The sequence below is a fragment of the Ammospiza caudacuta genome, chromosome 6 (assembly GCF_027887145.1).
Source record: "Ammospiza caudacuta isolate bAmmCau1 chromosome 6, bAmmCau1.pri, whole genome shotgun sequence".
Lineage (NCBI taxonomy): Eukaryota > Metazoa > Chordata > Aves > Passeriformes > Passerellidae > Ammospiza > Ammospiza caudacuta.
This window is the reverse complement of record NC_080598.1, coordinates 41603794-41870434: the sequence shown is the minus strand read 5'-3', so window position 1 is coordinate 41870434 and position 266641 is coordinate 41603794. Positions and strand designations below refer to the sequence as shown.

Here is a 266641-nt window from a genome sequence, read left to right as displayed (position 1 = left end):
ATGCCAGCAATTAGTAAAATGTAATCCCATTGCACAATCATTTTAATGCTTTTAGCACTCAGAAAAGTAAACACCAAATTAATACTGCTCAAGCCATATCAGATCCTAGCTGGAAGCAAGCAATTATAGTTCAGCTCCTCAGGTGTAATTAAATGATTGGAATGATTTAGTTCCATAAATGCAAGTTAATTCATAAGCAAGCAACAAATATACTGGGAGTAATTACAAGAAACATTGACAGTCTAAGCAGGGCATGTGCCTTTCTGTACCTGATATAGGAAAATGCTGCCCTCTCCCGGAAATAATAGACAATGGCACAGGAAAAATTTATGACTGAACTCAAGAGGCTCATTTTACAGCCACTGTCTTCATAGGTGAAATAGGTTCTGTTAACTAATAGGAATTTTCTGGTTTAAACATAGAGAAAATAAAAGTGGTTGCTATCAGATTAAGGTCACCTATGGATCAAAGTAAAACGGAAAGATTTTTAGGGCTTCCTACGATGTGCCAATTAACTTCTTCACAATTAAAAAAAAAAAAGTTAGGATACAGAACAAGAAAATATTCCAGACACTAAGTATTTAAAGTGGTTGCTCTGAACACAAACGCTGCAATAGGTAGCTGACTTGTGCACAACACTTACTTGTCCTTCAAGATGTACCTTTACAGAAGGTACCTTGAACATCAGGTATTTTTAGAACCAAAACTTATTGCACCATCATTTTCAGTGAGTGTTAAAAAGTCAGCATTTCAAAAATGATCAGAAGTGCCATTAAGGTTTTCACACAAGGAATCATCAGAAAAATTGAATATAATTACTATAAATCCTTACTCCATTTGAAGACAATCTGCTAATAATCAATCTGTGTAATAATGAGAGGAAATAAAAAGCTGAAGATTAAAATAAAGTGCATTGGCAGACCGAGACAAAACTGAAAACACAAAATGGGACCATAACCCAAATGCTAGAGGTAATTTGAAATCTAACTTCCTTATTCACTATTCATTTACCCACCTTGTGCTAGTGTAAAACTACTAGGACACCATGAAAGAAAGTGAAAATAAAAAAGAAAATGTCCCTATCAGTTGAATATAAAATGCAACAGTCACATAAAATTGATAGTTAAGTAGAATAATGAAAGAACTCTCAGACCTGTCTACAGGAAAAAGAAATGCTTCCAAATGCTGCATATAGCAGCAAGGGCGAAAAATCACACACTGTGATCAGTATGTATCTGTTTTCCACACAGAGAAAGTGTAGGAAAGCTGATTCAGAAGCATTTGATCAATGTAAAAGCCTTAAAATTGTTCTTTACCAACAGCACTTTGGCATAAAAATATTTATTTTTCCAGATCTTGGTATATTTCAAAACAAACCCAAGCTGTACACAAATACATTTGGTGTTACTTTACCTACCATGGAAAAGAAAAAAACATTTTAAGAAGTCATATTATTAAAAGTTTAAAATGTACTGCACATTTGCTTTGCCCTTTGATGTCACAGTCCTATTTTTCTATTCAAATCTTGTACACTGTAAGTTAATTGCTTTTGGAAACTACTTATTATTCATGTAAAAATTAATGTGCCAATGTGTTTAAATCCTTTTAAATGACCATTCATGCATCTTTCTTCTTTAAGTACCAATGAAATCTGTCAAAGATATCAATGCAAGATGGTCTTAGACAAAGTTCTAATATAGATTTTTTGTGCTAACATAAGATTTTCATTTTAGTCAACTTTACTTAAATTCCATTAATTTTTTAAGCTGCTTTTAATAAATTCACAAGTAAAAAATTTTAGGCTCCATAGTCTGTCATTTGTGTTCCAGCTGACTTTATGAATATTAATAACAGTGTTATCCTGATTAAATAGGCTTCATATAAAATCCCTGTGAATCCTATAGCTCAGACATCTCATTTTTCCAACTCTTTATGAATTTGGATTCAGACATTAAACTGGAAAAAACCTTAAAAAACAGATTCAATGGTACATTGGTGTACCCTTAAGCAAAAAATTAGCTGTTCTAATGATTCAAATAATTAAAATTGATAGAACCACATATTGAGATTTCAGGCTTTCTGTACACATGCAACATATTTTAACTCTAATGAAAACATCAACACTTCACAGACAAGGGATTAAGAATCTATTATAAAATAATATTACCTGTCCTAATGCTTACCTTAAACAAACAGATGATATAATCTTAAATCTTCATACATGGAGTGCTGATTTGGAGAAGTATTTTCCAAAGAGAAAGAAATTAGTGGATGCTTAATTACATAAGCATACACATGAAATACATGAACATTCTAGTTTACCACAGGAGCCCAGTGAAAAACAGCATTAACTATTAAATGGTTCATACTTCAGGAAAACCAACCTTTTTCTTAATAATATCAAATTGAAACACACAGGAAATACTAATATTATGCTAGGAGACTCATGCAGTCCCAGTTTCAAACTGTTAACTTCTTTCCATGCTTATATGTTTGAATTATTTACATCTATGACAGACAAAAATGGAAAATTAAGCTTACTCCATTGCCTTCACTTTTTAATATAGTGCTAACTGGAATGACTGTTTCCTCATCCATTCAGGAAAATATTCTGTAAAAACACCATTTAAATGCTTTGCCTTTCAGTTCCTTGGAATATAAATGGGTTTTAGGAGAAAAAAAATCTAAACAAAATAACAGCTTATTCAAAAGGATGTCATACCAATCCTGGGTCTAATTATTCATCAGCACAAGCACTTCAGATGAATTAAATAAAAAAACAAGAGGTTTATAAAAGTAACATATATCTGCAAGATAGAAAGCATACAGTACTTTACTTGAGCAGTTCCAAATGGCTTTTATTACAGCTGCAGCAGAATTTCCTCTCTCTGAGGCAAAATCCCCAACCTCTTGAATGTCTGCAGAATAACAGACACTCTACAAAGGAGCACCCCAAGGTAACTCCAACCCCAAAAAGCACCACAGCAACACTAATGCCAATGCTTTCTCTCCCTGGGCAGGACTGAGAAGTTCATCTTCTAAGCTGGACTTCAGTAACTGAGTTCCCTCCTCAGGAACAGAAAGACTGCTGAGACCACTCTGTGTGGAGACCCAATGACTGCAAACCCCCATTCCTTGGTCTTGCCTTGAGAGAATTTGAAGTCAATCACTGAATCATGGCCTTAGCTGCTGTGACAGGGTGCAGACGTTTGCTGCTCTGGACCGAATTCACCCATTCTTCACAAAAAATCCTCCAATTCTGGAAGAGTTTTTCCACAGAGGGCTATCCCACCTGCCCCACCTCTGGTGGAACACAAGACCCCTCTACCCCTTGGAACGGCACTAGGCCTGTATTTGTCCCCATTGGAGGTGCAGTTAACAGTTGCCACTGACAGTGCAGGGATGATGTACCATATAGTTTATGAGGAGGGAAACAGAGAATGAATTTTAGCACTTTTCCCATAAGATTAATTAGATTGGCAGAATCTTCTAAGATATCCTGAAACGTTTTGCCTCGGGGCACACTAAACTAAAAAAACTTAGGAGGGTACTCTACATAAAAACCAGTTACCTTCTCAAAGCATTTCCCCAGGGAACAAACAGTCAGTTTTCTTAGCCCAGGTGGATGTCAAATCCTCATTAAATGACATACTCCTCTAAAAAGAGTCCCATTTCCACCCTATCTTAGGAAACTTTATGGCATATTACAAATCTAAGGCAACTCAAAGTAAGTTAGAACTAGTTTTGGACAGTTATAAAAACCCTAGTCAAAGGATAACAGAGATAGCCAATTCAAGTATTTTTTACAAATGGAGTAATACTCATCTGTTAGATACTTAAAAGCTGTGAAATGAAACACACTTTGATTATAGAGATACTTATTTTATTGTATTCTATTATTTTTATTTGCTTTTAAATACAAATAGTTCATGCAAAATATTATGTTTCTTTTAAAAAGAATATAAAATATAGACAAGTGGATTAACCTTAGAAATTGATGAATGCAGCATGAGTATTATTTCAAATTTATAAACTCTCACATCGCTAAAAAGAATTCAAGATTTTGGTTAATAAAAGTAACTTCATTGTCTGGAAACTTGATAAAAACATTTCCCCAGAGGGCAGAGTGAAGCAGTTGTCCCTGACTTTTCTTCCCTGCTGATTCTTGACCCAAAAGGAAATAAGACATATGCAGTTGGTTTCTACTAACCTACATAAATAAAAAAGATATGAAGAAACAGGATAATTTTCCTCTGTTGCTGCAGCAGTTTCTTCATATCATCACTACAAAAATTTCCATCTGGTGCTTTTAATGATGGCATACTGTAGGCCAAAGAGCACTTATTGTCTTTGTCATTCTTTTGACAAAAGCACAAGAGGAGACATAAAAATGCATAAAACCAACTGGTTTATAACAGGTGTCACCTATTCCTAAATTAAACTTAGTTGGATAAAGGACAGGTACTTTCCTCTTTAATTTTTCTCCCTAACTTACTTCAAGGGTCAATCCTCCCTCTGAGCATCAGGAAATGTTTATGTGCATATTAGCTCACCAACAGCCCCCTATATCTTCTGCCCTCTGATACATTCTCATTTTCACATTAACAATCTTCATTTGTATTTTATTTACTAAACAATCCTCAGCATGGTCTCTTCTTCCCCAGTTTGTAGCTGTACTGTGTCCTCTAATTATTTTCTTTTTCCTTAGTTTTGTCTTCTCTTTGACAATACATGCCTTTTCCTTTCCCCCTGCCCACTACCTCTTTGAAATGCAAAAACACCTGTAGAAAATCTTGTCAAAAGACTATCTCCCTTTATTTTCCAGCTTTTCTCATGTGACACTCTATTTTTGTTCTGATAATGGAACTATGACATACTTTGATCAGGTTTGAACAGCCAAATCATTTAGCCATCCTTCAGTTTTGTTGTAAACTCTTCACTGGCTGTAAAACTCAGTATTATGTATCATTATATATTATTATAGACAGCCAGATATCAATTTCTAAACATTTTACAACCAAACTGTAATTTCCATAGCCTTTACAGATAGGAAAAAATATGTGCACTTTAAACTAGCTGTTGTCTTATCTGGAGCCAAAATAATATTTTAGTAGAATCAGCACAACATAATGGTAAGGGCTAGCTGTGTATACACTCTGTTGACAGGATCGTAGTCAGCAGACAAAGGGAAGTCATTAACCACCCCCATTTGGCTCATCTGAAGTGCTGCATCCAGTTTGACCTGCTCATGGACATCCTGAACTAAGTCCAGCAGGTGATTCAAGATGATTAGGGGTCAGCAGGACATGAGTTATGAGGAGTTTGCAAGAGTTTGATTAGTTGGTTTTAAGGAGAAAAGGCTAAAGAGGGATTTTATTGGGTTTTAGCTGCCTTGTGAGCAAATAAAGAGAAGACACGGATCCCAAAGAGAGACATGCCCTAACACAGAAAACTTAGAGTTATGGATAAGAGAAATTTTTTCACAGACAGGAAGGTCACTGGAACTAGTTGCTTAGAAAGGTTACAGAATCTCTATAGCTGGATATGGGCAAAACTCATCTGGATATATCAACCCAATCTAACTTTGGAGATTGCCCCATTCTGAACTGGATGATATGCAATCCCTGCCTACCTATTTTGTTATTCTAAAGATTGCAACAAAACAAACCCACCAGAACTAGAATTCCTGTAACAGAAAAATTACTAGGTTGCTTTCTGCTTTACAGGGTAGGTCAGTAGAGACCCTGACCAACCAACAACGAAACACCAGTGAGACACAACCAAGGACCACCCATGTGGCAGACAGGCTAAATGCCAACAGGGAGGAAACAGTGCAACAGGAGCATGTGTAGAGCATTTTGAGCCCTACTAGTCTTGAGCACCCAATTTTCTTCAGTTTACTACATGACTGGATGATTTGCCATTAGCCTAAATGTCAAATATTGGTTTGTACATCATCCTTCAGTAAACCAAAAATGGACCACTGATAAAGATAGCTATTTTACCTGTCTTTCTGAATGCCCTGGCTGCAAGCCCACAAAATCCATCCTTCCACCAAACTTGTAAAAATGTCACTGTGGCTACACAGCTCCAAAGCTAACTATGGAAATTATTCAAGAAACATGAGTCTACAGTGCTTATGTTTGCAAAATTAATTGTACAGTATATTCAGTATACTGAAATTCCCAAATCCCCAAGTCATTTCTTTTGTCACAGAACAAAGTTGCTAGCCCAGATTTTACCATAAAAGCAAGAATAAAATCACAAAACATTATATGCACATGAAAATGTGAAGTAGCAACTCAGTGCCAAATTCAAAAACCACTAGTACAAGTTATTTCTGCATTAAGCAGAAATTATGTCTTTGCCAAAAACATTCCAATTCTTTGGCTGCCTTCACAGAAAGAAGACTGAATGGAGACTCAACGAAGAAAAGCAGCAGAGAAGCAGAGAAACTTGATTTATCCAGCCAACTCACATTTCTCAAGGTACCTTCAAATAGCACCATTTTTCCTGACAGTAAAAATAAAAAGCATAAAGGCAACAGTGTAGATATTGGAGCCTGACCAAGAACTACCATGAACACTGAACATGCAGAGGCCTGTCAGAAATGTGCCAACCTTTCAAGATTCAGTCCTGTACATGGGGACTGAGAGGGGCCTGTTGGTTTCCTGCAGGGAAATACAGACCACCAGTTATGTATCTGTCAGGCTGTTTTAAACAGCACAAAAACACAGATGTGCCTCCACGGCTGTCATAAAGCAGCACATCCAGTGCACTCTTTCTACCCAAATAATGCAACTGCTCCAATTCTATACTGTGTGCTGCAGCTGAGGAAAGGAATCACATCACCTGAAATGTCACAAGCTGAAAAACTCAGAGAAATAAAATAACATTGCCTCCACATTAGCCTTATTTGTTCTTTGCAAGCAAATTAACTATCCTTTTCTTAGATAACTACCTGAAAAGAAAGCTATCCTTCACTACAAGCATAATTGCTCCGTTAACCACGCTTGCTCAGCAGTAAAAGCATAGGAACATAGAGTGTTGCTCAGGTGTGAACACATACATTTTGACTCAATAACCACACAGTCTTGCCTGAACTTCAGATTTTTTTTTTTTTGTAAGATTTAGCAACTAGATCCAGTACATAGTGCATTCAATGACTATGAATAGCAACTTCACCCTTTGTAAGCAAGAAGTGGAAGTTACAGAAAAATGGCACACTTCAGGATGTGTCCAAAGAAGAGCAACAAAGGGGGAAGGGTCTAGAGCACATGTCTTATGAGGAACTGCTGAGGGAGCCGTGATGCTTAGCCTGGAGGAGGGGAGGCTGTGAGAAGACCTTACTGCTTTCTCCAACTACCTAAAAGGAGGCTGTAGTGAGGCAGGGCTCTGTCTCTTCTTCCAAGTAACAAGCAATAGGTCAAGAAGACATGGTCTCAGGTTACATGAGAGAAGGTGTAGATTGGGTATTAGGGAAAATTTCCTCACAGAAAGGTTTGGCAAGATTTGGAACAGGCTGCTCAGGGAAGTAGTGGAGTCACCACCCCTGGATGTATTTAGAAGATGTGTAGATGTGGTACTAGGGAATATGGTCTAGTGGTGGTCTTGGCAGTTCTGCATTAATGGTTGGACTTGACGATCTTAAATGTCTTTTCCAACCTAAATTATCCTACAATTTTACATTTGCTACACTCCAATAACAACATTTCTGAGCATTTTCAGCCCTTAGGCATTGACTGTGTGCTTTACAACATGCTTAACATGCATGATATATAGCATGCCTTATGTGCAGTTGCTTATTTAGGTATGACTACTATGTCAGTGATTTTGGAAGATTAATGCAGATGCCTCACTGAAATTTATTGCAATACCAAAGAAATCTGAAAACTAGCACACTTCAAAATAACAAGCTACACATTCAGAAATTATCTTGGACTACCGGAGAGGAACAAGATATTCTGAGGTGGGCCAAAACTCAATGAGAACCAGAGATCCTCAGTGAAATAAATCTGTTGAGAATGTCCAGAATTTAAATGTAAGCTAAAGACTGAAGAGGCTAAACCTGCAAACATTCATCACCATAGCAATTGCTCCACTGTTTCCTGATGTTGCACCAACAATGAAAGGTACAAGATTACAAGGAGTCACCATAGACGGCAAATCAGTGCCAGGCAGTTGAAAATCACAGAGAAACAAGCAAACAACAAAAAGAAAAAAATAAAAGGAAAAAAAGAGGCATTAGCTGAAGTTAGATCATCAGTCACAAACCAGATATTTCTGACAGTGGATCAATTTCCCTGTCAAACTTAAAGAAAGCAATACAAAACATAATCACATCTCACGATACCAATCAAACTGCTGCTTTTTTTTAAACATCATATTTATCCTATAACTCTTGTTTAGAAAAGACCCAAAACCTTCTCTCAGCTGATATGTACAAAAAATAAGTCAACTTCACCCAGTAGGCAAGAAATTCCTCCTGTGGAAAAAAAAATCTGTCTAAAATGTTAAAAGTTACAAACAATGGAAAACTTAGTTACAAAAGGCCTTCCAAAGCAAGGTGCAGAACAATTTTAAACACAAGCAGACATGTCAGAACATACATATGAAAACTTTGTCATTTCAGCCAATGAAATAGTCCAGTTTTTTTTTAATTTAGTATTTGAATATATGGATCATTCACATTCTTCAATCTTTTGATTATTTATAATGATATGCAACACACAGAATGAAGAAGCTGGACAAATATGTTTTTTAAAAAACTCATATTTGTTCACTGGATTTTGAAGAAAGTTCCTTTTAAACCCTTAGTAAGCATATTATTCAGCCAAAACCATGAAAGTAATTTACAGTGGAGAAGCCCTAAAGAATTCCTCTGAGAATACAAAGAGCTTCATATAAGTTGTGGGTCACACAACTGAGAGAAAAACTTCTTAGGGGTTCTGAGCGTTAACATCAGATTCTCTCTACACAGACAAATGGAGAAAAAATCCTAGAAAAATTTAGGACCTAGGAATATCTTGCAGTTTTCAGCAAAATTATTCTCTTTGGATTTTTTTTTTTTTTTGGTAAAAGAAAACAGATGGATGTTTTATTCTTTCTTACAAGTTTATCCTATATTCCAATACCTTGCATTAATTATTCTTTGATTCATCAAGATACATTCATGCTTTCGTTGCCAAAACACTAGAGCTGAGGCAGCGGCTGAATATTGGCCCCAGACCAGTTATTCCTGGGTGGAGCAGAGAAGTTCTAAATCCATTAACTAGATGAAGGAAGAAAAAGCCTTCCTTCATACTTCTGAAATCCAGGCTCATTTTGATGGCTACTTTCTCTTGCACATAATTGTGCTGAATATTTTGAGGCTTCTTTGTCAGATGTTGTAGTTATTATGTAGTTCACTGTTTGGCATCACTAAAAGACAAAAAGAAATCAAGACTTCATCGCTGTAGAAGTGTAGATAAAATACAAGATTTTTAAAAAGGGAACATCTGGGTAACAGTTCAAACACTCAGAATAATTCTGAAGATATTCCTGGACATTGTGAAGTTGCAAGACTTCCAGGCTACACAGTTTTATCTCCCCTTTCATGCTGAAGGAACACCTGACAAAGTTAGGAATGTGCACTACTGGGGCATCTATGCCTAATAATAACATTAAGAAAACTCCTAAATAACTTCCTCTTTCACAGTCCAACTGAGAGGAATGAAGAAAGTCTTCTGAAATATTTTCTGCAACTCATTATAAATGAAAGCAGCTTGCTTTAGTGTTGTGCTTTCGTAACTCCTCAGTGTCAAAGGCAAATCTTAACACGTCCAGAATTAAATGTAAAGAAAAAAGGGAAAAGCATAATTTTTCTGGTAGAAGTTATGACCCTTTGTCACTGCTTTCAGTGGTCTTACACTTCAATTTCTTTTAATTCCTTCTGGAATTCAAAGCCACAATATCTAATCAGTTATAGCTGTTCATATCTCTGCTTATCCAAAGAAGGTATTCCACTGTCCTCAGTTTTTCAGCTGGACTGTGCATCTGCTGAGCAGTCAGGTTTGGGAAAGGAGGTGTTGTGAAAAGGTTGCTGTTTTTGCAATAACTTGCTGTCTGCCTGAAAAGAGTTAAGTGAATTCAAGTTAATTTACTCATCACACTGAACTTTATGGAGGTGTACGATTATTTTTGGTTTTTTATCAAGGATACTATATATAAACTAAATCTAAGGAAAAGGTAGTTCAGTATTTATAAGGTTTTCCACAGTGCTTTCAGGACAGATTGAAAAAACACACCTATACTCAGACATCCATTAATAGTCACCTTCCTAAAATCCTGTTCCTAAAGACATTCGAGAAGTCCAGAGACCCCACGCTCTGGGGTCATGCTCTGATCACATTTTTCTTTAATCAGATGAGCTAAAGGGTTTTTTTCAAAACATTTTTGATAACATCTGATATTTTTATGAACTTCTTTATAACTGGACTTTAACATTAATCTGAATGCATTTCTAGAGCATGTGGAACAAAATTTTTCTTTTATTTACAGTATAATTCCTGCATTACTAAACAGTGACACTTTCACACATAATTATATTCTACAGGATTACAGTTTAAAAAAATCCATCACTGGCTTTATTACATGTGGGATTTTTAAGAGCTGAAGATGTACAGATAATTCATTATTTCCCCAACCTCCCTAATGATCTGAATGCCGGTATTATTGGAAAGAAAGTGTCATATGTTACACTAGAGGGATTCTCAATAAAGTACCTAGTTTGATTTTATTTTTGGTTGTTGCTAACTTTTAAGGTAAATTTGGATACAACTGGAGGGGAACCTCACTATGAAAGTAGCCTATGCTATTTATAGTAAGTTTTCTCTCTAGTGCAAGACAGTGAATGTTTGCCAAAAGAATTGTACATCCAGGAGGGTTTTTGAAATATGAAAGATACTTTTAAACTATGAAGAGAATTATAATTTTTGCCTAATATTTAGTAACCTTCAGATACTGTAATTCCACTTCAGATCCTGGAAAAACATTCCGGAGACAAATATTAGTCTACCACTGGATAGTGAAGAGGAGGAACAAAATTACATTTCAAGGGGAAACTGTTTTAATTAGAGTTACCTTGTACACCTGCACAGCAGTCACCTTCAGTACATTGTGCGAAGTGTTACACCCCACAACTCTGTTTATTCTCGCTGCTATCAAATTCTAAGTCCATAAAGCAAGAAGCTCAAGATTGCACCCAGGCATATTTAGATCACCCTCCATTTATGCTGCTGTAGTGCAAAAAACTAACTTAAACACCCTTAACTAGTTGACTGTACATGCCACAACAGTCTCTGGAAACACCCAGGGCACCCTAATCCATAACCTTTATGAGAAAGGAATCCTTCATGGATGCTTCGTTGTTTTATATTTCAGGATACATGAACCAACAGGTGGACAGGGTCCATTACTGCCCTTTCATAATTGCATTGAATCAGGAATTTTCTCACTATGACCCTGAAGGAAATCCAATTGTATCAAAAAAGGAAAGTGAATCTACTCTCACAAGTATTTGTACTTCTGTACAGCTATTTCTGTATCTGTACTTCTGCAGACTAATCAATTTTCAGCATTTGGAAAGACAGCCTGATTACATGGAAGAAGGCCTCAGTGATCTCATCACCAGCCCAGCAGATAAAAGCTGCCTGTGCAGAAGCTTACCAAGCACTATACCAGAACTCCATAGTTGTTAAACCACTCAGCATGCAAAACCATTTACCCTGAATCCTACCTGAGAAATCCAAGATCAGATTCTGACCCTGCAGCACTGGCCCTTCCTTGGCTGAAGCAGAACAAGCCACAAGGTTATAAAAAACTTACAATTCTGGAAGAAAACAAAAGACCATTTGTAATGCCAGCACTTGCCTGGAAGAGCTGCTCAGTGACACCAGTTCCTCATCCTACAGTTGTAGAGTCACTACTCATTGCCTCAACTCTCTGACGTAATCTAACTGTGTAACAGTGTGTAACAGACTGAGTAACAGTGCAAATTCCTGACCTCAGTGACACTGGTACTTTGACAGAAGCCCAAAAAGCTGGACTTTGTAAAAAGCAACAAGTGCACAACTCCTTGCTCTAAGTAAGTCAGTTGATGAAGTCATGTTTTCGAAGTTACCGCTTGTGAAAAATGCCCAGCTTGATTAAATACTTGTCAGGTCTAGTAACATTTTTTTGTGAAGTGGATGCGATGTTAAGGACTCTGTTTTTTATTGTCCTAGGACTCAAAAGCTCCAATACACTACACATGGAAAACTCATCACTGAACACTACAACTTATTTATTAAATGTGTGTGGTAAGGTGAATGGCAGCCATTTCAGTTCACATATTCCAAATTCTGACTTGAAATTCAGTTACTGAGAGGGCGTCCTCTTCCTCAGTTCAAGCTGATCCAGCTGAGGTACCCGACACAGAGTCACTTTTGTGAGAACCTAGAATCCATTTTATTGTCCTTTCCAGTCTGAAAAATAGTTAAATTTCCTTCTCTTGAAGACATACCAGAGATTTGATTCAGGAAAAAATAAGCCTTCCTGATAGGAAGTAATTTATTGCAGAAATGTACTCTTAAATCATGGGCTCCGCCATCTACGTGACATTTGGATCCATCAACTACATCTCCAGCATGTGCAAGGCCTTTGAACTGGGCCAATCTAATTTCACAGTGTTACAGTGACAACAGATCCAGCCTCACTCACAATCCTCAAGTAAGTTTTGCATTAATCTCTACTTAGCAAAGGTATGTGAATTTGGCTACAGATAATATATGGGAGGATGCTGAGAGCATTGATACCTATTCACTCCTTTGAACACTCAAAACTACTCTAAGATCTAACATTATAATGCAAGTAAAGAATGTGTAGTAGGAAAGATGGTGCCTATCAGTTTCATTTTATTCACTTTGCATTTTCTGCAGTAGCAATGTGTTTTGCAAGTGAAGGGGTTTCCTTTTACTGACCTTGGCATTCATCAGGACCATACTGTGATTTATATAGAGAATTCCAGGCCTTTATCTGATCTTATAAATAAATGTAAAATACATAAAACAATTATCCTAGTGTAAAATTGAATTTTATCTCTCTGTAATCAGCTTTTGTCTATGATACATATTTCTATGTTTGAATACAATTCAAAATTAATAATAGGTATAATTTATTTTCTGACTTTTCATTATCTTGACATTTTAACAATCTTTTTTTTATATACTCAGGCTTTAGTTTTATCTAGGCCTTCAACCCCACAGTTCCTTTCTAGACATGTACAATGTGTCTTTCAGAATATCCATTCAAGGAACAAGCCTGCTAAAAGAACACACTGGCCATTTAACAGACCAAGAAAAATTAAAAAGAGCAGGGCTTTATAACAAAGAAAAACACCAGATTAGAGGAGAAAATTTAGCACGGCATATAAATGACAGGAAAAAACATGTATTAAAAGAAATCACAAGTTACAGTGAAGAATTAGAAGTAAAAACTAGAGTTCTGAAATTGATGATTCTGGAAAATTATTAACAGACAGCTTAGATATAATTTTTAATAGCTAAAAGAGACAACCAAGGAAATCTTTCTATTAAAGGGCAGTCACAACTTTATATTGAATTCCATAGCATTAACAATTTAATATAGAGATTAGTCTTATCTGGACATGAGGCTTTCAGTACTTTACAAGTAATTTTTTGGCCTTAAATGTAATTTATACATATTCACCAATCTAATAGTTTACTTTCTTGTCTTAATTCAATTATTTAACTTCAACTAACCATCCTCAATGTTTTACTACCTCAGATATACACATGCTGACTTCAAGAAAGTATGTCTCAAGTCAAGCTCTCACCACCATGTAAGGTTTAAGTAGACTTCATAAGCAAGTGCTACAGTTTACACAGACAACTTCATTTAAATCAAAAAGCTCAGAATTAGAGATGAACAGACAGGAAATGAAAAAAAAAAAAAAAGACACAAACATACACAATACAGCCTGAGAGAATATCTTAGAAGGATTGCAATGAGTAAATACAAAGAATGTCATGGCTATATGGGCTGACAGCAGAAGTGTCCCTTTCCATGCAGGGCAAGAAGTCCACGGCCACTCTGCACAAAGCCAGAGTGGCCCCACCACAGCTGCCAGTGCTGCAGCACTGAGACTCCTTCACGTCTGCAGCAAAGGAAACTGCTCACTGGGCCTTTGTGATTACAGGAGGAATGTGATAACCACGGTGGTCTAGACTGCTACAAGTAAAAACAACCTGCCCCAAAATGAGTGGTCCTTGGTCTGAAGTGGCTGTGGTCAGGATGAGGCATGTTTAGAAGGCAGTCCCTCGAATACCTTGTGATAAACACATGTGGAGAAAATAACACGAAAGAACAGTGTAGTTAACTGAATAAAAGGTTAAAGAAAATAAACAGTATTTTTGCAGCTTAGCATTTATTTGTGAACTGCTGGTGCAACTCTATGCTTGACAGAAAAGCTATGAGGCTTTTGGTAGCTTGACAAGACAATCTACAAGCTTGAATGAAATGTTCAGCTTAAGGAATTAGAATAAATCTGATGACTGATGTGCTACTGAACGTGACAGACTGTCATCTGTTTTAAACAGATCTCTGTAGGATGCACTGAAAGCAAGATTTTCCCATTACCTTAAACATACTAAGACTTTTCCCAATGAATTCTGGCTAATCTATTAAGACAAAAGATCTCTTCAAACTCTTGGCATTTCAGTAAAAAAATGAAATAGCCATTTGGTTTACTTGCATAATTAATTCATGCTGACACTGTACTTCTGTGATTATTTTACAACCAGTCACAAATGTATACAATAAAAAAAATTATTCTAAGTTCCTGAATTAACTATAAAATTATAAAATATGCACAATAACAGATTAAAGCAGCTTATCTAAACACTATTTGTACACAGAATTTCACATGTAGAAATATCAAATTGTTTATCCGTTATCAAAGTGGATTTCATACAAAAATAGGTACAGCTTAATAGCTTTTGAAAATCAAGAAAAAAATATCAAAAAACCTACAGTCGAATGGTATTACAACATGTAGTTAGTGATATATTAAAAAAACCAAACAACCAGCTTTAGTTTTAGTTTGGCCTAAAATCCTAAAAAATTTTAAACCATTAATTTAATGATATAGAGAGACACACATATAAACAATGTAAAACCACATAAAAATCCTTGGAATGTAATTTATGCTATTTTAAAAACCTTATAAGCAAAAAAAAAACTTTGCCAAGATCTAGGCTGAAGAATATCCTTCCTCTACATAAATAGCCCCTGTAGGAATGACTAAGGTGTTTTACCATCTCCTTAGCCTAGAGATAATGACTCAAATCTGTCCTACAAACACAAAATATGGAAAAAAGGATTTCGTGCCATCCACCTGGAATCTGTACCTTAGATACAGGGAATGGGCAAAACTGCTCACTGGTGGATAAAGCACAGTAACGTCAGTTTGAATTGATGTTTTGAACAATGTATTTGCAAAGCTGAGCAGGGAACCCAGCACAACTCCTCAGCTCCAAAGGGGAATACAATCCCCTGCAAAGGGGAATAAGAATGAAACCACCCCCATTATCATTCAACCTTCAGAAAAGGCTGTGTCAGAAGTGTATATAATTTAAAATACATTAGCTAGCAGGTGAATTTCCCTCTTGGTTGATTAATTGGTTTTCAATTATAATTTCATATAACACATTTCTAAGAATGAATAGTCCATATTGTTTAGCTCATAAATGCAAGTTTTAGACTGATCTACCTTGCTAGTTCTCTGTACTGCTATACCAGAGCACCACAAATACTGGTAATTGGCCCAGCAGAAAAACTGTTTCTAGGCATGAGCCAGATTGCAATTATAATACCACATGTATTTTACTGACAGAATAAAGATTGTGAAAGATGCTTTGCTATTACAGCTTATGAGCTTGTAAATGAACAAATAAATAGCTAAACTCAGAATATTAAAGCTTTGCCCACTCCTGCTGCCAAGATACAAGTTTTGGTCATAAAAAAAGTTCAGGACCTCAGTCAAAACAGTTTTGCTTATAAGACTTCAGCTACATCTCCCTTTGTCCCCCATTTGCACACAGAAACCACTCAGACCTCAGAAGACCAAGAGATGTTTTCCAAACAGCTGTTTTACATCAGTACAGAAGATCACAAGCCTCTGCACAAGCTAATGTTTTGTTCTGTGTTTGGCAGGAGTCCTTTACATGTCTCAGTTACCATAATCTCCTTCCCCATATAATGTAACCTGTTAACAAAAACCACTGTGACAGGGATAAAATGTCATGCTAGAGGCAACTATCAGTAGGTCTTTGAGGTCTATGACTCTATACAGTCAGCAGAAAAATGTATTATGCTTATATCAGAATTACAAATTAATCTGTTTCAGTTACCACCTGTGATCCTTTGGATTGATAGAGAACCAGAGCCTAGAAGCTCTGAATCCTCCCAAAGCTTTTCACAATTGCTAGCTCTACATTTCTATCATCTTCTCTGGGTCAAAACATCAGTCCTCACTGCAGCCTTTGCTATTCAACATGTGCTGTACTTCCCTGCTGAATGCTTCAGGCAGTATACAAAGTCTCTCAAAGGACTCAGGTGCTGATACATAAGGAATGCTGAACGCACAGAGGTGGTCTCCGCTTTATTCAGAGCAACTGCCAAATTCAACTGATGCATCAAGCACAGAAAAACATTGGTTATCAGTCATCTTTTCATGATGCTCTCCACGCACTGGCAGGTGCAAGACTTGGTGTTTCTGTATTTTGCTTTTTAAAAACATTTAAAGGCCAAGTTTAATGAAGGCTTGTCTTATTCCCCTCACCTTTCAATGACCAGTATATCTACTCTGTTGATTTTATCACTCATTTTATGCATCATATGAGATTATTAAGCTCTTCTTTTGCTTCTAAGGGCAAACATTCATTGGAATGTAATTTTCTGAACATTTTGTCTTTTCAGTTCTACCCTGTATTTCACTGAAAGCTTTACTGTCAAACTTCTGAAAAAAACTCCCTCCTCTGCAAAGAAAATATCCTTTTAACAAGAACATGAGCTAAACTTTGTAATCATGCCCTTGAGAGGCAGAGGTAGATTATTTTCATAAACACTCAAGTAAACACTCAAGTAAAATACTTATATTCTGCTACAGCTTCCTGCTGTAGCTAACAGCTTCCTGCTGTACAACTTCTGCTACAGTGCTAATATCACTGCCTCTGGTACTAACTAAATCAAAAGTCAAAGAATACAAAAACACAATGGCTCAAAACAAAAGGGCATGATCATTCTTGAACAAAATAATGGTGGCTTAAGACATCACTAATGCCAAATACATATGTTGCAACTTCATTCATATGTGAGAAGTCACCGCTGCATAGAAGTAAAATTTCTTCTAAATTATTACTAGAATTTTAAAAATTGAGACTTGCTTATGCAAATTGTATCTATATAAATTTAGAAATTCCTCCCTTACAAATTTAAGCTGCATATCCATCTGTCTGTCATCAATGCTGCTACAAATTTGCTTTTCATAACACATTTTAGAAAAGAGTATTTTTACTATTGAAAAGATATGCTTCTACTTGTACTGACTCTGGTTTGGATGTCATTACCTTCCTTTGTAACAGCACACATGGTATTTTGGTGTTTTGGGGTTATGGCTAACACAGTGCTGATAATATACCAGTAATTTGAATGTTGCCCACACTACTTCCACAGCATCAAGGCTTTTGCTTCCCACCAACTCTGTGCCTCCAGAGAGTAGCTTGGGCACAGGCAAGAAGTTGTGAGGGGGCAGAGCTGACCCAAACCAGCCAAAAAGATATTCCACACCATATAATGTCACGCTTAGCAATGGAAACTGGGCAAAGCAAAGAAAGGGGGTATGCAGCTTTTCCTCTAAAGCAACAGCTCTCTGAGACTGGCTGGACCAGAGCGTGCTGCAGGTGAGAGGTGGCAAGTGACTCCATTTGCACAAATTTTTGTTGGTTTTAGTTTTGGTTGGTTGGTTTGTTCTTTCTTCTTTTTCCTTTGCTTATTAAACTGTCACTGTCTTGAAACATGAATTTTCTTTCACTCTCCTTATTTTCCTCCTCAGCCTGCTGGGGAGAGCAGCAAGTGAGCAGCTGTGCGGGTGTTTAGCTGTTGGCTGGGGTCAACCCCACACATGACTATTTATTTTTCCCATCAAAGCACAAAGATGTTTATAGCTGTGATTTGTGTCCGATTTGTTAAAAATGCACTGAATCAATAACAAATTGCAATACCGTCTAAAGCTTCCTCTCCAGACTGCAACAAATAATTGGGTTTGAATGACAGGAGTGCTGTAATACTTTGTTACCATGAACCTAGCATAGTGTGGATTGGAAGGGATCTTGAAGACCACCTATTCCAACCCCCTGCCATGGCCAGGGAAACCTACCACTAGATCAGGTTGCTCAAAGCCCCATCCAACTATGTGCCATGTGAAAGAAAATCTGTAACTTCATTTTTGCAAATCATAAGCAAAGGCAACTACTAAACATTCAAACAAATAAAGCAAACAAAATGATACAATTCCAGCAGAATTCTAACTGAACAATTTATTTCTGAAAAATCCTTTCACAATCTCACTTCTCTGTCCATTCCCTAACATCTGAATTCCAGTTTAACACACATAATGGACAGCAGGTAGAAACACATTTCCAAAGATTATTTCAGATTGCAACTTAGCCCAGTATTCATACAGTCATCAGACAAATCTTCAGGCTTTAAGAATGACTTACTTTTTCTTTTGAGATTTAAGGTACAGTACAGGAGTGTTACTGTGCAGAAATATTAGTCAGAGAAAAAACACCAGGGACCCACACCCTCCCCATTGTTTTGAAATGTAAACATTAAGACACTTGGAATTTCAAATAAAAAATGCAGGGCATATGTTATAGGAATGGCGTACCTGTAACAATCACAGAATACTACTAATCTCTCAGATATTTCAAGTGTAGACTTACTGGAACAAATCCAGTAAAAACCCCCACAAGAACAATTTATGTTATTATTATCCCTCAAAAATTTTCCTCCTCTCTCCCTTTAAAATTAAGAACTATATTTCAAACTTTCAAGTAAAATTAACATCTTGCTGTTTAAGAACTCTTCTAACACTACAGTAACTTGGCTATATACAAGACTGCATCAGGTAAATCGATTTCTAAATAAAGTTACAAAAAACTTGGACATTTTTTACAGTTCTACAAGTGGCTGACAGAAATATCAACAAACCCAGTTCACGGTATCATGTAGTTGAGCCACGTAACACAACTCTGGGCTGTGGGTGTGGACACACAGTGCAAAAGAGGTAATATGCAAGATTAGCTGCTGCTGATTTTGAATTTCTGAACTGCTCTATTTAACAATATTCTATACTCAAAAATATGTTTTTTAAAAATCAGCAGTTTGCATATCTGAATAACAAAATTACAAAACTAAGTCCCAAAACTTCTGTTTTAATCTGCTTTGTAAGTTTCTTAAGAGCTTCCCATAGGTCCTGTTTTTGATGGTTTCAACAAGGATTTGCCTAAGGACACGCAGTTGGCTCAGAAGTTAACAGAAAAACGTGGCAAGCCACATGTACTCTCATCCTTGCAGCACTCTGGAACAGATCAGGGCATTTCACCCGATCGCCTGCCCGTCATGAACGCCACAAGGCTGTCCCCAAGCATCTGAGCACACAGTCACTGCCTTGACTCACACAGCCAACGGTAGACATTTAATTTCAAACCCATATCCGTTTCAATGAATAAAACATATCACAGACACAGGCGCCAGAAGGCGCTCCCGCCTGGCTGCAGGTTCGCTCACCAGGCTGCTCAAAGCCGGCTGCTGGCACGGGGCTCCATCTACCGGCGTGCGACCCTGCACACCTACGGCAGGAGCTGGCGGGGGAAAATGAATCAAAATCTCAACAGCTACTTCACATCTCTGTTTGCTAATGAGATATTCAGAAGACATAATGTGAGACTATTCAGAAAACAATACTGTTTCAGAAGAAAACAATCAACAAACTACATTCACTCCCATGCTAGGCTGAAACTGTTGTACATGTGTGAAATCTTTTGTTATCCTTTAATATTTGCAAAATATGTCTCAAAAACTGTTATAAAGAAGCACCATTTTTCTACAAGATTCAGCATATGACTACACACTCCCAATCCAGATGTGAGGCTTTATTTTTTCTTCTTAATGCAAGCAAATAAGCAAACACAGGTAACTCTCAAAAACTACTCAAAACTGTATCACAATTTAAGGTATTAGATGTGGTCCTTTTCATTAAAAAAGGAAACTCCTCAAACATGCAAAAACAAAGTTTCAGAAGGCGACTGCTGTCCCTATTCAAGGATACTTCTGCACAGTGGGAGCTGAAGCTATATTATGCCTAACTTTAAAGATTAATTTGACTACTGCTGTCACACACAGCATTTCTGAAATTGAGCCATTTAAACCTTGCCTTAAAAACGCTACCGTGCCTTCAATTCATGTCTGGGAGTGAAAAAGAGCAGTCTCCTTCCCTCCCCAGGACCCTTTGTGCCCATCAGCCAAGGTGATTGAGCTCTGGCTGCAGAATAGCAGAAAGAAGGAGAGGCAGAGCTATGCCTTCTGTGCAGCACTTCAGCAGGTGCCTGAGCTTGCCAAGGGCCACGAACTGGCTGAGCAGCCAGCCAATTCTGGTCTCCAAGGCACGTCTAGCAAGATCAGCAGCTAATTTAGAACCTGGTGCAAGCAAAGAGACAATGCAGGAAATGGACAGTGAATTCCACCCCTCCACCCCACTTCTTTTCTTTAAAACATCCTGCCTCACACTCAACAACACGTTGAAGGCAGCTGAGCAGGGTAAGGGAATCCTTGAAATACCCACATCCCTTACACAGTACCCAAACACAGGAAAAGATGGGACTAATTTAGTCAGGAACACCTGAAAACAACCAACAGGTGGTCACAGCAAGAAGGCAGGAATGGAGCACAGAGCAGTATAACTGAGGCTCTATGTATTATCCTATAAGACAAAGAGAATTGGTGAACAAGGGCATGAGGGAATTCACACAGCTCCTCCTGTGGCTCAGCTTTTCCAACGCAGCTTGTTCCCCATAAATGACAATTGACGAGACTAATGGAAAAGAAAATCTCCTGCAATGAACTTTACATAGCACCACAAAATGAGAACAGAATGCTGTCTTTTTTCTTTGTTTTAAATTTTAACTTGAAGGGAAAGCAAATTTTAAAGTGAAAGTGGCTTTTCCACTTGCTAAATTTAAATTTTAATCAAAATGCACTTTAAAATAAAGCTGAGCAGAACTATGGGTTTGCTGATATCTCTTTAAGGAACAATGACATCAATACAGGCTACACTTGAGAAGGATATAGGTGTGGAACTACATCCTTTTTCATCATACAGTCAGGTGCAAAGGGAAAAGTTAAACTTCAAGATTCCTGTGGTTTAATAAAAATAAATACCATTACAGACAGATCCAGGAACACAGATGCATTAAATACTGTTTGTTTTTCTTCAGATATAGATCATGGAATGGAGATATTTAACTACTTCAAGACTAATTTTTATTTCATTTTAATCTAGTTACTGACAACAATCTCCTGGTATCATGACAACTAGCAGAAGCAAAAAAAAAAAAAAAAAAAAAAAAGAAAAAGGTGGAAAAAAGTGAGCAAGTGCCTATGAAAACAGGTCTAAATCATTATCTAAGTATTTAATTGGCCTGCTTTGATTACACTAAGCAACTGAATGTCTATCATAGTTGCTGTATCGCTCATCTAGTAATATTTGTAAAAAAGAAAATAAAAACAAAAACACATTTCTGTAGCTCTACAAGAAAAGCTACAAAAATTTCAATAAATCTTAAAACTGTGGTGGGTGTTTCACCCAATTTCCTCATTACAAAAAAGGTACCAAGGAGCAAACCGATCACACAGCGCTTATGTCAAATCTCAGACAAGGAAAACCACATCCTAATACTCTGCCATAAGAGCAAATGGAAAAACTGCCTGTGCACACATAAGAGGCACACTACAGAAATACATGATGAACAACACTGCTTTGTTTCTCAAGCTTCTATCTAAAAATTTACATAGCAAATTTAACACATTCCCACCCCCTAGTCACTTAATGCCTGAAATTCCTACAGAACCTGAAATTTTACTTACTTGAATGTGAATCACAAGAACACATTGAGAAGCAGCATCTTAAAGCAAGTCCAACTGCAGATCACAGAAATTTTAAGTTAAGAACACTATTTAAGGAAAGTAAGTTGTGACTTTCTAAAAGTAATACTAATAACTTTATTGAACTATTCTATGGATACTAATGATTTTATTATATCAATACCACTAATGATGGGATGGGATAATTCAGGCAACTACAACAAGCATAAATTACAACATCCGAGACAACAGTGCATTAGATATGTATCTTCACATTTTGCCATATAGTCTCTCCCAAACAGCACTAACTTTCAAAAAGAAGTATATAAATATATATCATACCATTACTCAGAGAAATAAATGCTTAAAAAAAAGAATACACTTATTTTTGCATAACTTTTTTCAATAGCTTCGAAGATACCACTGGAATGTCTTAGCTTCTGTAATTATGCTCAGTCAGTGTTCTCAGATCTCTTAACTGCACTCAGCTGCAAGCTGAGATACTATTTTTTTGGTAACTAGGTTGATCTTTTTGGTAGTCAATTCCTAAAATGAAGTTAAATGTGTAATAGTAGTAAGTGTGTAATGTAGTAGTAGTTAAATGTGTAATGTAGTTTGCATTATGTTTGCTATGTTTCAATGTATTTTGTTTGCTTATGTTTTCTTTCCTATCAAATACAACAGGCAAGCAAGAAGAATGGTTCCACTTTCTCACCTGTTGAAATATCAGAATTAACAAGGAAAGGGGGTCAAACATATATTTGGAAACAGTGTAATGAAAGAAAGCTAAAGCAGAGTTGATTAACCCCAAAGGAAACAAGTCAAGAACATCTTAAAAAATATGTAATACAAAGTTTTAAACATATTTAACTTTATGCACTAAAAAATTCCATACACCTCAACTGCCATGCCTCAGAAAGCCCTATGATATTTTCACCAAGCCAATCTAAGCTTAGGATCATTATTTTGTTAAATTGGTAACTAAGAACGTTTTCCAATTCTAGTCTCACCCAGGGCAATTTATACACATGCCCACCCATGAAGTAACTCTTCAGCACTAAATACTCCTTTTACAATTGGACATTTTTATTTATAAGCTAAAGTACCAGTGAACTTGTAAATTGGCTTAAATAAATTACTACTGTAAATCATAAATGTAGTCTGTTTGCTTCAAGTGCAGCAGTTTTTGATCCCATGTTAAATTCTCTCACACTGGAGCATCATACAGCATTTTCAGAACAGTTTTGATTCAGATACAACCTTGCTCTCATTCCACAAACCCTGATGGTAGCTGCAACTCTCTCCCTTCAAAGACCTAATCAAAGACCTAATCAAAATCCTTCTTAGTCCTAATACAACATTACTGCACCAGGTTAGATTTTTCTAATTTATTTCACACTTCATATTTAAATTAGTGCATAGCTAGTCAGAATATAACTATTTAAATGAACATATAACTTAAAGATCAAATTCTGTCTTCAACAGATTTACATAAAAGGACAGAAAGGATAACATTTGTCCACCAGCATGTTATGTGGATCTCCTTAACTCAATTTATTACGGATTTCATGGTGCAAAAATTACTGCCCTTCAGTAGCTGAACTCATTACCAATTATTTTTTCCAAACCCACGGTGTAATCCCGTGCTTTTGTGACCAATGGGAGTTTTGCCATTCACTTAAAGGGAAGTTGGATCAGCTCCTGGGTTTGCTCCTCTAGCAAGAGATACTGAACAAAATGATACCACAGCCACTCTCTTGACTTTTTTTCTGTTTCATAACAGACACTATGAACCAGTCTCATGTATTTTAGTCCATGCTAAAAATAAAACAAACATATTGACAATAATTTTAACTACCTGTGAAGTCAAGAGTAAGGATTATATGCCTTTTCTCAATGTGATTTTCCAGAATATATTTCAGCAACTATAATGGCAAGCAGCCTGTAAGTCACTCATGGACCCTACTAAGCCCTTCAACCCCTTCCCTACTCTAGAACCCACAGGAGCATTCCTGCAAGTCATCTGGTGCTCATGTAGCACACCCAAGCCACAACACAGGTACAAACAGCCTCCTGACACAATAAACTCCTTCTACATGCCTACTAGAGAAAAGCATAGGTAAACATAACAAAAAATAACAAACAAAAAAGGGAAGAAAATAAGCCACTCTGGTGGCCAAAATGAAGTTGATTTTAGGCCACAGGTACCACAGCTCTAAGTTTCAAAATAAAAAATGCTTTCAGAATAATTAACTAAACCACTGAGTTTTAATTTCTCTGAAAAGCAGGAAATAAATATTACAACGCCTTTGGAAAGACTCAGCCAAGTGTAACAGTGCACAGTAAATACAATAAGCTGTTTTCATGTTTAGATGTTCAATAAAATAGAGTAAACCCTTAAGCAACACATATTGCATTATGATAGGAATCCACTGGAATTCAATTTACACAATCTTGTCTGTTACTTAGTGCCTGTTTCATGTCAAAAAAGTTTCAAGAAATCTTATTTTAGAGAACTGTAACCTACATGTGAACATTTAAAAAATATTATTTGATTTATTAATGCTATGAAAACCAAAGATCAATCCCAGCAATATCTCGTGTTGCAGTGGGCTGACTCTGACTGGAATCCATGTGCCCACCAAAAGCTGCTCTATCACTCTCTCCTCAGCTGTACAGGGAAAAGAAAAATATAACAAAAAGCTCAGTCACCAGTTACCATCATGGGCAAAACAGATTTGAATCAGGGAAATTCTAAATTTTTAACACCCTCCTCCCACTTCTTGGGCTTAACTTTACTCCCAGTTTTCTCTACCTCCTCCCCATCGCGGAGCAGAGGGACAGAAACAGGGTTTCCAGTCAGTTCATCACACATTGTCTCTGCTGCTCCTTCCTCCATGGGGAGGATTCCTCACACTTTTCCTGTGCTTCAGCATGGGATCCCTCCCACAGGAGAAAGTTCTCCATAAACTTCAACATGCTTGCTTCCCACGGACTAATTATCCCCAAACTGCTCCAGCGTGAGTCCCTTCCACGTGGTTCAATCTTTCATTACCAAGCTCCTCCAGCGTGGGTCCCCCATGGTTATCCCCTACCAGCAAACCTGCTCTGTCATCGGCCTGCCAAGAGCTGGTACAGCACAGGTTTCCCATGGGGTCACAGCCTCCTCTGGGCACTGACACCCGCTCCAGTGGGGGATCTTCTCTGGACTGCGGAGGCACAGCTGCCTCACCATGGTGTGCACAACAGGCTGCAGGGGAACCTCTTCTCTGGTGGCTGGAGCACCTCCTCCCTCTCCTTCATCACCAATCTTGGTGTCTGCAGAGTTTCTTCTCTCATACTTTCTAACTCCCCTCTCCAGCTGCAAGTAAGAATTCCCAGTCCTCTCCCCTTTTTTAACTCCGTTATTCCAGAGGTGCTGCCACTGCTGCTGACAGGGTTGGCCTTAGCCAGCAGCGGATTCATCGCGAAGCTGGCTGGCATTGGCTCTGTCAGACATGAGGGAAGCTTCTAGCAGCTTCTCACAGAAGACCCTCTGTAGCTCCCCTGCTAAAGAACCTTGCCATATAAAGCAAATACACACATAAACTATTTTCAAAATTCTAATATATAATATTCTTTAGTATACCAAATGCCACCACTCTGCAGAAACTGTCAGTTTGCATTTTAACCAGTCCCTAAAGCACGAAGGTCCACATCAAGAATCATCATGGAAAACAGAAGCCTGCTGTCGTGAAGCAAGCAGGGAGCTTCCTCACAAAATCAGCAGGGACCATGCCAAGCATACTGTCACTTAAAAAACTGGCGGCTGGAAGCAACAGAGAATCATCTTAACAACTGAGCGTTCACACTGGTTCTTTCCATAGCTGCATCTGTTCCGCAAACTAAGGTTCCATACTCCGATTCTCTTACTCCTTCAAAACCACCTTCCTTTCAAAGGAAAAGGAAAAAGGCAGCAGTCATTCTAACAGGAATATCTGTCAGTTGCAGCATTAGCTTGTAGCTAAATCTGTCAATAGTCCTCAGCCCAGAAGAGTTTGTTTGTTTCAAAGGTAAGTTTCAAAACACCAACTGCCCACATAGGATAACAGATGTAAAGTGAGAAACCTCTGCATTGATTTGGGTGATCTGCACTGAAGTGAGCATCAAGTCAGATCGCCAATTCATAGCTTAAAACCATTGCACTGTGGCATTTCACTGCCATCAACACGCAGCATCTGTTCTGCCCTATGTCTGGCAGACTAAAAAGCAGGTAGCATAAAGATCCATCAGGGTATCTCTCAAGTTTGCAACTACTTTTACACAAATGTGTGATCTATAAGCAGGATGCTCTTCCCCTTCACTCTCAGCTCATGTGTATCTTCTTGTTTTAAATTCTAATGAATAATTTGTTGATTCTTTCCCCAGAGAACTATCAAACATGTATTTTTTCTTCTCCCCTAATGCCTTCTAGCAAGATCCAAAAACTCCCTTATTTTTTTTACTAACCTAGGCACTCTCTGAAACTAAAAGCCCCACAAACTGTAAAAAGCAACATGTGGTTTATGTTGCATCAGCACCATACTATTTCTGCCAGTAATACAATGAATATGTTGGATTTGTCTCACTTCAAGAGAAATACTAAGCCTGAAACAAAACCTTGTTTTGCTTCTTACTGGTCAGAGAATGAGTTTAACACCATTATAATGCATTCCTAATTTAGCAGCATCTAGAATGACTTCTAACAAGCAGGGAGATAGATTAACAGAATGTGAAGAAAAGTAGCATTTCCTTATCTCAAAGAGGCAAACTAATAACTAAAACAGAAATAAGGTAAATCCAGAAACAAAGCAAGCAAACAAGCAAAAAGGCAAGAAATATAATTAGTTATAATGTGAAAACTGGGGAAAGAGATTTTTTTAATTTAATTTGTTACCCACTACTATTGGGCAGTAGTTCCCATTACAAACGGGGACTGTAATGTATCATTCTGTAAGGAACTTGCAGTATCATTGCAAGAAAACCTGAAATACCTACAGAAACTAATAGCAGCAACTGTCCCTACCTTCTTAAATCCTACATGTAATTTCACGTCCCAGTCTCTCTCTTCACTTTTTCTACTGCAACAGAACTGCAGTAATTTCTTAGCTGGACAGGCAGGACAAGGTTATCACTTTCAAGATCCTGAAATCAGTGCTAATCCCTTTACCAGTGACAGGGTAGAAGAGCTCATAGCCATCAAACTGAGGGCACCTCACTGGTGTATATAGCTCTATCTCACACAGCTGAAGAACCTCATCATGAATGACAACATTCTGGGTAAACAGCAAAATAAACCAAAAGAGAACTATCACATAAGCAGCATGTTTAACTGGCATGACCGTTTTAACCCCTGTTAAACCTCATGGGATTTATAAGCTAGTGCCACTACATATTTAAATAAACAAATAATCTAAAACAAGTGGCTTCAAGCTAAACCAGAGTTGTACATTCCCAGAGCAGAACTGGTCAAGTACAGATGGTCAAGGACAGTACAAGAACAAGGCAAGCACATCACTGCCCTTCCTTAAATCCCACAGATCCTGGAACCTCCAAGATTTGCGGCTCTGAGATCTTCTGAGCTAGAAAGCACATTGCTGTGGTTAACCGATTTTTCTTCCACAGCTAAAGCACTGCAATTTAAGACTGTCTAACTGGAGTTAGAACTTGCTGGAATATTTAAAAGCCACTATGGCACTGCAGGACACTCTGAATTCCCAAACTCGGGCCGAACAAACTCTTACAGCAACCCAGCTCCAATCTCCTCAACCCCCTGAAGTTGTACCTAGAACAGTCCTTTGGGTACGTTTACTGAATGTTTTGCTCCCCGACTCTTCACACTAAGAAACCATAGCCTTCTTCCTCAGAAGAAATAGACCCTCACATCATCATCAAGAACTCCGATTAGCACGAATTACAACAGGAGCTGAGGTATACAGCTCATTGGGATTTCCTAAGCAACTTTAAGTCATAAATATTGAAAGAAAAAAAGCATAAACTTTATTTTGAGAAGTTCTTTTGGTGCGGTTTTTTTTTTTTTTTTTTGTTTTTTTTTTTTTTTTTTTTTTTTAATGCATTACTACAGCGGTGAGCATCTTCCACAGTTTGTTCTCATCTGACACTAAAGATCCAGCACCGACCCCCTGAATTTGTTCGGGGCAGGTTCCATCTCGGACTGTCCCGGCCCCCTTCTCAGCGCTGTCCCCGTCCCGGGATGCGGCAGCCCGTCCGTCCCGTCCCGTCCCTTCCCTTCCCGCAGAGCCGCAGCCTCTGGGACCCCAAACCGCGCATCCCGCACGGCAAACTTGCTGCCCCCCATCTCCGGCTGCGGAGCGGGCGCTAAGTCGGGCAAGCCGGGTCGCCCGGCGGCCATGGCGAGGTAACACTAACCCAGCCAAGGGGCTGCCACGGCACACGCAGCCGGTCAGTGGCGCAAGCGCCCGGCGACGCCTCGGTCCCGGGGGCGGAGGAGGCCGGGCAGGGCCGCTCGCCCGCGGGGAGGCGCTGGGTCAGAGCGGCCCGACCTAACGCCGCCTCGGCGGGACGCGCCGCCGCCGCCGAGCCCCGCCGCAGAGCATGGGCCGAGTTCCAACCCCAGCACCGCGGGGCGGCCCCGACCCGGCCCCGCCGCCCCGTTACCTGCGCGCTCCGGCCCCGCCGCCGCCTCCGCAACAAAGCCGCGGGCGGGCGGGGGGAGGGGCGCGCGCGCCCGCCGCCCTCGGGAGCGCGCGGCGGCGGGGCCGCGGCCCGGGGGCGGGGCGAGGCGGCGGGGCCGGGGCGCGGCGGTGGCGCCGCCCTGCGGGCGGGAGAGGCGGCGCGGCGGGACCCGGCGGGAGCGGCGGGTGGGAGCGGGACGATGCCCGGGGTCTCTCCGGCCCGTCCTGCCCCCGCACAGCCAGCTGCGGGCCCCTTCTCGGCTGTTAGCGCTGGCGGGCTGCCCAGGATGCACGGACCTTCCCACTAAGGGACGCAGTAACCACAAATGGAGTGACAGACCCTGCCAGGGATATCGAGGAAGAGATCGGAGTGGTGCTCATGGTTTCGGAAGAGGCCATACGGAAACAGGATTAAGCCTAGAAGTGCTCTAGGAAACCTGCACAGTGGGAAGGTTGCCCTTTGCGGAGGAGGAGAGAGGGGTGGATGGAAAATAAGGGAGATGTGCCAAAGAGACTTCCAGTTGTGGAATTGAATTAGGGGGCATAGATTTGGAGTTTGAATACTGTGAAACAACCTTAATAGTTTCCTAACAATAGCAGAGGTTGCTTTTTTTTTTAAGGAGCAGGTGTTATGCTACTGTGTGAACATCTATGTAATTTACATGCACTCTGACCGTTATTCTCTTTGATGCAGGGACACATGCAGAAAACAAATTTATCTGACCAGTTTCTGCACTCTGATGAACTCCAAACTCTCTTTGCTGACGAAATACTGTAGCAAAGTCCACCTTAATACTAGATTTGCTATTTGTACCCAAAAGAACATTGCACAGGGAGACCTATATCTCTGGAACAAAAAAGTGGTGATGCTTCAGCATCTGCTTTTTGATAATAGGGAACACTGGAGACTTGATCATCCAGGAGTATTTATTGAGCAGCATTATCAAGGAGCCAAACCAAGGGAACTAACACAAATGCTAATGAAACATTGAAGTTAAGATTTTAATTACTTAAAGGTCAGCACATTCAAGTTTTATTAATTTAAGGGAGTTATTCTGTATTCCCACAGCAAGCTGCACTCAGCTTCTATATAGATCAAAAATTCATGTTATTGTTTATTTGCTGATGCATTCAAGTGATAGAGCTGAATACTATTCCTGACTATTATTCCTTTTTGCAATTAGGGTCTTGGTCTTTTAACATTTTATTAAGACATCTCTGTATATTTCCTATGTTCCCATCCTTTTCAGTAGCAATAAACCCGTTGTTTTCCTCTAATCTTTGTTCTACGTTACAAAAAGCTACATTTCCTTTCAAGTCTGGAAGCTCTAGTCAATTAGCAACATTTGTGGCTAAACTATCACAAAACACGCGCAAGCACTCAGCAAACTAATGTATCTCTGATACTCTGAACTGTCTTGCCCATCAATGGTGCTTCCTCTAGGACGAGCCCATGCTGCCCCCACGTTGTACTCGGGCATCTTCTGGAAAAGCAGAAACTGGCCTTTTCGAAAGCAGTGCTGGGGGCTGTCCGCAATGGCGCTGACTGTGTCCCACCCCTTCCAGCCCGTGCCCTGTCACTCTTTTGTTTACTAAGATGGGCCCACAAGTCCGTGTAACCTGTAATAGTTACTCTCTAAGTGACAACATACCCGTGTCCTTTGAACATCAAAGAGATGGAACCAACCTTTAGACTAAAGGTTTTTAAAGCACAGTAGGCTTCAAAAGACAGCCTGTGAGCTCAGCGGCACCAGCGACCCTTCCCAGACGTTGAGGAGCAGAGGATGCGCGCTGATAGCTGGTTCCCAGCAGCGGTGGGGAGCAGGATGTGCACTGTATACACCAGCCCGAGGCGGCAGTGTACGACCCGAGCCCGAGCAGGCGATCGGCTGCCGTCCCCCGCCGACCCGCTGACAGTGCCACAGCCTCGCTCCCCGCCCCGGCCTGGGCGATCGCAGCGCCGGCCGTCCCGGCTCTGCCCTAATAGAGAGAGAGGCTGCCGCTTTCCGGCTAGAAGCGATCGCCCGTAGCTGCGCGCCCGTGCGGTGCCCGGGGCCGCCCTCTGCCCGGGGCCGGCTGCCAGAGGCCGCCGCGGGGCCGCGCGCCGGCGCCCCCGCCCCCGGCGTTCGCGGCTCCCCCTCCCGCCCGCAGATAACCGCGGCCCCTCAGGCTCTTCCCCACCCGCCCCGCGCGGACTCGGCCCCGGCTCCCAGCCGCTCTCCAGGCGCCAGCTCCCTCTCGTCGCCGCCGCAGCGCGGGCAAGGATGGCTCGGCAGCCCCGGGGCTTTCTGCAGGAGGCCTCTCACCAAGTCGTCGCCGGAGGCTCGGCGGGTGAGTGCGCGCGTTCCTCGTGGGCGGGAAGGGTCTGCCCGTCCCCCGCCGGCGCTCCGCCAACTTGAGGCGCAGGCGGCCGCGCCGCCTCCCCCTCTCCGCGCCGCTCGGGCGGCGGGGAACGAACCGGCTCAGCGGCGGCTCCTCCCCCGCCGGGCGGTGCCGGCGGGCTCCGGAGGCGACCCAAGCCCGGGGGTCCCGGAGCAAGTCCTGTAACGGTGCTCGGCCCGCCGGCGGGGCAGGGGGGTGAAGGGGCGCTCCCGGTTTCCGCGGTGTATCTGCGCCACACACGCCCTGCAGCCCCTCGGGCGATAAGAGCGGCGGGCGGGCCCCTTCAACGGCAGCAGCCCCGGTGTCCTGCGGCGCAGCCCGCCCGAAGGGCTGGAGCCGCCTCGGGGAAGTCCACGGCCGGGATCCGCCTCCAGCGCCGGGATACGGGACAGAAAACGTAGTTGCCCTGCTCAGACTCCTTCCCCGTGACACTCCTCGTCGCTGAGTTACAGAGAAACCAATGCAGGGCTACAGTGGAAATGCGGTTCTGTGTTGTTTTTGAAATACTTTTAGGAATGTCGACATTACTCATTAATTTGTAGTCTGTTTGTACTGCAAACTACAAATGTCAAAATCGTACACGTCTGTTTAGTAATGAAAGCGTTGCTGGTCAGTTTCTTCAGGTTTCTTGCCTAAATCCCAGTGAAACTGAAACATTTAAATCAGCCTGCAGTGTAGGGGATTTTAACACAATATCCTGCTCTTTCAGTCTGCATATGTAAATCCTGTTAATATTTCAATTATGTAGTGTGTTTTTAAGTGTTCCTTAGAGTCTCTTCTGAGGTCTAAATGTTATTTGTATATTTTACATGAAAGAGAAGAGCTACGTGGTGGTATTGCTGTGTCTTATGCTTCAGTGTAATGTGCACAAGAAAAATTCTCTTGTGATTGACAGCTGTGTAGCCATGACATTACATGTGAGCTTGTCTTCCATTCCCCTCTAATTCCCCTTGTACCTCTAAATCCACTTCTATGCATTCCTACCACCAACACACATTTGTGCAGTTTGATTTCATGCTAGTGGCTCTGTATGCCCTTTGTTTTCAGCCTTCTTCTTTGACAGCGAGAGATGTCATAGCAGAAGTGGAGAAGTCTGGTGTCCCAGTGTATTGTATGACTGCTGTCCCCGCCCTTCCAGTGTATTGTATGACTGTTTATGTAGCTTTTCTGCAGCCTTTGAAATTCTAAAGGTTTTTAGGATTCTGCTTGGTACCACCCCTATCTTCCTATAGCAGAGAATGGAAAGGTTTAATCTCTCCTAGACTGTTGAAAACCCTTCATACATGAAGGGATACTGAGGTGTTTTGCCACCAGATGTTTTGCAAGATGACAGATTTATCTTCTTTAGCAGTTGGCCTGTGCCTTAGTGATTCAGATTGATCCAATGCACTGTGTTACCATCCTCTGGCAGGAGCCTTTTTTTGTTACAGGTTCTCTTTGTAGAAGAGATTGCCTAACACCACGGAAAGAAAATTCCCATTTAGATAAATGAAAAATATTTGGTAATCTGGTAGACATGAGTATTAGTGTGAGAGAGTTTTCAAGGAGACTATTGATCTGCATGCAACACTTTAAAAAAAAAAGTACAGTGTGAGAGGCCTGTTGTGTCTAGTCCAGCAACATAATGTTAAGGATGCTTGCAACCTTTTGCTTAATCTCCTGTCAGGCAGGCAAGTTCCTTAGCTGCATCACTTGCCTTAAATTTGTACAGAAATTTCTATTAATTGGTTTTGAAATAAACCAGTAATGATTTATTATCTAAGTCTGAGCAACACTAAAATTGTACCAGGGGATTTTGAGATGTGTGCTTCAGATGGGAGCTATAAAGTATGTTAGAGGGAAATGGCTGAAACTTGAAAACTTGCTTGACAGATGCTTAAAACTCAGTGGTGTTTTTTTCCTGCTAATTTATAGAGAAAGTAAAAGGTGAAGGCTGGAGTTTGGAAGTCTTCATACTAAAGATTAAATTTCTTAGGCGAGTGTAGATACAACATGGAAAAGGTGCAAGCAAGGAGAAAAGGATTGTTTGTTTCCTGACCTTAGTTTCCCAATATTATTTTGACCATCCTATATTGCTTTTGACTGTCTCTGCAGGAGGACATAGGACTCTTGTAGGTGTTTTGTTCTGTTTCCTGGCCTCAAGTGAATGCCACAGACATCCTAGAGTGACTTTGCTGTCTGTACCGCAGCCTGGTATTTAGGAAAAAAACCAACCAAAAAGAAAACATACCAAAAACCCAAACAAAACAAAAAAACCCCAACAAAACAAAATCCCTCAAAAACCCCACCCCAAACCAGACATAAATTAGTCTTAGTTAAGCTGGTTTCTAGGAAAGATGAGTTGGACTCTGTCAAAGCAATGGTAGGAAAGTGCTGAGGTTGTTGGGAATGAGTGGCACAGCCCAGTAGGTGTAATGGAAGGGTCAGAAATATTGCCTGCATAAGTAAAATGAGAGGTTATTTAGTATCTGCATGTCTGATGCAAAAGGATCTGATAAGAAGTAATTCTGCTAGGTTGAGTGGAAAATTATTAGAGATAAACCGAAGCTGGCAGAACAGGAAGAAAGGGATTTTTTGATGCTTTGTGGGAGATGACAGGACTTGTTCATCGACTTATTAAGACAGGGGAAGAGAAAGAAAGAAATCAAGCATGACCGCTAGTCTACAGGACTGATAAAATGGAAGATACTGGCATGCTGGAAGAAGGAGAAAGGAAAGTGTTCAGTGTTTTAAGAGAAAATATATCAGCATACTGTTGGCTGTCAGAGGCATTGCTAAGTTAAACTTGAACAGCTCTCTGCTGTAACTGAACTGTAAAAGTCAGGCATGACAGATCTCATGCATACTTTGTCTGTGTCAAGGGGTGCGTCTGCTTTCATGTGGCTTTAATCTGACTTCATGTGAAATGGAAAGCTCTGCTTCCTGAGAGTGAATGAAATTTTAAATATGAACAAAGTCTTACAGAGTCTTGGCTTATGTTACTTCTGCCAGCATTGTTTACTCCCATCTTTCAGATTCCTCAATGAAGGTTAATAGCATAATTCAAAATACTTGGTTTTGTTTGATTGCCTGGGTGTATGACAATAGTGAGGAAAAGGACTTTGATTGAAACCTAATTGGGACACGTCATTAGTGAGTTCAGGCCATTCTAGTACAGGGAACTGCAGGCATGTTTCTTTTCTCCACTGGTTAATTAGTAAGCTAAAGCATGTGTGGAATTTATAGCAAAAAAATTAAACAGAAAATCAACTCTAAACTGTAAGGATCATTGTGAAAAGAGCAACTTGCGAGCTTCTGATTTCCTTAGATTTATAGCAATTCTTCAAAATGTTATTTGAGGAGCTCAGTCAGTACAGGGTTCAAGTCACAAGAAGAATTGTTTCTCTAAAATACAAAGATCAAAAAAATCCTTGTTTTGCCTGCCTGTATGGAAAAGGCAGAAATTAAAACAATAGCGTTGCATATAAAGTCAATGGATATTTCCTCATACAGAGGAACTGACTAGTGCAAAGTATGTTATGTGATACCCAGATTAATTTGTCAAGACATACTCGTAACAGGGTGTTGAGCCAGTTTGAATGATGAAGTGCAAATGTCATAAACAATTGCACAGATACCCATGGCACAGTGAAGGCTGGTGGCTGCATATGGTTAGCCTGAAGGTTTTAGGATGCTTCTCTTTGATATAGGCGTGTTCTTGTTTTTTTAATAACAAAACACCGCAGATGGAAACAATTAGCTAAAACTGCACGTGACATAAATAAAATGTAATTATATTTAGTTGTATGATAGCCTCTCTTTCTTCCATACATGTACAAATAACCTATAAACATTTTAAATTTTGAAGTTAAAAATTTAAATAATTTATTTCATATATTTAGCAAGTGATAACTAGATGACTTGTTTTTCAGATATGTAATGTTTAACCAATCTTTAAGTACTTTTCTGCTGAAAATTAGGTGTGTCTCTTTGCCTAATTCCATTTAATAAATGAACATGAACTGCAAAATTAATTACTGTAAAATTAATATGGAAAAGTCAGAACAAAATGAGCTTTAAAACAAAACTGTTACTTCATAGGGATAATTCAGGCTGATCTTTTCCCCCCCTATTCTTCATGTTTTCATGAAACAGCAGGGTTTCTGCCTCTCTGTACTTCTCGGCTTCAATTTTTTAATATTTTTTAAAATTCTTTTTTAAAGAGTTAGGTTTCCAGCTGCATTGAAACCTAATAGGATTTTGGAGTCTAATTTTCTTAAGCTCCTTTGAAAGTCCAAATCTTTTCTCTTGAGAGGTGTTTTATTTCAGGAGTAGGCAAAGTTGATTAACCTGGATAGCAGCAACTTCTTTGAACCAGATCTACAGGCAGGAAAGCCACTTGTCAAACAAAGACTGTCAAATGCAGATACAGTATTCAAACCAGTGTTTGGTCTTCCTGTTGCATGAGGCATTAGGCAGACAAAAACCATTACAAGGCACACTAGCTTGCATAATCAGTGAAACACCTTAGGTTACTTTGTCCCTATGAATGGGAGAGAGAGTGAGATAGATGTACAAGAAGCACTTGAAACTGCAGGAAAATTGTCTAATTATTGTCCTCCCCCTCGCTTGTTTGTATTTTTATCACAGTTTTCTGGGAGTTAAAGTTAGGAGGAGTATTCTGTGTTTTCTTGGGTGCTTTTTTCTTCCTTTTAAGCAATGGGCATTCACGTTGCTAAAATAATTGGTTAATGCTCAGAGGTAATTTCATCTAGCTAAGTACTTAGCTACACCTTGTAACTTTCTTGACTTGAAACCATAAAATTTTAATGTACTTGAACCTTCCTTTTTCCATTTCTCTGAAGTCACTTAAGGCTGAAATATTATCTGAGGCCACAGTTCATGCTTGGTGTCTTTCACTGCCTTGATTTGGTATTTCAGATGTTTACAAACTCTTTAAATTAAAAAGCTAAGGATGGGAAGCAGTCGAAAAGTAATAATTTCAAGGAAGTATTCTACAAGTTAAAGTGCTCCAAAGGAATGCACTAGAAGCAACCAATTAAGCCAATTTTCTCTGCTAGTCTGAGAAATTAATAGCGTGCCACCCTGGTGTTGGACTTGGAGATTTGGATGGGAGTTGCTTGGTTGGCAATATGGTGAAGAGAAATTTGGGTAAGAGAAGACCAAAATAAGGTTAAGTGCATGTAAGCTGAGATATCAGATATCCTGAACCTCCTCCAGTATCCTTGTAGAAACTGGGAGGACATAGGAACAGCTGGGAAGTTAGGACTTGGAAAGATTTCTATCTATTTCTGCTCAGACAACCATCCATGCACTCTGTGTTTTATGAAACCTGCTGAAAAGAAAACGTGAAGTACCTGTGCAAGGTCTATGTAGCCCCTACTGCTTTCATCATTATACAGTTCAAAGAGGGAGTATAGTAATCAGGACAGTTTGACTTCAGTGGGTCGCTGGAAATAAGGAAGTGCCATCAGGGAAGCTCCAGGGATGCGGATTTTGAAGCCAGTATCGTTGAATTGTTGTCTTTGGTCTCCAGTTCAAAACCATGCAATGCGACATTTTTCAATATGGTAGAATACAGCTGCGTGCTGCAGACCAGAGCAGTGACAGCAGCTGAGGGTATGCAGAATGCCATGGAGTGAACCAGCTGAAGTTACCTTGTAAACCATTCCCAGTGGAAAATTTTTAGTGTACTTTCCCCACATACTATAGCATTTCAAACTTTAATTCTGTAGCATTTTTCAGTCTCTGAGTCTCCCCTGTTCTACCAGCTGATAATTCTAAAAATATCTGAATCTGGAAGAGATTGGACTGTTTGCTTTGTATACTTCTAACTGAATTAAATGTTGTTGGGTTGCCACAGAAAACCTTGTTGAATTTTAGTGGAAACTAATGAAATCCTCATGAGCTTTCATACATTTTGCTAAATATACAAAGCTGGCAGCTAGCAAAACTCCTCTAAATTTTCAGACAGTTAAGTAATTTGAAGAAGCAATACTCTTGCAATGTAGCTTTATTTTAAAAGGAGCAAATGAAAATTGCAATGCAGAATCATGGAATTGTAGAGTGGTTTGGATTGAAAAGGACCTTGTAGATCATTTAGTTCCTGCCATAGAGAGAGATGCCACTCACTAGATTAGGTCTCTCAGGGCTCTATCCCACCTGGCCTTGAACAGTTCCAGGAGTGGGGCATCCACAACCTCTCTGAGCAACCTGCTCTAACACTTCAGTACCCTCTGAGTAAAGAATTTCTTCATAACATTTAATCAAAAGCTTCCCTCTTTCAGTTTAAAGCCATTGCCCCTTGTCACTATCTGTCCGTATAAAAAGTTCCTCTCCCTCCTTTTTATAAGTCACTCATAAATGGTACTGGCAGGCCACAGCAAGGTCTCCCTGGAGCTTTCTCTTCTTCATGCTCAACAACTCCAGCTCTCCCAGCCTGTCTTTGTAGGGGAGATATTTCACTCACTATTATCTTTGTGGCCTCCTCTTTGCCTGCCCTACAAGTCCATGTCATTCTTGTGCTGAAGACTCCAGATCTGGATGCAGCATTGCAGGTGAGGTCTCACAAGAGCAGAGGTGCAGAATCAGCTCCCCTGGCCTTCTCCCACTGCTCTTGATGCAGCCCAGGTTAAGGTTGGCCTTCTGGATTGTGAGTGCACATTGCTGATTCATGTCCAGCTTTTCATCCACAAGAATCGCCTAGTCCTTCTCTGCAAGGATGTTCTCAATGACTTCTTGTCTCAGCATCTAGTCATGTTGCTCCTTTCCTCACCCAGGTGCAGCACTTTGAACTTGGATTTCTTGAACTTCATATAAGGTATTTGTAGGCCCCCTTATCAAGTTTTTCCAGGATCCTGGATGGGTTCATGTCCCTGTCTTGTGTGAACTGCACCACTAAGCTTCATGTCATCTGCATATTTGGGATGTCTCAATGTCTGTCAGTGATGAAGACACTGAAGAGCACTGGTCCCAAGACAGAGCCCTGAGGGATGCCACACATCACTGGCCTCTACTTAGACTCAGTCGTTGACCTCAACTCTGTCCAGAGAGCGTTTAGAGTGAACTGATCTTGTTTGATTGAGTCATTGCAGTGTACTGGCAACTCATGAACAGCTATTTGGAGCTCTTAAATGTGTTTCAAGCTATATTTAGGGATTTTTTTGATGTAATAGCTTTTAGATGAGGGGTTAAGATATGAAGTAAATTTTGCATGTTTATGTAACAGTGACAGAAACAAACTAAGAAGTTTTGTAATTTCTAACATGTTATGACTCCTGTAGTATGTTTCTGTAGAAGCTGGGACTCTGAAAAGAAGAATTTTTTGGTTGATGGACTCAGATGCAGCTCATACCAAACTGCATGTTGAACCTGGGGATTACATTTCAGACTTGCTCTGGTACTCACTTGGTTTGAGAATCCTGCAGCAACCTCGTAATTCCAAGCGTGTCTTTGTTCCAAATAGGATACACTGGTAAAAGTGAGAAGTTGGCTTTATTTAGCCTGGTGTGTTAGCCAATGGGGATAAAACATTTTGTGCACAGAATCCTCTATGGGTGTAATAAGGCACTTATCCTATCCAGTGGTAAGCCTGAAGGTGTTAAGAAGGGTTATCAATTTCCTGTTGTTTTTAGAGTAACAAGTTTTTTCTAAAAAACCTCACCCCTTATCTCCCACCCTCCACAAAAACCCAAACCTGTCAAAACGACCAACTTCACACCCAGAAAAGAGTAATGAAGTTATTTGCACTCATTCGATCTACTGCCCACAAGATGGCAGTGCAATACTACAATGAGATGCTAATGTGGGTTTTTTTTTTTTTGTTTGTTTGTTTGTTTTTTGTTTGTTTGGGTTTTTTTCCCCTACCTGTGGCAGAGCGATAAAAATGTATGTTGAAGCTGTTGCTGATAAGAAGATAAGCATATGTAACTTTCAATTATAATATGCAAAATAAAAGCTTAAAGATGTCAAATAAATAATGATCAATAAATGCTGATTCCGTATGTGTACTGCACAGCCAGTGGCACTGAATGTCACTGTCACTAAATTAAGCACAAGAATTGTAAGTGGTGATGTGTCAAGTGGTGATATATTGGCTGGTAAAGGTCAATAGATGTTTGCAATGCTATGATACCGTATATAAATAAAAAAACTTAGGCTATATTCGTGTCCCAGTATAATCAATATGCAAATAGCTACTGATTTCCACAGTGAGAAATTTGAGTCTTGATTATTTTAATGTTAGCATAGATTTTATGCAATATTGCAGAAATGTCATCAAGCTCTCAATGCCAATCTATAAGCAAAGTAAAGACTGCTGTGTTACATACATACTGCTGTAAGCCTCTGTTAACTTCCTTCAAGTATTTGCAGGCATGAGACCTACAGCAAAGCATAAAAGCTTAAACATACACACTTCTTCAAAATAAGCTATAAAATTTCACTGTCAGATTTTAAAGTTAAATAATATTGTGGAACAGTGTGTTATACATATAACAGCATGTAGGTAGTCAAAATAATTAATACTGGAACATGCCTGTTGTAAAATTTGTAGGCAAAAAATGCTTTGTCTGCAAAGGCAATTCTGAAGCTGTTACAATTTCTCTGAGCCAAGATTATATTGGCATAAAGAACAATTTTTCATTACTGTTTATTTTGTCATCAGTTGTGCTTAGTGACTGATGTACATCTTCAAATTCATGTTAAATTGTTGTAACACAAAAGTTTATTAGGCAGTAAGAATATAATTCTAACATATAGCAACAAAGCATGACTTTTGGTAATAGTAGATGTGTTTTCTGTGGCAGTGTTCTAGAAGAGAAAATGAAAACTGATTCTGGTTATTTCTGTGCGTAAAATCTGGCAATTTTGCCTGTTAAGTGATGATATTACAAAGTTTCCTTTAACTGTAGCTTAGTTTCTGTGACATTACCTTGGATGTACTTACAAATATAAAAATTCTTTCTTTAAGCTTGCTGCTTTTCCATTTCAGGCTAGCAGGGTGGGAGACACTCAAAATCATACCCATGAGACTGGAGGAACTTGTCTGTTGCGAGACTGAAATTCTCTCTGAAAAATTATTATATTGACCTTTTCAGACTGCTTGAAGTATTATGATTAGGGTTGGTATGAATTAAAAGGGCTAAAGACAAGGGGGGGAAAAAACCCTTTTCAGATAGTGATGTGGCTTCTAGAACCTGGAAGTTTTGAAAATCAGTATTGCAATGAATGGATAATAGGGATGCCTCTAAGTATTTTAAAGTATCTCAGTCTTGATTATAAAGACCTTAAATGGGCTCTTCTTCAACTGGATTTGAAAACATACAATTAATTTTTTTCCCCTTGGAGGAGATTAATTGATATTTGCTGCCTGTGGAAAATAACACTGGTCCTGTCGTTTGGTAAAGTAAATTAATATTGGTTTTTATAATATGAAACTCTCACTCTCTGATGAATAATTATTATTTGTGCAAGAAAGTGTTAAATATCAGCCATCTTAAGATAGTATTTTCTCTACAGAAAATCTGTACTACAGGTCAGCTGTTTCAGGTGTGTTGAAAGTAGAGTAGTTACAGGATAAGTGTCTGCCAGCATGTCTTACCCTGAAGAATCACTGCAATTAGATACCATTGCACCAACATGTGAAAGAGGTAATTCATATTTCAGTTGTCTACACTGGTGGTTTTCCGATGAGAAAATAACTGTGAGAGTCTGAATGTTGTTGAGAAGTCCCACCCATACAGTGGGGAAGGAAACACAGGAGTAATTGGCCTCTAGGTCTGCTTTTCAATCACTGAGCTACACTGTTAACAGCTGCTTTTGTTTTCCCTCTGGATCATTTTCAATCCATCAATTTTTGTCAGTAAACACAGTTTATGGGTCATCTTTTAGTCTTTAGTCAATGAATCATTTCCCAAGTCGGTATGTTATATTAGTTTCCTGGACTTTTTATTGTTTTTATTATACTGAAGTATGCAGATGTGTGGCTGGTGACCCCAAGGAGCAACACTCCCAAAAGCAAATGAGAGTCTTAGTAGCCCTTTCAGTTTTGGAAAATTCTTTGTGCTATTTATTTCACTTCCTCTTAGAGCCAATTCTGAGTGGCTTTGGAGCAGGGTAAAGGTTTACTTATTTTTCTATTGCTAACACTTGCTTCTTAATATTTAGTTAGAGTGTTGATTTTCAAAATTAGTATATATTTTGAATGTGTAGTAAATATCGCTCAACTTTGTTTTCTCAGCTGGCTCCAGATAACATACTGAACTCGGTAAAACATGAAGGGCATGGTGAAAAAAAAATGGTTCTAACTCCCATAATCAGAGACACAGAAAAAAAAAATTAATTCTTCATTACGGATTCTGTGGTATTTGATGTCTCTTCCAGCTTGTGGAGCTATGTGTTTAATTTCTGAATTTCAAAGTTGGATTATCATTTCAGTTTAAAATCAAATCTTATCCTCAGTGTTTTGGCATTAAAGCTTAAAATTATGAACTGTAGATGTTTTGTAAAGATGGCACTCCTGATCTTTAGATGAATTTTTGGATCTGAGCCATGAAATTATGAATGCTTGAGATTTGTGATGATACACTGGGGGTTTTTTAGGTTGGTTACATGTAAGTTCTCTAGAGGCAGGTTTGCAATGCTGGTGGTGTACATGTGTGTGTAACATAACCCCATGCCAAGAAGTACAAAACAAAGTGTCAGGATGCTTGTAGGTTTTTAGAAGAATTTATTTTCCAAGACATTGCCTTACTATTGATGCTGACCAGTGGCAGCACAATCTTGTGTGTACGCCTTAATTTTGTCAGAATTGCATAATAGTGTGTAAAGCAAGAGTGCTTGCTTTGTTCATGGAGCACATTCAAAACATTGTGTCTGGTGCCCATTTTAGGTGCTTCTGCCATCAGATTCTTGATAGTCTCTTTTGGCTCTGGGTTACTATACTAGTTCATCCTGGGATCAGTTCATCATCAAAAAGAAGAGTTATGTAGAGGAATGGGCAATAATCTGAGTACAAGACTACTGGAAGAATATGAGAGCTTTGAGAGTCTTCACAGTTCTGCCCTTCATTCTTCTCTAAGTCTCTGGTTATTGCAGAGCCAAAGCAATAGGACTTTTAAGAAAGTACTGTGTTTGCAGACAAGTGCTTAATTCTCCTCTCCTAAATGGGATTAGGATTCTGAAGGGCATTGGGGCTGTTGCATTAAGCAAGGGAAACGTGGCTGCCACTTATTCATTATACCTCTTAGTAAAACTTTTACAAGGCAAAACTGTAATGCTAACTGGGTAATGAGACAGCACTTGCTTAAAACAATCTTTATTGTGTTTTTTTCACAAGCAGTGAAGAAAATAAGTATCAGCATGCTATATGCTTTGACTGGCATCTTGTTCCTTATTGTCAAATATGATGATGGCCAACCCAGATGACAAAAAAGAAAAAAAATCAATCTTTTCTGTTGATTTTTAGCAAACTTTTCTCCTTCCTATAAAATTTCACTTTTTAATATGATGAGATATGAAGCTTATTGATTAGGCATTTCCAAAAGGGAGGAAGAAAACATGTAGGATTTCTGCAGATATAAACCCATGAATGTTATTAGATACTAAACTAAATGGAAAGAAATGTCTTATTTAGAGTATGAAACTCTTCTAAGTTAATGTCCATAAAGTTTAAATTAGTTCAGACTTTTCTTATTAGAATAAATGTTTCCTTTTAAAAAGCATGATAATCATAATCAAGACTAAATTTGTTCTGTTATTTATTTTCAAAATGATTGTACATGTTTAGCTGACTTTTGATTTAAATCCCTAGGGATATATTGGAGACAGATGTTTAGATGACCTAATGTTTAAAGTAAAGTTATATTTGGACACTCGATTAAATTTTCCTTAAAATCTTTCCATATATGTTATATTGTGGAGCAGTGCAGAAAGTATTGAAAGATTTATGTTGAAAAGGTACTGCTTTATTTTTAAAGTAAGTTATTAGAGTTCAGTAGATTTTATTTCAGGCAACTGTCAAAAGCAGAAAATGTTTGATTATAAACCAGCCTGTTTACAAATGAAAATATTGTGTCTTGTTGCAGAGCTAAATGGGAAACAGATTTCTTTAAAAGTTCATCGATTTCAAAACCAAATTTACCATGCCATTTATAGCTGCCTCAAAACTTGGTAAAGATTATGGTAGACTTTAAAATGTAGCATCAGTTGGAGACTGCATTGTAGACCATAACACTTGCAAATCTTTTTACTCCTTTCTGGTTTTGAACAAGTAAAATAGTGTAAATAGTAAATAGTGTATGTAAAATAGCACCTAATAGTGTGGATGACAAAAATGACTATATATGTGATAGTAAACAACATTTTGAAAAGTCTCAATATTTCATCATCATAATTATCAATATTGACCTATTGAGAAGGTATTGATTTGCAGATGAAAAAATTAGTATCTTCAGTCTTTTAAAGTTTATATATACTGGCTTTTGTTGTGTTTAGTTAAATAGGCAAGTTACTGAGTTGCTGAACTTCTGCCATTTTAACTGTAACTGAAATATTGTACTAAGAGATGCATTCTTGTCACTGGCAGGATACTTTGTGGGCTAATGTAAGTGTTGCACAAAAATACTATTCTGATGCTTAGCACTCAGCCTGCAACATAACCTCTGGCAGATCTTGAGAACGTTTCTATGGGACAGCATTTTTTATTATTTTCTGTAATTTGTGATTTGGAAGGCTGATGTGGGCACCAGAGCTGAAAAGTACTTTATGCAGAATAGACCTTCTTAAGTTTAGGCATCACATGCAGCATTTTTCTGTTATCTCATCGAGGTCTGCTGCATTAGAACTGGAGTAGCCCTCTTCTGGGAAAAATTGAAATTGCAATATTTTAAGCCTCTTCTTTCATGTAGGAGTGGATATTGGGTCAACAGTGGTAAAAAAATCATGTTTTGTGACGGGAATGAAAGGAGATCTCATCCTGTTCCTGGAAAAGGAGCTTTCATTCTGTCTTTTTGCTAGTAGATGAATGTACATTAATCATGGGCAGTAACTGTTTTGTACAGCATGGATCTAATCAAAACCTAATGAATGAATGTGTAGTACCTATGTGATGCCATTTACTGTTAGCAGAAATTATTTTTCTTTTCTTCCTGAATTAAGATTTGGGATATAGATTATAACTCTGGAAAATAAATAGAAAAGTATCTTCTTAAGACTCTCAAGAAGCAAAGGGTGGTCCTAAAATTGGAAGAGATAGCCCTTAAACATCTTCTGAAAATGTCACTTGTCAGTTATTGGTGTGAAGACAAGGAGCGGTATAGAATTTAATTCTAGTAACTGTAGATAAAGCAGTTTTATGGTGATGTGGTTGGATTTGTCTACACACAGATATTTTAAGTTCAGAAATGCCCTTTAAAAGTATTAAAAGAATATTGATCAGTTGACACATAATGCTGTTAATTGGACTTTTCACTTGCTTAGTCTTGCAGAGTGAACACTTGTAACTGGGCTGAAGTAACTTGGGCAACAAGTTCTATGCTTGTGTAGTGTAATCTTACCCTTTGTTACATAATGGCTTTTCCCTTTTTCAATGTTTGTTTTTCAGTGAAAGGAAAAAATGATGGCTTTCTGTTTAAAGACTTATGATCATCTCATGTAATATATTATCACTTACACATACAAAATTTGACTTTTTTTTCCCTTGATTATGCATGAATCACCATATGTTACTTGAGTATTTTCCCTGAAGATGGTGTGCTAAGATTTGCAGGAGTGATTAGTCCTCTCTGGTGCCTCAAGACAGACACCTGAAAGGAGAGTAGATAGTTTTATTGGGGTGCTATGAAAGTTTTATGCAACTTGTAGAGAAACAGAGGAAAAAATCCTGGGAGCAAGGAGGACAAGATGGTTTTAACTTCCTTAATGTGCTCTTTTAATTATTATTTTTTATTTTTTCATTTCCTCTAGTCCTTTGTAGAAGTAGCAAGGACCCTGAAGACTAAATGCTGCTCTGTTACCCAGACTTAGTTGTTGGCATTCTGTGTGCTGAATAAGGAAAACATCCTTGAGAGAAAACCATTGCTGTCAAGTAGAGATTGTATCACAATCATTACCAGCTCAGTCCTAATCTAGGCTTTTTCTGTTCAGCCTAAATCTTGTTTACATCTACATCTTTGTTTCCTACATTTTGATTAATCTATAATTGCACCTAGAATCTTAATTGAAAAATCTGTGAAGAATTAAAAAACTTAGAGAGAGACAGTATTCTACAAATTCCTTTTCAACAATATGGCTAAAACCTTATCTACAGCAACTATAATTGGGGATAGCTTGCTTTGTCTTTGTTTTGACTACAAACTCTATTCTGGTTAGGAGATTAAATTCAGAGAGAGAAATCGCTGCATTACATTTTGTATGATGATTGAACTGTTTGTAAAAATTGAACGTACTTTATATGTTTGCTAATTGTTTTGTAAACATTTCAATATTCGAGTTTGTAGTATAAAATGTTTTGACTATCAGCAAGATTTGGGCTGCTTACATTCTGTATAAGCAAAACCTGGATGCCTCTTGCTCACTAAACAATTCAGAACAGACTCAGGTGATTTGAGTCCAGGGAAAGAATTTGGAGTTTCCTTGGCTTAGCCCAGGAAACCAAAAAACCGAGAGTTCTCTCTTCCACCTCTTTTTCATTTGGTGTTTTTGTGGTATTTTGCTATTTTTTTTTTGAGTTTTTGTTGGTGGTGGGGGGTTTTGTGTTTGGTTTTTGGTTTTGGTTTTTTTTTTCTCTGCTTGTTGGTTTTTGGTACTGTTATGTTTATTCCTTGCTCTCTTCCTAGGTCTTTGAATCTTGAAATAATTTTTTTTTGCAAAATGGTAAATTGGTACAGATCAAACATGAGAGAGTGTAACCATATATGAAGTGTCTCTGGTGGTCAGTTAAATCTTCTGAAAAGTGAAATAATGGTTTTAACTGCTTTGCTTTCTGGACTGTAATACATTAACTTTTCATGTGTACTTTCAGAGGAATTGTTATACCTCATTTCTAGGGGAACTGTAGGTACCTGAACCATGATATTGATCAGTGTCCCAATTCCACTGAAATCAATGGAAGTTTTTCACTCCCTGAATCTCTTCTGATCTGTCCTAGATCTGTATCAGATGTCCTGTGAAGTCCAGCATGTGAACATTCTCACTACTAATGCCAGGTGGCTACTCCCTGTATGTATGAAGGAATGGACTTGTTGCCAAATTGTTTTCCTGGCTGTAGGTTTGACCTCTCTGAAGTGTCCAGTTGAAGTCAGGCAGCAGCTTTCTAAGCATTGCAGTGCCTGAGCTGATGTCCAGCTGGCTACCAAAGATCCCATCTCACCCACGTTGTTGAATCTAACTCTATTAAAAATGCTATTTTTTAAAGTTACTTGTAAATCTGAGAAGATCTGTTATGTTATGTTTCTATGAAATCTTGCACAAGACTTCTACTGATATCCCCACCTGTGTTTGGACATTTGGATTAAATGTTGGAAAACTTGCTGTCATTTAAAAGAAATATCTCTGGAGGAAATGGCTTTTGTGATAGCTAATTAATTATATTATAGTTTACATTCTCTCTTTATGTCTGTGGGAGAAAAAAGTATTTCTGTAACAGGCTGTAGAGGCCATAGCTGAAAAATCTAGCAAACGGAATTTGTACTTCTAAAATGTGCAACCTGTTGTCAAGTACTCCTGGATCAGATGTAATGTGTTTGGTAATAACTGCTGTATGGTGCACAGAAGACCTCCATAAATCTGGAAAACTCATAATTCCTGAGTCTTGTATACAACAGTTTTGCATCCAACAAATTCAAACTTCTGCAGGAAAGGAGGAAAGCTGTTCTGATACACCACTGTATCAGAACTGTATCATCACTCCTTTCATGAATGCAGTGTTCTCCATGTATGTTTCCTGTCCTGTTCTAGAACTTCTATTCTCAAACTTAAACAAAATTCTTCTTAGTGTTTCTCTTCTTTGACCCAAGTTAGGTATGTAAAGTCACATTGACATCATTGTATTTTGGACCAGGCTTCCGTGGCCTTTTACTAAAGGATCTGGAGTGCCTATCTGGAAATAGTTTATTTCTAATTGATGTGCAAATGGTAGTCTCCACTGACATCAAGTTCATGGACTCCACCTCTCCTGATAGTATTGTACGAAGTGAGCTAAAATCTGAACATTCTTCTGTTCTATTTATAGGCTGTCCTTCAGCCTTCTGAGCCTATTTATACTTAACTAACAGTGTTGCTGTATTGTCTATCTAGTTCAGACTTTCACACTGTGATGTAAGGGAATTGTCAGTGGTTGCCTTAGAAGTTATTCTTTCAATAATACCTGTGACTTGTTCAACTTCTTTTGTTTTCTATTGAGATTTGCATCCCCATATGCAGGTCATCTCCAGTTGGCTTCCAGTTGGAGTCTGAAGTTTGTTTTCTGGGGCTGGATTGAGCAAAATTTTCCTTCCATTGTTCAGTGTCCAGCAAATGTTTGGTGTTTTTCACTCTTTTTTGAAGGACATAGGCTGGCAGTGGTTTGGCAGTCCTAACATCCTTCCAGGTCTGTTTGCTATTAATGGAAGTAAAGTTTATTTTGCTTCGCTTCTGTTCAGCAAATCTGGCTTTTTCTAGAGCTTTGATGGCCATGCTTTGTACATAGAACATCAGGTGATTGAGATATTTTTCTGAAACATGATTTGTGCCAAGCAGGATCTAAGTGGCAGGATGCACTGACCATACAATTGTGTGCTTTGTTTTCCTCCATGTTCCTGCCAGGACCTGGATGGTATCGAACCTGATGATGGGGAAAATATTTGTCATCAGTGATCTCCTCTAAATCATCTCCTTGTGTATGTAGTTAAAGTATTCCTTTTTTCACATCTACAAACTAGGTAAATAGTTGAAGGCCCTGAGCTTTTTCCATGCCTTTTGTAGCCAGTAAATATATTCACTCACTCTAATGCCTAAAATCCCAAGCTTTTTAGACTGTCTCTTGAAGAAAGTTCACTATTTACTAAGCATGAACTTTCTGTATGTTGAACTTGTTTTCTGGAAATTTCCTGTCCAAACCATTCCTTGGCTAGATTAGTCTTGTATGCTATCTGGTTGTATACCAACACTAAAACACCAAATAGGGTGCTTGTCTGTCTGATATTTTGTAGTTTGTCCATTTATTGTTTGCTTTTAAAATTAACTTGTGTTATTGTTGGGGATAAATTTCATGAGTCCTGGTTTTTCCTTAGCCAAAAGCTACCTACAAGGACGCTTTTCTCATCTTACTTGTTATCTCAGTTGCTTTCTCATCTCATAGTTGTCATCTCGGTAGCTTTTGTGTCACTATCTGGTGCCCAAATTCTGGATGCACTTAGGATGACAGTATATTCTTCTGTTGCAATGTTCCTCATTGACCTATGAAGAAGAGAGGTGGTGCTATTTATCTATGCCTGTTCATATTGTGTCAGCAAACTCTTAGAAATGATGCTGACCTTTTAGGAAACTGATCCAAGGAGCTTAAGTGGCAGAAACGGAACCGCTTTTGATAGGATGGTTTTCTGTCAGTTTATTTGCCTGAGCTGCAGGAGCTGGCAGGGATTCCCAGTCAGTGGCAGAAGAGAAGGTAATGGTTCTGATAGCAGCAGGCTCGTGTGATTGCTCACCTGTTTGATCAGGCTGCAGTGGGTGCCAGGAGCACTTCCACTTCTGAGCTTCACCCAAAGCTTAACACACATCAGCAATTTAGTTTGCTTGCTCTATTGTGGTACCTAATGAAGCTGTTTGTCACCTTCCATATTTTCCCTTGAAGGACCTGCTTCTCAGTAACCTGAAGCTTTAACAAATACCATTAAACGAAGATGCGTATTCAAATAATCCACAGCAGGAAAAAGGACTTTGCTCAGCTTTGTGTGAGGATTAAGAGGGAAGAAAGGCTTTACTCTTTTTTTTTCCTTTTTAGTGGTCTTTCTTTTTTTGTTGTTTGGTTTGGGTTTGTTTAGTTTGGGTTTTTTTGCTTTTTTTTTTTTGGTTTTTTGGGTTTTTTTTTTTTTTTTTTTTTTTTGTTTTTTTGTAAGAAACCTTAATAAACTCTTCTTTGTAATACTGGTTTGCCACTGAACATATACTAAACTGAGTTAAGGTCTGGAGCATGTATTTATGTATTTCAGGCTTCATATTGTACTTTGCTCCAAGTATAACCCACTTTAATATATATGAGGTGGAGAACCCCAGCAAATTGCATCTATGGCAGTTAAGTCAGTTGTCATCTGTTTCCCAGCATGTAAGTTCATCACTAGAAGAGCCAGCACATCCAGAACACTGACAGATAAAACAAGGCATAACACACTTTCAGATATGCCTTCTCTCTGATACCAGTCACTTGATGTCATAGGCGAGACTAGACAGGCTGGGGGCTTGCTTACTCTGCCTCCTTTTGGATTTGGGACTGTTGAGTTTGATGGTTTTCTGGTATACTACATTAGTTGAACAAAATTAATTTTTCTGCCTGACAATAGTTCCCTTAATTTGCTCACAAAAGTTTTAGCATCCTTTACATGTGTTCTTGTTCTCTATATTTTATAATCTTTTCACTAGATTGTATGTGTGATACTTGTACTTCAGCATTTAAGGTGGAGATGGCAGTGTTGTGCTTCTCTGCTGTCTTTTTTGGAGACAAAAGCAAATTTCTTACTGGGATGCTCAGGCTGTTATATTTTTGCTGGGATTATGTATTCAAACAGAAGCCTAACCATGCAGAGATGGGTGGGGGTGTGCAATGTATGGTCTTTTCAATAGGAAGAGAATTATGTGTTATTATAAAAAATACTGAAATTAAGAAGCTACTGGAAGTAGTTAAAGATGAGTCTCTAAATGTTGCAGGAAAGTATGGTATTAGTTGAAAAGTTCTGTTATATAACACTTGATTTAAAAAAAATTAAAATAAAAGTATCTTTTTTGCATAGAATATTGCCTAGATTAAAATGGAAGAAAATTGGCTTTTGAGTCATTCATAGTCTGGAGTTCACAGGCATTCACAGTAATTATGAAAATATTATAAACACTCATAGAAACTATTACTTTCAAATATTGTCACTAATGTTATGGGTGTCAGAGCACAAATTTTCTGGCTTCAAAAAGCCCCACTTCTGTGTTTGAAAGACCTACAGTGTAAATGTGTTCTTGATGGAGCCAGAACACTGCCTATGAAAACCTGGAACTTTAGCCTTGAGTTTGGAAAGCAGCCAGATGCTGGCCCTGGTGGTCGTGCACCTGTAAACACGGTGCCCACTCAATGCCATCGCCTTGCACAGCGTCTACTTGCACGCTGCAGGTTGAAGTCTGACTGCCACTGACTACTTGCACCTTTGGCTTTTTGGTTTTGTATTGTAATGTTAGCTATATAAGGAAATTCTTTTTAAATCTTTTACTAACAGAAACTTGCAGAGGACATACTTCTGTTATTGTGACATGCTTTTACTTTTAATCCTGTAGTTTTCCTCCTTAAGTTTTGCTTCCCTCTCCAGCAATACTTTTACACTTGGACAGTTTCCCTCTAAGCTTCTATTCTTAACTCTGAACAAGAATGTGCATCTGTTAATATGCATCCTAGTGGCTCACACAGTTATTAGCAGAATTCAGTAGCAACTGAGTAAATTTAAGCACCTATTAAATCCTGAGTAGATACAAATGTGTTACTGCCAGAAGTTAGATATTTTATCCTGTGAGTTGCATCTTTGATACTTAAGGTGTTTCAATGGCTGTCACAGAAATATGTGAAATGGGGTTGGAAGAGAGGCCAAGTATGATACATATGTGTTCTGTGTATACTATCTCATTTTTTTCTCTAATGGCTGAGATTGTATTTACAGCTGCAGAGCTATCTGACATTAGTTCCTTCAATGGGTATTTCAAAGGGGACATTAACATTCTGAATTCCTGATTCTCTTGTTGCCTGATAGTCCTGATTCTCTGTTGCCTGTTGAAATCCTATTTCACTAACTCATTTTTCCTTCCTCTGAAGCAGAGATTTCCTGAAAACAGGCTCCAGACCAGTACTACAATATAAATAGTATAGGATATAGTATGATGGTACTACTTGTGTGTGTTTGAAGTTGAAGAATCATTGGAAGGTTTTGGTTGGAAGGGTTAGGGTTAATCCCTTCCACTAGACTGGGTTGCTGAGACCCCCATTCAAACGGGTCTTGAATGTTTCCAGTGATGGGACAGCCACAACTTCTCTGGACAACCTGTTCCAGTGCCTCACCACTCTCACAGTAAGGGATTCCTTCCTAGTATCTGACATAAACATTTCCTCTTTCACTTTGACACTCGCTGTATCAATGGAAATTTTTAGAGTTATCAAGTTATTATTCTTTTTCTTCAGTGTTTTACCATTTAACCTTTAATGAATGATTAAACTGCTTCATGGGGTAATTACCACCATTTTGTTCCTAAGATGCAAATACTTTGTTACTAGGAAAGTATCTCTATTGTACCTTGTTTGAAAATTCTGATACATAGATTCATTTTTTTTTTTTTTGGGGTCTCTAAAGTAGTGATTGATATGCACTGACTATACCATTGGTTTTGTTTGTTTGAGTTTTTAAAGTATTAATCAACCTGTTAAAACATTTATGTATGCAATTAAAATTAATTTCCCATCAAAGGTAATAATTGGAACCATGCCTCATATAAAATAGATCAAAAGTCAATTGGGAAATCTCCAACTCTTTATCTTCTCTATAGCTATGTTTTGTTGCACATAAAATCATCAAGACTAAGAGCAACAGCAAGAATGCTGAGAGGTAGAAATAGTATCTTAGTGGGCATGAACTGTGTGTTTCATTGTGTGCTAATGTGCTAATGATGATGCTTATAAATGCCAACAATTTTGATGGTCATCAAAGGAGATTCATGTTAGGAACTTAGTTATGACAATCTTTTCTGAAGTTTCAATGTGTCTGTGATAGCCTGGTAAGACTGCAGGAAGTCAAAAGGGAGTATATGAAGATGTCTCTGTTTTTAGGAGTTCATATTTGGGATTTGGAATGAGTTAATCTCGTTTTTAAGGAGGGGTTGTCAGTGTCCGGAAATTTGAAGCACTGCATTTCGAACATGACTGCAAAAAATGCAGGTTATGTTAATCCCTAATTTAAGGCTTATTTAAGCTTAAATATGAAATATTTTCAACTATTTAAAATAATATTTGATAATTCATTATCCTCCCATACTAAGTGCCTTAGTAGTATCTTGTATAGAAGGGAAAAGAGGAAGATGTGAATAATGTGTCCTCCAAATGTACCCTGTCAATTTCTATTTACTGTTGATATGAGCTGACTATTTAGTGGCTACATTGATGTTATGGTGCGACTTGGCCACTATGTGTTGGTTTCTTTAATAGAAGGGTCCAAGTTTTTAATGTTGGAGGCAAAAAAAATTGCCATCCTGCAGCTGATGGGGTTTTTCTCATGATACTGTATCATTCTTTTTCCATAAGCAAAAGTATGTACAGACAACTCTTGTGAATTTCTGTAAGCAGAGATGCAATGTTTCCATGTAATAAAAGTACTAAATATTAGGAGATCAAGGGAAGGTGAGGATTAGTCAACAAAATGTGGATATGTGTAACCTTGATTGTTTAAAGTTCTTTTCTTTTAAAATACAGTGCCTGTTTAGATCACTAATACATTTTAATTGTTTCCATCTTTCAAAATATGTCTAGCAAGTTCAGTTTCTAGTTGTTGTTATACAAATAAACTGGTATTAGAGGCATTGCTTTCTTCGTTTCAAACATGCTTTCAAATTAGGGCTTAATGTGGTTTGAAGATTTTGCCAACATACTCTTCCAGATCCTTCTCTTATAAGAGGGTGGTTGATTACATCTATCTTTCTTCTTTGGTTTACAAATGCCAATATATTCCAAAGAATGCAAACCCTGGGACCATTTGTCATCACACTTTGATTGTAGTTCACTTCGTTATTGTATGTAGGAGGAAAAGCAAACAATTAGATGCCTGAACAGTGGAGGGGGGGAGTTGGAGTGTCAGGACATGCTAAACATTCTTATTGCATTGCATACTTTAACCTCCTATTGTTTTCTCTTTGCTTTTAACACTTACCTGCCTGGATGTGATAGTTTTAAATACATTAAAAAAAAAAAAAAAACAGAACTGTTTGGCTGAAATACTAAATATAAAACGTCTTGAATCAAATAGAGTCTAAGGGCTACAGACCCCTTTAGGATTTAAATCCTACCTAATCCTGTGTAGGTTGCATAAATGAAGCAGAGAATTTGGTGTAAATGCAATAGCATGCAGCATTTCTTAGCATGTTCTTTATAGATTTAGTCTCAAAGCTGCAGTTTTAGACCTTGAAAGTGTCGCAGGTGGTCTGGTGAGTAAAGCAACATTAAGACCAGGATAAATGCCCATTCCTCTGCTAATAGTGAAAAAAAGCTCAGACAAAACAGTAATCTCAAGCTGAGTCAAATATAGCATTTCAGTGGTACTTCCTTCTGTTCTCAGGTGCATATCCTGAAACAAGTGACTTGCTGTAGTCACTAAAATAGGCTGTAAAGCAACATAAAGTATTACATCTTTCCTTTTGATGGGCATTTTCAAAATTACACTTTGACTAAACTGTAAACCAAAAGAACTGTGAGTTGGATCTCTGCCCACTAAAAATAGCCAAGGTGACAATTCCAGAAGAAAATACGTTAAGTCATGGTGATGAGACGTACATACTCCACAGAAGAACAGAACTGAAGACCCAGCTCTTCTCAGACACTTTTAGTGTTTTTAGGCTAACAATTACTTCCATTTCAGAGTTAAGGCTTCAAGAGTGTTGTTTTCCACTTAATCTGCCTCAGGTCTTATTATTATTAGAACCTTAAGTAGTGAAGACAGCTTGCTGGAGGCTGTGCACTAGTCCATTTTTTCAACTTTTTTTTTCTGCCAGTGGTCTGTAATTTTGCATTCCAGTGACTTTGGGAACTGTTTTCTTAATTGGACCACGTGGAAATAAAGGGTATCAGGACTGTTGAGTGGCTTTTTTTGATCTTTAAGTCCCTGCTTATATGGCAGGATTTAAATGAGAAAGATGTCTGAGACAAAATAAGATACATTTACTAAGAGTCCTTCTACTGCTTCATCCATCAGTCCACCTAATCTGAAAACACAAATTTCAGCATCTTGCTTTTGCTGATTCTTAGTGCCAAAAGCACCTGAAGTTCCTAGGTAGCTATATGATTCTTAAATAATAGTATTGGATTAACCAATTTTTAAACCAGCATTCACCACCTAAACTGCTTCAGTTATCCCTGAAATGAACCGCCACATGCATGCAAAGATCTGTTAATAGCCGGTTTACAGGCTTAGAAGCAAAAACTGTGGATTGACTTAGAGTCTCCCTTTGGATACACAAAGCTGCAAGAGTCCACTGGTGCCAGTATAGGGTCTGAAATTTTAGGAACAATCATTGAATCATTTGACAGTTTGGTTTGATGCAGCACTTAGGTGAAGTTGGCAGGAAGATTCCCCTTTGCTTCCATATACACTAGATAGCCCTTTAGCACATGAGCTGAAATTTTTCTTGTCCAAAGAACATCTGTCAGCTGGGGTGGATTTATAAGTAAGCTCTGACTAAGCCCATCTTCCCTGCTCTCATTGAGCTGCAGTTTTCTTTTTAAAATGCAAAACCAAGTGATTTTTAGTCCAGAAGCTGGCCTGAGGCCTGCTTTGCCATGGATGGCTTTTCCAAAAATGGGGGGGAAAAGGACACTTTTTCAAGTTATTTAGGTCCAACTAGGGAGCTCAAGTGCCCTGAGAACTGAGATTCTCATAGCTGGGAAAGCATTTGCACAAGTTGTCATTTCTCTGTTCCTGTCCCCTGTTTTTGGCAGCTCTGCAATTCCTGACCAAAGAGCAGGAATGCTCTGGCAGCTCTTAGGATTCTCCTGATGCTTCTATTAGCTACAGTGCTTACACCTGTTGTCCTCAGAGGCTCAGGCGACCTGAAAGGCATCGATTTTCAGCTCTGGATTGCCTCATTAGGATTAAGAGGGAAAAAAATTGTTTTTTTTCTAATTTGAATTTTTATTCTGAATTATGCATTAGGGACTGTACTAAAGCAAATCTAAGAGATGATGGGAAAATATCTTGGATTATTTATTTTATGACCCCTTTGCAATTACCCTTCTCAGAAAAGATGTATATTAAAGAAGCACAACAAAATTGTGCACTAATGAATGAAACAAGTAGTCTCCCTTTACATATCTTGAGACTTATTGTCCAAGGCTGGGCTTTTTTTTTTTTTTTTTTTTGTCTCTTTGTCTTTTTTATATGTATCTTTGAAGCTTTGTTTTTAAATCAGTAGCAGTTGTCTTCTCAGCTTTCCTCCCTAGGTCAATTCGAAGTCTTGTTTTTGTCTACTTTTTGATTTTTAAAGCTGTTAGAATGCAATTACTTATACATGCTTTGGAGATACAATTCCTCCTGTTGTCGACTCTTCTTATGATTAGGAGTAGCTCAAATCAAAAAAATTGCATGTTTCTCACTTAAGAGTTTTTTCTTGAAGTCACATAACTGAGATCAAAATCCTACACAGAACAGGGGGAAACAGAAATAGATGGCTTCTGCTCTAGTGACTCAACCATTTGCTATTTTTTATTTTGCTCAAATTTTTAGAGTGAAATTGATAAATTATAGTACCTTTTAGTATCTGTTATGATAATCCTCATTGGGCCTGCTTTAGGCATTGTTTGGTACTGAATAATGGGTTATGGAGTAAAAGTAACACATATGTGTGGGAAGAAGAGCTGAAATTGAAACATGGTGCTTGAAGAATTACTTTTGATATCACTTTCAAGCAGTGGGATCAAAGCTGTGAAAGAAGGAAGTGGGGAAAAGCCTTTATCATCTGCGTTCTTTACGAGCTCATTAGAATAGAATAGAAGGAATTATCCTGTTTGACCAGAAAAATTATCTGTTGCATGATTTCTAGTTCAGTTTCTAGGTATCACACAAAGTGAATTCCCACTCTTAACCATGCAGGCATAGGTGTGCACCAACATAATGAAACCCCAGCTAAACAGCAGTAGTAAATTATTAAAAGTATATTTCTTTAAAATATTTGACTATTGAGAAGATGTAGCATACGAGTGTGAGAAGATCATTGGATTTTAACTCTATTTTTTCACTTCAGTGCCATTGTGAGTTAGGTGAGATAAGGTGAACTTTTCCACTGTGGCCATATAGATTTTGCAAAGGCAAAAACGACTGCTTTGTTTGGGTATGCCCCTGTGTTATCTGGCTCTGCCATGTCTTGGATCAACAGGTGAAAAAAAGCTTAGAAATCCATATATGACAGGAGTGTCAGATAAAATGTTAGGCGCATCCAGTCCTTTTGTGACTAGATGTTCTTTTCATGTCAAAATTTAACTTATGTATTTTAGGAATTGCAGGATAAGATATGTGTGATTTTGTACATCTGGGCACTATGTTTAATACAGAGGATGTTAAGCTTTTGTCCACATAGTGTGAAAATAAAATGCATGGTATGGTTCACAGGAATCAGACTCACTGGTAGCACACTTTCAGAGCATAGAAGATGTTCTGCTGCAGCACAGCTTGAGGTTCTGCTTTGAGAGACTATAGTTAACTTTGCTCTTATTGGTTGACCTGGCTTTTCTACCTTTGCAGCATCAGATCTTTGTAAATGGGCAGTGAAATCATAAGTAACTTGAAAGTTTAATCTGTTGTGGTGTGTTGTTTCTTCACTTTTTTGATATGTGTGTCCCCAAATTTTTATTTATTGGTAGAAAAATCAGACTACATAGTAGTCAGTCCTCATATCTAATTCTAGGTAGACAAATATTTTTCTCACATGAAGGTAAATAACCACTCCTATAAGCTTAAAATTCTTGTAATAAAATGTGTCAATTTTCTTTGAAATTAAAGAGGACAAAATAAATCTTAATGTGTGTGCATTTTTTAAAGAATAAAAAGTATGCAGTGCTGAATGGCTTTAAGCGGTCCACAGCTGTACTGAATAATCTAAAGACAGTATATATTGGGATAGTCAAATGCAAGGTAAATGTTAAGGATTCTTTTTTAAAGTTTTCTCAGGTTTAAAGAATTTCTGCTCTGGGCATAAGTGAGAGGAAAAGGATTGACCCTGCTTTCTTCACAGAAAAAGTCTACTGAAAAGTCTGCTGGATTACTTGCATTAAAATCATTATCTGGACTCATCCCAGAGCATTGCAGGTGATGTTCCAAGGAATGCATAATATGTTTTGTTTGTGTTAGCAAGGGACTGCAGGACCTGGATACTTTATTGATCAAGCTTAAATTTGAGAAATGTAAATGAGAATCAGTTGCTGTGGGATTTTAAGTATCTAATAATTTACTTCATTTATAGTGCTCTTTATAGTTATTTCATGCTCCACAATGTTTATTATAAAGCTAGCTTATATTTTTCCCATGAAGAAGACTCTCCACTGCTCAGAGAAAATATCTTTGAAAACATATGTTGTTACATAAGAGCCTGTTTGTGGGAACTTCAGGGAATTTGTGCTGACTTGCTTAATCATCCTCTGGAGAGCAACAAGCCCTACTTCCTGTCTGCTTCTATTACTTGTTGCTGTGCCTTAAAAAGAGACTGCAACCAGAAAGAAAACATTTCTGAACCAACAGAAAACACTTGCAAATGAAGGAAAAAAAATTAAATGACAGCTATGTGAGAGCAATTCAGTGTAAATAATAAACTAGCTCTTGAATGTTGCACATTTGATCTTTATAACATAATGGTAAAAATACAGTGTGCAGCTTTTTCTGGCCTTCAGCATACCACAATGAAGGTCTGATGCCAGCTTGGAAGTAATTTGACAGATGTGGATTAGTATTTATTTTGTTTGTCTCTAAGGTAGTCATGTTCACAGAATACAGCTTCTTAAAAATTAGGACAGATTTGTTGCTGTTGAGAGAACAGTTGAAACTGAGATGAAATATGTGTATTCATATGTGTTAGATGCTCTTTAGATGCATATATGAAAAATATCTTTTTTAATGGCTGAAGCTAGAGAAAAAATAGGCCAACTGAAATATGCAGTTCCACATTTATGAAAATCCTTTCTCATAACCAAGGGAAAACTTCTGGCTTTTGTAGGGTCATTCTCCTTGCTGTGTCTGTAATGTACCTCCAGTTCCAGTTCCTGCTCTGATACCCAGGAAGTGTTCAGTGCTGCTCTGTCCATTTGAATCTAATTTAATGATCCTCTTTCTAGAGCAGACTAATTAATGTTTTCTTGAAGTGGATTTTGCAAACGCCAGAAAGGTATAGGAACTGAGTACAATCCTAAAACACTGTACTTCAGTGTGGTAAGTTAGAGGTCAGTTTTCATTAATATACATTTTCTTTAGGTTGATATATTTGATGAGATTGAGGTGCTTCTTTTGTTGGTTAACTGAAGAATGAATAAGAATGAGTCACCTTAAGCCAGCCTTTTAATATCGTGGTCCTAATGAGGTTGCTGATGTGGTACTCCATCTTTCTTGACTTGTCAGAAATGTCCTGAATCCTTAATTCCCCCTGGTTTGTGTGAAGTCACCTTTCAGATTTTTCTCTGGCTTTTTTTGTCTAGTGTGAAGAAATGCAGATGATGGTTGAAAGAGGTTTTTAGTTTGTTTGCTGTAAAACCTCTCTTCATTCTCTTGTGATAAACATGAACTGCATCACCACTTCTCTGTCTCAATAAAGCCCATAGATGTGAGATCATTTCAGAGAAGATGGACAAGAACCATGGATTAGGTGCTCACTTTCAAGTCTCACCAATCTGTTTGCATAAAGCTTCTAGAATCAGACTGTCTGGTCAGCACTGTTTAAAAGCTTTTCGAGGTGGCTGTCATGTCATAATGCAAGATCCTTTTCTTCAGAAGCAAGAAGACATGCATGCTTGCACTGTGTTCACTCAGAAAGTGTTTTCTGTTGCTGGTAAGCAATGCATCACCATAGAGATGTTTGGGGACCTTCTGGCTCCAATCATGTTATATACTCCAGGCCTTGGAAGTTCTGTATCCAAGGGGAAATGTATGTGCAACCAGCAGTGAGGAAATTAGGAAGTTAGATGATCCTCCTTCCTCCTCTCACCTAAGGATGAAACAAAATTAAATTCAGACAACACCTTTCTGTGCAAATAGGCAACCATGCTGATACTGCTTGATTTCATTACCTTCCTCAGAAGAAAGAGGGGAGAAAAAAAAGGCAAGTTACAACATGTACTACAAGTGTTTCTTGCAAGACAAATTTAGAGCCAGAATGAAATAGCAAAGTAGCAAAATGAGATAAAATTAAAGGAGAAAGGATGGGAAATTCTTAATCTTTAGTCCGTGAAATTCTTATTATAAATTTTGCTGTTTAAAGGGAACCAAGGTAGTAAGAATTGTCTTACAGACTGAAAAGAAAAACAACTCAAGAAACAGTTTTTCAACACTGATTATTTGTGATATCTCTGAAATTTAAAAATTGTATTTGTCCTAAAAATAGTGGAGAATATTCCCCAGTTTTGAAGTTCTTACTGGAAAAGGCATATCCTTATAAATGCACAAAATCCCAAATGTCTGTGAGACAAGAAAGTCCCAGCCAGTTTTTACTTCTTCCTTTTACCAGATAATGAGTATATTAACAAACTGATGGAAAAGTCTTAGCTTTAGCACAAAAGCTTTTGGTCAGATATGGAGTTGGGACAAGTTTAGTTCCTTTTGCATTTTGGAGAAAGGAAAGGAAGTCTATTTCATTATCATTTTGACTTCCAAAGTAGCACATGTGTTACTGTGTTCAGGAAGTATTCAGCTCTGGAAATCTTCCTGTTTTCCTTTAGCTTAGAGCTGTCCCTTTGTTCGTGGCATCTGTGGAGGATTTTGAGTTAAAACCAGGAGTGACTGCAGCACTCCCCTCTATGGCCTTTCCAGAGCATCACCTTTGCAGCTTGATTTAAGCTATTGTCATAGCTGACAGTGGCATAGCTGCTGCCTTCTGCAAGCTCACAGGAACATACAAAACATGTAATTCTAAAAGAAACCCCAAATGAAATCTGAGATTCAAGTTCTACCTAAGCAATAGTTTTAAGTAGCTCCATTTCTAGGTGTAGGGTGCTAATTGGGTGGTATTGATATTATACTAAATGAACATGCATCATTGAAGTCTATTGTTGCATTGCTTTGTTTAAAATATGTAGTACTTTGCCAGCAGCAGCATGCTGATGGAAAACTGTCACAACAGCGATCAGTACAATCTGGGAGTTAAATTTGACTGAAACATATGTCTTCAATTTTAATAGCTCAACTTCCCAGATGCCCTAGAGGAGAATATTGCCTGAGAAGGAGCTTTTCATGTAAGAATAATTTGTGTTAAGTAGCTCAGTGATCTGTTTGTTAGGTTAGAGCTGACAGTTTGTTTATATTTCTAAAGGGGTATGATGAATGGGGGAGAAGTTGATGCTAATTAGCCTAAATTGTTCCTAAGAATGCAGAGCACTTTGCCAGTTTCATTGTTTCTGTTTCTTTGCACATTTTCAATAATTGAATAGAGCTCAAACCATTCATCATCATTTTAGGTAAGATGGAAATAAATGAATATAGCACAGGTTAGTCTGTGTGATGGAAGATGTCACTTTAGAGGTCAATTAGATAAGACATCAGACTAGGACTAATGTAGCATTTTCTAGCCTGTTTCTATGAATATAGCAATGTGACTCATTTTAGATAAAAGAATAATTCTCTCTGACATTATACTAGTATTAACTATTTCTTTCAATGTTTCTTTGTCTCATCAGCATGAAGTTCTTAACTCTCAGCTCTTACCTCTGACACTCCATATGACAAAACATGCTACTTTTCTGTTTACTCTATGTCAGATACCATAAATCTAAAAAACCTGCTTTTGTGATGCCAAAAATATTGGTCAGGTGTGATATGCAGAAGGTATTAGGAAAAGGGGATAAAATGAATCAGAGGCTATACAAATGTAATAGCAGAAAAGCTCTTATTATTGTTTTACTTCAGCATGCTGTACAACTCATTGTTTTTAGGTTTTGGTAACGTAATTCTGCTCAAATGCGAAACATCCTATTCATACACAAAACAATAATTTTATAAGAATGTGTATTTGTATCAAACATTTCCTTGATAAATTGAAGTTAGGTTTGGGGGATGGGGACTTGGAATGTTCTGTTTTCAGTCCTTATACAAGACCATTCTTTTTTAATTTATGCACATATAATACCACAGGAAGAGATGGTATAAATTTGTGGACTGTGGAGAATGAGTGAGCATTTTTGAATCAGGATCTTTAAAAGGGGTGAAATTTGAGTATGATTAAGTTAGGAAAAAGGCTCGCTTACGGCGGAAGTCAGAGACTCTGTATACATTATAGGCATGTCATGGCTTTTAAAAAGTTATGTTAGACTTCTATACAAATTGCAAAGGAATTTGTATAACCCCAAACAAAATTCTGTGTGGCTCTGAATTCTTGCAAAAGTACAAAATAAAGTAAAAAGGAGTGAAATAATAATAGTAGTTAGTATTCCGGTCAGGAGTGAGTGTTGCTGTAGGGCAGGCTGTATGGGTGTTTTGTTGGTCACTAATTTTCTTGGAAGGAAATGATCCCATGGCTTATGCTATCCGCGTTTGTGCATATTTGCCCTATAATTGGCATTTATTATGGGGACTTTTGGTTTGATGGATGACTGTCAGGGTATTGCCTGCTAGCTTTGATGCGGATTGCTTTTGCATGAGGTTTTTTTACATTAACTCATTAGAAACTCTGCTCTGCTTCAACATTCTCTTTATTTGCCTTCTGAAAACGTGATACTTTTCAGACTGTGTTTCAAGGGACTTAGTGTGGTTGTATTTGTGTACCAGTGTTTTAATTTGGACAGATGAAAAAGATACATAGCAGAAAACTACTAAATTTTCAACCAGTGAATCTTAAAACTTATAAATGTTTCAGCTTAATTACCTATCTTTGAAATGCTAAGCTGCTAGCAAAATCTCTTTGGTTTATAGCATTGACTTCTATGTTCCTGATTTTTTTTAAAGGGAAAAAGGCTGGCAAAATCCAGTCCCATAAAAGCAGCAGGTATAGTAATATTTTCACAGCAGGTCGATATTCAATGAATGTTCAATAAATCCAGGTTTGGTGTCTGAGACATATTAGTGGTTTCTTCAAGGCTGGATTGATTTGGTCTGTTCCTGTAATGTATCTGGGACATAGGACTGTTAATTAGATTAATTAGCTATAGCGTGATTTATAAGGCAGTTATAATAAAACTGTGGTTACCAATGTATTTAATCGCATTGCCATGTTTTGATTTGACATTTAGAAAAGCATACAAAAGAAGTGGAAGTTGTGCATTCTGACCCTGCCACTTTGAACGTTCCTTTAATAAAACATTTTCTCTACAAGTAGCTGTGCAAAGGAGAACTACATCTTGCTGCATGCACTAAGCAATGCTTCCCTGAGCATGAGGAAATAATTGGAATGTTCAGCAGGTTAAATTCTTCCTCTGAGTTCACATTGCAAGAAGAAAATTTGATGGAGAACTTCCTACTTTTTTACGTTTTCATTGTTTACTGCCTTGATGTTTCAATAAGGCATTACAGATCTTGTGCTTGCCACCCAAAAAGAAAAAGGCAATTTTTTTTTGCAAATTCCTGACTTATTTTCCTGTTTTCAGTTGATGCATGTGTGACACATTTCCTACAAGGCATAGTGAATGTAGACTAAAACTAATATTGAGTGAAATTCTATACAGTTTGGATCTGAAGGTTTGAAGCAGACAATTGACAGAGTAACTTTTCTGCAGTGCAAGATATTTGTGAAGGATCTGAAATTTATTTGCATTTATCCCAAAATGAAATTATGGTTCTATTTGTTCCCAGTCCTGTATATTACTTGTGCATGTTTTTAACTTACATGAATGGATTCTCTGGACCATCTGACTTGCTGAAGTCCAAGCATTTGTTTAGGGGTTTGCAAACTCACAGCTCTTTGGCTTGTACATTCAGTTGCTGTAATTAGCTGTAGCTGTCTGAAGTCTGGGACTTTTCTGTTAATTACAACTAATCTTGACCTTTTATGTCATGAGGAACTAATTTCTATTTCTGGCAGTAAGACTTCAACGAGTATAATAAAGAATCTATTAACCAAATATAATCCTATTCTTATGAATTTGTAAATTAAAAGGCCTATTAACCTCACTGAACTGGAAAAAAGTTCATTGGCAGTGTTTGAAAAGTTCAGCTCTCTTATTTATTTTTCATGGCTTGATGTAGCACCCATAAGATATCAATGCCAGACAAAAATGAAACTAAGTGACCAAATATTTTGTTTATTTAATTTAAAAAATTAATTCTGTCTTTTACCCATGTGTGGCAGGGGGTAGGGAATAGGGAGCAACAGATTTGGCTGAAGAACATTTATTCATGATTTAAGCTTTTGAGTTGAAGCTGAGAGAAGCCCCAAAGACAGACCTGAGTGTGAATTATTAATGTTTCTGTTACTGTGATACCAGTGTAGGAGAAACAAGGCTTATAGAAACATCAAGTGTGAGCATGGAAAGCAATCAGTTGCTTATTCTGAGTAAAATCTGAGTGAAAGAACAAGCTTATGCTTGTTCTGAGTAAAAACTGAGCTTTGATTTTTACCAACAAAGAATTTGAGTAACACAAAATCAGGGTTGTTGCTATCCAGAGAATTTTGTTTTCACTGAAAGGATGATCAGGTGCTTAATTCTTGAACTCAGCCAGCCACAAGTAGTTGGTGACAGTAGTGATCAGCCATCCCTTTTCTTACACACAATGAAAAAACAAATGATGGAGACTATGTAGTTTCTTCACATACATTTACATGGCTTATTTACTACAGAGGCTTGTCTAATAAGAAATGCAGAGGACTGAAAGTTGGACTTCGTCTTCTCTTGCTAGTTCAGGTGCTCTTCTGCTCTGTATCTTTTAGCATATGTACAGCCAGTTAGAATGGGACATTCGGTACAGGTGAGAGAGAAAGAAGGTTTTAGGAGAGCAATACCATAGAAAAACTAGTTTGTTTCTACTGTAAAGCATTTTTCAAGGTTGATCACAAAGATCATGAGGTTTTTAAAAGGTATATTCCACAAATTGTCTGGTAGAGAAGTTTCTTATGGTTGATCATTACACCCTTTAATGAAGTCAAAGTTTTTTCAAAGCTGAGTTAAACTGTGCTCTACATCTTACTCTTTACCTACCATCTCTTAGCCACTACTTTTGTCTACACTGTTCTGCTGGATGCAACATTTTCGTCAGCTCCCACCTTTCTCACTCTTCTCTGCATGGACCAACGCAGAGAGTGATTCATGTGGACAGGTGATGAAAAGCAGAGGTGTGCTTTTGGCAATGAGCAGCTGAGGCTGAGATCCAGGAATCTTTAATGGCAGCTCCAGCTGCCATGCCCCCAGAGATGCATAGCACAAGGAGGCCTCATCATACACTGGAGCAGTAACACTTTTGAGCTGTGCCCATTAGTGTCACTTAAGCTTAGAACTCAATAATTTATAGTCAAGTTATGGTCAGGTTAATTTATGGTCAGGTTAATTTAACCCCAAGTTATTCCTTAAGCCTTTTGAGTTATATTCCTGCCTGTGAAAGTTCACACCTTTAGTTTACTTGAGGAACAAGAAGGCTGATTAATACTATCAAAGGGCAGTGAGTTTTTAAAGGTCCGTACTGACTCGGCTAAGTAAGCGTGTGTTGTCACTTAAACCTGGAGGATCACTGCTGTTCCTGGCAACACCTGTGGTATAGAAAGTGGAAGATGTCTAAAATGTCTATTTCAGTTAATGAGCTGTTTTCTCTGCTTTAAGAAGTTTTTGCTGAGTATTTTATCACCCTGAAAAAGATAGCAAGGGACATCTTTTTAGTTACGTGAAGATCAAGATGCCCTGTGGCACCACATCTTAGAGAACCAAAGTCTGTGGATACAGGGACAATAGTAGATCTTAAAACATTACATATAGAGGATGCAGAAAACCAGACTTCATCTTCTTTTGTAGCTTGTAACACACCAAACTCTAGATTCTAATGTGTATTGTTCAGATGTTTTGGACAGAAAAAATAAAATATTTCTGAGAATTGAAGTTTTTAATTTCCTTTTCCATATTTTCCTTTATAGAGGCCAGAGATTCCTCTGACAGCCACTAAAGGTAACAGTACTCAAATGGCAGCAACCCTCTGAAATCCCCCTTGAGGATTTGACTGTAAATTGCTGTGGGGGTCTAGGTCTCAAATCGTTGTGATCCCAGGGACTTTCCCTTTAAAATTTTTTGTGTTCAGGTAAATTGCTACCATGGTAATCTGGTACACCATGCACCAAAAATTTTAAACTTACTCATTGGTACAAGTGTGAAAATTCTGCCTAGAACTTGGCACAAATGTTGCTAAATCAACTCGAGTTTGGCAATAATTAAGCTAATACTTGTAAAATAAAACTGGAAAACATTTTTTGCCAAAAGTGTGTTTAAATATGGTCCAAATATGTCATAGATTTGGTTGAGATTAAAGAAATCCAGTGTAAGTAAACCTTTAATTTCTATGTGAAAAAGAGAATTTAGGGTGCAGATTTAAATTGGATACAGAATCAGTTAGTATACATTAATTCAGCCTGAGATGGCCAGATCTGAGATGTCTAATTCTACCTCCACTGTAAGGAAATATGCTGCAGTCTACATTTCTCTATGTACCATGCTGTCACTGGCAAACCCCATGGTTGTTCTAGAGGTAGGTATGAAAAATAATAGTTTTAAGAGGAAAATTTAATTAAAACGGAGCCTCTATCATTATGGAATGAGGAAAGAAGCATCAGTACTCTTTAGCTATTTACAGTAAGAGCAAACATGCTTTTGTTGTTTTGGTTTTTTTTTTTCCTAAGGACTCTGCAGAAAATCTTTCTGCCTTCACTGGCATTGCATATCAGGCACACAGAAGCTATGTTTAGGCTAGTAGACCTGGAAGCATTTCCAACCTCAAGGGTCTGGGCATGTCCAAGGCTGACCTCATGCTGCAGCAAAACTCAAGCAACAAACTAAGGCTTCTGCCTCGTCCTGCACCCATGTATCCCAGCAGTGGGCTGAGACCCAGATTTCCACCAGCTTCTTTCTCCTGTCCCCCAGGTGCTATTGATTGATGGGAGGGAAACCTGACTGTGAGGCCAGATGGGAGCCAGACCATACAATCATTGATCAGCCTGAGCCTGGTCATCAGGAGGCCAAGGTACACAGTCACATAAAATGCTCTGCAGTAGACACCCAGCTTGTTAAGCTAGGTGCAGCCAAAAAGTAACTCATGAGCAGGAGTAGGTTGTCTACCTCTCAGCGAGTAGAAGAAATTATTTATTATGTTGCTGTGTATTAATCAAATAGTATATGATAGCATGCTTAAAGGCTTTACTAAATCCTTTAACAGCTTTAATTTTACATAGTGAGGGAGAATAAATAAAGCTGTGTATAGTAGTGCATCTTCAGACAGGTCATGGTAAGCCATTAAAAGTGATTAAAATGCATTTTTTATATCTTATTGGCTAGATTAACCCTTTTCCTGTCTATGAGAAAGGATTCGCAGGGAAGAAGCCCTGTTGCAGGTTCTAGTCACTCCCACAAGCCAAGTCCCTGGAAAGAACTGCATGTATTGCAAATAGTGCTTTCTGCAGTTTATTCTTGGCTGGGAGACAATAGTATAAATAAACAGCATTATATCTGGTTAAAAGGAGTTAGTTACATATGTATATTGGGAAATTTTAAAGATGCAGGAATTCAAGTCTTCTGAAGGGTAATTTCTAACAGGTTTCTAATGTGCTTATTCAAAATATTAAGTTATTCTAATTATTATTTGCCACTGTTAAAAGGCTGCAGAGATGTTCATATGACTGAATTTTCTTAAGTGAAAAATAGAAAATTGTGTGGGGTAAAAAAATAATGTGAACACTTTCAAATTTGAGACCAGACAAAAGAAAAGCTACCCATTTGAAATCTGGAGAACTTTACAATGCTTCAAGTAAGTAAAAGCAGATGTTGTAAAGTTTAGAAAATCAAGACATTATTTTCCTGTTTCCACTGAATATTTCTAAACACATTATAAATAAGCTTTGAAGTAGTATGAAATACTGTGTTTGTTTTGCTGATAGCATCTCTTCATAAAAAAAATTATCAGTGCTTGTTTAAGTTATGGGCTAAATGATATCTGTGTAGCTAAACAACTAGCTGTTTGTCTTGCAAATACAACGCTGAACTACTTGCTGTGTCTGAGCCCTTCAAAAGCCTATCTGATTGATCTTCAGAGTTTAATTTTAAACAGATTAAATATTGCCTGTTTACAGAATGCAAAAATTAGAATAATCTTTTGCAAGTTCTTCCAAAGAATATGATTTTCTTTTGTAGTTTTAAATCAAGAAATGGTTCTAAAACACTTAACTAAGTCAGTGAAACTTGTTTTGGTTGTCTGGCTCATTGTTTACTTACAGTAAATGTTTATAGGCTTTAATAAGCAAATAAATGAATCAATATTTGTGATTGTAAAGGCGCTCGTTGAAGATATTGTGCATTAAATCTTTTATGGGATTCTCTTAAGAGGAGGCCACTGAACAACGAACTTTCAGAAGATTTGCCATAGATAAAACAAAGTGTTTCCAAGTAGCAATCTTGTGTTTGGGGGATATGTGTATCAAAACAACATGGGGATAAAGGGAGACTTAATTGAATTACATGCAATTAGTAGCCAGTCTTAATTTTAAAAACAGTCCTACATGACAAAATTGTCATTCCTCAGTTAGTGAGTCCTGAGAAGACTGGATGTTGAGAATGACAAAAGAATTAAGCAGTCTTGATATTTTTCATGCTATATTATCACACTTCACACCAAGTGAATTCCCATTTTACAGTTCTAAGTTCCTGAGCCTAAGAGGAGAAGAAGAAATTTTAGATCATTTTTGCAATTCCAGTGCAAGTTTTGTAGTAAGCAGGCAGGTACACAAATTGCAGCAAGTACTGGTTTTGAGTGGTTGATTATGTAAGAAATACATTGACTTCAAAATCTTTCTTAATCTGCTTGAATAGACTAGATTGTCAGAAACTGTAATTATATTTCCTTACAGATTTTTGGATCTGAGATTCGAATATACTGAATGAAATGAAACAGTTTTAGCCTTTGCAGAATTTTCGTGCATGTCAATTCCATTGCATTCCTAGATGACAGAGGAGGAAGCACCCATGTGGCATTCCAAGATCATATATGCAGGTGCAAATAGCATATGCAACACACAAACAAATGCCTCTCAGGTTATTTTAGGTGGCCATATTTCTGTTAGCTGTTCTGGACTCTCTCAACAGCCCTTAGGAGTCCTTAGGTGTAATCATGGCTCACTAAGATACCTGTCATCTGACCTGCTTTAGCAGCCTTTGTTAGGGTAAGTCAAACCGTGCAAAACAGTGCTTGTTTCTCTGACTGCAAAGTGAGTCTGCTCAGTTGGTTCACAGACATCTGTGTTAGTTCAGAGGAATTTCCTTACATGAACCTGCACTTTGAATAATGTTTCCTCTATGTATTCCCTACTTTAAAAAATTCCTCTGTTTTTTTGAGGGCAATACTACATTTTTATCACAGAAAACAGGTAAATTAAGCCATAAGAATATACACTGACAACTCAATGAATAATGGAAGAAAATTTTGGTGACTACGACAGTGGAAGTAAAGCTTGGCCTAAAGATGAGACAGGGGTCTGAAGTGGTGCATCTTGTCTGGATTAAGGCTCTGTCTGAACCAAAGCTGTCTCAGACCTAAATCAGTTTGGAGTTTATGTAGTCCTGGTTCTATTAAGCAGCTCACAGATCAGTCACTATTGACTGCTATCATTATTGCTTCATGTATATTGCTTCATGAGGCTGTGTATTGCTGCATCAGTGAGAATGCAGTGCAGGGAACACGAAGAAATGAAAAATTTATATTTTCTTTTCTTTCAATTCATGTAATTGTCCCATCAGTATTCTTAGAACTTGTATATGTCTGAAATCTGCATCTCAGGGCAATTGTGTTCTGTGTGCAAACTGCATTTTCCTTCCTCAAATTTTTTGTTAATTCAATGATGTACTCTGAAGTCAGCTATTCACCAACCTGCATGCAGCAGCAGGACCTTTCAATCAAAGCATCTCCTGCACTCCATTACTGACTTATTTCTGTTTCTGTTGATCTCTGTGGTAAAACAACCTAACTGACATTTCAGGTAGGGCAAACCATGGGAAGTCACTTTCATTTAATAGAATTGTAAATTCCTTTGCTCCATCTCTTCCTTATGTCTGTAGACTATTTGGCACTATAAACCCTGAATTTGTTTTGCTGGGTTTTTTTGGGATTTTGTTTTTGGTCGTTGGTGGCAGTGGTTTGATTAGGGATTTGGGGGGCAGGGGGAGAGCTGGGTGGGGTTATGACTTTTGGGTTGTTTGTTTGCATTTTTTACTGTAGTCTGTAGATGAATGATGAAAATAGTACAAGTTCCCAAGCTGGCTGAGGACTTGAATGAAGCACAGCTAGTATCACATATGCCAACTTTCATCCATCAAAAGGTTTTAATTTGGCCTTCTGAGAAACTAAATTTTGGCTTTATAACCATAATGATTAAAAAAGTTTGAGAGGAAAAGAGTGTTCAAAAATTTATGGAAACCACATACTGCTAGGAAAATCTCCATCATTGTATTTTAAATTATTTTTTTAAAGTGGAAAAGTTCTAAAAGTGTTTTGTAATTTTTAATGAATAAATTCTATTAGCATTCTTTGCCTCTTCTTGCATGAATTAGTTCATTGCATTATTTACCCTTGTTTTCAGAAAAGAAGCTCAGAATTCACTTACATGTGAAGCACATATTCTTCTCATTTGTTAAAGAGTCCAATTCTCACCTTTATTCTTCTAAAAGAAATGTGAATCCATGGTTATCAATGGTTTTACAGGATGTAGTATGGTTATAGAGTTATTGCACAATCATTCATTTTAATAAAGCTGCTAAAGTATTTGGGGCTAAGATCATTGTTGCTGCATTCAGGCGTTAGGCTTCTTGAAGTGGAGGGGTCCCTGTAATCAGCCCAGATTCTGTACTCTTTGCTTTTTTTAGTACACTGTAGTAGATGTCTATAGTATCATGTATGTATCAGATATATTAATATTTGCACAGAAGATGTAATAAGCAAAGATGTCACATATAACTCATAGAGAACATACAGAATTTCTTTTTTGGCATGTTTCTTCACACTGCATCAGATCCTTCAACAGGCCATAACATAAAACAATGTGGTGCATTCATTTTTTCTCTGCAACTGGACCTGTTGCTCGCCACTTTCCCTGAAAGCATTTACCTGTCATTCTGGACTGTTCTGGCATTACCCTTCCATGTAGCATATTACTTTCAGCTCTTGCCTTGAAGCACTTCTCTGAAAAGCTTCCCTTACAGAAGGCTCTGCTATGACTTTTGAAATGCAAAGGGCTCTGCCAGAAGTGTGAACTGCGTGTAGATACTATGATGCATTTTTCATTACTAAAAACCAGGTCCTCACTAAATGATGGGGTAAATTTATTAAGAATATATTGTAACTATCTATGTTCTTTCTTTGACTCTTAACAGGCAGAGATGAATTACTGCTTCTGGCTTAGAACATCACTGCTTTCTGTATTTTTTCATCTAATGTTTCCTATATTTCTTCGGGATATATTTTGTGTTTTTCAAGCTTGAATATTATATTGATAAGTCCTTTCTTGCCATAAGTTTACAAACTGTTTCTTGATGTGATACAAAGGGGTTTTGTTTGTTGTAGTGACAGTATGCTGTTTTGGCACACTCTGTTTAGGCTGCTAGAAGAGTATTATTTAAGAAAGATGGAAAGTGGAAATTTTTGATACATGCAAGTCTTAATGGACAACAGGACAAGCAAAGTGATGAACTTGTGAGGAGGAAGATGTGTCAAAAATAAAAGTAAGAGTTTGTTTTGAATTTTGGGGCTTACTTCTTTCTCAAAAAAGGCAAATATAATTAAATTAGGGTACATTGCAGTGATCAGTGAAGGAAATGGATGTAAGTCACAGCTGGACTGTTAACAGGGCTTTTTTTCTGTGTATTGAAGAGAACGTGTTTTTTGAACACTTGCATGGGTGTGACAATTACTTTCCTGGGCAACCTGCTCCCCCCTTGACCACCCTTTCAGTGAAAAAAAATTCCTGATATTTAATCTAAACCTCCCTTGGTGCAAAGTTGAGAATATTTCTTCTTGTCCTCATGCTTGTTAATTGGGAGACCATCCTTCCTCCCCCTACCCCCAGCTACACCTCCCCCTACCCTACAGCTACTCCTTTCTGGTAGCTGTAGAGACTGGTAAGGTCTCCCCTGAGCCTCCTTTTCTCCAAGGTGAACAAACCCAGCTCCCTCAGCCATTCCTCATAACATTTGTGCTCCAGACCCTTCACCGTGTTCATTGCCCTTCTCTGGACGTGCCCTAGATGTCCTTTGTGTACTGAGGAGCACAGAACTGAACACAGGATTTGACGTGGAATCTCACCAGTGTTCAGTAGAAGGGTAAATTCATAATCTTGAGCCATGAATGAGAAATTACAGAGAACCCAGGAGTGCACACTGTCCTCTAGGGAGGTCATCTGTGTTAAAAAGAAACACTTCAAACTAGCACACAACAGAATGGTCCCTGGGTTTGCTCCAGTCTGCTTGACAGGTTTAGAGGAAGGTTGTTTTTTTCACTCTGAGTGGTGCATAGAAGAAACAATAAAAATCTTAGGAAGTTCAATAACTTGCAAACTTTAGAATATTAAGTTATAATAAGGTACTTGGTAAATTCTGAAATAACATCCAGACAAAATAAGGCACTTCACAAACATTAACTTAACAAGCTTTAATCCATCCAAAGTAAGGCACTTAGAAAACATGAACTTATCCAACTTTGACTTATCCAGATATAACAAGGCACCCACTAAAAAAGCATTGACTGAAATTTTTCAGTTTGGTTCGCAATATATTTTGAGAAGAAGTTAGGAGAAGATAGAGAGAAATAGAAAGAAAATGGATAAGAGCAGAATGATATTTCCACTTGTGTATTCAGCAACAAGACTGAATTGGTGCAGTTTTGATGTCGATTGGGTGAGGGTCACAGTCTGCATCCATCAGGGCTGGAGGAAGCCCACAAAACACAAAGTTCAATATATTCGTACATGCTTTGGATAGGTACAAACAGTCCGGTAGCTCCCGTGGGAGTGAGTTTGACCTTGTCTGAAGCAACACACTGTGGATCTGTTGTGGATCATGTGCAGTCCTCTGGTGGAAGGCCCCAGAAATGAGTCTGGGAGTGATTCAGGGGTCTTTGGTGGTTGATGACGTCTTTTAAGACATGACAACTGCCTTGAGTCGTGGAGCCAGTTACACCCCTTCAGAAGGAATAACACCTCCAGGCCTTCTTGTGAATGTCCCAGTACTTCTGTGGAGGGAGGTTGACACCTGAGCCACTTGTGTAAGGGAGGATGTTGATATGATTTAAAATGTACTATCCTATCTCACAGGATCTGCTTCTTATTGGCCTTTTCCCTTACCTGGCTTAAGCCCCACCTTTCCGCTAAACAGCGGTTGATTTGTTGTTACTGTCCTCTGGTGCTTACCCCCTCTGCACCTGGGCTGTTACCCTGCACATCGTCAGCAAAGCACTTGTTGCTTTTGCAAATGGCAGTAACATTTCAGTCTCTCACAGTCCTCAAGACAGGAAGCTCTTCAACACAATAACAATTTCAATGCTTCCATGTGTATGTACAATTTTCTTTCCACCTGCATCTTGGTGGTTTTGCATACTCACTCCAGACTTCTATTTCCTCACAACTATTAAATTTGTCACTAGTTTTGAAATTAGGTTTTTTTTCAAATTGATGAGTGTACAGCTGCCTCATAAAATAGAGCCAGGAGCACCCTGTCAGTTATGGTGTCTACTTTAAATCTTGGCCCTGGTGGTAATAGCTGCTACCACCACTGCTGGTGGTGTGAAAAAAGCTCTTGCCTTCAATATTTTTGTCTACTTATTTATCTTCTTCATCTGCTTGTTTAGTAAACACCATATGGAGTCTAGAAAAACTGTCATGAACATCTTGCAATTAACATAATCAGTTTATAATGGTACTTAAGAAAACCTAGCTTTACTAATAGCAGAAAACCTTAAATTCCAGCTTTCCTCCCTTAGAATTTGAAGTGGCAAAAAGTTATCTCTACAAGCAGGTAAAGTTAGTCATTAAATGTGAGACACTTCTGGCAACTGGGGTTAACTCTTTCTAAACCCAAAGAACCCTCGATTGAGGATGCTTTTCTGGTACTTCCCAACTGTTCATATTAGCTGGACTTCAACCAGTGTCTTCTGCTGAAGTGGGCTAGAAGGAGAGGGGAGAGTTTTGTGAGGCCCACCTCTTTACCAGGGCTCATCCTAAATGTATGTGTGTACTGCATGGTGCTGACAGGCTCTTCATCCATGGAAGGGAAATTTCCAGTCCTGACTGCATTGGCATATAGATGCCATAGCATTTCATCACAACTAAAAGAGCACCATATGGGTTTATTTCTGTGTGGGCATCAAATGGTGTTAGGGCTGTAACGTTGTAGACTAATTAGGGTTTTTGAGGAAGAGACAGACTTCAGCACTTCTTGGGCAGTTCTAATAAATTAATAAATATAATTTAATTTGTTCCATTTTCCAGCAAGCCATTTAAATGGGAGCCCATATTTCGGGCTATGAATTGTGTGAGGGAACTGATATTGTAATCCATATATATATATATATATATATATATATATATATATATATATATATATACATATGCGCGCACACACATACATATATATATATACATGTTTTGCTAACTATATGTGATACAGAAAAGAGGATCAAACAACTATAGCTGTTATATAGTAGATAAGAATGTTATATATATTCAGTTTTGTTGCTGCAGGGAAATGATGCACAAATAAACCCAGTGTTCTCAGGTAGCTATTTTAATGACCAAGCATCAAGTCCCCTGGATTTATTCAGCTTTCTAGCTTGTTGTCTGGGGACATTCGGCAATTCCATTGAAGTTTTTCTGGTTATCTTGTGAGACCAAAAAAAGGATAAATTTCTGGTTGTTTGCTGAGTAGATATGCAGTATTTTCACAGAATCACAGAATTTTCAAGACTGGAAGAGACCTATAAGATCATCTAGTCCAGCCGATGTTCTAACTGTTCAGCTAGATCATGGCAGCAAGTGCCACATCCAGTCTTTTTTTAAATTCTTCAAGGGATGATGCCTCTACCACCTCACTGGGTAAATGATTCCAGTTTCTGACCACTCTTTCTGTGAAGTATTTCCTTCTTACTTCTAACTTACATCTAGCTTGACGCAACTTGAGACTGTGTCCTCTTGTTCTATCCGTTGTCGCCCGGAGAAAGAGGCCGACCCCCAGCTCACTACAGCCACCCTTCAGGAAGTTGTAGAGAGTGATGAGGTCACCCCTTAGTCTCCTTTTCTCCAGGCTGAACAACCCCAGCTCCCTCAGTCGCTCTTCGTATGGCTTGTGTTCCAAGCCCCTTATTAGTTTCGTTGCTCTCCTCTGGACACGCTCAAGTAACTCGATGTCCCTCTTAAAGTGAGGGGCCCAGAACTGGATACAGTACTCCAAGTGAGGCCTCACCAGTGCCGAGTACAGGGGAAGAATGACCTCTCTGTTCCTGCTGGCCATACCATTTCTGATACTGGCCAGGATGGCATTGGCCCTCTTGGCTACCTGGGCACATTGCTGGCTCATATTCAATCGACTGTCAACCAGCACCCCCAGATCCCTTTCCACCTGGGCACTATCCAGCCACTCCATCCCCAGCTTGTATCGGTACAGGGGATTATTATGGCCGAAGTGCAATACTCGGCACTTGGACTTATTGAAGTTCATCCCATTTGATTCTGTCCATTTGTCCAGCCGTTCCAAGTCTCTCTGGAGAGCCCTACACCCCTCAAGTTGATCTACACTCATACCCAATTTGGTATCATCAGCGAAACTACTAATAAAAGACTCTAAGCCCTCATCCATATCGTCAATAAAAATATTGAACAAAACTGGTCCCAACACAGAACCCTGAGGGACACCACTTGTGACTGGTCGCCAGCTAGATGTGACACCATTCACCAGCACTCTTTGGGCCCGGCCATCCAGCCAGTTTTGAACCCAGCAAAGGGTATTCCTATCCAGACCACGGCCAGCTAGCTTGTGTAGGAGTATGCTATGGGAAACAGTGTCGAAGGCCTTTCTGAAATCCAGAAAAACAACATCTACAGCCTTCCCTGCATCCACTAGCCGGGTTACCTGATCATAAAAAGTGATCAGGTTAGTTAGACATGATCTACCCCTCCTAAATCCGTGCTGGCTAGGTCTGATACCCTGGCCATCCTGCAAGTCTTGCATGATGGCACGTAATATGAACTGTTCCATTATTTTGCCAGGTATAGATGTCAGACTGACTGGTCTATAATTGCCAGGGTCATCCTTTGCGCCCTTTTTGTGAATAGGTATCACATTGGCCAGCTTCCAGTCATCCGGAATCTCACCAGTAATCCACGACTGTTGGTAAATGATAGAGAGTGGCTTTGCAATCTCACTCGCCAACTCTCTCATCACCCTGGGGTGGATCCCGTCTGGTCCCATAGATTTGTGAATGTCCAGGCATTTCAATAGTTCTATAACTGCCTCTTCCTGGATAATGTGGGGACCATTCTGTTCCCTAAAACCATCTACCAGTCCAGACGGACGGGAGTCTTGAGGGCAAGTTATCTTGTACTAAAGATATGACATGACTCTTTGCATGAAGATATTTCTTTGCTGTAGTATTGGGGATCACAAAGGAGACTATAACTGAGATAATGACAAATCATTCAGCAGAGTAGGATGGTGTTTTCCAATCAAAAGTGGTAGAAAGCTTTACCTAAAAAACCTGTGATATAAGAGCTGCGAACCTGGGAGGAGTCATAGAATAATATCTGAGCTATTTGACCAGACAAATGGGTCATATTATGACTCACACTTAGTCTGAGAGCTGACATTTACCTAGCTTACTTTGCCAGTTATTGAGGACCTTTTTTTGACCCTTTTTTTGGGCACGGGGATAAAGTGGGAAACGGAGGATGAGGGGTAAGGGGCATGTGTCTGTGTTCATTTGGGGATTTTCTTTGTGGTTTGTGGTTTTGAGGGTTTTATTTAGTAGAATTCCTCTCCATATCCTTTCTACACATGCTGTAGATTTTTTGTAAAATCTAGGATTTCTTGGACCATTTGTTTGTACCACATCCCTGTGTTGCTATGCATTTTCTTTCTGACTACATTGGCTAGGGGAACAATGTTCATTCTTAGTTGCCAAAGCTTTTACTTATGCCACATGTGCAATGGTGATACCAATATGACAAACAGCAGATTCATCTGATAAATTGTATTTACTTCCACCTTTGACCACCTCACCTGCTTTCTGCCACTAATCTATCTCCACTGGGATTTCTTCCACATTCCAAACATTGGAGCAGCTTCAAACATCTGCTAATTTAAAACTGAAAAAAAGAGAAGAAACAAAACAAAACAAAAAAAGAAATCAACCTGCCAAAGAAAAATTTCCTGCCTTTCTACTAGCCAATGAATTACTCTCTGCCTTCAAAAAATACGATGGTCTATCTTAAAACCCCCTGGACAACAGTCAGCTGTACCGCTGGCAAAATTCAGTACTCTACAAACCTTCATATTTTGGACACTTGTCTTCAGTAAGATATTCAACTTTTGACCTGGATAGTTTTTTTATAAAATTCTGTTGGAAGGCAGTGAATTTCAGGTCACATGTGCAAATTTAGCCCGTGTGCCTGCTGATGTTAGTAGGAATAGTGTTGGACTGCTGTGATCTTGAAAAGTCTTCAGTTGCATATGCCTTTGCTGGATGGTCTGGCCTATGGTTACTTTGTATTGAAATTATATTGGTCTCCATTATTAATTTTGCGTAAAGGGTTTATCACTATTCAGCCTGTGAAAGACTAAAATTTAATTTTAGCAGGACACTGTATTGGCAGTGCTTGTATTTAAGTTCTGATGGCTCTATTTTGTTAATTATGGACCTGTATTTAAACTTGACATTAGACCTTTGTTTCAAAAGTACCTTCTGTAACAAGATGTTAGTTGGCTTTTGAACAACTTTCTCTGCCTAAGTCACAGGCCATTTAGTCTCTGTTAATGGCAGATTGTGGTCTTAAGGGGAACATGAAACAAGTGGCTTCACAAAGCAGTTTGATATTTGAAGCTGCATTTAAAAACAGATTTTATGAACTGCTTGGTTAATGCTACTGAGGAGAAGAGCTAAACATGAAACTTCTAATATGGAAAAATTAGAGCATCAGTAAATATGTGGAATGGTTTGGGATGGCTGCCCAACATCTGTGGTATGAAGAGCTGGCCAGGAAATAAGCTGCAACAGGCTGTGCTTTACAGCCTGCTGTATTCTTGGCTCCATTATCTTATTCAACAATAAAAATTAATGTGCAATATAATGTTTGATAGTCACCATTATTGTGAAAATATGATCACATGTGGAAATATTTCATAACCATTTGTGAACATCTCTTTACTTTTAAAAGTGTAGTTATGCACTGGTTTACAGTATTTCCTGTTGTCTATTAGGGAGTGTATTTTTAAATAATTACCTTCTCAAAACTGTTGACCTCACCTCTTCTGAGAGACCCTTTGAAGAGGTCATCATTTTTGTGATGCACCCAAAATGAGCAAAATACCTGTATGTCCTGTATAAAGCTGTTAAACAGGCCCCTTGCCAGCTGAGTACATTCTTTTTTAAATTGTTGCAGATACTGGGACATAGAGAAGTAAACAAATATTAGCCACTTTAATTAATGGTAGAAATGCTCAACACATATTTGCCAAATAGTCACTAGAGGGAAAACACATTTTTTCCACAATAAAATATAGTTATTGTGAAAAAATTCCAGACCAATAAAATTAAAAGCTGATGTGTTCTAATTGATTTGTGAGAGGACAGTGAGAAACTGTAGAAATTACCATTGCTGCTAAAATTCATAATGGAGACTGCCAATAAATACCAGCAAAGTTTTTGAAATAAATACCAGTCTTTGAAATAGGTATTTAAATTATGCTTTTAGAATTAGTTTCCATATATGAAAATATAAACCCTGTTGTGACAAGAACAAAACTCATCAATAAGAATTTTGTAAATCAAATTTTTTAATTTTTTGTGATATAGTTGTACCAACCTTCTGTGTTATTTAGAACTTGTTTCAATGTAAAAAATTTTGCTTAATATGAATAGTCTTGCACAGGTGAATGTGAAAAACACTGTGATTAATAAATCATTTAATATCTCTTCCCTTAGAAAGAAGAGGAGGAGAATATGGAGGGAGGGATTGGGAAAAAAGGAGAAAAGAAAAATTAAATAATATGCAGAGGAAGCACAAAATGAGGATCTTTTTTGTTTTCCTTTCCTTTCACTTCTGCTGTTATAAGGTCAGGTGGGATTTAAATATATTTAAAATCTTTTTTTGCCAAGGATCAAGTTTTCCTAATGGTAACATGAGGGAGTAATTGGCATGTGTAAGGTACATTATATTTCATTCTGTGATTATGAAAACATGTATTTATCTTCTCAGTATTTGTCAATGTGTTCTGTGTTTCTCTGAAACTGTTCTCCAATCCTTACTCTGTTTCTTTCATTAAGTAAAAAAACATCTGGAAAGGCAGAAAGAAAAAGGTGTTCTGAATAATTAATTGTTAGGTATTTTATATGTATGTGTATATATATATATATATAGACATATGTACAGATATATACTCTCATCCCAAAGTTAAACATAAAACCAGCATACTACATCATACAGAGATGGGGAACTTTATAGCAGTGCAAGAATGGAATTTTTAAGTGTTTTGTTTCTCTATTTAGTGTAGCTTCTGGAAGCAGAACAGAAACTCATGAAGCAACTTTCTAGAGGTCAGTTGCTGGGATGTATTTTTTTTCTTTAGACTTAATGTATTTCTGCTGTTCCTGGAAATCAGGGGAAACACTTAGCTGTTTACTTAATCATGCTTTTAACCAGCAGAAGTAAGGAAATTTCACATTCTGCACTCTGCTGTCAGCTTTAAAAACACTATTATAGGGTATCAAATTCACATCTGTGTTTCCATGGCAAATAAAGGTTATCAGTAGTGTAATATTAAAAGAAAAACAATGCCATCAAAATTATTTTGAAAAGAAGCAACTTTTAGTATTGATGTTGCTGCAAATATATTTCCTGTTTGCTATTTCTTTAGTCATTGTGTGTAGAAGTAATTTCAGTCATTGGATAGAAGAATCGCTAAAATCTTCTGAGCTGTTTTTCCCAGCTCATTTAATGGAAGTTGTCTATAGTTATTGACTAGTTCATCCATCTTTATTTAATATAACATATTTGAGAATGTTACTCAGTGCCTCATCATCATCATCATAAGCATTGCATGTCTAGGACGTGCACGTGTTTATCACAGCATGATCTGTCTAATGTGGATCATTTGCCTGTCAGCAGTCTTCCCCACAGGGTTTGCTCCGCACTCTCTGTGAAAGGCTTGGCACAGCTGTAGCTTAACCTGTGTGATAAGTGTGTGCACACTCTTAGCAACCTTCCTAGAGAGATTAAAGAAACTACAGCTCTGTTCAGCTGCACCTTGATGCTAAACGATACCAAGATGTGTAGATCCTTGGAAACTGTATTCTGTTGTGGATGTAGTTGTGGATTTCTGTTCTTCTGTGAGAAATGGCTTTCTCAGCAGAGAACTACCATTCCCCCAACTCCTCGGCCTGGACATCTCCCCTTCCCTCCCCCCACCCCCCTGCCAATAGAAAAGGAGTGAAAGTGCAATCATGAAGTAGGAAAAAAGGGAATGCAAATGGAAGAGGAAGAAAACCTGATTTCTTTGAATTTTTTATTCATTTTGGCTGAAATTAGAGTTACATTTACCAAAATTTCATTCAGTTGTCACTTCCTAAATTGCACTTCTTTTCAAATTCTGTCAATGGCTTGTGGAGCAGAAAGTTGAGAAATATTTTGCTGATAAATTTTGATTTATACTATTGGGATACTGTCAGTTTCAGAATAGTATTGCCAAAACATAACCCTTCATTTAAATTTTTGTAATGTCTTGTAAAAATGATATACTTTTTGTTGCTTGCTTACGAAGTTGTTGCTATCTTTCTTAAGAAGTAAATGCTGGAGGATCTGACTTTTTTTTTCTGCTTTGATCTCAAAGTTTAAGTGCCATAGTGCTAGGGTTAGAAATACTGTGCAAGAGTCTTTATACAAATCCCATGATTCATTACATGGAAACACAATATTCTGATTGTAGATTTTGGAAAAGCTTTGCTTTGCACATATGAATTCAGGGCCATAACTGCAGAGTCCTCCTTTATTAAGTCTGTTAATAAATATTTATGCATTTTAGCTTCATTCCACAGCACAATGATTACTTTGCCTTGAATTTCAATAGGGGCTTAGGTAAAAAAAAAAAATAGGAATTATTTCTTTTATATAACATCTTGTGGCTTTGGAAGAAGAGAATGGGGATGTTTTGACAATAAAATGTGTGGCATTTCCTGTTGGTTGAAATTTTGGGTTACTTACTAAGGTAATATTTAATGTTATCATTGGCAAGGCAAATTTCTATAGGAAAATATCAGTGTGAATTTTACTAGTGAGATGGGAGTACAGGCCATAAAAATTCTCAGTTTCCCTTTTAAAAACTTAATCCATTTGTCCAACAGGAATGAATACAGAAGGACTAGAGGTTTTGAACTTCCCTCACATCTGGGTATAGCAGTGTATTTTGACTCCAAGCACAATAAAACAATCGTACTTGCTGGTGGTATATGACATAATGACCCAAATATGTTTTTAAAAAATCATTTATTGCTGTACATAAACAGCTAAGTTAGCACAAGGGATGATAAAATAACATTGGTAATTCTTCCTTTAGCTGGGAACCATTGGTGGCCCATTAGGATTCCAGATGTAGCCATGTGTGCTTTTCCATTTGTTTTCCAATGTCTAGTGCTTGGGCCCTTGGTACCTTGGCTGTGGTTGTCAAGCATGTTGGCTTTTCAGCTTGAGGTCTTCCTGGAGAAACAGACTGGCCTACCTAATAGCTATAAAGCAGCTTATTGTCTTGGGCCTAGTTTGTTGGGACTAGCTGGAGTGAGGGCAGCTTCCTGTCAAAGGTCAAACACCAGCTTGACCGAGTTTTCTATGGTAAACACTTGTAACAGGACCTCAAAATCTAGATGTTAAAATATAAAGAGCAAGATGTTTTAAAACATTATTTAGAAGACAGCAATCTGTTACAATTAATATCTAGTAAGGCTATATTAGATTACATTCAGGTATTTTAGTATTAATATGTAGAAAATATTTTCTACTTTCTTTTGCGGTCAATTACTTAAAGGACTTTAAATGGAATAATGAAAGAGGGAAAAATCACTAGAGGAAGTAGCAATTATAAGCTCTCTTTGCCTAAAAGGTAAAATAAAACATTCACTTCTTTTTTTTATGTTGGGATTCACAGCTGTCTTCAGCTATAGATAATCTTGTGATGATGATTTAAGAAAAAAAAATTACCACATCAAACTTAAAATAGGAAAAGGCAAGAGTAGATCTGCTCTTAAATTACAGTTAGTGGGTTGGTAGTTGTTTATACAGATCCAGACTTTCAAAATTGTTGACTTGCTTAGTCCAGCTGAGTTTTCTCGGACTATTTATATGAGTAGCTTTCATCTAGAAACAATTGTTTGCCAGTCTGCCCTTACCTGATTTCAGTGAGACTATTTAAATGAGCATTGTTCCATGTCATTACAGCCTGCAGAAATGTGAATGACTGCTGAAATAGAAGTTTAGTGGTCATGTAAAAACTTACATTGTGAAAAAAGTTGATTTAAAAAAAAAAATTCAGAGTCCTTTATTATATATATGTGCTTTTCAATAGAACTGGGTCTAAAACAGGACAGCATAAACATTCCTGTACTGTTTGTGAATATATGTGTGTCATATCCTTGTTTTCATTGGTGTATGTATTTTATATAGTCATCTGCCAGTATAAAACAAATTGATCTGATTTTTTTTGAGGTTGAAGAACTTCATAGAACTCTAAGGTACTTTGTATCAGCTGTACTAACTGTGCTTACCTGGCATTAAGAATATTTTGATTTTCTGAGCTTTAAAGCCAAGGATTTTAAATGCCCATGGGGGAATTTCTGAAATGTGAACAGTTTTATATGTAAGCTAGGCTTGAATTTTCCATTGCAATTAAATCAAACCACCTACATCCATAATAAATGTAGGTGTCTAGCCCCACTAGTAAGTAGAGTAACACAAAACCAGGATTCATTATTCAAGATGCAAAGCACAAAATCATTACCAGAGATCAGCTGGACCCATGTGGCTGAGGAAATGCTGGTGGCAACCTATTTATTTCCTGCTTATGTTATTTTTAAAGCCAAACAGTGGAAATATTGTGCTTCTGGTGAGAAACTGGTATGAGTAGTCCAGATAAAGTAATGAGGACTAGTTGTGTGCCTAATGTCTTTTGGAAATCAGTTTGAGAGTGTTCAGACCCAAATTAGCCACAGCCTATTCTCCAAATATGAGGCTGTGGGCTAGATGGGATGAGAACTCACCTGTCCCCTGCTAAAGCTCCTTATGCAGCAAAGACTGCAGAATTTCTGACGTCACAGCAACAAGGTGGTTGCTGGTGAGTTTTTGGGACCATCACATGCAACAGGAAATGTAGTTTTTTGGTGTTTTTTTCCCTCTCTTGCTACCAAAGTTATTCTCAGAACAGAAAATAACCTTGCTTACTTTTCAAAAAATATTTGAGTTAGTACTTAAAAATGAAAATTGAACTGAAAATGCATGGGCTGGAGGGAACATGGATGAAAGGAAAAGAGGGTGTAGAGAAAGAGCAGTGAAGTGGAAAGCCCAAGAGGATGAGGCTAACCTCATCTTGTAGCACAGCCTTGCTACCAATCAAGACCAGTAACCAAGTGTTAAGTTGTTCTGAGCGGAACTGGCTGAAGTTCCTGCTTTTATAGCTTACCAAGACTTCTGTTTTCTTCCCTGAACTTTATATATTTTAATTAATTATCAGGTTGTTTAATTCTGTACCCATATACTATGTTTATATTCCAAGTACTATGTCAAAAGAGGGTTAGCTTTCAAATGGCATGACTACCAGAAGTTCGTGACATCACTTAGGTGCATAGAGAATTCAAGGTACAGTGACAAGTGCCTACTTTGATATATAATGGTAGCAAGGTTTGTGGGCATGTGTGGCTCTTTATTTGTACCATTAGATTCCTGTAGTCAAGTGTATAGTGTGCTTTTGTAAAGTGCATGGTTTTACTTTTATTTTCTGCTTGGAAAATACTTCGAATAAAATTGTAATCAATATGGATATCTACCTAAAGAAATTCTTCTGTTGTATGTAATACTGTGGGCTGTGATGCAGTCTTGCTCATTCCACAGCTGAAACACTGTAATAGTACCTTTGGTCACTTCTGGTGTAGCATTATGTTGCTAAACACTTTTAAAAGAGAACAATTTCTTTGCCATGTAAAAAACTGGAAATTGGTTAAATCCCAAGCCTTTGGCTTTGTAAATTAAAAGTCATGTAGCTATCAGTAGAATGTTATTTGAGAAGCCATTGAGACTGCTGGGTCAGCAGATGTCTTTGAGGGTAATTCCAAGCAAGTCCTTGTCAAGGCAGTCTAATGACATCTGCCTGGTTAATGGCTTCTGCTCTCTCTATTACATGCATTGTAATATCCAGTGGCCAGTCTACAGATACAACTGGCACATTTTGAAGTGCTTCTCATAGGATACCAACACATTAAATCATTTTGGAAATCCAAGGTTAAGGAAAGCATTTGTTATCTTTTTTTGGCATTCGCACTCCTTTGCCATCGAAGATAAACACGACAGCCTGCAGTACTTTGAGGATTCACATCACCCTTGACCTGTTCTGGGCTTCGTTGGAGCCAGCTGCTGTACAGCTGGGCAGTGACTTGCAGTGTGTGTAAGGACACTTGCATACTGTCACTGCTGATAGCATACTGAGATACTGACTGCAGTGTTAAGATTTTTTGTAAATTAGCCCAAGATTATACCTCTTTTTGAATTGTTTTCTGTAGATGTCAGAGATTGAGAAGAGGTCTTTCTAACTGACGGGTGAGGAATTTTAAAAAGCTCACCTGTTCTCTGGATCCTATTGCAAAAATAAGGTTTGGAAACGTTGTAGTGCTGGACGCTGTTCCAGGTATGTTGTGAAGAGGGAGGAGCTCCATAGTGTGAATAATAAAATGGCAGAGAAATCAAATATTTAATTCTGTTCATTGTTATAGATTGTCCTCTATTTTTATCATTTCTGTCTTGAGTATAGCAGAAGAAAGAAGTTTGCAATGCATACAAAATATTAACCAAAAGAACTCACATATTGCTGAATCTTGTAGTCACTGTAAGAATTTGTCATTTGAAATTTCAGACTACATATTGTAAGACTAATTGCATTCTGACTGCAGGGGAATTTTGGTGGTAGATGAACTCATTTTTAATTTTGTGTGTTAGTATGTGAAAGCATAATTTAATTAAGAGGAAAACATCGTTGATCTTGAAATGAAAAACACCATGCAAACAGAACAAAACAAAATGTCAACTGAATGTTTTTGGGGATTAAAATAGTGATTCTTGTATCTCTGACTTGTTTTCTCTGGTAGGCATTTGAGTAAAGACAGAGGAAACAGAAGCATTCTGTGGAACTAAGTAGTGACTCCTATATGAAATAGGGAAATAGGAATTAGTTTTCTCAAGGAAAAATATGTAATGCATGTTTTAAAGAACTAGCATTTTACTTTATTAGGTGTTTTGAGGAGAAACAATAGCTTAAGCATTTTTAAATGTTTTGGGTTTTGGTGAGGATGTTCTTGTTACATAAATCATTTAAGACACAGTTAAAAGATAAAGGATCTAGCCATTATCTGTAAATGCGGAATCTGCATGGGATTCTCTACCCTGTGACAGCCATTGCAGAGAAATGGTCAATTTTGTCGTGTTTCAGAAGCAGTAGTTAGTTTGATATTACACCAGCCCTTATGATTACATTATGGAACTGTCTCAGTGAATATTTAAGACTCTGTATTCCCTTGGAAGATACTGAATTAACATAGTGGAATTTTGTATTGTGTATTACTTATAATATAGAATTATCATCCTGAAGACTTCTCTGTATTCCTGTGTGGAGATCAGATCCAAAACTGGTTAGATTGCTTCTCAGGAAGTGAAACACTCTGGATTCCTGCCCTCCATACCAGAACACAGCAGACTGTGCTTTTAGGTCAGTCTGAAATTTTAAACAATAAAGGCATGCTTTATCTTTTATAGACTATTTCTGATGCTGTGCATTGTTTTCTTTCTGCACAGTGATGTTGTTCAGCACTACTGTTGCAAGGCAACCTCAAACTGAAGGTAGACTGTACCTGCTTCTGCGTTCAGACTGAGAAGCTGCTAGGAAAATTCTTCTGAGTAGTGCCTGAAAGTGTGTGGGGAAAACCTCTGAAGGTCAATAGAACTGATTTTAGGTGGTTTGCTTCCCATCCTTCTCTAAGGGGCAAGGTTGGGGCTCTCTGTGTTTCAGCTGTTGTTTTGGGAATGTTTTTTAGCATGTGAAATTATCTCTGATGTTACTGTAAGTATAAAGGATCTTGAGATCAGCAGATAAATTGGAATTTTTGTGTCCTTCCATTTCTTTCTCTTTCAGTTCTTCTCTTATGGGACCCTTAATTCAAAATAATGGGGACTTGCTTCCAGTTGGTTTCTTCAGCAATGCTGCTGGGGGGTCTTTGACTGGGTGTAAGTCTTGATCCTTCCCATAGCCAAAATGCCTTTATTGGCTTCTATTGTATGATTATTTAAACAGTGTCAGTATGGAAATTGCTCCTTGGCAAAGAATATGCAGAAGGGATTTCAGATTCAAGTCTGCCTGTTTTGTGTTATGTGTGCAGAAAGACTTGCATAGAGCTCACTCTTTTTTAAAATTAATGAACACTCACTTTACTACTATTCCTTCTTGAGTTTGTCCAGCCTTTTTGACAAAAAAAAAATTAGCACAGTGGTATTTTCAGAAGGTTGTTTCTGTGGCATATACTCAGCAATTTTCATAATTTTAGAGTATGTATATATATATGCATGCTTAGTTTTGGCAAAGGTTTAATTTTTGTGTATCTCAACTGAGAAAATAGGAAACCAAAAGAAGAATATGGTGTCCTGGGTAAAGTGAGGTTGTTCTTGAAGTGCCTGTTTGCAATTAATCTGTGACAATTCAGTCTCTAAATGAAATTATTTCTCTAATAATACACTGAACTGAGTTCAGTGTTTACTTGGAGCTGACCTCAAATTACCTGAATCATCTTCTATTAAGACTCCTAGTTGTCTTGAAAGAAACATTCAGAAAGAATGAGCACTTGGATTTATAATAATTTTCAAAGACTGTGTTATTGTTCATTAAAATATTTTTGTCTTAGAGTTGAAGATTCAGTCTAGCAAGGTACAGTAATTTCTACTGACTGAGAAATTGCAGGCTGTGTGTGAGGGAGAGCCAATTGTGTTGTTGAATTTCCAGAGCAGAGATTCTATGAATATGTTCACAGAACACACAGAGTTTTCCTTCATTTTTTAGATATTTTAATTGGCTGGAGATTCACTTTTATACTTCCATGGACCCATACATTGTTTGTTGTCCAACAGGCAGATCAATAATACCATAGTAATTAAATTATTAACATAGATAATTGATTCATGTTTTTTAGGTAATATAGGAACCTAATAACCTAGATAAAACCAACTAATAAAACCATAGTGTAGTTTGGATTTAAGAGGGGATCAAGCACTAATTGAGTGAACTCAGTTTTCATTAATCAAATATCTACCATGCTTTCTTAAACAAGTTTTTAACTTTTGAAAAATTAAATTTTGTAGTTTTTTATCTTGTGCTGCTATTGGTATGAGTAGACCTTAAAAGAAAGTTTCTTCTTTCAAGAATGTAAACAATTTTTCTATCTACTGATATAGACCATAGAAGTCCAGGGAGAGGGCTATTAAGCCAAGTTGCTTTATCACTGACTCCAAGTTTATAAAGTTGTTTTTCAGTGGATTTACATGAAAACATAGTTGGAGTGACTAAAGGTGATGTGTCATTTGTTTGGCATTAGATATTCTAGTTTATTTTAATAAAATTTTGTGTAATTGTGCGTGAGAAGAATGAATAAATGGGCGTTTAGAAGGTTGATAGGTACGTTTTTAGAAGGTTACATTTCCGGCTTATTTTTATACAGTGGAATTTTTGATGCTACAGTAAATTAAGAAGTTGGATGCTTTTCCTATGATATCCTATTTCACTAATACAGAATAACCTTGAGCCACAGTAGGGCAATAATTACCAAACTTAAATCAGAGACACACTCAGCCAAACAGCTGCTTTCAGTTTGTTAGGAGATCCATTTGATTTACTCCCTTGGTCAACGTTCATTAGTTTATAAGACAAAATTTCACTGGAGATTTTAACCCTGAATTCCCAATCTTGTTTGTTGCCTGCTGTAAAATTGCATGGTTTAAATGTCAGGGCCACTCAATATGTGGGGGAGCTACTGTTGTGTTTTACATTGATCCCAGTTTTCTTGACAAATGGTTTCAAACACAAAAGGGTGCAGGTAGAATTCAGCCCCAGACATATTTCCAGATGACCTTTCTGTTCTGTGGGAAAAGAGGGAAAAGTATTGTGTAAGGTCAATGTCCTGCACTTTGGTGGTTTGTCAGCCAACATGGTGGATCACATAATTGTGAATATTTAGCAAACAAATTGTTTGTTTCACAAATTGTCAGTGGTTTTGTATATTTTACAAGGTCATCCCATCTCTGCTATCTCACCCTGAAGTTTATATATTTCTGGGGTTTTGTTGTGAAGTTTGAAACCTAATGCTGGCCCCTATTTAGCAGTGAACTCAACTGGTCTTAACTGTGCCTCTATTTCAACAACTGTCATTGTTTTTTACAGGGCTACTGTAACAGCAACATCAGTGATAACATGGTGATTGTCACAAGCTATCTTAATAGCATTAGAGGTTACTTAAAAGAGAATGCAGACTTAAAATGTTGGGGGTTTTTTCTGTGTTGCAGAAGTTTTCTTATGGTTATTCTAGTATTGCTGGCTCTCTGGATTTTTTTTTTCAGTTACATGTGATGAACATATCTGTAAATTTTGAAAAATGACTGAATTTGTACATGAAAGTGGAAGGGCTGGTAAAATAAAGAAATTTCTGATGTATTTATTTGCAGAATCAGTTCTGTTATTACAGTATGTTTTCATTCATGGTAGTCCAAAAAACAGGCATGGAAAAAAGAAATTGTTAAATGTGTCTCATATCTTTAAAATTAGTTTAAAACTTGTCTTTGTATTAAATGGTTGATTTTTTTTTAAACTTCACTAATAGCATTTCTTGCCCTTTCTGTTTATGATTTTCCATTTAGAAAAGATAGTCCTATACCTCATTACTCAAGTTCCTCATTGAGCACACTCAGGAATTTTGTGTTTGTTCCTTACTCTCTGGCAAGTCAACATTTCTGAAAAAAGGGGACCACAAAAGCTGCTCTTTTTGTGGTGCATGCTTATCAGTTGTGGAGCAAAAAAATAATGCTCTAGTTTTTGCATAGCCTTTTTTGTCATCAGATCACTTTGCAATAAATAATTACATATTTTCCTGCTCTTAGCAAGCAGAATTTTAATCTCACCACCTACACATCACATGAAAATATTAGTTTGTGTGCTCAAGGTTATCAAGGTAGCTGCATCTTAACTTCACTCAATGTAAGTTAGTTGTATAGGAAACATGAATGTGTGTACAATCAGATTGTACAACAGCTGGTTCATTTCATCTTCAGTGTCAGCAAGTATCTCTGGGGTTTCACTTGATAGAAAAAGCACAGCCCTGTTATCCCAACAAGAGGAGAAACAGTTTGGAGCAGAACTGAAAAGCCCAGAAAGGGTAAAGGCAGGCAGGTTGCTATCTCAGTGAAGAGAGATCAACAGTGTAACTGTTTTGGAGCCAGGCTTTCACCAAGCACGTCCTCACTTCCAGTACCCTGACTGGCTGTCTGGCTCTGGGTGATCCTGATTTGCTTCCCATAACCATTGCATTTGTTGTGCCCTGCCTCTCCTGCGCAGCTATTGAAAAGCTGAAAGCAAAGGGTGAAAGGCCTGCTCTAAAAATATAAATGGATTTGCTGGGCTATCTTTTTTTGCTTTTGAGGAAGGTAATTATCTCTAGAGCCTGGAAATTATTCTTTCTGAAGGATTAAGTTTCTAGGAAGGCATCTCTATAGAGTGCTCATTCTTTAAAAAGGCTTTTGTGCAATCTTCATCCTGTGTTATACTGTTGTGTGTTCTTGATGCTGTTACTCATACATTACAAATTAATACTTAGAAGAGAAATGAAGTGTGTAGTTAAAACTTTATGGCACCCAATATTACCATTGTATAAATCCATGTATATATCAAATTATAGAAACAACATATATTTACTGAAGTTGGTCATTGTATTTTTGGATATCCTGACAATGCTGTCCAAGACATCTTCCTGTAAATTTGTTGTGAAGACCAGTTCATTCAAACATAACTAAAGTAAAAATTAATATATTGATGTTCCAGCAAAAGAGGAATAAAGATAAGCTACTGTAAGGGGCTATTTCCTATCTTTATTTATGCATTCAACCCTGATAAAATTGGCCTTTTTACTAGAGTCGAAGGAAATAGGCTATTGATCCATTGGCTCTGAAAACCCATCTTCCTTGTGAATGTAAAATAGCTTTCAATAGAATAAGTCTTGAACTGGTTAGTGAAAAGAGCAGCTGCTCTTCTCTGGAAGAAAAGAACTTTGAGGACTTTTTTCCAGAGAACACTCTGGAACTTGTTTTGCACGCAAACAGAATGGTGTGATACAGGGACATCTTTCTTTTAACTACCTTTTTGCAATTGTGTATCAGGCAAGGTTGGGAGATTTTTAAAGTGTTTTTACTTTTTTTAATTCCATGATGAACTCCAGAAAATAGCTCTGATTTTTATCTTAAGTCCCTAACTCTAATTCCTTACATCTGTTAAAGGATCTTAGGTGAAAGGAGAATGTGATCTTCCTCTGGTGGTTATTCTTAGGCTCCCCTGAAGCCCTAGACAATTTCATATCCCTCAGCTAACTTCTGCATGCCAAGAGGAAGCCTAAAATTGGTAGGTTTATAGATCTTGTTCTCTGAAATCCCTTTCTATTCTTTCTGCCTGCAGTTTATCACTCTGCAGTGGTCTCAGCCAGGATCTGAGGGTTCTTTCTTAGTTTCCCATATGGGGTCTTTCATTGTGCAAACAACCTCCAAAACAAACAAACAAGTAAATCTTGTCCTGGTTTTACTTACTTGATACCTGTGTTTTAGAGTTTCTGTCTTTGCCTAGAGCCAGGAAGGAAAAAAGCCAGTACACTTTGGACCCCAAGGGGTAAAGAGGAAATTTTCATGAAAATGGACTGTACTTTTGGTAATTGTTTTTTCATCAAAAGTTGTAAAACCTTTTGTCAGATACTTAAAAGACTCACAGAAATCTCCTTTTCAGATAAATGGGAACACACTCTGCTGATGTTGATGCTAGAGAATAAAAAATTGTTCAGAGTTTCACTGTCATTACCTACAGGAAGAAAGGGTTGCACATTATTTTTCTACCTTTTCAATCATAGAGTGGTATTCTTGCATACTTTCAGCCCTGACAGAAAAACCTATACATATTTAGCCCATACACTGCATAGTCTGAGTTTTTGAGATGTGAGGCAGGTGCAGATTTTGCCAGTTGTTCACCTTACTTAAGATGATAGATCAAACAAATGCTGTCTGGAGCATACTAAATAAAAACAAAACTAAAAATTCAACGTGGAAAACTCATATAGTGAGCTTCTTTGTGGGACCATCCACAGTGGTGAGTGAGCATTCTTTTGGCTCTTAATCCTAGAGCAGAAAAAGAGAAGACAAACATTTGTGTTGTCACAGCTGAGCCCATTGATAGGAAGTTATTTGGTTACTGGAAATGTAATTTGTCTTTGTTTCTTAGTGACAACTCCATGCTAGACCTGCTTTATGATCCTCAGGAGCTAGGTAATGTTGTGTTCAAGTGATTTATTTGCTAACTTAAGCATGGTTAAATTTGTCTCTTCAGCAACGATACTTATATTTTGTGAATATTACCTGCTAAGGTAAGGCAATATTCAAAACTAAACTTAAGAAGCTTTTGAGGCAGAGTGGAAAGGAAGAATAGAAAACGCCAGAGTACCCTTATTTAAACTTCTTAATGATACCCCTGTGAAGATGGTGATTCCTTGGTACGTTGTTAAATAGTTAGAGAATTTACAAGAAAATGACAAAATTAGTCCGTGTATTAATTTGCAGGTCCCCTGAAAAGGTGCTGAACTAAGATGATGACTCCATTTCAGTGAAGGAACTCTGTTCTTCTGAATAATAAATGCTGAGAAATACTCCCTGAGCTTCTACTTGACTGGTATGAATTGTCAGTCATTGATATTGTAGAAGTTTGGTTTATTGGCTGTTATGATTACGGGGAGAGAAAGACAGAAAGACTTAGGATGCATTTTTGTATTTTCCCATTCATGCTGCTTATTCCACCTTTCCTGTCTGATATAAATTTCTTTGTATAAGTTTACTTGCCATCTTTGTTTCATATTACAAAGATGGCAAATGCAATAATATTCAAAGGTAGGTGCTCTCCTGCATGTCACTTACAGCAGAATACAAAAAAGTAGGCTTCACCAAAGAGACTGTGAGCCAGTCAATCCCCTGTGCATTTCACAGGAGCCATGGAGCCTCTTCCATGCGAAAAATCAGGAGTGGGGTGCGGAGAAGGCTACAACAGGAGAATAAATACAGATGTCTGATAAGGAGGAAAGAATTAAACTTCACATGAATGATGTTCTAATGATGATTGCTGATCCCTTTACTTCAGTGGGCCTCATGCCTTATGAACTAAATGATGGTATTCAGAGGAGTCTCTGGCTTAAGAGTTAATTATATCAAATCCAGAGTAATAGCGCATGGAATGAACAAAAGATACTCAAAAAGTAGTGCAAGAAATATTTCGATTCCTCTGGCTAGAAACCACAATAAACTTTTTAGGGATCCCCATTAATTCCCATCTGGAAAAAGTCTGCCATGAAGATGCAAAACCATTGAATAAAAGAAAGTAAATTACCATTCTAATAATTTGAATAGCAGAAAAAAATGGCAAAAAAATTATTTTCTAAACAGTAAGTTTCATTAACTAATTGAAATACAATAATTGCCTAATTAAAATATATAGGCATATTTTGGAAAATTCTGATACTTACTGCAGAATTACAGTAAATTGGGAAAAAAAAAAGACTCAAACCCACAATTATTATTTGCACATCAGTGGGACTTATATGCTTGGGTACTTTTGGGTGCTTTTGAGGAGTTGTAAAATTCAATTGACCCTATTCAGAAGCAATCTTCAAAATCACTTACCTTTATGAAAGCGTTCAAAATCTCAGAATTATTTTAAAGTAAAATTAGTGATGTTGATGTTTCTTCACTTCAAATAGTTCTGTCTACTTGAGAATGCAAAATTCTCTGCTTTTTCCTCCAGTAGGGTAATAATGTATATGAATATTGAATGTTGTAAGAATAAACCTGCTACTGAGAGCTGGAGCATAAGTAAGGGTGAAGCTTTCCTTATATATGAAAATTTTCACAATATCAGAGTAAATAAATAATAAAATAATAAAACAGAATAAAACTTAATAAAACAGAAACAAACCAATAGCTTTTTATTGACTTAGCATATATTTTAGGAGTTTTAACAGAAGAACAAATTAAGTTTTATGGTTGGTGGGAGAATTCCAGGTAATGAAACATAAAGAAGGTAAACACTTCTAGTCAGCAGGTAGCTTTGTTTTTTAAATCTTGTCACAGAACTGTCTCTAAGAACGGGAAATTTCTGTGAATTCATTTTGTAAGTTTGTACTACTAAACTTGGAATGCTTATATTCATGGCTTTATCATTGTCATGAGAACTTTTATGTGGGGAATGTTTCCTAGATAACTACCTGTCATAGAATCCAATGAAAATATGATAATATGTCAGAATTTTTACTTAACTGTAAGTGAATGTTGGGAAAACTTACAATTACTGTTTTTTTTTATTTTCATGTCAAACACAGTGCAGCTATAATTGATTTTAAATAAGAGAATATAATTTGGGAGGAGCATAATTTCTTCCTTAAATGCCCATATTTACTTATGTCATTATTTCAATAATATCTACTAGGCAAGTATTGTTATGAGTTGCTTTTAGTAAGTTGAAATTCTTTGCATCTAGGATTCCTACTGGTGTAAGAGGCACTTTTTTTTTCTCTGTACTACTCAACTAGAATTTACTTTTGTAGATGAGCAGTTTTCTTTTATTTTCTTCACAAATAATCTACAAATGTAATAGATTATCAGCTTTAATTAAATAAAATGTCAATGGCATTTCCATTTGATAAGTCTTGTACAAAGTATATGAATCATTGGTTACAAGCTGAAATGATATATTTATACATGTATACATAAATTTATACATATATTTTACACATTTGTAAAAGCTTGTATGCATATATAGCACACAATGTAGATAGATTAGTGAATAAAGGCATTGATGACCTCAAGAAATGTCTGATTTTAACAAATGTATATCTTTAAATTGGAAATCTAATTATTTGCCTTAGATTTGCACTGCTCAGGAACTTAATGCAAGACTATGTTAAATAAACTTATTATTTCCGTTTTTCATTTAACCCGTGGGTTATGGTATGACCAATCTGTTTTATATCCTCAATCAACAGATGATTGTATTTGGTAATAATTTATCAAGAATAAAAATCTGTTTTTGAAACTAATCACCTCATGTTAGGTCTGCCCTTTTTCAGAACCACCATCTGATATTCATTTTGTCTGCAAGACAAACATACTGATGAAAATGCATCTACCACAGGATATAGCTAGTGGAATGAAGCAGTTCTACTCTCTGTATATATTTAGAATATTTTGTTTTCTCAACAGATGGAGCAAATTTTAGTATTAAAGGGAAAAAAAATCAATTTTACATAGAATATAAACAATTTTTAAGAAGTACGTTTTGCATTTCTGATTAGTTTCCAGCAAAACATCCCATGGAATTTGAGGGTCAATTTGGGCCATATCAGGGTGAAAAGATTTAAAAGGTTGCTTTAACTGCTTTCTGTGTTTTCCATGAGAAGGCTGTATGTCGAGGTCAGAGAGTTCTGAGCAGGTCTTTGGATCTGGTCTACTGAATTTAAATGCCACGTTTTTCTTTTGGATGTTCTCCCCAGTCTCTGAAGTGGCTGTTTTTTGAACAGATTGAAAGCACAGATGAATTCATGCCCTGTGACTTCTGCCCTTCTGTGCTCAGACTTCTGTCCATTGATGTATTCTTTTTTTAGGCTGTCTGCTGAGTCTTTTAGTTATTTTTGGGACTTTCCTAATCAAAGCTTCCCATAACACTAAAATATAGGCTTGATCAAGACAGTGTGAAAGCCCAATGCATGGTGTACTTGGAATATGGAGCGCAGATTTATACTCTGTATACAGTAGTTCTGTGACATTAACTTCTGTCCCACAAGGTCTGAACTGGGAATACCAAGCTCGTTTTAATTTGCAGTGCCAGCTAGATTTAGACTTTTTGACCCTACTGAAATTGTACTCAGGTTTTTATAGAGCAAAAAACTTATTAAATTTTAAAGTAAATCTCAAAAGAGGCAATAAACTGCTACAAAGTCATGAAATTATTTTTTTATTTTTGATTTTTAAGAACTGCACGTACTGCAGCTGGAGTCCTTCCAGTGTTCTTTCTTCCACAACTGCTTTATTAAAATAAATCCAAACACTTTCCCAAGGAATTTATAAGTTGTTAGCAAAATTAGGAAGTTAGGAATTTTATTATGTCAAGTTTGTGTGACAGAGTATTTTTTAATACTACTTTTTAGCAGGCAGCTATCAATGTGATTTGAGATCACAACAGTAACCAGTATTTACAATTCCAAGTAGTATATTCTGGAGTCAATATTTTACCTACAGATGAACTGTTCTTATTCTACACATTCATTTTATTTTTGGGAGGTGTTTTTTTAACAGACTTAAAGCCAGGGGGCTTTTCATTCCACTATAACTCTCACCCTTCCTCCACCCTAATTTTGCTGGTGTCTTGGCCACCATGACAACAGGGATTTTATCTGACAAAAAGTTTAAAAGCTTTGGAAAACAAAGAGGCTAAAAAAATGAAATACAGCTGTTTGCACACAAATATAAACCAGAAGGCCTAAAATCCTTTCTACTGATTGGCTGGATTACTTGAAATGTGGCTCATTGTTTCATAATAATCAGCAGTTATTTTTCCCTATTAAAATGTAGACTGGCAAAGTATTGGAAACAGCTTTCCCAATCCATTTCTATGAGGAACTGAGAATATAAAACATCCCTGTAACTTTTACTGCTTATATGTTAAGGGACCCACCAAAACAAAACTGCTTAGGTTCAAAATCCATTTTTATATATATGCATATTAAAAATGGTTTTATATACTATTTTTCAATACTGAGGAGTCTTTTACAAAGTAGCATTCGTCATTATTGGTGGTGCTGTGAATAGGCAAATGTGGCATCTGCCGTAAGTTCGGTTATAGCTCTCTTACATCTATAGGTGTGTTGATTCTATTTTGTTAAGAAAGGAAATGTTGGCCAGGATTCTGGAGTTACACCCAAGCTTTAAAGAAAAATGATGGGAGATTAATTTCCAGTTGGATGCCAACCAAAGACAGGCAGAGATTTACAGCTCCTTCATTTATGACATCACATCACATCACAGCAGGCTCAAGTCTACTGTTGAAGTTCACTTGCCCAGTATGGTTTTAATTTTAATAATTTAATAATTATATTACTGTATAACAGTACTTCACCTATACGTACACATAATGATGTAAAATGCGTAAGGTGTTGTTTTCTTGGTAACTTCAGATAATATGACTGTAGTATCAGGCTATCCAGGGAAATGGAATAAGGCTACAGTATAAAACAAAGCACAAATTCTGATCCAACATGTAGCCAGCAATGTGGGAATCTGCATCCATGTGCTCCCTAGCAAGAAGAAAGATTCTTAATTTGTAGTAATACTCAGCTACAAATACAGCAGAATTATACAAATTATTGAGAAAATGCAGATGATTTTTTCTTCACTGCTGAGGTCCCTTGGGTGTGAGTTTAAGTAAGGAGCTCCTGTAATTCTCATTTTTTGGATATTCTGCATACTGGAAATTAGTGAAAGGCTGGCAACTTGAGTAGTAGTTTCTTTATAAGTGAATTGAATTTTCTCTTTGGTTTTGCAATATTTTTCTTTTAGAATGCATTCAATCTTGACTTGAAAAGTTAGTTAACATTAGCATTTTAAAAGTACAGCGTTCTTCCATTTTTGTGAAATTTGTCCTCCTTTCTTGTAAAGCAGGAGTCCTTTAATTTGTGTGTGTTCTTACTCACACCTAAAGCACTGAGGGGGTAACTTTGAGGAAGAAGTTATTACTTACATCTCTTTCAAAATGTAAATACTTGAGTACTGTGGAGAAGTCCAGCTCTTCAGCGTGTCAGGAGCTTGACAAAGCTGACTGGGCATTGTCTGATGCTGTTAACTCACTCTCACTAAGTGTGAGAGTCACTTAATACTCAAGGACTTGATAAATTATCTTCATTCTAATGATCTACCTCTTTCTGGAAGGATTAAGTTAAAATCCGAGTAGTACTTTTAAAATTATACTTCTGTTTTAACTTGATGCAGTGAGTTTTGGATAATATGCTATGTGTTTTGATATATTTTATCATCTAAGTGTTCTTAAAGCATCATGAACAAATAAATATTTGATTGTCTTGTGCACATTTCTGTTCTATACACATAGGATAATAATAAATGGAGAGGTGTGCATGTGAGGTGTGATTGAGAAAGTCCTATCTGCTATGCTGTCACTGGAATTTGCTAGGGAATTTTTTAATAGAACTGAGAAGAGTAGGATACATAGAGATCTTTTGAAATATGTCCTCACCACTACCTTTTTAGTTTCAGTATAATAAGTTGTGTGAGGATACCTTGTGTTTCTCTATTGCTTCTTTGCTTCAGACCTGCTTAAAAAATTTGGACATCAAGAAAAGGTAAGGAGAAAAATCAAAAACTCATTGCTGTCAAAATTTTTCTTCAAAATCTGAAAGAAAATATTCTGATTTAGAAAGTCTTCTGCATAAAAGTCAGTTTTCTTGCGGTTGTACATTGATTCTTCAATATCCTTCAGTTCTGGAGAAGTTTCTCAGATAAATGTTTACTTCAAAAACATCAGATTAAAAGAGAGTTCTTCTCTTTTCTAGACTTTTATTTTGGAGGTCATATTTGTAGTTAGTCCACAGTATCTGAATTGTTGCTAAAGAATTAACAGTTGGTTTTGTTGAATGAGAAAAAAAAGGTGGAAAAAGGCCATTGTTTCTCCTTGCCTTCCAAGTTTCTCACAGGGAGCGCAGAGTCCTGAGAAATTTTATATGTAAAATTATTTTGCTTTAGTCAGACTTCTTTGGGGAAGAGTGTTTCTACAGCAGCAGAACTGTATTCATTTGAAGTTATCACAAGAACTTAAAGTATATATTAAAAAAGTATATACATGTGGTAGATTTGTATATATGTATGTATGATTCTTGCTAATGAAGTACTGATTTCAAATGCACTCAGTTTCAAGAAATAGAAAATAAAACTAAAACATCAACAACGAATGGTTTTGGTGGTTCTGTTTGCTTTAATTGTATTGCTCTTTATCCGGCTCTCTTGATGAGGTTAATATAATTTTACATTCAGTGGCCAATTCTACATTTTGAAGTTTTCACACATGGTTTGAGTTTCTAGAGGTTTCCTTAATTTTATCCATGCATAAATTCAGTGTCTAGTCTAAGCTAGTTATCTAAGCTTCCTGTATTAAAGTGCACAGTGAGAGGCATCTTGTCCAAGACTGTCCTAAGATTGGTATCTAAAGTGGGGGCAAATGTTCTCCTCTGAAACTTTTATCTGTCCTGATTTAGTGGGAAATTGTTTCCTTAGACTAGTTATTTGACTTTTTGCCTAAGGTGATAGATGAGATAAATGCCACCCCATGCAATAAAGAACGTACTTTTAAGGCTTCCTCAGTGCAAGGAAACTAGGCTAGTGATTTTGGGGTGTCTTACACACTTAAGTAGTCCCATTGGCCCACTTAAGTAGTCCTATGAGAAGCCCAGCTTCTCATTCTTTTAAAGATAAATGCAGGAATAAATCCACACAAGATGGACCCAAACCAGAAAGTTGACTTCTGTTTTCTAGAGAGTAGTTTTGTACCACTTTGCTGTGTACCCATTCAGTTCTTGATATAACATATCAGAGTCTTGGGAGAAGCAAATTTAAGTGTAGTGTATTCCTTGGAACTACTCCATGGGTTTCTTAAAACCACTGTACAGAATGAGGAGCTTAGTGATCCTCAATTTTAATTCTAGCTCAGATTCCAAAAGCTCAATGTTAAGAACATTTTATTAGTGCTTTACAGTTTAGCCTTCTGTCAATAGTTTGGCCTGCAAATGAAACAAGCATGTCTTCCTAGGGCTAAGCATGGGTACAAAGGCAGCTTCCATGGTTCAGCTGATGCATGTTAACTAGTTGAACTGAGATAACTGGATTCTGTGGCTGTGCCGTTTTTATTTCTCTAGGAAAATCATAGAGCGTCTCTGGCTCTGCCTTGCTTAGAGCCAAAAGAAATAGAGGTAGAGACTGAGACAGACTAGAAATCATAATCTTGGCAGTGCACTGAAATTCATTTATTTGAGCACAAGCATACTATGTCACAGTTGCTCCCAACATAATTTGAGGCAGATGCCCTCAGTCTGTCCTCCTCCAAACTGAGTTTACAGTTCCTATCACTATTTCCAGCTGTAGGAGAGGCAAAAAGTCTGGAAGCTTCTATTCCCCGTTTTCATAGAAATGTAGGTGAAAACCTCACTTATCTCTGGAAAACCGTGTATTTAGCCTGTATTTGCTATGTATTAACTGCAGCTTGTGAGAACCTATACATCCTGTTGTTTTACTTTTAATATTAGATTTCTAATTCATGTTGGTATGAATTCAAATCTGCCTGTCTCTGTAATCCTGCTGGGAGGGTGAGAAAATGATTACATTTCAGATAAATTGGATCAGTAGGAAATATTGCTTCCTTATCCTCTAAAAACCTCTAACTGTGTAGTACCAGAATATTCTCAAAACTTAGATCACAGTTCACAGCATTGTGCAGAGAGAGTTAGGCATCTGGAATATTGTGAAGCTTGAATGGCATGGGAAGACATTTCTGGTTTTTTAGCATGAGCTTGTGCATCTGTTTTTTTTTCTTGGTCACTGCAGTAGAATAAAACAGAGAGAAAACAAGTAGAAAAGGATCATACTCATGGAGAGAGCAGGAACACAGACATTTTTAACAGTGAATTGAAAACAGGATGGGCCTATTTGCTTTAATTTACTGCTGTGTGTCTCTTTTCACTAATTTTACTAGGATTCAGGCATTCCAGTGTGACTGTGAGGTCATAAGTAGCAACTAGGGTAGACATTCAGGATACTTTCAGCTCTCATTAAAATTAATTGGAATTGAGAGTTCTTAACATCTGGCATCATTGGGTCCATCCTTAGCACCTTTTTGAAAGGCCATTATAAATAAAGCTTCTTAGTAGATTTAGATGAAGTTATATAGGAGTGTCTAATATTGAGGATATGCTGGATTTAGTGACTGAAAAAGGTATTAATTATTATGCTTCACATCATCAATATCATATATATGTTTACTTTCTCACGTCTCTTTTTAATATGCTTTGGCAATTGTTGCATTAGGAGACAAATGTTTTTGCTGAGACTAATTCTAAAGGAGATATGACTTTATAGTGAAACCCAGTAATGATTGCTCATGTGAGAGAAGGTATTATAAGACTAAGTTTTGAGCAAGTTGGAAAGTGTGGTGTTGGCTGCATGTCTCAACTAAATGAATTAGATGGCCGTTGAGAAAAGGATGTGCTTTTAGCTGAGAAACAATTGGACAGAAAAGATGACTGCTATGCCAAACTGAATGACAAGCCACTAGAGAAAATGCTCTGTGGCAGTTTCTTTTGAAGTGAGTTTCTAGATCTTTGGAAGGAGCTTGCCAGGGCTAGACTGGAAGTCCTCTGTAATTATTTGACTGCCAGAAGTTGAACTTACACATAGTTGTACAGCATACACTTACATCAGGAACAGAGTGAGATTCAGGAATAGACAGAGCAAAGTAGCCATGTGCTGCTTATCGTTGTTTTGTATGGCACTGTTACCATTAAATACTGCTGGCTCCTGCTGACTTGGAGGCACAGCTGCTAGCAAATCGTGCCATTAGGCTCACAGTGTTCTCATGCACTGTGGCTGCAACCAGGGACTGGCAGCTCTAGGTGTCTGCAGCATCAAATCAGGGGGTGATAGAAAAAGAACCTAACAGGAGGGTGTCCTGGACACCTACCTGCTGCCCTCAGTTTAAGACTGACAGTAGCTAAAAATTACAATTTTACAAGTATAATAAGAACACAGAGTTGAGAGTTAAGCAACTGGAGCAGCCAATGGAAAAAATTAAGTGTTTTTGAAGGGAAAGTCGATACATTGGAACAATGGGAGGATTCTTGATCCACTTTTCAGTTGAGATGCATTTCTAAAGTTGCAGAGTGCTTCATCCAGTTAGGATCCAAATTGAGAATGTGTCATCTGAGAGTGGGATACAGCAGCCCTCTTTGTTATGTAATTGCTATTGACAAGCACAAAAAATCAGTGTGGTTTGAATTCCCTCCAGCCTGAAGAGATTAACCACCCTTCCTTCCTGGATGCTAGATGAGTCCCCTGGTGCTGTGTCCCAGAGAATAATTGTACCAGTGGAGGTTCATCCTTCACCTGTACTGCTTGGAGTGGGATGTGATGTTGCCAGAAATTCAAGAAGGCAAACAGACATGAGCAAGCTGGAGTTGTGAAACTAATAGAAGGGAGGGAACCAAGTAATTTCTCTATTTAATGATGATTTAATGGAAAATTCCAAAGGGAGGCAAAGTAAAAAAAAAAAACAAACAAAAAAACAAAAAAGCCCCCCCCAAAAAAACCAATCAAAAATATAAATTTCCAGATGCTACAGTCTCAAAAGTAATACAATAGCAGGTACAACACAGTATATCAAATGACAAAAGGAAAACTACACTGACTGAATTTTTATTAGTGAGAACATGGGAAACAGTTCCACATGAATAAGTCAGCTAGACTTTGACTGTTTCCAGCTTCATCTTAATGTTTAGGCTGTGGTGCTTGCTGCAAAATGGATTAGAACTGTTTTTAAACACAGATTCTCACTTGTGGAAAATCAGCTACTGGCAGCAGAGTCTTGCTCTACAGTGGAGTCCAAAGGCGATTGTCCCAATGGCTTCTAACTTGCTCTGGGCTCTGTAACGTGATTACATTGCTGTGGGGCTGGCTAGACTGCTCATCCTCTGGGAGCAGTTTAACCTTTAATTTGGAGGAATTTGCACTGTTACATATCTGTGTACAAAGGTAATATCATGTGGTTTGTGCTCTGGATGTTCGTTGTCTATTTCCACATACATTTTAAATTGAGCCTGTGTTATGTGAAATCAACATATTCTCTTCAAAGACCACCTACCATCTGGATCCTGACATCATGTTTTTCTTGAGAGTCAGTGAGGTAAATGGTACAGACCAGCCTTCACTATTCTTATATCAGTTTGCTAATCAGACAGAGCTGTAATAGTTGAAACACTGATCTTTTTAATATAAAAATGTTCATGTTTTACATATGTCTTATCCATTCTTTTAGTTTACGTGTACATTTGGGACTTTCATCATGTTCTCAATCCCCATTGGCCTTATTGACTTTGCAATGATTAAAGATTTTAAGTATTTTAATTCTCCTAGTCCTTTCCCTTTCCGCTCTTAATGTTTCTATGTTTCAATTTTATTGGCCTCAGGAAAAATTAATAAGTAGTAGCTATTTTTAATAAATCTTTCATTTATTTCCATTGCATTTATCCTCAGCAGTATGAAGAACCTTTTTAGGTTAAATACTATAGTTTATGCTTTGTTGTCCTACTGCTCTTGGTATTAACTGTCAAAATTCTCTATGTACTAACTTATGTCATAAAACTAGAAATCTTAGTCAAATATTTTATTAATAATTTAGCATTTATGTGATTTTAATCCTAACAGAATACAGATCTGTAATTTCCATTTATTTGCATTTTCTTTCTCTATTTGTGTTGCTTGTATCTACCTTAACTTGTTCTAAAACCTGGTCCATACGATTTTTAACTCCTCTGTAATTTTCAAAGATTTATCTTTGTAAAAGGAGTCAGTTTTTTTCTGCGTATCCAAGTAATCACTACAATTGAATTAAACTTTTTTAATTAGAAATTTATCCTCATTCAAATGTATCATTTTAACTGTTTAATGAGATGGAGTTAATTTCCATCTCAGAAGTATCTGGCTCATAGTCATGGCAGATCTCAATTTATAAGAGTAAGGAAATTTAAAGAGAGGCGTGATCAAAAAATTCAACGTTCTACTTGGTGTACATATTCATAGGAAATTTTGATATGTTTTACTTTGTTTGGTTTACATATCATGTGGAGCTTTTTGTCTTGCAGACTCAGTTTGTTGTTAATAGTATTGCTATTACAGTTATTGCTTATGAGTGTATTATTCTAGTAATAAGGAGATGATCTGGTCCAGCTTAAAGCAGGTCAAAGTCAGATAAGACTGCTCAGGCCTTATCCAATTGAGCTGCCATATCTCTAAAGTCCAAGATTCCACAGCTGATCTAGGCAGCCTATTACAGTGTTTGACAACTCTAGTGGTAAAAAAAAAATATTCTTAGCATTGTGGCAGCTGTACTGGATACAAATCAAGAGTCAAGAGTGTTGGGGTTAGTTTATACTTCAAAAACATAGAACCTGTTTTAGATCATCCAAATAGCTTATTGACAGAAGAATGAACCATTCTTCCATATCAGAGCTCTTGACTGACAACTCTGCTGGAACATCTATCTTCTTTACAGTTAAAACTTGAATTCAGCACCACTCTTCTTGTCATTGGGTTATATCTATGAGTGTTTAGAGGACTTGATATTACTGTGTAGACATGAGATAGTGAACACCATTGTAAAAACCTCTTCTGGATAACATCTAATATAGGGACCACAGCTTATTAAAGCTGAGGTGTACCTGCTCTGCAGACCTATTTATTTATACAAGGAACTACAGTAGTGCCATAGAGTGTTCTATGAGATCACACATTTTTATGCATCGTTATTCTAAATCCTCTGGGTCATTTTCTGTATCTTACCATGTTCTGTGCCATCTTGGTGGCAACAAGAAGTTTTCTATCATTGAAAGCCCTAATAAAGATACAGATATTAAGAATGTCTTTCTATTGTAATATAAAGAACTACATGGAACATATTTTTCCTGTAATTACAGAAGTTTTGCCCTGAAAGTTATATTGTAATATCAGAGGGTTGGAGGGTTTTAAATAAGAATTAAAATCTCTGTGCAACTTGATTTTCTTTGTGCTCATTCTTAAGGATACAGCAATCATTGCATTGGGATGTTGGGAATTCTGACTCTTTCAATGCTTTTTAAAATTGGAACAGTTCATCATAGCTGTAGTTATTAGAATAAATCTTTTTAGTCAATACCATTCTAATGTTAAAATCCATCAGGAAAAGGGCTGGATTTTGGTGTATCATTCTAAAGATATAAGTTAAAAATTCAGTTAAAATTGGCTTTGTTTATCTTGTTCAGATGGAGGTGGCTCATGGTTTAATTCAGGGAAATAATTTTGTAGAGATGTAAGAGAAAATGAAAAGGAGAAGGATTTCACTGTCATGTTTGGTGGTTTAGGGCTGTTTTCATTGTTTTTTTCTTTTTATTATTTTTCCTTTCAGTGGCAACTTTTCGAAGCTGCTCAACAGTTTGGAATGTAAGAGTACCTCCTAGGGAGCTGGATTAGTGGGCAGGTGATGCAGTCATGAGTATTACATATCTCTCCAATTTTTCACATGGATATTACCTTCATGTATGTGGGGTGTGAGTGTCTGCTCTGTACATATATCTTCCAGAAAGTCCAGGCAGCTGCATTTTTGTTGATAATGTATATGAAACAACATCACAGTCAGGTGGTAGGAAAACAGTGCATGAATTTATGAAATACTGTGTAAGTATCCATTTACATTCTAGCTGTGACAACATAAGCCTGAAATTTCTTTTCTTTTCTGTAAAATTATCCTTTCTCCTAAGAATTAACATCTTCACTTTAAAAACTAGACAACAGGATATGTTCAAAACCTGATGACAAAAAAGTAGTATAGTCTGCAATTCAATGAAGGGCAGCCATGTGATGAACACAATTTAGTTCTACTTTTGTCACAGATGTCTTGGGTCTAGAAATTAACGATGTTTCCTACACAACAGTGCAGGCTGTCACTCCTAAGTGTTTCCAGACTCACTGTGTGTGTGTGCTTTAAAACCATGTACATGTAACATGTCTCATGCAGAGGGGACAATGCAATTGTATTTCTAGAATCATGTTCTGCAACATTAATTCTTCATTAACCTTGACTGATAAATAATTTTGTCTTTATTAAATAGTTGGTGCTTTTTACTTCTTCCTGTTTAAAATGGTTAAATACTCTCATGAATTTTAATCTTTCTTTATTGATAAAGTGACTTAGAAGAAGCAACAAGTTGTCTTTGATAGGTAGAATCCATCTGTAGCCTGAGAAGGAGGAAAAGTTGAATGGGCTTGAACTGGCTTATGTTCTGCAGCCCAAGACAGAATCCCTGCAGGAAGGTTGAGGTTTCCCTGCCACAGAGAACACTGCTGTTCTCTTACACATGAGCCCAGTGTCCCCCCAGCACTGATGTGAAGGTGAGATTATGAGTGGGTCTAGTGCCCTTCTAGGCACTGTTCAGGGCAAGCAGGAAGTGTTTAGCTGGTATGTCCTGTCTTTTTTATTCTTTCATTGGTAAGTGTTATAAAATGACTTAGCCTTTTGTTTATGGATCACATGGAATCAAAGGGAATTTTTCAGTCATCCTTGTCATGCATTGCAGAAAAGCTTATGTGAAGAGTCCAGGCTGTGGTATTTCTGTAACACAGGTCAGAAATTTTCTGTGCCTGTGCTTCTGCTATAATCTGTCTCACAGAATAGAGGTTTCTGTGAAACTTCTGTGAGGCTTCTGTGTATAAAAACCAACCAGCATGAAGGAGTACTGTGTTTTATAGCTAAAATCATGTTGGAAGAACCACTCTGAGAAGGCTCAGTTAGAAAACAACTTTGGACCTGGGAAGAACTTTGTAGGCTTCAAATGGAGCTTTAAGTGTTCATGATCCAAACTATGCAATTCAAGTGCCACTGAAAAAGAGCCATAGATTTTGAGTTCTTAAAGTGGGGTGGGAAAAAAGGTCTAGGTTTCAATGGATGGTTGCTCAGCACCATTTTGAAAAAGTAGCTATTACTTTACAGTGTGTTAGGTTATGAGCCTAGAAAATGTGGTGTCCAAAGTGACAAGTCAGTTTCAAAAAGATAATCCCTAAAATGAATTCAAGTCATTAAGTATTGCATGGTCTAAAATTTTGTGAAGACATTTTAATACAATACTGTTCATGCCTTGAGGAAAAAAGTCTTCAGGTATTCTAAAAAAAAGCATCAAACATTAAAAATTTTGAAGTTTTAAAAAATAATTTATCAATAAGAAGTATTTTTCAGAGAATTAACAAAATTGTATCAGTCTACATATAGAGCAAGAACTTGGTAGCCAACCAAGAATGGCACAGTGTACATTTACATGTAGTGTAATTTCTGCTGTACTTTAGTAAAAAAATCTCATTGATGGTTGGCTGCCATAATTCTTTATGGCAACAAGTTCATTGCATATCTCATTTGAGGAATATAAACCACCTGCACCATGGATAGTCGTGATTTCAAGGATCTTTCTAAAGGAAACATCGAGGTATAGAAGATGTAGGTTTTTTGGAGGCCTTGTAAAATCTGTTTTCTCTTGAGTTTTATCATAAATGTGGTGCATTTTAGAAGACCTAAAAGTTCCCTTGGATCATTTCTTCTTTACAAACTTATTCATGCAAAGCCCACTGGTATGAAATGAGTTTGTAACTTGATTCTGAAATTACCATCTACCTACTGTGGAATTGGAAGGAGGCATAGAAGTGGTTTTGTGACCTATTGTAGTATAAAATTGTAGCAAACAGACTTAGGGGCAGTGCAAAAGTACTGTAAAAATATTTGATTGCTTCTTAAACCCAAATAGGGACGTATAAAAGCAATAATAAACATGTATGCAGCCCTCTAATATGCTTGGTTGTACAATTTTTGACTGGAAAAGCATAAGTGAGTAATTAGATAATTGCTGCCTTGATTGAGCTTAATAGGAAACATTTCAATGAGGCTAAAACTACACAGAGAGGAAGTAGGCTTTTATAAAGGGAAACATTCCTTGTCATGCAACTGTCAGCTTTTGCCCACACGAAGAGATGGATTTAAGTGGATCTATGCAAAGGAAACAAAAAGAGGGAAAGAAAAAGGGGGGAGAAAAAAAGAAAAGACTGGCATAATTATACTTGTACATAAACAGTGTCTTCTGATACAATTTCTTGATGATTCCAGTTTTGATAACATGTCTTCTATAAACAACTTTGCTGCAACAATTTATGGCATTAAATCCATAGGAGAGGTTAAGTTTCTGCTTTAGAAAAAGAAACAGAGATGCAGAAAACTTTTATCATTCTGTATAATTTAATACTTTTTGAGGTTATCTTCACCTGCCAACAGCGTATGAGATCTATTTTTTCCATCTGTAAAGCAGGAGTGCACATGAACTATTCAGGAATTTCTCTGCAGAACTACTTGTGTGTCAGGAGCCAATTTCTTTTTGATGGTGAATGGGTGAATACCTGAGCTGGGACTGCAAGACAGCTGCAGCCAGTTTTGTTATGGACACTTCCATGGACTCCAGCCGTACCTGCTGTCACGGGTGGCAGTGTAGCTCATGGGCATTTTGTCCAGGCTAATGCCATCCTGGTGTTCATCCCAACAATTAGGAAAAATGCTTTTTCCATGATTGGCTGGTATGTTAAAAAAAAACTGAACAGATGCTCTCTTGTCTAATATTACGTCCCCCTGGCCCGAGGCTGCGCGGCTGCTGTTGATGAAATCACCCACAGCAATTACATAGCTTGTAAGTCCATTACTGCTCCTATGGGCCCAGAAATGCAGCTGGGGCTGGACAGGAGTGGGAGGACTGAGAGACAAGAGGTGAGCAGTTTGCAGGAGGGTGAGAATTGTGTTCGTGGAGGGCAAGTACTGCTTTTTCCTTGCGGAAAAGGCCTTTCCTTGTTTTGCCTCTTGAGACATGCAGCTGCTCAACAGCCATTTACCACCTAAGAAGGAACATCTATTTCCATCCACCTAGCCTGCTCTTTGTTCATAAATCTACTATAATCCACTGAGTCTCTACATGACATTGCTATAATTTCAATAGTTTATATTTAACTGCTATGAATGCTGTCTATGGTAAGGACTGTGCTAATTTTAATGCTCTGATCGGTGACTTGGAAAAGGGTACATCTCTGTTGCAAGCAAAGGTGCTGTTCAGGTTGAATTGTCAGTCAGGAGTGCGTGGCTTTTGTTTTGGGAGCTGTGGATAGACTGGGAGAGGTTAAATTATCTGTTAAATGTTGCATCAGTGTCCTAATGTAGCATTAGCAGTCGTTGAGATACTGTTGATTTGTCTTTTGAAAGCAAAGACTAATAGTGCCACCAAATATTTGTATTTATTAAAGATACTGCAGGAGTCTATGGCTGTGTAGGGCGTTCCCCATTGTGGTATTTTTTGATAAAGGTTGGAGCATTTCAATGCCTAAGTAAGGAATTTCACCTGTCTTAGGACAGACTAGACTTCATCAGTCAGTGTTTTGCAACTTAATCTTTAACTTTGGGTGTTCAAATATAAAGTATTGATATTTCTTTAGTAGGAAGAGATTTATATATGGCAGTTTTCAAAACAGACAACTTTTGCATATGTCTAAAGAAGAAAAGGATGATTTCCAGTAGGTTTACTTGTATTTGCATGCTGGGATGGGGAGAAGAGGATGCTGAGTTCCATTAGGAATGGACTGCTGATTTCACAGGTGCTTTATATGCCAAAAATGAGAGAGAAGCTAGCATGAGTGTGAGCTCACCAGTGGAGATAAGATGGTGATAGTTTCCATTTACATGCGCTAAAGCTTAATGTGTTGCATGAAAGATTTATGCAAAGACACTAGCTTTGTTTTTTAATGTGTTTTTCTGCATGCAAAAGTTTACTAAAAATTAAGTTCTTTTTTTGTAGACTAAGAATTAGATAGAATTTGCATATTTTTATACAGTGCAGCCAGTAATTCCCTTGAGTTCCTCGTGGAATTGTTACAATTGCTGCTGAAGCCTGGTGTCAAGTTTATTTAGCCTAGAAATAGTTGGCCTGAGGTAAAGGGCTATTGGAGGTTGTCACATTTGTAGTTATAATTTAGTAATTTATGTTTGCATGAAGTATGACAAATTGACTAATGACTACCCTAAAGAGAGATGCCAGCCTGACATTTCATATGCAGAGGTCTTATGGCAATATCAAGTGGACTGACTCCTCTGCAGGGCAGAAATAACTCTTCTGCTCCATTCTTAAATTTTATATTTTAGTTAGGTAGAATTCCTCATGTAGTCTTTTTTTCCAGAAGCTGCTTTAGCTGGAGTTCTGCATTATGACAGAAGCTTGACATCCTGCCAGAAAAGTTGGAAATGAAGGCAACTTAAAATAAATACTGGTGATATTTCTCTTTCTCTCTCCCTTTTTCCTTCTCTTTTTTTCTCTCTCTCTCTTTTTAAGGAAAGGCATATGTTCTTATCCTAACTTGTCCCAGTAGAGGGTCAATTACAACCAGTTGGCTGCAAGTCCGATCCAAGAAAAATACTGAGTACAGAAACTTCAGCAACAGGTACCAAGGGCCTCTAGTACAGTCAGTCATTCCCAGTGCATATGAAATGTGAACATAAAGCCTATGGGTAAGATATTTTTAGGCCCTGAGTTTCCCATGATGGTCCAAAATGAATCAATAAATTAAAGCAGACATTTTTGTGTAGTTAGGTATTTTCCTGGATAACTCTTAAATGTTCACAATAGTATGAGATCTTTTATATGAATCGTGAGAATAGAACAATGTCTTATTTAGAAAAATATGCCTTGCCAAATGTTCACGTATGGGCAAATATTCTGTAACTCGTTCTTGTAGGGTCAAGTAAACATTAAACTAGAGAGCTAAATGAAAAACCAAGCATGTATGCATAATAATAATCAGGCAAAGAAAAAATACACAGGTGGTCTGCTTTGCTGATGTCAGTCCTCACATCCTCACACACACTGTGTCTTAGGACCAACTTACACTAATGGAATTCACCTCTGGTGGAATAAGTTACTTCCAAATCAACTGAAGTGTAAAGGTAACAGTGCATTAATGCCTGAGTCCTATCAAATTGACACAGGAGCTTTGCTGCACAAATGAAAGGTGTTGAGACCAAGGCCTATGATAGTTTTTAGCAGTATCTTTGGGCAAGTATGTTTAAAGACCAAACAAACTTCAGACTTAAAAGTATTTAATTTATGCCACAGAAATGCTGCAGGAGGAACAGTAAATGTAACTTGTTTTTGATGAAAGCATTCAATTAAGCTAGCTTCTCTTCTATGCTTCAGTATTTACAGAATGAAGAGGGAATATGTGGCTGCTAACACTACTCATGCTGCATGTTGATTAGATTTAGAAATCTAATATTTCTCCTTTAGAGAAAGCAATCACAAATTGACCCTGAAATGGCCCTGTTCCACCTAATCTCTATGCAGGAGACTTTTTTGGGGCAGCCTTTACATACATTTTTTTCCTATGGTTTATGCCTGTGTGCTTTCAGTATGTATCTCAGTCATTCTTGGGTTCTTGGATGTATGTGATGGACTAACATCTTGATCATTCTGTTATTCAAACAGTGGAAACAGAACTGCACAACTCTTAGGCACTAATTGAAGAGCCAAGGCTTCCCAGCCACGGGAATTAATTCTTCAAACCCTCCATAGGCTCTGTAACACATTCCAGCAGATTACATGGACTCATCTGTTTCCAGACTGGTTAAAATATTTGTAATGGAACAGATTTCTTTATAAAAGATAAAAATGCAGTTTTGGCACAATAAAAAGTTTTGGGCATGCAGCTAATTTTGATAACTTCTCAGTAATAAGAATAGAAACTATTCCAAGACTTCTCTGAATTAATTTCAAAAATGTGGGCATTTGATATGATAGAATGTTTTATTTCAATGATTTTGTCTGGACTTTTGTGTGTGTGTGTGTTTTCAATATTTCTGTATAACATTTATTTCAGCTTGTAACATTACCTTTGATATCACAATATGTTTTACTTTTTAAAAATATTTTCATTGGCATGCTAGGAAATTAATTTTTTTAAATTTGGAATCAATACTGCCATAAGAAAAATTTGACATTCTAGAAAGCAAGATTAATTTAGTAGTCCTGATATTTTTTTCTCTTGAATTGTTATTCTGTGGAAGTAGTTAAAATGTTGCTTCTCTTATTTTAATTTTTTCCCCTCTCACAAATATCAAGCTTGCAATGTAATGAAAATTCTGGTTAGATTAACCCTACTGTCAAACGCTGCAGGAAATTAGCCTAGTCCTTAAAGTTGCTGACACATTGTTTCTGGTGATACTGTATCCATTAGAGTCTAGGACTGTGCCTAACTAGTTTTCCCTTTTTTTAATGGTTCATTACAACAGGTTTTCATATAAAAATTGCCAATTTGCATACTCTTGTCATACCAGGTAGGTATTATTTACTTCTAAAAATATTATTTTTATTTATGTATTTTAAAAAGTTACTTACTTTTAAAAAGACATGTAGATGGATCATCAAGTACTGAGGCTTATTGTCAGTCATGCTGACACTTTATAATCAGTACCCATCCAAGACTTGTAGTTAAAGTCCTAAGACAGAGATTCAGGAAGTCTGTCTTTAGTTTCTCATACTTTCAAAATTCTTCTATCTAACCTTGGGCAAAATATTTTTCAGAAGCAAAAGGAATAATTTTTCATTCTCTCAGGATCTTTTCTAATAATCCCTTCATTTATTGTTTATAAGATATCCTGATGAAGGTTGTTGAAAAGCTGTATCTGAGGACATATCCTTCTCCTTATTGGTTAAATGTTGAATGAAAGGTCTTATCTATTAAGGAAATTAATATTAGGCAAAAATTAAAGTACTGAAAATTATCTTAGTTGGGCCTAAGTAGACTTTATTAAAATTAAAGATATGCAGATACTTCAGTAGAATGAATGCTGCTTTCTTTGAGGATTTTTTTTTTTTTGTTTAGGCATTGTTTGGGAATATAGTGCTTAGTGAAAAGTAAGTAAACAAAGAAATAAGTGACATATCCCTTGACAAAAGAGTGATTTAGTGTTTGTCTGAGCTACTTTGTGAAACAATTTTTACTATCAAAATGACTGAAAGGCAATCTGTTAGTTATTTGAAAACCATAAATAATTATTGATATTTACATCTCAATAAAGTGCCTACAGTGAACCTGAGACTCAGTGTGCCTTACATTTAATGGCTGCACTGTACAAATCTGACAAAAACATAAAAAACTGCAAACAAGACAGCTGTAAAAGCACACTGCTGTATTTGAGTTTGGCTATGAGAAACTAGCATTTATCAAGGGAGCCAAACTGTTAATCAACTCACTTTTGCAGAACAGTAAGCTGCTAATTCCAAAATGTTAAAGGCGTCAGACAGGGACAGCCACCACTTTTTTTGAAGAATACTATCTTGGGGATACTGCAGGACAGTAACGTTGAAGTTTAGTGTTCCAAAGAAGGTTAAAATTGCAGTGGGAGTCTAGCCTTGGATGAAGAAATTTTGGATATGGTAGGTGTGAATTTGGTAGGTTCAAACCACTTCTTTTGTCTATGTCCATTTCATAAGGTTCGGTGTTTTGCAAAGGGCAACAAGACCATAAAATCATATAATGGTTTGGGTTGAAAAAGATCTTAAAAGCCATCTTGTTCCAAATGCCCTGCCACAGACAAGATCAGTGTAAGACTCCTAATATACAATGGTTTTTGTGACTCAGGAGGCCATTTATGAACCAAACGAGATGGAGAAAATTACCGGAAGGCCCAACTGGATATGCTGCCAGGACATGCAGAGTCTGTTATGATAGATGATATGCATCCAGTATTCCCTGTGAATACAGGGGATGAATCATTGGGGAATTCTCAGTAGCTTTTGATTAGACTATGCTGATCCAGTAAATCTCCAAAAGTACCTATAAGTATATATACATACATAGAAATTTCCTCCTCATGAACTACACTTTGTTATTTTTTTACCTGCTTAACCGTTCTTATAGTCAAAGATTCATCATCATTTGTAGGCCTTGTTTCAGAGTTTATCCTCAACACTGGCTTTTATGCCCTTCTGCAGAACCGTACAATGGCAGTAGAGCAAATCAACTTTGCTAGCACTCATAAAGGAAGACAAAATTATTATATGCACCAGACTTGTTCACAGCAGTCTTGAGTTTGGTGGTTCTGGCTGCAAACTGGTATTCTGAATGTGTTCAGCAGGCACACTGTTGTTCACGTGGAAAAACTCTCCAAGTAAATTCCCTACAAAAAAATCTATTTTGAAAGCCTACATCTGTAAAAGCTTTTTCAAAGTGAAACTTTCAATGTTATGGATGTTATCCCCACTTATAGTTAGGACTCTTAAAAAAGACTTTTATTGAAACCTAAAATCTTATAACATTCCAAACATTTTGTTAATGGCCTTTTTTGGTGCATAGAAATAAAGCTCATGTTTAGAGTTTTGGACAAGTGAATACATTTTTTTTTTGTGTTCTGCAAAAATTATTAGTTTCTTTGTTTCAGCAGGAATTTTCTATGCAGATTTTTTGTTTCAAACTTTGGCCTATAAATTGCATGTTAGACCAAAGTTGTTGTCTTCTTTTCTGAGAACTAGAAAGGAAACACCATATTTCATGAAAATGCAATTTCATCAAAATTTCTCTCTTTTTTTTTTCATCTCCTTTGACTGACAGTTTAAGGTAGGAACAAAACTTATAAAACAGGTATGAAGAGAATAAAGGGAAGAATATGGCCATTGTTCCAAGGCAAGGTTGCCTTTCCTGTTCTGAGGTCATTAGAAGAATACCTTTTCCTGCCTTTTACAAACAAGACAGCCTTCAGTGTCTTCTGATACTACTTCGTGTGGTAAAGCTGTATCTGTGGGTGAGTCACTTATTTCAAAAAAAGAAAAAGCTGTTTTGTGTAAACAGGGCAGTACCTCTCAGATTTGAGTCCTCTCAGTCCCTAAAATAACAAAATTAATCATGACATCATTTTCTTGTAAAATTAGGAAATAATGTTCCTGTGAATTTGTAGCTGATTGACTTGCAGATAATAATTTGAAGATAATTGGCTTTGCTCCGTCAGTAAACAGTTATTTTCAAACTGTTCTTTTTTTAGGTTCTTAACTTCCATGTCAGTATTAGCCAGTGGCATCTGATTCCTTCTTTTAAATCCTCATTTCCATCCTTGTTTTGCTAAGCTTCTTACTACCAGCAGCAACTACAAAGCATCTTCAGAAGTAGACAGCCAGAGGAAAAGAGGGAAAAGCTAACTGCTAACTAACATAATATTTATTTCCATGACAGTCTTTGTATTGGAAAATATCAAGAGAAGGTAGTATCTGGCTTACCAAACTTCATCATACTTATCATTAAATCACTGGCTCAGCCGCTAAGCTAGCAATGCTTCCTGCATGAAGCATGTTTTCAGAAGTTCTGTGCGTCAGAGTTTTCAGGTTTTTGCAATCAAAATTCTTAGGAAGGCTATATGTTTTCAGGTTCCAAACTTGGAGAGGGAAAGAGTTATAATACCAGATGTGACTCTTTACAAAGCTAGACACATTCATCAACTGCTCAGTGTGTTGGCTTCTAATTCTGCTTCCTTGTCTATCTCTTGCTTATAGGCCCAAGTAGCATGCTGTTTCACAAACATAAATTCTCATGAATTTAAAGCCCTGGGTATAGTCCAGTATTCTCTACCTCCTTTGGCAGCCTCCAAGGACAAAGAACAAAACAGGCAATATGTAGCCAATTTAATTGGAAGTGAATTTATGATACTGCATTTCAGTGCCCAATGTATGGTGAATTTCCTGGCAAAATATTGCATAGAAATGTGCGGCCTGGGTCTGAGGTCATAAGAACAGTCAACACCCTTGCATATCTTCTTATTGTACATGCAAGTTGGGTACTATAAAGATACAAATGAGAACTTCAAAACAGCTGCTATTCTTTCTTTTGATTTATAAGTTAGTGAAGGTAAAAAGTAATGCAGAAAAATAGGATTTCTCCTTAAAAACAATTGGAGAACATTTTTTTTTATTTGTTATTGGTTTTTTTCTGTATTTTCAAAGAAGTTAACAAAATCTCTTTTCTGATTGAGACAGCAAAGTATTACAAGAAAGAAAAGAATTAGAATTAATTTTTTTCTTTTGAATTTCTGCAGCTTGAGACATTTCCATTTGAAACAGCCTTTAAACTGAACATATTGAATATTTACGAGTAGAAAAGTCTCTAAATCTAGCAGCTGTTTAAATCACTTTAGGGGGCTCTAAATGTGCATTTCTGGTGTTGCAGATCCAATGAGTGTTGTTGCACGATGGCAGCAACAAGCAGGCAACAGCTCTAATGTTCATGTTGGCTGCTCACGTTTCCTTCTAAGCACAGACAGCTGCTTCACAGTTTGAGATTCCCAGCTGAGGCCTCTAAGATTAATGACTCAGGGGAAGAGCTGACCCTACATAACAGTATTTCTTACAGAAAATAGGGGTATGGAGACAGAATATTTTACAAAAAACTGTGCATATCAACAAAATTTGTCTGAATTGGAATCAACTTGTGTTCCATTTTCAGTGATGCTTCCAGCTTGTAAAACATGTAAGTTATCATTATGCGTTAGTAGATCCCCAGGTGAATGGAAGAAAAAGATGGTCCTTCCTGGAAAATGGTCATTCCTGGACCTGCTTGAAGTTTTGAATCAAAAGTGGAAAGTATAAAGTTGAAGCGATAAAAACATTAAATGCATGCCAAATGATGTTTTTTAATATGAATATCTCACTTCATAAATCAGTAGTATTGAAATTTGCAGCATAACATTGATTTATTGTTTTCTTTCTCTGCAGTTTGAAAGAGCAACGTTTTTGCTTGTACTTAGGGACTGTCACATTTGGAAATCAGTTATTCTGCTCCTCCTGATAACACATACATGTGTCATTTCTAGAATCCTTTGCGGAGAGATATAGTTTTCCTACAGGATATGCTACAGGATAGAGGCAGTCACTGATAAGATAATGGCAGTAGTTTTATGCAGCTCTAATCCCTTGAAAAAAATTTTTTTTGAGATATTTTCTCAGTAAGAATATCTTCTGGAACAAAGCATCATTTTTCTTATCTCTTATACCCACCTGAGGCAAACCTAATGTATACTACAGGTACAACTTCAACCTCACAAGCGAAACTATTATAAAAATCTAGAAAAGTCATGATACATTTAAATTACAGCAAAAGGCACAGCTGTATGAATGTGTCAGAAAAACAGTTATGATCTTCATAAAGTTTTGTTTAGAGATTGTATAATGCACAGGTATATGTAACAAATTGGTAATACAAGACAAAATACTGTTCAGCTGGGGTTGTTCACAGAAATAATGCTGCACATTTTTGTTGTCTGAAAGTCTAAAAAATTAGATTAAAAATTACAGAAAACAAAAAATTATTGTGTGCATTTGTTAGGTTCTGTCTTACCCATAATTTCCTAGTAAAATAAAACATTTAAGCATTAAACTTGCAGCTAATTTGAAGACTTGGTTTTGCCTATGTAAAATTTCTAGTTTCAGAAAAGACAGATTGGCAAAATTTTGACAGAATACTTTTTAATCACTGAAATGAATTCATTTAGATGGCAGATTTAGTACTTTTGTGTGTGTTTGGTGTCTCAGAGGATATTAGAAGCTGTTGTTGGGTATTCTTACCTTCTAAGTATACTGCTGGGTCTTGCTGCCTGTAATCAATCCACTAACTTCTGATCTATGAGTGATAACACAACCTTTAAATGAGATTAAGAAAGGATCTTGTACTTTGAGTTATCAGAGGACCAGGTTCTGGATATATAAATAAGAAATTCTCACTTTCTCACAAATATTTCACGAGTATCATGGCCTACTGTAATTCGGATTCATTTTTCTTTTGAGTCACTAGAAGGGGGGAGAAATAGAAAAGAGAGAAAGAGTAAGCTGGAAAAGAAGTGAAAAAGAAACCAGAAGTCATTGGCAGAAAGAAATGTTTGTGTGATAACTCACTATATATATATACACTTTTGTTTTCTTGTGTAGGTTAGATACACGTGTGCCTGCATTGTTCTGTCTTCAGTTGTTATTTGAAGGACTGGCTCACATATGTGTCTGGTGTTTGATAAACTCACAGACAGCAGCCATCTGAAACATAGGTAAACATATAGCTAAGTGCCAGCATCTCTCATATAGTTGCTTTTGTTCTCAGTTTAGTCTGTCTGGGAATGGAAGCATTCATCATGCAGATCCTTCAGTCTTTTTAGGATCAATCTCTTTCCTGGAGTAATATGTGATACCTTCAATATTTTGTATTTTATTCAGTGTGGTGGTGAAAGGGAAGAATTTTGCTAATTTGCACTAGAAGGTTCCCAGAAAATGTTAGAAAGTGCTCAGTCTAGTGGCGAGGGGGAAGGGGGATTGTGGAGAAAGAAGAGAGAGAACCAACCCAGTCCTCTTTTTTGCATCTCAACAACCATGCCTTGAAACAGGCTCATAAATCTGCAGTCTGAGATGACCAGAGTTTCTTACCCTTGTTCAAGCAGAGGAATAGCTAAATTGCTGACTTTCTGGATTGTCAAATTAAGCAATCCTTGTGGCTGCAATTTCAAAATAAAAAAGGGAGGAAGTCTTGTTTACTTGTTTAACCAGGTACTTATCCGCAGTATGGTTGCAATAGCTTAAAGGATCCATCAGTGGTGCACAGTAAGAAGTGAAACAGCAGGAAGAGTCCTTATCTCTGAAAATCTTCAGTAAACTTCTATGGATTCTTTCTGGAAATGTCTCTGTGCAAGCTGCATTTCCATCCAAGCACTAACATTTATCTACTCCACAAATTGAAATCTACCAGGTGTTCAGTCTTAGAAAGTCTTCATTCATTCTAAGTTAGTCAGGAATAAATTATTACAGTGTACAGATTATGACTTATCAGTCTGCTCATAACAAAGATAAAAAATTATTATCACTTCACTAAAATTATAGTGAACAGGTGGTAGGTCAAAAATGTTAATGTCCACCCTGGTCCTCCACAGGTCCAGGAAAGAAACAGGTCTATTCATAGATGCATTGGCAAGAATGTTAGGAGATGAGACCAAGAAGAAATTTGAAGAATATGCTGCTCTACCAAAACCTGCTTCCCTTTACAGGCTTCTGTCTGCAAAGAAATTACCCAGCACAATTTCAAGGGCAACTTGAAATGCCAGGTTATATCCTGTACATATAATATCTATGCAGTGCTGTATGAGTTAACTTTCTTAGTAAGCTTCTAAAATGTGAGGTCATAAGGTCAAGAGAGATGCACTATTTCCTTGGTGTCTCCACTGAAATAAAATTTTACGGTTTTTTATGTAGTTTGTTACATCTGATTTTTAAAAATGATGCTTGTCATCCACTCTCTTGATTTTTGCAGAACTTTGTCATAGTGTATAATTTCTTCACTAAAATCACATGCTGTATAAATCAATCAGTCCTATGTAAATGTTCTAACATGAACATATTTTAAAATTCAGGCAAACTAACTGTCAAAATTCTCAACTATCTAGAATTTCTTTTGATATGACATATATTATTAAGCTAGTCTCATTGCTGATAATATATTTTGCATTCATCTCTAACAATGTTATAGGATGGATAAATGTGACTCTTTTAAGTCTCCCAGGATACACGTAAGATCTTCAGTGTGCCTTGTGTTCTTTCTGTTCATCTCCTATAGCATTTGGATGGCACCATAACATCTTGGTGATTGTACTGTACTTGTTGAAAGATTTCTCAGAATACATAAAAGATTTGGTATAAATTGGTGAAGATTTCATCATTTTGAAATAAAAACAGTTTTGGAAATCTAGAAAGCATGTAATTTCTCTACCCATAATGAGAAATACACTACTGTGTTTTTGTTATGCTAGGTGGGCTATAAGTCTGTGGAAAGGGAGAGGAAAGAGTAAGTCATTCCTGTGCCTCTCCGTGCAGGTTCTTTAGCACATTCTTTGTGCTGTTTGGCTTTACTATACACGCAGAGGGCCTTGCCTGACATAGGTCCAATGGATGAGAAATCTGGCTTCCTCCTGCTGAGTAACGAAAGGAAAAGACAACCAGTGAGTGGTTATACATATGTATACATATGGAGGTTATGCCACACAACGGGGTGCCTGTCTCTGACCTAGTCTTAGACGTGCTTGAATTGCTCCAGCGCTTTCTCTCCTCCTCTCTTGGCTTTCCTGTGCTTCACTACTGGTGGTCTTCTGTATTCCATGCAGATGTTTTCCCCATGTTATTTCATGGCTATTTTTCAAGTGGTTTTTTAGGAGAAGGGATGGAGAGTCCACACATGGGAACATCTGCTCTAACAATTTTTCAAAGCAAACAGCAGATGGCATTGCTGCTTCCTTTTGATCTTGCAAGCAAAACCCTGTGCCAATTGTGTTACTTTAAGTTTCAGGCTGAGTGGTAATGGCCTACGTGAGCATTTGCTTCTCCCTTTTCTCTCAACAGTAGCACTACTTGCAGATGTTTACTCTGCAACTTTCTATTTAGCTTTTTTTTCTTTTTGTGACCCTGACTCCTCCGAGGTGTCATGTTTATTGTTTTTTCTCTCCTCTCCTCATAGAACTTTATAATTAATGCCATATCATTGTTATCAATTCTCTTTATTGATATGTAAATGGTGGGGAAATAGAAGATTTGTCATATTCTTCAACTTTTATTTCTCTGTAGTTCTACCTCTGTGTATAATGAGTTGGGAGCTCTATACATCTTGTTTGCTCTTTTTTTGTAAGAAACCTTTATTTCTTAAGGCAATTTCTTAGTTTCTAAATAGAGCTCTTCCTTTTTATGTAAATTTTGACATTCTGACAATGTCAAAATGCACTCAAGTATGTAGGAAATTTGAAATGTTTAAGGAAATTTTTAGACACTTTTTTGGTCACTTCATTAATTGAGTTTTTATCTGAACCCCCTTTCCAACACATAGTTTCATGTTTGATCATCCTGATAATTTATATGGCTTCTTTAGGTGCTTTGTGGTCAAATCTTACTGTACTGAGGGACCACGTTGCTCTTTTTAATAGGTAATAATATGAGAAATTAAATTTGCATGCAGGAGGTAAAAATAAGACATAAAAAGCAGTTTATAGTGAAGGGGAGCTGCAAACTTTGTTTGATAAGGCTAAGACTGTAAACAGAGGGGCATAGTAAGAGATACAAGAGGAGTCTCTGGGGACAGTTCAAGAATTTACTGTCATCCTGATGTGGAATTCAGGAATGTCACTTCCCTTAAAAAGCCTGGAAGATTAGGTGGAGCCTTTGAGCACACTCTCAGTTCAGAGTTGTAAGGCTGTTAATGGAAAGTAGAGTATGCATAATTTTATCTTGTTTCTATATTATGCTAAATTGCATTTGGTCACTTAAGATGGAGGCCAGTGTGACTCCTGTATTGAAAACTGTACGGCATTTGCACAGGCTCCTATTTTCAGCTCTCCTAAATTCACTCTTTCATTGTATCTGATCCTTCAACCTCCATTTATATATGCTCTACTGCCATCATTTTTATTATATTTCTGTTTAAACATGAATTTTCTGAAGCAGTGCATGCAAATTATTATCTTACAAAGATTTCATGTCCATGTTTTAAAATCTTCTTTAATATATAGTTTTATAAAATATATCAGTAATGTTCAATTTTGTTCCATATATTTAATTGATTGTTGATTGCTGTGTATTCTTTAGAATGTTGAGGCTAATTCATCAGGGTGAAGGGGTGAGGGAGTGGTTGTTTTCAAATATTAGTTTTAAACCTTCTGCAAAGGAAAGGATCTATTTATGTAATAAAATGCAGAAGCCATTGGCCTTGAATGTTCCGTCTTCTTTAGTGGAACTTGGCTTTATATATTTAACATCACATATAGCTTAAAATTCTAATTGAAAACGAGAAATAAGAAAAGAAAAACATTTTCTGCACACAGTTGTAAATGGCTTTGGTATCTTTCTAGTCTCCAGAAACCATTAACTTCATTATTTTATACTAGATTGATTTCCCTCATTGAAAAAAGATTTACAGAGGGGTGTGAACTGGATAACCTTTTTGCCTTACTTAACTGAGTAATAAACAAAATTTAAAAATAAGTCTGATATGAAAAAGAATATGTCATTTTGTCCACATCCTGAAACTGTTGGGAAATCGGCAGATATCAACAAAGGAAACTTGTGTTATCCATGTAAAAATTGCTCTGGAAGAACTCTTCAGAAATATGCTAATTTATCTACATGTATTTTTATTTGATGCCATCAAAAATAGGTTCATGCTAGCAAAAATAATTGGCTCCATCAGTTAAAAAACTAATTTAAAATCAGTTTACAGCCTTCAGTACACAGTTTTTATATCTCAGGACCTTTCATTTTTATTGGAAAAAGAGGTCTTGCAATTTGTTGTGGAATATTTGGCTACTGTCTGGCAATACTGAAATGGTCTTTGCAGAGAGCCTTTCTATGGTTTTTTGCTATTGGTACCATAGAAAAAAGTTTTGGTTACTGTATCCACTTAATGGCATGGCTGATGTGAGGAGAAATTGTCAGTGCACTTCCATTGGAGTTTTGTTTGTTTACTTTTAAACACTGATCTAGCATTTACTGCTGTAGAAATTATTTCACTCACAGCTTTGCATTCCTCCCTTGCTGGCACCATCATGCCTGGAAGAAGAAGGAGGATTTGTGTGAATTCACTCCAGACTTACATCAGAGGAGCCCATTAAAATTACTCTGGCCAGAAAACCAGAAGGACTAAACTAGAGCATGGAACTAAAGGTATCACAGTGGTTCAAAGGTTTATAATAACGTTGTTTATTATTTCTATTATGATAGCTTTTAGAGCTGCTGTGGCAAGTTGGTGTTAGCCAAGCATTGTAGGCTCTTATGCTATTAGTTGATCCTAACCAAAAGGGAATTAACTTATTTCTGCCAGCTAAAAGCAAGATCTGCTTCTCAGACCAGTCCTCAAAATGCTATTTGTGGCTTGATAAGAAGCAAATGTAATTCCTGAAGTTCCCATACTACACTAAATTCAAGTAATACTGGAGGGCGTGGATTTGTTCTATCTCTAGAATCTCCGTATGTCAAATTTACCTCATTTCACTCTGAATACTAGACTTATTTAAAAAGATAAAGAAAAAAAACCCCATCTTAAGCAAAAGATGGGTGGTTATATTTTCAACTTTAGAATTATAATCCAAGTTGCAAAACAGAGAATAATATACAATGTGTTTCTATTTGCCAGTGTCTGTCTAGCTTCTGCTTATGATTTTTCTGAAATGTCTTAACTGAAGGAGCCAGAGATTTGACTGAGTGGTGTTCTGTCTTTTAGTATTGTCATTTAAAACTGAACTTGCTTTTTTAATTTAAATTGCACTTGCCAACAACAGCATGAACTACTCAATAGCACTTCACCCCTTGAATATGATTTCAAAATTGATTTTCAAAAGTAATCGCTTTTCTCTTCCAAATTAGGATTGTTTCATTCCAGTGAACTGTCTAATCTGAGTTCATACATTCTCTCTTTTCCCACTCATTTCTCCATTGAAGATGGAGACTGTTCTTCAATTATTTTCCTTCCTTATTATATTCTCTTTATGATTCTTTGATGAGAAAGGAAATTCAAGTATCCATAGCTCAAAGCCTGACTGTGACTTTGTCTTTTTTGGTCAGGTTTTTGTCTACTCTACAGTGGTGGCAATTTAATCTCTTTTCTAATGATCCAGGCAAATTTCCAAGAAAGGCAAATATTCTTCTGCTACCCCACCAACTTGTGGTTTGAGGACAGACAAACTTGGAATGAATATTCTTTCTACCATTATGTGATCCCTACCATGTTTTATTCATCTGGGGAACGAAGAGGACATTTACATTCCATTTAATATGTGCAAGTGTAAAGGACTAGTGGTAATCTTGCCATAGTATTTAATGTTTCTATTTTTGGTGTTTAACACAACCTAACCTTGAACATTAACAGTGTAGCTGTAGCTCCAACACTAACATAAGCATGCCAAGCATTTATATCAGGCTAGATTAGTCACCACTGTTGAAGCTAAATGAAACTTTTATTCTCTAACTAGTCCATTTGAAAAGCTAATGAGAATTCAGAGGTTCAAGAAAATGGGAAAAGTGACTAACATCCTGATTTTCAAAATTTATAGAAAAGAAATGGACCTTCTTAAAAATCTCTATTCTCTCATTTTGTTGTGGTTTATTCATTCTAGAAGGATGGACTGTGGCACTGTGGTATGTTCTTAAATACAGGAGTATTATGGCATGCGTGGAACCCATAGCAGATGGATGTTGGGAGCGGAAGACAGGAAGGGAACATATGAGCAGCACTGGGAAAAATGAGAGGAGGAGGGCTCCAAAGAAGGCTCCAAAGATAAGGAGAGGCAAGAAGAAAGGTGACACCTGATGTCAACAAGGACAGGAGGGGACAATGACAGGATTTGTTTGAAGGAGAGTGGTATAATGTCTTCAGTTTCACAAACTCTGGTGAGAAGGAAGGGTTTAAGGAGGAAGTGAAGCAGAACAAGTAATTTGCTGGCACTGAGTTCACAGGCATTGGAACAAAAAATGCAGGAGTGCATTTGATTAGCAGATCTTGAGTAAATAACTAATATAAGGCTTAATTAACTGTTGTGTTAGGGTGTTCTATCCTGCCATTCTCTATAATTGCGTATTAATATTTATTTTCACTGCTTTAGTGAAAACATCAGATTTAAACTGTTATGTGTTTAAGGTTCAATGAATAAGATGTAGAGCATGGTATCATGATAGAGTGCTAATTACTGTGTCAGCAATCTAACATTTTATTTGTCTTGCATTCTGTAATAGTGCACATGCATGTTATGTGATGCCATCCACTAAAATAGCCTCTGTTTCAGAGGGAGAAAAGTTTCTCTATTAGCAAATGTAATGGCATCAGGTCTCTCTGCTGGTGTTGTATGGAAAAGACAACAACCCTGAAAGCTTTACATTCTCACATTGTTGGAGCTTCTAAGTTTTGTCAGGTGCTGGTGACTTGGACCTAACACTGAGTTGTAACTCAGGAGACAAAACAGTTGGAAAACTTGGAGAAAGGCACTAAGGGTCAGCGAAATTTACTGTGGGCAGCTGCTGCTTCAAAGCAACTTGCTATGCAGAAGCCTATTAAGTAGTAGTAGGTTACTTTCCTGCTGTTTCCCCAGCATGATGAATGACATTCTGAAAAGTGAAAGGACTTCCTGTGCCACAGAGGTTTTCCCTGTGACTTCTTATTCAGACCCAGTTGCTTTCAAGACACTGAATGTACCTCCATTTAAACGTTGTTTTGGATCTCTGTACCTGAAGTGCACATGACGCTAGGAGTTTGTTTTCATCTGTAACAGGTACTTTAATGCCATTGTTTACAGATTGTCCTATTTATTTTCTAAACCATCCTTTACAACTCAAAACAGCAATACATTTTTACTAGGAAATATGTTCGAGCTGCAGAGTTCAGTATGGGAATTTTTTTCCCCAAAGTTTTGGTGTGATTCAACTTGGAAACTTAACTTCTTAATGTAATGAGGCAACAGTTCTGAATTTCACAGTGTGCATGTGTAAAAGTCTGTGTTTGCACACATTCTTGTATGTAATTCTGTCCTATTAAATCAGAGTGCACTTGAATGTAGGGTAGGGTCAAGTCCTTGCTTTGTAATAACAGTGGATTTTAGTAAGATAAGAACTTCTAAAAAGCATATGAAACCAGCAAAAATTTATATGAAATCAGCTAAGATAATACATGTTATGAGCCAAACTACTTGATGACCCTACTTAAGATGATTATCTTCCCTTCCATACTTAAATGGGAAGTGTAAATATTGATGTATCATTAGAAACATTGTAATGGTGTAGGTTTGGGATCTTTAATTTCCACTGTATCACAGGAAACAGAACATATAGCTAAAAGACAAAAATTATCTCAATTGAACTTTAATCATTAAATCCAAATATGTTTGAAGATATGTGTAATATATATGAATATGTATTACAGTGTAATACATCCTTTTACATGCTAAATGCTTTAAGATACAAACTGTGGCCAAGTCTTCCGCAGAAGATTTTGCTGGAATCATTTAGGAATGTGAAGAAAGAAGGCTCATGTATTCCTGCTGTGTGTCTCTCTTGTTGCCTTTTGTCACTCCCCTTTATAACTTTTTCAATCTTTTGCCAATCATAACCAGATCTAGCAGAGGGTTGGAAGCCTCAGAACTGTTTTCAGCTTCAATAAAAATTATGTGAGAAAAGATGAGATAAGAATGCATCCACTGTCTCAGAGCAAATGTCCAGTGAGCTCCCTCTGACAACAACCATGAGTAAATGGTTAGGAATGCTTCTTCTAGTATCTTTTCCTTCTTCTGGTCATCACAAAATGGACTTCTGCATCCCATTTTTGTCAATCAATTTACTCTTATTTACTTGCTGACTAGTGATGTTTGAGGCACTAGTCTTTTGAGATATAATTTCCCTCTCTGAAATCCACACTGACTCTTTCTTTTTTAGAATTAGTGGCATATGGGCAAATATGATATGGTTTACTATTCGTTTCTAGGGTTGTGCCAGGTACAGAGGTTAGACTTTTGGATGGCTTTCCCCCAGTTCTGCATATCTGCCCTCTAGGAGTTCCCTGTATAGGAACTTGCTTGCTGTTTCTCAGTATCATTCCTTCAGCTTCTCCAGGTATTTTTCCAGTACAAAATTGGCAGGAAGAAAAATTGCCTTTTGTGTACCCCTTTCCTCCTCGTGTTAGTGCATCTCTTTGGAGAGCCACACTGGTGAGAGCAGAAACTGCTAAATCTGAAATCCCAGGGTCACAAAACATCCTTTTATGTTCAGCACTACTTTGTTGTTTCCTTTTTAAGTTTTTCCTGGGTTTCTTGCTGTTTCTTTAATTGGTGGGCAAACTCACACAATCAAACATCTCTGCCCACGTTTATTTTTATGTGCCGATCTCTAGGGTGAAGACTGATTTTATTTCACCTGCCTCATTACTTAAAAGAACTTAATGATTCCATTTACATTTACTGGGAGTAAATAGTGACTGTTATAAGAATCCCCTGCATTAGCATCTATGCCAACCCATAAAAGTGAGTAGAACTGAGGTTTAGACCAAAATGTATTTTGTGTTCAGTTATTCTGCTTTGAGGTAGTTTTACTTGTGTTTACTTGTGGTTCTCCACTGTACCAAATTGAAAAACTGCATGGCACTGCACCTGTGTATCCTCCAATGCTCTTTCTTGAAAATTAGCCAAGTCACTTAAACAATTTATAGAGTGTCATATCCTACTATATACGTATACCCTACTAGTACTTGGTCAGCCACAGCTGACCAGCAAGTAACTTATTGGATTTCAGAGGGAGTCAAAAGAAGTGTGTACAAATAATGTAATATAGCTGGATTTTAAGAGGCTTTCAAGGAGGGTCCTCATCAAAAGTTGCTGAATAAACTGGCAGAAAATAAGGAAAAAATATTTGTATTGGATAAGCAGCTGAAGAAAATGAAACATAAAATAAGAGTACATGGTCACTTTTCACAGTAAATGGAGGTCACCTGTTAGTCTTCTCAAAAGAAGGGAGGAATAATGAAGTGACCATCTGTTAGTGATACTGTTATAGAAAAAAATTAAAACAAGGAACAAATACAGAGAACAGGAAAAAGAGATTAGAGAGTCCATTTCATGGCTTTGTGAAAGAATGTTAGATAAAGTCAGTGTAGGTTACTGTCAGTTATTAGTGAGAGAAGGTGAGGTATCCCATATGAAAAGACAGATTTTTGAGATATCTCATCACTCAGTAGTAAGATCTTGGACTTATAATACTTCTAAAGAGAAGTAAAAATATTTGTACTATATTCCTTTAGCAAAAGATGCAAATAGAAATAGTAGTCCTGCAAAAACATTAGCTTAGTATCAATCAAAAGAAAACCAATTCAATGTTAGTAATTACTTGCAAGGGAACATAGAACAAAATAGCAAAATTTATGTTTCTTTGTACAGCTGTTGTATTACTGTGTTTTGAAGACCATATGAGGTTACAGTCCCCCTCTGCCCCTATAAAGACATGTTAGAACTTGGCAACATTCTGGGCATGGTGGCAAGGCTCACCATGAAGGGGTGAATATCTCACCATGAGGTATTCATGGATGGGGATATATAAACAAGTCAGACTTTTGGTTTTGTAAAGAAATCCTGAGGAATATTAAATACAGAATGAACCACCTCTGGTGTGGGGAATTCCTCAGCTGTAAATTAGTGAAATCTGTTGTGTGGGGAAGGGTAGCACTCTGGTCACTGTTATTAACCTCTCTGCTGTCAGGTACTGGGCTAGATGGAGCTTTACTCTGGCCCACTACAGCCATTCTTATGATCATATGGGTTAACTACCTTAATTAGCCTACACTGTGATCAGTAGAAAAGAGTGGCAAACGTTGTCCTCAGCCGTATTTCATGCACAGATCCTCAGCAAGTTCATTGCTTTTAATGTAGCAGGTGCAGTTGGAGACTAAGCCTGTATATAACTGAACGTAAAGTACGGTGTGTCAGTGGTTTGAAATTCTTGCAGTCATTCTTTAAAACATACGCTGAAACTCAAGAGGTCAAACAGTGCTTAAATTGGGTGGATGTCCAGATAATTTATGACATGGAAAGCTCAGGGGCCTAAACAATGTTTCTTTTTCTGGTGACATGATAATACAGCCATTTACATATCATTTCTGCAAAACATAGATGTATTTCCTATGTAAAAGTGCTTTTAAGAGAAATATTCTTTTTCACCCACCACCTTTATTTCTTTTCCTGCTTTTTTATAAGAGCAGGAATAGCAATTGTTCGTGATTTTTTGTATTCATCTTCCATGCTCAGGAGACAAAAGAAGCAGAATTCTGGCCAAATGTATAGACTCATAACACTGGTAAATGTAGTTGATAAAATGTAATCTTTAAAGAATACTGGTTGTGTGGCCACATGTGCTGAATCATTTTTAGATCTAACACCTAAACTCCATTCTAATGCTGGCTTCATGCCAGCATTGATGGTTCATGGAAGCATCCACAGGACTACTTATGCATTCCCAGATGTGGTTTGTGTGCCTTCCTATTCATAGAGGCTTGCTGCCTTCCAAATTAGTAGAAAATCTGCAACACATATGCTTCCAGAAACTGTCTCAAAATATGATGATTTAATACAACATTCCTTTCTGATTAGGAAAACTACTTCCAATGAACTATCTGCTTAAAGATTTTTATCAGACATTCAAACTACTGATTCTGCTTTTAAATGATGCTTTCCTTGGCTGTATATTATCTCATTCTGACATCTCATACAAGGAGATTAGTTTTCAGCTTGTAGAACACTGATTTAAAAACATTGCCCCTTTTATATTAAGCAGAGAGAACAGCTCATAAATTAGCACTTTGTACTGTTATCAGTGTTCTCAGTGCCTCGAAGCGTTTGAGCTGCCTCGATGCACATTAACCACAATAATTGTCAGTCAGGCACACAGACATAAAGGATATCTGATGATCAGTATTTCTTACAGTGTGACTACACAGAAGGTATTATGGTCCCAACACACAAAACAAAAGTGTGAGATAATGAAGGTAGAAACATAAGACAAAAAAATTGATTCAATGAACTTCAATTTGACAGTATAGATGGTGATTTTTTTCGGTGATGATTCCAAGCGTTCTGGGCCTTCAGTGGTAAGGTTTTTCTCCTTATTCTCTTCCCATTTGAAAATATCCTCTGTTTTACCATTTTCTATCCAGAGAAGCTGATCTCCAACAGTGTAAAACCCAGACCTTTTTCTCCCTTGATTCACAGCAAATATTAGGCGTAAAATTGGCTTTATAGGTAAAGCTCTTGATTTGTTTTTATTACCACGTTCCACAAAACATTCAGAGTAGTTTTCAAATACAGGCTCCCAGACATCACATTATAATAATTTGGTTTGAAGATTACTGGTTGAAGGAGCTACTGAGATGGAAAATGAAAAAAAAAAAAGAGTTTTTGAAATTAAATATGAGATCCATCCATGAAATTAAAACCTTTGATTGAATTTCAAAAATCTTTAGTTATGGAATCCTTATTTTTTCTTCCCTAGTGAAGGAGAGGGGGGAGGATCTTTCCACAGACATTTTGAGGTTTTACTAGTTAGGTTCTTCTTCAATTTTCCCATTCATTGCTGTTCACAACTTTCTTCCCAAACTCACTGAGATTTTCACACATAGAAGATTTCTGAGAAATTGCTGCTGCAATATAATGCCTAATTACCAACAAATATACAGGCATTTCAGCCACACCAGGGAGAGAATTTAAGATGATTCACCCTTGGATTAACACCAGCCCCTTCAATACGATGAGTTTCAGTCACTTATATTAATTTCTCAGCCAGTTTTGTAGAAATGCTAGAAGCTAGCCCAGCATGTGAGTAATATGATACACAACTCTTCTAATATAAATGATAGCTTAGCTGTAAAGTTGGTGAACAATTATTTGCTAGTGTAACCTAATACTCCGGTCCAATTTGATGTTGCTAGAAGCTGAAAGGAGACACAAATGCAAGATGTAAATTTCTGTTCAATGCAGTGTTTGATAGCCACAGATGGCTACACTTGTAGGCCAAGACAAGTAAAACATGATAACTTTATGGACTGGAGTTATTTTGCAAGGTTTTCACTGCCTAGGAAAAAAAATGTAGGTCACAGCAAAAAAATGAAGTGGGAAGCATGGAAGAGATGCACAAATGATTTGAATCGAATACAAAATTTAGCTGATTTCAGATCGAATGCTTTATGGAATCTAAGTCTGTTCTAATGAAGGTTGTCACCATATACATTCTGACTTCCCTGCAATATTCTCTTTATAGCCAAACATCTCAATTCATCAAATGATGTAACATCTATTTTTTTTAAAGTAACTCTGTAACTACAGGACTTGACTTTATTTGTTAATTCCCAGCATCCTCAGAAGATAATTCATTTTTGCTCCTTGAATGAAATTATCTGAGTTACCAGTGGTGATTTCCCTGTTACTGGTCTTTTTGGAATGGCTGGATTCAAAAAAGCCAAAAAAGTCTCTTCAGCATTTGCCACCTTACTTTCTAGATTTGGAAGCTCTTTGGGTTTTTCAAGTTCCCTGGAGTAAAATAAGAGCAGGAAAACTCTACTATCCCTCCTGCTTGTAGTGAGATCCTCAGGGGACTCTAAGACTGGAGCTCTGTGAATTACATCCTTGTACACATATGGAAAGAGTCCTTAGGCTGCCTTCATTCATTCATTAGTGATTAAAGGGATAAATGTTTTAATGTAAAGGTGCTAGGAATTCAAGAGATGACCAAACGCTTGAATCTGTAAGTGAACAAAGAAATATTGGCTCCTTTCCAAACCTTCTGAATCAGCCTGCAGGGGTTCATTTTGTGAACTGAGCCCTGCAGGATTCACACAGCTGTAGAGAGAAACCTAACACCTAGTCCAAATGAGACAATTCCAGGATCCAGAAAATAATTCCTAAACCTCACAAGACATAAAACTTGCTTTGTGAAAGTCTTGTTTTCACTTTCTAATTTTTATGCAATTTATCCATTTATTGTCTATGTCCATTTATTGCCTGTGTCCTTACTAAAAGTAACTATTCTTTACTTCAGGATAAATCATAAAACCTACAGTGAGGTTTTCTTCAGGCAAACTATTGTTGAAGTCTCTAGAAGGCAGAACTTTGCTCCAGTAAAATCTGAATGAGGGTCTTATGTTATGACCTTGAATGACTTTTATTGACTTTTTAATAAAGTACTTAAATAAAATCAATAGAGCTCTGAACTAAGTAACCATTCATTTTTTCAGAATTCTGCTTTCTTCATAATAAAGGACTTTTAGGTTGCAAAGTAAAGACTAAAGAAATTGTAGATGGCTAAAGTGTGGCAGAGTGGATTATTGAATTAGTGATGTAGGGGAAAACATAAATAGAATCTAGCTAGATTACAGAAAATCAGTCATACTTAATTGATGCACTTGGAGGATTAATTTTTTTATGTTGTATATGCAAAGAGGAAGTTGAGAAGTACAGTTTTTGCTTCTGGAAGACAGATGTATGTACCGAAATATATAGTTTCTCAGGAATATTGTGAAGTCTTTAATCATTAATTCTTGTACTTCCCTGTATTTATGGAGTAGACAGATAGAATTCAAGAGGATAGTTCTGAAAATAGTTCATCTGCATATATGTGCTGTTTGAAGTGGAAGTGTAAATAAAATACAGCCTTTTTTGCTTTGAAACCCCATTGCCTGTTTTACCTTGACATTTGTTTGCCTTATTAGTAACTAAATAAGGGATAGCATGTTGCTACTGTGGTGTGTTATAGCTCCCTCTAAGATCCTAAGTATAAACTGAGTATCAATTAAAGGAGTACAAATTAGGAAAGCACTATTTTGACATAGTTCTCTGATGAAACAACTACTGCATGTCTTGCCTTGCTTAGCTCTATTTCTTTTTTTAAAGCATGTATCCTAGTGACACAGGATCCACAAGCACTTAGAAAATTTCTAAGGGCTAACAATCATTATGTTAAGAAGTGTTTTATTTTCAGTCTTAATTTATCTAAGTTTGGTTTCCATTCTTTTGTCTTCTTATAGCTCTATCCACCATGACAATGAGTCCTCTATTATCTAACACATCATCCCATACATACATGTGAAACAGAGCAAAGTTCCAACATCACATTAGAAACTATGTGTAGTGCTATAAGTATTTTAACTCACTTTCCCATACTGTTAGTAAAAACCTTTTTGCTTACTTTACTTTAATTTAGAACATCTCATAGGTGGACATTGTTGCTAACAATTTTTCAACAAATTTCATGCAACTAAATATCTGTATGTGTCACTGTGTTCTAGCAAAATAAATGAGACACATACTGTGCAGTTTCACCAGACCTGGAGCAGACATGGAAAAGATATAAATGTGTCAGTATTATGGGAGGGAAAATACATAAATGCACATGGTGACTCTCTTAAGTCTTGGGCTCAGTGTGATACTAATTCATTTTGGTGACATTTGGAAAACTTCTCCCAACATTAATAATAAGTTTATAGTGGGGGGTAATTCTGACAGACACAGTGTTGAAATAAAAACTTGAAAGAATGTCCATCAGATTTTACAGGTGCATAGAACATGTATTTGCAGTTGATTGATGATCTTTTTGTTAAAGGTTGACATAATGCTGAATGGAATGTTTTGTTTATATATGGTGGTCTAGTTTATTGACCAGTACCAAAATGTATGACCAATTGGGGACTTCATACAGTGTCTCTTTTTCTTCTTATTTTTTTCTTTTCCCTGGAAGAAATTTCTGTATTTGTCTTCTCATATGATTATGAGGATATGGATGCCCTTTGATTATTTTATAAATATTCTTTTCTTGAAATAATTGTTCCTTTAAATGTTATTCACTTGAACTGAAAATTTCAATGGACAAACCAGAATTTTAAGCAATATTTAGGAAAAGGATTCTGGAATCAACCTTCTGCCCAAATGTTATAGAAATTAGATTTTTTCTGAAAACTACAGTAACGGTTGGCATGTAATTTCAATAGATCTGTCTTCTGTTTGACTATTTCTTTTTAAAATCACTTAAAGAAAGAAATCTGAAAAAAATAGATCTGAAGATGTGTGTCCCCAATGGTTGTAAATGGAAGAACTGAGAAGATGGTGCCAGTATTTAATGAAGTTGATTTGTTTCTTCTGTATGATCAAATCAGTGGAAGAAGGGTTGTCTTTAACCTCACTTCCCCTTCAAAATCTTAAGACTAAAACAAACTCTCAACTGCAGCAGCTAATTATCTAAATACCGAATTGGTTTTGAAATTATGAAGTGTTGTACACTCAAAGCTGTTCTTTATATTTGTGTAAAACTTCAACTTTCATCTTAACTACAACATCTATGTTGCTCTTACTTGTAATAAGTGTGAAATGAGAACCTTTTCGGTTCTTCATTCAGTTTTGTTTGCTAAAGTTGGAGTCTCTAGATACCTTTCAGTCAAAACTGACATTGACTCTGAAAGTTGGGTGTTTAAAAGTTTAAACAAAACTGATTAAAGGATCCTTATACCAACTTTGTCCTTAAAGTTTTAGCTATGATTTTTTCTTCCTTGAGTCTGCACATTTGTATTTGTGTTTATTCAGGAAATTAAAAGTATATCAGTATATTGGAAATGTCATGCAGTTTTTTGGTGTGCTTTCATGTTCCTTGTCTCAAAATATGATGATCTGTATCATTGTAAACTCAGTGTACTTCTCCTGACAAAGAATTGACTAGGACAAAAAGGAAGATGTTTGTTAAAAACATTCCCCTTCATTAGCTGTGCCAACAAAACATAGAATCAAAAACTGTTCTTCCTGCCCTGGATCATCGAAGAGTAGGGAATGAGATATAGTTAGGGAAATTACCTGGTTATAATGCAACCAAGTCTGAAGAAAATCTAACAAAAAATGTTAAAAAATAAGTAACTAAAAGACCTGCCTGTATCTAGGTTTCAGATACAACAGTATGTCAGTTAATCTAAAACCAATGACAAGTTGGACTCGATGAACCTTGCGGGTCCCTTCCAGTTCAGCATATTCTATGATAGGCTCAAGTTCTCTTATTCTTCATAAATGCAGAATATTTTATAGATTTCTTGTTTTTCATCACACCTTAAGAAAAACAAAGTTAGGGAGGTTAATAGCACTAAGTGGATCAGGTAATCTTGGCTCATGGGCCTTCTCAGAGAAATAAGGGTGTGTAGTCTTTTCATGATCTGACAGTTTGTCTTGTGAAAAGACTAGATTTCCCTCTGATGTTCATTGTATAGACTCCTATATTTAAACAGTTAATATTGTAATTCTTAGATTTTCCACAGACACAGGACTTAATCTATTTAAGAGTTGTTCTCATAACCAGGACCTATGTGGAAGAATTTAGCTAAATTATGTCTCCTTTATATACCTGACTTTATTTCTGAAGGAAATTGATTTAGAATCTTTTCCAGTTATGTTCCAGTAATGTTCATGTTCCTACAATAAGGTGAAAGAAAGCCTTTTAACCAGGTGATATTTGCCCTCTGCCTTCTGCATCCAAATCCATAAAGGTGTGATCCTGATGCACTGTCTACAGCCTCTCAGTATTCTTTAGGGTGCTGTAAGTTTTGTTTTCTTTCTCACTGGGGTAACAAGTGAATCTAGAAGTCAGATAGTGGTATTGAGAAAGTGACAACACACTTTTTTTCAAGACCAAAGACATCCTCTTCCTCGTTAGGAATTTAAAGAATTGTAAGAATCATGGATACATGAACTGGCAGTGTAAAAAGGGAGGACTAAGTGAAGGAAGTTAAGGTTTATAAAGCAGAGTGGAGGATGTTTTCTGTGCTCTACAAAATTTTGAAATGAGACAGTACAAATGAACTTCAGTAGAACTGTAAGAATATTTGAATGGGGATCTTTGTTGAAGAATTTTTAGATTAAAGCTCAGATAAGTATTGTAACATTTTTAAAAAAACAACTTATGTCAGCAATTATGAGTGTATTAAGTGCATTCTTCCTTCTGCATATTGAACTTTTTCTTGAGTACCTCAGAAAGTAACAAACATTTTGCTTATTTCTGCATAGTGTTTACTGGCATTGATTTATTAGGAGTTGAATGAAAACATTTTGTTCTTTCTTTTGTCTTTTTAATGGATTCAATTTGTTGTGTGTACAGGACTCAGTGTAGTTACCAGGCTAATCAACTAAGCCACATTATGTAAAAAGTTGGGCTATCCTTCATATTTAAATTGAATGTCAGAGGGAGCATAGTTGGAAGAAGCACTTTTAAATGTGTTCTCTTTTGTGTAATTGTGGGTTTATGCAGTTTAACGCAGTTGCATAGTATTTTGATCCTTTTCCTTCCAGACTAAACACTGTTTATCAATGTTGGTTTGGCTTTGTTGAATTGGTAATTCTAAATATTTGATTAATGATAACATTTTAATATTGCTTTATTTTCTTGCCCACTCAAACTGCAGGCTCTTTAAAACTAAAAGAAGGTGTGTGCTTCCAGTACAGTGGTTATATTACTTTTTATCTGCAAAAACAAGTAAACTGTAATGAACAGTGTGACTATCAATTTGACAACTGTTAACTGTTGCCAGGGAATTTTCTTGGGTTTGTGATATTCCTCCAGTGAATACTTTGATTTTAATTGGGACTTTGTGACTTTTGCAATGCTTAGTTTGGCATGTAACTCCCAAGTTCTGGAATAATTGGCTGGTGTTTCTGCTGTTTATCATGAGGCAGTGCAGATAAATGCTCCAACAGTTGCACTGATTTGAGTATAAAAATAAGTCATCAATGTCTTTTACTTTTCTGTTATTCTGCAAATGTAAATCAACTCTTGTATAAACTTTGTATAACATGGAACCTGAAAATATGGAAACTGATATTTTAAGACCAGAACAAACTCCTGTGCTATACTGAAGTTAGAATACTGGCAGGGAAATAAGTCTTTATCAGACATGAAATTACTGATTAAAATATTTCTGCACTGTAACATCACTTTAAATGATATGCCATCTAATGTATTTTGTGCATAATAACTTTAGGAAAAAGTGCATGCAGGTAGATATTCAGGGCTTTCTGTGTGAGGAAGTTTAAACATACATCAGGTGTCAGAGCCTGTTGGAAAACTCTATGTCATGCAATTCAGAGCAGACCTGGTAAATCTATTCATCATGAGCCGCAGACCACCACTGTGTTTGCACTGCAGAAAGCTGGCCTTTCTTTTCTGGATAATAAATGATCACAGAACTGGAAATGAGTCAGACCTTTCAGACCAGCCAAAGACAAACTATCTTTGATTCCAGTCTTCTTGATTCACCTGTACATATTCCATGTATTACTCAGGTGCTAAGCAGAAGTGTTTTTTGTCTTAGAGGCTGAATGGCCCTTTAGTTTAAATTAGGGACGTTCGCTGGTCTTCCCTGAGAAAGTAAAATAAATTTGCTAGTGGTTACTAGTTGTAAAAAGCTGTTAAAATACACAAGTTCTGCCTCATTTCCAGTGAAATGCTGTGACTTAAGAACACTCATTTATTGTTACACAGTATGCTGCCAGACGGTCCAGGTAGATGAAACCTGATTCTCTCTCTTATTGCTTTAAGCATTTCATTATCACTTGTGGGTTGTTTCGAAAGACAAGGAAAATATAAGACTCCTTGGAGTGAAGGAGTAACTTGCAGCTGAGATTTTTTGTGGGTTGTTGGAGTTTTTTGCAATAAATTAACTGCATTTGACCTTTGACTCAGGAGGACTTTATGGTTTTCTATTACTCAAGAAATGTTTCCATAATGACAGTGCTGTGAGAGGTGAGATGCGTAAAAGAAACTGTTATGTAATGAAACATGAAGAGACACACATGAAATACTAAAAGCTTGACTGGGCAAGTCAGCCTGTGTCAGCAGTAATGCTAAGAACATCTATCATTGCAGAAGCTGGGCCCAGTCTGTGATACCCTACTGCAAGCTAGGTATGTAGTCAGATTGCTGAAGTGAAGCCCTTTTCCACTGACCTGTTACAATGATATGAAGTGTTAAATGTATTTTTAGATAAGCCATCTTGTTTGCTATCTCTAGACAGCAAGCTGTTATTGATTGATTCCTACCTTTGCTTTCCCAAAGTATTTTTAGTGATTTTTTATGAATGTTTGTATTAGATATATACCTTTGAATTGTGCTCATTTGTTGTTCTAATGATGGCATTAAAAGTTAGACATTAACAATGGTGCGAAATAAGTCACAACCTTTCTTTTATTTAAATGCAATTAAACAACTTTTTTATGGTATTTTAATTCATGGGGAGCTATGTCCATACTGAAACAGAGTAGAAAAGTTCACTTATTTTTGAATTGCATTTCCCTGGTATTCATGCCTGACATCTCTTAAAGAGATGATACTTCCTTTTCCCAAGTTGTAACTGCTTTTAGGAAAGATAGCAAAGCCTTGCAGACATCTGCTATTTAGTAGGCCGCTGATTCTGATTAAAGGTCTCCACACTAAACTTTGATTACCTTGTGTGTCAGAAAAACAACGTAAAATAGGCAATTGTATTTGAATAAGTATCACTGTTCATTGTTAAAGTTAGTACAGGTTAGTTAGTTAGAATTGACCTAGCTGAAAAAAAGTAGTTTTGCATTTACAACTTTCCTGGTCTCTTATGTTAGTGGTATATATAATTATCAGCTTGTTAACAGATTGTTGGGTTTTTCTTTCCTTTTTTTTTTTTTTTTTAAGAAGAAATAGGAAAACCTTAAAACTACTGGTATCATAAATCCTTCTGTTTTCAACATCTTATTTTCTATTTTAAATCGTATTAAATTATGCAGTAATTATTTCTGGTTTTGGAGTCTACTTAATTTTTTTCACCATGCTAACACAAAAGCAAATAATTATTAATTTTATCTTCATAGGATGCTTCTGAGGCAAGGAAGTTCTAGTTCAATTACACAGCTAAGGAACTACAGCATCACAAGGACTGAGTGGCATACATAGGTCACGCAGGAAGCATGTGGTTGGGCTGAGAATTGACCCTGTCTTATTGCATTTTTTGTTTACAGTGACGCATGAAACCATTTGTTATTTTAATTTTCATTTCATTATTGTGGTAGTTTGGGTTACTTATAAAGTTAATAAACTTCCAATAAAGCTTTAGAGTAACCCCTAATCTTTAAAATTAAATCCAGATCAAGAGTTTCTTTTTCTGTTAGCATTTTTTTTCTAAAATTCTCTTAATAAATTTAAAACTTTTTTCATATTTTAAATTTATTTTCCTCTCTTTTTTTTAACTTTTTGTCTATGAACTTCTCACTTTAGCAGAGACAGGAGTTAAAAGAAGAAGCTGTGTTATCTTCAACCTAACAGAACTCAGAACCGGCAGGAATTGCCACAAAAAAACTCTTGCCTCACAGTATTTTCAACTATGAGTCTTTTTAGTCAGGTCTGAGAGGAAAGAGAAGCACCAGGTGTGAGACTATGGGCTCTGTAAGTGTGGGGGATGCGACTGTCCATTTTTAGCTCAAAGAAACTTGATAGGCTTTGGATGACAGTGGCACAACCAGCCCTGCCACAGCCACCCTATCTTAATGGGAAAGTGAGGGAAGCAGGTGACCAGCTGTGCAAAAACCCCCTAACCAGATTTCTCTGCCCTCAACAGACCATTTGTGGGCAGCTATCTCCATTGCTTTAGGCACTTTCTAGATTAGTTCCATGGTTTTTGCTGTCCTCACCCTTAACTTGGATGATTTGGACATGTGTTTTGGATGTGGTTGAATTGCCATCACGTGTTCAGGGAAAAACCCAAACTTCCTTCAAGTTGGTATGTCCTCACAATGTGCATCTCAGAGGGCTTTTAAGGTCTGTGCAAAGAAATACAGGTTGCAGATAACTCTGTTTCCTTTGCCAACAAACGCATCTAATTCTGCTGTCAGAGGGAAATACTTTTTCTTTCTTCTGCTTATTAGCAGGTATTGTACTTTTTCCAGTCTTTAAAAGTTCCTAATTCATCTGTGTTTTCTAAAGTATTTCAAAAAATACAGTGAAGGTAAAGAGTAAGTCAGTGCTGAACTCTTCATTCTCCAGCTTTAGCAAACAATAAGTTGGGGTAACTTCTGGAGTGTCCTGGTATTGTTTTAATAATTAATGTCTTGTAAAGAAGGCATAGAGGATTAAAATGGATTCCTTACGCACAGAGTTGTGAAACTTTTGACTGTCTTGCTTCTCTAGATTAAACAAATTGTTATACTGAAAAGTAACTCTTTAAAACATGTATTATTTATCTGTCACCTGGAGATGCCCCTTCATGTTTTAATTAAAAATTTGACATAAGTCCATTTTAAATATCAGTCAATATTGCAGATATTTTAATATTGTTTAAAGTCCATATTCTATAAAGTGTTGCATTCTAGGAGGGAATTCATAAACATTTTGCCAAATCTTTTTTAAAAGTCTGTGTTTGATCATGCGCTCTGATGTTTGCTTTCCAGCTTTGAATACTCCAGCAAATATGTTGTAAGGACACTGTCTGAAAGTACAAGCTGTAAGCACATACTGATGACTGCTCACCAAATTTGAATTATAAGTATTTGTTGCAAGCAGTTCTAATCACTTTAGTATGAAGGGGAAGAAACTGAACAAAAACTGTCACACACCAAGGACAAAATAGTACATCATATTATTCGCCACTTCTTTTAAATTGCAGAAATTCACGTAAAACTCATGGTTGTCCTCTACCTGTGCTCAGTACTTAGCTCAGTAAAAATTTTTTCAGTGCAAGGAGTTTGCTCAGTTCTGTTTTAAGCTGAGTATTTTCAATTTGTAACTAGGAAGCAAATGATGTAAGGGATATGCAAGAAAAAATGCATACCTTTCACTAAGAAAAAATGTATACTACAGCTCACGTGACTGTGATATCAACCAACTTTATTAATTTCCTGCTTAGATGTGGCATACACTGTTTTAGTGTATGTGGAAAGAAACCGCTTTAAAATACTCTACGTCAAAACAAAAACCAAAAAGTGATTGAGTTGCTGTAAATATGGTTGAATGTAAATTCTGAACAAAATTTTGCAGTTTTATAGTTACACAGCATTTCAGTTTTGAGGGGAGTTTTGGCTGGCTATTTAGTTTAAAATATTTCAAGATCGATTGCACATTTGCTATTGAGTAAAAATTCATTATTGGTATTTTTCAAGTCTTCTGGTAATAGAAAGCCATAGACTTTGTATTTTAAGTCTTTGAAAAGTGCAATGTAAGGTAGGATATTATGTGCCTTTTGTTTCTTAATGTGAAACTTAGTGAAATGAATCCATTTTCAGATTGGAGCATTATTAACAAATAAATCTGTTTGCTTCACTGAAGGCAAGCAAGGGTGAAATGACAGTGTCAGGTAATACAACCCCATAAAGGCATCTCTTAGGAGTTCCTGTGCATATACCTTGTTTCTGATGAGTATAATGCTTTGTGGTGACCTGCTTTCATGCATGTTCCCAAAGAATTTTCTAATTGTTGCAAAATTAACAGGGGTTACTCTGTGTTGCTGAAAAAAGACTTCATAAAAATGACCATCCAAGGGAAATCAATACTTCCTACATTTTTCTAAAATTCTTCAATCTGTGGACAAGGATGAGGTGGTTATACAGAGCTTCAAATGCTGGAATAGAATAGAAATTGTTCTTGAGAATATGACTACTGAATGATTGCAAGTAGAAGAGAATACCTTTGAAGTGTTTCAGTGAGATGTATTAGTTTTTTTTCTTTGAAAATCTGTTTTAATAGTCAGTAACCAAATGCCTGTTCCCAAAACCTTTTTCCTCTCTTGCCATATTAGAATAGAATGGAAGTCCCATCATATGTCTACAAGTCTTCACACTTCTTTTGCTGCACAAGAAAGGTTGGGGAAAGTGGCAGCATTGGCTTGGTTTGAGTTTTGATACCAAAATCCTGAAGCAAAGCTTTTCCCCTTGGTCCTAAATCACAGGCGCTAATATAGTGAAAATTTTTGGCAAAATTTCAATTAAATATTTACCTGGTCCTATATCAATAATTCATCTGAATAAAACCCAATTTTACTTGAAACCGTACAATCAGAGTCTAATCCATGCATATATTTAGGTTGAATTATTAACTCATTGACTTAATCTTCATAGTGTAGATGCATTTTCATCTATCAGAAGTTCCTCATGTGCAGCCTTACTTTTTCAGTACAAGAACAAGATGGTGTGTGCACAGCAGAGGTCAAAAGAAATGTTGGTTGCACAGCATTTTTCGGTCTTTATTCTGTGGGTTGTCTACGCTACCAGTCAGCCCCTCCACTTGAGTGTTTTCTCCTACATCCCAGGCTCTCAAATATGCAATGTTTACATTCAGATTTAAAATGTAATAGCCAACATTACAACGAAACAATGAAAAGATATGTTCAGAGCCAAAGGATCTGTAGGTCTGTCTTTAAAATACTCAGAGGACATATGTCAGCAGTAGAGCAAATTTTCATGTTTACATGTCTCTTTCAGGAAATCAATATAATATCTGAAGTATATCTTAATGTTGTTAAAACTGTAAGTAACTTAAAAAGTAATCCTATTCTACTACCTTTATCCACTAGGTGACAGCACAGCTCTTTTACCTTTTTTTATTATTATCCCTAGGTGCTCCTTTAAAAAGTAGTTCAGCACAAACTTTTAAGAACATGTTCTTTCCAAGTGAAAAGTGCGTGCTGTGCATGCTTATTTTAATGAGTTAAAATTTTATATGGTAAGGAAATTTTTAATAGCATAGTTACTTTAGTTAATGCAAATAAAATCCTTTATCATTGAGCAAAGTTGTTTAACTGTGAAAGATGGTGTGGAGTAGCTTAATTGTAGTCTGATAAATAGCAATGGAAAAGCAAGTCCTGGAAATAACTGGGGAAGAAAAGCAGTTTTCAACCCCAAGGTAAGATATGCAGAACAATTATACTTTTGACTGTGCTATTAGTCTTTTAAAAGAGCTTAAATTAATAAAGCTTTCTTCTGAATAAATAATAGATTTTGCAGTGCAGTAAACCTTGTTTACGGTGATTTGAGATGCACTTTCAGGACAGTATGTTATAGTTCATTTGTCTTCTACTCTAGTAGTTGCTTCTAATTTTCTGAAAATTCTTCAGAAGTCCAAGCATTGGGAAGAAAACAGAAGATAAAGTTTACAGAATTGTATTTCCATACAAAATTGCATGCATTTTGAAAACTGATAAGCTGATCCTGGCTAAAATTCATTTAATTGCTGTTCTCTGCTTGGGTCAAGTTATGTCTCCAAGTGTCCATAGACAAGTCAGACAATGCCCTGTGCAAGATTAAATGTACTGCAAATACAAACTTTCAAATATATATATATTTAAAACATATATCAATATAATTAATTAAAAACATAATTTGTCAGGTTTAGAGACTTTACATGTTTCTGAAAGCCAAGCACACTTATTAAAAAGGCCATGAGTGCCACATTTTGTGTTTATAATAAACTTTTTAAAAAATATATTTGATGATAATATTTGATTTGGATGATATTATTTTATGTTACACTGTAAAGTTGCTTATTGTTCAGTGGTGGAATAATTGTAGATTCATACTAAATTGTCTTGACTCCTAATAAAGAATACAAATTTTTTGCATAGCAGAATGGTTCCTTCTATCATTCTTCTGCTGCATTCTGTGAATTAATCTTTAAGACAAATACTAAATATGTACAGTAGGCAAATTAAATAAGCAAAATGGATATTGCACAATAATAAAACATGCTGGTTGATAAGTAAAATGAAGTAACTTTACTGATTTGATGGGTTGTCTTACCAAGCATCTTCAATATAAACCTTCTAGAAATCTGGATTTTAAATATTTATGAAAAACAGACTTGTAATAATTTATAAAGCATCATTCCTATAAATAAATTTCAGTATGATTTACAGAGCTGATCACCAGCTGAAATTTTGACAAGATTTATGCTCTGGTTACTAACCTTCTTCCCCAAAACAGTGCAAGTTTGAATAGAATTTGGCCCATTTATGTTTAATGGCTGAGGACCATGTAAGGCTTACACATTTAAAATTTATGATACAGCAATACAAAGGATTGCTTTGTTCATTGACCTAAGATTTCTAGCAACATTAAAGACTGGTTTATTTCAGGGCTTCTAGGAAAAATCTGTGGTTCACCTTTGAGACATCATTCTATATACATGTATATAACTGTTATTTTTTTTTTGTCTTATTACAACATGGAGTATGAATATTTCATTAAAAAGTTCCTCCCTGAATTTTGTCTTTTTCCTGTCGTTTTTTTCCTCAGAGAGTAAAAATCAAACACCTGATTCTGCTACCTAGTCCACTGCATTCCCATTATAATTTCTTTTAGGCGTACAACAAAAATTGAATGCATGCATCCTCTGGCTGCACTGAATAAGAAGCATTTCTGTGCCTTTCAGTTTAACTGTGAAACAGTTAAATGAGAAAGCTCTCATACCTGATTTTAAGCAATTATATGGATAACAGACACTAGAAAAAGAAGTTACTAAGTTCTTAACTGAGATAGAAGAGATTGCAAACAAAATACATTTCCAAAAATTCTGCATTTCTACTAATAATTCAAGAATCAAAGTAGCAATTCTATTCATAACTTTATAGTTAAAAATGTGTAACTTCCTTAATAAGCTGGTATTTTGGAGTGTTTATGACTGTACTCAGACATTTAAGAATAAACTAGAGAAGCTATGAGGTTTTTTTGTGGCAGTGACTTTTTAAACTATGTATTTGAAAAATTAGTTTTGCTTTCTTGGGGTATCCATACATAGATATTAGTGGTTTTCAGATACATTTGTTAACTTGTAAACTAAAGAATATTTTATTTTTCCAGATAAAATTTTCAAACCCCATAGTTCTTAAAATCATCAGTGCTAACAAAGTTTCATCTTTACTTTTGGAAGTAATTGCTCTCTGAAAATGCTTTTCCAAAAGGAAACTTTCCTGAGCTCTGTCATACCATTAGTTTCTAAGCAGAGCAGAGGTTACCTAAAAATTTCTTCTTATGGGTGGCTGGTACAGTACAGCTTCGTGCACCAGCACCCTGCTCCCATTTCTTACCTTCCTCATATTACACTAATGACTTGAGGTAAGTTGCTTGTGATTTATGGCAGTCCAAGAGAAACATCAGGTTGGTCATGCTTTTAGCAGCTCTTTCTACAAAATGGGATGTGAAACAATATCTTCACTACTAAAGTCTGGTCATCTCTATTCCATGTTTCACAGGAGAAACTGATGGCTTGATTCTGAATCTTTAAAAGCAAGGCTTTTCTGTCAGCTTCAGCAGGTGTCGAGTTAAACCCTTTGTTCTGATCCTGCAAGGATTTATGTGCACACTGCTGTATATCTATTAATTTCACATAACCAAATTCACTGCTGATTTGAGGTTCCTGAGTTTTAACAATATTTGTATTTTTACTTGCAAAAATTACGGTTCTATTTTAAGTTGTGGTTCTGTCATTCACAATCAAGGCTTAAAAGCTATTTTTTCATTCTTTGCAATTTTTAGTTCAATTTTGACTTTGATTTTGTCTTTGCAAAAACGATGGATGCATTTAGAAACATGCAAAAGAAAAAATTCTGTAGCATAAGAAAAGTAACAGATAGATGGAGGCTGAGGAATAAAACATCGTTCATAGAGTATATAAAAAAATGAAACACTAAGATTAAAACAAAATGTAGTAGGTGGAAAATGCAGATGACTGCAGGTTTTTTAGCAGCAACAATTACCTCTGCTGTTAGAATGGTTGAGAAGCTCATAATAGTGGAGGTATTTATCCTTCTGACATCACTGGGAGAACAAGCCCCATTCTGCAGCAGAATGCTGGGGCACAGACTCTACAAGTTCTCTGCATTGTTTCAGACTTCTCCAGGACTACATGAGCCTTTGCTCTATATCTAAGCCATTGCACCATCTGCCATCCTCTAGATGAATAGCATCTTGGTTTCTTGCTACTAGCACATAATGTTATCATTCTGCCATCTTTTTTGCAGCACAGACAAGAAGACAAGTTTTTTCTCCCATTTTAAGCAGCAAAAATTAACATCAAAGTGACATTTGTATTTATTAGTCTCATTCAAAGTAATTTATGAAAATGCATTAGTTAGCTGAACAATGAAGGCCTCAGTCCTTTAGTCTTTATACCTTGAGGTGGTCTGTCTCTGCTTCCTTCATAATGCCATCCTGTAAACTTGCCAGCATTTCCCATGTGCTCTTACATTTGGGCACAGGCAGGATGAGCTCTGGGTAGTTTGGTGCATTGACTGTATAATCAGACTAGTAAATAACAACACCTGCAACTGACTGTGTGGCTGTTGTCAAGCAATTCCTAATCATGTTTTGCTTTTGATAAAAGCTGTTAAGACTGTTCGACTAGAATCTAGTTTGACTTCTCAGCAACTAATTTATATTTAAAATTAATCAAATAAGTAGAAGAATCCCGTCAGTTTAAGATAGCTATTCCTCTGGAAAATATAATTGAAAATAACCAGTGAATTCAAGGTGGTGGAAGGTGTCTCTGGAGACTGTTGAGTTCAACCTCCTGCTTAAGGCAGGGCCAGCTAGAGCAGACTGCCCAGGGCTGTGCCCAGTTAGATTTTCGGTGTCTCTGAGGACAACATCTCCACAACATGTGGGCAGCCTGTTCAGTCTCACCATTACAGAATACTCTCAGGTGAGGCAGAAATTCCTGTATTTCAGTTTTACCTCCTTGCATCTTGTCCTGTCAGCTGGGCACCAATGGAAAAGGGTAACCTCCTGCCCTGTAAGGTATTTATACAATGGATGAGATGCCCCTGAGTCTTCTCTTCACAAGGCTGAACAGTGACAGCCTCTTCAGGTAGATACATGAGAAGCTCCAGTTCCTTAATAACCTTCTGGGCTCTTTGTTTTATTCACTCCAGTTTCTCTCTCTGTCCTGTACTCTTCAACTACAAGACTGCACATGTTTTCTGTACCTGTTCTTACAGTTCAGTACTGTTGAATACATTTAAATGCAAAGCTTAAGCTTTACTTAGTAGCAGTAGGAGTAATTTTTTTTTTGTACATCAGCCCAAAAAATTTTTAAAGTATATTTGATTTGATTTTTACCTGTTCATAAAATAATAAAATTTGCAGAAGCTAAGAAAAGAATACTAGCCCATACTGTAAGGAGAATACTTTTCTGGTCATGCAAAGGAGCAGCATCTTTTCTAGGACTAGTATTTATTGTTCTGGATATGTAAATTTGAATCAAGGAATTTGCTGTGTTGAAGAAGAATTGTGTTGGAATCTAGTCTTCTGATTATATCCAGAATTTTAATGAGGTTTCTTCAGGCTACTGACTTCCCTTTCAGTCAGAAGTGGTACCACTATGTGATATTTCAAACTTTCTGAATGCATTTATTCACTGTGTTGTGAGTGCAAAAATAGAACCATATAAGTAGTATATTTGACTATATAAAATATAGTTATAACTTGGACTACATTTATCTATGAACCTAAATACATATGCAGTATACATAATAAATAAATATATATGAAAGAGTATAAAAATATGAAACTGACTTGTAAAAATGTTTTAATCCTCCCATGTTGATTCCATTGGGCTCTCAGACATAACTGATTTTCAAAGATGCCATATTATTCCTCAGCTGTGCACTGTGTCGTTCTACACAATGTTCTGTTGCACAATTCCTTTTACTGATCTGAATAGTTCAGATTGGAAGAGTAAAGGACAAATGTAATGACTACGGTGCTCATTTATAGATTTTTATGTTACATACATTCCAGCGTGACATGCATTTGCACCTTACCAAATTTGATCTTTTATATCTGTATTTGTATTCTACCTTTGGGTTACCTCTCTCTTGGTTAAAGAAACAAGGTGCACTCAAATACAAAAGTGTCAAGTATGGGAAAAGCATCAGGAAGAGTCTTAGCAGAGTCTTAGCAAAGTCAGGCAGACTGGAAGGAAAGAGAACAATGCCAACCTACCAAGAAAATTACCTCAGAGGATTTCTCCATTTGTAGAGGTACTTCAATTTTGAAATTTTACCAGGATCACCAGCCAGTGTTATGTTACAACACAGCCTCTGAATGTAGAACTGCTGTGTTTATTTTTTATTTCGCATCATGCAGTTTGTTTATGGAATAGTGTTTTTTTCCAACTACAATAATCATAATGCATTGTGCCATAAATGGCACTTTATTTAAACTTCCCCTCTGAAGTAAACATTATTCAAAAAAAGAGAAGTTATCTCCTGTTAAAAACTTATCTGTCAGGACTCTTGCTGATCAATATACTTTGAAGCACAAGTAATAGTGGAGGAATCCTCTTCAGTCAGAAACATTTCTGGAAAACCTGCAGGTAGTGACCTAAGTAAAAAAGTGTAATTATGAGCTCTAATTAATATTTAGCTAGTTTAATTGAAGAAAAGACAAATACCAATTTTTCAATTAATTACCAATTTTCAAATTTAAATGTGGAAAAATGAAAGAAATTGTTTTTTAAAAATCTGTATCTGTATATATTAGTTATTTTTCTAGTGTATCAAATTAGTTCTTTATCCAGAAAGATCACAGCATTTTCCTGAAAACTTGGTATTCATTTTTTGTCTGGATAAGTTCATAAACTTAAATATCCAAATATTTAGGTTGGGTCAGATTTTCAGGAGGTCAGTGCCTATAAGTATGCACAAATGAGGGTTACTTTCTTTTAATCACCTTAGTTCTTAGTTTCTCGAGTAATGTAAGCAATTAATACACAGGAAATGGATTTAGAAACTTGATTTGAGTGATAATTCTGAGTACCACAGTTTAAAGAGAATACCTGCCATTAAATGGCTCAGAAGCAGCAAGAAAGGAAACATCAGAGGAAGACAAACTTAGTGGAGTAGTCAGTGGAGAACTGGTAGAAGCATTTTCAGTAGAAAAGCATTTTACACCATTTGCTTTACTTTGAAAATCCCAGTGGGATTATATTAAAGCCTCAGTTTTCCTCCTGACCTTTTCAGGGAGTTTGTTAGAGGTAGGAAAAAAAAGTGTAGTTAAATAAAAATCTTCACATTGTATTTCTTGAGGGCTTTGACTAATTATTTGAATCCAGGTAATTCTCATGCTTAGTTAGCACATACAGTCTAAGAATTTATTCGGGCAGTATATATTGAAGTTAATAGTTTTTACATATTTATGTGCAAACTAAGTAAACTATGTATATTTTCCTAGTTTTACAGATCTATGATACTGTTTGAAGTTCAGTATTTCCCCAGTTTTCATCAGTCAGTTATGATTCATTCATATTTTGAAGGAAAACTGTTGTGGTTCCCTCTGCACAAAGGATCTTTCTTGCTGCATTTCTTCTCAGTCTCTTTGTAAGTTGAGAAAGAGACAAGTACTACCCAGCATTTGTCAGAGCAATGATTTTTGTCCAGCAATATACACAAGGTTCTATTTTTAAACTTGAATTTACCTTTTACTTTTCTAGATAAGTTTAATGGATCTGTTCCACTAAAAACATGGTACAGAATGTCTACACATTAGGGAGATTTCATATGGCTCTTGTTGCACCTGAAAAAATAGTTTCACTTTCAGCACTAAATAGAGAGAGAAGAGCATCAATGTTCATGGTTTTACAGTTTAACGTAGCAGGTGAGAGCTACTCTTCAGAATGGTTGTCATGCTAGTTTCAAAAAGTACAAAAACATGTGGGCTTTCTAGAGCTGAGCAGTCAGTGCTGGCTGTGTGCCAATATAAGTAAAATGTGTAGAAATGTAATGGCCCAGAGCAAGCTAATGAATGACAGTGTCGCAAAAGATCTTCAGGGAACAACAAGAATATGCAGGTCTTAAATATTTATTTGTGCTTTTGGAGAACATGTAATGTGTTTTCTAATGTCTTTCAGGGGAAAAAAAGGGTCTTCAACTGGAAACAAATATGTTTTAATGAAAAGAAAGCAGTAAGGCATAAGATGTCAGATTGGAAAATACTGTTTATTCAGAAATAACAGCATTGGTAAATCAAGGCTGTGAGTTATTTTGGTTCTTACTGCTGAGCTTTACATATACAACTACAGTCTGATTCATCGTTCACAAAAAATGGCAAGATACAACAGGTGGATAGCAGTCATAAATTTAAATGTAGAGAAGGGAGAAAGACTAGGCAGTTATCAGGTGCCAAGTGTGCAAAGTTTGAGTACAGCTGTAGCCATGTGAATTCTGTAGGTGACCTGGGTTAAACTATCATTACTGAAGTTTTACCCTTTTTGTTACCATTATATAATGTATTATTTTATATATATATATATATATATAAAATGTATAATGCATTGCCAGATTCCTTGGATGTCGGCTAATGTGCAATATCAGCTAAAACAGCAGACTCGGACAAGAAGTCTTTGAGAACAGCCCTGTGGAGAAGGATTTGGGAATTCCCAGGGTGAAAATCTGGACATGAACCAACAGCCTGCACTTGCAGACCATGGGGAGAGCTGCATCCTGGGCTGCATCAAAAGCAGTGGGAGCAGCAGGGTGAAGGAGGTGATTCTGCCCCTCAGCTCTGCCCTCATGAGACCCCACCAGGTCTGGAGTCTTCTGCACAAGAAAGAGCAGGCCCAGAGGAGGGGTACAAGAATGATTGGGGGCTGGACTACCTCTCCTACAAAGGTGGGTGGAGGGATCTGGAGTTGTTCAGCATGGAGAAGAGAAGGGTCTGGGTAAATCTCATTGTGGCCTTCTAGTAACATAAGGGGGATTATAAAAAGGAGGGAAAGGGGATTTTTATATGGATGGATAGTGACAGGACAAGGGGCAGTGGCTCTAAAGTGAAAGAGTGCAAGGTTCAGCTAGATGTTAGGAAGAAATTCTTTGCTCAGAGGTGCTGGAGCATGTTGCCCAGAGAGGTTGTGGATATCCCATTCCTGGAAGTGTTCAAATCCAGGCTGGATGGTCCTGAGCAATCTGATCTAGGGAGTGGTATCCTTGCCCATGGCAAGGGGATTGGAGCTAAATGACCTTTAAAGTCTCTTCCAACCCAACCATTCTATGATTCATGCAGGAATATTGTTCTGGTTAGTGTTTATGTTCAGTGCAGAAGTTTGCTGTATAGCACAGATTCAACATTGCTCTGCAAAGATGCAAAACGTAACATCTGAACTTTGACTGAAACATGATGATATCCATGGCAAATCACTATTCAAATACCATTTAATAGAGAAAATGTCTTAATGGTTTAGTTTACAAGAGAGAGGGGAAAAAAAATCTTTGCAGTTTTGATAGCCCTTAATAATGTTGAGTTTTAAAAAACATATTGTACTTAAGTTAAAAGAAAAATTGCTGTTTGCTGTCCTTTTAGCTTCTTTACTTCTTCAAAATTCCTACTATTTTTGAAGTGGTAGCAGATGCTTGTTTGCTTATCTGAGGAGGAATGCTTTGGTACCAAATTAGGTCGATGAATGCTATTGTTTAAATTAGGCTAATAGCTCAGGAAGGTGTGTTGCTTTCCTCGGAACAGCTTTCCATTTAAAATCTGCTTTTTTCCAAACATTTGTAGTCAGAACTGGGTTGCTGTTCTGTACAGGCTTCTACAGTGATTACGGTCAGGTGCAGAGGTACCAGCCATTATTTTGGAGGAAAACAGTGACATTTTCTTTATTGGGCCTCATGGTAGGAAACCAAATAAAAGTTGCAATCTAGACCATTTATAAATTAAGGACCCTGAAACATATACAAAGTGTTTATTCATGTGCTTATACATATACCATAAAACCAGTGGTAATTAGCTCCACAGATTATATCCTCTCCAGTTTAAGTATCAAGTTTCAATTCTCTCCTGCAGCTCAGTGCAGGGCTGCTGTCTCACAGACTTTCCTAGTGGAATAGTTCCAGAGTGTAGGGCTCCTGGGGATGGTCTTCTGAAGGACTTCTATGGTTCCTGCAAGAATGAATTCTTGGAATTAGCTCTGAATGAACAGACTCATTTGATACTCATGGGCTATCCAAGACAAGAACATCCAGCCTACAAATTAGACATCATAGATTCGTGGAATGGCCTCATTTTGAAGGGACCTTAAAGATCATCTAGTTCTAACCCATCTGACATGGGCAGGGACACCTTCCACCAGATCAGGTAGCTTACTTAAAGTATCTGCAGCATGAAGCTGTGAGTGTGGAATATAAGGAATATCAAAACAATTAGATATTAAAAACTGACTGTTCTCTGAGCCTGCTAATTTCAAAGTTTTCAAACTGTCGTTTCATGCTTTTTCAAGTCTTACAGAATTTTCATGTTTTGTAACTTGAGGTTTCTCTTTATCTGTCATGCCAGATGCAGACAGAAATGGAGGATGAAAAATGCTGAATATATATTGCATAGAGGGAAAAGAGGGATTTGGAAATTAAAACCAAACAAACTCCAAGATTTAATTTATGTGTTTGCCCTAATTAAAATGTAAGATTTGCTCCGTTATAGTGAACATATTTTTCAGTGATTTATGACACTAAGATTGATAAAAGTCAAACAGCCTATGTATCCCACAATTACATTAATTACATTTCATTTAATTACTCCTAGTTTGTTTTAAAAAGTTCTTTAGGTAATATCCAACTGTTAGACCCAAATCACAAATAAAATAAGAATAAGAGCAAATATGTTAAAGGCCTGATTTTATTTAAGCAAGTGAAAGACTATTCCCATTAGGGATTGCATCTCTTCTCAAAGCAATCTGTATAACTAAGTCTTTGGTCTCCCAGTTTTTACAGTAACTAATCATACATTAATGAGATGCCTTGCTTTGTGTACAAGGGGAGGATGGTGGCTATTGCATACTCAGACTTTAGTAAGATGTTTAAGTCTCTTGTGGACTCATTGTCACAGTGTTGGTGAGTTGTGAGCTGGACCAGAGGTCACTGAGTTAGAAATTGACTGAACTGCTGGCCTGTAGGAATTGCAATCAGTGATGCAGTGTCCAGCTGGCAGCCAGTAACCACTGATGTTGCATGGGAAGCAATACTGTGGATAGCACCAGAGTGGAGCAGACCAGGATTTTATACAAGACTAAATGGAGGTCTCTCCCAAACTATATTATGCCATGATTTCATGCAAAACAAAAATAACCAGTGTAGAGGTGCACAAAATCAAATGTTCAAGAAAAGCACATAACAAAATTTAAATCACTAATAGCTGTCATCAGCAGCTGCAGCAAGAATTCTCTCTGTTGCAGACTGAATTTTCAGTGTTGCCGTTTCACACTTGTGCTTAAGGACAGTCAGTGAGCAAGTGTCTGTTTAAAGCAGTGTCTGACACTGCTGCCCTGACACTCTTCATCAGTAGAAAGCTTCCAGTTTCTGCATAGCTCAGTGTGGACATTGGGAGCCTTGCTTCAGCCTGTGCTGGTGTTTGCCCCACACCACTACATGCAGTTTTACGTGTGGCTTTTGACCAAAACTGCACCACTGGTTCCTTCTGTGAGATTTCATGTGCAAACACTATCTGGCATTGCTGAATTCAGTTTTCTTTCTTCAAGTCCCAGAATTTTCCCATGCCTTCCTCCTATTACAACCTCCTGCTGTCCTAAATTAGCTTTTCTTTCCTGCTTTCCCTGTAAAGGGTGACCAGTCTTTGGACTTCTAAGTCTGCATACTGACAATACCATATGTGGCTGAGTGCCAGAAGCTGCAAAGAACTGTGAAAGCAGGGAATTCTGAAACAAATATCAGATATAGATGAGAACAGTGGCTTCCTGACACTGCAAAACTCCATGGATCTATGGATCTATCCTCTAATCAGACCTTAGTCTCACCCAACAGTCCCTGTTGAATTCATGGTGCCTGTGGTGTGATGCAACAGCATAAGATGAGCTGCACAAAAAGCTATTTTGTGTCTTCTATTTCTTTGATATCACATCAAAACTGATCAGAGAATTAGCTCTAAAAGAGAGTAGGCTATGTTCTCTGGCAGTTCAGGAAAACAAGCAAAGAAACGTTTTCTCTCTTCCCAAAAATCTCTATTCCCTACCTTTTCAGTAGGGAAAGCTGTCTGCTCTGCTTTCAGTTCACCAAGCATTCTCCAAACCCTAACAAGCAAAAGAAGTCCAAATGAAAGGATAAGACAAAGTCTGGTTTTAACTGAAAACATATGTAATTTAGGTATTTTGGAGCCTCAGCACTAATTGCTTAATCTTGTCATTTTTTTTTTCAGTTGTGTTAAATTGTTTCAAAATATAGATATAGAAAGGTAGCAAAAGTAATTAAATTAATTAATTGGGTCTATTAGTCACAGTGCTCTAATAGTAATGTAAAATGCAAATGCTGTATCTTCAGGAACTTTGCAGGGAATTTTGCTTCTTTGATGTCACAATATAGAAGCATATGTCAGCATTTGCCTTCTGCAAGCACTCAAACTGGTTTTGATTCTTACAGGGTGGATCTTGCAGGGTCTGTTTATTCCTAGTTTTCTCAGTTTGTGAGGAGGACAGCACTTGAACTTGCCAGTATACAGGAACTCTGATTTTCCTCTTTGTTTGTTTGTTTTTTTTTTTTTATTGTGAGAGGAGGATGGATCAATGGTGTGGAGAGGAGAGGTTTGAACAATGAATTGACTTTGAAGTGCACTTTGAAGTGCATTTCAGGATATCCACTGTTTAGATGCCAGAAACTTGGATGTGTAGAACACTTTTCAGATGCTGATTGCATTACACTACTTGGCTCTGACACACATATTTTTGCAAGGGAAGTATGGACATTAAGGGATACAGAGTTTCTTTATGAGTATCAAAAGTAGTGTGGCCCACTACACCATGGCAGAGGCATTTTTTTCAGGCAAAAAAAACCTCTAAAGATACTGTAACTACATCAAGACTTAGAGTTATCCTTTTTTAATTGCCATGTAGCTGACGACTGTCAGTGATTAAAGCATGTATTAAAGAAATCCACAGGGAGATTTTAGCATCCTTGCTTGTTTTGAGGGTTCATTTTGTTCTGCAAAGGGATCTCATTTTAAAACAATCAGTGGAGAAAATGTATCTTCTACAAGAAAAGATCCTTAAGAATCCAGTTACATACATAATTACTGACCAGTAAAAATCAGGTATTTTCCCAAAGGAAGAAGTTGAAAATTTCTGTCATTACAGTCAGTGGCGGTAAGTCCTCATACTTTTAGTGGAAAATTATTCCTTCTTAACTGGTGGTATTTATTTTTTAAGACATTTATCTCTTGGCAAGTTCAGTGTTACCAGCCTCTGTACCTCTGTTGGAGGATTATTGTTCTATATTTGTGTTAAAGAGAGCTATACCTTTTTCCCTTCTACTTCTTTGCATTTTTGTTTTGTTTTGTTTTAATGCTGTCAAGCTGCTGATGTAATTAAGGTTTGGAAAGAAGAGAGGGTGTGGGCGCCTGAAAATGTTAAAGACAGGTTAATTCTAAACATGGCTTTGCATGTTGACATTTCCCAGTTAACAATCAGCTTCATAGAGGATTTCTCTTGAATCTTTGCCATTATACACTGCCAGCAGATGGGAGTGGTGAAAAATACTGGGAAGACCAGTGACTGCTAAAATAACACATAATAGTGGTGCTGTCATCACCTGTTGCCACAACATAGAATTCAACAAAAAATGCATGCAGCAGAAGACCTTTGAATATTTGACATCTTTGTATATACAGGTCACACTCAAGAAAATAATTTATATTTTTTTATTCCATCCACAGGTACTTGATAATTGACCAGTGTGTTTTAGTTGACACCAATAATCTGGTTCATTCTAGTATACATATAGACCTTCTCTGAAATATTGAGAAAATGCTTCTATTCTAATAAGCAGGGAGTTCACTCCTGAATATCTTAATATTTAAAGAGTTGTGTCAGGCCTCATCTTGTATTTGGGATGAATTTTGTATTTTAGTCCTATAGTAAGGGTTGTTAACATTGGTGGGATGTTGGAGAAGAGAAAGAAAGATGCATCTAGTTTTTGATCTCTTTGCAGAACTACATGTATCACAGTACTACTTTACTTGGATACATAAAATTTTAGTATATTCTTCTAAAGACATCTTTTGGAATTTGATCCTATCTCCATTATAGAAAGAAAAAAAAAGATAAAGTTACAGCATCAGTGGAAATTTTGGACAGCAGTAAGACAAAGATCAGGTTTGGGGTTTTTTTGTATTGCAAAAATATTCACTTTCTAGTTACTTGTGTAAAGTATGAGGAAATTGCTTGGCACTGCCTGCAAATAAGTACAGATTTCGTAATGAAAACCCAAACTTAAAACTGGTAACACATCAATTAACTTTTGAAAGTAGTGTGTTCTTCTGTCAATGTGTAATGTTACAACTACTGAAATGGACGTAAACCCCACCATGGATTGTTCCGTTTATATTGCAGCAACTAGGGGAGAGTTTGGAAAAAGCTCTTCAACTATCTTGATGGGACCCAAAACTTTTTCATAAGTCATTCAAATACAGATTAGCAAAGGGTGCTAGAAAGCCAGTTCACAAAACTAAAATGAAGACATTTTGATATGTTAAGGTGCAGCAATTCTTCAAACCTACATATCATTATAAACTACTTTTGGAATTTTTCCCTTTTTTTTGTGGTCAGTTGTCTCATTTTCCAGGCAATGGACATTCAATACCGAGCTTTCCCTGATGAAATGTTAGCTATTATTTTTGCCAAATTTCATGTATTTTCATATAAAATTACTGATTTGAAACATATGTTTATAGTCATAAGTAGTGTTTTACAGCATATATACTTTATTTTGGAGTGTATTTTGTCTAAAATATTATTAATAGATCTTGAACAAAAAGGAAGTTTTCAAACAGGAATTGCTTCTCCTTGATAGTTCTGAAACATATTTCCCATAAAAGCAGGAAATTGAAGCCATTGAAATTTAGCGAAGAAAATGAGTGAGACCTCACCCTAGCATATCTGGGCACATTGTGACTGCATGGTTTCCCCCAGAGGAAGATACTTCACAATACATTTTTTGCACTTCTGCTTATTTGCAGTGTTGCTCACTTCAGCAGCCATTCCAAAGCTGACTGCTCTAAGGGTCTCAAGCAGTAGTTGATGCAACAGTGCATCAACTGCATGTCTTGCATGTATATTTTAAACAAAATTTTTTATGGGTTTTTAAACTGTTTAGATATTTTTTACCCAGAAGAATTATTTACTTTTGTTGATTCAGAAGAAAAATAAGTTTTTCATCTACATTATGTAAGTACTTTGTAATGGTAATAGGACCATTCCTATTCCTGCAGTTAGGTTTTCTTTGGGCAATCTGTTTCTTTGACAGTTTTTGTAATTCCAGGAGAGTCCCAGTCAAGGGTGATGCAGTTTCAGTGTAACATGGACTAGTACGTGGAAAATTGCCCTTATCTATATTACAGATTCAGCATTTCCTTGTGTATCTCTGTTTGTTTCTTCACCTGAACTGAAACTGCTACTCACATTTCATTATTCATACATCTGTGTACTTCAATATGTCTTTATATTTGTGGTAAAAAGCATGAAAAAAATCCACATTTCATTTATAAGTGTTCAATTATTCTTGACTTTAGGAATTATGGGACAAAAGTAAGCAAGTTTAATTGGTTTTTAAGTCCTCTAACTTTATTTATTCATGCATATTTCTCCTTTAGTTACATATGGAAATAGATTTGACTCCTGGTTTAAATAAAATCTTTTAAATGAGAGAGGAAAGCTGCATGCCTTTGTAATAAATGAAGAGTAAGTCTGTCAGCTATACACTGGGTCAAGCACTGTATACAGTGCATGTACACTGTGTGCTAGAAAAGAATTGTGAGAGTAAGGCTGAGGTGCAACAGTAATCCCTCAAGCTTTGTGGTCTTGGGGAGAAAGTTACTTCTGTGTGCTGCTCAAAGTAGAGTCTTTTCTTGAAGAATAAGGCTTCCAGCCACACCTGCTAGCTGATGTACATTCATTGAGGTAGGTTATTTGATTATTTATGTACCTCATCACAAAGTCCTTGGAAGGTTTGCTAAACGTTTCCTAGGGAAGCCTGAGAGGTTGCAGTTCTGAAAAAAGAATTAAGGTTTTTATAAATTGTTTTTACATACAGAGGAAGATAAAAAGGGATGGTTTAGACAACAGAATCAAATTTTGAAACCCTTCTATTTTGTGTATATCTTTCCTATATTTTTCTTTTGTTAGTTAATCCTTCATAAAAGGACCTAACCACAAACCCAGGTAATTTGAAGATGTCCATCTCAGTGGGTTAATATAATGACTTGTGTGATCAAGTACCAATAACTTGAGTAATTTAGCATACATTCCAGCTGCTGTGTTAAACAGCTTTTTTTATTCCATAAGGGCCTTAGTTTGATGATACAAGCTTTCAGTACACCCTGACTACAAGGCTGTAATGTACATGAACTCCTTATTGATCCTGCAGCAGCAACAGGCCTTTCAAAATCCTCCTTGATATTGGTGTGCATTCTGTGCAAAGTAGAGGTAAAAAAGAAAAGGGGGGGGCCTGGAGTTCTGTGACTTCCTTTACAGTGAGTGCCACAGCTCCTGCAAGAGCAGCTTTGTGTCCCGGCCAAAGAGGCACGTGCTTGGCTTTCCATTCTCTATGGGATCCCTTGTGTGAAATTTATTCACTGCAATGTCGAGTAGTACACAGAGACCCGAAATAGCTGATCTAAGCTCAGCATCAATTCCTTTTTGACACTCCAAATAGTGAGCCATTTGTAGCTTTTGCAGATAAATCCAAACTACTAATGACTCAGGTAGTATTTCTATAGCAACACCAAATATTTTTTCAAAGATCTGTATCTCATATTTTTAATTTGTACTTTGTTGAAACTCTTGTAATGGTTGAGTCCTTAAGGACAGGTCAGAAGGCTTATAGACTCTTGAATGTGTGACAAAGAGGCCATAAAGAATCTGGTCAGATGTAGCTAATTAAAGGTAAATGAAGGACAGCTGCTTTTTATGTTACCAGCACATCTTTGATCTGCCTTACCCCTCAGACCTCTGTGGGCAAGGTAGTTAAATACAAACTAGGAGGCCTATTTTAAAGACATTAAAACCCTCCAGGGCAATCGAGTGACAGTCCAAGCAGCCATAAGCTGTTTGCTTTATTCATTAGAGAACTTTAAATGTGTCAAGAAATAAAATTATGTCCATGCTCTTAGATCAGCATTAGCAATGAAGATTACAACAGCTCTGGGACGTATGAATGGGCAAAATTCTTATGAAAACAAGTTTACTGAGAAGCATTTTACTATAGCAGCAACAAAAATATCAGTTACACATTTTTGTTGCAGGAATATTGATTCAATATGCATTGAAATATCTGAAGCTGTAGTGACACAAACATCATGTAACCCAGGGCTGACCTCAGTGGTCCCTTCAGTCATGGTTTAAAAAACTTCCATTTCAGACACACATGAAGGAAAGAATATGTCATATCTGAGTGACATAATAGCCTGTAATACTTGCTGAAAAATTTATGGAGAATTTGCACAATATATAGACTTTCACTTGTGTCTAGAGACTCAGATACTGAAGTTTGTAAACTGCAAGTGTTTATTTTATAACACAAAGTTTTAATGCTAATATAGCATCAGAAAGACTAACTAAAGAAAAAGATCATTTAGCTATATAAACAACTCTTCTGTGCTAGTCATTTTGGGAAAAGCGACTCTGCACAGAAGTATTTGTGAATCCAACTCAGTGTATTTTTAGAAAAATTTTTGATCTCTTAATGTTTTTATTACTATTTTAAAATATGAATTTAAATGGTAGTTAAAGTTAATCGAATTCCTGTGACATTCTAAATGGTAAATTCTGGTGACCCATGCTATATTACCTCAGTAAAACTTAAGAACTTGAAGAAAATATTTGCTTTTTTTTAATGTTTTGTGCTGTGTTTTACTCCCATATATCTTGTGTCAGTACCTAAATGTCACCTTGTTTGACTGCATAATCAAACCCTCCATGCTATTTAGCCTCACTGGAACAGCTTTGGTATTTAACATCAGGTAAATGTGTGAAAAGTCTAGAATTCTAAAACTATATTTTTGACTATGTCATAAATGCAAATTTGGTGGGTGTTACCATACAAAGAACACTTCTACATAGCCTTTTGCCTAAGAAAGGCTCTGTGTGAGTAGTGGAATTGGAACTGCATCCCTGTGAAAGTAGTATATGCTATTGGAGTCTGGAAGAACCTTTCTTCCAAAGACATGTAGCTCTAGTAGAAGATTCTTTGTTATGAACCACTGATTTTTGCTGGCTGATTTGACAATTCCTTCTAGATTTATTATAAATATATTTGACTATACATAATTTAAAATTAACTCAGTCCTCCAAATTGTCATAGATTTCTCTAGTGGCAAATGTATGAGCATCATTCAAGCCAGAGGCATGAGGTTAATCAAGTTGGTAGGCCTGTGAAACAAGGACTTAATTTTTTCATGTTAAAATATGCAGCAAATAAAAAATCAAATTAAACTGGAAGATGGCCTTTGTTTTTACTCAGTACTTAGAGAACATAAATGAGCATTGAGCAGTTTAAGTGAAGCATGTTAAGAGATTCATAGAGCTGCATTCTAGGCAGCAGTAGGTACAAAGATGTGGTTATTGCTGGCAGCATGAGCATAATTTCCTGATATGACAGATTGTGCCTTGAATGTTGAATGTAGAAATCAAACAATGAATAAATTTGTGCTAAATTTAGAGCAGTTTACATACATGCTTTGAACATTAAAGCTAGATATTTTTTACCCCACAGGCAAGAAATATATTGATAAAATATTGCAGAATTCTGCTAAATGTAAGTTAGGTAGACATTTGCTCATCATGGTTTTTATGAGCATATTCACAACTATCCCACTAACATTGAATCAACATGTATCAGCTCGTTGTGTGTTAGACTGAAAAATGTCTGATAGGGTAGAACTACTGTGAAAGGAAATTACAGTTGCTTGATAGGACCGTTTGTCAGCAATCTGAACATCCAATAAAGATAAGACAGAAGAAAGTAACTAAAATATAAGAATAATCTCAGGGGGCTTTATTTTTTTTCATTTTTCCAACAAAGTGCCTGAGGCAAGACAAATACTTCCTCAATACGTTACTTATTGACAAATGTTGAATTTCCAATATCATTTTATCATTACTATAGTAACCTCTCAGTACTTGTATACACATGTATTATCTCAAGGTGGAATTTGCCCTTCCAAAGATACAAAGCTTTGTGCATGTGTGCCCAGGTATAGATCACAACTTAGATTTGAGTGTCTTTTATTCAGAGTAAGACTAAGAAGATGTGTACCATTTTCTGTCTTTATTCACTTAATTGCTGTAACCCAATTTTCAAGCTCAGCAAAAATAATGCCCTACAATTACATTTGTTTTATATTTGCAATAGAACTGAACAATTTCCCATTTGGTAATAATGTTCTCTTTAGCTGGAGCAGGCAGCAGTGAAATGCAACAGATGCTGACTAAGAACTGTGAGCACTAAAGATGAGCAGTTTGAAATTTCTGATGCGAGCACTGAGCAGCAGCATGTTTCTAGCTATGTCTGTGTATTGGCACTTGCAGGCTGAAGGGGGTTATGGCTGAGCTGGTCCAGGCAAAATGCTGCCTGAAACACTCATTTTGAGCTCCTGTCTTCCACACATCTAGGATGTGATTCTCCTGACCTTGAGGAATCTTTACTTGAAACCTTGAAGATTAAAATGTTAGTTTGCTATACCATATAACCAAGGACCCATTATTATTTGAACACAAGTTGAATTGCTTTCATGGAGAGTGCTGTGAGAGCACTGACCTCTTTCAGCACAAATAGCCCAAAAACCAAAAATTTCCATCAGCTGCTGAAATCTAGAGTGGTTTGGTTTTCTTTTTTTTGAAAACCAGGTAATCACTGTTCCCAATCCTGCTTTTGGGGATAGCAATTCCAGATAGCAGTGCTACACTGACAGGTTGCATCTGTTAAGGAAAACTGCTATCTAACAAGAAGTTGAGCATGAGCTACCTCCTCCTGTAAACATGCAAAAAAATGTGCATGCATTTCTTCTAAAATGTGACAGTAAACCAACAGCTCCTTCTGGGACCCTCCTGTGGTCAGCCAACACATTTTTAAACACAGACATCCTTGTCTACACCAAGGGTAAAATCATACTCAACAATTTGTTTAATTAACATGTTTTCTAGTATATTTTCTCTGTGTAAACTAGTTCTCTGAGGAAGAATGACTCATGAATACAGCACTGCCATTATGGAGTACTTTTTGGAGTAACTTTCCATTTATCCACATTTTCTTAGTAAAGCATTGATTTGGCTCCTTACCAATCTTTGTGAGGAGCTCCAGGGTACCATTAGTTAATCCCATACCACATCACTAAATAGAATCCTGGGCAAGAGTTAAAATAAGTGTCACTTTCTTAAGTAAAGGTTAACAGGTAGATCTTTCTCAGCACAATCTGTGCATGCTCTTGTATAGTTTTCCTTGAAGCCTAGTTGACATGTACTACAATTGAGAAGGGCACAGTACATTACTGCTTCCCTAGGAAAGGACTGAGCCTTGGCTGCCCAGTGAACCTAACATTTTGGGGCCTTTTCTGTGGAAGGTGTACCCTTACAGAACAGGTAAAAGCTTTATGTGTCTCTGAAGATTAGGTCAAATAGCCATCTGATGGAAATTAATTAACCTGTGCAGAATTTACTGCAGGGATCTTTTGTCCAGGCATTGATTGTTTATGAAATAGTGCTGTTACAATCAGGAGGAGAGTCCATGCTCCATCCCATCAAATGGAGTGTTTTAGCCAAGAGAAAAGCATATTTAAGAGGAATTTGTCATTGTTTTGATTAGGATACAAAGATCAACATGAGATTCTTTCTGTCAGACTTGTATTCTCAGAAGGAAATGTATAATGCACATAAAATATTTATGATCATTTCATACATTGTAACTGTATCTATGTAAAAGCCAAAACAAATATCAACTGTTCCAGCTATACAATATACAGTGCCTGATGTGTTTATTGCCACATTTTCTCTGACCAGTCTCCTGTCTGTTGTGTTCCTCCAGTGACTGTGTTATTCCAGGGAAATGAGTAACACAAGGGGAGGAGGGTGCATAATGTCTTCTACACTGTAGGGGGTTGTCTGAACTAACACATGGATCATGCTCCAGCTCTCTTGAGTCTGTGTTGAATCTGTGTTCATGTATGATGCAGAAAACACATAGAGGGTGAGCTTCTCAGGTTATTTTGAAAGAAATCAGTGTCCATCACAGGCACTTCACACTTTTCAGCTCATAGCTTTGAGGATCAATGAAATGCTGGATATAAAAATATAAGTACTCTCCTAAGGCATTCCAAAGCCCAAATGGTTCTGGTTTTATCTGTGTTATTTTGCAAGAACTGTTAGCTAGAATTCATTCTTTTTCTTCCAATGCAGTGAATAGATGAAGTATGGAAACCCTTGCAGATACAAGGAGAGCTATAATCCTGTGCTGCTGAAATCTCAAGCTTTCACATTTTGCCAGATGGATTGTTATAACACATTTTAAACAGTGTCAAAGTATTCTCAAGCCATGTATGATTATTGATACAAGACTTGCACGAATGATGGAATAGAGCAACAAGGAACAAAGGAGCTCAATATAGCCACCAGTCACCAAAATGTTTGCGTTGAGGAGATGTATGTGAAATTGACGGTTTGAAACTTTAAGTGTGAATCTTGTAGAGGGAAATGTAATGTAATCCATAATGGGAAACAATTAGACAGAAGATATTAGTTGGGAAAGGGAAAATGATTTACTGAGGAGGGTCAGCTTGGGGGTCAGCATTTTCTGTCATTTTATTCCCTCCATGGGCTCAGTTACTGAGCAGAATGTTTTACATAATAGAATTCTGGACTCCCTTCTTGGTTGTTGATATTCCACTTGTGTGTGCTCAGAGCATGTCAATGATGACAGCTGGTTATTTCTTCAACACACAGATTTTGATAATGTCTTGTTTTACAGTCACTATTTGGTTTTCACAGGGAATTTTTTCCCACCCAGAAGACAACAAATGTTGGAGTGACCCAGTAATTGTTCTTTCCTATATTTCCTTTGGGCTCTTGTTCAGCTAGTTGGATCAGAGTTGTTTTAAACATAATTAGGCCATCATATATCACTCTGGGTTAGTTTGCACGTGACATCACCAAGGAGACCCAATGGGACAATTAGAGTATTTTTGGACAATGTATCTGTAACTATTTTAACTATTTAACTATTTTAACTATTTTAACTACTTTAGTTAAAGTTAAGATATATTGCACCCTAATAGAGATGTTTAGTAAATTAGATTTTCATAGTGCTAATTGAATTTGTTATAAAGCTGATGAACATTAGCTAAGGAAAGGGCAATATATTTTATTTTATTGAGCACATCTCAGAGTGCTTGTAATTTAGTAGGGCCACCACACTTTCTGGGCAGGCTATCAAGTAGGATGTTGTAATGATTTGCATGACTACTATAGTAGATGGAAAAATGTAGCTTGTGTTTGTAGCTGTTCCATTAGTGTCTTGCACAGTGTGCAGTCCTTTGGTGCTCGTTGGAGAGCTGTGTCATAATCCCTGCATCTTTTGAAGAATTTGGTCTGGTGAAATCAAGTAACTATACATCATTTAAAACCTGGTGTGTAATTAGATGATGAGACAAAGGAAAGACTGAGAAAGGCAGATAACCAATAGAATCCTGAACTTATCAAAACAGAGCTCTTGCCAAGGACCTTGGAATTCATCTGATTCAGTTGCTGGAAAAATGCCTGAATTAAAAATTATCCTACAAGGACCAAGAAAATAGAGGCAAATTCTGGCACTCTGCAGTTTTCTCCCAAAATGGTCATTAATGCTGCAAAAACAGAATAGGGTGAACAACCCTTGGCCCCATGCTTGGCCCCCTACTGTAGGCTCTATCTGCCAAAATTAGATGGAATAGAAGATCAAAAATGGGGAGAGGGGGAGAAGGTTGGAAAAAGAGAGCTTAGAAGAGGAGGGTGGTTGGAAAGGGAAATACTCATAGGCTATGCCCCCTGCCAGCAGTGAAATACTCAGTTGCAGCTCCACTCACAAAGCACCTGTTGGCAGCTGTTGGAGCAGTTTATAGATTTTGGGACAGTTCCCTTATGTGAAATGTGATATGATCTTATTTTAGTAAAATAGAAGCAATTCTTGGACAATAATTAAAGCAATAAATATACCTGCCCAGTAATAATCATTGGCTGATATCACCTGTATTGTCTTCCTTTTATCCAATATTGAAAATAAACAATCTTGCATGGAGTTAAAAGAAAATACAGCAAAACAATGATCATAAATATTAACCTGATACTGTCTTTCAAACTCAGTGGCAGAAAACTAGGGATCAAGGGCTGCCTGGAAAACTTTATGTTTTTCAATCTTTATGCATTAGACTGTAATGATAAAAAAGAATGAAAATGAAGCTCAGATGTGGTGTGTGCCATTAAAGGAAGATGACAGGGTCTGGAACTTAGGCCAGTGACATCTGAAACAGGAGAGCATCCAGTGGAACATAAGCATGTGCCGTGTGCTTAGTTTCAGTGGGACTCTATGTTATACCTAAAGAAAGGAATTTGCAGATATTTTCACTTGAAGAAGAATTCTTTCTTGAATCAAGATTTTTGGAAATTTAGCTCTGACTCATCAAAAGATTCTTTATTATGAAAGCTTTGTAATTATTTTTACAACAATCATAAATAAAGTAAATAAATGCATTCAAACATTGTAATAAGTATAGTCTTCATGACTTGTTACTTCATGATGTAGCATTGAATTTATTATACTAGGTAAAAAGAGTGAGTGGACATTTTAGCGTCCTAATAACCAGGGCACAGAAATTTCAAAGACATTGTAATTATTATCTAGGAATGTATGCATGTATTTTCTTAGAACTTCAAAGTCCTGTAAGATTTCTGTAGTAGATTTTATTCTGTCTGCATATTGACAGATCTCTAAAATGCACTTTTACAGTGGTCTTGCTAAATACATCTTTTTACTGCTTGTTTGCTCTTTGGAGTGAGGCTGATATGCCAAATGAAAAGGAGAGTAGCAAACCTAGAAATTTAACTAGAAAGTTTTCCCTAGGTTATGTATGGACTTTTCATCAGGTGTCGAGTGAGTAGAAAAAGTAATAGAGCCAGCTTTGAAGGTGGTGTTGACAGGTGCATTTGGGACCTTCCAGGTCTCTCTTATTACCTTGGCACTGGCCCCTTGAGATTCACACTCAAAGGGGAAAAGCCAGGACCACACATCAGCATTAGCACAGGGCAGGGTAGGACGAAGAACCAGTGAAGCTGCAGCTCAGATACTCAGGAATCAGCTGTCATCTTAGCATCAAGGGCATCTGAGCCACCAGTGCAGTCCTGCAGTGTTCTTAGGAATTATTCTTGTACAACAAAGAAGCAAGTGCCAACCTGAACTCTCTTCCTTTGCTACTCTCAACAAGACTTAATGTATTTATTTATGATGCCAGACAAATGTTCCCACTATTTTTAAGTCAGAAAACTGAGTGAAAACTAAGATTAAATTGATTATGTAGGTAAAGTCCTCACTTAGCCCACTCCAGTGAACAACTAACTCTGTTCACTGTCGAAAAGCCCAATGGTTTATACACACTACAGAAGCACATGTTTAATGTATGAGGTGTACGAATATTGTGTCATCAATGATATGTGTAGGTTTTTACATTGCCTTTCAAATTTAAAAACTGCTGGAGTCAATGAAAATTGAATTACTGTTTGTACAAATGTTTACTAGGCCTTTCTTTGTTATTCATTTATAGGTCTTGTAGAAATTTGCCTGATGCATCCCCTTGATGTAGTGAAAACAAGGTAAGATCATGCTTGAACAGGTTTTGTTGACACTGGAAGATATCCAAATTACAAGCTGTCAAAAAATAAAATCCTAGAACTTCTCCCAGTAAGATAACTTGTGCCTCTAATGACATTTATATTTACTTACCTGCATTTACAGCATTTGACAGATGGAATTTGAGTAGTATGGCACATTTCTGATTAGAGGTCATCTAAAGGTGTTAAATCTGGTTATGACATTTATTTTTACTCTTGTAACACAATGCTATGACATGAAGATGGCTAAAGTTAAATTCACTTCGTATATGTAGTATCTGCAGTAATGCTTTTATATTTAATTGGGAAATACCATATTGCCTTCAAAATAATTTTCATCAAATTTTAATAAAAATAATAAGAGGAGATGTTCCATATTCTCTTTGTAAGATAAATAACTTCATGATTTTATATTTTAAAAATAGTTTTGTCTTTATTTTTTTTTCTGAATATTTCTTCTTATGTGAATATAAATTATTAAATGCCCACAAAAATTTGCTGAAGTTAGTTTGGTTTTTGTTAATGTTGGTTACTGAAGTGGAAAAAATAAATAGCTGTGTTTCTAGTTTCTGGAATTTCCTATGCATTTTAGTTTTTCTATAAATTCACAAATCAGTGTTACTGCACATGAAAAGCAAACCAGAATGGAGAAGCATACTGGTAGAAGGTGAAAGCTGTTCATGCCATGTGTGTTACACAGTGCCAATAATTACCATAGATACTGTTCCTGGAGCTCTGTCTATGTCACAGACATGTAGGCAGAAAAGCTTCACTAGGAGACTAATCAGCACCACACAAATGATGAGGACAGCTGTGATCTCTGGAATATGCTTGAAGTTGTCAATTATGACTTCATATTCTAGTTTCAGTTAGCCAACATGTGCTTTTTTTGGATGCATTTTTGGCTTCTATTTAAATCACATTTTGTGATTTGCCTAAGACCTTGAGATGCATTTTTTTGCAGGTTGCATTTTGCAGAAGGAAGTAATCTGTGATCATTGCCCCATGCCAGGAAAGAGTGCACCTGGAAAGGCTCCAGGTGCATTAAGTGCTGCTGAGGTGCTGTAGGTCCTCCTCAAGGCTTGTAGTTTGCTCAGGCAATCCTGCCATATCCCTTCATAACGTGGATGTGTTGATTCATACAGAGACAATGCACCTGGTGGTTCTCAGGGTCCTCTCTGCCCCTCCAAGTACCACTGGAACAATCCTATTAAAACAAGACTTTCATGAGACTGAAATTAAAGACTCAGAAGCAACAGGGTACAAGCAAAACAAATATAACGCCAAATTTAAAAGAAAAAAAATCTATCAAGTGGTCCCCAAAGGATGTGCTTTAGTGACTTCATTTTGGCAGTTTGTGCTTTAACTCACCTCTCGCTTTCAAGCTTTGGTTTTACTCCTCCTCATTTTTCTCTTAGTACTGGTTTAGAAGTCATGTTCTTTTGTAGTAAGAATGTAGATAATTTATAATTTAGCGTAAGCCACATATCATGTGCCAGAAAATGCATTAATTGCACATCTGTACTGGCAATCAACAGAGGTACTTTCAGTTTTCTGATAGGAACTGTGGACTTTCAGAACACAAGGACAGATTTCCCCATGTCTCTTTGAGCTTTCACTGAGTTTTACACACTTTTAGTAGTGAAAAGACTTTTCAGATCTGAGGTCCTAAAATGTAAAGCATTAAAGAGTGTATGGGGATATTTGTCAAGCTGTAACAATCCTTAAAAACACAATAAAAAGTAAAAATTGGGAAACCCTTAAATTTGAAATGTAAGCCCATAAACAGTGGAATTTTTAGAAGAAAGAAAGAAGTAGGAAGAAAGGAAAAAACAGTAGCTATGCAGAAGAAATCAGATTATTGATCAAAGTAAAACTGAGGGGCTGAATCAAATTAAAAATCCATTAAACAAATTTCTTCATTTGAAGAAACTTCCATTGAGTTAATTCTTCCACTGAGTTAGCTGCAGCTCTTTGCAGAAGTGGGCAGCACCCAAGTGATAGTTTTTCTAGTTTGTTGACGCAGATGTATTCAGAGATATTACACAGATTTTGCAGAAACATTTCCGCAGATCTCAGCAGATGGTAGTAGTTCAAAATACTTACATTTTGAAAGCAAATGACAAAACCAAGAATAGAATGTCCTTTGATCTCATCCATCATTTTGTTCTACGTTCCTTTCATTTTGTAATGGTCCCAATTTACTATAGCAGATTAATTCTTTGATGGCTTTGAAAGTTTAAATGAAACATTGGTTTTAATTCTGAATTTTGGACATAGAATGTTTTCTAATAGTTTTTCATTGCTTTATTCCTTTCTTGCAGTGCTTCTAAGTACTGTTGTATGCTTAATCTTTCCCAACATGATATTGATAATCCACTGTTTCCTAATCACTTCCAGCTATTATAGTTTTGGTGATTAGTTTAGGGTTTTCTTCCTATTGGTTAGGTGAAAGGATGTATGAAAGCACCGTTTGTTCCCTAATTTTTAGGGTGTCTTGAGTTTCCTACCTTTGTTCTTAGAAGTGTGTTTGGTTAAAAGAGTCCTGTGGCCATTTCAAATTATGTAATCTCATTGATCTAAGTTACTGTTCTGAAGGAGTTTAGGGAAGATGTCAGAGGCTCTCATCTAGTGGACTGGTGGCTTAGTGCTTCATTGATATTTTGTGTAAGTGCATGTTTTTAATAAAAAATTGGAGAAAATAAAGTTTCTGTCAAAGATTATTTTGAAACCCTGGAAAATGGTTTGGCTCTTTTATGACATTTTGCAATATCTTTTCTGTGTTTAGCAATTTTCTATTATTCTACAGTAACAATGCTAGATTTGTTTATCTGCTCACATCAAGGGAGGAACAGTATATAAGTACATGCTTATAAACCATAGAGAATCCAAATGCTTAATGAAGTGTTTTTTTCCTAAGTGTACATGTGAAAATAATTTTATTTTTTTCTCTGCTAGAACACCAAAGATCACTACTCTAAGAAATTCCTGATAGCTGGATAGATTTAGATAACTATGATTCATTGTTTTAGCTTTATGAATCCCACTTATTCTTTGAAATGAAGCTCTTTCCTCATTTGCAAGATATATTGGAATAGTGTCTGATGAGATATTTAAAAAAGATGTTCTGATTTAATTTTTTTTAGAACAGTTTCTAATAGCTATTTTATATATCAATTACCCTTATGATTAAGTTAGCCATCAAATAAAGTACTGAACCTCTGTTCTTTTCTTCCTAAATACAGAGTCTGGCAAGTTTTTTTGTGTGTCCATGTATGAGAAGTGACAGCACTAGCAAGAGTTTTCTGGCACAGATACAGTCAAGACATAGAAGGTCTATTTTTTAGTTAAGAGCTCTAGATCTTTCTGTCCTAGAAGGTGAGGGAGGAGAAAAGTGTCTTATCTTAGGATAAAGGATTGGGTTTGCTTACTTTGTACCTTTTTTTGTGTCTGAAGCATAATGCAGGCTGTAATGTTGTTTTCATCCGTGAGACTTTCAAAGGATGACAAAACAACCTACTAGGTCATGATACATAGGACAAGACATTGCCATATATATTACTTTAAATTGAAAAACAGTAAAGTGTTTTTCCAGGTAGAGTTTATATGTTTTGATTCAATTAAATATACAAAATTCACAACTTAAATACGTTTTATTGTTGGATAATTAATATTTATGCAGAAGCTCACAGATGCGTAGTTGGTGAGAGAAAGGGAGAATTACAGGGACCTCTGTAAAGCCAAGGGAAAGCTAATTGTATTTGAGGAATCAGTCAAGCAAGCTGTGGTCTCTCTGACAGTTCCAGGTTATAGTCTGAGGTTATTTCCCTAGGCTTATGAGTTGATTCTCCTTATGTGCTTTTTCTTTTTCATTGATTATCACCAGTATTTATACAGCTGAATTTTAATGACTCCACTGTTCTTGAAAACAATTTCAAAATTTCCTTTGCAAGTATTCATACAGACTGTGAAACATATATTTGTGTGGAAATAGTAATTTTGGATGTGACTTGGTATTAAGTAGTCAGGAAATGGAAACCTACTGAGTAATTTTTTTCAGCAGTTATCTACAGAATTTAATAGAAAACACAAATGAAGAAATGTATGAATAGGTGTTTTCAAATAATAGATTAAAAAATAACAACAGAAATCTTTCAAATGCATAACATCTGAAAAGAAAATATATCGGAAATCCCTGTGAACCAGAAAAATGTTATGGGAATTAGATGAATCATTTACTTCTCTATTCCATTTTAGGTGTAATATGACATCACTATGCATTTTGAGACAAATATCTGAAAGAGAGATGGTTTCTCTCACATCACAATAATACCAAATTGTCCTCCAGATCTATGTTGACTTCAGTGGAGATAGATGAGTTCATACCACTGGAGTATTTAGAGGTTTTTTGCTTCAAGACAATGTATTCAAAGAGAGGTGAATGTTATGCCAAATACCATATAAAAGACTTGGAGAAAATATAGTTTATTATTTTATTAATAATAGAATAGTAGAATCATCAGGGTAACCTTTGTCCTAACATTTTAGACATATATTCAGTGGGCAGTTTTTTAATACTTCTCTAGTTAACTCAAATAATGACAGTTCCATTTGATTTTTTTCTCGATGCTGAAAACATTCTTTTCTATTTTTCTATATAGTTGTGCATTCGCAAGGCAGTCTCACATTGAGATGAGCATGCAATTTCAAAATCAATGCATAAAGGAGACCCAGGAGACATTATTTTGAAAGACTTTACTTTCATTTATCAGGAGAATAATTTATAAGGCATAGCTTGTTTTCCTGATCAACCTATCACATGTTCCGGTGTTTTTTTATTAAAGCTGTTTCTCACCTTTGGCAGGAAGGCTGCAGTCCATATTGCTCTACTGTAATGCCTCTTCACAAAGTTCAGCTTTAGATCAGAATCTTCATATGGACTGACTTCTGGTCTCATGTGTGATCCTGAACATCAGCATTTAAAATATGAGGCAAATAATTCACCTGAGAAACTGTGGAGGAAATTTTTGTGTAGTTGGGATGGAGATTTTAAATTTTGCTAATCTTTCTGAAAAATTCTAAACCAACATCATTAATCTGAAGGCCCAAATCTAAAAAATAATTTTGAATCTAAATCGAGGTTTGGAATCTGCATTACAGACCCATTTCTAGTTAGCAACTGTTCTGCTGATTTGTGTGCATGTTTATCCATTCTGTTCCTTTGTTCCAATTCTGTCATTTTGGTCTTATTAAAAAAGTTCAGCTTACTACATGTGTTTCTGATCTCATTCCATCTGTTATTTTGCAAGAGCTACTTCCTTTATATCATTAATTCCTCTTTGATTTTTGGTCTTTTTTGTTTGAATGGGCAGAGGTGGAGCTTGTTTCTGAAAAACATTGGTTAAGGAAGAGTTCATTGTCCTTATACAGTGTTACCATTTCCAAGTGAGTGACCATAGTTCACTTGGTTTGCTCAGGCCGTGATAAGTTCATGGTGCTTGATGCGAACTGCTCTAGTTAGATTCGTAACAGTTTTAAGCAGAAAATAGTCTTCCTGTCCTGGGAAAATTGTCAGGATACCAAAATATTCTGTATTGGAATGAGCAGTTGGACTCTCAGAAGACCTAGAAAAACAATGGGTTATGGCCAATGAAACTTCGTGCAATTAATTTGGATTTTGGAAGTTTTCACTTCCTTTTTTCCCTTTCTTTCTTTTCAATGTCTTTTAAGTAATTTTGAACAAGAAAAACAGAAGGTTTTGTTAGAAAATGTAGAGAACAACATCCATTGTCATCTAAAAGAAGTATGTAAAAATATATTGAAACTGATAGTTTCTTGAGAAATGTTTTTTTTTCATTTTGACAAAAAAGAACCAAATAAAAATAATCCCTGACCAACTCAGCTTAATGTCTTTATTTCATCCAAATGCCAAGACTTTTCTCTAGGATTAGATTTCCTTCAATTATCAGTAGCCTTTGGCACAATTTTTCACAGGGTTTGTGTGCATATTGCAGCTTATACTCTGGTTTTATCATTTGAATTTCAGCATTGAAATACTTTGGATATTTATGTACAGATAAATTTTTTTTATAATGAGGACTTTACAGTTTATAGTAATTTAGACGTGGATGTGATCCAGTGCTCTGTAATTTGCCTTTCTTTTTCCTTCTATGTACAATCTGTTAGGAATTAATAAGGGCACATGGGCTAATAATTCCTGCTAGATATACTATTGCAATTTAAATCCTTCCCTGAATTAAAGAACAGTGTTGGTGTACACTGTTAAACAGATGCTCTGATTTGCAGTGCTGGTCAATGTGATTCCTGTTCCTATGTGCTTTTTTTTTTTTTGTGCTATTCGTCAGTGTACCACGTGTATATTTTATAAAGAGTGTCAAGATCTTTTGGGATAAAAGGAGCTGCATAAATGTGGCTTCATCATCTCCTCATGTGATACTGTACTATATGTGATCAAACACCAGAACTGCTTGATGATATCCCTATTTCAAATAAGTATAGATTTTTGGAAGATCTATAACCTATATTCTTTTCTTGATTTTAAAATAATTCTATACCTTCTTGGAAAGAAATGGAATTTCTGCATCATCAAATCAGACTGCTACAGATGTCTCAAGCTTTTCTTTAATTTTGATTACACATTGTGCCATCTACTCTTGAGTTTTTAAATGAATAGGTGGTTCTTTTTTAGGGATGGAAATACCCTAAAATCATAATTTCCATTTGACAGCATGGCATGCTTTGAGTTACATGTTTCCTGTGCCATTTCACTGGATTTACCAAAACTTCTCTCAGTTTCTTGGGTCACTTGTGAGCTGTAACAACCTAGAATTTCTAACACCCACAAAATAAACCATGTCCACCTTCAGCTCAAGATAGAATAATAATCTCTATTTACCTATTAAAGCATTCTATCCTTGTTTGTGAGGATTTTAGGGGAATAGTATGAAATAAAGACAAGTCCAGATACCCAAGTAATTACTTACATACTTCAGAAGTGAACCAGAAGGAAGTGAAATGGGTCTGTGTGCAGCGAGCAAGTGGTGAGACCATCATAAGGGAATTGAGAGAGACAGTAGTAGATGGGATAAGCTTTTCAGACAAGGAAGCAAGTGGACAGTCTACCAGAGAGAGAAAAAGAAAAAGAATGGCAGGGCAAGAAGGAACGTGTGACGATTGTGCAATTTCGTGTCAGATAGATACAGAAGGGATGTTTGTGGTTTCTAAAAGGCTGGTGGACCAAAGCTGACTTGGAGTGGCCTTGCTTTTCTTCAAGATGCAATTTTGCATCTTGAATATTATAAAATATCAAATATTGAATTTTTTTTGAGATTTAGAGTGTAGTGCCAGTGATGCCAAGCTCGTGAGTTCAATCCCCATTTGGGCCATTCCCTTAAGAGTAGGACTTGATGGTCCTTGGATCCCTTCCAACTCAGACAATTCTATGATTCTGTGAGAAGGTCTTTTACAGTCCTCAAATGCAGTTCTGTCTAGGTGAACCCTTACAGATGGTTCCTTGAGCAGCTGATTTGGGGAGTAAATGGTAATTGTGCTAGAAGACATATAGAATATTATCCATCCTGCTAGTGGCAATCCTTTTGACTATGGACACTTGCAAGATATATTCAGTCTTTTGTTCTCTTAACAGTTTTTTGCTTGTTACTTAATTTTTCCTCCTATTTGGACAATAAGCTAGAAGAGTTTCAGGTCCCTTTAATGTCTATTTTGTTTTCATTCTAATGACATAGCACAATATTCTTTCTATGTTTGGGTTTCCAGTGCTTACAAAGTTCATATAAATATACTGGCAACTACAAGGGCAGAACTTGTAAAAAGACAAGAGCCTTAGAGTTTCTCTCCAATAATCTGCATCTATATATTTACATGCTCTATTGAAATAAATGTACACAGATATATTTGACTGTAGTGGTACAGCATCTTCCTTGGTAGAAGAAGTGAAGTTTCTTTATATTTAAGTTCTCTAGCACTGGAAAAACCTGCTGGAGATTAGTTGTGTCTGCCTGATGCAGTTGCAAAAAAGTGGTAGGGACTGTGTTTTGTGATTTCACAAGATGTACATTCTGTGCTTGCAATTTAAATCCAAGAAAGCTCTGGAATTTTTTCTTCCATTTGTTATTGCCTTAATTTAATGAAAATGCTTCCTTTTATAATATGAGGCTACAAATAGCCCTCTTGTAGACAGGACAGGAAAATGTGATGAAAGAGCTCTAAAACTGTGATGGCGAGGAATCATACCATGCCTTACAGTTATGAGAGAATAATTCTTTTGTCATTACACTGCCCAATGGGAAAAAGAAAAAAAGAAAGAGAACCCAGGACTAAGTACCTCTAAAATGTACTCATTGTAGTGTTGTCTGTTTCTCTAGTTAGAGACTACTGAAGATGTTAAAGATAGTATAGAAGCACTTGGAATTTTTTTGTGCTGTCTCAAGATATCTACAGATAAACAGGATATTTACAAGAATCAGAAGCCTTGTCTAAATTTTCATGACAAAATATTCAAATTCAGTTTGAAACATTTTGAATCTGTGGGTCAGCTGACAGATCTGGAAAAATACAGCCATGTTTGTACAGAAAACACCCTGTGGTATTATAGTGTGTTATATTGTTTTAAATACAATAGATGTGTTTAATTATTTTATTCATTTAGATTCCCTCATGCTATTGTATTGCTGTCAAAAAAGGAGTCCTGGAAATTACAGTAATGTAACTTTTTTGAGTTATGGAAATTGCCTCAGTGCTCCTTATACTCTTTACAGGGAGAAAGAAATAGCATTAGAAGACTTGGTGCTCAGTGCAATGTGAACTACCTTGTACATCACTTGTAAATCTGATTTATTTCTTTTGGACATGGGACATCTATTCAACTATTCATCTGCTATTTCTTGGCGATGGGGAATAGTACCGGGACTGCTAGCATTTTATCCAGAGCTGTACTGTTTTGACCCCTGCAGTAGAATCAGCACTTAAAATCACAGCCCATTCCCAAATGAGGTGTTACAGCCTATGTCTGTCACATTCTGCCATGGCTGTACCAGCACTCAGAAATCTCCACCCCAGCGCTGAGTCCAGCTTCCTCTCCCTCTCACTTTTCCTCACCCTCTCCTCTCCCCTTGCCTCTGCCTGTTGCTTGGTCCCAAACCATACTTTTTGTCCAGTCTATTTTAAATTGTGCCCAATGACAAGTCCCCTCTAATTCCCTTGGAATGCCCCTGCATAGCCTTCTGCTTCTCTCAGCCTGTAGGTATTTTCTAATGTTCCAGTATTTCCATTACATAGTTTTATCCCTAACAACTACCTACGCACCCTTTACTGTATATTGTTCCCCTTTCCCTTTGTTTATTCCCTTTAGACATAGTAGATTCATGGCATGCCCCCATTTTCTTTTTTCCCAAGCCTAAATTAGTGTGAGATAATCAGAGAAGCTCTTTAAATAATCTTTTTCTCTCTATTAATACTGTATTTAAAATATAATCAGTCAAAAGAAATCATGAGGGATAGAGTGGAATGAGAGCAAGAGGGAAAGGAGAAAATGAAGGACTGGGAGGTGAGAAAGTACATGGGATTCTATTTACAAGAAAAATACATGCTGAAAATAAGTATTTAAGATGGGAATTGGGGAGTGAGAATGAACAGATGTTAGCAAAGTTACTTTGTCTGGAGACAAAGAAACGGGATAGTTAAAAAATGTGTGTATTTTAAAGTAAGATTTTAAATAAGGATTAAGCAGCTGGGAAAGGTTACTTAGAGTATGAGTTGGAGACATCTATGGTATACACAAGATTTTTTTAAAAACAATCTAACAAAGCAGCTGGGTGAGTTATTAACAGATGTTAATGATTTGTCAGTGGTATAAAACATTAAGATCACATTCAGGGGTAGACTGTAGTCATGTCTGATTTCTCCATGGACAAAACTTTTGCATTAGACCACTGTCATGCCTGATTTCTAACCATGGATGGAACATGCCTAAAATAATTAAAGCAAGGAGAAAAATAAAGAAAAAGAAAAGAAAGAAAGAAAAGAAAGAGAGAGAGAGAGAGAAAGAAAGAAAGAAAGAAAGAAAGAAAGAAAGAAAGAAAGAAAGAAAGAAAGAAAGAAAGAAAGAAAGAAAGAAAGAAAGAAAGAAAGAAAGAAAGAAAGAAAGAAAGAAAGAAAGAAAGAAAGAAAGAAAGAAAGAAAGAAAGAAAGAAAGAAAGAAAGAAAGAAAGAAAGAAAGAAAGAAAGAAAGAAAGAAAGAAAGAGAAAGAAAAAGAAAACTGCCTATGTTTATTTTACTAGAATTTGTTCATCTACTGCAATGAGTGGGAGACAGTTCAAGTATGGAAAATCAGTGTTTAATTACTTCATTTACAATAAACAGAAAGTAAATTTTCTCCTCTTTACATTTCTTTTTTTCTCACTTGTACTTGAGCTAGCTTTTCAAAGCTATGGATACAAGAGAATAAAGCTGTATGTGTTGGAAGCACAATGTAACTGTAGCAATGCCAATAATTCTCTCAGAGTAATTGGCCCTTAATGCTGTATTTAAGTATGTCCCGAAAATAACTGCATTAGGCCAGTAAGTGCCAAGTAAATCTATAAATAAATAAAAAGAGAGATAATATCTTTATGAACTGTGCTTTCTGTATGTTTTTATGAACAGATGCATCAGTGTGTATTCTAGGTCTAGAGGGGGTTTTGAGAAACAAGAGTATTCATGTTGAGTGGGATGCAAGTAAAATACCATCTCCAAAATAATCTTGGCACAATAGACATGTCTTTTGAACTTATTTCTCAAGAGAGTAAAAAGAAACAACAAAAAGCTAAGGAAATATTTGCAGGTTTTTAGCTGCTGCGATGTTGTAGTAAGCTGATGACTCCCTGGTGAGCAGGCAGTGGGTTAGATTGTGCTTTTACAACCCGAGTTGAGCCAGGGGCAGAGCTCAGTGGCACCAGCTGAAGAGCAGCACACAGGAGGGGTTTTGCCTCAGAGGTGCTGTGAGCTTCCCAATTTTCTCATTATCTTCATAATGGATGATTGATCCATAGCAGTACTAATTTTTTGGAACTACAAAAGTGTGGTCATTTCTTGCACCTTTTTTATCCATTTCCTTAAATCTGGAGCAGGGCCTAAAGAGTAGCTGTGTGTCCCCTGTGCACTGGCTGCCATTATGGGCCTGCAGCAGAGCAGTGGAAGGTGCTGTGGGTGCCCGTATGTGCATGGTGGAGTTCAGGGTCTGCTACCCAGGGAGATGCATTTCCAAGTGTTGCCTGTGCTACTGTCCACCCAGCATCTGCCCAGATGTGGCAACTTAGATCAAGATGGTTTCACCCTGGAGGAACATTGGATGCTCCTTTCTTCAGCACATTAGTGAGCTGAATCAATGCAAGAATCAGTCATGGCACTTTTTCCTGAATGAGTCATCTACAGACTGGACAGATAAAATTAAAGTTTTGAAACTGTTAAACTGAAATACAAATCAGGAAGGGAAAAGCAAACAAACAAACAAAATCCAAAAAACCCACCTTTTAAACTTATGTTGTATCTTAGAAAGAAGTGAAGGGAGGCATGTTTCATTTAAAAACATGGTTCCACAAGATTTTCAGCTCAATTCTTTTGGAATTGTGTTCCCTTGACACAATGCACTCCCATTCTTCGGCCCCTTGACACACACACTGGATTTCAGGGATCTAGCACAGTGGAAGACTTATCAATTAATCATTGTAAATAATTACAATGGGTTTCTTTTTCTGGCTGGGTTTCTCTTTTACCAGTTTGGTTTTCTGAATTAATTCCCCACACAATGATGTGTCAGGCAGTATGAGGACAAAGAAGGGGACAACCCAGATCCAGATCAGCAGTGGCAACCCCCAAACTGTATGCTAAAGGTATGCATGAAAGGCATGTGTGTACATGCTGTCATTAGAGTATGCTGTTACACCTGATCTGCTGAAAGGTGGTTTTACACTAGGAGAGTTAGGCCTGCTCCTGGTCCCTTGACACCCAACACCCTTCTATTCTTTGTAGTTTGGTCCCACCATTTCCCATATGCCAGATCTAGCTGTTGCAAAACTGCGGGGGAGAATGATTTAGCTTGATGGTGTGTCAGAAAAGTAAGCTGTTGAAAAGTATTTGTTTTCTAGTGGCTGCAGACAATTGGATCAGCTATCTACTAATGCAAAACTGCATCCTAATCAAAGATGTTATTTACTATGTCTGTAAATTATATATGAACTTTTATTTCTATGATTGTCATTTTTTCTATCTTGTCTGACAGAACATGCTTCATAGTGTTATGTCTTCTCTTAGAAAATCAAGTTCAGTTAGTTATGGACAAATATATTCTTTTGAAGCTATTGCTATTCATTGCAATCCTTTTCTTTTTCAGATACATTCTTTTTCTTTCCAAATTGTTATATTATCAACTTGACATATCAAAGAAGTAAAACAGATAACAATTCCATCTTTATAGAGATAATTCATTGTAGCAGTATATGGCATATGTCTTAGGAAATTTAAGAATATACTGAAATTTAGTTTTCAAGACAGAAAATTCCAATTTTGTTATTCATTGTTAATAAAAAGAAAAGATGCTTGTCTCCCTCATGCCAAATGCTCCTTCTTACGGAACCTGGTAGTTTGCCATAAGCCTATAGAACATATCACCCCATGGGAAGACTAACTGGTACAGTTTCTCATGAATTTGTGAGTTGTATCAGCTTACTAGAAGGGTTCAGTGAGCATCAGAATTATCATGGAGAAAGCAGCAGGACCACTCAGTGAAAACCAAGTAGGGACAGGAGAGAACCAATTGAGGTGTAAACCTCCCTGTTGTGTTTCAGGTGAGCTCTTACATCAGATCGACTGATCATGGGAGATCTTAAGTAAGAAGCATCAAACCACTGAAATCTTGGGTATATTAGTTCCTGTACTTCAATGTATTCATTTATCAGCTCTGCAGTACTTAATTCTAATGTCTAAATACTTGGTCAAGTTTGAATGAATAAAGGATTCCTGAAGTTCCCTGTTAATAAAATTGCACAATATTGCAGAAGTTATTACTATGAAAAATGATTGCACACTACAAAGAGCTGTTGACTTTTTTGTGAAATATGTAATTAGGATTTTGAACTTTTGTATAGCAGATATACTAATTCATGGCTACTGAAAAGAGCCTTGTATTCCTTCATGTCACTCCTGCACTCATCAGATTCAGCTCTCTAACTTAGCCAAAAACCAATTCAACAACAAAAGGAAGAAAATTTGAAAAACCAACAAGCAAGCAAACAAACAAGCAAAACTGCCCAGCAAAACGTGTAGTTAGAGAGGGAAGAATATGGAAGGAAGTAAACTGAGTCTCCCTCCAAGCATATGTGTGTTTTTTGCAGTCAGTTCTAATGAACAGCGTGAAAAAAATGGAACATGAAGCATTGTGCCCTAGGTAGGAAGTAAACCTGTATAAAGAAATAAGTAGAGTGCCCTATGTGACATTTACTCCCATAGTTATGTGGAGATAGCAAGGACATAATTAACAAGAAGCCTGAGCTCTAGAATCATGACATCTGGAAATACAGAGGGTATATATTTGTCATCTTGCTGTGTACTGGCCTGATGATCCTCTACAGACTGTTGGCAAAGACTAAATATTAGGACAGGTGGCCTTCTGATCCTTTGTCTTCTGATACAACCTCCTGTCTTTACAGTAGTCACTTTCTTAGGATAAGGGACCTACAAAGGCATATATGACAGAGTTGCCTGTGATAATAAGAGCTGAAGTCACTGACTCAGACACTTTCCATCTACTATTTTGATGAATCATCAGAAAAGTAATAAAAGAACGATGATGAGTGTATCATGCTCATACACATTCTGAGTATGAAAAACATCTCATCCATTAGAAACAACATTAAATCCCAGAGAACATCACATCTGTGGAACAAGGTTAATATTTCACATAGATTCAGCTGATTCTGCTACATGAAACCTTTCCTTGATCAGCCAAACCAAATTTTGAGATCAATTAGATGCACTGGTGATGCCATTTCCACTTACTCATTTTCAGCATCTGAATAAATTTATGCAGCAGATGCATTTAGAGCAGTTGAATAAGAAGAGCAAGGTCTTATTGTTGTCTTTTTTGTGCTATTCTGACAGCTCAGAGGACATTGGGGGAGATTTTGGCACTGGAAAATTTTCTTAATGAGTCAGAAGTCCTTAGGTGGTATATGGTGTAGAGGTAGATTAATGACTCTGCTTCACCTCTTCCTCACAAACTCTTATATGGCAGTAGGTAATTCTGGAAAGAAATCAGTGGTCAGAATGTCTTTTACAATCCAGCTTTTTGTAGCTGCCAGTACAGACCCTGGTGACTAATAGGAATTCTGCACCAATTAGAGCAGAGTTGTGTTATATGTGCTGGGGCTAAAACAGTTTCAGTATTCTTGGCTAGCCTGAGTGCAGTGGAAATACATTAGCAGCTTTGAAAAGCTTGGCCCACAGTTCTTCCTCCCATTTAATCACATAGCTTAAGAATAATGTAAACTTGAGTCTTGGATGACAAATCATAAAGTTATAATCAGAAATGTTATAGCACAAGGCCAATTCACAGGTACTTTTGAAAGACATAATTTATGCAGTTGCAATAAATTTCAGTTTCATCATTGTTCAATGACGAGAACAATGTGATTCAGAAGCCTTTTGGAAGAGGTTATTTTTCTATCTGAAGACGAGTTAGCTTTTGAACATGCAGATATCTTGGATACTGCTAGTTGAATTCTTCCATACTTGAAAAATAAACCAGGATTTTTATCCAGAGCGTAATAAAACTTAGAACAAACAGAAATTTGGTCAGCTAAAGTTTTGATGACACATATTTCAGAAAACAAAGATAGATATATTGGAAGATGTCTTTTGAAGATACATCAATTTTCAGTAAATTTTCAGATTTCAAAATGATTAAGCTACTGCTTTGGAACCTAGTGGGAAACTGCAGAAGTGATACACATGAAAATCTTGTGACTTTTCATGAAATACAGCTTAAAGACTTGTGTTTCATATTACTTCCGTTAAAACTAAGGCCGTGAGCAAAATTACCTAGGGCAGTTCATTTTGTTCCTTCTGCTACAAAGTGGTAACCTGGGGCAATGTGTTGGACAGGTGGGTCAAAGTAATTTACCCTTGATTACAGTATTGTTGAATGTGTTCCACAAAGTAGCTCAGAATAATCAGTTAAGTAAACCCAATATTGGTGGATAATTTGGCATGACATGAACATTTTGGAAGGTCAGGGTGATATCTGTCTGTGGCTTTCAATAAATAACAAAATATGCAACATTTCTAAGAGACAGTCAAATTTTTCACCTTTCTCTCAGGCACTGCCGCAAGACTGTGTAGCACCTCGGGAAATGCTCCACAGGACATTGAAATGGGGCTGCAATATTTTAGATGCTCTGTTCTGGACATATGCATGGGCTTGAGTTCATGACAGAATATTTAAACTAGATTTTGTTAGAACTTCAATTTTGACAACTTTAAACTTTCATATTTTTGGAGTTTTCTTCTGAATTAACAATTGTTTTTTAAAGTTAATTTTCCCCATGGTAATCCACTTCATCAAGCTGTAATTTTTCTTCAACTGTTTAACAGTTAAAATTGCTGTAAATGCATCTTCATTGTATGGGTGATACCCATAAAAAGGATCTGTAGGAATTGTTTGAAGGTGCTTATCTTGCCCTGTTTCTCAGGTATGGTCCATAAGGTGTCTTAGTTCCCACTCAGGGGCTTCTGACATGAGTTAGATGCATATTTATGTGCTGGAGGGGTCAAAATCAAGGAATGTTTCATTGCAAGTTGTACTGTGGGCACATAATCAAATGCAAAGTTTTGAATAATTTCAGCATAGTTGTATTTATTTTGGCTGCAATAGTCATCTTACAATATGGGCCTATATATCTAAAATTGAAAAACTATCCTAGAAGAAACATATTATATGCTTAACAAATACAACAAATGTGTGGGGGAGAGTAATCTAACTACTATTTTTTGGCCTGTCCATGTCTTTTGTCATTGTGTGTTTTCTAGTATTAAAATTTATATATTTGGTAGTTTTCCCTTCTACACCAGTGTACTGTAGAACTTTATGCTAAGCAAGTTCTATACAAGTACTTAGGAGCAGACAATTTAATTGCATTTTCTGTTGTTAAAAATACTTCTGTAATGGAAAAGAATTGCACTGACATTTTAATATGCTGTCACTTTAGGATACTACATGAAGTGTGAACAGAGCACAGGCACTTTTAACAGGTGTCTCTAATTGTTAGTTTGTTTCCTAGAAATAGCTATAATATAAATTTTGGTGGAACATGTAGATCCAAGGTGTTTGGATCTTGCAACATCCTAACCAGGCTTTCCTTTCGTTGCTGGTGAAAACAAATTGGGTTGTGTAATTGACTTTTTTGTGAATAAAGCTTTTATGTTTGCTTTGAGTTCAAACTCCATCTTTTTCTTATTATTCTTGTTTCCCTTAGGAGGGATTGCAACATGGGCTTTTAGGGGGAAAAAAGAAGTTCAGTGTATTCATTTATTTTAGTAAATAGGACGTTTCTATTGCTTTCAGATTTTGCCAGTCTGTAACTGCAGAAATAATCATGAAAAAAGGGTGAAAGCCAGATCAATTACATTTTTAAAGAGTGTATTTTCATTAGATCTTCCAAGTGCCTGTTATGTTCAAAGGGAGCTCAAGATTGTCTTGTTCACAGAATACTTGAAAAACCCCTTAAAAGAAACAGATCTGTCCAGGAAAATGTCTGGATTGTTATATGAAGTGTGCTTACTTTAAAAAAATGGCAGAAGAAGAGCATCAACACACATACAGTTTTTTCAAATTTTCAGTGAGGTTACTACTATCTGCAGAAGTTGATACAAAAATGTCTTTAAGCAAACAAACAAAAAACCAGAATACAAACCTGGTAACAAAAATTAATACTGAATTTTGAAAAAGAAAACAGGACCAGTTTTGTTACATAGGAAATGAATTATGAACATTCATCTTCTAAAGAGTTTACCTAATTAATAAGTTTTTATTATAAATAGTTATTCTTTTCTGAATTGGCAGAAAGATAAATTACATAAATTCTTCAAAGTTATATACTTAAGATTTAGTGAACACTTCAAGATCAAATATTTCACTAATTTTTAAGATACATTTAGATCGATTGCAGAAAATTATGGAAGTCCATTTATTAGTTAAGCTGTTGTTAAAGTAAAGGAATTCTGATCAATTTGCTAAGAATTGACTCCAGCTGTGCTGGTTTCCGTCATGTAGTTAAACAGAAGCTCACCATAGTTTGATCTCCTTGTCCTTATTTTCATGGTCACTGAAGTGAAGGTATGATGGACTCAGCAGCAGTCGTGTGTTCCTTGAGTGTTCAGGTGCTAATCCAGAGACTCAATTAAAAACTTCAAAGCCATTAGGGAAATATTTCTCTGAATTTAACATAACTCACTATGTGTGTTAATTACATATTTAAATATCTATGAAGAAATATGTAAGAAATTCTTAATTTTAAGATCAAGTTGACAGATTTGGATTCTGATCTGGAATAAACAATAATCTCATCATCACAGCACATAGCTATGAAGTGAAACAATGAGTTCCAACTCCTGCTTCCTGAATTGGATATCAGACTTGGACTTGACTTTCCCAAAACCTTCACAGATGCCTTGACCTCTGTGTCTCTATGGCATAATCCTTTACTCAAAGTTCAGAAACCGTTCTAGGCAAGACTAAAATATGAACTCCAAATAAGCTCATTTCTCCAGCATGTTCACTTGTGCACGTGGTTCAGCTACAAACTGCATTGTAAAAAAGCAAGAACAGATTGTGTCTCTGCCAGATCCTGTGGTGAGTACTGTAGCCACTAATGCCCTGCCTCTCATTTCTTCAATAATTACAACTCCTCTTGATCAAAATAACTAGATGGAAGCACATTTTTCCTCATCACAGAAATAAAGAAAATTATGTGTCTAATGGATCCATTCTTAAAATGACTGCTGTATGTGAATCTATGCTGCAGGGGCAGATTCATGCATACTCAAGATACAGAATTTCTTTATTTTTTAGCATTGTCCATGTTGTATTCCTGAACCTCCTGTCTGTGTGGCATGTGTGTAATATGTCCAAGTGCCAGAAATTGAGCTGACACCAACTATGGCCTTCAAGAGTAATTCCAAACTAGCATCCTTGTGTCTTTTAGCTGGAACTCATTTTATTTGAACTGTACGGAAAAAGAAATCTGAATTGGTTTTCTCCTTCAAAAGTTATCATTGCCCCTTGGGGTGCTGAATGTAGCCTGGTAACTGCAGACATTGACTATAGCCTTGGTGTGTTTCAGCGTCACCTCCACTCCCTTCAAACAGGAGAGTTCTGCTTTTCACACTATTTCATATCCCTTTCCATTGCTTAACAAGTGTCAAAAGAAGAATCTCCTCCTATATTTCTGTTCAAACCTTCACTGTGCCATCCAAGGATCAAGAGCTTCTGCATGAACTTGTGAAGAGTTATATATTTGAACTCTAGTTACTGCAGTAGAGTTCTTTCATTGCTTGTGGTAGATTCTCAAGACAAAGTCTGACACGCTTTCATAGTTTTCAGGTCAGCAAGTCCATGTGCCTTTAACCTGGGATACCTCATGATCAGTGATGATCAGTATTTATCCAAACTACAGCATTTTTCCTTTTCCTTAGATCATGGTGGAAAACAAGAGTTCCACCCATCTTACATGTTAGACTTATAGTGTTAATCACTGTCACTTTCTTCCCCAGTGGTTTGGAGTTGTTTCCAGAACTGTAAGAACAGACAAATATCAGTAGTGTAAATTTTGTAGATACTTTATCTTCTTGTCATTCATGTGTAGAACTGGTTAGTTGGATTTTCCTTCCCACTATAAGACATGTGCTTTGGGTAGACATGAAGAAAATAGCGTATTCAGAGAATGTGTAGAATATATTTTAGATAAGGAATAGAAAATTAAAGTAATGAAATGACAAAATCATTGTGTCAATTCACAATTTTGAAATACATTAATCATAGAGTTTGGGAAAAATTTGAAAATGGGTAATTAATTTTATTCCCTTCTCCTATAGTCTTTCTGCAAGTGCAGGAAGCTATATGTGCTTTTGGTCACTTCACAATAGCCTAAGCCAGGTTAATGTTTTGAATAAACACTCAATGTTCATAAATTCCAACTGTTGAATATATTTCCTGTGGTATGTTTTAAACAAGGGTCTGCTACTTCTGATGTTTATCCCTGACATTGTTACACATACCTTTAGTATGCTTTCAGTTGTTGTTATCAAGGTTTTATTCTGTCATAAATTTCTAGATATATGTACAACTATAGGATTATTCTATTCTTCCTTCCCTAATTTTTTGTGAAACACTGCCAGTTAACTTTATGGAGGAAATATTGAAATGGTTTAAATCTTCAAGGAAACCTCTGAAAGAGCTAAAATCAGCTGTACTAAAAAGGCATGTGCATGGCAGTTGTGGGTAAATGCCCTTTCTGGAGTGAATTTTTATTTTTGTGATTAAGATGCAAGTACCTGTTTTCTGAATCACTCTTTCTAGTACAGCTAGCTAAGCTTAACTAAAACCAGAAGAGGAAGCATCTTAAAATCAAATCCAATTATGGGCAATACTCCCACAAGGTTCCTGAGCTAATTTTAGGAGCTTTTCTTTTGAAAGTCCATCCCTATTCCATTCTATCAGAATCATATAGTGGGTGATATAGCCAGAAATATTGAAAAAAAAATCCCCCCAGATTAGAGGGATAGAACTGAAACAGAGATGGTAGATCTGTGCAGTGTACATGACACATCATATGGTGTAGAGTGCATGCTGTGGTTGTGGTTATTGTTGCAGGAGCTTATATGCTCTAAATCTTCTCGTGACTAGTTTAGAAATGGTTCTGTCTCTAGGAATCTAATGACTTCTGCTGTTTCTTTGATTTTCATGCAAATCCAAGCCTTCTGAAGGGCCTTGACAGCGGAGTTAATATTTTAAAACAGTAGCTTTAAGTCTCAATATAGTAGTGTTTACATGATTCAGACTTGTTGACTGTGGGAGACAAGACTTGAAAATATTTGTAACACCAATTGGGCTGGTTTTGGCTGGGATAATTTTCTTCCCAGTGGCTGGTATGGGGCTGTGTTCTGCATTTGTGCTGAACACAGAGGAAACACCTAATACAGAGATGTTTTTGTTATTGCTGGGCAGTTCTTGCACAGAATTGAGGCCTTTTCTGCTTCTTTTACTGCCATGCTGACAAGGATGCTTGGGGTACATGGGAGGCTGGGAGGACACCGAGCCAGGGGAGGTGACCCCAACTGACCAAAGGGATATTCCAGGCCATTCTCAGTATCTAAAGTGATGGGGAAAAGGGAAGTTATTTGGAGTGGTTTGTCTTCCCAAGATGCTCTTATATGTGATGGGGCCATGCTCTCCTGGAGATTGCTGAGCACCTGCCTGCCATGGGAAGAACTGAATCAATTCTTTGTTTTGCTTTGCTTGTGTGCGTGGCTTTTGCTTTCCCTGTTAAACTGTCTGTATCTCAACCCATGACTTTTCATGCTTTTATCCCTCTGATTCTCTCCCTGATCCCACTGTTGGGAAAGTGGCTGTATGGGGTTCGGTTGCTGCCTGGGGTTAAACCAAATAAAGTCTTCTGCTCAAAGATACTATTACTGACTGTATTTCACAGATAAAAAAGTAATTAAAATAAGTATCTTTGAAAAACCTAGCAGTTTAAATTCTGGCTGATGTTTCACAGTCCCTGCACTTTATCTTCCTCTGGTCTGATGTGCCAGCAAATAAAGTCTTGCCATTTGTGTAAAATCTAATACCAGGTTTCTCTTTCTCTTTCCAGGTGATAAATCTTATTGTCTCAAACTAAAATTAAAAAAAAAAAAAAAAAAAAAACCAAATATCTGACCCAAGAGACAAACCAACAAAACCCTAACCAAGAAATTAAGCAAAGAGCCTGAAGTAAAAAATACTCTTTTTTAAAAATTGTGTCCTGCATACAGAACTAAATTTTCTGACCTTCAATCCAAAATGTATTGCAAAGTTGTGGTCTCTTTAGATCAAGAACAATTAATAAGTAATTTTTGTACACTAAGTAGTGGCTTGCACTTTCTCATGAAGTTACTTTAAAATATTTTTCCTTGCATTTAATTAAGTCTTTAAGTAAGTCTAGACATTACATATGAAAGGCACAGTGTTACAGTACCTGAGGATTTTAATATGAATTTTAAATGTTACTTTAGTATTGTGTATGGTATTCTGCTGCACTTTGGGGTCTTTTGAGAGAAAGGCAGAGAAGGAACAAGTGGAATGGCACTGCAGAAATGGTCACGGTACAGGTGAACCCATTTCAGTCTTTCACTGTACTGCTGTAAAGTTGTACCACATGCAGGACAGGTAATTCCATCAGTCCTTGATGCCCATCTTGGGGATGTGGCATGAGTTGGACTTTGGCAAGGAATGTCTGTGCACTAATTCTCAGGGAGCCTAAATTTAAGCCTGACTTTAATTCAGCACTTGAATAAAAGATAACTGAAGGTAAATAAGATGAATAATACTTACGTGCTTAAAAGGTATGCAAGAGCTCTGCTTTAGTGCATATCTAGTTCCAGCAGGCTGTACATGACTGCTAGGTTTAGGACAGATCCTGACTCAGCCAAGGCAGAGCCCTTCACTGCCCCTGAGGTGTCTCTCTCGGAAAGTCTGGCAGGGCACAACTTAATCTGCACATTCAGGGGGGCAATGGTCTCTGATGCCCTCTGCCTCAACACCTGGGGTGCATCTCTGCAGAAATGCTGCTGTGTCCTGCAAACAGAGCTGCATGCTGTGGGAAGCAGCACTGAGGACTATGACCCTCTTATGCTATTGATAAAGCCATGTCTGCATCCATACTAGAAAGTACTTAGTTTATACTTTCTGTAAGTTTATCCTTAACTAGAGGTTAGAAATGTGCCAATACCAAAGCAGTAAAAAACTTCACTGGCTGTTTTCCTATGGTGAGCACCATGAAAAAAATCCTCATTTGATTTGTGCTGTGTGTGACAGAGCTGCTGTGTCATTCTCTTTTTAAGTACCTTACCAGCAGATGCAATGACAAAGATTTGTGAGCTGGATGATTCAGGAACACACTCATCCCTCCCTTGAGCAGGTAAATGAGATAATGGGATTCTGGAAATACCCTTTTTTTTTTTTTTTTTTTTTTTTTTTTTAACTGTGATAGCCACCTTTTATAAGCTGAATAGAAACCAAGAATTTAATTTCTTTCCTGCCAGTTAGATTAAGCATCCGTAGTTTTTCCTTCCCATGTTTTGGGATGCATAGCACATGATTTACAGAACTGCTGACTGCTGTAGTTGCAATTAAAACAGTGCTGCCTTCATAGCTTGAACACTGAGTGCAAACAGGCTGAGAGTTTAATCAATCCATTTTAAAATGTATTAACTAAACCAGCAGTTTACTATTCTTGTCAAATTCTAAACAACTGTAAATCTTGTTTTCAGAAACCAACCAGAAAAAATGTAACACATTAAAAATGAATTAGACATGGCACACCTCCCATAAGCTGTATAATAAACAGATCACAGCCCTCTAGTAATAGTTGTGATTTCTGGCATGTCACTGGAGAAGAACTCATGGGTTTTCCAAATGACCTGTGTCATAAATCACTGCGTTCCCATTTACACTGAGCACATGTATCTAATTTTTCGAGTGGCTTCTGAAATCCTGATGAATGGCTTTGAAATTGATTACTGGAATGTATGAAAAGTGGTGTCACAAATGCCTCATTGAAGAAAGGAAAAGGGGGCTAAAAAATAGCCCAGTGAAATCTGAACACAAAATTGTAATATGGACTAAGTAACGAATTAATGAATGCACAGATGATAAACCTAAAACAACAAATGTGAAATTGCTCACACTTTTCTTTAAGGCAGATAAATTAATATACATTTTAAGTAGAATTAAAACAATATAAATGCACAAACCAAGCATGAACCATACTGGTATTTTTTTGACTATGCAGGTATCAACATCTTGCTTGTTCAGGTTTTCTGTGTTTTCTCTGTGTTAGTATGAAAGTTTTTATCATAAGGAATGCTTCATGTCAGTAAAAATTAAGGCATCCAGAAATGCATTCAAACTTATTAATGGAGCACCTGAGCCATACTGAGGTATTTTTGTATATCCTATCCACTTTCTTTATCTATGTGAACTTTTCAAAGCAGATGTAACTCCCCATCCATCACACTCAAAACTGAACAAAGCCTATACAATCACTAAAACCAAATTAATACTCCTTGGCTCTCTGTACCTCTCTGCAGACACCATAGGCATAGTATCCAACACAGGCTCATGTTTCAAGTGACAGGTAGGAGCATACTTGGTGATTCTAATTTTTATTTCCTTTGTGTAAAAGACTGCAAATTATGTTACATGCTGAAAGATAATGTAGACAATTTTTATGTTTTGCTCACAGCCAAAGATTTATCTGTGTCAGCAGCTGGAGCAAATGGACTGAAGTTAAATGTGTTACATGATTGTAGCATGTAGATTCTGATTTGGTGTTGAAAGAAACTCCTTGGCAGATAAGTAATGAAATGAAACAGCAAACATGCCATCACCTAATAAAAACATCAGTTCATAAAAACTATTAACTACCTTTTCCCAAGACATCCCTTTTTAATTGATATATTTGAATTTGTCATAAGAAAACAAATTAATGTTATTCTAATAATATGTCCTGACCTGTGCTTACAGAATAAGGATTTTTTTAAAGGAAAATATTACCTTTTGTCCAGTCTCTATTTGCATGGTTCAAAATGACCAACGTTCATTAAACTTTATTACTGAGGTTCATGAAACTTTCTTTGGATTAGAAAAGCATAACCTTCTGTCCTGATTTAGAAGGGTGTTGCAGCTTTTCATTAACCTGGAAGCCTCCTATTTACATGGTTCACAGCCTGGTCTCAGCTCACTTGGAGGTAACAAAGGGTGTCGGGACACAAGTGCAGCAGGGGGCTCATCCTTTAGGGCTGCCATCTGAGTTTGATCAGGTCAACTGCTTTAACTCCTGCCTCATTAGGCAAAATAAAATGGAGATTATGGTGTGTGGAAGGATCACATTACAGACAGAAAACTCTGCCTCCTGACACTCTCTGTTGATTTTGCATTTTGACAAGACCTTGCTCTCTGTGTTTTCCATTCTGTATTAGAGCAGGCCTTAAATTATTTTGAAGACAAGATCATTTGTATCCCCTGGCACTTCAGAGCTTAGCCATAGAGGAGTGAAGTAGTAAGTGAAGACACATTAGTCTCAGAGGCAGTTTACTTACTGGAGAGATGTCACAGTGCAGCAAGGGCTTAAATGCTGATAGACGCTTTAATTCAGCTTGTCAAGCAATGCCGAGCTCTTCTTTTTTCAAAGTTCAAGTTAGCTGTGAATTTGAAAAAATCTGACACAAAAAAGTTCACGAGGTAAATTATTATTACCACCTGGCACATAGGATTGAGTATTTAATTTTCATTATTTACAATTTACATGCTCAGTCTAGTCCTGCATAATTAGGTGCTGGTATTGGTGTTTACATAAGATTGTAACATTGTTTAGGGTTTAAGTGTGTCTGTTGCACTTTAGTGCCTGCTAGAGTGGAGGAAAGTATCAATCATCAAAGATTCATCTCCTAATGTGAGCCTATCACCTGATTGTCCATTAAAAAACATTTTCCTACTGAACTCCTCTGTATGTCCCATGAATTAATAGAAGCTTCTAAGTCTTTAAAAGTCAGAAATTGGTTCAGCATATCAGTTTGGCCAGCTGGTAACTAGTGGCAGATCTCTTATGAGGAAGATAATGACAGTTCTTATCCATCACATTCAATTATATTTTTCTTTAGGAAAACCAGGCTCTAAAAATCAGGTTATGGTTAGTAACCAGGTATAGCTCTTTTTTCTCTTACTCCTTTTTTTTGTAGGATTTTCTTTAACATCTTCCTCCACAGGCACAGACAATAAAAGTGAAATATCAAAATTAGAAATAAATTTACTGTATTTTTTGTGATTATTCCTTTATAAATCAAGAGCTAGACAGAAGTACAGACAGCAAGCTGCTGTCAGAACAAGAAGCTCCCCTCAGGGAAAGGGGAAAAGAGGCAACAAGTAATATGTGACAGATGTGAACATAAATTGTTTAATGCAAAGTAGAGTGTGCACAATTCTATGGTTAGAAGTGTAGCATAAAATTGTTTTAGGCTGACCCTAGATTTTTTTTATTCAATTAATGACCATAAAAAAATACACTTTTATTGCCTTCTATATGAATTTAATGTCTGAATGTAAAGCCATTAACTTTCAGGAAACTGTAAGTTGCACAATCCCTAATAATGTCTCTTCAGTAACATGGGCCACATTTAACTTCTTCTGCATGTTAGACACCATCTTCAGCATCCCTTGTTCCTGATGCAGCCTGATTCATTTGAAGACTATCATGTTTCCTTGGACTTAATGAGGAAGGAATCTTAAAAAATAAACTTGTTGCACATTTTTGTTTCTATATATCTACCTTAAGAGTTGTGTCTTTTGAAAGTTTTCTGTAAGAAGTTTCACAGAATGAACCTGCCACTTCCAAAAACAAATGACAGATAGGCAGAGAATATGATTTTCATTAAGCAATTACTGTCTGAAAATTATTAAAAGGATTTTCCTAAAGTATGCATCTTGAAGCATGTGCATAAATCATTGCAGATTCTGTGGCCACATTTCATTTATGTCTGTTTCCAAGCTGTGATTTCTTCCTAATGTTCTTTTAACTTTCTAGGTCTGAAAATCTCTTTTTTTCAGTTCACCTTACACTAGTGGCTGCTCTTTTCCACCAAATCTGTTCCTTCTGTGTCTCTTCTTTGTCCTTTCTAATAACCTGACCCAAATTCTTCCTCTCCAGTTAATTTCTGCTTCACGTGCCAGCAGTTCTTTACTTGCTGTCTTTCCTTTTGACTCCTTCAGATGAAGGCACCACTTTCTGCTGTAAGCTCAATTCTTGCTGAGACAGAGACACACATACCATGTCACAATATGCCTCATGCAAATAATGCTGAATATGGTATTTAGGAGGTCCTATGGTAGAAAAGAGAACAAACTGCATCAGGAAGATGAAGGCAATTGTTTAAATCAAAGCTGTGGTGAATACACTCAAGAGCAGTGCTGAATTACTGAAAAATGAAGTAATCTTGGTTAATAGTAAAAACTGGGCATAGGGGTGGGGACTGTTTGTGGTCTTTCTTTATTCCACAGCCTTGTAGATATTTGCATCAGCAAAACAAAGTCTGGCAACAAGCAGTGGCCTTAAGTTGGATCTCTCGTGAGAGCAGCCACCACCAAATTGCATTCCAAGTGGAAAATGTAAGATGTTGGCAATGCTTGACTGCCTTCCCAGTACAAAGCCCACCTGAATCTGAACAGTCTTGTCTTCAGCACCTTCAGTTCTGGAAAAGTGTGGAGGGCTCATAGCACTCATTTAGTCTAAGGGCATGCTCAGTTGTCATTTTAGTAGGATTTGTCCTTCATTTTTAATAACTTTGGCCAAAGGTCTGGTCTCACGGGATGGAGATGGTTGGATGCAGAGCTGGTTCATCTGCATGGGTAAGTTAAGAGAGAGAGTAACTTACATGATGCTGAGGAGTCAAAATGGCAAATTCTCAAATATTAAATGTTATTAGCCTATATCAGCATCCTAATGCAACTATATTTTTTCCTCTCCATTTAGAAAGCTAAGAGGGAAGTGCAGCAAATACTACTCTTGCCTGCTGTATGCAGTACTGACGCTGATATATTGCAAGAGCACAATGGTGAAATTCCTCTTTCTCTGTTTTGGTCTTAGGAGAACAATGGGAGCCATGCAGTAGGTCTGAGTCATCTGGCACGGCTCGCTGTGACTCATGGTGACATTCTGTAACTACAGCAAGGGACAGCACAGCTCCCTGGCTTGCAGATGTAGGAGCAAAGAGACAAAACTGGATACCTTTCCAGCATCATTAGCTCTCCCCTTTGGGGTCCAGGAGAACCTGTTCAGGGAGCATTAGTGAGGGCTTGGGCCCAGGCTGTTTTCACAAGAAGAATAAAATAAAAAATTGTCCACACCTTTTGCAATCCAGCACTACTTAATCTCTGATTATTTTAGCATAGATGATTACCATGTGGTGAGTAGAAATTATGTCATGCTGTAACCTGGAGATGGTTTGGCTTGAAAAGGCTTTGGTTTCAAAGGAGATGGGAGAGTAATAGGGTACAAAAAAATTGCTTTTTTTTGGTTACACTTGATTGCTTTGAAAGGTGCAGAGGGGTATGTTACAAGAACCATTTCTAGGATTCTTTTTCCCTTCAGAAGGCATTAGCAGTAATACTATCATCTCTAAAATTCAAGGAATGCCATTCTAAGCTGGTTTGGATCAGCAGAAGAAAGTTCAGAGCTTGGAGTTCCTTCCTGCCTTTTTGCTTGTATGGTAATGTATAAATAAAGGGTCCAGTTTGTGACGTCAGATTTCCACTTTAACCTTTATGCAATTTCACCTCCATTGCATGGCAGCACAGCTCAGCATGAATTGTCTAGAAATTTAGCTGGTTTTTACATGTAAAAGTTTGAAGCTTTTCAAGAAAATGAAGGATGAAAGGATCAAATACCAAAAAAAATCTATATTTACATCATAGATATTCTTTACTGACTTTGAGCACAAAATCATTACTGGAACTTCTAGTCTAATTTACACATGATATATTGTGTTTGAGGTCTTTAGTAAATCCAGTGTTTACAGTGAAGCCAAGTGATTAACATTTTTGCTTGTTTTAGATTTTCTGGTAGATTAACACTCCCTAAATTTCCTCTGATTCTGTGTTACATTTAATTCCATTGTTCACATTTGTCTATAAACTATTTTAGACTGCATCAGCTGATACTCTTAAATCAGATTTTATGTACAAATGTTTCTCTGGGCCATGGAGATATCTGACATAAAATGTCTTAGGTTCTCACTTCAGGAGGTCTGGATCTTTCAACCAAATTTTGGTAGCTATTTATGCCTTTTGGTTCAGGATCGTTCATAGCTTTGTGTTATATTGAAGCATGGACAAAGAGTGTAATTTGTTAATGTCATGAAGGATGAAGTTGGTTAGAAAGGGAAGTGTACACGATTTATAATAACACAAGTATTTCCTTGCTAATCCCTTGTCAGGTTCATTATCTGTAGTGCCCCAGGCAATAGTTGGCCTATCGTGAGAGTGAAATTTAACCCACAGCATGAAATTAATCCTCAAAGACTTTTTTCTACTCTTTCTAGAAATAATAAATTCAAAGTGATTTTATATATCTCCTCTCTAACTTTATGCAGAGGTGTTAAATTAGTATCTAAGCTCTGTGGCACATGTCAATCTATTGATTTACGTTTAGTTAACTAAGATGAAAGCGTGTATCAAGCATAATAAGAAATTTGAAGGATTAGCGAGATGTCTATTTTTTTCTTCCTGAAAACTTTTTTTCATAATACAGAAAATTCTATTCCTTGCAATTACAGGGAAGACAAGGGTATATGTATGCATACATGGATAAAACCATTCAAATTATCATATCTGCATTTCCTAGAGTTTCCAGTTTTATATATGAAATAACGTGGTGGAGGTTTTCTTACCCTGACTTCTGTCGTAAAGCTTATTAGAAATCTAATGAGGGCTTGTTTTGGCTAAAGAAATTAATTTTTACTCATTGTAGAAAGTACTTCTTGAATCAACTGTGTAAATGCCATGTAAATCAGCTGGGTTTTTTCAAAAAGAGATTTCTGTTTCATTGTATGCTAATCTCTTTCTGAGGAGAGAAGAGTTGAAAGCATTTTAATACTGGTTGATTCAGACTCTCTTCAGCATTGCAAGAATATCATTCCTCACTCATAGCACTGATCTACTCCTATGGCTACTCAAAGCTATTCATCTACTCCTGAGCTACTCGTTGCTGCTCTTTACTCCTGAAGGCTGAGGTTTGGTGCTCACTTTGAGAATTCTTCCACTTCTGATAGCAGGAATTCATATTTAATAAATGTTTGCAATTGGCCATATCATCTATGTTAAAGAGCGTCTTCCATATATTAATTGAAACTTCACACAATCATAGCCCTTTGGACAGAAACCAAGAGACAAAAAATTAAACAAATCAAGTGTTTCATAGTACACAGATCTGGAAATACATTATTCTTCTGACATAAGTTGTAGCAGTGGTGTAGACATGGAACCATTCTCTCTGCACATATTCCTTAAAAGAAAATTAGTTCCTTAAGTCACACTGTATTTTCTCTGTGTATTTTAGAAAAGCTATTTTTGTGCACACATATACTCTAGTGGTGAGAAGGAAAACAGCAATTACTGGAGTATAAACAGAAAGTAAACAGAACAGTGAGCAGAGGGATATCATTGAGCCAAAAAATTACTTTAGACATGTTAGAGATGCCACTTGATATTATGTGTAAGTTCTAGGAAACCTCTGAAAACTATATATCCTTTTGGTAGAAAGTCCTACAGAAGTACCTCATGTAAAGTTAAAATATCTTTCTCTTATATATTTTTAAGTGGCTTTTATTGTCAATGGGAGCTGATGAATTTGAGAATTATAATTTGATACAGTATGGTACAGTAAATGAATACCATATATTAATTCAGATATTATTTATGTCACATTAATACTATCCATTGAATGCAGTAGTAGAGAGAGAAGGGAAATTTGCAGAATTACAGTGCTTCTTGATGTGTTTTAGAGATGGAAGGAACAGATGCAGTGATACATTGTTCATGTTTTGACCAGTATCTGCCTCAAGGATTTCCATCTGCTCAATATATCATGTTTCTTCAGCACCACACTCTTTTCTATCTTGCCTATTTTGATAATTTTGCTCACTCCCTATATATCCATCACTCATTCCCCTGTGTTTGACTTTCACTATTTGCCCTTTTCCCAGACCACAGGCTCATAGGGGAAAACCTGCAACAAAAGCAGCAGTGTTTGTCGATTCTGAGGCTGTGGTTTCTGCTCCCAGTTCCAATGACAAGCTGGCATCTTGTGACCTCTAATAAATGACCTCTAATAAATTGGCGGGTGATACATCTCTTAGCTGTTAGGCAGGATGGCTGTCTGCATTTTCAAGAGAGTCTTGAAAAAGAAGGCTAAAATCTGTCCCCTGCACGTAATAAAACTGGAGATACCTTTCTGCAGACCTTTAAGGTCAGCTTTATTCTTGGAAGGGGTTCAAGCCACAAGTGGATCAAACTTTAGATTTTTAACAAGGATAATTCCAATGTACTCTGCAAAATTTAGGTACAGTAGGCCCTTCTCATGCTTCAGTCTGGGCACCTTTCAGACTCCATAGCAGGGAAGGTTGATTCTTACAAATACTTGGGTCCCTATTTATGTGCACAGACACATATATTGCACAAAGATTATACTCAAAATGAAGCAGCTACAGCTATTGCTAGTATCACATAGCAAACCTCTATACAGCTGGTTCTTTGAAAGCATCATAGCATAACTTAGGAAAAGGATAAATTATGCTGTTCTTTCACAGAGTTGCCTTCCCATTAGCATATGGGCTAAGAAAAAGAGGATAGGAGAGGGCATGGCTACATGTTGAACACTTACGCTTTTACTTATTGCACTCTTAGTTTGACATTAGACAAGACAGAGAAATTTGCCAGCAAGATCATCATCCTATTCATTTTATATATAAAAATATATATCAAGCAATTACCTATTAATTCTGTACAAGCATGAAGACCCACTTTTTTCCAGCAGTCAGTTTTCAACAATCCTATTTTATTTATCAGTGAGCATTCAACAATTCAATAATTCTGTTAGTTCTATCTCTGAATCCATGTAGCATTATGGAGACTTGACTAAATGTGTACATGGAAGAGTTACTGAATGTGGTAAGGAAACAGAACAGTAGTCCCTGAGAAATACTGTGTGGGCAACATCAGAACTGCCTTTTCTTATTTCTGTTTTTCAGTCCTCAAGCTCAATATCTGAGTCAGATCAGCCATGTTAGCATAGTTTGCCTGCCTGCCTGTCTGCCTGGAGAAGGATGTGAGAAAAAAGCCTTGAAAGACTTCTGTGACTATACAAAATGAAGGCGCTGTTCTAGCTTCCCACTGGTGGTTAGTGAAACAGTGTGTTTTCTGAGATAGACCTCACTGTAACAGAACCTGACAATACTTTCTTAATTTTAATGTTTTCATGAACTCTAAAGGAATAATATACCATTTCTTTTTTAAAAAATAATCTTTTAATCTTTAAAAGGCACAAGGCTGCAAGAAAGCAGTAAAATCTGCTGAAAAGTGTACCCCCCAGACTGATTGCTGCACTGATTGCTGCCCACAGACGCTTCACTGAAATCCTCTCTTTTTCAAAAGTTGCCTTGTTTTGTACCTTTAAAATTATCAGCACTTGGAAAAGCCTTGTTAAATCTGAAAGAATTCCTGTTTCCCTTTAGACTTAACAATGTTTCAGATACTGATTAAAAGGGGAACTCTCCCTTTACTCCTGAAGTCGGTAAGAAATATTATGGAAAATTGTGTTAACTCTTGCAAATCCCTCTACAACTATAAAAGTACAAATGAGATCGTCCCTGCTGTTTCAGTCAGGCCTATGAACCTCAGAGCAATAGGATATTTATAAGAAAATTCCAGACATAGCAGTGGTGCCGTGATCCATATGACCCAAAGTTTCCAGTCTTTGTCTATCCTCCTGTCTTTAAGGAAAAACAGAGGGGCGTAAAATGAAAACTTGGAAGATCACAAATCATTGTTATGACTCATTATAATGAATGATTTGTGCATTGCTTTCTGGAGTAGTTAGGTTGAGTTCAGGGGAAAAAAAGTAATGCTCCTTTATAATTTTCACCACTTTATGCCAATTTTCAAGCAACTGTCTTTCCTGAAGCAAAAACGATCTTTTTTCCACTCCATCCTGGGTAATAAGTGAGTTTTTTCAGCTGGAAGAGTTTGTTGTGATATAAAGGTGCAGCCTTACACGGCTGTTGTCAAGACCCTGCTAGTATTTCCATTACAGCATTATTTTCTATTGTATAAAACTGAGATGTCAAGTACTCAAAGCTGAACTTTCGTAGTTTCAAAAGTGTATTTAAAAATAAGAAAAATAATCTCAATGTGTGGGGCTATTTGGTTCTGCAAAAACAAAAAGTATCCTGACAGTTTTGTAGCAACAACTGTGATTCAAAAACAGCTTTGAATAATCAAACTTATTCTTCTGACCTTGGTGTGCAACCTGCATTCCAGATTCTCCTGAGTCTTGTTTAGCATAAGTTTTTGTTGCTAACTGTTAATAGTATGAGTTAGAAAAATAAAAATTAAACTACTGAAGTCTGAAAATAACTGCTGTTTTTCCACTGCATTGAATATATGAAAACTCATTTCCTTTATTTTTTTCTTATCTTCATACAGTGGATCAATTGGGTATAGTCATAGGTGTCAAAGGTTTCTTCTTGCTTACTAGGATAAATTTTAGTGTTACACCAAAATTTCTTGAATGTGTCTTTATGTATCTGTGGACTCCAAAAGAACTGGCAAGCTACAATTTGAACACACAGAAAACTTTCCTTAGTGTTAAGTGAATACATTTTTGTTTTGATTTTTACAGAAGTGCGCTATTTCTGATTAATTGAATTTCAGAATGCACATGCTCCAATATTTCACTAGTTTTACTATAAGTCACCATGGCAGTGAAAGTCATAGTGCTTCAGAGGAAGTTTCATCCTTAACTTTCCTTGTCCTACTATATGTTAAGAATTGCTGAGATCACTCAGCACTGGTCGATAATGAATTCCACATAAGCTGTAATACTGGGGCACAGTTGGGTGGGTAAGAGCTGAGTTTCAGTCTTTACCTCAGAATTTCCTTATTTTGCTCATTTAAGTCTGTATGTTTTCTGTCACTTAGCCATACAATTTATTAGGAAAAAAATAATCTGTTTGTGGAAGCAGTACATGCATAGTAGGTAATGTCCTTATTATGTGAATTGGCTATTAGTTATTTAAAGTGGTTTGTCTGTTAATGAGAAAGGGCATGTGTGTTAATGCTTTCAAGTGCAGGATATTTAGCTCCATTTTTCAGCAGTTTTAGTCTAGTTGCATGCTTTCCAGTATTTAAAAAATCTTAGCCACAATAAATTAATGAAATTGTTTCCCTTTCAAATATTTTCCAGCACAAAACTAACACTTCTTTCAGCAACTCACAATTTTATTTTGGCTATTTTCCTCTAAAAATGAATTTGGATTTCTATGTTTGGCCATTTCTTTCCTTTGGGAGAAAAGATATTTTTTGTTATCTTTCTTACTTTGACCATAGGGAGTAAATGTAATGTAGGTTTTGTTGTGGTTTGAAAATTTTTGGTGCTAAATCATTTTAATACCAAAAAAAAGAAAAAATTAAGAATACATTCAGCTGTGCGGGGATTGATCTCATCAAAGGACTTAAAATGTTAATGAATACTGAAAAGTGTTGAACAACCCACCTAAAAATCCTCCCCCTCCATCTTCATGCCAGAAAGCCGCAAAAATTCTTCTGCCTTCTCTGGAGAGGTGCTGTGAGATTTCCACAACAGACACTGAGATCAAAGCTTTGTTGAGAAAACTGTGTAGAAGTGCTTGGCCCTTTCTACAAAAATTGTAGAGGAAGAATATTACTTTTTCCAGTAGCATGTAGATCTTTACTACATTTTCTGAAATTGGAATGGTTTTAGAGCAGGGCTTGCTGTTTGTATTTCAGGTATTGTCCAGTAGTGACCAGTAAGGGATCATTTGAAGCCTTTCTATGGCTAATCCGACACGTGTTGGAGTTTACAAAGCTGCATTGAGGTTTGCCTTTGCATCTCCTTGGAGTAATGGAGAATATCCTTACCATTTAAAGGCAGCAAAATTACTCTTCTAACCTGGTATTACTTAATTGATAGGTGAAATATTGATAACTACATTTCAATTCTTTAACAATGCTAATTTGCAGAAGCTCAGTAAAGGGTCATAGATCACAGTAGTGTCACAGGACACAAGAATTGCTTTCCAACAAGAGGTCAAGAGAGGACATACATATACATTTTTGTAATAGAAGTTAAACTGAGATAAAAAATTTGAACACTTTTTAAGTAGGCACGTTTCACACTGAAATCAGCCAAACCACATTCTCATTTTTCCCTGAACTGAGACTGCATATATACATGAGACTGCATGTCCTAATATAATTATCATATAAAATATGAGTTGTTGTGAAATGTCTTCTAGTCATTAGTTTATATTCCTCATCAGTTTGTCCCTTGTTTCTCTATAAGCTGTTTTGAAGGAAAACATATAAGACTTTATTCAAAACTAATGAAAACCAGATTTCTTCTGTCGATGTCTTAGGCTATGAGTGACTGTTCATACTTAAAATCATACAAATAGCTCCATCATCTCTGGCAATACAAAATTATTCCTTGTGGTGCCATTTTGAATGATTTGTCCAGCTTAGATAAGGCTCAAAAAAGTCCACAGATTTGGGGGGGTTACTTTCACTTAGGAAATAGAGATTACAAAGGTTTCAGAAATAAACCATCACTGTAAAAAACAAAATGCTCTTTTTACCATTCCTGATTTCTGCACATTCTTTCACCAGTGTAACTAAGTGCCTTACACACAGGAAGATGTAGGCAGAAAACACAAGTAGTGCCTAAATTTGCCTATTGCTTTTACAGTCAGCACATCCTGGCTGATCTTGTTGTGTTAAGATCAGGTGTATTGCACAATCCTTCACACAAAATACTGCGTGATCTTTCAAATAGCTGTCACTTTTATGATCATTGCTGTCATCTAATGCTCAGAACTTGTATCTAGGCAGCCAAAGCAAAGCTTCAGTGACAGAACTGTGCCTTGTACACAGCCACAGCACTGGCAGGGCGGCCTGCGGAGCTGTTCCTGCTCTGGCAGGACATGTGGATGGGCTTTTCACACAGAAGAACACTGGAGACACTTCTAGAGGATAATAACAATATGTATTATTTGCAAGTCCTTAGCCATGAGGAAAGGGGGCTACTTTTGAGGAGCTCATAGAACCCCACAGCTGCCAGTGGTATCTGGGACCTGGAAACGCGAGAGCATCGCAGGCCCTGGAGGCTGGGGTGAGGACAGGCAGCTCTTGCTGTGCGTGTGCAATAGGTGGGGAGAGCTCCAGCCTAGAGCCTCAATCCATATGTCCACTTTGTTGTAAAGGAGTAATTCAAATATTCGCAGTATTTTCATCCGTGGAATAAAATGGAACTCGCACATTCATGAGGTTTCCCGGAATGGTTTTTAGTGTGGAATGAAAAAGTTTTGGTTTTCACTACTTTTGTTTTTGTTGTTTAAAACTCCCTCTCCGCACGCACAGTCATTAATGGAATTAGATTATTAAAATATTTATTGTTTTAACTTAGTTTCTGCTGAATTTCTTCCTTGGGAAAACATGAAATTATTCATATATAAGTGCTATGACTGAATTTTTTTTGTTATTCTTCTGCAATATTAGCAGAGTAGATCTGCATGAAACAGTTAAATGGATTAATGTGATCTGCTTCTGGTCAAGTTATTTTTTTCATTAATATTTTTTAAAACTACATGTAAAGAAAAATTTCCTTCTGACGTTATAGCTACTGCATGTTTGTCCCATGCATACAATGGAAGAATCAATACAAGAGAAAAAAAATCAGAAGAGTTCTTCATTAGTATATTAAAAAAATACAACTTTATTGTCTAAAAAATTAAATAAATAAAAATAAATTTACTGTACTGTGTTCTTTTCCCCACTGATATTTTTGATGGAATGATGTGCTGCTTAGCCTGAATATAAAAGCAAGACAGGAGGGAAAGTCATCTATAAAAGAAATGGGAAGTACAGGAAAGATTAAGTTGTTCTTCTGGTTAGTGTACCTTTCTCTGGTCTAAGAGTAAGAGTCACATTCAGAGAACTGGCTGAGAGAAGCTGTTTTGTCAGGTTTAAGACTTCACAGTTTTTGTATTTAATGATGTGCTTCATTTAGGGGAAATACTTAATTCCAACAAAATGAAATTAATTGTGAATAATTTTAAAATAATTTTTAGTATTGCTTCACTTTCTATGATTTTGGTTTATTTCTGTAAGGTAAATATGAACTGTAAGAAAATTCAGCTACAAAATCTAACTACCATAGATTTGAGACAAATCTATGGCTAGTATGGAGAATAACTGGAATAAGTTCTCTTCTTTACCTGTTCTTTATGTTACTACTTTATTATATTCTTAAATGCTTTTTACAGTTAAATAATCATCATAGCAATACTAGAACACTCAAAATATGAACCTCTGAAGTAGCAAAACTTCTATCTTTTGCCTAAAATAATTGGGCTTTTTTTGTTTGAAAAGTAATATTCAGCTCTTTAACAGCTCCTATGATTTACTATTAAAATAAGTGGCAGAATTATACTCTCAACTTAGTTATTATCCTGTGAATAACATAAGCCACTCCAAGAACTTGAGCCAAAAAGTGAAATAAATTATATTATTGAGGTCCATTTTCCAGTCTAAAGTTTTGCATGAAATTTAAGCATCAGTAGATACCACTCATAGTAACACCTGAATAAATGTTTAACTTAACAAATCAAAATATTTTAAAAATATAATGCAGTTATTTTATTTTATTATAAGTATGTTAACTGTTAAATAATGTATATTTATATAAAACTTCAGACTATACATTCTTTTATCAACATATAAGGGTGTGGTAAATACAGCTAGGAGTGTCTGGAATCATGTGAATTACTGAAAGTGCAAAAAAGCTATACACGTTTTCAATTTTCCAAAGATCATACATTTATTCAAAGTTGTTTTAAAATTAAAGTTGCACAGATATTTTAATTTCTTTTGTTGTTATGCCACGTAATTTTCTTCTTTATAGCATCCATATACGTCAGTGCCCAAGTTTATTTGCTCTGGTACTGCACAAACCCCAGCCATGAATGGAAATGTTAGGAGCTGTATTCAAAACCAAGTAGAACGTATGATAAAATCCTACTGAGATGTGCAGAGAAGGAAAATACAGCTCAGGCTGCCAGTCCTTGGCAAGCACTGCAGCCTGGTATAAAGCTTGGTTCTATGAGTCAGTGTTTTTCTTTCCCTCTGAACTCTATGGCTGAGAAACCAGTCAGCAGTGCTGCATGAAAACAGCAAGAAATTCTGGAATTTATGCACAAGGGTCTTTGCAAACCCAGTGGCAAAAATCTGACAAGTCTGGACTGCTCCATATCACACTGTGGTTGTCCTACATAACTGGGTCTTAAATCTCACTATGTGCTTCAATCTAGATATGAAAATAGTGATCTCTTCCTTTTAGATATTAAGATGGCTAAAACAATATCAATATGAATTAGAAATCTTTCTCCAGCTCAGATCAGTAAATAAAACAGGGAGGATTTTTAGATAATGTTGTGGTAAACAGACTTTAAGCACTAAATATCTGGATAATGTAGTAGCAGACGTGCACAAGAAAACTTTGATGAGATATTTAGCAAACATGAACAAAAAATTTAGCAAATTATAGAGAGAGAATCTTTTTCTATAAAGAACATGCATCTATTTGTTCTTCTATAGATATTGATTCTATTAGAAAAGATTACCTAGAGGGCTTTTGCAATAGGAATAGGATCAGAAAAGCATGATCTTGACTGAGGAGTTTATTGAACTCAGAATTAAATGCTGGGTATTAAAAAACCAACAAGGACTGTGAGTTAGGCATTGGAAACAGATGCATGTGTTTGTGTAGAGTCCTGGCTACACAGCATGATGGATCACTTGTTAAATGATAAGTGGTTCAGAGAACTGCTGAAAGAACTCAAGCATCTTCTACATTATGGAATTTCAGGCAGAGCCCATTGAGACTTATTGATCAAGGTCTGATATAACCATGAAAAAAATGTTCTCTCTCATGCTAGTAAAATAACAATAATTTGCGCTTATTCTTTTCACAAGCAGAATTTTTAGCGCTGATTAGTGTGGGTAAGTTAAAATATTTTCATGGTTTTAGATCATCAGTTTTCAATGCCTTTTGAACAGACCCCAAAACCTCAAATAGTTTTACGTGGTTCCCACTTTAAACATGTGTCTTCTGCAGTGAACAGGGAAGGACACCAATGTTCTCTTCTTAAACATTATCAGGGCACTTTGGTATCTAGTGTAGCTACTGCAGAGGTACTGTTCCTTCGAAGGGTACATGGAAGACCAAGCCCTTTGGACTGCTGCTGCAAGCCAGAAAAAGAAAATGTGATGTCCCTCATGGCATGGGAGATGGATGTGGGAACTGCAAGGGGTCAAGGGGGCAGGCAGTAAATGCCTTGGCTGGTCCCAGGTAGGCAGAGGCAACATGGGATGCAAAGTGCCTCAGTGAGCGTTGGGAGTGCTCAGCGCCACAGCATTCTGCCCAGAAAGCCAAGAAGCAGGAAAATGACTGGGGAGTAAAGTTAGCCTGATGCTCATTTTGAAAGTGATAAAGCTTGTGTTACAGTGTCCAGTGACTTCTGACACTTCTTGGATGCTGGTAGTGAGTAGGAGGTCGTCCATCCCAGCCCTGGGAAAGCATTCCTGCACATATGGCTGTTCAGCATGTCACTGAGGGCTGCCTGCCATCACACTTCAAAATTATTAGATCAGAAGTTAGTGCTCCAATGGTATTTAGAGGGGAATTTATCTTTTTTGGTCTAGCAAAAGCTGAAAGGATACAAGGCAGCCATCCAACTTTCAAAAATGCATGAAATTTAGTGGTTTTATAGTGCTTTTAGAAAGGAACGGATTTGAAGCAGAGAAAGCCATTACATATCCCACAGTTGTGTTCATTCCTCTAAACAATCATTAAAAACAGGCCAGGTTTGGGTTTTCTTTAAGGGAATGCTTTAGCTCTTCTCTGTTAATAAGACTACTAATAGAGGCTGCCACTGTTGTCTCCAGGAAAACAAACAAACATTTTTTTTCAGCTCTTCCCTGAGCTTCTTATAACAAGTGCTGGTCATCAATTAGTTAGTTCATTAAAAAGTTACACATGATTTTATTGAGGCAAGCAATTCTGAATCAAAGAACCCAATTCGCAGATCTAGGTTGAAGCACATAATTGGCATGTATTTTAGAATTGCTGTTAAAGCTGTAAAATAGATTTACTAGGGAAGGAATGGATCCAAAAACCCTACAGGAAGGAATACGTTATTTGTGTGACTCAGTGTAACAAATGGACTCATTTAACTCTAAAGTCTTATCTATATTAAAGCAAATATGTGAAATAAATGTAAAGCTTCTTTGACTTAACTTCTTTAGCAAGAATTTATCCTTCATCTGATAAAACATAAATTACCTACAGGATTATTGCATTTCTTTTGCCATTGCTTACATTATTGCTATAAAAGACGTAATTTTATTGAATCATTTAAATTTAGTTGAGAAGTTGCCAATGTGTAAGCTGTTAAACAGAATTATATAAATATGTTCACTATGTTGTTGAGATCCACTGTGACTCTGGAATTAAAGCCCCAGCTCAACAAACAGTTTTGCATGCATGATTTAGTGGGGAACCTTACACACATGCAAGTAGGACATTGCTGAGCATTTGCAGAGTGAAAGAGACCAAAGTGCATTATTCAAAGGGTGCTTTAGAAACAGTGATACTTTTTTGAATTTACAAGGATGCCAAATCTTGAAACTTGAGGAAAAGAGTTTGGGTTAAGAAAATGTTGTTTTTAAATACTTTGAGAAAGTATGAGGTGTGTTTTTGCAAGTTTCCTTTAAGAAAAAGAAAGACATTTTTAATTTTGAGTTGAGGTGCATGAACAATCAAGTCTTAAATGTATTAAAATGTGCATAGAAACTAGATTCTGTTATAATTTGGATTGCTTGATTGCCACAATGTAAAAGCTTCTGTAGCTGGTATTGCTGTTGGACTATGCTGATGGCATTGAGGCTTTTTTTTCAACTATTAGCCTTCCCAAGGGATCTTTTCAGACAAAATGTTATGCACCAGCTCTATTTGAGTGTAAGCCTATTGAATAGCATTCTTCTTTCTGCCAACTTGGCAGCAAGTTCTTGTGCTAATAAAAGAGGTTACCCCAGATAGAGATCCCAGATGTGCCTGAACTACTTTTATTAGGACTATGGAGGGACTCAGTGTTTCCTTCTGACTGTTTTAAAAAAGGTGTGGGCTTGCCTTCATAATTGCCCAAAGAATTGCATCACTCTAATTTTTTTCCTCAAATTGAAGAAAATTTTAGCTGTGTTAGCACAGAAATACTGATGTTCAAAACAATGAATGCCTTTTGCCACAATGCAAATGTTGACTTGACCTTGGTGAATTCTGTGAGAGAGGGGGAAATTGCTGCTTAACCTTGAGTTAAAAATGCCTTGATTCGTTATCTCATTTAAATGAGATCCAGTATCGTGATCAGAATGAGTAACAATTGATGTTTCTCAGAACAGCAGTGTACCTGTGGCAAGTGGTGTACTTGACTGTAATATGAATTATTCCTTGAAGCCAGGAATAAAAACCAGTATAGTGATTGCCTGATGTAAGGCTGTTTTAGACTGGAATTGCCAACAGCAATATTCTTTTTATTTTTTAGTGCTATTTGGTAATCAGCAGTTTAAAAAGAAATTACGTTGCTAAAAATTAATCTAATTATCTCCATTCTATTTACTTGAATGTGCCAGCTGCAGTTTTTTAACTGAAAGAAATAGGATCCTCTATCTGAGATACTTAGTAAAATAATATAGTTTGTTAAATCACTGTTGCTATCCATAAATCATAACAATAAGAAATTTACAATCTTAAATCATAATCTTGAGTTTCCTTTCAAGGCCACAAGCTTCATGTTGAAATTTTTATTGTTGTCAAAATTTGAATAGAGAAAATAAGGTTTCAATTAGAATAATTCATTGCTTGCTTTTATTGTTCATCTTGTTATTGAGTTATGAAAAAATGAATGGTTCTCTAATATCTGCTCATGTCTCTGTTTGATTTTTATTGTAATTGTGTCAGATATAAAAATGAGCAACACACGATAGTATTACATTCCAGATTTTCAAAAGCAGGGTTTGACTCAAACACTCACATTAGTTTCAGTGGGCTTTGGATCAGACACAGGGTTAACAGCTTATTTTTCAAACAACTAGAAAGAGGTGTAAATGTCAAAGGTGATAGCTATACTGTGAGTTCCATAAACTACAAAAAAAGTTACTACTAAAGCTCTACTTTTCCTTGGTTTAACAGCTTCTATGAAAACAGTGTTAATAAGTATATCAGGAACAGTATATAATAATGAATCAGTGACATAAAAAAACCTTTTAAAACTCCTTTTATATAATAATTGGAAAGTTAAAAGTGACTTAAAATCCCTGACTTCTCATGCTGTGATGTAAATTGTATTTTTTTTAGGTTCCAAATTCAAAGAGGGAAAACTGATCCAACCAGTTACAAGAGCCTGGGGGACTGTTTTAGGACTATTTTCCAACGAGAAGGGTAAGAGTATATGTTTTTTAAATTGTCAATTTTATGCAACCTTTCTTAATCACCCATTTTCCAGACATTAGATCCTCTTTATATTCCACTCTTCTTTTTGCAATTGCAAGAATTTGGCAAACGTAGTCTTACATAACGAGCACAACTTGAAAAGACTTGATTAGTCTAAATTAGACTCACAATGCCATTTTTGGTTATTATAATATGTCAAAGAATGCACAGCTGCAGCGAGACGCTGGTGCAAACCCTGCTTCAGCACTGGAGCAGGATGGCTGCATCAGTGTATTCCTGTATCTTCCCTCACGTGTCTCGTCCTGGTTTAGTAAGCAGCTCGGGCTGAGCATATCACTTGTTTACAAGCTCTGATGAAATGGCATTCCCAGTTACCTGTGGGACACAATGTTTGCAGGACCTGTGTAAGCAAAATTCCACAGCTTTTCATTTTGACAGAATATGGCAAAAGCAGGTGTGTTCATCAGTTACTTGAATCATACAGGCGTCATAAGGTACAGCTGCTCTAAGCCTGAGCTCTTCTAAGGGACTTGGGTTCTGATCCAGAAAGGCATTTAAATATAGGCTTAATTTTATGAGCAGTCCAGTTAAAGCCAGTGAATGTAATGGGATCAATCATATGCTTAAAGTTAAGCCTGTTATCCACAGGAGCTCTTTGGAAGCTAGCCTTTAATCAAGGTAACTCTAATTAGTAAAACCCAGCTTTGAGTAGCTGGCAGGCTTTCCATAGACTTTTTTAATACCATAGCAACCCAATTTTTTTTTTTTATCAGTATATTACAGCAACAATTTGGTTGGAAAAGACCTCTGGATCATGAGTCCAACCTAAATATTCATCAAAATGGAACAGCTCCTGTATGTAGTGGCGCAGATGCTGGGTATGGAGGCAGCATAGGTGCAGTGAGACATTGACTTCTTGCATCCCCAAGCTGCACTGGAAAAACAGAGGTGAGATGAGCAGTGAAAATTAATAACTAGACCAGTTTTGTTTCTTGCAGTGAGATTTAGCTAAGCTAAACTACCTAAGCACATCCATATAGAGCCGGATGGTTTGAAATGAGAAAGTAGGGACATACAAAGAAGTTTCATTATGATATTGGAAGAGGAAGTTGTCACAGATGCCCTTATTAGTTGCAAATTAATTTTTGTTGAGAGGTTAATGTTGTGGTTTTTCACAACAAAAGACATTAAAAAGTTAAAAGCTGAAAAGATTCCACACAAATGATAATCTGTGGCTTCTGAAGTATTCTAGGCTGAGTTAATGTTAACTTGTGTTGCTTCTCGAAAGAAAACTACTGAGATATTAATATTTATGATAATGTAGAACTATTTTTAAATAGAAAACTAGTTTCAATATTCGAGTCAGTGAGTGTGAAAAGAGTGTTTATCTCATTCCAATTCACTAGTATTTTTCATATCTGGAGAAAGAGTCTAAATCAAGAGACACTTTCCAAGATAATTCACTATTTTTTTCATTCATTGGTTTTTTCCTATGGAACTCTTGTGCTCTGATACTGGAAATAAACCAGAATATATTTAATGTTTGTAACAAGTCAGGAGTCTGTGAGAAGGAAAAAGAAGATGATTACATGAAAATATTATATATTTAAATCACAGTTTAGCAATGGATTGCATCAAATTTCTGTTGGGCAAGAGCTAATACAGAGTTTTATAGAGTCTGTTTCAAAAACAGTCAATACTCAATTCAAGCAGTCAATACAAGCAGTCAAAAAGCAAATGTCATGAGTACCTGTTTTTCTCCAGGAAGTTAGACAGAGGCAGAAATTCACATTGAAAGACATCAGTAGTAAGCACTAGGAAAAAAGAATGAGATAAAAAAATCTCAGATGAATTATAATGTTAGATTTCAGATAAAAATAAGAAAAGAAATCAGTTAATCCTGAAAAACCTGTATGACTCCATGAGTCTTTCATTCCTGTCTTCACAAGTTGTCTGGTTTTCTGGAGCATGGTGATTACGACAGCTGTGTAGGAAGTGATGGTGGAATGTGAATTATTTTAGTTTGTGGAAACCTTTAATCCTGATGACCCATTCCTCATGTGGCCACAAAAATATGCAGAAGAGAGCCCCAAGAAAGGGCTTCACATTTAGGTACTAAGCAAGCAAAATCTGTTTATGAGGTGTTCAGACTCAGGTGTGTAAGTCTGTGAGTAGGGTATAAGAAACTCATTTATGCCCCATGTTTATTTCATATTGGCAATAGGAAACACCCCCAATGGTGTGTGGCATTTTCTGAAGATATCTAAATATCTAAATCTATAAAGAGTTTAGGCATAAACTAAAATGAAAAGAGCTAAATTAAATGAAAAAGGGTTTAGGCATTTTTCTTCAGCACTCTGAATTCCCTTTTGGCATCTGTGATTTTTTGTTAAATTGACTAAAAAAACCCCTAACTAAATAAAGAAACACAGTGGGAAAAGAAGTGTTACTAATGGCCTGTCCCTGAAAATGTTTACATTTGAGAATATTGCTTATGCTGATTTGTACTTACATTTTTCAGTAGTAGCAACTAAGGTAAGCCAAAATGTCAAAGCCCAGTTCAGGTGAGATGCTTCATTGTGCCTTAATTTTCTGACCTTGTTATGTTGAGGTCAAGTATGCAGAGTCAGCCTAGGAATTATTTATTTTTATGAACACATATGCAAATGATTCATTTGCTGCAGTGGTTCTTACTGAAAATCAACCAGTGCTATATTGCTACAGTATCACTGGAGCAATCTGGTAATTTCATGGAAATCTTCATCACAAATAACTGCCAGAATTCTTTAACCATCCCTCTGATTTTGTCCTCATTACAATGGAAAGAAGAGAGGAAATAATTGTCTAATCACTAACAGAACACTGTCCATTTCAAAGAATCAGAAAACTCCTTCATCTTTACAAAACACTAGAAATCTTTAAATAAAACAAAGCAAAAAACAACAAACAAACAAAAGTAAAACAAACAAACCCCAAAATAAAAACTAAACAAACAAAAAACCAACAGGAAGTTCTACAAAAACTCCCTTCCCCCAAACTTTGAGTATCTCTAACTGGAAATACATTTTTTTCATGGGGAATTAAATTCTTCAAAGAAGGATCCATCCCTTGAACTCTTTTCTTGCCTTACAAGAAAATGGGAGCCACAAAACATAAAATTTAATTGAGACTCACTAAACGAAGGCTCAGTTGAGCAGACCATTAAAGGTCACATAACTTTCTTTTAAAGGGAGGCAGAACTATTAACTTCAGGGATTTTGTGAACTTGTTTTGGGAGCATCCAGTCACTACTAATTGCACAGGAGCTGCAGTGGTGGGAATCCTCTCAGGTGATGAGCAGCCTCTGCTCAGCTGGATTTGCTAGGAGCTGTGCAGTAAAGGTTCTCTGGTTTCGCTTATGAGATGATGCATGAATTGACAGATCTTTGACAGTGAGGTAAACCCACCAGGAGCATGTCTGTTTATTGAGGAGTGACAGCTTTATAGCCAACATAAAAATAATCTGATGCTTATTGGGAAAAATGTTTGGATACATGATTAACTCAAAGCATTATTAGAGAAAACTTTTCATTCTCTGTAGATCCTACAAATAACATTTTAGATTTTGTTAAATGACTGATCATTATACCATCATGATCTTTACTGCATTTGTACTCACTTGCTTTTTTTAGATAGTGACTTAAGTTGGAATTTGAAATGTAAGAATAAACCAATGTTCTAGCTGAATGTATATGTTGTATCTATATTAAAGACACATGGTGTTGTGTCTCATATTAAGAATGGAAAATTATGCCCATCTGCATTGTCTTAATCTGCAGTTACAGCATTAAAATGATGGATGCTTTTATTTCAAGTCTGTAAACAACTTTGTTCTTATAAACTTGGATTTTCATGGGCTCATAATTTTAACAGTAAATGTCCTGGTTATAGTTGGGTTTTTTTGGGACACTCAGTCAAGAAACCTGTTACTTTCTCATTTGTTAACTTGCCTGAAACAGGAAGGGTAGTAGTGTTCTGTATTCCAGTTTTATAATCCAATGCTTCAATAAGTTACAATTTAAAGTGCTTGTTAGCCTTTCTTAGAGCTAGATGGTCCTGGGAAAATGCAAAACACAATTGTCATTAATTTGAGACTTCACGACTTCTGCTGAGTTATTTGATTATTTATGTTTAATTTGCTTTGGTAAGGAGCAATTACCTCCACATTTACACAGTCCAATAGCTTTATAATTATTCCTGTCTTGTTCTCAGCACCACCTTACCTCTCTTGTACCTATAATTGTCTGTATGACCACACACACCTCTTTTTTAATAAGCAGCACCCTGAGTCATACGTTAATGGGGTTATAAAGCTGCACAAAACTTGTCAGCTCTGGGTGGAGTATGTGGGAGAACAGCCAAGACTAAGCAGGAGCTGGATGAGTGCAGAGTCATCAGCAAACATGCAGAAGCTGGAGGGCTCCTGCTCGGTGTGATATCAGCGATGATGCAGCAATTAAGGAATTTGCTAGCACTGTCCTTTGTCCTGCCTTGTATGTCATGGTGACAAGTGTTGGAGAGACTGCAGCAGCGCTCTTGAGGCCTGGCTTTCCCACCTGGCTTCAGAGGACACTCTGCTGCTGCTAGATGCCAGCAGGTCAGGGAAGGAGACTGGCAGAGCTGGCAGCCATGCAGGCAAGCACCAGTCTCTGGCACTCACCAACATCATCACTGACCATCCCTGCTCCCAAATAAGGGTTGCACAGGATACAAATACTGAAATTTCCAGCCCGGTAGGCATGGCATTGTCAGTCATGCCAAAAATGCATTTATAAATGCACACTTTTCCCAGTGTGCATTTATAAAGGAGAGATTAATTTCAGCTTTCTAGAGGCATAAATTCTTGTGGTATCAAAAGACCAGACTTAAGGCTCTGCTTTCAGTGCTCTGAGGGAAGCAGAAGTTGTAGATTAAGATGTTATTTCCCACACACACAGAGCTATCTGCCCCACTCCTTAGTTTCTCGTTAGCACTTCAGACCAGCAGAAGCAGAAATGAACTTGGGCCCATGACTGCTTGCTGCATTCAAGAATCTTATTTCTTAGTAGACACTCACCTACACTGACAGTTTCAGAAACTGTGATCTTGCAAACTGAAGCACCGGTACCTTTTCTGCCTCCCCTTCAGCAACAGTAACTTCCATCTGAGCACTGAAGAAAGTCTGCTAGCATTTGTATTTCAAGAGAAGAAAAATCTATATATAGATCCATCTCTCTCCTAGTCCTACTGGCCTGTCTCACACTTACAGACTCATAATACTTGTACCAGCCTTGGTAAGGTGAGCCTGAAGATAGTAAAAAATAAAAAAGCACTACACCACCAAAATGTCTATTTGTATATTTCCTGATGCATCCACATAGTTAATAGTATGTTGCTAATTTTTCTTCTTTTCATCTGTCATGTTGTAGAATTATTCTGTGGATTACATTATTCTACATTGGCATCTTCTTGCCATACTATTTTGTTTATTGCAGACTTCATTAAAAACCTGTAATTTAGAGTATTAGAAATAATTACCACATTCCTTTGTGAAATAATATAATCCAAAATGTAAAGTGTCAATTGAGTTTTATAAAAAATTGTTGAATTGAAAATTCTAATTAAAGCTATAAAGGATAATGTAGTGGCTTAAATTGGGAACATGTGTTAAATCTGCTGGCTTTCATGAATAAAATTAATGTCTTAGGGCTGAATCTTTAAACCCTTGTTCTTGCTTTGCACATCTTTAAAGAAGGAAGGCTCAGGTTTAGAAAAGCTAGTATTTGTAAATTTTCAGGGAGTGTGGGCTTGCAAAGTTTAGGTACAGACATAGCAAATTCCCATAGTACATAATTAATTTTATCAACTGTTTAATCTGTACATTTAGTTTTGAACACAACATTCCTCAGCAGGTGCCCTCATGCCTGTGCAGTTTGGAAGAAAGGATCTACATGGCCCTGTGGGACATTGGTCTCATATATCTGCAGTGAAAAGAAAAACAATGCCTTAGCATAGACTAGGTGTCCCTCAGTCAAAGAATTTGAGAATTTCTTCTGGCTAATTATAAGAGTTGCTTCTTCATAGTCCATGACATATATATGCAGAGTGATAGATCTTTCCCTAACCTGTTTTTATGCCAATTACTGTCACTTTATCCCTTGGTCTACATGGACCTATGTGCAATATCTGATCTTTCTGTTTTCAGTTTCATTTCCTTGTCTCTGTTTTATCTGGACTTGTGTCTTAAAACCAGAAATTTTATTCTTACTCTGAATGGGTGCTGAGACATAAAATTTAAATTATGGTATAGCCTTGAATATAGTAATCATAGAGACTACTTTCAAGATTAAAGGGATGCATAAAATTTGACTGACAGAATTTCCATGATCATTTACTTTAACATATTGACTTATATTATACTCAAAAGGTTTTAGATCAAATATGGCCACAAAGAAGACATCTTTTGTGTATTTATGTGAAGGTGATGTGCATTAGGCTTTCTTTTGTATATAGCAAATTCTTAATCCAGTGCCAACAATTCTAAGCGCCTGGATACTTTTGCAACACTAGTGAGTCACAAAATAAAGATGATACTTATTCTTTTAACCAATGGGTCTCAAAACACTTCACAGGAGAAGGAAGTACCATTATCTCAAATGTACAGATAGGGATATTGATTTGTGAAGTGAGTCAAGTAGAGTCAAGTAGATCTGGATCGGAACATGCCCACAGGTGGTTCTCACAGAGCAGCCTGATAACGTTGCTTATTTGGCCCCTTGTAGCCCCTTAATATCAAAGCTCTGAGGAACACGTGTTGGACACAAAATTGCATTATTTGATAAAGGTTCAGTATCAATAATTGAGTAGTTTTCTGGAGACTTCATCGGCAGCTCATTTTATGAGGTAGCTGTCTGAGAGCAGCCGTGGATGGAGCGGCAGGTCCAGGCCTGAAGCTGGATCTCCTGAGTGCAGGGCGAGCTCCCTGCCCCACAGCCCGCACTGTCTCCAGAGTCAGCCGTGTTTACTGATGTTACTGTCATGAGGTTTTCATCATCCCATTCAGGGAAGAATTCTCTGCTCCTGACTGGAGGTTCCCTACCCCCATCTTCATATGTTAACACTTGAAAACATAAAAAAATGGCTTTGGAATGTGAAAAACTTTATGTGTGTAGCTGTCTGAAATACAGTGAAGTTACGGTGGTGTAACTAAGGGCAGCATTTGACTAACCACATTTTTATTACTGGCGGACACACATTTTACTTGCAAAATTTAATCTGGTATATATGGCAATGCAGTAAACAAGAACACTCTTCTAAAGAGAATAATTTCTGAGAATCATGTGCTTTTAAGATGAAACACATGCTTATTTATTTCCCATAGGAACAAAACACAATAAAATCATGTAAATCTTAAAAGCATCTTAGAAGTAAACAGGCCAGACATTAACTGACATAGTTGTTTTCATTTCTAAGGCCACTGGAGGTACACTCACATTGGGTGTAGGATCTTCATTTTGTAAAGGTTCAAGTTGTTGTATTTTTTTTCAACTATTTTCATTATCGTGTAGTTTTAACCTTAAAGATATGATTTCTCACATGTCTTGTTTTCTAATACTATAATATAAATAGAACTCATGATAACATTAGTATTTATAGCAGTAGCTCCCTGGAATCAGATGACTGCATCATAAGATGCTTATGTTAAAGAAGTAAAAAGATACCTACAAGAATTGTTTCAGTCCCTTTTAATCTATCTACTCAGAAGGTCAATGGAATTAAATTGTTTAATCTGTATTATCTTAACATTCAAGGATATTTGTCATTTTGCCACATTAGGTTCCTGATGGTTTCAAACATCATGTTTAAATAGATCAGTGTGATAATTGTGCTTATAATAAACCTTCTATTAGATCTAGTATATAGAAAACGCCATACTGTGCTTTATCATCAAATTCACTGAACGTGTTTAGGCTCTCTGAAAGTGAAGAATTTGTCTGCCAAATTGGGTAGCCCAGGAAAATGGCCATGAATTTCTCCTGCTTCAGCAGCTGGGTCAGTGTGAAAGACTGCCATGTTTCAAGGGGTGAGCTGCTGTGCCATTCCCTGGTGCTCCAAGCGGGAGTTTAGTGCTCCTGGCACCCTGATGGAGACATTTCTGCCTGGCACTGCTCCCCTCACTTCAGGCAGGGACATGGTGCTGCCTCTGAGCCCTGAAAGCTGCGTGCCTGGGCGCTGCTGAGCTGGGAGCCACCCAGAGTTGGAGAACTGGCAAGAGCTCGTACAGGCTGTGCCATACATGTTGTCCCCCTCCACGGCTTCCTTGGCTCCCCCAGGGCTGCATGAAAATTTCAGCCAGCGAGAATTTTTCAGGCCAGGAACCGAGGAACCAAGTCCTCTCAGAGTTTAGTTACAGCCAGGGCTGCATATCCCCTGAACAAAGATTTCGGGAATTACTGTTAAATGGCAAATTAAGCTTAAGCCATACTTTTGGATCATGCTGCTTTTTGGGGATGTGTCCCTAAAAATCTTGCTTGTTCTGAAATGATATCTCTTTAGTGCCATTAAGTCTCCAGAACTGAAACCTGTATTTAAAACATGAGAAACTGATTCAAACCAGGATGCAGAGATGGGGGGGACTGTGTCTCAAATCTGAGCTGAGGCAAGGCTGTCATGCCCAGTTACAGACAGATAAAAAAATCTGAAATCTATCTGAAAACTCTTTCTTACCAAAGGAAAAAGCTCTGAAATTTGATGATTGTCAGTAGTCAACTCCAAGAATTAGCTATTTATCAGTTATTTAAATCTAGCCATTGCATTTAACATTTCATTAACACAGTAGAGGAGGCATCATGAGGTGCAAAATTAATTGCAGGTATGTGATGTGTTTCTTTAAAAGTCAAGTAGTTATTTACTTCTCTGTAATTTGGGCTTCTGTTAGCTATTATTTGATAACCTCTTCTTTAAAATAAAAATTCCACAGTATGAAGGGGAAAAAAAAGTGACCAGAGAACAGATAAATCATTTTTATGTCCTTAGAACAGCTGACTTCACACTTTTATTACATTGTTTGAAATAGCATCTTTTCATCTGGAAGAAATCAGTTTAAAATGTGATTGTCAACACAACAAAACCAGCTTTCTGTTTAAAATGGCTGCTTGTGAAGCTTAGAACTACACTTTTGCCAGGATTTTCTTTACAGACTTTAGTTACTAGAACCAAGAGATTTTAGATGGGATGTTCACAGGAAATACCTGGCAGACAGCATAAAATGCAAAGTAAAGCATTTTTATTTTAGTTGTAGAAAGCATGCCTGTGAAAATGAGCAACAGTGTTTTAGGTCAAAAGCTTTGTTTTTCAAATAAAAGTTTCTAAGCTGTAGTTTGAAGTGGGTGAGAGAAAAAGCTCTCATTAATTTTTTTGTGTCCTGACCTAAGTAACCAAACCATGTACACTTAGCATATTTCTTAGACTATATCTCATACTTATTTATAATGACACTATTATATCTGTCTAATCTGAGTGTCTTTACCTTATTTAAATTTATTTCTTTACTGGCTATGTCTGAAAACACAGCTTTGTCTCTTTTATACCAATCCTTTTAATTACTATAGTCCACAATTTATTATTTGTATGTAACTTAGATTGATTTGAACAACTAAAATTTTTACATCTGTAAAAATACAGATTAAGACTCTATGCCAAATCAAGTACTTTATTCAGTGATAAAACATTTTCACTTCAGAAATAACTGAGCTCTCTACATTATATACATTTGCTCATTATTTTAACTGTAAATTACAAAGCTGTAGTAAGACTATGACAAACTATTGGATTAAGTAGAATTTTTTCAATAATCATGGCTTTCTTATTTTCAGGGTAGATTAACTGCATATTACTTACAATAGTTTTAGCAACAATTTTGTATTATTAAAAGTGGAGGTCTCTTCAGTTTTTTTTCCTAGTAAATTACTTTGTTTTATTTTTTAATGTTGGAAGTTAAAATGCATTATATGAGAAACTTGTAAAACACATCTTTGTTAGGAAGGCAGTCTTTTTGCTGTTGAGCCAAAGAGCTGCCATGGCAGCAGTAACTGCTGGGTAAGCTGATCATTCATCCCTGACACCACCACCAGCCCTCTTTTCTTTGCAATGTTCTTCACCCAAACTGAAGTCTTCCTGTGTATCATGCTTCACATTCTGAAAGAAATTTAGTAATCCAGATGTTGAGATTATCCATGCTTAACCATAAATATTCCTCCAAAGCAGTGTGCCAAATCAAAATAAAAAGGCAATGTAAATAACTATGAATATTTGACAGCTACATAGATTTTCCATGGAATGCATCTTAAATAAAACAAGATAAAATGGAGTTAGCATGTAGTATGGAAATATTTTAGAAGAGTGTGTTTCTGTATAATGCTAACTCATAGTTCAGGGCACATTGCACTCAATATGACTCAGAGAATCGAACTGTGAAAAATAAATAGTTTATTTTGCTTGTTATGTTATTGGCCCTGTCAAAGAAAATAAAATTCTAATTACATATAAGGTTGGGGTTTTTTTTCGTTTTCATGTTCTTTGCTTATGCAACTTACGGCATGCTGTGGTTTTTTACCCTGTAAATATCAATACTAGCTTTAATGCAATAAAAATAGTTTTATTTCATTCCAAAACTGTCTACATCGAGTGTAGTGTGTGTCTAACACGCTGCATCTCCTTGCAGGAATGCATGCACATAAGCCCAGATAAACTGCACCATTGCATTCTGTCTATCCAGCAGGAGAGCTGCTTTCACTGCGAGCCAGCAGGCACTTCAGAGTCAGTTTCTGAAGTTTTCAAGCAGCATATGAGGCATTAATTCTGACTGAAGCATTGGCTCCAGTTATGAATACAAGATCAATTCTGATGGGTTTTTTTATATAGCTTGCCTTTAGTGTTTGTCTATTTTTGTGTATTTTAGCTCTGCCTGAACTTGCATACACGCTGTTTTGTAGCTGACTATCATACACTAAGTGTCTCAAAAAACAGAATTTTTTTTTAGGGTTTATTTCATTCTGAAAAATTGAACTTTTCCATAATAAATCAACACCTCTGAAGCATAGGAATTAGGTAGCCAAACCCAATACTTCTCTTCACTGTTCTCTGTAGAGTTAAACTCTGTGGCTGGGATAAATGCTTCTACAATCCTGCTGCCTCCTAATCTACATAGGGGCTCAGACCAGTTACCATTAAAACATTTATTAATTAAACTATTTTTTTGTAATTTTAATCTCACACAAACTAACTTTATATCCTGACTTAAGAAATTAATTTTGATAAATGTACCTTCTTTAATTTGTAAAACCCTTCTTGCAATAAATTATATATTCCATTTATGTCTTAATTCAACTATTTTTCTGTATTAAATACTTCATCAAAAATGTCTTCAGTATTTTAAGAGCTGATTTTCTGCACTACATTTATGGGAAATATCATCTATCTTCAATCTGATTTACCATTTAGTATATAGATAGTATTTATTCTTTTGATTGCTACTGTGATTTAGATGACTAAATCTGGCCTAATTTTTGTGGATAAAATTGAATTACTAGCTAGTTAGCATTTCAGCTTTTGTTTTAAAATATTCTCACATATATGTCTCCGTGTCTGAAAATGCAAAATTGTATACTTGCATAATATTTGGATTTTCTTATACCTATTGGGTTACACCATATTAAAATACTTCATCTCATTTTTTTCATACTTCCTTAATAAATGGGTAATTTAATTTAAGCATCAAATTCACTTAGGTTTTCTTTAAGAAGTATGTAAAAGGGCAAGCCAAAACTTTCAGTTACATTTTAAGAACTCCTGTGCAAATTAAATACAGGAAATTAAAAGGAAAAATAAAATATCTCTGACCACTTATGTTGATAGTTGCCCGTAATTAATAACTTTCAAAGTTGTAATATAACAACAAGAAAAATGAGTGTATTTTTGTACAAATAGCAATTTTCTTCTACTTTCTTCAAAATTTTATAATTATAATTGTATCTAGTGTTACATAAAGAAAAAGGGTAAATGTCAATTTAATATGTTCCTGAAAACAATTGTATTGGTTTAAAAGGTGAAAACTTGGCTAGTGAGCAGTTTAATATAGGGAAAGTTGCAAAATGCTAGGAATCAGTGGCAGGAAAGTTTTCTCAGCATCCTGTTTGGGAAAATGCAGTTTTTAAAGTAGATCTTTCTAAGCCACTGTGAGGGAATGCTTGGAATTTTGTCTTTCTACTGAAAAGGATTGGTTTTCCCTTAATTGTCATCAGTTTGCTAGGTTGTCCTGCTATTTAAGCTATTAAAGACTGGTGTGCTGCTTGGTCTCAGGTGATCCATAAAAAGGAATGAAGTCTTGGGAAGGTAAACCACCACCAGACTGGCTCGGTGTATCAGCCTTCCATGACGGAAGCTCTTTGTTGAGAATTGTTGGCAATTCCAGCAGTTTCCAGCCGAAGATAAGAGCCAGCGTTCTCAGATAATGCCCTCGATCACACACCTGATGACAGACTCCTGCATGCAAGTTTTTTCAGGTGCTATGTTTGCTCAGTAATCCTTCAGTGCCAATCTTTTCTAAATGGTGAGCAGGTCCCGTCAGTAATGGACATCAGCCATTAGGCTCATAATATTTGTCCTAGATCAGGTTACAGCTTTGTTACTGCACTGTGATGAATGGATGCTGTTATGCTCTAAGAAAATAAGTGCTATAAATTTAGCAGTCAGTACTAAGTGAGGTGGTACTTTAGGGGCCTGATTCGCATCCTTCTGAAGTCAGTGGAAACTATTCTATTGGCTAAAGCCTTTATAGCAATTTTTTTTCCCTTTTAAGGAACACAACCCACGGCTGCCATTAAGATACGGTTCTTCCTTCCTTCCTATGTGCAAGTTTACACCTAAACAGTAATTTTATGAGAGCTCTTACTTTACCTGTGATTAATGCTGATTTTCTGTGCAAGTATTTGGATTAAATGTGGAGGCATAAAGAGAATTTACCACAGGACTTGAAAGATCACTCATGAGCTAATCAGTAATAAGATCGAAGGGCTCAAAACTTCATACAGTATTTCTTAAAGATTTTATTTCAGGATCATCCCAGTAATTCCTACGCCACGTTTTGAACCTTGTGCTTTGATTTATAGCTTTCCTTGCTTATTGGCACTATACTGGAAGCTTCCCTGAATGAAGATGAAGTTTAAAAATTATTAAGGACAATAGAATCTGTCAGGCCAAAGTCTGAATTGTATTTCATGGTTTTTGCAAATGTTTAGGAAAGTTCATATAGTACCCAAACAATTTCTAATTCATTAAAATAATTTCTGGTGACATCAAAGTGATGAATTTTCTTTTTATATTCCAGGGTATAGAAATATAGGTATGCACATGGAAAATAAGGCACAGTTTTAAGGTGTAAGCCATACAAGCATTACACTTTGTTTGTTACCAGCCTTGTGTGGACAACAATTTAAGCTGTGTAGGGGCTACTAAAATACTCACATCCTTGAAAGTTCTGCATAACTTTTTAGTTACTGGCTAGAATGTTTGCTATAGCAACTCCAATTTCAAATGACCTCCTGGGAGAGGAACTATCATTTTACTATAAGATATATGGCAGTATGTTAAATGCTTAAATGTTTATGCTTATTTTTACCTTAAAATTGATCCCCTCAAGTTCGACCTGTAATGGCTATACAGACCTCATTTTCATACTCTAGCTAGTGGCAGTATTACATAAAGATTTATTCTTTCCCATTGTCTCATAAATGTTAGTGCCCTCCTTTGTGCTTCCTCCTTCCTTCTGTGAGATGACCTATATCAGATATAAAAAGGAAAATGGGTATATATATATCAAAAAATGTAGAAAGAGAAGGGTCAATAGTAGAAATACACTAAAACTTGTACAGCTTGGTGTGTTAAGGCTGAGAGACTTCCTAAATGAAAGGCATTCTTAGGGAGTATTTGATAGAGAAAGGGTCTGGGGAACTGTGGAAGTCAGAAGAGCAAAAAGAGAAGGAAAGAATTCTGTACCAAAAGATTACACAAATATATCCTTGTTGCTGTATGTAAGCAATAGTATTTGGTTTTCAATTTCAAGAGAGCAAATTTGAATGCAAACTAAATTGTGTAGATCCTGGTTCTTATTGCTTAGACTATACAAATGCTCGAACACTCCACTTAAGAAAAACAAACTAAAAAAAAATCCAGGATTTTTGAGCAGTATAATCTGCTGCTGCTTGCCTGCTCCTCTAAACCTTCTTTGATTCCTTTTGTGCCAGGTAAGTAACTTAATTCAAAATGAAGCTCACATTGCCCTCCTGAGCACAGCATGTAAATTTGCTTCTGTCCTGCTGGGTGATCATAATATATAGTCTACAGTGCCGTGGGCTCTATATAAACATTTCACCTTTTGCATATTCATTAATGACCTGCAAATTTACAGATTGTTTACAAAGTTTTTCTGCACTACCTCTCTAAAGTTATTCTGGCATATTACCTAAGCCTGTGTTTAAGACAATATATTAAATTACACACTTCTTAATTGTACAGTTGCCCTAAGTTTTAAGATGTTCAGCAAGAGAAGCAGAATTTAGACACCTGTAATTCTGTCATGTAAATCATATGTGTGGATTGTGGCAACAGATGTCTAACGGGCATTTCTACAAGTCTATATGGAAATGTATAAAATTTGAATTCAGAGAAGACTGTAGAAAGTACCTATAATATATAATCACTATCCTTATTCTATTTTTATTAATTTTTTTTAATTGCAGTTCTTTTCATTTGTGAAATCTAGATAGAGTTTTCATTGTCAAAGAAAATGTTGCAGATAGCAATGGTGAAATGTGAGGATGCCTGATAGCATTCCAGCTAGGCTTGGATGTCTACATTTCCTACCTTAACTGATGCATGACCAAAGCTTCTGCTTCTGTGATTCATATGAGACCACTTTATAAACACCTGTGAATAGAAATTCTCTCACAGGAAGAAGTTAATTAAATAGTGCTTATATATGTGTAACTATAACAGAAACATCCAAATGACACTGCTTGCCCATCACTGAAAAACAGCTGAACTAAGAATTCTGTTAGCCCTCAGGGTTTGCTACTGACTTCATATGTTTGCTTGACAGTATTTCATCAGAAAAGAAACTAAACTAAGCACCTATTTGTGTTTAGCAAAACTCTCTATAACCCTTAGAAGTGTGGGACAAAATCTGCTTTGTCCTTAGAGCCAGACGCAAAGCTTGCTTAGCAGCCTAGAGAGATCATCATCCTACCCAGAGGACACTTAAACAATAAAGCTGGCTGGAGTGCTGCAGGGAGGAAGATGTGGTCAGAGCACCACCATGTGTGTCCTCACATCTCCACAAAGTCCTGCCAGGACGGACCCTGGACAAAGGGCAACATGTTGCAACTTAGAGTGTGGGCAAGGCACCATGACTGGGAAACTGAAAGAGCAGCTACTGTAAAGCCATGAGATTAATTGCTTATGAATAAAGCTGATTATAAAACCAGTCCTGAACAAATACATTTCGCTTAAACCAGAGCATCTGTACCAATAGTTCTACTGCTCTAAAATCCAATGCTACTATTTTTCTAAATTGTGATTATTCTTTCAGTTGAGAAAAACAGAATTAACACAAATTAAACCGCTCTTTTTAGACCATACCAAAAAACTTGCATTCGATACCGATGAGACCAAAAAAAAGCCATATCTGGATAATGACATCATCACCTAAGCCTAAAGCTCTTATTGTAAGAAGGGTCATGCAGTTGTCAGGTGGAGACAACTGGTAGGCTCCATCAATCAACTTGTAAGCATTTCCAGATCATGCCTAAAACACACCCATATGGTTGGGCTTCTCATAAAGTAAGGTTGCATCTGCTACCTTGTTTTTTAGAAACAACAGCCTCTGAAATATATTCTTCTTTATACAATGGCCTAAAGGGCTTGACCAGGAACTCAAGATTTTTACTGCTTCTGAACACAGAGGAATCCAGACCAGGCGGTCCCACTTGCTGGAGTATGGTTTAACCCCCATTTTAAAGCCAATAAGAGGAGGGATGTTAAAGCTTCTGTAGCTGCAGTCAAGTGATTGCTCTGCACACTGCGCCTGAGTCATGAGGTACCCCATACTGAGAAGTGTATTCTTTGCAGCACCATCTCTGCTCACAATACCCAGTTCTCCCCTGCTCATGGGAATTGAGCCTGTGGAGTTTCATCAACCTGTTCTCACCCAGCATAGCAACACATCAGGTGCCTGGGGTTGCACAGCATCCTGAATGAGACTTAGTCCTCACTTCTCTCTGCCACCAGCCTCCCTGGGAGGAAGCCTGGTCTAAACACCCTAACTTGCTTATACTTATATTTGTGTTTCATTATTGGAAAAAGGATTTCAGACATGTCCAGTAAGAGCATGATCATGAGAGGCTAGAGTGCTCACTGTAAAAGTATTCTATTTATGGGGGGAAAAAATAATACAAAAAACATTAAACATTTCTTTCATTGTTTTTTTATGCTTTTTTCACTGGAAGCTAATCTCATTTTTTTTCCAAAAATATTTTGTTTGTTCTGAGTTTTATTTGTTTGGCCGTAGAGTTTCATTAGGCATCTAGATTTTGAAACAGGTATTAGTACTAAGAATATGTATTGGCAGGGACGATAATATCAGTTACAGTGGGATAAATGAAATTTTGCCCTAAGACTATTGAAAGAAAATAGAGTGATTGCTGATTCCTGTGGAAAGGGGAGTTATGCACAAAAGTGAAATTCTGAGAGCTGTTAACAAATAAGGACTGAGGACCAGCTTCACTTAAAAGCCATTACATTATTTATAAAACTTGTATTATTAACTACAATAAAGCACAATTTTTATTCATAAGTAAATATATACTGTTTTAATAAATGCAGCTAATATTGTTCTTCCTGATCTTGTTCTGTAATACCATTATGTTGCCATGGTCACATTCCTCCCACTGAAGAAATGCCTATTTTACTGTGAAGAAATCAGCTATCATTGCTTATGGAATTATAAACTTCACATTCTTCTGATTACTCATTCTTAAGACAGGGTACTCTGAACAGACACCAAAAAGAATATAATAGATACAGCTTTTCATTCACATTCCTTCTAAAATCCAAGCAAAAAATATTCTTTAAATATTCCTGTTAGTCTAGGAGTATATCACCGTAAATCTCAGAGACTTCAACAACTGGAATAGGAAGAGTCCTGAGGTCACACCTGAAACAGAATTTTAGGGAGTAACATATTGCATTACAGAATGAGTCACGAGGCCAGCTGTGTTTATATATATTGTGCAATTAAAAGTTGGTGATCTTTCTCCTGATAACAATGGGGTATGCTGTACTCTGAATGCACGAGTCACATGGACAAAAATCCACTGTTTGGCCATTATCCAAAAATGACAATGACAAGTACATAAGCAAGTGGTGATTTGTCTTGCTCAGTCTGTGGAAGATTCTTTTTCTTTTTTTGAGTTCTATTATTTACAAAGTAATACAAATGTTGGGCAATAATCAGGCATAGCAAGCTGACTGTAGTAATATAGCATTGATGGACTGGAAACCAGATGGTCTGTCAGATAATGAAGTATTATCTGGCAAGGGATTGTTCCTGAAAGCCAACATCCTCACCTATTTAGCACTCTGGAATGTCGACATATCGGTTACCACATTCACGAGGTGGTATGTGTTGTACTTTAGAAGCCATCCCTAGAAGAGGCTTTTTGATTCAAAATTACTGCCTGATAAGAGGGGTAGAGGTGCCATTATTGTAGCACAGCTGGAGGAGTATAATACACTGCATGATGTGAACCATACATCCGAACTCAGGTTAAAGAGGAACACATAACAGACTACATCCTGATTTCTGTCTAACCAAAGCCATGGTTCATGGATGCTTTAAGCCAGCTCTGCCACCAGAAGAACTGGTGTATGCTGTGTGCCCAGAATTATGCATTCCTGCTTTTGTGCCACACTCTCCTTTGTGTCAACACATGCCCTTCTGCTTCTGGTCAGGAGTCTTAGATGTTGGGGAAATTATTGGGTTAATATTAACCTGGCTGCTTAAAAAGAAATGTGTTGGCAATTCAGAAAGGTTCACAGTGGCTAGGTCATCTTCTCACACACAGACCTTTTGCCAGCAGAATGGACAGGCTGTTGTGGAGGCAGGACAGAGCAACTGGGAAAGGAAATAGGATTATTTCTTCTTTCACAGCAGTGGTGGTTTGTCTTAAATGTCTGTGAAACCAGAATTCAGGGATAGCCAAAACTGTTGGAAGCAAATTTGGCAAATTTCAGTTGCTGTAGCTGCCACCTGGGAAGACAGAGCAGAGAACACAAATGGCAAGGGCAGCTGGCTGGAGGGCTGGCAGGAGCAGTGTCCAGGGCTTGGACATTCCAAAATGTCTCACTGTGGCTGTGATTATAGCATAAAGTGGAGTGCAAAATGAAGAAAAATAACATTAGCTAGATAAATAGTTTATTTAAAGATGACAGAGAATTGCTACGTCTTTTATCAGTAACACTGCAGCTTACAACTTTAATTCCCCATTCAGCCAGTGAAGCCATTTTCACTACCTGATGATTGCTAAATTGAAAACTGTTTGTCCATGTGATATTAGCTCTTTAATATTTTCATAAGCCATTTTCTGTCATTACAACTAGGAAGTCCTTTTTCACGTAAGGAAGGAAAGTGGTATATGTTACTTTTCAATGGAAGGAACGTGGTTACCACGTAATCTCTTGAGATATGCAATACATTTTAATTATCCTTTATAAGGACAAACATTCTCCCATCATTGTTAGCATTATTCATTTACAACACCTAGAAAATAATTTACCTAGATAACACAAATCAGATAAAAGGGCTTCACTTTCTATGATTTTAGAGCTATAATATTCAATATTGATTATATAAAAAATTTCTTGGAAAAGTCTGCCTCACCCATCAAGCCAGTATACCAAATGGAGCTTCAAATGAACTAAATTGGATTTGTGGAATCATGGCCCAGTTATCTTTGCAGGTGACCTTTCTGGCAGTAGGGTGAATTTTCTGTCTGCCAGGCAGATCAAAGAATTCAGAATATTCCTGAAGTGAAACTAATACTTTCACACACTTTAAATATGCATACCAAAATACTATCAGTTAAAGTTTCTCTTTGTCTCAAATTTGGTTTGGGAATGCTTCAAAACCATCATAATCTCTAGAATTTAATGTATAATTCATCCCAGACCTATCCCTTTAGAATCAGTATTGTGTTTTATTCCCTGCAAACACTTAATGAAGTTGGCAATTGTTTCAATAGACACAAAAGTTGGTGGGGCAATAAATGAGAACAGATTATTGTTTTAGAATTGCACCCAATTTCATGGTCACTGTGCAACTAAAGGCATTTTCATATGGCCAAATACAAAGTAAATCGAGGGGACATAAAAATTGAGATTATAATTACAATATCAACAATGCAGACAACATTCCCTTAGGTGAAAAAATTAATTTTTAAAGATAGTTACATAACATGAACTCACAGAACTGTACATGGCAAAAAGGATCATGCGATCCTAAAGCTTACCCAACAAAGGCATAGTAAGGAAGTACAGAATTTTGCCTCTCTATATAACTTTGGTAACACAACTGATAAAATACTGAATTAAATCAATATGTTAAAGAAAATATTGAAGGAAATATGAAGAAGTCTGTGAGGTCCACAAAACTGTACTGGTAGGAAGAGAAATCTTGTGTCATAAAATTGAGGGGCTAAGTTTTTCTGGTTGTAAAGGAGAATATTGAAAAGTTACTTAATTACTATGGATAGATATATTTTTCACCTGTAGAAAAGGTTTTCTGGCACCTAGAAGCTCATGGATTTTCAGACTCATGGCCAGTACCTGGAATCTGATGTTAAGCAAGTGCAGCCTTCACACACAGCTTTCTCTGAATGCAGAAAAACACTGCAACAATCATCTGGAGGACTTTTGCTGGGGAGGGCCATTACTTAAGTCTTTACAAATATTATTTAATATAGTTTCTAGGTGAAAACTGGTATGAGTAAATGATGTATCCTAAAGAGTCCCTCCTGAGTTTGCAGTCTAGTCTCATAGCTCATCCCCTGTCGTGCATTAAGCTTTGAGAACAGGAAATCTTGCAGTGCCCTGAACCTACCATAACACTTGGACATTTGCACTAGAGTAATGACTGTACTTACATCATGCTTCAGAGCTTCAGCAAGTCACTGTCAGGGATCAAGAGGGATTATTTTTTCTTAATGCACAATTGAGTAGAAGCCTGATAGAGAGGGTTTTTTTCCTTCCTTTTAAGCATGATTGGATACAGATGAAGATGTGATAGCATGGATTAGTCTTTTGACATAAAAAGGAAATCCATTTGGGGAGAGGGGGATTGGTTTATTGTTGGAGGTTCAGAGTCTTACCTATTTACAGTTTGGGGGGAAGGAAGGAATTTCTGCCTCAGTCTGGTAGGGTATATCAGAGGTTTCCTGTTCCAGGCATTGTCTCTGGCTCTTTCTGGCTCTTCTCTGCATTCCACCTAGACTATTGCTCGCATTCCCTGTCTTCAAGACCAATGCTGTGTTTAATCTGTATGAGAACAAATACAGCAAAGTGAAAGCTGGTTCTCTCCCTATTGAGCATACCTTCAGTCACCCTGAAAAGAACCACAAACCAAAAAGGCTTCTTACACATCCATCAGACATATAACATTTTAGCTTCTTCTGCTCTTGTCCTGTCATCTCCCCACTCCTTCCTTCCTTCCTTCCTTCCTTCCTTCCTTCCTTCCTTCCTTCCTTCCTTCCTTCCTTCCTTCCTTCCTTCCTTCCTTCCTTCCTTCCTTCCTTCCTTCCTTCCTTCCTTCCTTCCTTCCTTCCTTCCTTCCTTCCTTCCTTCCTTCCTTCCGCCACTTCCTTCCGCCACTTCCTTCCGCCACTTCCTTCCTTCCTTCCGCCACTTCCTTCCGCCACTTCCTTCCGCCACTTCCTTCCTTCCTTCCGCCACTTCCTTCCGCCACTTCCTTCCGCCACTTCCTTCCGCCACTTCCTTTCCTTCCGCCACTTCCTTCCGCCACTTCCTTCCTTCCTTCCACCACTTCCTTCCGCCACTTCCTTCCCCTTTACTATAATTCTTAAGAATTTAGCATTTTGTTCAATTTAGGAATTAGGCTGAGATGTAGATGATATTTTACTTTGCCATTCCAAGCACATACAACACAAACTGCTCAATCACTCAACATGTAACAGAACAAACAGAGCTTACTCCTCTGGTGATTTAATCAGTGATGTGTTACACTACTGGAAAGAAACCTGGTGTTAGGGTTTTCTTTTTTGATTGCTTGGTTGAGGTTTTTTGGTTTTTTGCAAGCAAATTTTGGATCAAGTCCAGGCAATTGTAACATACTGATTTTATCCTAACCAGTTGGCACAAGTACTTCAGGATCTGAGGAGTAAGAAACTATTTCTTCCAGAACATTCATTCTCACAGGCCTTTCACTGTAAGAAGTAATATTTTTATTCTATCTTTTTAAAAAGAATAACTGAAACTTTGATTATACTATAATTAATGTTAAAAGATTTTTAACATGAAAGCTGATTGTGCACAAATGGCAAATGTGTGATACTGCTCAACTTTTTTAATCTCTGTTTTTACCTAAAATATAAGAATTAATGCTATGGTGTGCTTGGTCTTTGTTGCTAGACAAAGTTTTGTTAAACTTCTCTTTAACTCTTCAGGCCTAGTCTTTGTTTGCAGTTCTCAACATTTTTGGTGACTAGGCCAGTTCACATTGCATCAGTTCACCCACTTTCAAGAAAATGTTTCCAAAGGCTATGTGTACTTCTGAAAACATGAAGACTGAAGCACGACTGTTTTCTTTAATAACTGATGAAAATAAAATGTTAGTGATTAGAATCTATGGACTTTTTGATTTGGACATATCCCACAGAAGATTTTAAAAAAAAAAAAAAACAGCCAACTAAAAGGTCATCCATTACCAGTGGGTAATTTCCTGGACACCAAAATGCGAAACGTCCAAGAAAATTTTGCAGCTCCTCACAATTCTCTGTGTGTGGAACTGTGCGCAGTAACAGATGTTTCCACTGCCACAGAATTCACTAAAAACTGCCAGGGAATTTGGCCCAGATGTGCTATAGAATTACAGTGACCCTGGTAATAGTGAAACTTTAAGAAGCAAACACCAGATGTCCAGTAAAATGGTTAAAAATGAGATCCAAATAATTTTTTTTACCACATCATGACAAACAAATACAGAGTGAATAAGCTGAAAATCTAAAGTACTACCTTATTATTTGTCATCTCTAAGATGATTCTATGTGCTTGACTTGCTGTGATATAGTGCCACTTGAATATAATGTCTCATAGAAAAGCTGCATTCCCAGCGGCTTAAATAACTTTGAAAAATGAATTAATTAGACAGGGATATACATTAAACTTAATACAAGGTTGTATTTTTCTCCTTAGCTCCCATCTCTACTCATTTTGCTTGAAAAGTGATTGTGGCTGTGTGTGTGCTGTGCTGCTGCCTTAGGACAGCTTGCCTGCAGCCAGGATAAATGGAGTGCTGTCAGTGCCAGCTCATGTAGTTCTGCTTTAGCTCAAATGGTAGCAGACTCGAGCTGCAGTACCAGGGCTCCCTGCTCTGCCTCATTCTGTCTCTGTAGATGTGGTAAATGTACTTCTCCTACAAAGTACAACTATTCATTACGTTATGAGGCACTGCCTTGTGGTTTCTAAGGGGTCCATGTAGGGCAGACCCTGGAGACTATGGAAAGCATTGCATTTCTCTTGCCACTCTATTGATTATTTATGATTTTTTTATATCCCCCAGTGTAAGTTTTCGACATTCATTATCAGAACATACTTAAGCCATTTTTAAGTGTCTCTAAACCAAAAAATAATTTCTGTTACAAACCCTGAATTAAAATGTAGAATTCATGAAAGGCTGGTTGTGTTTGTTAGTAGTATAGATCTGCACAGGACAATAGACATATATCAGTATTCATAAGTTAGGTTACTGTTTTTACTTAAAGCCTGAATACTACCCTGCTCTGTTCTGTCTCTGGAAAACAAATGGTAACAAGATTTTTAACTTGGAACTAGGATTTTGGCCTTCAAAGATAAAAAAAACAGAAAAAATATAAGTGGAGAACTACAGGTACAAAAAGGTCTTGGGTGCTTGGAGAAAAATATTAGGGAATGTACAGTCTTTAAAAGAAAAGGGGTAATTACATGCTCCAAAATCTCTCTTAAAACGTCTTTGCAAAAGATGTGGTATAAATGCTATTAAAATAAAGAGGGCTGCTCTGACTTCTCAAAGAGATGATTCACTGGAGAACTGTCCATAGCTCTGTTACTCCCTATGACTCAAGAAAGGGCAAAAAATTGTTTACTAAAAAGTGTATTCTTCCCTGGAAGAAAAACTCATCATAAGCCATCCAGTGCATCATGACAGAATAGAAATTAAGATAAACTATAGCTTTCAGAAATACTAGTGCTTAGCAATTTAGGAGTTTTCCATTTTTTTATTTATGCAGCTTTTTAGATGATCTTTAGCTGGCCTCAGGTGATACCCTTGTCTGAATTTTTGTAACCCAAAAGGAGAACTCAAGGCTGTTGACAACACTTCTGAGTTTTGCAGGGGTTTTCACTGTGTTGCCAGTTTTACATAGTTTCAGTACAAAATAATAGACTTGTAGCTTTACTTGAACTATAGACAAACATTTTATTAAAAGCTCAGTGACGCTCACGGACTTTTTGAAATTTTTATCTTATAGCAAAACAGAACCCAAAAAAGAACCTACTGTGTTGTGTATCAATGCTGATCAAGTTGGATGCTTTGTTTTTTGGAGCATTGCCTGTGGATGCCCGGCACTCCAAACCATTCTACCATGTGCTCCTTCAAGACCTCCTGCAATTGCAGCCCAAATCATTGCCCTTGGAGCTCTCTGCCCACACTCATCTTGCAAAGCTGCTTGCAGCACAGACAGTTTCTTGTCTCCCACGGCTGTTTGCAAGGAAGCAGCCTGTCACCCCGGTTAAGAAAACATGGATGTGTTCTTATGTCCTTGATGGCTGTACTGTCCGTAGATAAGGTTTAGAGTAAGGTAGAGTAAGGTGTAGAATTCACATCTCTACACCAACTCTGTAGAATACCAGGCAATCACTGAGTTGTGTCTAGTGTTGCTTGTATCAACTTTGCAATGCTCTCTGATGATGGTGAAGAAGGAAGCAGTGTGGTTGCACGTTGCAGTTACACTCAGATGTGAGATAATGGCAAACAATGCTCCTGTAGAGGTGTAATGGAAATCTCTGGCTAATCTGTCTGAATTCTAGATCCAGCACAGAGTTGTTACCAAGCAAGCCTCATGGCATGTTTGAGAGTTACAAAGGAAACAAGATTCTCTTTTGGAAACTCAGAGAAAATTAAAGATCTAGAAGAAAAGCAAATTTGATCAAAATTTACTTTCTTTTTGACGTGTTGATTGTTATAAAGGTACTTCTGTTTTAAGTCATAAAATGCAGAAACTTTTGAAACAAAAAAAAAACCACACTGTAGACTGTAAAATAGCACGTGTTGTATTTACTTGAATTGCTATATGAAACTATTTGTTCATTTTTTCAAACTAAAATACCTTTTATGCTTTTAAAAGTAACTTAGGAGGGAGGGTTCCTTTGTTTTGTTTATTCAATGCCCAAGTGGCAAAATTTCTTTTCTGCAGAAGAATTCAAGTTGTGAAGAGTGCTGGATCAGAAGAGTATATTGAGAAAAAGAAAACATTTCAAAAGAGATGTTCAGGTTAAACCTGCTGAGGCAGGTCTGCTGCTCAAAGAACACATTGCAAGCTTTTTTAAAAAATAAATAATCCAGTACAAACTGCCACATCACCAAGAAACAGGCTCCATCACTTTTTAAGAAAAAACCTGTCAGGTTTCTATGCAGATGAGGACACTGTTGGCAGGCAAGACAAGACTACATAAAACAAGAGTAGATCACTGAATAATAAAATGCAATAACAATTAGGATAATAAGCAATTAATAATACTTAGGACAGCAACTTCTACACTATTCTTTGCACATCTGCCTTGCCTATTGATTTGGTCTCAAAAATTATTTACATAACTCTGCATCACAATCTTGTAGCAGGATTTTCATCATAAAGGTATATCCCTGGTGAAAATCCTTGAAAGATCTGTTTCTAATAGTTTAACAGTCTAAATTTGTTTAGAATCCTTCGGTAAATCTTTGGTAAATCTTATTTTCTCAGTTATTTAACCTTACCTTCCTGGTCCATTTTCTCTTAGAGAAACTCAGAGTCATGGTTAGTCAACTTACAAGGTAATCACATGACATCATAGTGCTTTATGTTGTAATATGTGCAAAAAGGACAAGCAAAATGTCATCATAGTATGGGACTGTCATAGTACTGAATGTAGAATCTATTTGAAAACATTGCTGCATCTTGACTGAAAAGGGACCTTTCATTTTTAAAATGTATTGTGATTAAAGAAAAATAAATTAAGTTTGTATTAACTGTGAACTCCTTTTGTTCTTAGGTGAGAGTAACATTGAGGAAAATGTATTAATCCATATGGTATTTTTAGGATGTTTTAGGTGCATGAGGAGTAGGAGGTATGCTTTTGGGCACTGCTTCTGCGTCCATGACTGTCAGCGTGCAATGCAGATCTTCCTATACAGAGTTTGCTTAAGCAGTGTGACCTGGGCTGGGATGAGCCTGTCTGGAACAAGGATCTGGAGCTGGGCTTCACACCTGTGCCCACGCTGTATCACACTGCACAACAGGCCTGCAAAGGTGAAGGAAAAGATCTGTGACACTGCCTCTGCATCTAGGGACACTAGCTGTAACTGTAGGAAATTTGGGCTTTTATTTTCTTGCTCCCGAGTACTTAAAACTTTTCTGATTACTTTCATATAAGAGCATCCATGTTGGATAACAAATGCAGGTATTTGTCTTTAGGCAGGCAGTTGCCATTCATACAAGCTTCCTCATGCATCTGTGTGCCTTTCACTCCCACGGTATGTCTAGATGCCACAACTGCCTGCCAGGTGGAAATTCAAGTGCCAATATGTGTACATGTTCATGGTGCTGTTCACTGCCTTGAATGGTGCTACAAATTCTGCACAATTTGATCTCAGTGCATATAGCACTTTTGCTCCCTGTTGGTGCAATTATCAACAGTATTGCTGTTACAAAAAGATGGATCTTTCCTTATTTCTCTGCTACAGATACTGTAAAGAGAGTAAGAAAAACACCCCAAAGGTCAGGATGTTAGAAGATGAAACCAAGTTGTTTAGTTCGTGTTTATATATATTTAATGATACCCTATTTGTTTCAACGTAAAAGAGTAGTCGTGAGCTTTTTTTGAAAATTGGGGAAACTATGCATGATTTTAGTTTGTTAATTATACTGCATAAAACCACTACTGGCCTAGTTTTACTTTAGACTTCAGGAGATGGATGTGTTTATGAGTTCGAATAATTGCAGACAAAATTTTGCACCTGCAGTTATGGTTGCCTGCAGTTCAGTTCAGTTTAAGTATGTACACCACTGATTGCATCTGTAAGTTAAAAACATCTAAGTAACCTAAATTACAAGCACAAATAATTGCAGGTGCAAAACTCATACAAACACAAAATGATCTCTAAATGTTGGTCTTCATTGTGAGTTATTCACTGTATTGTGAACCTAGATTCCTCTGGGAGAGTCACTAATCTGTATAATGACACTGAAAGCCTCTTGAATCTCATATTTAACTAGCAGATGGGAAAGAATACATGGCGTCATGTAACTCCCTAGGGATTATGCATGTGGATATTGAAGAGTATAGCTTATTGCAATGAAGGCTAACATTAGCTTGCAATCAAAAATTTCCTTCCTGAGCCACATTTTTTTCTGATGGAATTAAAACAATTTAATGTTGTATTTTTATGAAGTCACAACCAATTTAAGTAGAGCACATTCCCAGGGTAAGCACAGAAATTTTGCTCATCTCATGACTTTTTATTTAATGTATCACAGCATCACTTTAACACAGAGAAATGCTGTCACTCTTTTCCAGAAAACACATTTAATTATCCACTGTGTGATTTTCTCTTTTTTTGTCAGATACAGGTTTCTAAGCTCATCTCCTAAAAGATATAATTTTTTGCTCTGGTATCAAAATTAAAAATCATTTTCTTGCATTCTTTAGCTCCAATAGACATAGGTGTGGAGCTACTTTAAAAAGTGACTGCTTCCTGTCGTACCAGTTGCGGCAGTACTGTTGGCAAAAGGGGAAAAAAACCCGTAAATTCTCTTCTAGTGTTTGAACAACTAAAACAAATGAAACATTCTGCCAATCCTGACAATCCAAAATGCAATGAAGAATTTTTCTGTTTCAGAAGCTCTAGGCAAAGCTGTTTTGGCATGTCCATAGCTTGTTCCTCTTGCAAACAAAGGGGCAGCTAGAGGGAAAGTCTTCGGGGGAAGAAATGCTGTCAGTTGTAAGAAATGAGACATGCAGACCCATTCTACAGCCTGGCTAGTGATTACATGCAGGTAATTTTTAAGAGCCTAAACCAGCTGCCAGTGATAATAACGCTGCCATTTGCACTGATTTCAACAGGAAATACATCAAACAGACCAGCTTAAGGCCTCTCAGAAGCATGGGCCAAACTGGAATTTTGTTCATTGGTGTTGGGGCCAGAGCAGAGCAAAGTGCTCGGAAGGCAGAGGCAGCGGTGGCAGGAGCACAGAGCAAGCTCTGCTGGGCTGGCAGCAGGGCAGCAGCAGAGGTGCTGCAACAGTGAAGCAGCAGAGGTGCTGCAGCAGCAGGGCAGCAGCAGCAGGGCAGCAGCAGGGCAGCAGCAGAGGTGCTGCAACAGTGAAGCAGCAGAGGTGCTGCAGCAGCAGTGCTGCAGCAGCAGGGCAGCAGCAGGGCAGCAGCAGAGGTGAAGCAGCAGAGGTGCTGCAGCTGGCAAGGTCCTGCCTCACTGCACACTCCCAGGCAGCCCCATCACTCCCTGGAAGCATTGCCAGCCCTGCTGCACAGGCCCTCAGCAGTTACAGGGTAAGGAGAAGAGGTGTGAGCCTATCTACATTTTTAAAAATCCCATATAAATACTTCACATTAATCTATTAGACAGGCAGTACACAGTAACAATGTACCACTTAAATAACCAATTTATAATCATCCTTAGGGACAAAAAACTGGAACAAGATGTCCCTTTTCCACCCATGGGAAACAGTTTATGTTGCTTGTTACAATGCAAGGCTATACCTTCACTTTCCTAGATTATTTGTTCTTTACTTGCGTATAGCAAAACACAGAAAGCATGTGAGAAATATGTAAATTGTACATCAATGTAAAAAAGTATAAAATACCATCATTTGAATGGAAATAAATTTTAACAAATATTCCTTTTTTAATTCTCACTTTTTTTACTGCCCCAGACAAAAGCAAGACAGGAAAAAGTTTCATCTTCCAGTTTCTTGAGGGATTTATATTTAGGTGTGTCCTGTAACTCATATAAATTCAGAGTGCATCTTAGAAAGCCAAAAAATTAGCAAGGGTTTTGACCAAGAGATTGGGAGATGATTAAAACTCATGGAAGAAAGATTCATTTCTCAGTAAGAATAACAGTCACATGGATGATGGATCATAATAACTTCATAATCTGACCCACATGCAGTAAATACAGTGATGACTGTCATTTTGAATAAGTGAGAGGGATTGATGCTGATTATTAATCCATTTCTTGGCCAGTCTGATTGCTTCTGAGCCAGCTTCTCCACTGTTAATACTTTCCTGAAGTATCTTAATAGCTTTCACCGACAGCCTCTTCCTTTTTACCCAGTCACTTTTCATGCAGTTTGTTGTCCTAACTTATTTGACAGATTTCTTTCGTTAATTGGTCTGCTTCTAGTATTCCTATAGCTGGAGGCTTGGTCTCTTTTAGTATGTAATGTAAGAGTGTTGCTACAGGCACAGGCTCACATATAATTCTGTTTTGCTTGCTGCAAAAAATATTTATGTTTTTCCCTAATTCTGAGTGTTGCAATGAAAGCTTTGTAAAAAAAAAAAAAAAAGAAAAGTTAAATATAATGAAAATAAGGACTTAGTATTTAGTGCCAGTGTCTGAAATGGCAGATATCTGTATAACAGACACAGAATAAATAAAGAAATATATTTGCATAATAGAAATTCAGAAGCCAGCTTAGCTAACTGTGTCATTGATAGATTCATATGGGGTTCCTGTAGAGATGTGTATTTAACATTTGCAGTAGGATAATATACATAACATACTTCACAAAAAAAAAATTCCTTTTGGAGTGCAAGTGTGTCCAAGCCTGATTTTCTGTGAATGTGTCCAACCTTTAATATCTTTTCAAGTCTGCTGAACTCTGTGCCAGTTGTCCCAGAATGACACTCAGCCTTCCCTATAACATACCTCCTCAGCTGGGGAAATAGCTGTAAATGCTGGGATTGAGGGTGAACTGCATGTGTGAACTGGTTAGTGGCTTGCAGCTCTCAAAATAAATGCCTAAATATAAGTCCCTTATTCTCAGTGGTAGGTACTAATTTGTGCCTGCCTTCACTAAGCACTTGCTTGTTTTTCCACAACTTCTGGGAATTTAAAATCTTTTAAATATCCAGCTAGGTCAAGACAAAGTTATGTTATAGTTATGTTAAAGTAACATTGCCCTGTGCCCAATTATATATTTTCTATTAGTAATAAATTCATAACATGCAACATAGCATGAAAATGAAAGGTATCTTTTCCCTGATATAAATTAAATTTTAAGCAAACTTAATTATATTTAGACATACTTTCTTCCTCTTTTTGAACAACGCCCAACTTTTTAACCAATCGTGTCTTCACAATTCCTTCCCTCTGTTTAAACATTTCATAAAATCTGAAAGTTGTGCATTTGTTTCATGCAACTGATGTGGTCATGAAAGCCAGGTCTTTTATTTATACTTGGGATAATGCAGAGGTAATGAAAGCAGAATTGGACCTAAGAGGGTTTTTGTTTCAATTATAAAACAATGTGGGTAAATGCCTTGGGTTTGACAGCACCAAAAGAAAGGGAATATTGTGCTTATGCCTTCAATCAGCTTTATTAGATCCTTAAAGGGAAAATTATGTGAAAGGCAGAGGAAGAAAACAACAAGCTAAGCAAGATCGCAATTTCAGTATAATTCGGAGAAAATAACTGATTTAGGTTGGTCGTCTTGCCAGGGTGAATGACTCAAGGCTTCCAAACAAGAAATGGAAACCAGAAGGATAGGGAAAGCCTGCAAGAACAAATTGAGAAGATGTGATTGACTGTAATGTTTCAAAATCAACTGCTGCAAAGATGAGTTTGGGCTCTTGCCCAGAATACAATTGAATGGTGATGTTCATTTAGACCCTTAATGCTGAAACAAAATAAGATGTAGCTGTGTTTCTGTTAGAAATTTATTTGTTCTTTCCAGTGTCTCTAGCTGGGGATATGATGTCATCTCCTCTTTCTTCTATCAGACCCTGCAGTGATTGCTGTTGCTGCTGTTTCATAATTTTTCTGAACACTAGTTTTTTGAAGGAGGCTTGAGTCCAGGTGATAATATCTCTCAAATGTGAAATGTCATCATTGTTCATTGAAAAAAATTGAAAAAATTTCATACTCTGTGAACAAATAGGCTAACTCAATTGGCCAAGCAAAGCAGAAGGATAAGATTGGTGTGTGTGTGTGTGTGTGTGTGTGTGTGTGTGTGTGTGTGTGTGTGTGTACTTTTTAACTGGCAAAGCCAGTTAAGTTTTTGTTACTATCATGCTAGTTTTTTTAATTAAGTAAATGGTTCATTCTGCAAAGATTGAAAAAACTCTCTTTAATGGGTACAATTTGTAAAATGTTATTTGTAAAAGTTGTGGGCAGCTGCTTGTCCTCCACCTCAGGCACAGGAGGTTCTAAAAATTAGTCAGTTGACAATAGGCAGTGATGGGATGGCATTGTCTTCTACTTCCTCTTTTCATTTATTCCTTTCATCTTACTGGCTGTGCTTACTAACCTTTTTTCTGTTTCTATTTCAAATCAGGAAGGGAAAAAAACCCTAAACCACAGCTCATAATTAAATACTGAGCTAGCTCTTACCATGTTTACTGAATTACATATTGCATATATGGATGTATATCCTCAAAGTTTCATGTGTTTTTAGATTTCTAAACTTAATGTGTTCCATAGGAATAGACCTTAACTCCTTCTTGTCTGTTTTCCATGAAGAGATTTGCTTCCAAAGAGGAAGGAGGAGCAAAGCAGTGAAAGCCACTTATGTGGCTATGAAATCCTTCACATTTTAGGGATTCATAGAGCCATGAGTACGGTTACACAGCTCTGCAGATTCTCCTGCTTCACAGTAGAGGTTCCTTCAGCAGAAAGTCTTCAGTGTCAGCCTTACAATAAGCAGATCAGCCTGACATTAGGTGCAGAGTGGTATCTTTGCGCACCTATCTCTGCTGCAGTGTGGCTGCTCCTGGTACAGTCCTTAAAAGAGGACTTCAAATCAGGAGCCCTGAGGGAGGGGGAAGTTACAGCAGCTCTGAGGGAGCGATGGAGCCAAGCAAAGCACCTGGGCTGCTGTCAACCATGAGGAACACAATGGGAATAAACAGGGCTCAGCTGGGGCCACCTCAAACATTTGCATGTGAGTGAGGAAGTTTCTGTGAGGAGCCTGCACACCCGGGCACACAACATGGGACACAAACATGAGGAACTGGAGATCTGTGTGCAGCTGCAGGGGTAGGATCTCATCAGGATCCCAGGGATGCAGTGAATGCACCGAGTGCTGCTGTGGAGGGATACAGGCTGCACAGGAAGGGCTGGCCAGGAAGACAACTGCAGTGCATGGAGCTCTGCCTGAAGTTCAATGATGAGAATAGAAGACATGGACATGACATAACATAAGGAGTTCAGTTGAAGGACAACTAAAATGATTAAAGGACTGGAGCACCTTTCACATGAGAAAAGACTGAGAGATGCAGAACTGCCTGGAGGAGAGAAGGCTCAGAGGGGAATCTGGAAGTACCTAAAGGAAAGGTCTCAGTGACAGGACCAGAGGCAATGGACAAAAAGTGAAGCACAAGGGGGTCTGTATGAACATCAGGAATGTGTTCATTTTTACTATGAGGGTAACTAAGCACTGGCACAGGCTGCCCAGAGAATTTGAAGTATCTCCTTCCTTTAAGGGTAGTCATTCTTTGGAGATACTTAGAAGCTGTCTGGACAAGGTCCTGGACAACTGGCTCTAGGTTGCCCTTCCTGAGCAAAGGGTTGGGTCAGATGATCTCAAGAGGTCCCTTTCATCATAACTTTTCCATGATTCAGAAGCAATGGATAATTGCTTTTCATATTTTTAGTTCCCATTTCTTTATAACTTTCAAATAATCCACTGCCTGGTCTAATGGTGGCCTGAATCACTGGTGTTTCAACATTGACTTGAGGTTTAATGCCAGATTGCTCTTTAGGAGCTGCTACCTGCCTTACAATATTGCTAAGATGACAAATTTAATGCTCAAATTCCTGGTATATCCTTTCTACATTCTCTCTGAAAAGTTTTCTCTAAGATCCTCAGAGACTGTGGAAATGTTACAAGGCTTATATATCCAATAGCAGCATTCATTTTGAATATACAAAAAGGCAACCTGGAAAAGGAACCTGTTGTGCTGTGTAAGGCTGGGTAATGCTGGAGCATATTTTTTAAACTTATTTGTTATTCTATACTACATATTTCTCTGCTTAGGCATCTCCTACTAATGAAAAAATCCAGACCGAGTCTCAGTTTTTGTAGTGAGAGCTACACCAGTGAGTAAAGCAGTGGAGGACATTAATTCTCCAATTCCAATCATGTGGAGGAGTAGAAATTGCAAGCAGGATGCCTGTTGTAGATATGCTTGCAGGGGTTTAGACTGAGCTGAAAGGAAGAAAGTGTTTACAGAGATCTGTATTCTTGTAGCTGATCCTACTTGGACCTCAGTTTCAGTTTGAACTCACGTTAAAATGTATGAATGACCTTCTTTAAGGTATTTCACATTTAAATTGCTTGCTGAATCAGCAATATGTTCTGCATATGTATGAACCATTAGAGATTAAAATGGGCCCAGCACTAAGAATAAAGACCAAGACCAGGCTGGATGGGGCTCAGAGTAACCTGGTCTAGTGGAAGATTCCCTGCTTATGGCAGGCAGGTTGAAACTAAATTATTTTTAAGGTTCCTTCCAACCAAACCATTCTGTGTATCTATGATTGTATGATTCTATGGATCCATTATATTTATATTGTTATTTCCATATCTATAAGTATCTGTAGGTATATCCATATCTATATTAATAGATACATAAATGTATATTTGTATGTTTATGTTTGGGAAGTAAGACTCTGGAAAAATCTAAACATCTGATGACAACTGAATTCCTTAATCTCCTACTTTTCAGTATTCTGTCATTAAGCCATCATTATGTTAAATGCTCAAAGTGTCCTTTTGTTGACTGGAGCTCAAACATTCCTTTCTTCAGAGTAAGGATATGCCCAACCCAGAGCATATTACAAGGCCTAAATTACTTTATTTATGTTGGAGAAGCCCAAGCAGAGAACTCCAAAGTAGTGTTTGAAGAAGGATGGGCAAAATGGTATAGCATTTGTAGTATTTTAAATTCACATGGGGAATATGAATTTCATTGTTATCTTTTGATATCTAGAGATCAACTGTAGGAGAATCTATTGATGTCATGTCTCTTACACACTCTGCAAAAATATTTCAAATATGAGGCTGCTTCAGAAAGGTGAATCATCATATTCCGACATCACCGCCTTTCAACATTTTTAAAAACACAAATGCTTTACTTTAGGTAATTTTCTTTTGTGTGTAGACAGAATCCTCTTACAGTCCTGAATAAATGTGTATACATTCTGAAGATGGACAAATTGTAGGATATATTCTTGTTGGCTAACAAGATAACTTACGACCTTAAGCTAAGACAGGAACAACAAAAATTAGATATTGAAAAACTTTCTTCTTCATTGTTAATGTGGTCAGGCATTGGAATAGTTTGCCCAGAAATGTGGTGGAGTCACCATCCCTGGAGGTGGTGATCATTCTATGATTCTTCTTGGTGATTCCATTAAATTCCTTTCTGAGCTCTCACCATGCACTATCCAGTTTAGTGTGCAGACCTAGCAGACAAGGACCATCTCTATTTCTACCCCATGTGGGGATTTTGAAAACTACTTGTCATTTAAAGCATTCCCAAGAGCCAGCATTGTGTATGTACACTGGCCTTATAAGCAGAGCTCAGGCTGCCTGAAAATGCCATGTGTGCTGGCATGCAGCAGGTTATAGATAGATAGATATAGAGATATAGATACACCCATACAAATAGATACAGTGACAAGATACTGCCCAAATGTTTTTTCCCAGATGAAATACATACATTCTGTCATGGATCTCTGAATGGGTAACTTGGGTTAAAACTAAGTTGCTAAAAGAAGAAATACATTTCGAGACATGTTTAAAACTAAACTTCAAAATATGTCTCAGCTAGCATCTGAAGATGAGCAAGAAGTGTTTTTGTATGCAACTTGCTGAAGACACAGTTTTTTACAATCCTATATTTTGTGATTTTGTGACTTAAATTTCTGATGTAAACATTGCTGTGGTAAGCAAATTAAAACAATGAAATAATACTTCTTTTTCATTGTCAAAAATGTCCATCACCTTTTAAATAGAATTTCTTGTATTTCAGAAAAAGGTTGATTGAATTTTTATTTTTTGTATTTATTGCTGATTTCTTTATATCATCTCACCAGCACATTATATATTTGGTAGTACATTAGTTGTTTAGCAAGTAAGCATAGAGTATCATTATTTGTCTGAATGCCTGGAAATGCTGAAAGTTTAATTGCTTTACTCAAAAGTGAAAATAGAATTGGCAGTATGGTATTGATATATTTTTTATCCATATGAAAATAATTTCTTTTTTTTTTTCTTCAATAGATTACTTGGCTTCTACAAAGGAATACTTCCTCCCATTTTGGCTGAGACACCTAAAAGGGCAGTGAAGGTAAAAGCCCCATGCTTCCTCCTTTAAAAGTATAACTAGGGACAGTGGCAGCTGTAAAACATTTTATTTCTCCCCCACTGACTGAGATTAGAATCTTAAACTTATTTGGCATATTAATCCTCTGATTTTTACTAGGAGGAAAGTTTCCTGTTGATAGCACAATAAAAACTGTCCTTGATTAAGAAGTGTAGGATAAGGCTTGTAAACATTAAGCTAATTTTGACCCGTGTATCAAATGTTACTGAAAAAAAAAGGTTGCAATTATTTTATATTGTCAGAATTAATAAAATGTTTAAGTTATATTTTAGCCTCATAAGTGCCTCTGGTTTACATATTTTGTTTTACTGAAAATGCCTAGCAACTTGCAAAACAACTAACAGCTTAATAAATTAACACAAGGATCCATTAAAGAAGCCACTAATAAGTACTTATTTAGTAGGTTTGAAGTGCTGCCCAGGTTTTTTGTGCTCCAAATGGCACTCTGCTCAATACTCTGTCTTTTTAAGAGATTGAAGATCGTAATGGATATAACTCCTCATTGTGCAAAACGTTTTACTCCAGCTGTCTTAGAGTTATAGATGCTAGCCTATCAAAGTGTGTTTTCTGTCAAATGCTGATCTGATTTTCTTTTATTATACTTTATTTTGATTTGTAGAACAGGATTTTAGTAACATTCCTAAACGAAATACTTCATCAATTTTTTCAGTTGAGTCATTCAACCTTTTTAATTAAAACCTAGTTATTAAGCACATCATTCTAAAGTTCTAAATCTATCAAAGCAGCCATTGTGTTAAGAGCAAATGTTTCTTAGTCTTTTACTTCAGGACTTTGAAGTTTCCATAGTTGCAACAAATGTGTCTAAAAGCAGTTATTATACAGAATGTCTTGATTTTCCTTTCTTTCTTTTTGTTGTTTCTTTCTAAAAAGGCTGCATATGATTCTGGTCCTTAGTCTGCAATTAATCATTCACATTCCAATTCCTTTACAGAGGAATAATATTTGTATAAAGTGACAGGATGTGACCTTGTAACAGAATCCTAAAGGAGTTCTGGTAATGTCATCTTCTTGTTTGCACTGGCATTTTAGATACAAGTGACATATGTCACTTATCTCAAAATTCTTTAATTAAACCAGGAAAACTAAAGTCCTATTTGCAGTCCCACTGCAAAGTGGCAGTGAAGAATAGATGGATAATATTTAGAAGATTCCTAATAATTCATTTTCTTCATATTGTGGTGCTTCCTCTGTCTCTCCATTTAATTTCATTTGAAACAGAAGAAAGTAAATCTGACTGTGCTTTTTAGATTCCAGCATGTATTAGTTAAAATACTAACCCATTTGATTTCTCCTACAATTTTCAGTCATTCATGAACTTCAAATCACTCTCCTTTACTCAAATTTATTAAAGTGGCTTAAACCCCATGATGTTCAATATAATTGTAGAATCATAAAAAGATTTTCAGTTGGGAAGGATCTCTGATAAAAGCAGAGCTGACTTCATGGTTACATCAGGATGTTCAGATGCCTTGTCTGGTTGATTCTGAAATCTTAAAGAATGGAGACTGCAGCCTCTTAGTGCTCATCCTCCAGTCCTTAATTCCTTTACTGTGAAGAATTTTCCCTTATATCCAGTCCAAATCTTCCTGTTGCAAACACCTTTTTGTGTTGCCTCTCATGCTTCTGTTGCTGGCCTCTGAGAAAGTCTGACTTTTCTGTTTAAAATTTGAATGGTGGAAAACAGAACTTGAATCACCTTAGTTTTCTTGTCTCCAGGCTAAACAGACTCAGTTCTCTCAAGCTCTTTTACATCAAGAGCTCCTGGCTCCTTTAATGTATTACTTGTCCTCTCTTTGTGGGATGCTTTCTGCCTGGTTCTTGGACATCTGTGTGAGAGCTGAGTTTTCTGCAAACATGAGAATCAAGCTTAAATGTTAAACATGAGAGGGTTTTAATTTAATAGTTGAATTCTTGTATTATTTACAATATTCCTTTAGATTTGCTGCTGCTCCAAGGACATCAGGATAACTTTTCTGAGACATCAGCTGTATTCTACATTAGAAGAATTCAGTGAGAGGACAGGGCTGATCAATAATGTAAGGACCTGTATAATGGAACAGTTCACTGTGAGATGTCATAGGCCAGTACAATTTTTAACATCCAAAGTGGAATTTGTACCCACGCTTTGACCTGAAGAGAATCCAACCTATCTCAAATTTCCATTAACCTTATTTAGCTATGACCCCAGAGGAAAAATCATTGCTTTCTTTGGCCCACCCTCCAATCTTTATTCTTCTAATAGTTTTCCTCATTGAAACAAGCCTCAACTCTCCCTTCCTCACTGCCTAAATGACTGGTGAGATTTAGAGGAAGACTACATTCAGACCAATGATTCTGAGATTTGAGAAAGCACAAAAGGAAAAGAGGCGTTTTCTAGGTTCCAGTAGCTTCTTTTTATGTTTGTAATGAAGTTTTTTGAAAGTTTCTAGTTACAGTGTCATAAAAGTGAGTAGAGAATAGACAAGCAAGATTTTGTACTAAGAAGAAATGTACTTATGCTACTGGAATATTCTATTTATCTGGTGTGTATTTTTGCAAGTAAAAATAAAGCTATTAAAATGAAGTTATTTAGGCCCAGTTTTTCAGTTATGTGTTGAAGATAAAACTTCATTTTTAGTCAACTATGTTCCCATGTCTGTCTTACTATTTCTTTTTTTCTCTCTTTTTATTTCCCTTCTAAAAAGAAAGCTGGTATTTCTGGAAGATGAAAAGTCAGAGTTTATAACTTCTGTTAGATTGAACTTGGAGGAAAGAAATGATGGTGCCAATACAATGGTTAACAGATGAACTTTTGGGGCAAATTTATATTGCTCATGTGTTCCCAGACATCTTGTTTCAAGCATATATTTTTATCTTAGCATTATTGAGACATCTGGTAAGTACTTTGGCTATTTTCTGTGTAACTTCAATTAAAGTGTATCTTTGCCAGATGGACAATATTGGTTACTATATACACAAAAGCATGTTTTAAATACGCTTATTCTGAGAAATTTTTTGCACAAAGCTATTAACTTAATGCAACTGTAGAGGAAAAGACAAATTATGCTGTGTTTTTAAAAACATTTTAGGTGGATGTATATAAAGTCATATGACACAGTATGAAATCGTTCTTTTTTGAAAAATTGTATGTTTACTAGCCACTCTAGTACACCCAGCAACATTTATATTAAATTTTATTGCTAGTAATTTTTTTCTTTTAAAAATTATTTAAAGCATAGTTGTTATTATTAAGTAGTTATTTTATTTATGACTCTAGGAAGCTATTGATTTTAAGGTAACATTTTAAAGACCAAAAAAATTGCTGGGTAATGTAATTCTACCTTTATTACAACTATTTTACAGATCTGTAACACTATGGAAAACATTAAGGAATACCAGAAATTCCATTAAAGGTTAAGAGGGTAACAATGACTAGAAAGATGCTGGAGAGAGAATAAAGCAAATTTTATCACAATAAGAAATTAATTTAGTTCAGTGAAGCAGCTTACCCTCCCACTTTGTTAGACCTCTATTATACCTTCAAAAAGATAGAGCTAGAGTTTAAGTAACACTTCTCTCTTTTTTGATTATTGTCAAGGCCAATGCAAAAATTTTAAACATATTTGCAAGATGCTTGCAAGGTTAATGTTCAATCTTTACAGTCTTTGGAAGGTAGTCAAAATCTGGATCCCAGTTCTAGGACCTTTTCTGCAAAATGATATAATAATCCCAGCTGAGGATATAAAAAAATATCTGTCCAGTGACCAGAGTATCAGCCCATCAGTTTCCAGAATTTTACAACCCAATTTTGCTTGTGTATACATATTCCCTCTTGCTTTAAGACAGTGGCATTATTAACACATTTACACTCAATTCTCAGATGGCTTTGGTGTGATTCTAGTGACTTTTCATTTGAAGCAGGTCTTGATTGAAAAATTTTATTGACTTTGCCATAGGACAAGGTTCTAAACAAGTTCAAATGAAAATGTGGTGCTTATTACTTATGTTCCTGTACACGTGGTTTATGGAATGGCTGTTTTGTTCTGATACGTCTGTAGTACTGAACCGTGAGGGACAGAGCTTGTCTTCTTTGGCTGAGACTCAGCACAGGCCACGCAGTCTTTCTCTCTTGTCTTAAAAATTCTATTCCCTTATGTTTCTTATGATTCCCACATCTCTATTGGCCTCATTGCTCGTTGCCTTCCTCTTGTGGTGAAGCAGTTTGGTTGTCTCATGCTACAGCAGATCCTGTGTGGAGGGATTGTAGTCCCCTCTGCGGTCACAGAATTCACCAACATTCCAAGGATCCCATCTTCATCTGAACCAGCTTGCTCTGAACTAATCACATGTCACAGGCCAACATTGGAAAGCAGATGGAAAGTTACAAGTTCTGGCCATTTACTTTTGCTAGACTGGGATGTGACAGCTCTTGTATTGGGAGATATGAACCTGCACTGATGCAGTCTTGGTGGAACTGTGACAGGTTTTTGTTCTTCATTCCCATCATACCTGACATGCTGTGTAAAAGCCACTTTATTTTGCATGCAAAGATGTGAATGTTTCTTAGACAGATTACAGGGCTCACAAATAGCAAGCTGTGGTTAGGGACCTTGTGTTGTTCCATGTGTGAAAACTATGTGGAATAACACCTCCAATGTTTCTGGTGTTACCCAGAATTCAGATACCTACTCTTTTTAGCCCACAATTTCTGCCACCCTCATGCTAGAGGATCATTTTCACTGCACTCCCATCTGTCTTTTGTGATAGCAACTAGACCGCTTTTCCAGTGACTTCAGTAAAATGTTTGCAGAATATGAATTTAAGACACTATGGGGTTTGTTCTGTAATCTCCTTCATAAACTTATCAAACTCTCCCGTTCACAACATAAAGATTTTTCCCCCATTTTTCTTATTGGAAGACTGTTTCAAGATTCTTTTATTTGCAAGAAAGCTTCATCAGCTCTCCAGTCACATTCTACTTATATATTGCTTTTACACCTAGTTTCTTTATGTTACTTATCTTGTGTTACATTCTCTTGCAGCATCTTTTTGCTAACCTAAACAAGGAAAGCAGTCATTCTCCTTCAGTCTTCATTCTTAAAGCAATCTCTAAGTTCTCCTTAATGGTCCTGGTAGCCCTGTTTTGAATATAATGTAAACTGAGTTGGTTTTTAAATAGTAACCTAGATTGTGTGTTGTATTTCAGAGGGCACCCTCCCAATAATTTGTAAAATGTCACATATACTCTTTCTCTAGAGTATAAGTTGACCCATGTATCTTAGACTTCATGTCCACAGACAAGGAGCTGGGCAGCAAAAGTCTGTTTGCCTGTGCCAACAGGAGCTTCCTCCTGGCTTCAGTGCAGTCAGTGCTATTCCAAACCTTCTTCTTGGACGAATAAATCCACTCATTTATTATGCTTTGATTTTTATAAGAATTCAGAGAAGTTATTCTTAAAACTAATGGGTTTGGATGTCAAGACATGGTAGGTTGCAAAGTGAGCCTTTGCAAATGCCTTTCACCATGTTGGTGCAGGTGAAGCTGATTTTACTTTTTTTCGGAGATTGAAACACCCATGAGCACAGCTTTCAAGACATCCTCTAAGGGATTGCAGATGCTCAGAACATTGAAGTGCCACTGTTTGAAAGCAGACAATTGAGTGAAGGATTTATTTGTAAAGAGAGAACAGGAAAAGAAATGTACCTGATGACAGTAGAAGACTATAAAAATGGCAGACTTTCCATCTTCAAAATACACAGTTATATCTCTCTCATGAGAAGCAGACTAGTGTTTGAGAAATGCAAAAGCAATTGCATCACATTACACTAAGGATGTGGGGGTGATTTCTTGGGAAAATTGTAATATCTGCTACTATCTGCTACCATATACATTGGTATATGACAGTTAATGCCAGAGGAAAAGTTTATGAATTTAAATTGGTCCTAAATGATGTAAGTGAACTCTTAGATAAAGCCTTATTGAATTGCACTTATGCTGCTATTATGCATGACACACTAATAAAATCAGTTCTGAAGCCTGATTGTCTACTGTTGCACATCTAACACTGCTACAGAAAGTGTGAAATAAAAGTGGCTTACGTTTATTTTGCAGAACTGTGTGCAGCTGCTCAGGATATGAGGTAGTGAAACTCCATTGTAGTCTGCTTTTTACTAATTTGTATAAGTAACTAATAATCTTTTTTCAATTCAATTTCAATCTATCTTCTATTCACAGTTTTTTACCTTTGAACAATACAAGAAACTTCTGGGATATGCATCACTGCCACCAGGGCTGGTATGTATGGATACAGAACTTTGTGTTCTGATATAATATGTGTCTGCTGAACAGTCTGTCTCATCTGCTTCCTCCCACAGAAGAAGCCCAAAATTAAAGGGTCCAGCTCAATCCAGAGTTTTTTAAAACAGACCTGTCCCTTGATAATAAAATATTGATAAGAATATATGAAAATTGATAAATTATGTTTTATATCAAATGTCCTCAAAATAATTCCCTACAAGATCTTAACATTCATGAACATGGATAACAACAGCCACATGGAAGAGAATATATAAGCTTGTCATTCTTAATTCTTATGAAATAACAAAAAAGTTGAACATTATCAATATTTATTTATTCATGTCATCGTGTATAGTTTAACACTTCAACCTCACAGTGCTATTCTCCAAGGCACAGTACAACTATAGCAAAAATAGAGATCTCAGTCTTATTTTAAAAAGTTTTAAATTTTTTTATATATGTAATAAAAGAAACAATTATTGATAAGAATTGCTATTTCCTTTGAAGTCCTTTGCTACTTCCTTGGTTTAAAAACAAAAGGCAGGTCATATATGTACACAGAAATGTTTTAATGCAAAGATGCAGCTTGCATGTAATCTGCATTCTCATGGGAACATTTCATCATCATTTCATCAGTGTAGATCTTAATTCTGCCATTGTGCATTAGGACTAAACTACTTTTTTGTAAGAGCTACTGCTTCTTGTGGTGTAAGAATGTAAATCATAGTAAATATCTATTTTTCACGATGATGACATCACAACTTCAGGAAACAATTGATCTTTTTAAGGCTGTGCTTTAAAGGTTTTGGCAATTTCAGGTCTCTTTTAAAGAGTATTGCTTCCAGTGACATCTCCATTTAATTGCAGTAAGTGAAAGGTCATGGAATTCTATTAACCAGGTTAAAGCAAGTCTCCTCTTCCTCTTAGTCATTCAACTGTCCCTATAGCTGTTTGCAGTCTCTCCTATTTTATCTAGTATTTTTCAGCAGTAGTCATCCTTAGGTGTATATAGAGAGACTGATACTTGTTCTCTAGCGAGTGGAAAGAACAGAATTGAAGGTTCTGTGGTACCCCAGCACTTTTTTTTTGAAGGGGGGGAAATAGGCTGAAAACTTATAAACATGCTATTGCATGTTTACAGGCTGCCCAAAAGCTGCTGTGATTCATAAAACAGATGCAGCAATGCTTAGAAGAATCAGAAATTCCTCATACTTTTTGGTGCAGTACTATTATTATAGAGGCATTTTTGGTCCTAAGGTAGTGAGGGAAAAAGAAGACTAAGGGGGATTCTGGTCTAAGCCAGGCAGAATGTGTCTATGTACCTCAACAGACCTCATATCAAGGCAATATTTATTATTAAAAGACAGGTGTATACATTATCACCATCTTCCTACTGGCTTCCATCTCATGGTTGATGATGAAATGTTCCCATCTTACTGGAAATCTATTTGTTGGTAACACAACCTTCTCCAAAGGCAAAAGGAATGGTGTTTGCCACTACCCCTCTAACTTTTCGTTCCTGTCTTTCTTGAGCTCTCAGGAGTCCCTGCTCAAATCCCTCTGCATTAAGTAAGTTTTTTCTCACTATTGTTTTTTCCCTTACTATTGCTTCTTTGAATTTCAGCAAATGGATTCATTATAACATATTTTGGTCCTGGGACTTTTTTTCAGCACCTAGAGAGTTTGGAGATGCTAAGTGAAGGCAATAAATGTGTAAAGTGATCATTAAACTTAACCTCTCTGAATTTTCTCAATTGACCTAAATATTTTAATACTATTTTTTGTTTTAAAAAATCTTAAAATGTTCTGCCATGATGGAAAGCAAAGCAGTGAATATTTCTATATCTATGACTGAAATGCCACCAGCTTCTAAGTAAATGGAGTTAATTCATAAATGCTGACATTTCCCCATGTGCCATTCACTCCCATTTCAACCTTTCTAGGATTTTTAACTACTAGGTGAACATTCTACTTGCGCAGTTTGCTTAAGTACTGAACAATTTTAGTTTTTAACATGTGTTTTTAAGTTAATATGTTAGCGTTACGTGCTTAATGCTCAGTTCAGGGGTTTTATTTTTTCCAGTGCTGCATAACTACACTTAAATTTGTGTTATTATTCAGAGTCCACCCAAAGATAACATGAGGACATTCTTTTGCCACTTTTTCCATGTTTGCGCAATCATTTGGTACCATATTTTCCCTTCCAGCTGAAAAGAGAATACATGGACTTGAAGTGCTACAATATTTTGTTTTGATTGTTTTGGAATATGGTTTATGGCTATTGTCATATTGTCTTCATGAACTATCAGCATCTATCAAGGGCTAAAGTTGTTTAGCAATAGAATACTGCTGCATTACTGTAGTCTTGCAGTTTGCATTGTATCCCTCAGTTTCACAATCTGATGTAGAGGAAGTATTACTCCTTAATACTCAATTTTCATTTGAACTGTCCTAGGCATTTGCAGTTGCTGGCTTGGGATCTGGGTTGACAGAGGCAGTTGTGGTTAACCCATTTGAAGTAGTGAAGGTTACCTTACAGACCAATCAGAATGCTTTCACAGAGGTAGGAAAACTGCTTCCTTCTCCTTTTTCCATTTTATTTGGCATATTGCATTTTGAGGTTCATATTTAGAGCAGAATGTCTGTAATATATTGGTGAATGCAAATGATTTCCCCATAAGCTAAACGGAAATGAAAGAGACCCAACAGCCAATGCCCTCAGGTATGCAGAGATGCCTGCAGTGTTGTCAGAGGCATCAGCGCCTCCCCTGTAAATATTCTGTGCCTGAAATGCACCTTCATCCTTCCTGAGCAGCCAGCAACCCAGCACTGTGAGGAATTGCAATCCAGGAGTGCAAACCTGAGCCCCTTGGACACAGCACACTTACCCCAGCAAGCTCCAGATTTCAAGTGAGCACTGGAAGTTAGCATAAAACACCACGGCCCTGTGCCCTAGACAGAGTCCAGCTGCTGTACTTTATGCAATGTTTCTTGGATGAAATTACTTACAAGACTTCACTTTTATTAGCACAAACTGGAAAATTGTTATATAACAAGTACATTGATAATTTAAATTCTTGCCCAACTTCAGAGTTTTGTTATTCAAATATTGTTTCGTCCAAAGGAGTAATTGTACAAAACGTTGGCCACTATTCTGGGTACTGCTGAAAGGGGGAAAATATTAAACTGGAAAACAGTGATTCATGAAAATCAAGTGTTCTCAGGAATGCACTATCTTCTATTAATTTTAATGCAGAACATGTTCCAGGATAAAGGGAAGGAAGGCAGTAATGAAGTTCCTTTTTCCTTTTCTCATTTATTAAAAATAACAATTGTCAAACCATCTTTTTCAAAATCTTTCGAGGAATCAGCTGTACCATGGTAGAAGTGCCAAATCGCATAAGCATTCACATAAAAATGTTAGCTGAATCCCTGGTGGGACATGATTTTTGCATATTCTACTATTAAGTTTTGACTGAGTTAATACTTGCATGCCTTGTAGCACTCATCTGCACAAATTGAACAGTTTTGGGGGGCACACAGTAAAGAGATTTATGACCTGGCCATTTACATAATCTGTTGGGGCCAAGTTCCTCAGGTACACTCTGGAAAAATACAGCTACTGATTTCCACATGTCATAGAGTAACTAGTACCTACTCCATAACTCATCCAGAAAAGCACTTTCTTCCAGAATAAATTTTAAAATGTTTGGTATACTCCTGTTCAATTCTCAATGCATATGAAAGACATGTTTATTTGCTGCAAGTCTCCAGTCTAGACATTTTTTAAACTTGGGCAGCAAAGCCACTGAACAGATAAATAATGCAGAGCAGGAGTCTAGGATCCTGGAAGAGAGACTGAAAGTAGGAAAAATCAGTGTGTGAGGGGATCTGTCTCTCAAGAAGATGATGTGATAAAAATTATTAACTATTACTCCTCCAGCAGTAGTGAACAGATATTCTGGATCTTTCTGTTTCACAGTTGTGAAGATGTAATTATCCCAGCTTAAATAAAGGTTTTAAGTATAAACAAACCACCATTATATTTTGAACAAACTATTCCTTGTAAAGTTGAAAAACACCAATGTATCCTTTAACTTCATACATTTTAATTTTTTGTCTACTGCAAAATTTATAAACCATCCCAAAGTTGGGAGTGGTTTAGTTTGTATATTTTAGCCAATTATTTTCTTTTGTTACAGCACCCCTTCCTTGCTGACTTTCAGAATAATACAATAATTGAACTGTAGCAACTGTCCAAAAGCATTCTGAGTTGTTTTTATTCAGGTGAATATTCTCTAATTTAATTTAAATGCAAAATTTCACAAAATCCAAAAAATAGTATATTATCATACAAATAAAATTGTGACAGAATGGTATTTGGACCCTACTAGAAACCTAGTTTACATTGAAAATATTAACTACTTGCTCTAGGGAAAAAAATCCAAGCAAAATTGAGTTCTTAAATCACGAAGATTGTTCTATCACGGACATGTTAATTTTTAATATATCTTTCCAAAGCGTTAGAACTTCAAAATTTGCTGTAAATTAGAAAAGGCTCCAGTGACTTAATACCTTGATATCAAGTTCTCATTAAGAAAATGTTAAGGAACATTCCACAATAAAGCATGTAAACTCAAGCCCATTGGAATAAGCATGTCCAGAGGTTATATTATACAGCACAAGGCGTTACCATGCACTGTTTTTCTAAAAGGTTTTAGTAAAGTGTGTACCTATCCCATTGTGGAGCTTTCATACTACATGATGAAACCTAATGCAATTCACATATTTCTTTGACTATTGTATAGAAATAATAAATATATCTTGTTTAAAAGGAACAAGGAAGAGCATGAGCACATACACTCACACCCAGACTCCAGCACACCCCCAAAGCAAATATTCACACCCTGCAGTGACAGCTGAATTGTTCTGTGGTAGCAGATCATCTTTCCAGGGCTGAGAGATTTAAAGAGGAAGGCCACTACAAATCACGTATCAGCCCTTTTGTAATCTGGATTGCTGTGGGTAAAAATGATGGTGGCTTTTTGTTAAAGTAGACTGCAAGAAGTCCAATACCATGTTGTTTGGTTTTCCTTTTCTTTTCCCTTTCCCTGTAGCCTTGGATAACTCACTGGCTATAGAAGCAGGTGTGATAATTAAAATCTTCTCACCTGACATAAGAGTTATGATTAATTAAACAAATACATTTTTCTGCTTTATGATGAGAAGAATCTGACTCCAGATTCCACTGCATAGGTCTATATTAAGTAAGAGTCAACAGCTGTGTGAAGTGCATTAACTCCAGATGTTTGTACAATAAATTCCTCTGCCTAAGGTCCTTCCATCATCAATGATGAACTGCAGGCCTTCTATGGCTTCATCAGTTGACATGATGACACCTCCTTTGGTAAAAGGGGAGTGCTGCCAGAGTCCTCTTTGTTACTATAGGGCTGAAAAGGGAAGTCAGGTGTAGACATTGCAGGTGTCTGTATTTGGGCTTATTAATCCCATCTCAGGTGTTCAGCAAGTGTGAGGCTTCACCTCTGAGGCATGAGTAAATCCATACTCAAGACAAGGGATACCAGGGGACACCTTAATATTGAAGGTTGCAGTATTATTTCTTAAAGATCTAATGTCCATTTTTGGAGCACAAAAAAGGATGTCATTGCTAGTAGCCATGTTTTGCATTTCTGTTTTAGAATAGATTCTGACTTGAAATCTTGGGAGCAGATAGAAAAGTAAACTCCAGTATAATATATGCAGAGCATTAGCAGGATAATATTAGTTGCGAAATATGAAAAAAAAAAACCAAAATGAAACTTTGTATTAAAGATTAAACTCATCAGTCACCTAAATAATCAGTAATATGCTGTGTCAGATATAGTAGCATCATTTGGCTGATGCTGTGGATCTACCACAGTGATATTTTGAAATGGAAAGCTATTAAACAAATAAGTATATTGAAATTAGTGGTATTCACAGTGGTGTAGTCAAAATTCTTCTATATTTTCATGTTTGAACCTCCTAGTGGAAGTCATGTTTTGCCTTTCTAATTATAGATTTGGTTACCCAGAGCTTTATGGCTTTATGGCTTGTTTTGGCTTTCTACTTTGGAGAAAGCCAAACTCTATTCACCAACTTTTTGAAAGTAATGTTTCTATAAAGCTGCTAAAAATGTAAAATATTCAGAAGGAGAATAGCTAATTCTGAATATCATGGTATATTCAAAAAAAGTTCAGAGGTGCATGTAAGTCAGGCAGATTCTGTCTGATATGAGACAGTTTCTTCCTTTTTGTCTTTTGTGAAATGGAAATCTTTTACAGTACTACTCTTTTACAGTACTCAAGTCCTGCTTTCATCTTATTCTGCAATCAGAAAAATGAGGAATCTTTTTTTAATTAAAAAGTTTTGGTTTTTATTGGTCACAGGAAAAGGAAAATAACAAATACGGTGATACTTAATACAAAATTATAAGAATTGGCAGCGCTGTGTTTGTCAACAGCATGGAAATTATGCTATGTTTATAGTTTTCTTTTTGTAAAGATGATCTCTTCCTTCTTTTGCTTAACTTGTGTAGCAACCATCTAGCTTTGTTCAAGCTCAGCAGATCATTAAAACCGGTGGTCTGGGCTCCCAAGGACTCAACAAAGGCCTCACTGCAACACTGGGCCGTCACGGAGTGTTTAACATGGTTTACTTTGGATTCTACTTCAACGTGAAAAACATTCTTCCAGTCAATAAAGTAAGTTCTTCATGCAATGCAATAGACAATCGGATAAGAAGTTTGACATTTTTATTCACACTATTTTTCTGTGCAAAGCTGTGGTGTTTAGTGATCAACGCTGACTAACCTAGCTCTGTTTTGCAGAAATCTATAGCATTTTAATGGAAGCAAATTAAGGACTCAATCTTCTCATTTTTTAAGCAAAGCTGAATGTATTCATATTTGAATTACCATTTTTATGAATTCCCCTTTATAGCATGGTAGCAGTGCAAAAAGGCAGCGAATGAGATACAGACGTTGTGCTTATGTTGGGTATGTATGCAATTTTTTTTGTGGAAAACTGGCCTAGAAGAGAAGAATCAGTTTCTAGAAATTCTGTCAGTACTCACATAGGGGCTAAGCTTGCAGAGGTGGCTGAGCTGCAGGATTTAGGTTATTTTGGCCAGGCACAGGACCTATTTACTCAAAAGAGAGTTCAACCTAGTATTGAAGGGTGACAGGGAAGTTTCATCTTTATGAGAAAGAGACAGTCCAAAAGAGGATGTAAAGGGTCATGCACAGGGACTTTATATCACTTATAATTAAAGAAAAAAAATCATTATAGCTGTAATTTCACTTAAAGAAGTTTTGATAGTGCTATATTGCTTTAAATAACAAAGGAAGCAAACATTCCCTTTGCAACAAAAGGAAATTTTACAAATGAAAACATGGTAATATCAGCAACTTTTGAAATGACTGTGTGAGAAACAACTAATGGTTTATTAATGATTCCAGTATGCTACTTATTGAAGTCTGTTTTCACTAATGTGATTTTTAGATGATGACAGTTAAACAGTCACAGGTGTAATGTGCAGTGATATACATGTAAGAAGGTGCAATTCACATCAAAAGGGATCGGTTTCTATTCCCATATGAAGTAACACCTCTTTTTTTTCTGCACTTCTGAGTAGCCTGGTATTTTTGTTGGCAGCGTTGTGTAAATGGAGAAAACCTCCACTTCTTATTTGCAGATTATTACAGTAAATTGAATTGTTCAAGAGCAGCTGACCCACAAGTTTCTACAGGTTCCTTACAGTGTATCTAAGCATATTTTACAGTGCACTTCAGTCACACATTCTAAAACTCAAGGCGCAGGAACAGCTTGTTACTAAGATAGGAGTAAACACTTTTGTGTTGATCAAAAGATTAAAAAATTATAATCACTGTGCAGAAAATTCAGGAAAATGTGCAGGTAAGGACAGAGGCTAGTGTGTAGCTTCTATGGGAATCATGGGAAATATTCTTGCATAGGAATTGAACAGTAAGCATGTTGAACAGTAAACATGGTATAATCATGCTTTCCTAGCCTTTCAGATTTTAAAAAATAGGAAACGAGTATTACATTATTAGAAAGATTCAGAGCTTTATGATCTAAAGGAAATTGGTACTTTATACAGATTTTGTATGATGCAGAAAAAATTTAACATCTACAACTTGGGTTTAAATATATGTAGAAAACGAAAGGGAAATTACTTCAATGTCAGCCAGTGGCCCAGCTGTCCTCAAATATTAGCAAAATGAAAAGGCAATTTAATCAGTGTGGGATTAACGGCAAAAAAAGTGGGGTTTGCCTGATGCTTAACCACTGCACAGTGCCTTACATGGTGGCTTGCACAGTGGCTACATCTGTGCTGGTAAATGGAGTGGCAATGCTGAAACTCAGCTGCCTGTGCTGTTAAACATTGCCTGGCACAGCCTTGGCCCTGGCCAGCCAGAGCAGTGCCTGGGTGTGGCTTAGGAGCCAGTGAAGGCAAGGAACCCTTCCTCATGGGCTGGCTTCAGGCAGCCAGTCTGCTTTGAATGGTGACAGCGTTCTAGAGTGCTGATAAAGCTAAGAGCACTCCCCAGGCCAGCCAGTGTCAGTGCCATAGACAGTCTGTACAGAGACATATAGCCAATAATTCTGATCAAACTTCCATTAAAATCAATGCAAAACTTACCCTGAATTTAGGAAGACATAGATCAGGCTTCATCTGGCTGGTGCTAGCCAACATTATGTCTCAGGTACTTACATGCATTGAATTTCACTTCAGTGACTGCTAAATGAAAGTATTTGACAATAATCTATGACCTGTAACAAATCTCTTCTGTCAGTAGGCAGGTACTAGAGGCTTAGAGATATCAAACCTGTACAAGGAATTTGGTAGAAGCTGGTTTGCAGTTAGTCTGAAAAATACTTAACAGTTGTTAATTTGTCTAGATTTCTCACATACTTGATTTAATTACAAAATCTGATTTTTTAACTTTGTATATTTTGCCAGAAAAGAAAGTCTTAAAGCCAGTTTTGTAATATTGACAAATATATACAAATTATAATATATAAAAATTGTGAAATTAGAATACTACACTTGTGAAATAATTTTGACTATTTGCTGTCCACCATCTGTAACATAAGTGGAAAAATATATTAAAATCTCTGAATGAGCCTTTTAGCTGTCAGGTAAACTGTGCATTAAATTTGCATCCCAGTTAGGGATGTTTGCTGCCTATTTTGCCAAAAGCAATAAATCTTGTAGGTTGAGTGGTCAAATGATATCAGTGACATGTGTGGGTTGTAAATGTCCATAATGAATAATTTCTCATATGTTCAGTCTATTCTGCTAAACAGATCATTTACAGCCAACCCTGTGCTCTGTTTTCTGAAAATGGAATAAGCCAGATTTCTTTCAGTGGCCACTAATGTACCAACCATAGAGAATTAGCAGCTATCCCTCTGCCGAGCAATGAAATTATTTTTCAGATGGCATCTACTTTTATAGTGCATTTCATAGGTGTCCAGCAGCTTTGCAATTTTTTATCATAATTAGATTTTCTTTTAAACGTTAGTTTCATTAAAGCCTTTGCTCACTACCACCTCCAAGTGGCTGCCACATTTCTCAACAGTATGAAATTTCCTCCCACCTGTTAAAAGCCCCCTTCCCTTTGAAATGTGGCCAACTGCAGGGCTCATTTCAAGCTGGGCACTGCCAGCCCCACACTGCAGACGTGCCTCCTGTTACAAGGGTGCAGCATCAAACCAGGGGTGCTGAGCAGTGCATTGCCTTGTAAGAGAAAGGGGCTCTGAACTGCCAGAGGCAAGAAGAGATGGGAAACCCAAATGGGCTGTTCAGCTTGGTGGGTAAGTGAAATAGCAGACAACAGTTTTATTTTAGTAGCTTTCAGATCCGTGCCAACATAGAATTCTGTGTAGGAATAGAGTGAAAAGCAGATGCGGTACAATGGACTTAAAGAAATAGCAAGCCAAGGTGATTTAGGAGAAGATTGGATCAGAAGGAGTAGTGGAGTAACATCAGAGCCACTGAGCCTGGCTTTCAGAAAAAAAAATTTGACACCCCTATTTATATTGAATCTTTATACTAATGAAATTGCCCAGATAGTACAGTGATTAATTTCATATAAAAACCTTTCCCATGAGGTTCATGATAAAAAAAATCAAGTTATAGCAAAGCTGGTGTTGGCTATGGTACATTTGGTTAGAGTCCAGTTTTGTAAATGGGCAAAAGGGGTCTTCTTTTCTTCTCTAGATACCAGAAATATTGACTTTATTCTATTTGCATTTAAATCACTGTATGTACAGAATGAAAAGAAATTTTTGCTAAGATCTTTGCTTAAAAGGGGCTACAATTCTTGTACCACCAGGAATTCTAATTTTTAAGTTATTATCAGTATGTTTCATGTTTTGTGAAATCAAGCTATGAGTTTTTCTGCGTATAATAAAGAGTTCTGCTTATTTGACATTTCTTTCTTAACACCTGTATGGACTTCATTCAATGTATATTATGGAAGTTTTAATTTATTTTTCTTATAACTAATCTGGAAACAAAAACTTCTTTCTTGGTTTCTGTTTCATTTAAAACCGTACAGGTTTAGGAAACAAAAAACTGTCTTATTTTAACATTGTGCCGACATTATAACACAGCAAAATCATTTGTTATTTTAATAATGATTTTCTATAATTAAAGCACCTTCATGACAGAAGTAAGCTGCATATAAAGAATCTGATGTAGCAAAAAAGTGTTCTTCTGTTAAAAACCAATAGCAAAACCAAATTATGTGCATAGGAAATGTTCTGGAACACGCTTGCCTGTGACTTCCACTACTTAGAGAAATAGGATTAAACCTGCTTCAAGGGACTTTGACTCCCAGATAAACTCTGGGTTCTTTGATGTCATAGAAATGCCAAAGTAGGAGGTCTTTCTAAAAGATCAAATAAAACCCAGTTGAACTGTGAACTGCGAGTAAGCAAAGTTTTTAGATGCACTTCTAACCTACTTCTAACTTTTACCGTGTGCATATAGTAGGGTTCAGAAACAATCTGTTGTAAATTCTTCAGCCAATTAGCTGAGTGAATTACCACCGTTTATAATGCGCAGAACGTGGAGCTCTCTTGCCGTTGTGCCGAGTTGGATTGTTAATAACAGGAAGCTAGCACTTCTCAGTACAGTGGATCAGCTACATGTGAAAATAAATGTAAAAAACCTGGAGGGGAATGGCAGCAGACTGAGATTAGTCTTTATTTAATTTAGCATTTGGGGGTCCAACACACAAATGAGTGTTTTAGTAGGCTTCATGGTGGAAGTTGCTGTCATTTGTAAAATATTCTGGCCAATTAGCTAATAGTGTGCTTGGATTTCTCCTGTTTTGATACAGTAATACTAAGTACATTGTGAAGCCCAATTATACAAATCATCCCCATATGCCATACCAGTCTTTCTTTATGAACTGTGTTTATAAATCCTGTGTGAGGAAATGTGTACTTCAGCAATTTAGACCATGTGTAAAAACATAGCCAATAGGATTGTCAAGAAAACAAGTTCCAGCATAGGAAATCCTAATGTGTTCCGCTAAAATAACACGAGTGTGTTGTGTGAGTTTTCTGATTAAATGCTTATTACTTTATAGTGCTTAACCTGCACAGGTCTTCCCATTTCCCTTTTTATTCTTTCTTTCCTTTTTTTTTTTTTTTTTTTTTTTTTTTTTTTTGCAGGATCCAAATTTGGAGTTTTTGAGGAAATTTGGAATTGGGCTAGTCTCAGGAACAATAGCCTCAATTATTAACATTCCTTTTGATGTTGCAAAAAGTAGGATTCAAGGACCACAGCCAGTTCCTGGAGAGATCAAGTACAGAACCTGTTTTAAAACTATGGCAACAGTCTATAAAGAGGAAGGGTAAAACATTCTTATTTTAATAAATGTCCAGACCTCTGTTTTAGTTTGTATTATAAAACCACGTTGTTGTATTTCAGATTTGATGAGGACCATTAAGCCACCCTGAATTCACCCTGAATATCAAAAGAACCCAATGTAGCATTTTGAAAGTTTATTTTAGAATTACAAGGACATATCTTCCTACTACATATGAACTTCTACAAGTGACTTACAAAATGATTATTACATTGTCAAAATTTAGGTTCCCCAAGTAAATGCTTCATATATCTCATGTGTAAATTTTTCAATTCTTCATTTTGCAAAAGGAAAATAGGAACAGAAAATGAACCATTTCTCAATTTAATTTAATTTTAAAAATGCAGGCCTCTCTACCTTTAAAATTATTGCTGAAATAATTAAACTGGGGACAGATCCTTGTGGTAATAACATTTTCCAACTTTTAAAAACATTTCTCAAGTGGTGACTGAGTTGTGGCTTTGATATTCAATTATATCAGTCATTTCATCTCTATATGCAGCTGTTGTTAACAGACTTGTCTTGAAAGTAAACCTATCTCACTGATTAAAGTCATATTTCTGATTGGCTAGGCTCACAACATTGCTTTTGTGACTGAACATTGATTAACTTTTCTCTTCATCTGATCTGCCTCTGTAAAATGTTAAAATCCAGATACAGCCTGCTATTGAACATGTGTAATTTCAAATAATTGCCTCTAAGTGCTTTGCCAGCATTTTAACAAACATATGCTACAATTCTGTTCTTCTTTTAGAGCAAGAATATTGTTTGAAATGTTTTGTTTGTTATTCTTCTGCTGCAGATTTCTGGCTCTGTACAAAGGCTTGCTTCCCAAGATCATGAGGCTCGGTCCAGGTAATTTTCCTTCTGTCATTTCTATTTTGCTTTTGTTCTGGCTTTCTCTTCCCATTTTTACAGTTTCTTGAGAAAATGTAGTAAGTATCAGTCAAATAAATTATTTAAAATATCTTTCACTTTGAGTGGTTTCTTTTTAAAATAACATCATCTAGTAGTATCACAGATGGATTTGGCTAAATATATGTCTAAAAAGAATAATTTACACATATACATCAGAGAATTGCAGGTTCAAGTAAATGCTAGTTTGTGCAACTGTTTTATTTATGAACAAACCAAAGCACATGCAAATGACAGAACTGTAAAACTTTTGGATGTTTCTTTAAGTTTCCTATTCCTTCTTATGTGATATTTTGAGTCCATTAGCACTATTCCATACCTATGTGCAGTCAGCCTAAAATGCAGGCTAGACTCTCACTATAAAATGCTCTCAACTAGTCAAGGCACAGCCCAAGCATATCAAATTCCAGTTACTTTATTCTCTTATGCTGTATGGGGACAGACACTAAAAAGCTGATAGCAGAGCTGGGAAGAGATTTGTATGGCCCTGGAAAACTAAAAGGACAAGGATATCTTAAAACTGGGATTGTTGCTTGACCCCTTCTTGGTAATTGTTACTCCAAATGTGGTAGCACAGTGGTTGAAAGCTGTATCTTCCTTGGCTTTTAGAGTTGTTTTTTTCCTGACTGGTTTTGATTAATCATGAAAGCAAAGCACTGGGCCCTCAGACTTTTTCAGCCCACGAAGGCAGTCTGTGTCAAAAAGAGCAGAAGCCCCAATTTGAGCAGTATCCCATTCCCATGAAATTGTATTTCCAGTTGTTCAAGCTGGTTGTTTAATATGCAAGAACACACATAGGTAGTGCAAGTAGGTACAGAGCCTGTTCTGCAGTATAAAGGAGGCATTAGGTTTGTCTGTAAATGTTTGCATATCCAATCCATCTGGCTGAGTACTAGACCATGCCTGGTTATTGTGCAGGGCGAGGAAGGTGGGGAGGAGAAACAAGGAGCTCTGGAGCTAAAAGCCTTTTCCCTCACACTCCAAAGATACTAGATTACATAGAAGACAAAGAGAAAGCAGTGTTTAGCTTTCCCAGTACCTCTTAGCACAGCAGATTTTGGAATAAAGTTTTCCATCTTACAAATGACTATGCATTCTGGCCCACATCCAGCAAGTCAGTTACATGTGAACTTCATTCTAAATACTTCTGTAGTTATATTGGCTAACTAACATATAGGTTTAACTTTCTGATGAAACAATAATACAGTCTTTATTATGACTGGGAAGGTAATTCCTTCTTCCAGCATGTGAGTGTTTACAGAAAAAGAGATACACAAATAGATCACACAGTATGAGATTTGGAATCAGCCTTGATTTGAGTTCAAATCACATCTTAGACATTTTGTCTATGATTTGTTTGTTGGACAAAGCCTTTTGCAAACATCTGCTCTGTCTAGCTTCCTGTGAGTTCCTTTTCATAGAGAGTTTCAAGTCTGGTGATGGTTCCTTAGGACAAATGATATGGAGAAATTCATGTAGTAATTCCTTGTGCCTGGTTGTCTTAGCCTATCCCTAGAAAGGACAGCCCAGTTCAGAAGAAGCCTCATTTCTTAGAGGTGCCACTCCAAGCCACCAACTGAACCAACAGGCAAAGGCAAGAAGATGTTTATACCCCAGTGCTGGAACCCACAAATAATATATTTTTAATCATGCAGCCTGGTTCCCTTTATCCAGTTCTCCAACTAGAAGCTTCTCTATCTGTTTAGTTATATATATATACCTTCTGAAATGTTCTCTTTTTCATCTCACACAGTAATACAGCCCAGTTACAGTCTGGCTTCACTAACAGTAAAGATATTTTATGGCTTTCAAGCTGGGATTTTATACTGTTACCAATTCTAGCAAATAATGCCATTTCATTAGACCAAAACTTTGCCTGTGGATTTGTAGCCAGGAAAGATTATACTCACTTCCACACCAAGATTTTCTGCTTTAGACATGGTGAAAAAACAGGTAAAAACCTCTCTTGACTCTTACCTGGAAGTGTTCCTATAATCCTGAAGATGAATTTTTGCCATTCCACCAGTCCAGTTGCTCTTTCTTTTTTAAACAGGCACACAAATATACATATATTCAGACTAAAAGTGTCACTTTTAGAAGAACAAAGAAAAACATTAATCTTGAAAAAGTATTAGGAAAAATCACACTGAGAGTGAATTTGATTTAATATACGAGCTATTTACATCAACTTTATGATCTAATATTAAGTAAAACTGGTATGGTTTATGAATTGGTGAATTTTTAGTGAACTCAGGAAATAGTAGACTTATCCATTTTGTAAATAAGGCTTTGCCATATTCTTGTTTATGTTACACTAGAAGTGCTCTATAATATCTTGCAAATACTGGATTTTCTATGTAGTAAAATAATATCTTTTCTTCCAGGTGGTGCAGTGATGCTTTTGGTTTACGAATATGTTTATGCATGGCTTCAGGACGCAGTTAATCACAAGGAGCATTTCTGAAAAAAAATACTCTTTAAAATTGCATGCATTCTAAAATACCCTATAATAAAGCAAAAGTGATTCTTATTCTTTATGGTGTTGAATACCCTCAGATTGCACTGATGTTAATACAATTCCAAACAAATATGGTCTCTAGGTCCTGATCCAAGAAAACATTTAAGTACATGTTTTTCTGTAAGTGCATAATTAAATAGCACTTGACCTTTGTAATTGTTTTACTGGACCAAGAGAAAATATAAAGCAGACTTAAGACTGAGTTTTCAAAGGACAAACTGAAATTTCTTGACACAGAATCATCCTATGCAATTGCATACTTTTTAAAAAGTTTCAGCTGAAATGGTAAAATAAAAATTATCAGGGTATTTTAAAGAAAAATAAGGAATAATCCTGGGGGGGCAGATACTAAGCTAATGTAAACTGACAGCTCCATTTACTCCACATTAAGAAAATTATCCATACTCTGCAACTCTTCAGTCAGTCTTGGGTCCAGTTTCAATTCAGCCCAGTATGATTTCAGCATTCATATAAGAACTTTTCAAGTTCTTCGGAGTTTGGATAGAAAAGAACTGCACAAGTAGCCACAACCTTAAAAACATGCATACTGCAAAATATCCTACTTGTTCTTAGCCATATATATTATATAAATCTCATTCAGATCAAAGATACTGAAAGTAATTAGAATGCATCAAGTTGCATAAAAAATCAAACCAACATGGGATTCATAGAAGAAATGAATAAATAAATTAACAGAAAGAAGTCATTTTAGGCATATGAAACTTTACTGCAAATTTTTTATCCACTTTGATATACTATCCCACAAGATCTGTCTTGTGATAAAAATGCTCAGTGCACCCTGACTGCCCCTTTAACCTTTCATTTCCACCATGGAATGGTGAAACAAGGTAGCCTATCTGCAATTGTACATAGCTAGCCATACACCTCGAAAAAATGCACCTTTCTGTAGATAAAAACATGTTGCTCTGAAGCTAAAATTTTTCCTTTTCCCAGTCACTGTAAATATAAATATTCCAGGGATGTACTTGCATTCTTACTAGCCATTCCAACTCTGTGAAGTACAGTAAATTCTGTTATGCTGACTCAAGACATAATTTCTGTTCATGCAGTTGTGCCATTCTGCATTTTCTCTTTAAAAACTCCTTAAATAATTAAAAATCACACATCATTCTCTTAAAATATAAAAATATCTTCATTATCAAACTTGGTTCAATATCAAACAAGCATATGTCTTACAAAGTTTCAGTATCTCCCCCACACTGCATTCACTCTGTTAGCAATAATGTTCTTCCTCTGAAGGAGGGACAAACCTTTTCCTTGGCCGTCCTAAAAAAGCACCTTTCTGCATTTTCACCTGAAAATGGCAGTTCCCATGTGAAGTCTCATCTCACGAGTGTTTTTAATGTGTTGGAAAAGCAACAAAAAGCTAAAAATAAAAATGTGTTTTCAGCACTTTCAAGGATGCCTGTATTAACATGCTCAATAAGCCTCTCTTTTGTCTGAATTTGGCAATGGTGGTTTTTCATACCTATGCTATTTCATAGCTAAAAATCAATAAAACTAGCTCTGTTAAAGTTTATGGTTTTAAGGCAAATGTTCCTTGTTGCAGCATTTTATTATCAGTACTTGGCCAAAGAGAAGACAATGCTAAGATAATTACAAAAACTAAAGCAAAATGCTTTATAATTTGTCTTTTATTAATTTAGAGCATTCAAAATATAAAAATAAAATGCTTTAAACATACTGTATATACATATATAGCCTTTGGTTTTACATCCTTTCCAACATGAGTTTTTTCAGTTAATAGCTCAGCCTGATCTTGGATAAAAGGAGAAACATTCAAAAACAGAAAACAGCATGGTATGAGAAAACAAACCTATGAATGTGCCAGCCCAATGCCCCATTACTCCTTGTGTAATGTGGGCTGGAATTCAGTTTTACACTAAAGATCTTCTGAACTGGGACCATGCAAACACAGTTGAGTTGAAGGGAGTACTATTAGGCTTCACTTATTTCTTCGGAAGCATTTAACTCTGGAAATGAAGTGTAGACTTTTCAGATTAAAAAAATTAATTCTGCACCCACATATACAGAATATTTCCCAAAGGTACCCATTCACCTCAGTGGGTTCACTCCAGATTTACACCCAGGTACTTGACAGCAGCAGTTAACCCTTATTTATTATTTTTTAGGAAACAATTCCCTTTTGCTTTTTAATTTCATGTAAAATGGCTTAGAGTTGTGTGATAAGTGAACGTATTGCAGTTTTCAGTTTACCCGTTAGTATAAGCAGTGAAATAGTCCTTGGGCAAA

General features: G+C 36.8%; 1 protein-coding gene across 2 annotated transcripts; it reads left to right on the top strand.

Annotated features, from left to right (window-relative positions):
- The first annotated feature begins 31069 nt into the window (after positions 1–31069).
- SLC25A21 (solute carrier family 25 member 21) lies at positions 31070–265798 on the top strand. Of its 2 annotated transcripts, XM_058807400.1 has the most exons (10): positions 31070–31247; positions 165712–165760; positions 207368–207451; positions 242588–242654; positions 248925–248984; positions 251443–251550; positions 255565–255729; positions 260738–260919; positions 261737–261789; positions 264234–265798. In XM_058807400.1, the coding sequence occupies exons 1-10, from the start codon at positions 31181–31183 to the stop codon at positions 264311–264313; spliced, it is 915 nt and encodes a 304-aa protein (XP_058663383.1). In that variant the 5' UTR covers positions 31070–31180; the 3' UTR covers positions 264314–265798. The 2 variants fall into 2 exon arrangements, with proteins under 2 accessions (XP_058663383.1, XP_058663384.1); XM_058807401.1 differs by lacking the exon at positions 251443–251550.
- The last annotated feature ends 843 nt before the right edge of the window (positions 265799–266641 follow it).

Excerpts from the sequence above, each read along its gene's own strand:
- SLC25A21 (XM_058807400.1), top strand. The coding sequence starts at position 31,181 with ATGGCTCGGCAGCCCCGGGGCTTTCTGCAGGAGGCCTCTCACCAAGTC. Across the intron at positions 165,761-207,367 it reads CTTGATGTAGTGAAAACAAG|GTTCCAAATTCAAAGAGGGA; the intron begins GTAAGATCATGC and ends TATTTTTTTTAG. Across the intron at positions 260,920-261,736 it reads ACAGTCTATAAAGAGGAAGG|ATTTCTGGCTCTGTACAAAG; the intron begins GTAAAACATTCT and ends CTTCTGCTGCAG.